General features: G+C 39.8%; 2 protein-coding genes and 2 long non-coding RNA genes across 9 annotated transcripts; 2 read left to right on the top strand and 2 right to left on the bottom strand.

Moving 5' to 3' along the window:
* Window positions 1-4331: 4331 nt before the first annotated feature.
* Window positions 4332-17425, top strand: LOC141578466 (uncharacterized). Its single transcript, XR_012508852.1, has 3 exons — window positions 4332-4726; window positions 16460-16544; window positions 17362-17425. It is a non-coding gene; the product is annotated as an uncharacterized LOC141578466 (long non-coding RNA).
* A 40624-nt stretch (window positions 17426-58049) lies between these two features.
* Window positions 58050-63278, bottom strand: LOC123619822 (uncharacterized). 2 transcript variants are annotated; one of them, XR_006728555.2, is made up of 3 exons: window positions 61257-63278; window positions 59999-60618; window positions 58050-58840 (listed from the first exon to the last, which is right to left on the bottom strand). It is a non-coding gene; the product is annotated as an uncharacterized LOC123619822 (long non-coding RNA). The 2 variants fall into 2 exon arrangements; XR_012508570.1 differs by having other exon boundaries at window positions 59999-63278.
* A 2075-nt stretch (window positions 63279-65353) lies between these two features.
* On the top strand, window positions 65354-285371 carry AIG1 (androgen induced 1). 5 transcript variants are annotated; one of them, XM_074368246.1, is made up of 7 exons: window positions 65354-65421; window positions 65603-65765; window positions 122743-122898; window positions 145751-145852; window positions 243514-243629; window positions 278865-279028; window positions 284699-285371. In XM_074368246.1, the coding sequence occupies exons 1-7, from the start codon at window positions 65369-65371 to the stop codon at window positions 284734-284736; spliced, it is 792 nt and encodes a 263-aa protein (XP_074224347.1). In that variant the 5' UTR covers window positions 65354-65368; the 3' UTR covers window positions 284737-285371. The 5 variants fall into 5 exon arrangements, 4 of the variants coding, with proteins under 4 accessions (XP_074224347.1, XP_045380689.1, XP_045380690.1 ...); XM_010965657.3 differs by lacking the exon at window positions 65354-65421 and having other exon boundaries at window positions 65531-65765; XR_006728587.2 differs by lacking the exons at window positions 65354-65421; window positions 278865-279028; window positions 284699-285371 and adding an exon at window positions 164383-164550 and having other exon boundaries at window positions 65518-65765; window positions 243514-243635.
* Window positions 195865-197695, bottom strand: LOC105077284 (small ribosomal subunit protein eS6-like). Its single transcript, XM_074368245.1, has 2 exons — window positions 197561-197695; window positions 195865-196861 (listed from the first exon to the last, which is right to left on the bottom strand). The coding sequence occupies exon 2, from the start codon at window positions 196789-196791 to the stop codon at window positions 196039-196041; it is 753 nt and encodes a 250-aa protein (XP_074224346.1). The 5' UTR covers window positions 196792-196861; window positions 197561-197695; the 3' UTR covers window positions 195865-196038.
* Window positions 285372-288358: the final 2987 nt, after the last annotated feature.

The raw sequence follows: 288358 nt of genomic DNA, 5'->3' as shown, positions 1-288358 counted from the left end.
AGAAAACCAACACTTTTATGTTCATGTAACTAGAAAAAACAAGTGATTATGTAAAGTCTCTTTAGTAAATTATGTGTATTTCTCATTTTAAAAAGCATTTCTAATAATATTCATTGATCCAAATGTATAGAAACTTAAATATATACTAAAAACAAATAGCCAGTTGTCACCTTTAAAACATCCTTTATTAAATAAAACCATGATGTTATTTTTTTAAAGACAATGAAATATACATGGTGGGAAATATTAAATGTCATGGTCTGGGTAAAATTTGAGGGAGGAAAAAAAATCAAGACAACTTGCACTGGAGTTTAAATTCTCAATGAGAGATTTCACCACTAGGTTCGTTGCATTTATATAACTACGATGGCAGTGTTTGCAAAATGCCCCCAAAAAACTTAAAGTAGAAATGAAGAAAATGTGCATGATTTTAAATATCAGGATGTCTGAAAGCATAAAGTTACATGGTAGAATTTTCCATTATCATGGAGATTTATTTTACGTAGAAAAATTTGAAAACTTCTTACAGTTTCTGGTGCTTCGCTTATTTCTTCAATCATTCCAGGATCCCACGAACTTCTTCCTCCCTCATGAGACCTAACATGGCAGTGATTAACATGCAGCTGCTTACGGTGTAAGAAGAAGGCCACCCGGTGCAGGGAAGACGCAGAGGAGAGGTGGTCCTACTAGAAAGGCAGTCGACTTGTATCGTTGAGTAGAGTGAGAGACCCAAGTCTAAATCCCCAAACCCTCATTTACCTGACGGTGATTTGCGCAAATACCTTAACATCTCTAGGAGCCTTTTTTCCTGCAAAATTGGGACAAAAGTATTTATTTCACAGTGTCATTGTAAGGGGTAAGGGGCTACAGTAAGCACTTAATACATACTGATCGCTTGTATAAATATTTGTGGTTTGGCCCCTAACTTTTTTTGTGACTTTGAGCGAGACATTAATCTCTCTGAGTCTACATATTCTCATTTACAAACAGACTTGAACGAGGCGAGCCCTCAGTTTCCTTTCAACTCCAGTAGTCTTACAATCTCTGCTATCTCAGTTTCCTCTTCTTCATAATGGACATACCTAAGAGCACCTACCTGGTAGAATTTTTGAGAGGATCAAATGAACTAAGACAGGTAGAGATTCTTAGAACATTGCCTGGCCTGGCACATACATAATGCTGTTGATAAAGAAGAAAGACAACACTGGCAAATAGTGTGGCAGCCGTAAAACCTTCAATATCAGATTGATTATATTAGCTCTTCTTTACAGAATCAGTGCCAGAGTTACCAAGATTTTCCTCCTTGACAGGTCTTCAAGACTGAACTCATTCACTTCTTGGTTAGAAATAGAGATTTCCCAGGGTAGATTCCCCAATCTGCTAACATCTTCATTTTTTCTTTTGGTATCAGTGTTTTAAGGAATTAATTTACCCACTTATTACCACCCTCTCTTTCTGTGAGCCTGATTATGAGCACTTTTTGTGAGCACTTTCGTTCTGAAATAGTGGAGCACTCAAATCCCATGCATACTGTCCAAGTTCACTAAATCTACTTGGAGAGAGTTTCCTGCTTCAAACTATTTGAAATGAAACATAATTTCATCAAGTAACTCAAGCATGCTAACGTTTAACTGGCACTTGAAGAAAAGTTTTGATTTATCCAGAACTATGATTTGCACAGGTCACTTCCCCACTCTCCCTAAGCTTTTTGTGAAAGGCTACGCACAATTAGATAAGCCAGTTAAGCCAAATGAACCGGTGAGTGTGTTATAAATAGCAACTAAAATTTATACTTCAGATGTTAACTGGTTTGTCCTGATTTAATAATGAATTACATCATTTGACAAATGAGATAAGACCTTCACCTTTAGCTTTCTGATCCAAACTTCTAATAGTTGAAATGTATTATTACCATCTGGTGTCTGGCCTCTGAAATGCTCTGGTGATGCCTGCCTCATTTCAAGTAGTCAGGGCTCGTCTGCCAAAAAAGCACTCTCCCAAGTACCTTGATTGGCAGGCCCCATGAGAAGGCTAAGAACCCAGTGAACCATGGAGACACAGCTCAGACTCTGTAGAAGTTTCCTCTAGTTCAAGGCAGACTCATTTTCTTAGTTTGCATTGCAAAGAAAGTGTCACTATCAAAGTTGTTTTTACTTTGGATCTCAGTCCTGGAGGACACAACTCCTACCCTCTCTAAGAATGCGTGGCTCTCTTATAAGCTGTTAGGCACCTTCTACAAGATGGCAGTCATTTTTGCACCTTTCATCCTCAGGTAAAACAATTGGAGAATGAAGCTGAGAGTGCTAAATAGCCTGGGGTTTTAACTCAGAGAAGCCACCCGAATCTGGCAATTCTTTATCATTCTTTACATTGTTCTAGGTTCCAGGGAAAGGCAAGATGAGTCTTACTGCTTTCAAGAAACTTACAATAAGGTAGGAAGGACAGAGTAAATACACACAGAACTGTGGACAATAAAAAGATGAAGGTGAAAGTAAGTGCTAAACAGAATGGTGCAGATTGTAAGGGTGATCAGTTTCTTGGTGTGTTTAAAGAATATTCAAAAGGGTAAAATTTAGGAAGACAATTAGAAATGAAATGCAAATAGCAAGATAGTGAATCCAGAGTAGAAAAGTGTCTGTCATGGTAGATCTGAGTAGTGTAGAAATGCCAAGCCTGAGCAAACAGGAGTCTCCAATAACAATGGCGGCAGCATTCATTACTAAATGTATCCAGAAGAGAGTTACTATAAGGGCCTTGTCGATCTATGGGGAGGCTGAGAGTGAGAGAAGTCAAAGAATCTCCCCAGAGGCACCCAGCCAGCAAGGAGAGCAGAGCTTTCAGTCCAGGGGTAAGGGCTCTAAAGTCCTCTCAGCTCCCCACAAATGCACTCAGTAACCACGTCCCCCTTTCGCTGACTCTACTGGGGTAATCATACATTTGAGACTGAAAGGAGAAGCTATGAGTAAAGAAGCCAGGGCAGTTGGCAAGAACCAAGACAGTCCAGAGCCAACTGGTCGCCCTCTGTCTTCATCTCTCCCCTCCCAGCCATTTACCAGATACCTAGTGCTTCTGGCCAGTTGCTGATTTCTTGGGCTAAATTGATTGAAGTCTTATAATTCTAGGAAGTGCTTCCATTTTCAAACAGCCCACAAAGAAACAGTTCCAATCAAATAAATCACCGCCAGTGGAATTTCAAGTCGTCAGGTACCCAATAATGAGAACTATTTCAAAACAACAGTATTTTCCAGGCATCTGTCAAATCACATTTCTCCTTTGAGACTTGGCCAGCTGGGTGTAGCATTATTGGTCAGCTACATAGATGTATTGATAGATTCACAGGCAAACACTGTAAATTAACAAGGCAGAAATGGAAAGTGTTCTGCCCAAGATGTTTAGCACTATCCAGACCTCAATTAGTGTTTCATGTCCAGTTCAGAACTCATCAACTTAAGGAAAAATATGGAAATTTGGAGAACATTCAGAAGAGACTAAAAACTAAAACAAAATCATAAATATTTTTGCATGTTTAAAACTACCAAGATGTAATGTATTTCCATAAAATGGTTTACATTCTCAACTCAGCCAAGTTCACAAATGTCTAGTAGATGCAGATGGGGACAGATTATCAAATGCCTGTGTACCATTTGTATAAAATTTAAGTTAAAAGTCATTTCCATCCCAAGTATGTGTGACCCCTAAATTAATATTCTACTCGTTTTGCTTTTGTTTTAAATTTGGGGCAATTTTAAATTCCGTTTTTATTTGCAAAAAAAAATAAATAATGTCTACAAGCAAAATTAATGGAAAAAAAGGCAAAGAAGGGAGGGGATAAAATAAATACTAAAGGAGGAAATGGGAACAAGGAAAAACACCAACACATAGAAATGTAAAAATACTCCAGCCAGGCTCAGAGAACCAGCATCCCTGGCAGCCAGTGTTGTTAAACATCAGAACGGGTTGCTAAGGGAGGTGAGGGAATCTCCTTTCCCAGAAGTCTTTAAAAATAGGATCACATCTGTTGGGATGGAATAATGGTAGTGCTGCCTGACTAGACAGCTTCTCATGCAAACTCATATTCTGGTAACTGTACCATTTCTATTTCTGATTGTGAAAATTAACAAATAACTCCAGTTCATTTAGCAACCTGGGACTTACAATGCCTATCATTTTAATTGCATTATAAAACTGTTTTCATTGAATTTGCAATGCAAAGGTAGATAACTAAACTATTCTGGTATAGTTGAATTTACAGCAAAGGCTCAGACCTTACTCATTTATACTATTTTTCCCAAAATACTATGAAACCAGAAAGGTGCTGAGTTTATGTTCTTACAAGGAAGTTAGAGATAAGGCAATGTACAGAATCCTATATTCAATTTTTAATCTTAACTGAGTAGCGCTTGGATCCAGGAGGAGTGAAGTTACAGGAGGGCTGGATTGGATAAACTTTATTAGAAATTGGGATCTTGCAGGCCAGTGTCTCGAGAAGTAAAAGGATATCAATTCCCTGGAGAGAATTTAGGTTGTGATCTGATGTGTCTGCACTGTCCCCTCCATCACTGAAATTTTGTTTTATACTAAACTATCAGATTATTTGCCCCCATTCCATTTAATTGCACATATATTTGTTAAGCTCCTATTTTTTGTCAGGCACCTTGACAGGAATACAGAGAGAAGAAGATCCCAGCTCCTGCCCTTGAGGAATGCATAATCTAAAAAAATGCAGGTGGGTCTAGGCGTGGTGGGGCATTACTTACTTTAATGTAATTTTGGATCTACATTTTAAGAAAAGGAATGTAAAATTACAAATACAAAATTAAGAATGAACGTGAACATTTATTGCAGAGAGAAAAGAAATGACAGCTAATTACAAGTTTTAAAATTCTGACAAATTCTAGAACATCACATAATCTAAGGGGGAAAAACTTTGTTTTATTAATTAATGGCCAGATTCACATCTAAGACACTGTATGTCCTACATTTTGGTTACATATTGTTGACCACATGATACAATGATTTTGTTATATCATGACCACATGATACATGATTTTGTTATATCATTTCCCATGGAGAAAACAGAAAGATAATTCAGTCATTCCTCTTGATACTTTTTCAAAATTTCTTTTCTTTCTGTTCCACAAGTTGTTCATAATTAAAAGTAAATTTTCAGAATTGTTCTCAAGTAGAGAAGAACCTCAATCAAGTTTCTTTTATATATAAGCTGTAAGAGCTGTAAGATTTCAGGGCACTGCAGATTTTCTGGTGTGTGAATAATTTTAAATACTCTTTTAATTGATGATACTTGTGAATCAGCTTGTCAGTGGTGTCCTCATTGTAATGATATGTTGTGAATTTGATTTTATCTCTATCAAAGCCAGTGTTGTGTATCTAATCTGAAAGAAATTTAAATATTTTTCTAGTAAATTTACGGGATTCACTGCTCTTCATTAATCAGATTATTGAAGAATAAGGAGCCTATTCAGTTCTTTAGTTCAAAATTTCTCTCTTCCTCTTAATGAATTATTGCTCTTTGTATTACCTGGAAAAAAAAAAGTTTTAAACTTCTTGATGTCAAAATAATTTCCATCGATTTTCTCACTCAGTTTTCTAATATGTTCTATTAATTTTCGTCTGGAATTTTTTTCCTCAGTGTTTTAATAAACTAATTCATGGGTTAAAAGAAGTACTCTTTCTGTATGTCTAGATCAGAAGTCATTGATTTCTTAGGGGTGTTTAATTGAAAAGCTCCAAAACATCTATCAAAATTGCAGTTAAAATGAAGTATTTTTATTTTATCATTTTTGAATAACCTTTTTACGCCTTGTTTGTTTTTATTGCAATGGACCACACTGCAAGACTTGAGCAACTTCATTATGGGCAAACAGTGTTGTTACCCTCAGACTCTTGAAAGAAATATTCTTGTTGGCATTTTAAAAATGGAAGTATAATTACCATTCAATAAAATGCACATATTATAGTGTTTAACTCAGTGAGTTTTGAATAAACCCATGGAACCACCACCTAAAACAGGAGAGAGAATATCTCCAGGAAATTTCCTTTTTCTCTTTCCTGTCAATATCCCCCTCCCCATCCACCCTGACAAAATGACAGTAACCATTTTCTGATTTCTATCACCATAATATATTTTGCCTGTTCTCAGACTTTATATAAATGGAATCATACAGTAGGTAATCTGTGTCTATCTTATTTTGCTCTGCATAGTAATTTTGAGGGTCAACCATGTTGTGTGTCTTGGTAACTTGCTCTGTTTTATTACTGAGTATTATTCCATTGTATAAATATTCCATAATTTGTATATTCATTCTCCCATTGACAGACACTTAGGTTCTTTCCAGTCTGGAGCTATTATGACTAAGGTTGCTTTGAACATTCTTGTACAAGTCTTTGTGTGGACATAATATGTTTTCCTTTCTCTTGGGTAAATACCTGAGAATAGACTTGCTGGGTCACAGGGTAGAAGCATGTTTAACTTTATTAGAAACATGGCATACACATTTAAAATATTCTATCTACAAGGAAAACACAAAAAGAAAACATGTGCAATACCAAAGTGGTCCGTGAGTCTGGGTGCTGTAAAGGCAGCTCTTCCTCCACCTGTACTGTTCTCCCATGGCTTCTCATCTGCCATCATTCACTGATCCAGCCACGCAGAATGACTTGCTCCATGGGTATGTGACTCAGTCTCTTCCCTGTAAGTCTCCCTACAGGACCCTTCCTCTGGCTGACTGCTCTTTCCTGCTCCTTCATCTGCCCCATCTATCCATAAAGACATGACTTAGTCATTTTTATCCTGGGGAGGCTTTACACCACCCTTCTCCAACCCTCATCTCCATTAGCAAGACTGAATGAAGACTATTTCTATTGGTGTTCCTGCAGAAACTTGTGTTTTCCCCTATAAGTGGTAAAACTTGGTTTTTATCTCTGATTATTTCTCTATCTCCCCCACTAGACCATAAGTTCCCAAGGACAAAGCTCTGGTCACAGTCAGAATCTAATGTCCAGAAAAGTTCGTCACCCAGAGTGGTGCTAAACAGATATTAGTTGAATCAATGAACTAGTAATTGAACAGGTTTAATATTGTTGGGGGTGGCAGAGTTTCTTTACATCTGTGTGGCATTCAGGTAGAAATAGACAATTGACAAAAATAGGTCTGGAATATGAGTATTGGGCTTATGGTATGGGCAGAAGGTAGTCTGGAGTATAAATAATAGGAACACTGCTTACTGTCAGTCATATTGTATGCAGGTAAGAGCTGAAAGTTTGTGATTGGACAAGATTACCTGGAAACAGATGCCACTTTTGTAAGTAATTGAGAGTAAGAGGAGAAAGCCAAATTATAGTAGATTGTGGAATAAATGGGAAGAGAGGAGAGAAATGCAAACTGTGGGGACAACTAACTCAAGAAATTTGGTTCAGTAAGATAATATCCTAATGAATAAATGAGACTGGGTAGTGTTAAGCTGTTTTCACTTTTGTTTTTATTATTTCGCAAAAGAAAACCCAATTGAGCCCATTTTCAGACTGAGGGACCAGAGTCACTGGAGAGATGATATTATTTTGAAATATGACAGCAAAGGAGACAAGCTTAGTTTGTATAAAGTTTTTGCTGAGGTCTCACCTCCTGGAATCATTATTTGAGGCTGATTTTTTTCCATCCTCAGTGGTCATTTTTCATTTCAAGACGATGATTAGGAATGCGAGGTCAAAAGTGTTTGGGAGACTTAAAGCAGAAGCCTTCTACTCATCCATAGTGAGTAGAACTGAGTGAATGCTGTACGAGAGGTTTGGATATCCACCAGGAACTCCACGTAGTTGCTCTACTTCTTGTGTTAGAGATCTAACACTGTCAAGACAGACCATTTCATAGTAGATTCTAGACAATGACATTTTGGAGCTGAAAATAAGACCATCTTGTCCAGCATCTTCCAGACTTTATCTCTTGGCCAGGACACAGCTTAGATGTTTTATCTTCTGGGAATTCTTTCTCAAGATACGAGTAAGTACACCTTAAAAGAAAAGTCACAGGCAAATTTTACATCCTCCTCTTGGAGTTTCATAATGTTTATTATTGAATGTGCATGTTAAAGCCTCTGAGAAATTCTGCAATAAATAAAAGTATTTAATCTGGACTCACAAAATAGTTTCAATCTCACATGAGCATGAAACCCTTGTGCTCTTATTTTGTGGACACCTATGCACATCTCATAGAACCTACTTTGAGAATCACTGTTCTACTTTAATTCTTTCACTCAGGGTTCTCATTCAATGTTCTTATCTTCTTGTTTCAGTTAACTAAATTTAGTAATTTAAAACAATTTTATTATATTGGTTGACTGAGATCATCTGGCGGTTCCGTTCCACGTAATGTTAGCTGAGTCTGCAGTTACATGCGGCTTTACTTGGCTAGAACACCCAAGATGGCCCACTCTGCTGCCTCAGTAGCGATGGGTGAAAGGCAGAACTTACCTTTGGATGCTGGCATGGTTGGGCCTCTTTCTCTCTATCTAGTCTCAGGACCTCTAGCTCTTCATGTGTGTTTACCATGTCATCTCCCCTTGTTACCCTATGGTATCTTCATAGGGTAAGAAGATGATTTACATGGTGTCTGAAGTCTCCCAAAATTATAAAGTCAGATTATTCTAGGGGCTTCTTAAGGCTTAGGCACAGAACTGGTACAGTATCACTTCCATCACATAGGTTAAAGAAGTCACAGGGCCAGCCCAGATTCAAGGCAAGCAGAAATAAACCACCTCTCTATAGTAGTGACAAGAAAAAATGGCAGTCATATTTAATTCATCACATTTCTCATGGACTTTTGGCATCTTGTGAGATAAAAAAACCTGTTCACTGACACTGAAAGAGTCCCCAGATAACTCTAAGTACGCAGGCTTCTTTGCACCACAGAGATGGCTGATCTCCACTGATGTCTTTCCTGATATCCAGGATCAATGGGATAGGAAAACAGCCAGTAGGACCCAGACCCAGCATACCAATCTGAGGGAAGTTTAAAAGACTCACACCAGGGCTACTAGTCTAAGCCAGAGGTCAGTAGACTACTTCCTGTGGGCCAAATCCACTCACTGTCTGTTTTTGTAAATAAAGTTTTATTGGATCATTGACATCCTCATTTGTTCATGTATTGTCTGTGGTTGTTTTGGGGCTGTAAGGTCAGAACTGAATAGTTGTGACAGCAACAATATAGCCTGCTAAGTCTAAAGTATTTACTCTGCCCCTTCATATAAAGAGTTTGTCACCCCTGGTCTAGACTATATTTGCATTACAAAATAACAGTTACATTATCATGAGATGACTCTTATCCATATAGCTTAGTCAATTCTGGCTGCTGCCACAAAAATACCGTAGACTGGATGGGTTAAAAAAACCAGAAATTTACTTTCAGTTTTGGAAGCTGGGAAGTCCAAGATCAAGGTGCAGCCTGACTCAGTTCCTGGCTCCATCCTCTTGTTGATTTGCAGAAGGATGCCTTCTTACTGTAGCCTTACATGGCAGAGACAGAGATCATCTCTTTTGTGTCTTTTCTTAAAAAGGCACTAATCCCATTCATGAGGGATATACTCTCATGACCTGATTGTCTCCCAAAGACTCTTACCTCCGAATACCATCCCATTGGGAATTAGGGCTTCAACGCGTAAGTTTTAAGAGGGACACAAACATTCAGTCCCATAGCACCACACATTAGGAAATGTAGTATTAGCAAGCTGTGAAACACTTTCCATGGATACAAATACTGTTTTGTGTTGTCACATGCATCAGGAGTTCATTATTTGTCAATATTGATTGTATTTTATTTTTCATCCATTCACCTGTTGATGGATGAAAAATAATGTTGATGGACATTATTGCAGTTTCTGATTATTAGAAATAAAGCTATGAACATTCACATACAGGTCTTTGAAGGGATATATGCTTTTATTTTCTTGGGTAAATACCCAGGAGTAAAATGTCTGGGCCATGTGGCTGGCATCTGTTTAACTTCTTAAGAAACTGTCAAGATGTTTTCCAAATATTTCACATTCCCATTAACAGTTTATGAGAATTCTCATTCTGCCGTGTCCTTGCCAACACTTGGTATGGTCAGTCCTTTAATTTTAACTATTGTAATAGGTGTGTAGTCGTATCCTATTGTTGTTTTAACTTGTATTCCTCTAATGACTAATGATGTTGAGCATCTTTTCATATACCAATTAGCTGTGCAGTGTCTGTTGAGAACTTTGGCCCATTTACAAAAATTGAATTATTTATTTCTTATTGCTGAGTTTTCAGAGTTCTTTAAATATTCTGGATAGAACTTCATCATCAGATATCTGATTGACAGATATTTCCTGCCAGTCTGTGGCTTGTCTTTCATTCTCTTTTAATGAAGTCTGGCATTTCCTTTTTTTTTTTCTTTTATGGATAATGCCTTTGGTGTCATATCTAAGAAATCTTTGCTTAAACTAAGATCACAAAGATTTCCACTTATGTTTTCTCCTAGGAGTAAAATTGTTTTAGGTTTTTACATTTAGATCTATGCTCCATTTTGAATTATTTTTTTTACTAAGGTGCAAGATACGGATCCAAGTTTATTTTCTTTTTTTGATATATGGAAGTCCAGTTGTTCCAACAACATTTATGAAAAAGGTTATTCTTTCTCCGCTATATTGCATTTGCCCCTTTGTCAAAGATCATTTGTCTAATTTGTGTTAGTCTATTTCTAGACTTTATTCTGTTCCATTGATTTTAGCCATCTCTGTGATCTCACACTGTTGTCATCTTCCAGTGCAGCTGAAGAAACATAATTCAATATTCAGAACTGACCTTTCAGGTTAGTCTGAATATATTTGGTGAGTTGGGAAAATAGAATATGTTTTATTTAATAGTCTGTTAGTTCAGTTGATAACTTTTAGATATTTAGACATAAGGTAAGTGGGCCTTTTTCTCTGAGCCCCACAAATACTACAAGCCTGGCAGGGTGATAGAATTGAAGAGTACCATAGAAGCAGATATAAATTACTCAAAATGTTCTCGTGTCTATGAATTTAACAAAATACCATCTTGGAAGGATCAGATACAGAAGAATTATTCCTGGCAATGACTGGTTGGATTTTAAGTATTGAGTGAAATGGCAAAGGACAAGCTGGAGAAGGAAGCAAGAACCAGATCATGAAGAGTCTTGTAAGACATACCACGGAATGTGGACTATCCTGAGAATAATATGGAGCTATTGAAAGATTTTAAGTATGACACTGACACAGTCAGACTGGCATTTTAGAAAGATGGATCTAGCTGCCAAGTGGATAAGGGACAAGACCAGGATAAGAAGAACAAATAACGAATCTATTTCAATAATCTAGGTGAGAAATAAAGGTGGTTTGGACTAGACAGAATAGCGGTGATAAAATGGAGAGAAATATACAGATTAAAGAATTATGTGAGAGTAAGGTCTACAGGACCCAGTTAAAGAGAGATAGGAATTAAGGATGATTCTCAATTTTTTTGGCCTAGGCTGTTAGGTAGATGATGATGTCATTCAAAGAGATAGGGAATTGAGGTGGAGGTTGAGGGCAATATAGAGAAAGATAATGGATTCAATTTGAATATTTTGTGCTTGAGAGCTTGTAGGTGCATAGTAACTTTTGGCACAGCCTTGGTGTATAGTAATTGTCTGATTTTAAGCATGAATAATAAAAGACTCAAACTTGTTCATTATTTCTTCAGCTATTTTTACCCAGATGATGGAAAGAATAAGGAAAACTTCCTCTAGCTTCTAGGGAAGCCTGAATCAATTGCTGTTCTCACCCATTCATGTGCTTTGTGTGTAGATTTGTCTAGAAATGAAGGATGTTATTATTAGTGAAATTTTATTTTGTTCTAGACGTGCTCATTGTATTCAGCAGGTTGTAATAAGCAATCCCCAGATCAGAGATTTAGTACAATAAAAAAATCATTCTTCTTTGTAACATTTCAAAGTTGGTCTGGTGGTTCTCGTGGTAACAGCTCCTGCTAGCTCAGGGATTCAGGCTCTTGCAAGCTTATAAATCTCCCAGGTTCTAATGTGACTTCTCGTGGTGTCACATCTGATGATAGGACTGAAGAATTGCCCAAGATTTTCTAAGAATTTTAAGGGCCAGGCCTAGACGCAGATTAAATCACCTCTGCCCATATTCCATTGGCCAGAGAGAGTTACACGGTATCAACCCAATGCAAAGAGGCTGTTAAATCTGCCTAGGAGTAGGAACTGGGATTGATGACCACCTAGCCAGTGTCTAACAATTAAAACTCAGAGAGCTGCTTTTCACTAAGTGTTCAAATAACAAATATATTAATACCAGTGTCAAAATTTGTGCTCCCTCCCATGCAGATGTATTATTCAAAGAATGAATCATTCATTTTGTAATTACAAAATAAGATCATACTATTCTCTTCTACTCATTTAAGACATTTTGTTATTTGGATGCCAAAGGCCTGCTTAATCTTTTTAGAGAAATTAAGATCCTTATGCTAAAAATAATACTTAGTGGTTCTTTAATCCTGCAATCAGCTCTATGAGAATTTGCTACCATCACTGCAGAGGAGAATTTGGCAAACTGAAACAGAGGCCTTCAAGAGATGGATAACTCAGATGTTTCAGGTTAGAAAACCTCAATGTCATTGTTGAAAAATGAAAGAATCTTTTTAGAGAAATCCTAATTAAGTAATACCTGGCATAATAAATCCCTTATGTACACATAATATCTTATGTACATGTATTATTTTTGATGATCATGGTCACCCTAATATATTCTCTTTGTCACCACAGCACCTAGATTTTCTAGGGGGAACTGCCACTCCTCATCTATTCTCAAATTCCTACTGTTTGAGTGGAGCTGACTCTACCTCTAATTTATGGAATGGGCGTATAGCCTGGACTGGGCCAATAAAATGTCACATCTGCCTTATTGCAAGAGGTGATTCAGAAATAAACACAACATCCAGCTCATGCTAATCACAGTCATTGCTGATCAATGATTTGACTGTAACAGTTGAGCCACAGACCTTCTCTTTCTGAAGCTAGTTGGATATCAGCTAGAGTTGTTTGAGGCCATCTTGCCTCACGAGGAGAGCCTGCCTGAGGGATGGGTCTAATAGAAGAAAGCAGAGCCAAGGCGTCGAAAGTGACTGTCTTAGTCTGTTTGGGCTGCTATAATGAAATACTGTAAACTGGGTGGCTTATAAACAATAGGAATTCATTTCTCTCCATTCTGGAGGATGGGAGGTCCAAGATCAAGATGCCTAGCAGACTTCGTGTCTGGTGAGGGCCTGCTTCCTAGTTCATAGATGTCATTTTCTCACTGTGTCCTCACATGGAAGATGTGGCAAGGGTGCTCTCTGGAGTCTCTCTTACAAAGTACCACTCTTTTTTATGAGGTCACCTCATAACCTTCTTGACCTAATCACCTCTCAAAGGCCCCACACCCAAACACCATCACGCTGGGAATTAGATTTCAACATGAGGTTATTTAAAATTAATTAATTAATTAATTTTTATTGAAGTATAGTCAGTTACAATGTGTCAATTTCTGGTGTACAGCATAATGTCCCAGTCATGCATATATATACATATATTTGTTTTCATATTCTTTTTCATTAAAGATTATTGCAAATTATTAAATATAGTTCCCTGTGCTATACAGAAGAAATTTGGTTTTTATATTTTTTTAAATTTATTTTATTTTTATTTTTTATTGAAGTGCAGTCAGTTACAATGTGTCAATTTCTGGTGTACAGCACAATGTCCCAGTCATGCATATACATACTTATATTTATTTTCATATATTTTTCATTAAAGGTTACTACAAGAAATTGAACATAGTTCCCTGTGCTATAAAGAAGAAACTCTTTTTCATCTATTTTTATGTATAGTGGCTAACATTTGTAAATCTCAAACTTCTAACTTTATCCCTTCCCACCCCTTTCCCCAGTAACCATAGATTGTTTACTATGTCTGTAAGTCTGTTCGTGTTTTGTAGATGAATACATATTATCCTTTTTTAAAAAAAATTTATATATAGTGGTTATCAGCATATGAGTTTTGAGGACACAAAAATTGAGTCTACAGCAGTGGCTGAATTTTCAAAGACATTGTTTGAATCAGGATCCAGCCACAATGATGCAAGGCAACTTCTGTAGAGTCAGTACATTATTTTCTTTTATTTTGCCATTTTGACCTGAGTATCTCTTAATTGCAACTGAAAGAGTCCTGTGCTTTTGTTTGGGGTCTTACTACTTCCCCTATTTTATAGAAAAATAAGCTGAGGTTTAGAGAGCTTAAGCAATTTACTGTAGCTAGGTCCACACTCGGTAGGACAAAAGGAAAATGAACTCAAAGGGCAACTAGCTCTAATTATATTTTATTTAATTAAGATTCTTTTAAAGTTTTGAAGTGCTTTTTCTCCTTCTTTGCTATCAAGCCTTAAGAAAAGTTTTGTCAGGCTAGAATAATTACTGCACTGTATCTAGAAAGTTTAGCCTTTCCGATATTTACTGGCAGTTGTGTAGTGTTTTATTATTATAAATATGAGTGCTGAGTCATTCTTAAGAAGTAAACAGTAAATTTATGCACTTTATGAGCCACATGATGGATGCCTCTGCTTCTGTTCTGTTCTGTACTTGAAATTCTTTCTACAGCTAAGCCCCAGTTCTGATCTAAAATCAACAGAGAAAGTCTGAAATACTCCAATGTGCGCCTCTTAGGAAATCTAGTGGTTTTAGAAAAAAGCATGTATGTACTGTATACTTCAAAATAACTAAATAACAGTATTCTTAATGGGAAAAAAAAATCCCATTTTTTCCTGGAACTGTGAATGGAAAACTCAACTGCATACCATTCCAATTCAAGGATCTGTAATCTTAGACCATTGAAGAGTTCCTCTTTCCAAGGAATGTTTCTCTGTGTGGTTTCTAAACCTCCTGACTTTTTGCAAAAATTTAGCATACCCTGGGAAGCTTAAGAGAAATAAGAGTGTAAGAAGAACATAGGTCTTCTTAAGCTTTCATGTCTGACACACACAGTTCTTCTATTTATATCTATCATATTTAGTCATACTCTCTACTTCATTTGACTTAACCTTTAGAACAAAACCAAGAGCTCTCAAGTAGTGAAAAGGATTTTCTCTTTCACAACAAACATGAAGACAAAGGTTGCTAGGCCTCAGCCACAGGTACTAGAGAAATACGTGGAGAGACAAGTTGTCAGGAATCTGATGTTCTACTTATGCTTCTAAAAGTCAATAGTTATAATTTTAAACACACTCTGTTGCATTCTACGTGTTGTTCAGCTTAATAAGATTACTTACTAATTGCTTGCCTCCTCCTGATGCCCCCTGATCAACTCGTGTGACTAAATAGCTCTAACAGAGTCACAAACAGGGTAGAGAAGGAAGTTGTTCTCCTCTTTATGCAGTGTTAAGAATGATCCTGAAGTACACCCAAAGGATGTCCCAATACTGGTGCCCAGATTTGGGGCTCAGAGGTTAGTGCTGCCCTTGGGACTAGGCAACCTGAAAACGCAGCCTCTCTGACCCTCATTTCCTTTAGCTGTAAAATAGAAATACTAATGCTTTTCTCAGGGAGTTTGTGAAGATAGAAAAGTTAAATGCTCTTTTAACATCTATTGTTCAGTCCAAAAAAACAAAAGCACAGTAAATCTGTATGTGAATATAAGATATTGAAAACTAATTGAGCACTAGTTTTTTAACTCCTCCTCTAACATAAAAATTATGGCAGATACATTTAAATTGCAAGAACTAACACAACTACAGTCACCTATACAAAATTACCTAGGACAAATTAAAGTCACATTACTAACAAGTAAGAGTAATTGTACAATTAAATGGTATTAGCTACTATAATTTTATATAAGTATATGCACATACCCAGAGTTTCAATTTATGTTTAGCCAAATTGGAGAAGTCAGATTTGAGAAAAATTCCTCTCCAGTAGATGAGGATGTTAGAAGTGATTTCTGTGGTGGTACCCTGATGATTCATCCCTCAACTACCATGGTTTCTTAATGAATCTGAGATTTTTTAATTCAGTTCTTCCTCATTTTCACTTTAGCCCTGCATTTCTGAGTGGGATCAATTCCTTCTCTTCCCTGCCCTCACCATCCTCCACCCCAGCCTAGGCAGCTGCCGATCAACTTGCCACCAGGAAAAGCATTTCATTCCTGACCGTAAGGAGACTCGAGTGGCAATAGGACATAAATAAAATTTGTCTTTGCTCCTCAGCATTTCAGCTCAATTTCTTGGTCCTCCATCTCCTAACTGTCCCCTTATCCTCGCCCAGATTCCTCCTCCCCCGCTGCCCAGGAGTCCGGTGTCTTCTCCGTCTTCTCCTCCTTGCCTCCTCTGAAGGTTCTCTAGTTCTAAGACAGCATTACTTTTTTTTTTTTTTCCAGTTTCCCTTTCCATCAAACTCACATTCTTTGAAACCTGCTGATCTCAGAGAAGTGTAAACAGAAAAACCAACTCATCAAACCTAAGGTTGGAATAACTGCTTTTTCCTGTCTGGGATTTTGCATTTGAAGTGTGTTAATCCATATTCACCTACAATTAGTGAAATCCCAGGGTATTGAAAAGGGACTTTGGTTACAGGGTGGGGACATCGACGGACAACAGACTTTTCTTCATTCCTTTAACTTTCAACTCATGTGAGGCTTCCTCCCGCTTTGGTTAGGGCCAGTCTCTAAAGACTCTACATTTACTTCTCGAGAAGAGTCACTGCTTGGGGATTAGCCATCACTTCTGGCTGCCACCTCAAGCCTGATACCAAGAATGCAGCTTTGTTCATGGACCATGAAAGCAGCTTGCAGAGAGTCCTGCTGATTGGCATAAACCCACGAGGAAATAAAGTTTTTCATTCATGTGTGCATATACAGACACACACACAAACATGTGTGCACACACAAATGAACACTTTTTCCTCATTCATGGGTAAACACCGTTTCAGCTGCATTGGAAACTTTTCTTCAATCTTTCTGTTCTTAGAACATAGGAAAATTATAGATGTGACTGGTGATTATATCCTAAATTGACAAGTAGAAGATGCTACAAACTTCAAGTTCCTTCGCCTTTGATTAACTTACTTTCTGGAGGTCTTAGAGAGTCTTGGGAAGATTGAGCACTTTGTGTATATCTTATTTTGGTGAAATATATGAAGCTGCAGTGATTCTGTCTAAGGCAGTGTTCATAAATTGCTGCAATGTGTGTTAATCGTTTAGTATAAACTCACATATAATTTATTGGTAGAAATAAATTGCATTTATGGTTTATTTGATCTTTTTTGTTTGTACCCCTTAAGCCCCAGGAACCAGGAGGATCAAAGTGTTCGAGGAACACAGAACCACATAGTCCCTCAATCTGAGCACAGAACCGTGAAGGGAGCGAGAAGTGTACGTTGTGTTCTCAGGAGCTGAAGGTGAGGTGGGAGTTACTAAACTGCTTAAGTGAAAAAAAAAATTCTTTATGAGGTAGGTCTTGAAAGAATAGTCCAACATTCTTCAACATGTGCAAGCCATCTTTTGTCTCCACCATACTACTAAAATAATTCACAAGCTAATTCACCAATTAACTTCTAATAGTCATATTTTAAGGCACCTCATTTTAGTGCTTGTATGACTCAGTCTGACACATTCTCATATTGACCCTCAAATGTTGGAGTTCCCAGTTTCATCCACTGTCTTCTAGTCTAACTCTTCTTCAGTGTCTTTCAAGTAGAGGCCCACAAACTGATACAGGCCACAGATATATTCAGTTTGTGCTCAACAGTATTTCAGGCAAGTTTAAGAAACAGTCTTTGAAACTTGAACTTTTCACTTATTCCTTTGGACTTTCCAGGTTCTTTTAAAGAAATGGAAAGATTTGACAACCCAAGACCAACACTTATGCATAGTTAGTTAGTTGGATCTAAATAGTGGTTGCTCTATAGAGACTGGACATTTGCTCTCCAATTGCCATGGTCCTCACCACTCCCTATTGCCTTAAATCTCTGGCCTGCCCCCCTTAGCTCACTTACATGAGTGAGCATTTGCCTCCGCTGCTCATGTACTCCTCCTGTGGAATCTCATTCCTACTTGTGTTCGAACTACCTCCAGAACACATTCTCAAATGCCATACAGTGTCTCCATTCTCCTAGATGCACTGTAGTTTCCTCACTCTCAACGTGTCTAAAACCAAACACATTTCTACTTCTCATTCGCTTTTTCTGCAGTGTCCATACAGTTAATAGTGTCACCACCTATAACGGTCAGTTTAATGCCTAGGCTCTCGTACCCGGTTATCAAATAAACCCTAACCTAGGTCTCGCTGTGAAGATATTTTACAGATGTGGTTAACATCCACAATCAGTTGACTTTAAGCAAAGGAGATTATCTTTATAATCTGACTGGACCTCATCCAATCAATGGTAAAGCAAAATTGAGGCGTTCCTGAAAAAGAAGAAATTTGGCCTCAAGGCAGCAGCATCAGCTCCAGCCTGAGAATTTCCTGCCTGCTGGCTTTCCCTACATAGTGCAGACGTGCCAGCACCCACAATCGTCCTGGTTCTGTTCTCTGGAGAATCCTGAAACTGATGCCCCAGCCATCTAGACATCCATACCAAAAATCTAAAAGACTTGCTCAACATTTTCTTCTCTGCATAGCTTTCATCCAGTCGTTCTCTTTGCAAATTATTCTTCAAAATAATTACCAAATCTGATTTTATAATTCTGTAACTCAGATCTTGTCCCTATTACTTAGACAGCAAAGGCCAAACTCCTAAGTAGGGTTCACATGGCTATTCATTTTCTGGTCCCCAACTACTTCTCCAGACTCAGTTCTTACTATTCTACCCACTTCCTTTGTACCTACCAGCTAGATGGTAATACAGCCACATTTTTGATGGCACCTTCATATTTTACTCTTCTATGCCTAAGTTGCTCTTACAATTTCTAACATCCTTCTTTATAGAGCCCCTGGCAAAAATCTACTCATCTTCAAAAACTTAGTTGAAATATCTCCTCTTATACAAAACCTCCCCATCCTCTCTGTTCCTGGTAGAATTAATCAATTCTTCCTTTGTACCCCAGCCTTCTCTTGCATACTTCATCGAAATTTAGCCATAATGTAGAAGTTTTTTCATTTGTTCATTCATATGTTTGTCTTCCTCTGTTAAACTGTGAGGCCTAATTCATTTAATTTAGATGACTCTTTGGCAACAATTACTAATGACTCCTTAATATCTATTCTCTCCTCTTCCACAGTAATAGAACTTCTAGATAGGCACATGGCCACCCTAAACAAAGGCTACCTTTTCAGCCTCCCTTGCAACTTGGTGTGGCTATGTGACTGAGTTCCGACCAATGGAATCTAGTGAAAGTGTCTTGTGCCAGCATCCAAGAACCTTCCATCAGAGGCAGTTGTCACCAGCTCTTTGACCCTTCTTCCTCTCTTTTTTCAGTCTACTCCTTGGAACGTGAATGCAATGACCGAAGTCCCATTTTGGTTCTGGAGGAAAAGGCATGGTCAAGTGGAAGGCTTGGCAAGTAGCCTGGATCCCTGAGGACCTTTGTAGAGAAAAGTCACCTCTGTACTTTCAGTGGGGAGAGAAATGAATTTTCACCATAGATATGGTTATATATATATGTCTTCACTTGGCTCTCTTTTTCATTTAAGTTTTGACATCAACTGTGATGCATAAAGATTTGTTACTGGGTCCTAGTCAGAGAGAGGCTGATAAGCTCGGCAAGGAGCAGGCTGTGTTTGGGTTTAAAACTTGGGTCCAGTGTTTGCACTTGGTCTTCCCGTTGTTTGTACAGGGAATCTTCTGCTTTTCAACCTCTGGACTTTGACTTAGTTCCAGATCCAGTCCCTGGGAAACCCAGTCCTGACACATCCTGCTCCACTTGGCCAGTGTCTGACTGACCAGGCCAACTCCATCTCTTGCAAGTAGGAGTGAGTTAGCAAATCAAATATAAGGGAGGAACGGCTAAGCTAGAGCCAAGATTGAGGTGACATAGGATGCTGTGAGCTGAGTGGAGAAAGTGCCAGCAGCAGAACAAAGAATTTGAGCCCATGGTTGGTGAACTTGGAAAGCAAGACCAGGAGAGAAATATGCAGAACTATTGCTAGGGTGATCTGATTTACTGCTTCGGAGATCATGTTCATTTCATGAAAAATTCAGACGAATTATTACACATTATGACCCTTTTCCAACATGAGTGTAGGAAATGGACACTCAGATACTCTAGTGGGAGTATAAACTGGAGAAAAATTTAGGAGGGCAACTTGGCAAGTCCCTTAAATATTTTAAATGTGCATTCACTAGCAGCCAAGTATCTTTAAAGGAAAGGAAGGGGTTCAGCTTTATTATTTATTATTACTCAAGATGTTCTATGCATTCAGTAAAACAAATAGACCTGTGCTCACATATCTACTCTATTCCCAACAGTAATAAGAACTAAATTTAACAAGAAATACATAAAACTCATGTGAAGAAAACTGTATAATTTCATTGATGTTTATATGAAGGCTAAAACTCTCTCTCTTTGATAATGCTATTATTCTTATACTTAGAAAACCAAAAGAAATCACTGATAGTTTAACGTTAGAGTTCAGTAAGATGGTTAGAAATAAGGCAAATATATAGAATTAATTATATACATCTGCAATACTAATTAGAAAATGTTATTAGGAAAAGACAGCGATTGAAATCAGTGAATAACTGATAGAAGAATCAATACATAGTTTGGGAAAATCTGATACCCAAAATAGGAAAAAATTATATTCTTTCCTCACATCCACAATTCAGATAGTTTAAATATGCAGATGAAGAACATAAAGATTAAAATATGGGAGTACCAAAATAAAATATAGCACCAAAATAAAATACTTCTTGGTGTAGAAAAAGTCTATTGTGACCCTCGGGTAAAAATACGGAAACTAAAAATGAAAATATTGTCAATTGCTTACATAAAATTAGAACTTTAAGACCATAGAAAACTTGGCCAGGAAATAACAGATTAAGAGAAAATATTTATGACACATTTGAAGGGATGAATATCTTTGTTATAAAGAGTGCCTCCACATCGGTAAGAAAGTCGAATGCTCATTAGGAAATGGGCAAGGAAAATGAAAAAGCAATTTGCAGAACAGATTTGTTAAGTAAAAAACAAACATGGGAGAGGTTGACCAACATTGCTAAATAAAATACATAGAAATTAAAACAAAATACAATCTGATACCTATTAGGTTCACAAAGATTAAAAAGATTTCTAATCAGTGTGGAAGGCAGTGAACACCTCGAGAAAAATGAGCAAAGAAAAAAATGGCCATTTTTGTATATCAGATTAACAGGGATGAAAAAGATGGACAGACATAATTAAACAGAATAATTAGAGCAATTAATTTGTGTTTGTTCTTCCTATAAGCATATTCTACCCTTCTCCGACCTTCCTGTTTTCTTAACTCGTGGGTTTTTCCAGATTTGGCAGGCAAAATCTGCCCGGCTTTTCCTGTCATTTGTACACAACTAAACTTACAGAGGCAATCGGCTGCACTGAGAGGTGGGGATAAGATGGAGAGAGAAATGGAGACAAAGACGGAAGAAGACAGAGCGTGATTTACACGGAAAGAGAAGAAGCTGGAAGTTCATAGGGTGGTGAGGTCAGCAGGAATTGAGTCCTCTTGGGGGCAGCATCCTGGGGAGCCTGGACACCAGCTGTACATTCACAGCCTTTTAAAGATCCCCAAGTACGGCATGTAAACAGCAAAATTATCAGATGCCAAGGGATGGTGAGGCCTTGGAGAAGAAGCATGGCTGCAGTAGCCCTGTGGGGCTACTACAGGAGCTCTCTGCTGCACTGGAATAGTTGTAAGAATCCCCAGGGATTTTTGCAAGACACTTGTGGCTTGGGGTATGGAACAGGTTTGGAGGAGATTCCCCATTTAGGGCTGTAATTTAATCCCCTTTCCCACATCAACAGGATAGACCACTAAGTCTAATTAAGTTTTTTTTTAATAAGGAAATATGACATTTCTTGTGCACCAAGTTTCAGTGGCTTAGTTGCGACATTGTTAACCAGCATGTGGCAAAACAGGCACCACTAGAAAATAAGCACAACTGTTCAGGAGAACTGTTTGCTGGTCTGTGTTAAAATGTGAAACGAGCATTTTTTTTCTCTAGAAATCTTAATCCTGAAACTTTAAAGAACTTTATTGACTGAGCAAAGTAAACAGATACTCTGCAAATATGCATATAATGGCAAAAAGATTTGGGGAAATTCTGCACGTCCATCAGTAGGGAACGGCTTAAATAAATTATGAAATAAATCAGGGTTGTATGTATGAAATACATACAATGGACTATTCTGAAGCGTTAAAAGTGATTGTGTTCTCAAAACATTAGTCATTAAAGAAATACAAATCAAAACCACAGCAAGATGCCACTTCATACCCACGAGGCTGACTCTAATGTAAAAAAGAAAGGAAGTAACAAGTGTTAGTGAGGATGTGGAGAAATTGGAATCTTCACACGTTGTTACTGGGAGGGTAAAATGGTGCTGCCACTGTGGAAAACCATTTGGCTGTTCCTCAAAAACTTAAACGTAGAAAAATCGTAGGACCCAGCAATTCTAATCTTAGTCATATATCCAAATGAATTGAAAGCATATGTTTATGCAACAACTTATACTTGTATGTTTATAGCAACATTATTCATAATAACCAAAAAGTGGAAACAATCTGCATATAGATGAATGGGTAAACGAAAGCGGTCTATCCATCCAATGAAACATTTTTCAGCCATAAAAAGGAATGAAGTACTGATACAACCATAAAAAGGAACAAAGTACTGTGATGGTTAATATTATGTGTCAACTTGACTAGGCTGAAGGATTCCCCAGATAGCTGGTAAAACATTATTTCTGGATGTGTCTGTGGAAGTGCTTCTCGGAGAGATTAGCATTTGAATCAGTGAACTGAGGAACAAAATCTGCCCTCACCAGTGTAGATGAACATCATCCAATCGAATCCACTGAGGGTTCCAATAGAGGAAAAAGGCAGAGGAAGGGTGACAGTTACCCTGTGTGATTCTTGTAAAGATTGAGAAGGTGTGCATTGAAGGAGCCAGACGAAGAGAGAAAGAGAGAGAGATGGGACATTCATCTCTCTTGCTCTCTGATGTTGGAGCTCCTGTTTCTTCAGCCTTCAGACCCTGGGACTTACATCAACAGACCCAAGGTTTTAGGCTTTCGGCCTCAGCCTGGACGTTACACCATCGTCTCTCCTGGTTCTCAGGCTTGCAGGCTCAGACTGAATTAAACCACAAAATTTTCCAGTTGTCCAGCCTGCGGATAGCAGACTGTGGGACTTCTTGGCCTCCATAGTTGCATGAGTTAATTCCTATAGTAAGTCTCTTCATATCTCTATGCATACATATTCTACTAGCTCTGTTTCTCTGAGGAACCCTGAGTATTACAAGTACTGTAACTGATACCTTTCTACAAATAAGTCACCTTCACAGGTTCCTGGTGGGCATACCTTTGTGTGGGCACCAGCCAACACACTACAGATACAAAGTGAAATATTTCAATAGAAATTCTTGAAGGGTGTGACTTCAAGAGATTATTACTTTCTCATATACTTACTTGTATTTTTAAAATAAAGGAACATGCACCATTTTCCCAGAACCAATTAAAAAAAAAAAGAATTGTTAACAACTAGAGTTTGCTGGGGTGTAGAGAACTGAGATATTCATGTACCATTGGTATAATTGTAAATTGATACAGCCTTTTAGAGGGCAATTCGACAATTCAGTTTCTAGGAACGGAACTCACCCTGTGGGTGTAGTTACACGCTTGTGCAAAGTTACATGTGTCCAGTGATGTCCATTTGTAGTATTGTCTGTGATGGCAGAAAAGTAAAGACAAAACAAAACGGAACTTACTTTTTGTGGTCTGTTTCCCCTAGGCGAAGTTTCCTTAAGGACCAAATGCAAGAGTAAACAATTTTATTTTATGCAACCATTAAAAATAAGGGAGAGGGACTGTTTTCTGTATATCGACAAGGGTAAGCAGTCACAATATATTGTTAAATAAAAATAGTAAGTTAAAATCAGTACGTATAGTGTAATCTCATTTAAAATGACTGTTTATACACTCCAGGGAAAATTCCAAAGGATGTATACCAACTGGTTAGCAGCAATTATCACTGAGGGATGGGATTCGGAATTTTCTCTTCCCGTTTTATACATTTCTGTGTTGTAGGAATATTTTACAATGAGCATCTATTATTTCTATTATAAGGAGGAAAACAATGAAGTTTTGGGGGTTTTTTTGAAAGGAAAAAAAGAAGAATCCCATAGAGAGCAGCATTGTTCTGGGGCTGGGTCCTGGGCCAAGATTTAGACTCGGCTGCACAGCAGTGGAGCGGACCTCTCTCAGCTGGAGCCTGTGAATAGCTTGACTGACGTTCTCTGCCTGGCCTGGCTTTCATGCATCTGGCATGGCTCAGCTGGGAGCCCCCTTGAAATTTCCATGAAGGGGCTTCTCTCGCTGTGTGTGTGACATTGACCATTTCTTCGTTTTCTACATAGCCTGTGCGAGAGCCAACATGCCACCGGCAATGGAACCAAGCTCAGCTCAGCTCATTACCTCTCAGCTGTGTGACTTCGAGTGAGTCATGCAACCTCTCTAGGTTGCCTACTGCAAAGATCAACTTTGAAGATGAAGTTAAAACACGTGTAAGATTTTTTCACAGACGTTGCAACATAATAGGTACATAATAAATGTCAGTTCACACCCCCACCACCTCTGCCACTGCTTCTTGCTCCCTGTCCACACTCTCTGGCAGTTGAGTAATTTAAAGCAGTGGTTCTCAGTGGGAGTTCTGCTGGCCTCTTAGTGGCATTTTATAAATGGCAGAAGGAATAATTTTTGGTTGTCACCACAATGAAGAAACTACTGGCTTTGACTAGGTCTGTAAGCAGGGTCCAGGAATGCCAGATGTCCTGGAATACATACGACAGTCCAGACAAAAAATTATCTTGTGTTACACGTAACTTGTCAGTGTTGCACAAGGTATTTGTATAAGTTAAAAGCCTGTTTATATTATCTAAGTCTAGAAGGTAATTCCATGTCATATAACAGCACTGCATTTCCCAGGGGGAAGATTGTATTTTGTTATGTTTGGACTTTACCACTCTTTTGAAGATCACATTTTGACAGTAGCACCACTTATGTGTGTTATTTGAGTCTCCAAAGAAAACATACTTCTACCCACCTGCCTTTGTAGCTGTTATAAGTTTGTTTGGTACATAGGTGCAACCATCTGACTGTACTGTTATAGCTTCTAGAATGTCTATTCCTAAGCATTTATATAATGAAGCCCATGCTAATCTACTGTAAATTATTTTTCTCTTATTTCCCTCTTGTATTAGTTTGTACATTTTTATTGATTTTTCTTGAAACTTTGAGTATGTAGGTTATATTGCTCATGCCTATGATTTTGGAATCATAAAAGTGACATTACAAAATGGTTATTACAGAAAGAGAACATGACAGAGTCTAGAAGATTATAAACTTTTCCAATTGAAGCAAAAAACCTAAAAGAAAGTATCTTTCCTGCGAAGTAGGGTGGGTTCAACAATTGCATGCTTTCACTTGTAGAATAGTGACATTGACAAAAACTCAAGGATCTCACTGTCCCCATTTCCACATGGCTTATAAGTATTCAAGCTAGCAGCCAACATGGGTCCAGGGAGGCAACAGGGCCCAGAATTACACTTATGAGAAAGGGTCCTGGCCAGTTCGAGAAATCAAACAATCTTGCTGTCCTTTGTCAAAGCAGAAGGCAAGAGCTAGATCATGAGCCTGTAGATGAAGTGAAAGGCAACAAGCAGAGCTGCAAGAGGGGCAGGTGGAGGCAGGTGATGGTAGGTGGTAACAAAGTAGAAAGTTGGGTGGGAGTAGACTGAAGAGTGCGGAACTCTGTTTCGGCCACAGCATCATTTTACTATGTGGACTGGGCTCCAGCTGGGCTCCTAGATTTGCATGATTCTACTGAACGTTGAATCTCTGTTGCATGGTTTCTTAAAGGTATCATTCAGCCTTTGAAAGATAAGGAATGAAGACCTTTGACTTCGTCAATAGGCCAGGGGCTAGTGGGCCAGGAGATGGATGAAAAGGATCAAAAATCGCCAATAAAAATTTGTTTATATTTTGGAATACCCTGTGATACTTTTATTTTAGTCTGTATCTGCTGGTGATGGAAAGCCTTCCTTCACAGACTTACTGAGAACATCAACATAGGATGCACTGTGGTAACCGTAGTCTAGTTTTCCCATTTTTTCTAATTATGAGGAAGTAAATGATTTCTAAGGCTTCCTAATGGGCTTCAGGCTACAGAGAGTTTGCAGAAGTAAAATAATACTAGTAGTAGTAATAGTAACAACAAGAATAAAAGGCAGAGTGAATAATGTAAGAACATTAGTCCCATTAGTCTAGTTTATTTTAAATCAGAAAACAAATGTGAAAGGAAACTTTGCTCAAGATAATGTGCAAAATGGTTGCCCTGTGCTCAAAGAATGATGCATTGTTTCGGTCAGTGTGACGAACCGTATCTGGAGGAGGGGAATATTAAAAATAATTCTGAAGGAAGAAGTCAGAAAGGGGTCAGGAAGATATTTTATGTAGATGATAAGTGAAGGTTTATCAAAGATAAAAATTAGAAGAAATATTTTGTATGTGACACATTTTGAAGTTGAAGGTCAAGAGCTTCAAACCTGTCACTCATCAGGCCTGTCATGAAATACACACACACAAAATCACAGATAATACGAGAGAGAGAGAAATGTATATATCCATTCATTTGTACCAAATTGAATTTTGGTGACCTAGGATATGCTGGGGTACTTACAAGTGGTTTACGAGACTGGCTCAGCCCTGCACTTCCATAGTTAATGTAGTGGGGGATTCGTGCAGATAAATGGGCAGTAAGAACATGGACCCACACTGGAGAAGCATGCTATCTGTAAGAGAATCTTGGAACGGCACCTATCCTGTCCTCGACAGTCAGAGGGATCATCCCAGAAGAAATTACATCTTAGCTGAGACCCAGAGAATAAGTTGGAATTTGCTGAGGAATGAGATTGGCAGATGGACAGGAAGATTATGTCCTACAGAGGCAACAGCATTTAGAAAGCCCCTCCCCCCCCCGTGAGAGTAAAGACCCTTCAAAGTGACAACAGGTTCAATGTGACAGGATGAGTGGAGTGGTGGAGAAATCGGAGGCTGCAAAGGTAAATTGGAACCTGGTCATATCAAGAACTTTTAAGGGTTTACACATCCTAAGATCAATGACAAGACTTTAAAGAGTGAAACAGATGAACAACATGAGAAGATGAAAGATCACTCTGGCTGTGGTGTAGAAAATGGATTATAAGGAAATAAAGCAGAAAGGTATTGTTTTTATGTTTATCCAATTAACATATATTGCTCACCTACCATTCCCTGCTTTCTAACAACCAGTTCTTAACTTCCCAGGTAAACCCAATGCCTCATTCTACTTTAAGCATTTCTAAAGGAGATATGCCAGTATGTCCCAATGAACATACTGGGAAAGAGGGAAACAAGAGCTGTGGATAATAAAATGAGAAGATCATAATTGATGGAGTCTCTTGAAACAATGAGAAAATAATTTTAGGGGCAAGGTAAAGTGTTAGCTCCCCTGGTAGATCTAGAGCCTTAAAGAATCTTATGTTTATAACGCAGGTAACAGATAATTATAATTCAAAGCAATAACAAACCACTTTTGAAGGAATACTGGAAAGCCTTCATGGAGGAGGTAGAATTCAAACTGGATTTTTTTTAAGGATAGATTGGGTTTCAATAAATGGAAATTGGGAAACAGGGCAGGAAGCAAGTAGCAGAATATTGCAGGGGAAAATACCCTCTTGAAAAAGGAGAGGCCAAAGACCCAATAAGGGTAAAGTGTAAGCCTTGTTTGGAACTGTGGGCAGAGTGCTGGATGAAGGCAGGTTCCTGGCTGTCATCACATGAAGCAACCTGAATGAAAGGGCGTTAAAGTCTTGGAGCAGCAAGCGGAGGGACTCCACGCTCTGCCCCAGCAACTCTCACCCTTGCTATGACAGGCAGGATAGATTCCAGTCACCAAGGACCAACGGCAGGGAGACCAACCTGGTTTCAACAGTCCAAACACTATGCCAAAAAGGCATCAGTTTGGTGGCTCTGTAAATATTGAAAGGAAAGGGCTCTAGAGAGACCATGAAGTGGGAGAGAGAGAGAGAATCTAGAAGCCAAGTAAGAAAGAAGAATCTCCGTCCTTGGACATGCTGGCTGAATATGAGCCAATGAGCCTTGCCCTACCGCAGACACTGTGGGGATCAGGCCAGACCATCTGAAACGTCAGCAGAAGTATTTGCTTCCATCAGGAATGTGGGCACTAAGTCCCCAGTGCTTGTAATAAACGCAACACAGAGCATGGAGGCCATTGGACGGTGCTTGTGAAAGAGGTGGTTTTCTTCGAATACTTGGCTTTGATGCTGTTAGAAAGCAGAGCTAGAAAGCTAAGGTTTTATTATTTGGCCAATAAGACTTAACAAATCTTGCTTACATGAAGTAATAGCTGACCACCTGAATGATTTGAAACAGCCCCCAACAGTTCTCTGACTGAGTAAAGCTAGGGAGCTCATATACAGGTAGGAACAGGTGCCTTAATGTAAGTTAACACTCAGAACCACAAACGAATCACTTGTTTTCTCCACTTTTTCTGTGATGGTTTCTGCACATGTGCTTCTCCACCTTTTATGACCAGATAAACATCGGCCAAGGAGAATCCAAAGTAATGTATTCACTGCAGGATTCTTTTCTACATACCTAGATGTCTGTGTGGACTTAGAGAGAAATACTTACAGAGAAAAATAAAGAATAAGCAGACTTTAGGACTCTCCTGGGTGAGAAGGCTTGAAACTTGGTTTCAGTACTGATTTTAAGAAAGAGACAATTGAGAAGTCTGGCAAGTTTCTGAAAAAGGTAGGGACATTTAAAGTGGCATTTTAACATTCGATTATAGTTACTGTTTAAAGTAAAAGGAGGGGAAAGACTGGAAGGGTCTACAGGAGGTTGCAGGAGGAAAATGTCTGTCTTGATCCATTCAGGCTGTGATAACAAACTACCAGTGGTGGAGCAGCGAATAAGAAGCAGACACTGACTCACAGTTCTTGAGGCTGGCAGTCCAAGGACAGCGAGTAGGGTGAGGACCCTCTTCTGGGTCCCAGGCTTCCTGCTTCCTCCTGTGGTGGAAAGACTAGGGAGTCTGTGCCATCTCTTTCAGAAGAGCATTTCCCAGTCATGACAGTGCCACTTTCATAACCTAATCACCTCTCAAAGTCCCCACCTACTGATACTGTCACCTTTAGGGGTTAATATTTCAACATAAGAATTTGGGGAGTACACAGACAGTAAGGTCATGGCACTCTGTGTACACAGTACCGTTGTATCACGTTAGGCAGAATTATGACTTTGTTAACTGTCCTTACTTGAAAGTGAAGTATGGTTTGAGATGCCTATGGGTGCCTAGTTGACAAGAGGTGGACTTGTGATGCCCAGTTTTATGTGTCAACTTGACTGGGCTAAGGGATGCCCAAACTGCTGGTGGAAGAGTATTTCTGGGTGTGTCTGTGAGGGTGTCCCTGGTAGAGATTAGCATTTGATTCAGTAGACTGAGTACAGAGGTCCAGCTTCACCAACAGAGGGGCTGGGAGACCATCATCCCATTCACTGGGGGTGGGAATGGAACAAAAAGGCAAAGGACAGGTGAAGTTCTTCTCTCTTCTTGAGCTGGGACAGCCATCTTTTCCTGCCCTTAAATCTTGGGCCTTCGGACTGTAGGACTTACAGCAAAAGCCTATTTGAATTATACAACCAGTTTTCCTGGTACTTCTGCCGGCAGATGACAGACTGGGAGACTTCTCAGACTCCTTAATCACGTAAGCCAATTCCCATAATAAATCTCCTCTTCTGTCTGTCTGTCTGTCTGTCTATCCATCCATCCATCCATCCATCCATCCATGCACCCTATTGGTTCTGTTTCTCTAGAGATCCCTAAACAAACATCATAGCCAATAAAATGGAAAATAGATGGAGTTTTGGATTTTCTTAGTGCCTGGCAAAAGGGAAAAGAAAAAGTAGTTACAAAAGACGTTTTAGATAAGAAAGTATCATAATGTGAAGCTATGCCAAGTGTGAGAATGTAGAACTAGGCAAGAGATGTGAGTAAATAAGGGCTACCACAAAAGAGCAGATTAAACAGCAAGGCCAGTAATCAGCATTAAGGCCAGTAAGTAGCATTAAGATCAACACGGGGCAACTAAATTTAGCCATGCAAAGCCAGTGGATTTAACCAGAAGAAATCACTGTTAATCTCAAGTGGATACACAATTCAAGGATAGTCCAAAAGGAGAAAAAGATGTTAACAGACAGCAAAGGAATGATGAAATTATAGAGATATATATGGGGAGGGTACAGGGAGAAAACAACAAAATATGGCTGGACCTCAGGAATGTGGAGGTGAGAGACAAATTTAAATTTGAAAAGCATGAGTAAAAGCCAGAATCGGCCTGGTGGTTTTAGAACTCTTGCTACTTTTCATTGCTCTACGAGGTATGAATTGTGGAGCCTCACAGCTGTGTTGAAGATAGCATAGAAGATGGGAGAATGCCTGGCTTCAGTACACAGCACCTCTGGCTCGTCATCCATCCGGGAGGAGGACAGAGCAGCGCCATGAACACAGGGGAGCAGGAGAAGCTAGGGGTGAAAGACAGACACAGTAATGGGAATAAAGATTAAAGAAACAGAGGAAATAAGTGTGGGGTGGGAATAAACATTTATTTCCTAATATGAACCAGATGCTCTACATGCATTATCTCACTCAGCCTTCGCCACAGCCCCGAGGAGCGTACACCCCCATGGCCCTTTTAGGATTGAAGAAACAGGAGGTGAGGTAACTTGTCCAAGGACACAGAGCTGCACAGAAGCTGAGGCTGGGTTCAGAGCCTAGGATCACAGCACTCGTCTCCTTGAGTCTGCAAACAGTGGCGTTGGGAGAAAGGAAGAAACAAAGGGAGAAACACTGAAGGTGAAAATTATTATAAGTAGAAAAAAATCCTAGAAATCTGAGGTTAAAAACATTCTCACAAGCCATCAATGGTCAAAGTCAAGTCAAGGGTCAAAGTCATCTGACAGTTGTGGAAAATGCCCCTGAACTATTAAGGAAACAATAAGTTATTAAAAAAACATAAATTCTTGTGGTGAGAAGAGACTCATATAATCAACTGAGACATAGTATGAAAATTGTAAATAATGAGGAGACTGTTATATTTCCTCCAGCATGAAAATATGTCCAGATTGTGGCACCAGTTCAAGAATTTTATGAAAGAGACCCTCTCCCCACCCCAGAGAAGAATCATCTTTCCTCTCCCTTCCCCCGGTTCCTTCTATCAGCCAGACCATTCTCAGAAACTCTGATCTGGGGAAATAAAGGTGGCAGGAATTTCAGTGTTTGCTCTTGGCAGTGCTGCCTCTCCTTTCGGGCCACCCCCCACATTTCCCAGTCTATCTATCTATTATAATACATCTCCACCGCAGATATCCTCGAGAAATACTTTCAACTAAAGAAAACGACTGGCTATTAGCATGAAAGTATCGCCTTCACAAGCGATTTTTTTTTAACACCATCACTTTAACTCCATGTAGAGTAAATAAATCAATAAAATGTAAAATGTCTCTTTCCTGGACAAAACAGTTCTGAAAATTGTTTATTTCATGAGAAATGCATGACAGATGGTGTGAGTAGTGGTGAGGCATTCAAAACAGTACAAAGTTTCCTACTGTTCTGTCAGATGTTTCCACTCTCTGTTCCATCCATTAAATGCTGACTGATTTTTCCTCCACAAACTTCAGTCTGACTTTTTAAAAATAAATAATGCCTTTGATATTCATTTAAGATTTTTCTCACACGATGACTGGAGACCTCAATCTGAAATGGAACCTTCACATGACACCGAACCAGTGGCTGAAAGCATCCACCGTCACAGAAATGTCACAACACAGAGAACATGATACTTGTTACTCAAGGAGGGTTAACTGAATTGCCAGTGATCACTGGAATGATTAAATTCAATGTGTAGCTTGGTACATATGTCATTTTAAAATTTGTTTAGTGAAAGAAAATTACTACTAAAATTCTAAACGTACAACCTGTCGGTAATGGATTTGTAAAAAACAACACCGCAGAAAATTATACTCCCTCAAGAAGAGTTCTGTTGGGCTATATTTGGGTAGACGATGACTGGTATTCTCCTTGAGGTCCTCTCCAATCCACTCCACTTTATGGCTGTGAATTGATAAACACATGAAATTGAAGTGTTTACATGCCCACAGATGCACGTGTGTGTCTAAACACCACTTTCAACAAAATACTGTTTAAATATGATCCTATAGGACCCAGCTGTTCCGAGTCTATTTTGTGCTTCTCCCTCATACAGTTTGCTTTGTTCATTCTCCCTTTTTGAGTCTTTTGAAGAACGATTTTGGATGGAAGGGAACAATGAGCCTCTAGAAGAAAACTTTCAGAGATGTGGATGGTGATGTTTTCAGTGGGCCTTCCAGACAACAAGCATGTCATATTTTTATTCTTCCTGCTGAGTCAGATTCTTTATAGAATTGAGTGTTCGGCACATGCTGATGTGCGGTAGAAACCCGAGATTTATATCACTCTATCAAAAAGACTGTACACTCTAAAAAAAATAGGAAGAGGAAAGATATTTAAATGAAAGACCCCAATTAAATGGCCAAAAACTTTTCAATAAAACTATGCTGAAAATTAGGAGAATGTTTTTCAAGGTTATTCTGGAAATAAATTGACTCTACTTGGCATCCTTTACAAAATGGAAAGTACCACAGTTTCTCCTGCCAGTTTTCTTGTGTGCAACTGACCAACACTAAATAAGAAACAAACCCCAAACTCTTTGCTTTAATTTTTTGTCTGACCAGCAAACCAACTTAACAAATTATTTTATTTTTATAAAAGAGATTTGCGAACTAGATTGCCATCTGTAATTGTTTTTTTTTTTCAACACAGCACTCAGTAGCATAATTGGCTAAAATTTTGTTGTTGATAGAATCCTAATGGTAATTACAAACTGAAGAGAAAATGAAGATATTGAAATCTGAGTAATCTGATGCAGCATTTTTAAAGTAGCAGCAAAATATGTCTGCTATACAGTCCCGACTTCTTGGTTTCTTTTCTCCAGAATTCAAATTCATGACAAGCACAGGTTGGTACTTCAATTTGACAAACTTAAATTTCACTGGAGGATTAATGGGGAGGGAGATTGGGGGAGAGGGGGAGAGAGAGGAAAACTCGCCAGGTCAGCGTATTGCTACCTAAGTCACCTCGTCCTGACTCTCATGGGATGTTCCAACCAACTTAGTAGAAGGAAGGGTGGTTCCTTCTTCTTCTGAGGCTAGCTAGCTTCCTTCCATGCATCCATTTAAGAACTATGTATAGAGTATTTATTTGCCAGTAATGACAAAGTTAATGTTAGCCTTAAACAGCAATTTCATTACCAGTGGTGGATATCACCACTAAAGAATGGAATTTTTAGGTTCTGGTCCTCTGTTATGATGTGAGGATTAAAATAAGATTCTGCTGAGATTAAGTGCTCTGCTGGAGAAAGAGAGATAGAACTATTATGAATTATCTCATGATTTTTTTTTTTTTTTTTTTTTTTTTTTTTTTTTTTGGTTAGCTATCCTCGTCAGCATGAAGATTTAGCTCAGCCACACTCCATTCCCCATTTCAGCCAGAAGTTCAGCTCAGGTTGCAAAATGTCAATAAACTAACATACAGTCCTTATGCATTTTCCATTAGATCATAGTTCCCACTGCCCTTAGAATAAAACACATGCTCTTCCAGGACACGTGAAGCCGTCTATAGTCGCGCCCCACCTATCCCACTGATTTCATGTCTACTCTGCTCCTCCATTACTCTCTAGCCACACTGCTCTTATTTATTTTCCTAGAACATTCTAAGTTACTTTTTAATTTAATTTAATTTTTACATTTGTGCACTTGCTGTTTCCTCTGAGATGCTCTCCCTTCAGTCTTCATGGCTCAGCTCAAATGTCATTTCCTCACAGTGACTTCTCTGGCCATCGTAGCTGCTATTACCCTTTCTAGCTTTATTGTCTCCAAAACAACTCTCTTTACTTGAACATTTTGTGTTTGTTTGCTTGATTATTGTCTATCTTTTCTGTTGCTAAAATGTAAAAACTATGAAAGCACGAATCTCGTTTCTCTTTTCTACTGCTATGCTTCCTACGACAGTGCCTGGCACCAATTTGGTGAATAAATGATTGAATAAAAGTGTATGCAGAAGAGACCCTTGATTGAGATCCCTGTTCACAAGGCCTTCTCGTTACTAGTGTCTATTCTCCATTTTTCATAACCTCCCCATTGAAGTTGCTCAGATCTTACTTCCTCACATTTGGAGGCTCCCATTTGCTTTACCTTCCAGTGTTTACGTCCTCCTACCTTTGTCCTTTAGCTGACTCTAATACCCCCCTGCCCGATGCCCATAGCTGGACCCAGAGGTACCAATTTAATTTTTTGTTGCAGCCTCTAATGCTCAAAGCAGCTGTAGGACAATTGGGAAAAGGCCTGGATTTGAGTCCAATTCTCCCGCCACTCTGTGACCTTTGGGAAAATCATTCAAATCATTAAACCTTTCTGAACCAGTATTTTCTGAGAGGCTAGATGTGGGCTGTAAGAGAGAAAGCGAGAAGGAGACTCGCAGGTATTTGACTTGAGTAAACAGAGCTGCATTTACTGAGGTGGGGATGAGGCCTGGAACAGCAGGCTAAGAGGTGGTGGAGGTGACGAGCAGACTAAGAGGTAGAAGTCGTTCTGGATGTGTTCATTTCAAGCCTCCAATGAGAGCACAGTGTTAGAGGTCAGGAAGGTAGTCTAGCTCTTTGGATAACAGTCTGGGCTAGAGGTACAACTTCAGAACTATTAGTATATTTGAAGTATATTAAGGCCTCGAAACTAGATGAGATCACCTACCTGTCACCTGCAGCACAGAAAAAACAAAAGAAGTGGCCCAAAGTCTGAGGCCTGGGCATGCAAATGTTCAGAAGTGGGTGAGTTGAGGACCAACTGGCAATTGAAGGGCCAACAAGGGCAAAAAAGAATCTAAGAGAACGTGAAGAAATGATAGACCCTTGGTCATTTACTTTATACATAACAATAAATATTTACTAAGCATGTAATCAGTACAAGTTGCTTCAGGGTAACAATGAATCAGACTTGTCAAGATGATTTCAGTTTAGTAGATGGATAAATGTCTGCAAATTATTCAAATGCAAAGTAAAGAATGGTAAGTGAGTCACAAATAACAATATAAGATTTTAAAAGTGTGGTGACTAAATGCAGTGTGATATCCCAGACTGGATCCTGGAACAGAAAAGCACACTAGTGGAAAAACCAGTGAAATCCAAATTAAGTCTCTGCTCTAGTTCACAGTACTGTATCTTTGTTAATTTCCTAGTTTGCACAGATGCGCTACCATTGTTTACGTGTTAACCTTCAGGGACGCTGAATGAGGGCCATACAGGGATTTTCTATAATGTCTTTGCAACTTTTCTGAAAACCTAAAATCATTTTTAAAAAATTTAATCAGTTTGGAGATTGAGAGGAGAAAGACCTGGGGAGAGGAAGATATGTAGGGGAAAACTTCCTGGCTTGTATGGGGTGGGCAGGATTAACCCACAAAACTAAAGAGGAGAGGCATTCTAAGCAGAAGCAAAAACATTTTCAAAGGCAAAGAGATACAGTTCTGACTAACCAGAGATGTCAAACAGCAATAGCTCCTCAGCTAAAAGGTTCTAAGTGTAGTTCAGAACAGTTTCCCTACTAGACTCACAAATGGGGGGCCAGTTACTACACCTGGGATTTTGCATCACGTCTCTGAACTTCTTGTCTGTTAGACACTCAACCCAGTTCCCCCAGAGACTATCTGTCCTCACCTAGTGGATCTCATTCCCTTCCTTGACCCTTGATGGCAGATACATAACCTATTGTTACAACCACTTTGACTAAATTGTTTTGATGTGGGATTATTTTGACATCACTTGACTCCTGTTACAGTTTCAATTCTAATGCTACTTAACAATGAAGAAGTCATCCTTTCGTTCTGGTGGACTCTCCAGGATTTTTCTGGAGTTGCTGCTTAGGACTTACTGCTTTATACCTTAAAGCAAACCAATGCCTCAAGAAAGAGACAGTGCTGCAGTGAAGAAGCACTCAGGGTCTGTATTTGCTGTGCTATTTATTACCTGCTTGTTACATAAGGTGCGACAATAGTCATCTTCTTTGACTTTTCTGAATGGTTTCCTCTCCATTGTGATGTTAGTATCTTAAGCATTGGGTTGTTGTAAGCATGTCATGAAGTGAAGTAACGTAGTCCAGGGCCTGGAATAAAAGAAGTGCTTAATAAATGCTTGATATTATTCTTAAGAAGTTTCTTCCTAAGAGCAGGGAGTGTGTCTTATTCATCTTGAAATCCCCATAATACAGTGCCTGATGCCTATCAAGATGAATTGTCAAAGGGAAAGACAAATAGGCTGCCGAGAGATCTTTCAATCACACTTGAGAACTGTCCTGTATTACTAGTCTTTAGTGTATAGGAATTGGAGTGCTTTGTGCTATGGAGATCGCAGCACTAAAGGGCTCTCGCTGTATGAATTTTACATAAAGAAATTAAAGATCAAAGGGGTTAAGTGACTTGCTCAAGAGTATGCACGCTGGCTGGTGGCCACATTACTCCTGTGAGATATTTCCTGTTTCACGAAAGGTAAGTCAACATATGTTCAGTATCTGTCATGGACACTTTCAAATAAAGATTTTATTCTTATACACGACCTTGGTATTTGGATGTGACTTCCTGTATGTCCCCAGTTTTGGCCCTGACTACTGAATTGTATTTTGATTGTTGAATGCCCTGACCTCAGAGTCATTTTAGTTTGCTATCTAATCTAATTAAGTTCATCAGGTCATGTGACAGTTTCAGATTACTGACAGAGCCTCCTTCCCTTACCATAGCTCTTTCTTACACTCATGCCTGCTTTCTCTGCTATTCGATGACCAAGAAACTCACCACAACTCCTGTCACATTCAATGGATGGTATCATTCAGGTCAAAAACATCTGCTTCTTCATTCTAGGTGAAAATTGTGCCCAATTCAGATGAGATATAATGTCAGGATATGTGGTAAGTGTGATAATGTCTGGTAAAGGATCAGCAAATTTCCATGGTACTTTTAATGCAAAATTGTGTGCATTCATTGTGTGCTGTGCTTCTTTCCCATAATTAGAGGTGGAAATTTGTCATATATATAATTTACCATATCATATATATGCATGTTTACCATAACTGAGTTTATTCTTATTTGTAAACATTAAAATGTATTTTAGCATCTCAATATGTCAGCCATAATACTGAAATCATTGGAATGAGTGTCTTTATTTTTTTCTATCATATTTGTAAGTTAAGAATATTTTATAAGACTCTATATTTCTCTTTAGACTTAATATGAAAGCGTACTCAGAGTTGAGACAGAGTGAAAATATGAATATGGTAGAAAGCTATCTGTATTAAGATATTTTTTAAATTGTTTTTGGTGAATTTTTATAGAACTTAAAGTCTGTCGTGTTCATCAAATTAACTATTAATACATAGCAACATAATAATTACAGACTTCCCCTTTTATCTGTAAGAAGTAGATGAATGGTTTGGTGTAAAAGATGTAAAACACAGACCTCTCCTTTCCATGACAGCAGAGTGACACTGCATGCCCAAGTTCCTCCACTGGACCAAGGTAGAACTTGTTTGTTACTACCTCCTCTTTCCTCCAGAATTATGCTTTTGACAATGAATTCATTACAAATATTTATTTTATGCTTGTTAATATTCTGTTTGTCTAGTACTGTGCTTTTGTTTAGACCCGTGGGTCCTCATATGGATGGTAGAGTGGATGGGTGAATAGAGATTTTTATTGAAATTGGAGCCTGTCTAAGTTTCCTGAGAATGCCCTTTATTCCTCTTCTGCATAATCATTTTATTCTTTGACCTGTGGGCAGCTGAAGAAGAAATAAGTAAATAGAGTAAGAAAATATTTTTTTAAACCAGTGTTTTTAACTAGATGAATGTCTTCTAGTGAATCATACCATGTATACTTGGAATCCCAAAATACTATAATTTCAAAAGAATTGCCCTATTGTAATTTTTTTCATAATTTGCCTATATGCAATCATCTACTTAATCTTTTGTTCCTATAATGATAAGGGAAAAGTTCCTTAAATTCCACATTTCCACAAAGATTCCTTTGACAAAACTGACTCTTTAAAAGAAGATACCTTTCAATAAGGCAATCAATTAAATTCCCCATGAGATCAAGACACAGGGAAGTGCTCCCTATTCTGACTGACTCCTACTTTTCTTTTCTCCATACATTTTGTTGTTCTTCCACAAACCCATTCCCCAAACTAGGAAGGTTTGGCAGGAGAGGAGCTGATTTTGTTCTGTCTAGTATGAATTTATAGTGAGCAAATTCCTTCTAGTTTCACTCTATGAAAGAAATTCCATCTCTTCTCATTAGGGTGTTTTATATTAATCCCCTCACTCACTGATTCATTTACTTTTCCAGCACTTCTTTATTATATGACTAGAATGTGTCAACTACAATATTATAATTTAGAGATAAAAGTATGAATAGGAGAAATTTACAGTCTTCATAAACCAATGGTGGTAACGATTTAAAAATACTCAAAATACGCTATGATACATAAAAGTGCTAACTGTATAGAAGCACAGAGGAAGAAGTAAGAAACTATATCTGAGTGAACCAGGAGAAGTTTCCCAGAGAAGCTGGGTCATAAAAACTGTGTAGGTGCTCATCGGGTGGAGAGAATGAGTGTGGGCACATAGCGGGCAGGAGAGGAGTGACAGAGCAGGCAAGTCAGAGGAAGAATCTAGGCATTTGTCCAAAGAAAACATACAAATGACCAATAGATATACAAAGAGATGCTCAACATCACTAATATCACTATTAAAGAGGGAAATGCAAATCAAAACTACAGTGAGATATCATCTCACACGTTAGAATGGCTACTATCAAAAACATAGGAAAAACAAGTGTTGGTGAGGATGTGGAGGAAAGGGAACACTTGTGCAATGTTGGTGAGAAAAAAAATTGGTACAGCCATTATGGTTTCCCAGTAAGAAGGTCCCTCAAAAGGTTAAAAATAGACCTACCATATGATCCAGCAACCTCACTTCTGCATCTATATCTGAAGGAAATAAAAAACAACCTGCACTCCCAGGTTCACTGCAGCATTGTTCACAAAGCCAAGACATGAACACAAACCTAAGTGTCAATCAGTGCATGAGTGGCTAAGGAAGTTGTGGTATACATACAATGGGATATTATTCAGCCATAAAAAGGAGATCCTGCCATTGGTGACAACATGGATGGAACCTGAGAACATTACGCTAAGTGAAATCAGAGAAAGTCAAAAACTGTATGTTCTCACTTATATGTGGAATCTAAAAAAGCTGAAACAATAGAAATAGAGAGTAGAATGGTGGTGGCCAGGGGCCGGGGTGGGGGAAGTGGGAAGATGTTGGTCAAAGGGTACAAACTTCCAGCTGTAAGACGAATAAGTTCTGGGGACCTAATACACAGTGTGGTGACTATAATTAAATACTGTATTGTATACTGGAAAGTTATTAAGAGACGAGACCTTAAGTATTATCACCACAAAGAAGGTTATAATGTGAGGGAATGGAGGTCTTAACTGACCTTATTGCTGTAATCATTTTGTAACATATACATGCATCAAATCATCACATTGTATATCTTAAACTTACATATGTTGTATGTCAGTAATATCTCCATAAGGCTGGGGAAAAAACAAGAGAAGAGTCTAGGAAAATAGAATTCAGACAGATACGAAAGGGTCTGTATCCCAATTATCTTGAGGTCATGGGGCATTCATAAAAGGTTTCCAATCACAGACTGAAATAAATACACTTAAGGTCCTAATTGCCTCTACATAATATATATTCTTTTCCTTTTCCTGGTACAGAATGTTAGTTTATTATTTATTTAATTTGGTAGTTATTATTTTTAGGTATGACTTTATTGATATTAGAACTCTTAGCAACCAAAACTGGTCCAAAACCATTTCCATTTCTTGTTTAATTAACTCTTCCCTTCCAAGGGCCTAGTGAGCACTCATAAACTTGTACTTGATGGAAGCAAATCTCTCCCTTCAAGGAAGAGTCTGGTTACTGCCCTTGAGATGCAGCCCATCTTTATTTAATGTCACTTTGACCTGGAGAGCATTTCAACGTTTTATTCATTATTTATTTCACAAGCTTGATATGGTCTCTGTTCTTGTTCAGGTCCTACTCTAAGGAAATGAATCATAAAAGTGAAGCAGAAAGCCCTCTATGGCCTTCGAAACACAGGTCAATCCAGGGGAAAACGCATTTAGGAAACAGTGACTTTGTGAGATGTAACTTAGCAAATCAAAAGCAAAATAGTAGACTTTGCTATACAGACTTCATTCAACAACAGAACTCAGATTTATCTTCTCACCATAAACAGCTGGAGCACTGAACAAAATACATGGAACAAATGCTTTTAGATATTTGGCAACAGGCACTGCAAGTTTGTGATCTCTGATAAAATTTTTGATTTTTTTTTTTTTTTTTTTTACCTGTAAGTTGAGCATCAGTAACCTGTGGAACAATATCAGGTGGTTTAACACATGTGTGATTTGGGTTTTGGAGAGAGGGTAAGATTATTTGAAGAATAAAAATTTTGCAAATTTGATGAAAACTTCAAAAATGCTTTCAAAGGAAAGTTAGTAATGTAAAACAACCATAAAACACTTTAGATCTAAATTCCAGATTACATCAATCAAAATTGTGAAGTGGGGAGAGACAGTAAGGACAGTAAAAGCCTGAAAGATTTCTCATTTTACACAGGTGGTAATTAATTGATACAGTTACATTCTTAACCTTGATAAGCAGAGACAGAAATATTTCTAACTGCTTTTAATAACAAAAGGATAATCACTAATAGAAAAAAATGTAATTTTACCTTCCAAACGACTAGAGAAATAAGAGCTAAGAAAATATAGTTGGTGAAAATATAACAGGATATAAAAACTATTATATAATATGACCCTTCTGTACTATATATAACATATATAGGAAAATATAAAAAAGAAACACTCCCAAATTATAGCAGTGGTTGTCTCCAACAGGTTGGGATCATGGTGTTTGTGATTTGTTTTCTTATGAATGTGTTTCAACTCTTTCTAAATATTCTACAATTAGAACACTATGTTTTGTGATAAAAATTAACAAACGTTAGAATTTTAAATTAAAAAACACATAAACTATGTAACCAGATAGATTATATTCCATGTTGGTGAGGGTGTGAAGTAACTGGAGCTTCCATTCATTGCTGATAGGATGCAGAAGATAGGCCATTGTGGAAAAACAATTTGACAGTTTCTTATAAAGTTAACGTATGCTTACCATAAAACCAAGCAATCCCATTTCTAGATATTTACACAAGAGGAATGAAAACACATGTCCACCAAAAGACCTGTACATTAATGTTCATAGCAACTTTATTTACAATAACCAAAACTGTAAATAACTCAAATGCTCATCAACAAGTGGTGAATGGATACACAAATTGTGGCATATGCATACAAAAGATGACTACAATAAAAAAAATAACAATTTACTGACATAGTCAACAACACGGGTGAGTCTCAAAACATTATCCTGAGCAAGAGAAGTCATATGCATAATATACAATAAATGATTCCATTTATATCAGATCCTAAAATGGCAAATTCAATTTAAATGGATAGAAAGCAGATATGACTGCTCGGAGCTCGGAGAATGACAGCAATTGACTAGAAAAGTGCACAAGGGAATTTTGGGGGTCGACAGAATGCTCTGTATCTTGATTATGGTGATGGTTACATGACTATCTATATCTCTCCAAACTCACCAAACATTACCTTTAAAGTAGGTACATATCATTGCATGTAAATTTGTCCTCAATAAAGATGATTTTTAAAGCAAAATAGTAACAGCATAATTATATGATGAAATTGAATTCTAAAGTACCATTTATCTTTTAAGGCTTTGAAATCAGAAGGTCTTGAAGTCAACATTCATCAACCCCACAATTAACAAGTGACTTTCCTAACTTTTTCCTTATCTTAAAAATGTGGATACGACTTAACAGGATTGTTGCAACTAAAATGCACTTCAAATTCCATGGGAAATGTGAAATTATTTTTCTATTCATCTTTTATATTTATTTTTAAATTTTTGACTTATTTTTCATATAGTTTCAGATTTATAAAAGTCACAAAGATTCTCCATACACCTTCACCCAAATTTCACAAAAGTTAACATCAGGTATAAACAAATGATCAAAATAAAGAAATTAACATTGGCTAGCACAATCATTGAATCTTACTCACATTTTTAACAGTCATTCCTCTAATGTCATTTTTCTCCTCCAGGAGCCAATCCATGATCACATGCTACATTTAGTTGCCACATATTCTTAATTTCCTTTCATCTGGAACTGACCCTCATTCTTTCTTTGTCTTTCATGTCCTTGTCAATTTTGAAGAGTGCTGGTCAGTTAGTTTTAGAAATACTTCTTTTTTTTTTTTAACATTTTTTGTTGATTTATAATCATTTTACAATGTTGTGTCAAATTCCAGTGTAGAGCACAATTTTTCAGTTTACATGAACATATATATATTCATTGTCACATTTTTTTCTCTGTGAGTTACCATAAGATCTTGTGTATATTTCCCTGTGCTATACAGTATAATATTGTTTATCTATTCTACAATTTTGAAATCCCGTCTATCCCTTCCCACCCTCCGCCCCCTTGGCAACCACAAGTTTGTATTCTATGTCTATGAGTCTGTTTCTGTTTTGTATTTATGCTCTGTTTGTTTGTTTTAGATTCCACATATGAGCGATCTCATATGGTATTTTTCTTTCTCTTTCTGGCTTACTTCACTTAGAATGACATTCTCCAGGAACATCCATGTTGCTGCAAATGGTGTTATGTTGTCAGTTTTTATGGCTGAGTAGTATTCCATTGTATAAATATACCACATCTTCTTTATCCAGTCATCTGTTGATGGACATTTAGGCTGTTTCCATGTCTTGGCTATTGTAAATAGTGCTGCTATGAACATTGGGGTACAGGTTTCATTTTGAAGTAGGGTTCCTTCTGGATATATGCCCAGGAGCGGGATTCCTGGGTCATATGGTAAGTCTATTCCTTGTCTTTTGAGGAATCTCCATACTGTTTTCCACAGTGGCTGCACCAAACTGCATTCCCACCAGCAGTGTAGGAGAGTTCCCTTTTCTCCACAGCCTCTCCAGCATTTGTCATTTGTGGATTTTTGAATGATGGCCATTCTGACTGGTGTGAGGTGGTACCTCATTGTGGTTTTGATTTGCATTTCTCTGATAATTAGTGATATTGAGCATTTTTTCATGTGCCTATTGATCATTTGTATGTCTTCATAGGAGAATTGCTTGTTTAGGTCTTTTATATATATAAACAGCTCATACAACTTAATAAGAAACAACCAAACAACCCAATCCAAAAATGGGCAAAAGACCTAAATAAGCAATTCTCCTAGAAATATTTCTGAACTTATGGTTATCTGATATTTTCTCAAGATTAAATTCAGGTTACTTATTTTGGGTAAAAGTTCCACAGAAACGATAATGTATCTTCTTCCACATAGCACATCAGGAGACACGTGCTTCTGATCACCATCTTGCTGCCAGTAATGTTAGCTTTCATTAGTTGGTTAAGATGGTATCTTCTAGGTTTCTTCATTGTAGTTACTGTTTTCCCCATTTTAATCAATAAATAACTTGTAGAGAGATGCTTTGAGACTATATAAATATTCTATTTTTAATCATATTTTTCACCCAGTAATTTTAGCATCTATTGATGATTCTTGCCTGAAACAATAACTACCATGTTGGTTGCCAAGTGATGATTTTCCATTTCCACCCTTCCTTCTCTATTTGTTAGTTGGAGGAAGAGCTTTCCACTCTCCCCATGTGTTTGTTTGTTTCAATTGTCTATTTACATCAGTATACATTCATGGCTTGTTATTTCAGTCTGTGGATTTTAATCCATTATCATCATTATTAATTAATCTATTTTTTGCTCAAATGGTCCCAGATTTGCCCATTGGAATTCCACTCAAATTGACTTCTGTATACTTTTGACATTTTCCCCATCATTTTTAAGCATCTCCTTACTTTCTGGACCACAAAATATTTATGTTGTATTTTTTTGGTCTCATTCCTGGAGTCAGACATTTCTCTATGGAGCTCTGCTTTCTTTTATTAGGGAATAGTTTAACTAAATTATTAATGAAAATGAAAGCTCATATTCCACTACTTCAATGAATTCTAAAGTATTAGTCTCGGAAACAGTATGCATAGTAGGCGGTAGTAGAAAGATGAGAAAAGACATGTGGAAGCTTGGGTTTTCATCAAGTGATAGACTTTAAAATAAAAATTGTTGTTGGCTCTCATTTTTGCCAGCTGAGACATACCTTGGTATTTTACATGCTCCCAAACTGACACTGGAGTCAGAAAGTGACAATGGGTGTGGGAATGTATGAAGCTGCCATTCGAGATCCTGCTGGTGCTGCCCAGCATGTCTCAAACATGGGTCATAAAAAGGAGTGTGGAGTTAGTATCTGGGTCATCATAAAATTCTGGGCTCAGAGCATGGCAAAGAGGAACTAACTTTAGAGAGTCAATGGATGAGCCACCTGATGTCCCAAACGACTTATTAGAATAAAATGGCTCTGGGTAAAATTCAACCACCTGTATGTGTGGGGATCCAAGAGTAACTTCAATCTCTTCTGCACTGAGAAATGCGATTGAGACACTAAGAGACACGGTTCATTGGAATTTCTGTGAAAAAGGGAAACTCAGTCACAATTTTAAAGCAATGACTGTCATAGGGGTCATTGCACTTGGTAAACTCAGTTTTCAAAATTACTGTCCTGAATTTTCAATCATTCTTCAGACAGCATTTCTATCTTTTCAACACAAGAGTAAAAACTGTTTGATTAGCACATAACTGGAATCACAGTATGTGAAGAGTAGCCCACATCCTGAAGCTACACAGGTAAGATTCCAGGCTTTTATAAAAATGAAAAAAAAAAAAACCTCAGAAAGTAGACACTGCCACATTTCCCCATCCAGGTTAGCATAAATAAACAGAGAAAGAGGGAACAGTCCTGACATTTTTTTCAGGGGTACATTGTATGCCATTCTACATTTTCATATCTCCCCTCAAGTCTAAGTGTTTTTTGTTTTGTTTTTTTCCAAACTACTTTAATTTTTTTTTAAGAAAGTAAAGATAGAAGGAATCTCCTCCATCCTTATCCCAGTCAGGTTGGTTAACTTAGCCACGCCAGGGATAAAGAACACATGAGGCCGCCAAGTTGCACAGATAGCAAGTCCTTTTTAGGTGGGAAAGCCTAAAAAAACTATAAAGGGACCAAAAGTGTGCTAATTTGAATCCTTTCCTGGGTTTTTCTCCACGTACTGTGCCATTTTCTACTTCGTAGGGTAGTCACATGAGCTGCTGTCTCTCATTCTACCCTGGGAGATGGCCTTAAATAGCCTGGAGAAGCCCGGCAACAGAGAAGGAGTTTCTTCTCTGGAATGTTGAGCGAGTACATTTTCACCTGATACTGTAACCCTGGATTCCTCCTTGGCTCTGAAAGCTTCTCCTCCCACGTGCTCTGCAAATCAACTTATCCTCATCCCACTACTCCTGTTTACTCCACTGCTTCATCCAATGATTGTAATGGTAACATCTGTTGCTTATCTGCCTTTTGGGAGGTTCTGGAGATGAGTGAGGTAGTATGTGTTAAAATGAAAGAAAAGCACTTCAGCTCACCCTTTGCCAGGGTCATAGTGTCATTGAACACATCATTTTCCCAGAATGTCTCCTGATTTAATAATGGAAGATATCCTTTTACATATAGGAAAATAGAATTCCCAAAGAGTGAAGAGACTTAGTGGAAACACAGTTGAAGATGTAAATAATCCAAAATTAGAGCTCAAATTTCCAGATTTTCCAAGGTCTGTGTTTAAAACACTGTTGTCTCTCTACTCCATGGAACACATAAGAAAGTTGTATTGACACGTGCAAGACTAGCTTCACAGTTAAACAAAATTGTGATTTTCTAGACCCTAAAACACAAAGCAGAGTAATTCTTCTCATGGTGGAATGCATTTAATCAGGAGTAAGGCTATCTCAAACCATTTGAAAAATAACTTTATTGACTTTACTTTCATATCATAGCCTATTTCGAAGCATGATTTAAACTTAAAAAAATGATATGCATTCTTTTCTGGTTTAAAAAGTAATACAAGATTAATGTAAACTTTGAAAATATAGAATAATATAATGCAAAAACTGTGAAATATAATGCAAAAAAGTAAAGATGACTACAAAGACAATCACTATTATAATTTTGGTTAAATTCCCCCTAATTTTTTCTTTTTTTTTTAATTGAGGTATAATTGACACTGTCATTGTGGAAGTTTAAAGTGTATAGCATGTTGCTTTTTTTACATTTATATATTGCAATATGATTACCACCCAAAATATTTCTGTCCACACAAATATAATTATACTTTTGTGTATTTTATACCAGGTAATTACATTAAACTTTATAATTAGATTATATATCATATCATATATTAACATATATGTATTATATATCAAGATAGTATAGACTACTATATATTTATATTTATTATTATACTCCACTAATATTATGTATCAATAATAATTATTATAATTATTAAAAATCAGATGGCACCAACATCTTTAAAAAAATTTGTTACATTTATTATGAAACTTTTCCTGTGAATTTATACAACCTGAATTTTAATAACTGTGAAGATTTCTGTTGGATGATTGTACCAGAATTTATGCAAATATTTTACAATACTTAGCTAAATAATATATTGTTGGGACATGAAGGAGTCATTTTCTTATATTATTAACAGTGGTCAAATTAATATCCATATATTTAAAAATCTTTGCACATCTGTCATTTTTCCCATTGAATAAATGCAAGTAGGGGAAATACATACGTATTAAAGTTTAAAAGTTTTTGTCACATGTTGCTGTATTGCCTGTAGAAAGTTTGCTTCAAGTTATACCCTTCAAAGCGCTATTTCCCTATTTCTTTCTTGAAACTATTAAGATTGCATTTGGCTACAAGCAACAAAAAGATCTGACCACAGTGGTTTTTAAAAGTAAGAGGTTTAATTGTTTCAGGCCACAAAAAAGTCAGGAGTCAGGGACAGCCTGATACAGGTGCTCAAGGATACCATCAGAAAGCCTGTCTTCTGATTTTCAGCTTTGCCAAATTTGTCATTTGGCTTGCATCCTCTGTGTGGCAAGATGGCTGCTGCACTTACATACATGTGTTAGTAAGGTTGGTCCAAAGCAGGAAGAGCTCAAAGCTTTCCCCTTGCGAAACTTCATCATTTGTTTGGAAAGGGGCTCCCCAGGGACGTGTACCTTCATTCCATCGAAGGACATCCTTGCTACCAAGATGGGTGGTTATTTACCCTTCCTGATTCCATAATAGGGCAAGGCAGGAAGAGGGGCTTTGAATATCTTGGGGTAGTCAGACTCAGGACTTGCAACTTCAAATAGGACCATGGTATGCCTATTTGAAGTCTTTCAAAACATAATGCTAAAATTCCCCCCAAATGCTTGGACCAAAATATACTATCACCAACAATGTTGGGTAGTGTCAGCTGCCCTTTTCACAGTTGTCCTGTATTTTGCTATTTTTAATTTTTAAAAATAGTTTCAAATGTGTCTCCTTTACCATTTAAATTTGTTTTGCCCAGCTATATTCTTTGCCTGTTTTTCTAAGTGAGTATTTGTTGTTCACATTATGTATATAATTGTATATCATCTTTTCATTTAGTATTATTTTATATGCATTTTCATATGCCAGGATACCTTTTAAAAATTGACACCAAATGGCTGCCTAACATGATAATTTTATTTATATGTTCCCCAATTTTCTCTAACTTTTTGCTATCTTGATTAATTCTGTTTCAAACAGCTTTAGGTGTAATTTTTAGTCTAAATCTTGGATTATTGGAGTCCTATGAATTAGGACTTCTATTTACTTTTTTTAAAGCTAAAACTTTTTAAAAATTCATTTTTAAATGAATTTTTTATTCTAGTAAAGTTTTAGATTTATAAGAAACTTGCAAAGAGAGTACAGAAGGTTCCCATAAACCTTGTACTTAGTTTTCCCAGTTGTTAACACCTGACATTAGCAAAGTACATTTGTCCCAACTAAGGAGTCAATATTGATACATCATTACTTACTAACGTCCACACTTCACACAGATGTCCTTAGATTCTACCTATTGTCCTTTTCCCATTCCAGGATCCTACCCAGGATATCATTAATTCACATGTCTTCTTAGAATCCTCCAGACTGTGGCATTTTCTCAGACTTGACTTTTTTTTTTTTTTTTTTGATGACCTTGACAGTTTTGAGGAATACTATTCCAGCACATTGGAGAATCTCCCTCAATTTGTACTTGTATGATTTTTTTTCCCTCATGACTAGACAAGCGTTGTGAATTTGGGGGAGGAAGAACACAAAGGTAAAGCATTATTTTCACCACCTCATCTCAAGGGTACGCGCTGTCAACATGACTTACCACTGACAATGTGAAGCTTGATCACCCGGCTGAGGTGATGTTCTTAAGGCTGCTCCACTGTGAGGTCACTCCTCCCCTCTTTCCCATACTGTGCTCTTTGGACCCGCATCACCATGAGTAACCCATACTTCAGGGGTGGAAGTTATTCTCCACCTCCTTGGGGAGGCACTATCTACACAAACTATTTGGAAATCTCCTGCATGGTTCATTATTCATTCATTCATTTATTTATACCAGGAAGAAACGCATGGATATTTGTTAAATACTCTGGGTTATAACTCAATATTACATTATATCTTTTCTTGCTCAAATTGTTCCAGCTTTGGCCACCGGGAGCTCTTTCCGCTGGCTCCTGTTTCCCTCTGGAATACCGCCATCTTTGATTCTGTCATTGCTGTTGAAGAGTTCCTTGCTTTTTGATACTACAAAATGCTCCAGGCTTATCTTGTGTATTGCCTGCCCCAGTCCTAGAATCAGCCATTTCCCCAAAAAGCCTAGTTCTCTTATTGGAGAATAGAGTTAGAAACCATAACCTGGACACTAGGTATGTTAGAACTTTATATCTTGTAATTATGAATATGTTTTCTCCAATTTTAATCTAATTCTCATTATAAACATTATATATATATATATGTAATATATGCATTTAATATAAGCCTATTCTTTTTTTCCTTTTTCAGTCTTATTACGTAGAATTATTACAGTTTGACTACACATACACATTATATTGCATGTAATTTAAGCCTATTCTTTGTTTCCTGTTTTTGACAGAAATAAAGCAAGGATGTTTCCAAACATGCACTAGGTTTCTTTTACTTTTAGGATGCGTAAGGGTGATGCATGGACATTTGCTTGATGGGCAGAGGCCTTTTCAGCCTTCCTGAGGTTCACCTGAAGTCCCCAGCCTCAGCCTTCCGGTCACCCTTCACAAGCTCTGTGAACTTGCACAGAGGAAGCAGCAGCTCCACGTTGTCGTTCTGCATCACCTCGGTAAACCCAGCCCTGAAAAGGCACTCCTATTCTAGACTCTCTTCCTTCACACCTCCTACAAATAGTCCCAAGATTCTGCCTCTGAAAAAAAAATTTATATAGCAATGTGGTAATTGAGCAAAATACACCCTGATTTGAAGCTCCATTTTGTACCATTTCATTTTTAACACCATTTTTATGAAACGACAAAACAAAAAGAACAGATTTGAGAAACATGAGGAGCCTCATTCATTTTTATGCAGGCGTTGTAGGCATTGTACAATGACAGAGCCCACTGGCATCAGAGCTAAAATAAGAACTGAGAAATAGTGTAATGGGGACTCCATCAATCACATTAACAGCAAATAGCACACTAATCATTTATCTATTATTTATAATACAGATAAGTGTATCCTGTCTAGACTGAAGGAGCACTTAAATACAAAGGTGTCAATAATTACAAACAGAGAATAACTTTATTAAATAATAATAGACATTAATTATAAATTAAAATGAGTGGAATATAAGGAAAAACACCTAGATTGTGTTTATTGACACAGCCTATTCTACGCAATTGTTAAAGGAACTAGGGTTTATGTTAGCTGCTAAATCTGATTTTGGGAGTTGGGTAAAAAAATACTTGTTCAGATTTTTCAAATTAAATAAACATACTTGTTAGAAAAAGGATCCCAAAATGAGAAGAATTTTTAATTTACATAACCAATGGTTTTGTTATTTCCAGATATATTTATTTGATCTTCAGATTTTTACTATATCAATTTCATGTCCAATAAAAAGAACTGAAGCAAATAGTTTACCTTGATCAAATTTACCAGTCGTGACTTCTGTAGCCTTAAACAAGGAAAGATCACTGTTAAAGACAACCACTATTATAATTTTGGTCAGTAAAAACCACAAAACATAGTGTAGAATTGAATATATATTTAGATAAAGTCAGGAAATAGCCCCCAAATCCTCCTAAATTTTTTTCTCATTTAAGAACAATTTCTGCTTTTTTTGCTGAGTTTTTTCAGTTAAAAGCACATTTTAAGAACAGTATCATTGAAAAACAGAATCAACTTTGTCAATAAAGATGAGTTTGTAGATTAAAACTTGAAATCATTCTAAATTTAACCTACTCCCGCTCTTTCTTTCTCTTTCTTTCCTTCACTTCTCCCTTTCCTTTTTCTCTCCCCCTCTCTTTCCTACTGTTCCTTCTTTTGCTCATTCCCATTTTCTTTATTTTTCATTTTAATAGGTTTGAAGTCCTTACTTAGATGACTCTTCTTTGAATTCCTCCACATTCTAACATTATTATCAATTCCCTGTGAATTAGTAACCTGGATATATATACCCTGAAGCATTTTGTTAAAATCTGCAATTATATTTGAGAACTATAAACATCTAGTTCAAGCCCATCTTTTGATAAAGAAATTGAGGTTTAGTGTTTGGAAAGGTTGTCCAAGATGAGCTATGTAATTTCACGTATTAGTAAGTAGCAGAACTGGGCCTAAACCCAGTAGTCTTACCTTCTAGTCAAATATACATTTTACTGCACAATGTTGCCTTCATTCCATAAAAATTACTCTGTTAGCAGAGTTACTCTTGAAATTTCCCTTCCTATAAGGAGAAAGGCAAGTGTGTGCCAATAACTGTTTGCCTGGACTTTATCAACTATTGTTCCAGCTGGATGTTGTGAATCCTTTTACAGCCTAACTTTATTACCTCTTTAAAAGGAAATGCTGAGAAAGATTCATGATTCTCCTACTTAGATGAAAGTGTCAGCTAATTAATAATTCTTAAATTTAATTTACTACCATATGGATTTCCCTCCCATCCAATCCCTTTTTACAAATATGTATGGGGTAAAATTTTAATAAACTGCAGTGTTTTTCAAATTGTCTTGCTGAAGACTTATAAAGCTGTAAAGGAGATGAAATTTGTTAGCCTTGAAGGTGATGCTGTAAAGATATACAGTTACTTGTTCAAAGAGGCATGTTCATTTGTATATTTGGGGCTGTTCTTTATTGTGTAGCTGTGGCCTATTTGCTGTAATTTTCTCTGAGGGAACTTCTGCTTCCATCACAAGTGGTCTGTGTCCCAGAAGAGCACCCAAGTTAATTTCTAATATTCTTTTTATTCCCTACAAGTCAATGTCCTGCTACATTAAAGATATGTTTTCATGTCCTTAGAGCATCTCTCTGCCCAAACTAGCAGTTGCCTCAGGTGGTTTTACCTGATAGCAACTGCTTATCATCTTCCTTGGCTTTTAGTGACGGTGCATGGAACAATGGAAGACTATTTAGAGATGTTTAAAAAATGGCTCGATAGATCACATTACTGGTTTGACACACACGGGCTTCTGATTTTTTTTGACTGGGGGACCCAACGCTGCTCTGGCAGTTGCATTGCAGTTGCGGGTTGTTGACTCTCTGGCGCCACACACTGGCATCCTGAACCCAGGCAAATCCTTCTAGACCCTCCATCCATCACCGCTGCATATAATCCCAGAGAAATCAGTGGAGAAAGCAAGGTAAAAATCTCTGTGAAACCTGTCTGACTCCAGAGATTTAGGACTAGCCTAAGTAATTTTATTTTAAAATTTCTTTCCTTTAGACATTTAAAACCAGAGCTATGTGCAAATTTAGTTCTGAGTTTCCTTTTGTACCATATATTTCTTACTTTTTATGTCTGTTTTATATTTTCTAATTACAAATAATATAAGCATCATTGAAAAAATCATTTAAAAGGAAGAAAATAGTGAAAATCTCTATCCCATTCCTCAGAGAAAACCATATGGTATACATCCTTCCAGCTTTTAACTGTGTTTATGCAAAAGTATGTAAACATACTATCAAAAATATATCATATTGTATGCATGTGTGTATTCAACTTGCACTTGCTTTTTAATTTAATAAACATTGGGCATCTTTCTACATCAATACACACAGAATCATCCCATTTTAATAGCTGCATAGTATTCCACTCTTTCATATGTGGGTATCATAGTTCATTTAACCAGTCCCTTGATCATCAACAGTTGGGTTACGTTTATGTTTTTGCTGAAGGTAGCAGCATTATACACACATCTGTGATTACTTGGGCAATATTTCTGCATGGTAAATTCTTAGAAGAGAGTTACTAGAACGATCTATCATTCCAATTTATACCTCTACCAAGAAAGTATGAAAAACCCTGTTTTCCTACAGTCATACCTAATGTTGTAAGTTTTTAATCCTTTCATTTTTTGCTAGGCTACATGAAATTCACTCTCAGAAGTGAGTTTGAGTGTCTTTTTAAAAATGTTTAATGATCGCCTAAATTCTTTTATGAATTTTATGTTCATAATTTGTGTATTTCCCATGGGGATGTTTTCCTTTATCTCACAGATTTGTGACTGTTGAATTTCCCTCCTTTGTCATTTGTCTTTTGTCTTTGTTTATATAGTCATTTCTATTCATCTTTTTCTCTATGGTTTTTATCATGTTGTTATTTAGCAGGTGCTCCCCACATAAAAATTATTTTCTCCTGGGACATTTGTTATTTTTGTGATATGTTCTAATAAATTACAGGTCTAGACTTCATTAATCTCTTTTATATTTTCCTTGCCTGTTCTAACTTATTTATTCATTTTCAAATGAAATTGAACATTAATTTTTCAAGGTTCTGAAAATGCTACATTTAGTTTTCAATAGTATCTGCAATAACCTTATTATAATTTATCACTTTATACTGATCCCCAAAATGGTTATGTTTCTTCTTTATTTCAGTCTTCTTTTTGTACTTCATTAAAGGCCTGTGTCTTTCTTGTTGGCTCTATTTCTAAATATGTTTATCAATGTTGTTAATGAGTCTTCGCTCCCATTTCATTTTCTAACTTGTCATTGATTTTTGATATATTACTCTTGAATTGCCTTTTTCCCTAAACTTACTTTGTTGCTGTTAATATATCATATAACTTTTTCGGTTTTGCTCTAGGAGGTTATATAATTTTTGTTAAGTGATAGTACATTTTCTTCCAATATGTATACTTGATTTCTTTTTCTTATATTCTTTCATTGGTTAGAAGTTTCAGAATATTATTGACTGACAGTGGTATAAGCCAAAAGATTTCTTTATGACTTCAATATAATTACTTTTGATATTTAATTACTAAGTATTATATTTGTTCTGGATTTCTGAAAAATATTCCTTATCACATTAAGAAAGTTTGCTACTCTCACAGCTAAGTATTTTAATCAGAAGGAATGTTGAGATTTAGAAAATGCCCTTTTAGCATCTACTAAAAATTAAATGTTCGTATTTTCAACGTTGAATAATTTTTGTGTTCCTGAATAGATTTAATCAGATAAAATATATTACTCTTTTAATATACTGCTGGATTTGGTATTTCATAATAGATCATTTTTATTTGTGTTTATCAGAGATATTAGGCCATGATTATGTGATTATATTTATAAGGTTTTCTATATCAAAGTTATGCTTTTTAGAGCTTTACAATAGTTAAATAATATAGAACTTAACTGTTTATTAAATATTTGATTAAACATTTCTGAGAAAACCAACAGGGCCCAGAGCAATTTTGTCAGAGTTTTGATAAAATTTCCAGATTTTCTATGGATATGAATCTTTTTTAGGATTCCTAGACTTCATTTAGTAAAATTAAACTTTTCTTTCCCTAGAAAAAGATCTATTTTCAATTTTTATTTGCAAGAATGTACATAAACTTTATTTTAAAATTATAATTTCTTCTTTTTTATACTTCTTTTCTCTTTTCTAATATTATATTTGTGTTTTCTTTTGGCTAAATTTACCAGAGTTTGGTTGTTCATTTTGTTTTGTTTTGTTTTTATAGTTTTTCAAATAATAGTTCACTGTTTTTACCAAAAAACTAATGTTTGGCTTTCTCTTTGTTAAATAATTGCTTTTAGATATTTTTCTGTTTCTCCTGATTTATTTAGCTCTTTTTGAATTTCCTAAGTGATAGATTTCAATTATTTCTAATACATTTGATTTTAAGTTATAATTTGTCTACATCTCACACAATTATGCTGTTAGGTTTTTTCCCTCTTTGTTACAGGGATTATCTAGAAGTCTGTATTTTTATTTCCAGTTGATATTAAAAATTGACTCTTTTTGATGTTAATGTCTACATTTATTGCACTGAAGGAAACATATTTCTTCTTTACATTAATTTTCAAATACATAAACTTTTAAATTACACAAGTAGCATATGAATACTTTTTTCGGTGGAAGATTCGTATAATGTAGGTAAGGCAGTTTCCTCGTCTATCTTTAGTGCAACCTTAGTTATTGATTTATTGTATATCTTTTCAACCTCTGTTCTATTCATTTTTCATGCTGTTGCTAGTGATTAGTACTACGTTACACTTATTGTATGTGAGCTTGTCTTCTATAGGAATTACATTTTCTAGGGATCCACAACATCCCCTGGGGTCTTCTCAATGAGAACCAAAATATTTGCTTCAGGAACTGAGAATTTTAAGCTTGTGATGGATCAGAATCAAGACTCCTGGCATTAGACTCCTTGCACTAAGCAGAGAGCAGGAAATCACTGACACGTCCATGAATAGGGACTTGAAATTCACCCTTCAGCTGGAGTTTGAGAGCTAAATCAAGCTACCTGTCTTTGACCAGGGACAAAATACATTCACATAGGTTCAGACACCCAGCGTCATAAAACCAAGTAAAAATTCCTTTTGAACTATTGAATCCCATAGAGTCAGGGCAAAATCAACACAAAATTGCTCAATAATAAGGCCCCAGAGCATGTGATGAACTCTTTAAAGATATAAAATACCTAATTATCATGAAAGACAGCCTACAGACTCAATAAATGGAAAAGTTAATTTCTGAGGAAGTAAAAATATTAGACTCATTGGAAAGGGACTTGACTATTAATATGTTTAAACCATTCAAAGAAATAAAGTATTTAGTCCACAAAAGGGAAGCAATGACTGTGAATCAAGAACAAATGAATATAAGAAAGAACCTAATTGAAATCGTAAAAGTGAAAAAATATAAGGTTGTTGAAATAAAAGCCTTCAATATAGGAGTTAATAGTAGATTAGATGCGACATAAGAGTAAACCAGTGAGTTAGAAGACAGATTTGAGGAGATAATCCTGAATTCATCACAGAGTGATAAAGAGATAGGAAACATGAAGGAGAATTTAGGGGACATGGAAAACTGATGGAAGAGTTTTCCTACAGGGGCTTCTAAAGAAGAGAATAAAGAGAATGAGGAGAGGGAATATTCAATAGTTTATATAAAGAGTACCTGAAAATTTTCCAGAACTGAATAAATATTGAAAATGCACAAGCATGTTAAATATATAATCTACATCTAGATACATAATATTATGCATAACATCAATTACTTTAAAAAATTCAGCAAGCTACCAAGGAGAAAGTACAGATCATCCATAAGCAGTGTAGATGCACAACATTTTTCCTGGTAACTACAGATCTAATCTCTTTTTCTGAGTTTGTTTGTTTGCTTTTGAAGTATAATTGACCCACTACACTATGTTAGTCCCTGTTACACAACATAGTGATTCAATATTTCTATATATTTCAAACTGATCACCATGATAAGTCTAGTTATGAAATCTCACCATACAAAATATTATAGTTACTGACTATATTCTTCACACTGTACATTTCATATCCATGACTCATTTATTTCGCAACTGAAAGTTTGTCCCTCTTAATCTCCCTCGACTATTTCTTTCCTTCCCCCACCTCTTTCCTCTCTGGTAACCACCTGTTTCTTCGCTGTATCTATAACTCTGTTTTTGTTTTGTTATCCTTGTTCATTTGTTTTTATATACTACCTATAAGTGAAATCATACAGTATTTATTTTTCTTTGAGTTATTTCACTTAGCATAATATCCTGTAGGTCCATCCATGTTGTCACAAATGGCAAGATTTCATTCTTTGTTATGGCTGAGTAGTATTCCATTGTGTGTATATATACATATACATACATATATATATATATATATATTTAACATCTTCTTTATCCATTCATCTGTTGATGGATACTTCGGTTGCTTCCACATCTTGGCCATTGTAAATAATGAGCAATGAGCAGAGGGGTGCATACATCTTTTGTAATTAGTGTCCCTGTTTTCTTTGTATAAATACCTGGGAGTGGAATTGCTGGATCATATGATAGTTCTATTTTTAATTTTTTGAGCAATCTCCATACTGTTTTCCACAGTATATTTTCCATAGTATAAGTTTTCCAATATATATTAAAGTAGAAGAAAAGAGTATGTTGAAAGAAAATAATTCATCAGTTTAAGCAAGATGTAAAGGAATATCATTATGTAATTTTGAAAAATCAATGAAACAATATAATTATTGTTTCATAATCTGGAGATGAAATGTAGTTTATGTGAAAGGGATGATGAAGAAATGGAACATAAGTAAGTACTGATAAAGCATTCATTAAAAGAAGATAGCTCAAATTTTTGAAAGTTAACTTCAGATGCCTCAGTTACTATGAAACTAAATGACATCATCAAATGATAACAAAAAGACTGTCAATAATGGAAGTTTTATGACAATTATTATAAAATGATTTGTGGCTCAGGGAATTCATATGTAAAATTTTCTCATCTTTATGCATCAGATAATGATGTCCACAAAGATGCTGAGATACAGATGTTGTTTCTGTTTCATATGATATGTTTCAGATATTAGTGTGGGTGGAGGAGGCAGCTGCCTGTGAGGGGAGGTGGGAACTGTAACAGATGAGAAAACACAACCAAAATCACATGGCTGATCAGTAGCAGAAGGAGAATCAAACCTGGGGTGTGATTCGCACTGACTGGCAGCATCGGGGAGCATGGTGTTATGATTAAGAACCCAAAACACATGGTTTCATATCCCAGTTCTGCCATTTGCTGGCTGTGTGACTTTGGGCAGTTTACCTAATTTTCTCTGTGTCTCCATTTCCTTTTATGTAAAATACAGATAACAATAGTAACCATCCTCAGTGAGGCTAAGAAAAGTTAATATTTGCAAAGTGCTTAGATCAGAGCCTCGTCCACAATAAGTGTTACATGAGTGTTTATTAAATAAAAAATACATACATTTGAACCCTGATCTCCTTAATACTATCCTCTATTCTATGACTCAGCACTTTTTGAAGCATGTCAGGAATCAACCCAAGTAGCTCCTTGTATCATCATTTAGCAGCACGTGACAGAAGTCCCTACTACATTGCTTTAAACAAACGGGGGATATTTTTCTCACATCACAAGAAGTCTTGAAGGAGGCCACTGCCGGCATTGGTTCAGCAGGTTACGGACATCAGAGTAGATGGCTCTGAGATTCTCTGATTCTCTTCTTCATGCTACAAGACGGCTCCTGCAGCTCCAGTCATCATATACCTAGTGAAACAGGAAGAACAGGGACGAGGGGGCTTGTACTAGTGAAATATTTCTCAGAGGTCCTTTCAGCAGATTCCGACTTTACACAGAATCATGGCTTAGCCCAGCCATATCACTGTGTTCCCAGGTGACCTTCCAAACATCCTCTGTTACCTTCTTCCGTGTTCAGAGTCCAGGTGCCAGCGATATGAGCAATTCATCTGCTTTTTCTGACACATGAATTTTTGAGAGGAATGCCAAAGTGGATGCTCGGCTTCTGGGGTCGGGGATGAGGTGTCAGAACCAACCTGGGCTCCAACTTGTCCACTTGGCTACCAGAGTCTTCCCTCAGAATGAGGGAATCCAGGGTTCTCTCCTCTCTCAGTTGGTCAACTTCACATTCATTTAAACTGGCTTCTGGCATTTGGCAAAGCTGCTTAATGCTGCCATCTCTTGTGGTAAATCATGTTTCCTGAAAACAAAATGATGGTGTTTGGTTTACTTTTGTTGAACTCCTCTTTAGTGCTAGAAGTTTATTATACTAGTTTCTAAAATGGACTTTTAACTAGCTCTGAAGATAACTAACACAGAGGGCCAATAAATGGCCTGCAGACATTTTAGCTGCCCTTGATTCTGGAGAAAAGTTCCTTAATATGGTAAGAAGTAGCAACCCATCCCACCATCCCTGCATTCCACATTTTCTGTGATACCAGTTCCCCCAAAGGCTTACCTTTTCTGGATAAAGAGCCTGGGACCCAAGGGGATTGTTTAATTAGCTGCTTCACATAATTTCAAACTATTGGGGAATACACTTTCCAACTTACAAAAGAGAGAGAATGCTTGCTGACTATTCCCTATGAAATGGCTACTTCCATGGGAAGGGCATCCCAGGGCACCCTCCTGCTAGGAGCTAGGAGGGTGACGGTGGTTATGCAGGGATACTCACAGGCTGCCCCACCAGGAAAAGATGCTATGATTGCCACTTAGTATAATGTGACAGTGCTACCTAGCTGGCAAAGTGTTTGCAAATATAGGCATTATTAAAGAATTTTTTTTGCCAGAGCTAGGCTTTGAGAGATGAGTAGAATTTTGACAGATGGAGAAGGTGCTTTATGAATCATTAGTGACTGAGGGGCATGGAAGAGTGAAAGTAAATGTTGACTTTGGAAGGGTATTCCTATGATAATGGAATGCACAATTATTTTAAAAGATGCAGTAATGGAAGTCAAAACACTGGGTTTAGGTCAGATAAATGGAAGATGTTGAACAGCAAGCCAAGGGAGTGAGATTTTCTGTAGGCCATGGGGAGTCACTGACTATTTTTGAGGAGAGGAATGTTACAAGCTGACCTATACTTTCAGGAAGATGATTCTGGTGGCAGTGATCAGGGGGACAGGGAGATGCAAGATGGCGGCAGGGAGATCCGTGACAGCGCTCATGCAGTAGGGCGACAGCAGTAGAAATAAAAAATGAAGGCTCGGCATTGAGAAATGTTGCAGAGAATGAGCTACTGGGATTTGACTACTGATGCTAGTGGTCTCCCAATATGTCTGTTTTCTCCCTGTGTGTTTCCTGGAGATGCCATTAACGAAGTTCCACAAACTGATGGCTTAAAGCAACAGAAATGTACCGTCTTATAGTTCTGGAGGCTCGATATCAAGGCGTCAGCAGGACTGGTTCCTTCTAAGACCTGTGAGGGAGACTCTGTTCCAGGCCTCTCCCAGCTTCTGGTGGCAGTCTGCAGTCCTTAGAATTCCCTGGCTTGTCATGACTCTAGTCTCCAGTCCATCTTCACATGGCATTCTCGCTGTGTGGCTCCGTCCTCTTCTAAGGACGCCATATTGGGTTACAGTTCTACCCTATGCCAGGATGATGTCATCTTATCTAATCACATCTGCAATGACTCTACTTCCAGATAAGGCCACTTTCTGAGGCACAGGGGATTAGAACTCTAACGTACTTCCTTGGAGGACACAATTCAACCCATAATATTCCCCTTCCATAGCAATGGAGCCCTCATTTGGGGCCAGGCAGGCCCAGAATGGAGCCTGCTTTTTTTTTTTTTTTCACTTTGGTCACATGCAAGAGTGCTGGCCAGCGAGGTGAAGGTGGGAGGGTGACATGGTAGCTGCTTCTGCAAATCTTCCTTAAAGGACAGGGTCCAGGTGCCCTTTCGACCTGTCTTCATGTTTTCTTTCATCCTGCTTCCAGGAATACAGCTGTCAATTATAGCGGAAGTAATCTCAGCTCCTATGGATTGAGGAGGAGGAGGAGATTTGATTCTGAAGCAGGCCTGACAGGGTGTTTTGGACACCCTGGAGAAGATGTTAACATGGAACTCTTTCAAAAGGATAATCCCAAAGTCCCAACCGACAGCCTGCTAGCATATAGGACTGATGTTGTTTTGGCTGACACAATTTTTTAAAAATATGAATTAAAATGAATTAAAATACATCTATGTAGGGCATTTTCTATAGTTTGTCATAGAGCTAATCTAACCCTATGACCTTACATCCAGTTTTACTTAATTACATGCCTGGTCTCTGAAGGATTAGCGTTTAAGACCTCTGAAATATCTTTAAAATATTGCTCAACATTTGTTTAGACCAGAGGCTGAAGGCTGTGGGGGAAAAGACCCCAGACAGTGGCAATCTGCCTATTTTCTACTCCTCAGAGCAAGGGAGATCCAGTCCCAAACTCCTGTATGTAGTCTCCCCAGCAAAACAAAAGCCCTGCAATTACTCGCCAGGGAGAAGAAATTTAGCAATGATTTAGTTACTGTAGAATGCTTTAGGAGGGCTCTCTCACCAGTCACCCATCCACTGAAGCAGTTCTTTTCAAAAAACACACAGTTTCCTCCCCGAGAACAATTCTAGTAAGTGGATTACCTTCGACTTGCCGCACTTCCAGGGATATTTTAACATCATTAAGACACTGGCACCCCCAGGCCATCTGGCTCTTCTAACATAGCACACTGGTGATGTTTGCAGAGATTGGGGACACTGCAGAGGGGGCAGTTTTTGAGAAGGAAATAATGAGTAAATGCAGAATCTGAGCTGCCTGGAAGCCATGCATGGGGATTGTTCAGAGCAGGAAGACTACAGCCTGTATCTTGGAGGGGGACGGGCAAAGTGGGCTTACTCTGAGCCCTGCCTGATGCGCTGGGTGTGGACCGAGGGAGCACTCCTAGCAGGATGAGTAGCTTTGGCAAATTTACCGACAGACCTCAAGTAGTGAGGGGGATATTTCAGATCCACATGAGATCTAGCCGGTGACTCACACCAGAACTCGGCACTACTTTTCCTAAAGCTTTTCAGTGACTCTTTGTAGACTCTTTAGTATTTAGAACTCTCATAACTTAGTAGGGTTCTCTACTGCAAATACGGTCCAATTTGAAATTTGAAAAAACTGTTGTAGTCAGCAAAATCAGTACAACTGCTGGTAGCTGCTGCTTATCCGGCCTGCAAATAACAACTCTTCCAGATTAATAGCAAAAAAAAAAAAAAAAAAAAAATCTGACTAATGAAACACATTCGCACTATGTTTCACCTCTAAGGCAATTTTGAAAATCTGTAATGAGCGTCAATTTTTTGGAAGAAGAGTGATTTTTACCTACTTCTTTCACTTAAATCTTAATCTTCCCAACTGCCCTCTAGGGCAAAAAAGCTTTCCTTGGACCCTCCCTCTATATAAACCTGTGTGAACAGATACACATATTAGGTTATGAGGGTGATTTCTTAACTGATTTTGAGCTACAAGTAATCCCTAAAAAGTGACTTTTTCAACTTAATATGCAGATGTTACTATGTATCTACAGTGATTAAAAAACTGGAAACAAATTAAATATCCAAAAATAGAGAAAAGTTTCAGCAAAATATGATATGTTCATGTTATGTCATGCTATGCAACCATTAGGTATGATTTTTACAGAGTTTTAAATAATAAGGTAAGAGTCTTACTAAATTTAAAGCAAAAAAAAATCTGCTTGATGCAAATTGTTACACAGTATGTCACAGCTAAGCATATATTGCAGAAAAGACTGGCAGGTATAGGCTAAAATGTTTACAGTGCTTTCTGTGGGGGGTGAGAGTGCGGGAAATGTTTTTTTAATTTCCTATTTTAATATCATAAATATGCTGCTTTTATAACAAAGAGAAGCGAGCAACACAAAGGCATCTTTTCTGGGATACTTCCTATGCCTAAACCTTTCAAAGGGACAACCCATCTTTTATCCTTGTGGTGCAGACACATGTGAAGGAAGAAAAATGAATTGTTTAAATATGTAAATACTGTTAGAAAATGCTTACTTAAGGTAAACAGAACCAAAGGAAGTGGGAACAGTATATATAGCTCAGTGGTAGAGCACATGCTTAGCATGCACAAATCCCTAGGGTCAATCCCCAGTACTTCCATCAAAAAAAAAAAAAACCCAAAAAACAAATAAACCCAATTACCTTCTCCCACAAAAAAAAAAGAACAAAAAAAGTGAAATAATTACAATAAAACAATGTATTGTTTAAAAAAGAACCAAAGGAAATGCATAAACATTGACTATTTTAAGGGTATGCATAAAGATAATTCTTCTTCCTGAATTTCTGAGCAAATACCCATGGCTACATGAAACTGGCTTCTTGGAATACAATGTAAGGGAGATAGAGGGTCCTTGTCATTTCCAAATTTAGCAGGGATTATCATCACCAATATGTCAGACACTTACCCTCTCAAAAAAAAAAACCAAAAAACGAAGAATCTGTACCAGTTTTTAGAAGTACTTAAGGAAAAGTATCTTCATATATAGACTAAGAGTAAGAGCTTTTAACAGTGATCAAAGAAATATTAATGTAACTAGAAGCTAAAATAGGGTCTTGAAATCTTCCATTAGGAAACGTGTTTTCATGAAACTCAATTGGATAAAGCTATTCTCCTTCATCTCTACTCATTGTGAAGTAGAATGAAAAAGCTAAAATAGTGACCTGCAGATATTTCTTCTCTACAGTGTACAATAAAAAACAGTATTCTCTAACTCAAATATAGAATCATCATGTAAATGCTTATTAGTGAATAATGTATTACAGTTCATAAAAGAGGATAATCTTTTACAGAGTGAATTTTTAAGAGCAATATGGCATTGCATTATTTACACTGTAAAAATGCAGTCTGTGTGTAGGTTAGTATTTTTTCACAAAAACATGTGAAACGTGCCTAAGAGTACTAGATATGGTCTAAAAGGCAAAATGAGCAATGTGGACATGTTAATAAATAATTATCAAGGTGTTCCCAAAATTGTGGACTGACATTCTTAAAATATTTGAATCAAAGTTTATGCAAATGTTTCATTAAAAAAATGCCCATGAAACTCATTATCTTATTATGGTTAGTAAACCACAAAATAATAAAAGCAAACCCATTAGAAAGTTCCTCATAAAGAAGAGAAAGCGCCTAATAAAGTTTTCTTTGCACCTTTTTTTGCCCATTGTCAACAATTTATTTCCAGCCTTCTCCCCCAAACCACTTTTTTTGAGTTCTATGGTTATTTAAAAAGAAACTGGCTACAGAAGAAAATTTTAGAATAATACGTTACATTATATTATTTAATGATGGGATATATTACATATTATAAATAAAAATAGTCCATCATTTAATGATGGGATAAGGAGTTTTAATGATTTTCTAAATTATAAGGTAGAAAGTATATCAAACTTTGAGGATATTACATGAACTCATAAAATTGTATTAACAACCTAATAAGATAGACAGATCTCCCATAGATCTACTTTTTAATTTTGCAATCTCATGAACATGCAGCATGGACACACAATTAAAAAAAACACCCAACTTCTACATAAAGATAGAACTAAAAATTGTCAATAATGAATAGTTTTATGCTAGTAGAATCTTCTTGGAATTATCTTGACTTTGGGGACATTAATTTTTATTAGCATAATTACAAAGCCAATTAGAAAAAAATCTACTGGGTTCCTTTATTTTGGATGAGAGCTTGGTTGAAAAACTTCAGGGAAGCATTCATGATATGCTACTTTCTCTCTAACTCTTTGCTTTCCCTGCCCCCCTCACGCCAGGGTCTCTGACTCAGAGACTATTTGCAGAGGACACCTGTTTTAAATGCATCCACAGGAAATACCTATGTTGTCTTTCATAATCTGACCCTGCATCTGGTTAGCTGAAATGTGATCATGATTAAAAAAAAAAAAAAAAAGCTGCCCACAGACTGAAGCAACTTCAATGTGACAACATTTACTGGAAGTGGAGGGAATCCAGCTTATGCTTATTTTCCTACCATTAAGCCTTGGTTGTAGTGTAGGAAAAAATCAATACGTAAAAGGGCAAAACCATTTTAATCTCAAAAGATTAGTATTAATTTACACACACGGGTTTTACATCCAGACTCAGTATGATTGGCTCTTAAACTGCATGCAGTTTTGTAGCAGAAACTGTTACCTGACACTCCTTTCTTTACAGCCTCTTGTCCAAGGTTCATAGTCTATCTTATTATACACTGATAGGATATTCATATACCTCCTGTGGAAAGGGCAGGGCAGTCTATCCACTGGAATAGAATTTGTACGGGAATTTCATAGTGATTAACAGTAATCTAACACTGAAATTCCAAATGGGTTCCAAATAAAGCAGGTCACTCGGGGGTTACCCGTGCGCGGGTTTACACCCAGCATGCACACCTCCACCAGTGTCACTCGGCCAACGGGACCCACCCCTGGGACCTCGGCCGCAAGTCCCGGGCCTGGAAGGTTCGCAGACACTGGGGTTCCCTCCTTCCGCGCACGTTCCCGGCCCTCCGCGCCCGCTCAGCCCCGGGCCGCGCTCCCTCTCCGCCCGGCACATGCCACGGGCGGCGGCCCCCGGAGCACGGCGCGCGCTCCCCGAGCCGGGGTCGCCCTCGGAGGCCGCCCGCCCACTCCCAGGACGCTGAGTGGGGCGCCCTCAGCCGGGTCTCCCGGGGCCCCGCGAACGCAGCAGCAGAATGACGGAGATGACGAAAGAGCTGACGCCACGCCGCCCACCCGGCCGCCGCCGGTGTCCGCACACGCCGCCCCGCCCGCCCGCGAGGTCGCCCGGGCGCTCGCGGTCGCGCCAGTCCCGCGGGCCGCGCCCCGCCGCACCCCGCCCCGTCCACCCTGCCCTCCGCCGCCGCGCCGGGGTTCCCAGGGCGCCCGCCCACGCCCGGCGCCTCCCGCCCGCCCTCCTGGCCGCCGAGCCCGCCCAGGCCTTTCGCGAACATGGCGCTTGTCCCCTGCCAGGTGCTGCGGGTGGCCATCCTGCTGTCCTACTGCTCTATCTTGTGCAACTACAAAGCTATCGAAATGCCCTCGCATCAGACCTACGGAGGGAGCTGGAAATTCCTGACTTTCATTGATCTGGTAAGACCATCCTCCCCACCCCCGTCCCCCACCCCGCACCCCGACCCTGTGTGTGTTCGTGGGTGCACGAGCACCTGCGCGCGCGCGCGCCCCTGCAGCATCTTCCCCAGTGACTGCGTCTCAAGGCCTGGCTGCCCCCGCAGCGGCACCTTCGGAAGCACCCAGTGTTACCTAGCAGCCAGGGCACGAGCGGAGGTGGGGCGCAGCCAGGTGGTGGGCTGTTTGGAGGGGAACACACACCTGCTTCTAAGAGGTGACTCGGGAAAATTCTCAACTTAGCAAATGGATCACACGACCTTGATCAAGAGTGGCTTCAAACCCATTCGCCCCGTGCTTTCTAGAGCACTCGTCGTGGGATCGAGTTGCAGCAACTGAAGGAAACTGGGTATTGTCGAATTACTTGGAGCTTCCTCTGGAAGGACCAAAGTCCTCCTGATAAAGAAGAGAAAGCTCCTCATAAAGAAGAGAAAGCGCCTAATAAAGTTTTCTTTGCACCTTTTTTTTTTGCCCATTGTCAATAATTTACTTCCAGCCTTCTCCCCCAGAAACATCAGAAGAGAGAAATTTTCAAAATGCCTTTGCAGTGTGGCTTTACAATTTCCATATCTTCCCATGGAGACATTTCACAATAGTTTGCAGAAGCAGCTCCTCTGTTGGCCCAACACGATGGCCTTGGCAGTTGCAGTTGTTTTTCTGTTTTTTTTTTTTTTTTTTTTTTTATTAAAGTTTATCTACTTCTGGCACTAAAAGGGCCAGAGAATCAGAACGTGAGCATAAGACCAATTAAGGACATGGGGTGGAGACTAGGAACTTCAGGGTGAAAGTTAACCAAGACTGGCTCAAATACACACTAAAAGATGATCAAATATGGTCAGAGAATTAAGACACAAGCGAGGAGTTCCAAGGACTAAAGAAAATGTAGAATCAACTCCTGGATCGCCAGAACTGTCCGTCCAAGATGATAAGACGAGGTTGGCTAAACAAAGCAAGATTATAATCCCTAAATGTTGACCCTCCATTTTGATGAAGAGAACTTGATACCCAATTTAAGATATTTCCAGTCTTAGGATCCCTCAAGGAAATGCAGTCATAAAGTTTTTGCATAGAAATACCATTTTAAATTTGTATCATGTTAGATACTTTCAGAGAGGAATTTACATGGTTTTCCTGAGCGCTCTCCAAACTGGGCAGAGCATAGAGTGTTTCAGGGGTTTCAGTTTTCAGTTCCTCAACTTCCAGCTCTTTCTTGAAACTGATCTGCCTCTGAACATGGGTGATGCTGTCAGTTCTCCTTTCTTCTGCCCTATTCATCCAAGGGACAAGCATGTGACAAGGCTCTTTGCTATATTTATCTGTTCCTTTTAGCATTCAGCAGATCAACGGTTGTCACTAGAACTATCTTCATCTTTGATTGAAAAAAGAAGTCAGATTTGTCTTGACAGAAAGTCTTATTGTGTTGATTGGCTTGTCACTAAAGATTGGCTCTACCAGTTACGTCAGGTAGCAGGCCTTTTCCATAGACTAAGTGAAACCTACAGCTGAGTTTCTGATAAATATGTATCAGAGCGTTAGAAATCATGTCCTCTTCTCAACTGTTCAAACTTATATTAAAGATATTTAGATGTTATTTAAAAATATGTGCCTAGATTTTCAGAATTCTTTTACTGGGTATGTGAACAAAATTCCTTTTGTATGACTACCTTATCCTGTTCCTTCTGCTCTCACTTAGAGACGGCCCATTTGAGTGTTGCCAGGGACCGGTGTGGAACTGAAATACTGATGGAGACCCCACCGGAGCCATAGGGACTACGAACAGTTCTCAGAAGCACGTTTACATTAGATATTGTTTTGGGGAAGCAGGGGAGGGAATCAGCAGGTGAGAATAGTGGAAATGGAGGGTACATGAGAGAGATGATGACTTCTCACATTGGCCTTGCTTACTGTGTGTTACAAAAAACAAGGCTCAAAAGAAACAATAGACCTCTCATAACCTTTGTGTGACAAGAAACTATAGGAGAGCCAACCTGACTGCTTAAACTGCCATTCAGTTTATATTTTAGCATCTGATGGTCAGACTTGCCTATTGTAAGTAATAATCACTACAAATATACTTTTGTGTATCAGAATCCAACCCATAAATTCGAATTTGAAACTTTTACTCTATTTCATATTTAGGTTCAATTTGCATAGGGCCTTCAGCTCATCATTCAAACTTTTTTCTCCCTGTGGCTTCTGATTGAAATACAATAAATCTTTAGTTGAGGGTTCCTGTGAGAAAGTAGGTCTAGAATATATTTTAAAAAACAATCATGCAAAGTGTTACTCTTTTTATTAGAGATTTAGAGCTTAAGCATTGTACAGCTGTTAAAACAACCAGCCTGTCAATCTTTAGTAATGGCATGAAAAGATTAGGCTACTATAATACACCCATTTAATTTTTCATTTTTTTATGTTTTAAAAAAACTGAATATGCTTTGTTATGTAGTGCCTTGGACAATTTTAATGATTCTAAGCTCATCAGAGCAATTTTGGAAGAGGGTTTAGCTTCTCAAAACGTCAGTGATAAGGCCCCTTTTCTAGCCAACTTGGGGTACAGAGAGTCAGGGCATTTATCCTGGCAGCCACAGTCTGATTTCATGATACAATAGTGTACCAGAATGTAAGTGGAGAATCTCAGGCGACCTGTATGCAGGAGCAGATGGCTATGTGGCAATGACCATTCCAGCTATATCCGTATCTTTCTTTGAGTCTGAGAGCTATCCCACTATGACCAGAGCTCATGGTTAAAAACTGAAATGCAAGTGCTTGCTGTCAGTAATCTCATCCTGTTACAGTTATTTCCCGAAGAGCTCCTTTTCCTAGAATTGAAGGACTATAGGACTAAAAGTGCTTTGGGAAAATTCAAGGTAGTAAGCAGAAATGGAACATTGTCTTTGTATGATGGGCAAATAGATCCCCCCAAAATGTCTTCATCTTAATCCCTGGAACTTGTGAATATGTTAGGTTACATGGCAAAGGGGAATTAAAGTTGCTAATCAGCTGACCTTCAAATAGGGAGATTTGCCCCAATTATCTATGTGGGCCCAGTGTTACCACAAAGTTTCTTAAAAGTGGAGGGAGGCAGAAGAGAAGAGTCAGTTGGAGGAAGATGTGACAGTGGAAGAAAGTCAGAGAGATGCAACATTGTTGGCTTTGAAGATGAAGGAATGGGCCAAGAGCCAAGGCATGTGGGAGGCGCCTACAAACTGGAAAGGGCAAGGAAATAAATTCTCGCCTTAGAGCCTCCAGAAGGAACACAGCTCGGCTGATACCTTGATTTTCGCCTAGTGAGACCCATTTTGGACTTCTGACCTCCAGGACCATAAAATAATAACTTCGTGGTTAAACCACTGAATTTATGGTTATTTGTTACAGCAGCAATAGAAAACTAGTACACTTGGCTTTAAATCCTCTGACCTAGAAAAAAATCTTGAATGTTGTTCTATTTACGTGGTGACCCAACTAGTTCTTTATGTATATTAGATAACTGGTTAATTTTAACTTTAACCAAAATACAGGTTTTTTTGCCTACTGTATCTACGAAACGTTGCTGTGCATTTGACAATGGGCGATAAGAGAATCTGTAAAAACTGAGTAACACTGGAAAAACGAGGCCTTTTCTTCACCGTGAAGTATTCTAGAAACTCTTGTTATGCAACATACCATGGCCGGAGGGGTGCTTTCACTTGGAAATAAGCTGGAAAGAAAGAAAATTTAAACTAACTGATGTCCATATATTTCCTTAACCAGTATCACAGCGATGAGTTTTCTTCAAACGATGCAGATTCTTTCCCTTATTCACTAATTAAATAATTCCTCCAAGTTACATAATAATTACCCCCCAAAAGAATAGAAATGAAAAATCAGAATCAAAGCAGCATAAATAAATGAAAAGGAAAAGGGAACTGGATGTTGAGGCGTCAAAATAGTGCTGGAGTACAGGTTTAGTACACATGTGAAAAACATGAAAACTTTTCAAGTTTTCAATGAGGATTCTTTTCTTTTCCCATTTCCTCATAAAACATTCAAAATAATAGGGGTTTCTGAAACCTATCAACCAGAATTGCATTTAGATTTGTATAGTAGAATGTCTCACACATGAATCAGATTCAACCACTTTGAAAAACATGAATGGGATGGTGGTTATAAAAAGTTAAATTAATATTGGTACTGGATTTAAGATATTTCGACTTTTCAAGGTTGAAACAAGTGTGATGATCCAATTTGCTCTAGTCTGTGGTCCTCACCATTTTGAAGGTTTTCATGCCTTCGGGTTCCATTATAGTTACTGCTTCCCCTGTGCTGACTTCTCATTCATGCGTGGGCAGAACATTGGTTAGACCCTGTCTCAAAGTGTGGTCTGAGGACTAGCAAGGACTAGCAAATACTAGCAGTGACCTTGTCTGGGAGCCTGGTAGAAATAGGGAACCTCCAGCTCCATTCCAGACCCTCTGAATCAGAATCTGCATGTTAAGAAAATCATTAGGTGATTCTTCTGCACATTCTACTTTGATCAGTGCTACTCTAGGCCAGGCTGTTTTTGTTTTGAAATCTAGCATGGAATGGCTTGTAAGACACAGCCTTAATATATTAACCCTGCCTCCTATATTTAAAATATATTTAAACATATTTCAAAATGAATTGTAAAATAACATGTTGTAAAAAAATTGTAAATTTAAAATAAAAGAAAGAGAAAATATGGATTTGGCACCAAGGATAGGTTATTTATTGCAATTGAGAAACAAGTTTAGCTCATCTTCAGGGAAACTAGGTGAAGTATACACATTGATTGCATTATTCCTACCGCTGGGGTAAAGGAAGCATAACAATTTATCAGGAAAAATACAATTTTTTCCAGGGACTGACTTTTCAGGGTTATTTATCACTCAGCCAGTCATATAAAGGACATCCGGGAGCACAGCAGATAATGCCTTTGATTGTTTTCTAGCAGAACATCTATTGAAATACTCCTATAGTTTTTCTTGTATTACGATTTTATGAAAACCAAAGGCATGGTCTTCTACTTGGGGTGAAGGCATTTTTGCAGAGGTTTAAGGTAATATAATCTAGGTACTTATTTTTGTTATCTAAATCCGTTTTGCAAAAGAATTTAAGAAAATCACAGAGGGAGCAGGATAAATAAGGGCTCAGATGTTGAAAAGTTTGGGGTGTTCAAAGAGCAGGAAATGGTCAAGTATACCTGGAGGATATATTTTTTTGCTTTTAGACATACTAAGAATTTTTGACTTTTAAAAAAATGTTAGAAAGGGAGAATAAACTGCATAATCACACTTAAAAAATGCATTTGAGTTTCTTATATTTACTTATGTAGTTATAATAAAATATTCTTGACTCCAGTTCATGGCTTAATTTTAAATAGGACATAAAATATCTTGAGAAGAGATTCCATATACATTATGTAACTGTGATACTTAGCTTTGCCAGTCAAAACCACAGAGTACCATGTGAAGGCCAGTAGTTCACTGAGTACTCTGAACAAAATTGGGTGGGTTTTTTTGGGTTTTTTTGGCTATTATACAAAGAGGGTGAAACTACAACTTTTTTTTTTTTCCAGTACAATCAGACTTGACCATAAAATGCACATAAACTTTAAGAATTAAATAATGCTTTTTCCTAACCTAGGAGAAGAACAATGAGTATAATACTTCATGTAGAGTCCTCTTCCCTCTCTTTGAAAGTGTTTCTTTTGGATCAAACATAGAATAAGGGCCTGGTTTTGTCAGAGTTGGGGAAATAGTTGATGAGATAATCACTCATTCCCTTTCTTAGTTGCAAATGTTATTGAAATTACAGAGAGTCATCTGACCACTAGTTGAGGTCACTTCTTTTCCCATCTCTGCCATCCCCCATGTCTGGTATAACATTTAGCAAAATTAGTAGCTGCTCTTGAGGGCTCTCATTTGTTTCTCTGTGTTCCCCTGAAATGTCACATGTTTCTGTGGAAGTGTGAACAATAGCACAATTTTCCATATTGAATCAGATGTTCCTGTGATCCAAGCATTCTTGGAAAAATCTTACTGTTTAGGATTCCATAACAACTTAGCTTTCTTTTATGTCCAGCAGCCTGTGGCTAGACAGTTAAAGGGCCCCTTTCTCACCTGTAGGGTAGTCCTGCCAGAGGACAGTGAGCACAGAGCTCTCCCTGCACAGGAGAGACCCCTGGATCAGATCCATCGTGGAGTGCAGCAGAGTATGGGGTGTTGATTTGATAGGCTGGATTAAGACAGGCTATTCAAGTATAACAAGAGGAATTGCTTGAATTTGCAAAGTGGCAAGAATACGTTCATTTTGAATCTGGAGAAAATGGCATGTGTTTATGACAGTGCTTTAGAAGCATGGAATTCTAAAACGTCAGACAATGGTCTAGCCCCTTCATATTGACTTATTAGACCTGTCAAGATGTGTTATAGCTTAGCAATTTAATTTCAAAAGCAATACATAGAATTCTAGAAAATCTGTACCATACAGGAAACCACAGGGAAGCAAATATATTCCATCTTAATTATCCCTAATTTCCTGCGCATCTCAGCATTTTAGTGCTTCAAGATGGTATTTATTTCAGAACTCTATGAACACACAGAGTGTGTTCTGAAATGTGTGTGCACATTTATATATTCAGACTTCAGAAAAATCATATTCTTTATAAAAATTATTTTAAAATTAGATTTATCACTCGGAGATACCAATATTAGTATTTTGGCATTTGCCTTTTGAGCAATATATTTTTCTTCTTTAAAACAAAAGTTAAATATATACATAAGGCTTATATGAATTTATTTTTTGCATTAATATACACTAAAATTCACTCTTTGTTGTACAGTTCTGAGTTTTGGCATATGCGTAGAATTGTGTGGCCACCAGCACAATCACCCAAGATATTAAACTATTCCTTCGTGCTGTTCCCTTATAGTCAAACCCTCCTCTGAATCTTAACAACTACAGGTTTGTTTTCTATCCTTATAGTTTTGCCTTTTCTAGAAAAATACACAAAACATACAGTATATAACCTTAGAGTCTGGCTCTTTTCTGTTAGCATAATGCACTTCAGATTGTTCCACGTTGCTGTGTATCCATCGTTTGCTCCATTTTAATGCTGAGTAGTATTTCATGGTACTGATGTACTGCTTTGTTGATTAACTCATAAATTGAAGCGCATTTAAGTTTTTTCTAGTTTGGGATGATTATGAAAAAAGCTGCCATAAACTTTTGTGTAAAAGTTTTTGTATAAACATGAGGTTTCATTTTTACTGAGAGTGGGATTGTTTGGTTATACAGCAAGTATACGTTTAGCTTGTTAAGAAGATACTGCCCACCTGTCTTCCAAAGTGGTCATGCCATGTTGCCCCGCCGTCAGCAGTGTTTGAGGGTTCCAGTTGCTCTGCGTCCTTGTCAACGTGTGGCATTGTCAATTTTTCTTCTATTGTAGCTTTTCTAATAGGTATGTGGTGGCATCTAATCGTGGTTTTAAGTTCCATGTCCCTCATGACTAATGATGTTAAGCATCTCTTCCTGTGTATTTTTATCATACATATATTTTTCCAAAGGGTCTGTTCAGATCCTTTGCCTGTTTAAAAAAAAAAAAAAAAAAAAGGTTGTTTTTTGATTGTTAAGCTTTGAAAGTTTTTGTGTATGCTGAATTAAAAAAATTAAATATTTATTTATTTTAGCCATTTTGATTAGTGTGTAGTGCTATCTCCTTGGGGTTATAATTTGCATTTCTCAAATGGCTAATAATCATGAACATCTTTTCATGTGCTTACTTGCCATGTATATATCCTCTTCAGTGAAATAAATAGTATTATTTTGTTATATTTTACCTTCTGGCTGTTTTTTTGTTAGTATATAGAGATGCATTTGATTATTGCCTATTGACCTTATGTTTGGTGATATTGCTAAACTTGTATATTCATTCTGGGAGCTTTGTTATAGATTTCATGGAGTTTTCTTTTTTATTAGACAATTATATCAACTGCTAATAGAGACAGTTTTATTCCTTTCTAAGCTTCAGGCCTTTTATTTCTTTTTCTTGTTTTATTGCATTGTTAAGACTTCTAATATGATATTGACTGTGTTAAGAGTGGGTCTTATTTCTTTCTTAGGAAGAAACAGTCTTTTGCAATGAAGTATAATGTTAGCTATTACTTTTGCATATATCCTTTACCAGTTTGAGTACATTTCCTTCTATTTCTTGTTTACTGAGAAACTGTTAAAAGAAGCATCATAAATGGATGTTGAATTTTGTCACATGATTTAATTTCATCTGTTGATGTGTTCACATGGCTTTTTTTCTTCTTAATATGGTATATTATGTTGACTGATTTTTGAATATTGAGTCAGTCTTCCATTCCTGAGGTGAATGCACTTGATTGTGGTATATTGTCCTTTTTATATGTTACTGGTTTTGTTTTGCTAATATTTTGTTGATTTTACTTTCTGTTAATGAAGAATATTTGTCTGTAGTTATTTTTTTTTCTTCTTTGTCTGACTTTGATAGTAATGTAATGCTAGCCTTATTCCTCCCTAGTGCTCTGGAAGAGATTGAGGAGAATTGGTATTACTTCTTCCTGAAATTTGTGATAGAATCCAAGTGAAAACCACTGGGCCTGGAGTTTTATTTGTTGAAAATTCATTTTTTTTTTCACGATATAGGACTATTCAGGTTCTTTCTTTCTTTTTCATTGAGATTTGGCAGTTTATGCCTTTCATGGAATTAATCCATTTCATCTAAGTTCAGGAGCCTCTTCTTAGCTGTCTTTAAGTGCCTTTAGGGTCTGTAGTGATAACCACATTTCATTCCTGATATTGGGAATTTGTATCTTACCTCTTTTTTCTTCATCAGTCAGATTTCTCAATTTTATTTTTTTCAAAGATCAGCCTTTAGTTTCATTGTCTTCTTTCTATTGTTTTTCTGTTTTCAATTTTGTTGGTTTCTGCTTTTAACCTTTATTACTTTCTCCCTTCTATTTGTTTTGGGTTTAACTGGTTCTTCTTTAATTAGTTTCTTCATGTGGAGACAGATTATTCTTTTATTAAATTAAGCCCTTCTTCTCTTTTAAAGCATTTAATACTAAGTACTGCTTTAGTTGCATCTCACAAGTTTTAATACATTTTATTTTCATTGCCATTCATGTCAAAGTATTTTTTAATTTCTTTTAAGTCTTTCTATTTAAAAACTTATTAAGACTTTATTTTTTAAAGCAGACTTAGGTTCATAGCAAAACTGAGGGAAATGTAGAGAGATTCCCTGTGTACCCCTTACCCCTACAAGAGTCTTTCTATTTTACAATGGATTACTTAAGCATGTGGTGTTTAATTAACACATTTTTGGCTATATCTCAGATATCTTTCTATCATTTATTTCTGGTTTAATTCCATTATAATCAGATATCATTTTTTGCATAATTCAATTCTTTTAAATTTGTTAAGTTTATTTTTGTGGCCTAGAATTGGACTATCATGTTCAGTGTTTCATGTACAGTTGAAAAAAACATATTTTTCTTTTGTTGGGTGGAGCATCCCTTAAATGTCAGTACCATTAATTTAGTTAGTCAGGTCTTACATATCTTACTGAATTTCTGTCTGCTTGCTCTCTCACTAACTGAGAGAGGATCACTGAAGTCTCTAAGTATAGGTGTACATTGGTCTATTTCTCATTTTAGTTTTATTATTTTTACTTCACATATTTTGAGACATATACTTTGTTAATAAGTACAGACACATTTAGGAATTCTATATATTTTGATGAATTGTTTGTTTTATGATAATAAATATTCTTCTTTTTTTCTTTGATAATTTTTCTTGTTCCAAAATCTGTTTTACTTGATATTAATATAACTCCTTTAACTTTTTTTGTTTTGGTTTTTTTTTTTAACTTTATATGTATATTTTTATTGAAGTATAGTTAGTTTACAATGTTGTGTCAAGATCTGGTGTAGAGCATAATGCTTCAGTCATTCCTGAACATACATATATTCATTTTCACATTCTTTTCACCATAAGTTACTATAGGATATTGAATATAGTTCTCTGTGCTGTGTAGTACGAACTTGTTGTCTAGCTTTCTTTTGATTAGTGTTTGCATTGTATATTTTTTCACCCTTCTACTTTTGTCTTATCTATATTGATAAATTTAAAGGAGGTTTTTTTGTTGACAGCATATTGTCTTATTTTTAAATTTAATTTGACAATCTCTATACTTCAGTAGATACCATTTACATTTAATTTAATTATTGAAATGGTTAGACTTGGGTCTGCCATTTATTATTTGTTTTCTTTTTGTTATCTCTTTTCTTGTCCCCTCATTTCCCATTTTCTGCCTTCTTCTGGATTATCTGAGTATTTTTATTATTTCATTTTAATTTAACTATTGGCTAATTGGACATATCTCTATATCTTTGTATAATTGTTTTAGTTGTTCTAGGGATTACCATATACACAACTCACTTTACACAATCTTGATTGTATAGTTTACCACTTCAATTAAAGCATACAAGCCTTATCACTTTACCTTCCCCACTTTCTGTAATAGTTGTCATATTAAGTACATCTGTATAACTTGAAGACTCAATGGACAATATTATAATTTTGCTATCAAAAGTCAAATATTTTAAATAACCTAGTTGAGTAAAATAGTATATTTTATTTACCCAGCTACTTACCATTTCTGTTGTTCTTTCTTCAGTCCTTGTGTTCATGTTTCCCTCTGTATCATTTCCTGTCAGCCTGAGAACTTACGTTAGCATTTCTTTAAGAACGGGTCTACAGGCAACAAATTCTCTAGTTTCCCTTAATCAAAGAGTTCCTCTGTTTTGCCTTCAGTCATGAAGGATATTTTCTCTAGATATATGATTCTGGCTAATAGTTCTTTTCTTTTATTACTTGAAAGATGTTGTGCCACTGTCATCTGGCCGCTGTGATTTATGATGAGAAATCTGTAATCATCCAAACCATTGCTCCCGTGAATGTAATGTATCGTTTTCCTCAGGCTTGGTTTAAGTTTTTTTCCTTTATATTTATACTTCAGTGGTCTGATTATGACGTATCTGGCCGTGGCTTTGTGAGTTTACCGTATTAGGGATTTGCTGAGACTCTTGAATCTGCAAGCTAATGTCTTTCATTCAGTTTGAGAAGTTTTCAGCCATTATTTCTTCAGATGTTCTTTCTGCATTCATCTGTCTCTTTTATTTCTTCTGTTGGGACTCTATTGATAAGAATATCAGACCTTTTGATTAGTGTCCCATAGGTTGCTGAGGACTTTTGTTTTTCCAGCCTTATTTTCCCTCTGTTCTTCAGGTTGTATAATTTCTATTGATCCATTTCTGAATTCACTGACTCTTTCCTTTGTTATCTACAGTCTGCTATTGAGTATACCCAGTGAGTTTTTAAATTTCAGATTTTGTCTGTTTCAATTCTAAAATTTCCATTTTCTTTATAGCTTCTACTTCTCAACTAAGAATTTCTAACTTTTATTCTTTTAAGCAATGCACATCTTTACCTTATGGAGGGTTCCTGGATTACTGTCCTTGCCAGTTAATAATTCCAACATCTGGGCCATCTTGGAATTGGCATTTGTTGATTGTCTTGTTTCTTAAATATTAATCAGATTTTCCCAGCTCTTTGTATGCCAAGTTATTTTGGAATGTATCCTAAACATTTTGAATATTATGTTGTGAGACTCTGGGTCCTGTTAAAATCCTTTGGAGAATGTTGACTTGTTTATCTGTTTGATTGTTTAGGAGGCAGTCAACCAGGTTGTACTCAAACCTCATGTTCTTTCTCATGGTGGTAGTGTTAACAGATGAATTTTCAAAGATTTTGCCTTGCTTTTTGGATCTTACTGGAGCTTATAACACTTAGGGGTTAGTCTAGAACTTGGGTAATGGTTTCTATGGTAATTCAGGTCTTGACATCTCTGTTGTGTGTCTTAGGTTTGTTCTGGGCAGGTCCAGGACTTATGTCGATTCATAACACAGACCTAGGAGCTGCTCCTGTCAAGCTCTCTTCTCTCCATGATTTCTTCTATACTCTCCAGCTCTCAGATGCTCTTTTTCATGGTTCCTCTGGCCAAAAGGATGGAGTCCTCTCAGAATTTTAGCCTCCCATGCTGTCACGCAGTCCTGCATAAGTGGAGCTTCCTCCCCAGAGAGGCAGCAAGAGAAAAAAGCCTCTACAAGATGGCTTCATTTTCCCAGTTCCTCTAGCTAGAGAAATGGGTTTTTCTTGGAGTTTTAGATCCCTGTGCTGTGATCAGTGCAGCTCTGTAGCTGGGCCTGGCCTCAGAGCAAGGCTGGGAGAGAAATGAAAGAGAGGAAAAAGAATCTCCCTCACAATCTCCAGCACACAGGAGTCTTTTTCTCAGACCTCTGGCTGGGGAGAAGGTCGTTATCCTGGAGATTTTGCTGTCAGTGCTTGCTGCACAATTCCAGGATTCACCCTGCCCTCACATCAATTCTAGGGAAAAAAGGAAAATAAAAATCCATGAACCTCTCCCCTTATGGATCCTTACTCAGGTTCTCACTTTAATTCCCAATACACCTGGTATGTGTACTTTTCAAAGACCTCAGGTGGTTGCTATCTGTATTCTGTTGGTAGTTTTTAGTTGTAATCAGTGGGAATGAAAATATGTAGTCAGCTGTCTCCATTTTGACTGGCACCAGAAGTAGCTTACATATCATTTTAATACCTTTTTTTCCCACCTAGAATATTTTGTAAATATTTTTCCATGCCATCATACATTGCTCCATAACGTCATTTTTAATGACTGCCTGTTTCTTTGTATGGATGTTTATACTGATTGTCTTAGTGAACATATGGATAGATAAATCTTTACACACATCTGTGATATCTTTAGGATAAATTCTTAGAGGCAGAATTGCTATACTAAAGTCTTTAAAAGAGTTTCTTAACTTTAAGTCAATAAATTCTCTCTAATATTTAGAGTACTTACTTCTCTATATTCCTGTTAACACATTTTTTTTATGAATAGAAAAATAATGCCAGTGATCACTCGATGTGCTTCAGCTCTGCAATTTCCTGTCCAGGAGATGCTCTGCAAATATTTCATCACATATCTTGTAAATGTAAGTGTCTAGCTGTTTTTGACTGTTTATAAAACCCAGTGGTATTAGGCACATTTAGTTTGGGCTCATAAATACCTGAGGCAAACATAAATCTTCAAGTGCCTAAAGCATTCTAATTAGGCTGGAATTGACATGGCCGAAGTGAGAAAAGTAGTTTTCTATGCTCAGTAATCATGGGTTTCCTTGTGCATACCATTCATCTTGCATTAAAATTGTATTTTAGCTGAGTCATGAGTGATTTATTAGATCCAATTTGAAAAGTCAACATTAGGAGTCCAAGGAAAGTGTGTTTGCTGTAACATTACACATCCTTTTCTTTGTAATTACACTTACACATCTTTGCTGTTTATAAAAAGACATGTAAACATTAAGAATGCACATAGAATGGGAAAATACCCTTTTCTAAAACATTAAAGGATTTGTTTTGTGCCAGAACAGATCACTTCAGTATCAGTTCAGGTCCTGGCAGAGAAGAGTGATGGTGTGCTTAAATTGGGTAATTTGAGTGAGTTTAGTGAAGGGATGATTTACAAGGGTGGACAGGGTGTAGAAAAGTCACAGGATACAGCACAAAACTTGTGAGCTGGTAACTGGAGTAGGTTACCACTGCTAGGCATGAGCAGTGACCTTCATTGCCCATCTGGTTTGCAAGGACCCTTCAGGGACTCAGGGAACTACATAAATACCCCAAGGTTCCTGTTTTTCCTGTCTGATTTCCTGCCAGTACTCCCTGTTGGTTAAAACCTACAGGAAGTCTGAGGGTAAGAAAGCCTCTTCATGCAGTGCATAGAGATCTACCAAAGTGAACACAGGAAAATTTATTGAATTTAAATCCCCTACCACAAGCACTTTCAGAAGTCTGTGGCTAATTTGCAACCATTTGTATGTGATGAGGGAATATTTTTGTTTCGGAAGGTATTAATTTATAGTTGAGTATATAAAATGATAATTCTTAACATATGACCTTTTAGCAAAATATTGTATCAATTTGTTGGAGAATTATATACAACATATCATATGCCTATTAAATAGAGGCATTACAGCATAAGAGCTGAGTGTGTGGGTTTAGAAGTCAGGTTGAATTTGAATCCCAGCTTTTCCACCTACCAGTTATCTGACTCTGGGTAAATGTATTACCATCTCTAAGGTCTAATGTTGTTATTGCTGTTGTTTTAAATTTGTTAAATGGGAATAATAGTAGTATCTATCACATGAAGTTGTGAGAATTAAATGTGATAATGTGTATTAATTGCATAACCCAATGCCTGGAACATATCAAGTACTTAATACATGTTATTATCTACTGTTATGCTAATTGTTACATATATACCTGTCAACAGGGACAAGAGCCATGATTGGAGAGGACTGTGATCATTTTAGGATGAAACTAATTGCTTAACTAAGTATAGTGTTCAGAAAGGATAGAGAATTCAATGATTAAGTGCATAGGCTCTGTAGTAAAATCTCCTGGGTTGGCAGCTTAGCCCTGTCTCTGACTTTTTCCTTGGGCAAGACACTTATCTGTTCTGTGACCTAGTTTCTTCATCTGAAAATTAAGATTTATAGAAATAAATAAATAAATACACACACACACACACACACACACACACACACATATGGAAAGGATGAAAATTCACAGTATGTGAAATTATGTAAATACTATACTAATGTAAAGTATCACATTACACAATAACGTAAAGTATTTAGAATTTAGTGTCAACCTGGTTTCAGAATATGAGAGAACAGTCCTGTGAAAGCCAGAGCTAGTGAAATTGTCTCCAGATATGTAATTGACAGGCCTCCATAGCTGCTGGTCTGAAGTCTGGGCTGATGGCACTGAAACTCTTTTCCTGTTTCTGATTCAGGGACAAAGTGCCTGGAAAGACATCGTTTTCATTCCGGGGGCGTAGATCTGGGAGGCAGCCAAAAGTGTTGCCTAACTGGTGTCTGTAAAACCCAGAAAACAACCGGGCAGGAGGGAAGTAGGAAGAGGAGCAACAGAACTGCATGGCATCTTGGGAGATGTAATATACACAAAGTCTTGTAGGTTTCTGCTAAAATGTAATAGTATACTCTGGGATTTCTTTTTCATGTACTCCATTACTTCAGGGTGATAGAGACCCAGCCTATGAGTTAGGGAAATGCCTTCTCCACAGGACAAATGTTCATTACCTGGAAAGCTAACAAATACTACTAAATTGAGCTAAAATTGTATATGTACATTATTACTCAACCATAGCTCTGGGACTGAAACAGTGTTGACATAAGACTGACCCTCAAATCAATCTACATATCCTATCTGTTGAAAAAATATTAGTCTTAGATAAATCTGTTTTTGTTCTGAACTAAGAAATAGAAAAAAAAACTATCTGCAACTCTTGAATATTACTGCATAACAAAGGTAATAGAATATCATCCTGAAAACTTATACGAAATTTACAAGAAGAGCATGCTAATGAAGATTATTTACAACAAGAAACCAAAAAAATTTAGAGAACTGTTCAAAATCCTCAGATTCCTTAAAATAAATAGTATCTAAGAAGCAGGGTATAAAATGCCGTAAGTTGAGAAAAGAGAAATGGAAAAGCAACAGGATGAGATGCAAAGGAAGGGGGGTGAGAGAACATTAATGGCAAGACTCTAAAAATACAGGAGCAAAATTAAAATCCACAATGGGGCCAGCACATCTAAAACTGATACTATGGAAAATCAGATCCGTATAGTGAAGAACAAGCTAAAGAAATTCTCTAAGAATTTTTTTTTAAAGAGAAAAGGAATTAAAATAATGAAAATGAAGCCATAAGGTAAACAGAGTAGAAATTCGGTAACAATGATCATTTCTGAAAAATAGACCACAGCAATTAGAACAGAAATAATAATCAAAACAAAATTTTAAAAAATTCCCAGTGCTGGGGGGAAAAACGATCTGATTAAAAGGATTCATTAACTCTTAGGCAAAATAAAGAAGAAGTGACATACACCTGGACTTATCCTGGCAAAGTTTGTGACTTAAAATAATTATTACTTATCATGTGCGTCTTCATGTGTGAAAAACAAAACATGAACAAAGAGCACTTTAACAAATTACCTGCTAAGGAGCAAATATTGCAATACTCTGAGTCATCTAAATCTACTCTATCATTTAGATACCAAATTAAAGAAAGTAACAGAGCAATACCTACAGAATTTTGAGGAGAAAATGATGCAGTCTAAAATTTTATATTCAACCAAGTTACGTTCCAAGTTCAGATAATTGACACAGATTATCCGTTATGTCAGGTTGTAGAAAATCTCACCCCTGTTTACCTCTTCTTGGTTTTTTATTCTATTTATTACTGCCTTTTTACTGAGCAAGCCAAGAGAAATTAAAATGTCAGATTCAAGAATGAAGTAGACATAGATAAAATGCGTGTTGGCCATGGAACCGATGGACTATAAAGCCTACAGACTCAGGTTTTTTCAGATTGCAAGGAATAGTGGGACAGTTAAAAAGGCGGATGTCACTAAGGCAGACTATGGTCAGAAGTCTAGCTGAGGTTAGTGAGGTTTTAATTATATATGTTTTAATATAATGTTTTCATTATAATGCTTTGATTTAAATTACACAGAACTAATCCGGACAAATACTTCATATCAGATAAAACTTTAATGAGTACATAAGAATTCTTTGTAATTAGCACCTGAAAGTACTAGTCTGAGCAGTGTTGGGTTTTGCTGCTTCCATTGCTGTTTATGTGAATGAATGAATATGAATTGATACACCTAAACTGGCTGAATCACTTTTTCTAAGCGATTAGAATGCTTTCATCTTTGGTTAGTTTCAAAGGCAAATTACAGTCTTACTTAGGCCTATCTAGAATGAGAGACCTCACCTATCCAGACTGCTCCTTTCTTTGCTCTTAAATTATGATTTCAAACAGCATAGAATTTAAAAAAAAGAAGAAGAAGCCTGGGTTATTGTCACTGTCAGTAAGACTTAATCTTAATACCTCAAAGTATGGATTCCCTTGGACTAAGATTTCACTTATGTGTATCCTATCATAATGCTGTACTGATATGGATGGTCAGTAAATACTATATGATAATTGATTAGCAGTTTTCTTAATGAATTCTGTCTACAAAAGAACAATTTCAAAAAAAGAATATCTATCTAGACATAAGTGTCTATCAAATATAAGTTAGAAGTTAATGGGAGTATATCACAAGTCCTGTAATATAATTGCAATTGCTTTATTCTACTTTACATTTTTACTGAAGGGCAACCTAGCATTATCATTTTAAATGAATTTTTCCTCTAATATTTTAAATGGCTCCATGTGTTAACACAAAATAAACTCAGAACTTGACTGTAATAAACATATCTGAGCCAATTTCTGTTTGCCACAGAAAACCATTATGATGTGACCTAATTTGGTATTTTAAAATTTGCCATTAGTGACCTTAGGCACAAATAGAAAGGGGACAGCACTGTACAGATGATCTAAATTATAAAGGAAGGGTGAGATTCTTTTTCCAGGAGAATGCCTGTCAGATGTCACCTCCCTTGCTTTTTGCTGAGATGGGTGTGCTCTGTTATTTTGTAGTAGGAGAATTTCTTAGAGAGATTCTGCTGTAGCACCTTTACCAGTATTTATATCTCCCTCATGTCCTCACTTTTTTAAGCATAGATTCTGTGGCCCAACATTATAAGCACACCCTTGCAAACTATCAGCTACCATATCGTTTTTTTGTCTTCAGTCTTATTCTGTATCTGAGAATATCTGTAATTCTTATTATACCCAACTACTACCTACTCATGCTTGGACCTGAGCAGCTTAGCATGATTAAAGAAAATCTTGGAAGCACGCTGCTTGATCTTGTTTGATGTTTATGATCACAGAGATCAAGCAGGCTCTTAGTACGTCTTGTCAACAATGTACTACATCTCCTTAATCATTTGAATCTCCAAGTTTCACAGCACCTCTTTTACCTGTTTTCCTCTATCCTCAAATCTTGGGCATCCCTTCCCTGATCCTCTCATTCAGAGAATGATCTTTGTACTGGCCAAAGGGCATGATAAACTTGTTTGTTTCAATTAGGAAACAAAAGCAATCAGAGGAAATTTCTGTGTTCTCCCACAATCAGATCTGCTAATTCACCTTCATCTGAACTTGTACTCTATGTTCCCTCTTGTTAGGATGGACGAACTGTCTTGTATATCTGAAGACAACACTTCCATGTGTGCACTGGACTCCAAAACATACTGCCTATTTGAGCATTCCATTCTGAGATGGTTTCCTCTCCTTTTACAGTTTTCCATTTCAACTACTGCATTTCCATCAGTCTACAAACATACTAGGCTCTCTCTTACCGTAAATAAAACAGAATAAAATGTATCTTGGTCTTGAATTTTTCAGTGCCATTCTATGTCTTTTGTTCTGTTTTCAACAAAGCTCTTTGAAAGAGCTGTCTACACTTCCAGTTTCCACTTTTCTCTTCTCCCATTCTCTCTTAAATCGACTCCATTCAACTGAAAGATCTGATTAAGTTCACCAGTGACCACCACCTTGACCAATATAATGGCCAATTCTGAGTCTTCATTTAACTTAAACTCTCAGGAACATTTCATCCAGTCCGTCACTTTATCTTCCCTGAAACACTCTCTTAAAACTTGGCTCCTGGGAAAATATACTTGCCTGACTCTCCACCTACATTTCTGGCTGCTGCTTCTTAGTCTTGCTTACTTATTTCTCTTCCTCTTCTTAACCTTTCATTGTTGAATGCCCCAGAAATCAGTCCTAGAGCCTCCTCTCTGTATGGTCTGCGTTCGCTCCCTTGGGGATCTCACCCACCATCATGACTTTAAATACATTCTCTGTGAGATGATCCTCCAGGTTTACATCTCCAGTCCCAGTCTCTCCTGAGCTCCACCTTCCTGTATCCAACTACCTGCTTGTGTCTCTGCTTAGAGGATTAATATGCATTTCAATCTTACATTCAAAAATAATTACTGGTTTTACCTCACAAACATGTTTTTCATTGTTCTCTATTTCAGTAAGTATCACCATCATTTAGGACTGCAGTGTTGTACAAATCCAGGGTGCATTGTTCCTATGGGTTAACTGAATTATTTACATCTTCTGTATATTTTCCCCAATGGGCATCTAATTTATACAAAATAGACTTAAAAATGTAAACAATTAAGCAACGTTTTCAACCTAGCTGGGCAGCTACTATATTAATAACATGATGAAAATGACCAACATATCTCCTTGAGAAATTACTGAAAATCAGAGAATAACCTTCATATTGGCCAAAACACATAAAAAATGCAAAAAAAAATCTTTTAACCAGTTTTAGTTCTTGAAGATTTTTTAGCAAAGGGCTTTTGATTTAAAAAATCAGTTTTCACCTGGTGTTTAGGGGAGTAGCCATAAGTTATTATTATTATTTTTTGAGCTTGAGATAGCCTTTTTATGGTTATTTTTATTGAAGTATGATTAATTTACAGTGCTGTGTTACTTTCAAGGGTACAGCAAAGTGATTCAGTTATACATGTATCTGTAAATTTTCAGATTCTTTTCCATTACAAGTTATTACATGATACTGAATATAGTTCCCTGTGCTACACAATAGGTCGTTGTTGTTTAGCTATTTATATAGTAGTGTGTATAGGTTAATCCCAAGCTCCTAATTTATCCCTGCCCCTCTTCCCCTTTGGTAACCATAGGATTGTCTTCTTCATCTGTGAGTCTGTTTCTGTTTTGTAAGTAAGTTCATTTGTATCATTTCTTAGATTCACATATAAGTGGTATCATATGATATTTGTCTTTCTCTGTCTGACTTACTTCACTTAATATGATAATCTCTAGGTCCATCCATGTTGCTCCAAATGGCATTTTTCATTCTTTTTTATGGCTGAGTAACATTCCATTGTATATACATATACCACATCTTCTTCATCCAGTCATCTGTTGATAGACATCTAGGTTGCTTCTTTGTCTTGGCTATTGTAAATAGTGCTGCTATGAACATTAGGGTGCATGTATCTTTTCAAATTAGAGTTTTCTCCAGATATATGCCCAGAAGTGGGACTGCTGGATCATATGGTAACTCTGATTTTGGTTTTTTAAGGAACCTCCATACTGTTCTCCATAGTGGCTGCACCAGTTTACATTCCCACCAACAGTGTAGGAGGGTTCCTTTTTCTCCACACCCTTTCCAGCATTTATTATTTGTAGACTTTTAAATGATGACCATTCTGACTGTTGTGAAATGATACCTCATTGTAGTTTTGATCTGTATTTCTCTAATAATTAGCAGTATTGAGCATCTTTTCATGTGCCTGTTGGCCTTCTGTATGTCTTCTTTGGAGAAATGTCTATTTAGGTCTTCTGCCCATTTTTTTGATTAGGTTTTTTTTTTACATAGTAAGCTGTATGAGCTGTTTGTAAATTATTTTTTGATTCAACTGAAGATGTCCACAATGAGTTTTGACTAAAAAGTAGTAAATATTATGCAGAAAATCCAAAAGAAATGACAAAAAAATCCCTTCCTGGAGCTAATAAGCTATTACAGCAAGGTTGCAGGATATACTCACTTGGCTGTACACCAGCAATGAATAAATAGAATTTGAAATTTAAAAAATACCATTGACTTTAGGACCCCCCAAAGTGAAATACTTAGGCATAAGTCTAATATAATATGTACAGGATCTATATGAGGAAAACTACAAAATTCTGGTGAACAAAACCAAAGAACTAAGTGGAGAGAGGTTCTGTGTTCCTGGATAGGAAAATTCAATATTGTCAAGATGTCAGTTCCTCCCAACTTGATTCAGTGTAATCCCAATCAAAATCCCAGAAAGTTAGTTCGTGAATATTGAATCACTGATTATAGCAAAAGATCCAGAAAAGCCAACACAAAATTGAAGAAGAAGAACAAAGTTGGAGGACTGATTCTACCTCACTTCAAGACTTACTATAAAGCTGTAGTAATTAAGGCAGTGTGGAATTGTTGAAAGAATGGGTGACTAGATGAATGGAATAAGATAGAGAGTCCAGAAATAGACTCAAATAAACACATACAACTGATTTTTGATGAAGGAGCAGAGGCAACACAATGGAGCAAAGATAGTCTTTGCTGGAAGGACTGGATGTCAACATGCAAAAAAAAAAGTGAATGCAGAGACCTTACACTCTTCACAAAAATTAACTCAAAATGGATTGCAAGCCTGAGTGTAAAATACCAAACTATAAAACTCCTAGAAGATAATATAAGGGAAAACCTAGATAACCTTGGGTATGGTGGACTTTTTAGATACAACACCAAAGTCATGACCCATGAATGAAATAATTAATAAGATAGACTTCATTAAAATTAAAAAATCTGCTCTACAAAAGAAGAGAAAGAGAAGACAAGCCACAGACTGGGAGAAATTACTTGCAAAAGATGTATCTGATGAAGACCCGCTATCTAAAATATACAAAGAACTCTTAAACCTCAATAATAAAAAAACAAAAAACAATTAAAAAGTGGGCCAAAAACCTTAACAGATACCTCACCAAAGAAGATATACAGGTGGCAAATAATAAAAAAACAAAAAACAATTAAAAAGTGGGCCAAAAACCTTAACAGATACCTCACCAAAGAAGATATACAGATGGCAAATAAGCATGTGAAAAGATTCTCCACATCGTACGCCATCAGTGAAATAAAATAATGAAATACCATTACACACCTATTAGAATAGCCAAAATCCAGAACACTGACAACACCAAATGTTGACAAGGATGTGGAGCAACAGGAACTTTCATTCATTGCTGGAAAAGGTACACTATTTTGGAAGAGAGTTTGGCTATTTCTTGTAAAACTAAATATACTCTTACCATATGATCTAGGAGTTGTATTCCTTGATATTTACTCAAAATAGTTGAAAACTTATGTCCGCATATGAACTTGCGCATGGATGTTTACAGTGGCTTCATTTGTAATTGCCAAAACTTAGAAGCAACCAAGTTTTTTGGTAGGTGAATGAATAAATAACATATGATAATCCAGACAATGAAATATTATTCAGCACTAAGAAGAAATTAGCTATCAAGCCATGACAAGACACAGAGGGGTCTTAAATGCATATTACTGAGTGAAATAAATCAATCTGTAAAGGCTTTAGTTGTACAATTGCAACTATAGGACACTGGGAAAAAGGCAAAACTATGGATACAATAAAAAGATCAGTGGTTGCCAGGAGCTGAGGGATGAGAGGATGAATGGGCAGAGCATGGACGATTTCTAGGACAGTGGAAATACACTATATGTATTCACCATAATGGTGGTTACATGCCACTTATACGTTTGTCCAAACCCATAGAATTTATACACCAAGAGTGAACCCTAAAGTAAACTGTGGACTTTGGGTGATTGTGATCTGTCCATGTATGTTCATTAGTTGTAACAAATGTACTGCTCTGAGGGATGTTGATAATGTGGGAGGCGGTGGAGGAGGGGCAGAGAGTCTACAAGAAATTTCTGTGCCTTTCCCTTAATTTTGCTTTGAACCTAAGACTGTACCCCCCCAAAATAATAAAGTCCTAATTTTAAAAGAAGTAGTAAATATCAAAGTACTGAAAGTGCATCATTCACTGTTTTTATATGCTGCTGCTGCTGCAGAAAACTTCATTTGCTTTTCAGCCAGAAATACTGCAAAGATCAAAGAGCTTTCAAAGGGATTTCTAACTAACAATAAATACAGGTACTCTGCATAATCTAGGCTTGCTACGATCTCTTACATAGAGAACTCTGTATTCTAAGCAAGACAGAGACTTTTTCAAAAGTCAATCATAGAAAAAATGGTAAACATAAAATAGTATAATAGATATGTGCATAAGTTATTAAGCGTAATTATAAAATTGATTTTACTACGGTTGCTTTCCATGTCGTGTTCCTCTCCCATCCTTATTTCTGCCCCCTGCCTGGAGGTAGCTGCTGTCCTGAATTTTGTATTTATCTTTCTCCTTTGTAAAGATAGCATGTATGCCTAAACAATATATTGTGTTGGTTAGTTTAGCTTGATTAGGCCCTTCAAAAAAATGGTATCATTATGAGGCTTTCTTTATCCAAATAGAAATGGCATGTTTAAGAAGGGTAAACGCGACTGTACAATGAGCCATTGTGATGTTGTTTACATGCCTGTGTTTCCTATTGCCTCAGTACTGTGTAATTTGGTCTTGCAACCAATTAGCCAATTAGGAATTGGAAGGGTGATATGTAAATGTTACTGTCTCACTGACAGGATGATTTATTAGATACTTATATTTGAGGAATTTCACCTGTTTTGTTGTTTGGGAGGCCCAGTGCCAAACCGAAACATGCGTGTCAGGGGCAGACTCATGGCCAGCTTTTTAAGAAAATTCAGCCCAAGTTGAATTCCCTTCAAGTACAAGTGTGTTTGTTTGCCGGTGGTGTCATACTGATTTTAAAATGGGTTTACCTTTCCTTTAGCTTTGATCGGCATTGTTGAAACTTTCAGCATGCTGGGAAAAAACCCTGATGGGCCCTGATGTCACCCTCTCACTGACTATAGCTTAGTTTTTGCCACTGCTCATGCAAGGACTTTCTGTTCTTCCAGTGTCAACTGCCAAGTGGAGCCTCTAAACTTAAGATTTATATATAGAGGTGCTTAGAAAACTGCGTGTACTACTCATTAACCCACGCTGTTTACTTTGATTTCAGAGATGATTGGAGTTTTGTTTTCATTAAAAATATTCTTTTGACTTCAGTATTTTGTCCCAATGTGATTTGGGTAGAAAATGCTATCAATTGTTTTTCATAAAGAAAGCAGCAGAAGAAGAAACTGACAGTTGGTTGTAACTTAATCCACAAAGTAAAAAAGTAATCATTTACTTTAGAAAATAACAGGAGTCAATATTATGAAAATGTGTTACTTACGGCTTCCTAATTTTAAAAGGGCTCCCTTAATATTCTGATGTTTTTAACCTTTGTTTTAAAAGGCAAGTGATATATACATACCTTTATAAAGATTTTGTAGGATGCTAATGGAGAATAGAATAAAATGGTCATACTTGAAGTTTATTGCCTTAAGTAATTTATTTAAGCTCACTATTATAAAAGTTTTGAATTTTATTTTGTGTCCTTTTTGTATGTGTATCTTAGAAACTTTTGTTTTTCTTACAAATCTTCTTACTTATACTGATGTCAAACTGCTTTAAGCAGCAGCTATAGGTTAAGTTTATAAAAATGAGATGCCAGGTTGATGGCTTTGATTCTTCAAGTTTCTGTTTTAGTGGAATAAGGTGAGAAAATATGATAGTGCGATGGCACGCAGAGAGGCAACTGGGAGACCACCGAGCCCAAGGCTCAAAAAAGTCCTGGGGAGCATGTGTATCAATTAAAGTGCACACAGCCCTCAAGGGTGGGACATAGATAGCACTTACTCCCAACATTGTGTGAGTTACTCTAACTAGGGAACCACCTTGTCAGCATTCTACCATCTTAGTCTAAGTTCTAGGAGATTACTGGTTAGAGGAAAGAGGAGCAAGTTGGAAGGGTTGGGGAGAGGAAGACCATGCTGAAGGGCATGAATGGAGCTTGGAACAGGGAGAAGCCTGCAGGGGCTGGAGTCTGATGGAGGACAGCGCTGAGAGGGGGCCCTGAAAATAAGGAGAAAGAGTCCAGAACGGCTAGTCAGACAAGACCGCCATAGGAGTCATCTGCTGTGACTCTTGAATTACTGCCTGAGCAAACATTTTCAGTTAGAAGAATGGCTTAAAAGATCCAGAAGATGTTAAATCTAAATTATTTCAGGTCTCTTTGGATATTTTTTAAAGATCACACACAGAACATACCCAATGGGAGATTGCTTGTCATTGCAGTATTTTTAACATTCAGAACCTTGCATGTAAAAGTGTCCTAGATAAAAAAAATAGTAGTTGGTATTATTTTTCATCACCATCATACATCTTTACTTTTTGTTCTAGTTAACAGGTACCTGACTTAATAAAATACAGAAGTTAGTTATGAGCAGAGACAGATGTAGATGTGCCAAAGTCGTCATTTATGTTTTTATCAAAGCGAAAACAAAACTAAAACAAGCAAACCAAATAACTCCATACATCAGATTGCACTTTATTTTTTTATAATGTCCCAGAGTCCTGAAGATCTGTGTACGCTTTAGGCACAAAATATCTATCGTACAAATATGACTTAGACCATTACCACTGAATCTGTACTTTTGGAAAGTGTTGCTGGAGTATGTATTTAAAATTAACACAAAGGCAATGAGAAATAGCCATCCTTATTAGCTGACCAACTTACTCAGCAAGCACTTCCTGTATACTCGCTATGTGCCGCTCTGCTAGGCTATGATAATACAGTGATAAGTAATACACAGCCCTGCCTTCAAAAATATTGCAGCCTCGTAGGAGTGTCAGACCCAAACACTTATAAAACAATGTGGAAGTACAGTGAAAGAGAGATGGACGGGGTCTTATGAATGATTGAGAACCCCACTCCTAACAGTCACCGCTGGACTCTAAGGTGACACTTATTAGCTACGTTAAGTCCACCCACATCAGGAACCACACTGCTTGGGAGAAAGTGTATGCCCTTCTGCCTTTGCCTGGTGACGTGTTCGGCCGTATGCAGAAGCACACTGTTTCAGCTCATTGAGGTCTCATTTACAGCACTGAGAGGGTAGATGTGATGAATACAGAAGTTTTATGAAATGAACTACCAAACGTCCTTCTGTCTGATAAGTTCTAACCAAGAATTCTTTGCTGGAGGAGAATTACCAGGGCCTTGGGAAGAGGTTTGGTCTCCAGCCAGGATTCTTAGGAGTAACGGAGTGAAGAGCACTTGCCCTATCAGAACATTTGCCTTCCCTTTCTGCCCTACATGGAAGGAGCTGACATGTTTCTGACTGTTGCTGCTGCTGCCACTGGTGATGGCAGCCGTGGGGAAGACGGGAAGAGATTTCTGTTTTTATTTTAATCAACCCAGGGGTGTTCCCAGAAGCCATAAGATAAGCAAATGTGGGGGTGAGAGTTAGTCTATGCTGGTTTCTGAAAATCCTCTTGCCTTTCTAGTGCCTCCTTAGGGCTTTTTTTTTTTTCCTTTCTTAATGTAAGAGTTTTTTTTTTTACAACGAATCATTCCATGGAAACAGACAAGATTCCAAAATAAAAAATACAAACATTGAAAAGGTACAGTGCTTACGGCCCTGCTATATAAAGGTTTTTGCCTTAGGTTCCTCTAATCCCTTCACAGTAATAAATGACGGACTCTGGCCTCTCTTAATACTGAGGGTGGCGCTTCCTTCTGACCTCACTGTGGTGGAGGGATCTTTTCTCCATGAAGGCCTCTCTTCCCAGCCTGCAGATGCCATCTGTGCAGAAGGACAGTGGCCCTTTGTCTCAGCCCGGCACTTTGTAGTTCTGAAGACCTCGGAGCGTGTGACATTTGGTTCACCAAAGACCTCATAGCTTTTCCCCAGGTGTAAGCGCTTCTGTTTTTGTTTTTCTGGGCTGCATCAGAGAAGAAACCATAGAAGCTGTAGAAGAGCCTGGGTGTGTCCCACGGCTCTCGCTAGTGGGCCTGGAAGTAAACTCAAGAATTGGGGATGTTTATCCTGGGCAGAAAATGGCATATTCGCAATTTAGCTCAGCTAATGCAGGATTCTCACTGTGCCTCAGCCCATCACCACATTTCCACATTTTTACAAAATTTTGTTTGAAAAAAAGAACACGTGGCACAGACCAACAAGACAGTAGCAGAACGCTGAAGGTGTGGTCAAGCTAGGGTAACATAGGTGGTTAGTGCAGCATCCCAGGCCAAGAAAGCCAGATAAACCAAAGGAATTTGACTGACCGCAGAGAGAAGTCAGGACAACACGAAGAGTGAGAGGTACTGAGCTGCATTTGAGGGGAACAGGCAGAGCCCTGGGGGCATTCAGAAGGGGCCCGGGAGTGAGTCATCGCTAAGGTGAAGTGGCTGCTGAAGCCGGAGGGGTGAGCGAAGAGACCGTAGACCTTCAGAGTTAAAAACCAGGAAGCCAGAGATCTGTTGTGTGTTGAAATTTTGATATCGCTTACATCCCTAAGCCTGAAGTACTTGTCTAGGAGTTGATAGCAGGACTGCTTCCTCGAGTTGACTGTAATCACTATGAAGTGTCAGTTTTACTGAGAAAAAAGTGTCAAACGATGCCAGTATTCTTCCCACAGCTCCAGAAAAAAACGTGTCCACAAGCACAATTCTATCCTTGAACTGGCAACACAGGTGAAATGGGTCGTTTTCTGGAGGGGAACATATTACTGAGTTCTCTGATTTGTTTTCTGAAGCTTCCGTAGCCTGGGTTCAGACATGGGGCTTTGCCTTGGAAGCTAAGTAGAACACAAGGACCTTCACACCGCTGTCCAGCCCTGGTGCACCTCAGCCGCCGTACCTCCCATTCCTGAGACTTCAGCTCTGCAGGCAGCCAGTCCCCGACAGGGCAGGTGGTAGGAAAGGGGACTGACTCTTGGAAACTGGTGGTAGGAATGGAGGCCACTAAGGAAATGGTAGCTTTTCAACAAGGATTCCCAAAGTCTGATGATTGACTACGGTGAAGTTGAATGCCTTTGTTTTAGTACTGTTATGGATTGAATTGTGTCCCCCCAAATTCTTATGTCAAAATCCTAACCCCTAGTACCTGAGAATATAACTTTATTTAGAAACACGTCCTGGCAGATGTAATTAGTTGAGATCATAATGGCATAGGGCGGGCCCCTAATCCAGTGTAACTGGCATCCTTATAAAAAGTGAGAATTTGGCACAGGCACCCACAGGGAGAGTGCCATGTGAAGATGAAGGCAGAGCTTGGGGTGATGAATCTACAGCCAGCAAACGCCAGAGATTGCCAGGAAGCCCCCGTAGGCTGGGGGAGGAGCACGGTAGTTTCCCCTCACAGCTCTCAGGGAACCAGTCTGCTGACACCTTGATCCTGGACTTCCAGCCTTCATTTTTTTTTCCTACTGTCCCTACAGGAATTTTTATTGAAATAATAGGAATTTTACATACAAATTATTTTCATAAACTCTTTATGTTTTGGAACTTGTATTTTTAAAACTTTTTATACATTTACTTTGCTTTATACCTATATTTATTGTAATTATTTGCACAGTAGATTATTATATTTCTTGTTATTCTCTTTGTGGTTTCCTCTCCCTTGAATCCTTCACTTTGATTCATTTGTTGGTGATAGAGGTACCTCTTCAAGCAAGTGTTTTTGGCTGGATGGGTGGATGACTTGTATGCATAAGATGGGTACTTCAAACCCTGTAATATCTAAAATGTCTTTCTGTTGCTCTCACAGCTGAATAGCATTATTTAGTGTAGAATTTTTTGTTTATAATCTTCCCCTTCAAAATCCTAAAGATTTTTGTTTGTTTTAATTGAGGTAATTTAGTTGATTTATATTATTGTTTAAGTTTCAAGTGTATAGAAAAGCAATTCAGTTATACATAGATATATGTATATATCTATATTCTTTTTCAGTTCTCTTCTATTATAGTTTATTACAAGATATTGAATATCATTCCCTGTGCTATACAGTAGGACCTTGTTGTTTATCTATTTTTTTATATAGCAGTGTGCATCTGTTAATCCCATACCCCTAATTTATCCCTCCCAGGCCCCTTCTCCTTTGATAACCATAAGTTTGTTTTCTATGTCTTTGAGTCTGTTTCTGTTTTGTGAATAAGTTCATTTGTACTATTTTTTTTAGATTCCACATTTAGGTGGTATTACATAGTATTTGTCTTTTTCTGTCAGACTTGCTTTACTTAGTGTGATCATTTCTTTTGTCAGAATTCTAGCTTTTAGAACTGTGAGACAATATATTTCTGTTGTTTAAACCGTTCAGTTTGGGGGACTAGAAAACAAATTCATGTATTTTCGTTTGTTGTCTGTCTCTTCCAATTCACCCTGCATTCTCAGAGGTCAAGGACTCCATCCTGGTCATTTCCAAATCCTCATCCCATAGGACAGTGTCAGGACACTTAGGGGAGCCCCCAAATATTTATTGAATAAGTAAGTAAATATGCTGGTTTCTACCAATAAACATTTGGATATCTCTCAATTAGGAAAGTATATATTCTGTTCTCCCAATTCTCAAACGTATTCCAGTTGAGTGATTTTTGACCCTCAGGGTGGCTTCCTTCAACTGCTGCTGCTTCTCCCCTGATCCTACCACTCCACTTCATTTAGGTCTTTCTGTATTGAAAAAGTTAAACATAACAATTTTCATAGATCCTACAGACAAGTGCAAATTTTATACCACTGTCCTAGGAAAGCCTTCATTTGCAATAAAATTTGTATAGGTTGTATCAAACTTTTGGTTAAGATTTTTTTTTGAGGGGAAAGAAGCAACTTTTTAATTGATGGACAAATAAAGTCAAGGATTCATTTTAATACAAAGATGCCTACACATTGTAGAGATGAGTAAATAACATATGTGGGCAATTTATTTAGACGGAGCAAAGTGATAACTTATCCAAAACATTACCCTAGGTGCAGTCATCTATCATCTGGATTGTGGAAACTAGCTCTACAAAATTCTAGTGATATGCGAGTGATCCAAGATATTTTTGAACTAGAAGTGAAAACATAGGTCCCTAAAAGTAAAAAGGAAAACTTCCCCCCTAAATGCAGGCAATGAGAATATGCCAGCTGGCCTTATGTGGAAAACTCGTCATCTGTTTACTTGCCTTTTAGCCTTTGTACCAAGTGGTTGGGAAGCGGTGGGGGGAGGAGGGGAGCCTTATTGGAGACTCCGAAGGAGATGTGAGGACTTAGAAGGACACGGGAAAGGAGGGAGGAATTCTGAGTCAGAGCTGGAAGGGATATCTTCTATAATACTGATGCTTGGGACTTCCAAGTTACAACTTTCTTCTGAAAACTTGAAACTCACTGAAATATCCTTATACCATGATAACCTGGAAACACTTTTAACATAGTATCTTTTTTCAGTTCCTGTAGTTCTTTGTGTTTGATTGGTTGTGTTTCTTCTAAAAGAGGGAAATGAAGAATAAACACTTTCACTAAGTGCCTGGTCCAGTTAAACAGATGATGGACAGCACGGTTTTACATCAGACTTCACTCTGAAAATTCATTTGCTTGAATTATTATTGTTTTAACTGGAGTTATAGGTTTTGCCTAACTGTTTAGACTTGTCAAAATGACTGCACAAAAGCTTTTATGCTGAATTATGTCTCTCAATTTATAGTTAAGTAAAAAGTATTTTCGGAGTACAGGGAAGGTCATATCCTATGTGGTCGGAGGTGACACTGGTGGCTTTTCGCTCCTGCGTTTACTGCGTAAGATTACTTACTGTAACGTGAATTAGAGGCACTAGACTGAAATCTGTTTTAAAAACATTCCACACTTACTCTACTAAAAATGGTAAGGTAAAAATTTTCTTTAGGACGTCCTACTTGCTACATGGCATTTAAGGAACATTTGCTCAACTTAAGACAGTATCTTGAGAAACCTAAAACCAAGCGAAAAGACTTGGAAGGAAATGCATCTTCTGACCGTGATGGTCAGATGTTTGTCGTGTCCAAAAGTGCAACGAGCGAAATAGAACTCCTTGCTTTTCCTTTTCCCTGATCTAACCTCTGTTTCTAGGAATGAAAAACAGAAGGGCAGTTTGCAGCTCAGAGAATTCTCTCACTTAACAACTTCAGCTGGATGGGGCCCAGAATCTGGCTGTGGTGTATAAAATTACACTTTTAACTGTATGTGAGGATATTAACACTTGCCTTTGCCAGTTTCAGACAGACACATATATGTGTGGTGTACATGTAGGTATTTAGCTTGCTAAAATAGTTACTGTTAGAAATGCCTTTTAAACCCCTGGACTATAGGTGTATTGGTGTGGAGTACCATAAATGAGCCCACCTCCTTACTCTGTCCCATTTATTTATAAATTTATTTATTCACTCACGTATGTATGTATGTATGTATGTATGTATGTATGTATGTATCTATCTATCTATCTATCTATCTATCTATCTATCTATCTATCTTCTAAGCACAACCGATACACTGAGAAGTACATAGATCTTACATGAGTAGCTCAAAAAACTTTTACAAAGGGAGCATATCTGTGTAACCACCACCCAGATCAAGATATCAGACGCCAGCACCCGAGAAGCCACCCTGTGTCCCCTCCACGTCATCCCCCGCTCAGAGGTAGTCACTAGTTTGGCCTCTATCACTACAGACTAGGCTGCCTCTTCTTGGTTTCTGTAGAGGTGGAATCCCCCACTTGCAGTGAGTTTTTTCATTTTTTGGTCCAGCTTCTTTAGCTCAGTCTTGTGTCTGTGTGGTTCATCTGTGTGTTTGCACATAGCAGTAATTTCTTCTTTTTCATTGCTGTGTAGGATTCCATTTTGTGTATTTTAAAATTCACTTTCTATTCAAAATTTACTGATGCACTTTTGGGTTATTTTCAGTTTTTAGATATTAAGAATAATGCACCTCTGAACATGCAGGTATATATGTTTGGGGCACGTGTAATGTCTGTCTAGGAATAGAATTACTTGTCAATTTTTGCACACACAAAAAATAGGTTATTAATTGAAATAGCGTTGCATCTGTAATGGATTTAGGGAGAATTCACATTTTGCAATATTGTACCTTCCAGGAATGCAGTATATTCCTCCATTTCTTTAGGGATCCTTTAATGTTATCTCAGTAAAGTTTTCTGTTTTTTCTATGTGGTGATCTTACACATCTTTCATTAGCTTTATTCCTCCTGGTGTGCCCTCTTTTTAGTAGAGAGCTGCTTCTAGTTTGTATAGAGGCAAATCTTCCATTAGACTCACATCCTTAAACAAGATATTACAGAGAAACTATTTTGAAACCAAGGAGAGGAAGTGCCCTTGTGCTGTGAGGAGGAGGTGTGGGGTTTTTTCCTGTTGTTGGTTTGAGGTAGGTGAGATGCAGTATGTCTTGTCCAGATGGAATCTCTGGAATATCCTTAAAAGCAGCAGATGGGTGTGGGAAGAATGACAGAGAATATTGAGAAGCAGACTGACTTACTGCCTTGGGTAACTGCATAGTTGAATGAAGAAACCAATGCATATTTTTAAGTATCTGAACCACATTCATTGACGTGAAACAGATGCCCATTCTAAACAAATAGATCATATCTTGGACCTGTCTTCCTAAACCTTTAACTTACCTTCACCCATCACCAGAGATTAAATGGTCTACAATTAATGACCAAAATATTATCAGGGTGACTGAGTCAGAGATAAATTTGTTGGATTTACCATCAAATGGATTTCTCATTAAATATGAAAAAAATCTTCACAATTTAATAAGCCATGCATGAGTCAGTGAGAGCATACTGTTTCAGAGCTGAAGTCACTTGGAATTCCCTCTAGTTACTGCTCTATTTTTCTTCCCTTCCCTTTATGAAAATTTCTTATTCACTGGCTCCAACTCACTTCTCCCACTGGCTCCTGACTCCTTAAGTCCATTGAAATTGCTCTTACCTTCAAGACGCAACACCTCCTCCTTGTCAGAGTCAGTGAAAACATTTGTACTTCTCCAGCTTCTTTTCAACATCTGAGGTTATTGAAATGCTCCTTCTTCGTGGAACTGTTCTTTCCTGGCTTCTATGACGTGCACTGTCCTCTGCTGGTCTGTGTCCTCCCTCCCAGACACTCTTCCTCGGGCCATTTCCCAGGCCCTCTTCATCCCGTCAGTGTTGGAACTGCTCACGGCCAGCTTCTGCCTCGTTTGCTCACTGTGAGCTCCTGTTTCAGTGGAACGCGTTCACCCCCGTGGCCTCATGGATGAATCAGTATTCTGATGTTTTCGAAGGCTGTCTTGAAATAGCCTATGCTACAAGCACCTCTGTCGAACAACTCATTGGACTTCTCCATCTCAGGGCCCCAGTGACACCTTAAAATTAACGTGTCAGAAAAGGAAACTTTGTCACATGCTCTGCGTCTTGGTGAGGCCCCCTTCCCAGGAGGCCTGCAGCTGGGAAGTGGTTATTGACTCTCCTTTCTCCTTTGCTCTCCACGTGCAGTGACGACATCCTGGTGAGGCTTCCTCCTTAGCATCCTTGGTGTCCTCCAGCTGGTCTCCTCGCTGGCTTCTCTGCCTTCACCATCCTCACACTCCAATCTCGTATCTGCTCTCAGCGCGAGCTTTCCTAATGGTGCTACTCCTCTCCTTAGAATTGTAAGGTGGTTCTGTTTTCCCTGTGACAGAAAGGCCGAACCCCTCACCGTTGTTTTCTAAACCTAACCATACTGGCCTCCCTCCCTGCTTCTCTTGCCTCATCTCCTGACGTGACCCCTTCACCCCCTGACGTGCCTGTTCTCCAGAACTGCTTGCTGCTCCTGCCATCTCTCTTCAGGAGCTTTCCCTTCAGAAGTGCTGCTGCTTCTGCTCAGAACAGGCCCACCACTCACCCTCCTCCTGAGGACTGCCTCCGACTCATCCTCCAGAACTCAACTCAGACACGACCTCAGATGAGAGGCCCAGTCTCATCCCTGCTCACCAGGCCAGCTTCTGTTGTATTGCATTGTGTTTATTTATTTTGATCCCCCAACTCTGAACCTCTTGAAGGCAAGGAACACGTCTTTCACGTTGGCGTTCTCCCTCCATGGTTGCTTTTACACCTGGACACTGCATTAGGTCTGGGGATGCAAAGATGAATAAGACATCATCTCTGCCCGTGGGACTCTCACAGTATAAAGGTGAAACAGAAGCGTCAACAGATAATTATTGTACAATTTGATGAGTGCCCCAATACAGGTATTTTTAAAACATGGAAGAAGCAGCACCTGATCCTGGGTCTGAGAGAGCTCTATTAAAGTGTGCACAAGGGAGCTCTAGAGAAATGATGTGCGGAGAAGTAATCCTCCGAGTAAAGATCATCTTAGGAAAATTCCTGGCAACCCTGTAGCCAGTGTTACCAGTTGTTCCCCAGTGATTGTTCCCTCAGATCTCCAGATGCAGAGAGCTGTACAGGATCTAAAATATTTACAGATGATACCTGAACACATAAATATTGTGAGGTTCGGATGGAGAGATATATGCATTAAGCTTAGTGGAGATTTGAAAGAATCAGCATCTTATTTTGTGTGCCCAGGAGCTCTCTAACCAAAATCCTAACCCTAACTGAGACAAAAGTCCACCCCAACGTAAATATTTCCCTTTACAGTTAATGAGAAGAGCCTGAAGCCCTGAAAGGCTCAATCCAGTTCTTTCTTTGGATGTGATGTTAAATCCCAGAAACAGTCCAGCAAAGCGGGTCTTTACGTTTTGATTTCTGTCTGTCCACATCCCAGGAAAGGACACCTCACAGTTGAGAGCCATTTCACAGGTTTTTCTACCAGGCCCGGGGGGTGCAATTTAGGACGAACAGACACTGTAGCACTCAGAGAAGGAAGCCCATTTCACCTGGACCAAGATAATCTAGTCTGTCTATAGGACTGTCTACAGGAAGGACCCGTTCTGGTGCCTGTAGACCGAGGGACCATGACTGAACTTCAAGGGGATTGGAGAGTCCCTGAAACTCCATGCAAAATTGAGGATGTGTGCACAGAGGGAGAAAGGCCAGGGTTTTCATATTACCCTTGAAGGTCTTGTAACTCAAAGAACCGCCAGTCTGCACCACTTGGTTTTTGTTCATTATGTTTATTCATGTTGTTAGTCATTTATTGAGAATCCAGGTCATAGGCGTTTTGCTCAGTGCTGACTTACTGTTTTGATGTGTGTTGCAGTGATGCATGGAATGGTTCAAAGGCAAGTCGAGAGCCTAGTTTTAGGTGCTTCCAGGTACAAGAACTCGTTTAGTCTTCACAGTAAATCTGTGTGGTAAATGTTCTCATGACCATTTTACCAAAGAGGAAACTGAAGTTCAGAGTGTAAAAGGAATTTTCCTAAAAACAGCTGAGTACTCAAGCAGGTGAACTGGACCTAAGAATCTAGAGATGAATAGAACATTCTGCTCCTTAGGAAGCTCACAATCTTCTAGGGCAGCCAGACAGAAATGGACACCTAATTATAGGGACATAAATGCAAGGATGGATGAATATATAATATGAAACCTTGGCGCCAAGGTGCATGTCATCACTCCAGCTGTATGTTGTGAAGGAGAGAGGGGAGCTGGATCTTGAAGGGTGAGTAACAGTGGACTAGGTGTAATTAAAAAGCATACCCAGTTGATGTAAAAGCATTTGCAAAACACAGACATGTGAGCTAGTCTTTGCTTGTGATAAAATGATAGTGCTTTGGAACGTTGAGCACATAAATAAATAAATACCAGAGCTTAGAAAAAGATGTGTCAGAGAACCAGCTTCTGCCCTGTATGTTTCCACATATATTAACAATCTACAGTTCCCTTCCAGAAAGTAGCCCAGGCTATATACATAGCCACCGTTTAAAAATATTTTTTTAGATTTTTTTCCCCCAAAGCTAGTTCAGTTCGTGTGTCCCTCGCACTGTGAGAAGTACTAGCACAATTTGTTGATTCTGTGAGTTCTCTTAGGACAGAGAAACTCTGTCAGCATTCTCTAACCCAGTATGAATATAAACCAAATTCCAGCCCAACAACTAACCCAACAGACGTGAAACTGCTTCAACTACTTCATGGCCCTGAATAGCAGGTAGGTTAATAGAAAGTATATCTTCAAGCTGAGCTATCAAAATACATCTCTGTTTTCAAAAATCTTATGGGGTAGTTAAGTTTAATGCTTTTTTTTTTCCTCCTGAAAAAAAGAGCATAGGTAGTTAAAACAATGCTAGACATTTCCTGTGAGAACCTTTGACATAATTAGTTTATTTGTTAGCTTGCTGTTTTCGTTACAAGTTTTCAACAAGTTCTCAGAAATATGAATGGAAAAATGTCTCCGATTCCACTTTAAAATATGTGGGAAAGAAAAGGCACAAAGGTGGATGTGGTGGCAAGAAGAGGAGACTATGGGCATCTATGAGGCCAGCACGATTTTTGCTTCATTACCAATTAGACATAGTAATTTATAATTTGAATAAAATGTTCAGGTTGTAAGTGTAAGTGCATATTTTTCCACTTGAAAAAGTCAGTTAAACTATGATAAAATTTTCAACGGATGTCAGCTGACTGGTCCTCGATCACTAGAAAACAGTATCACGGCATACTGGGTACCGTTAGAGTGCCGCGTGCATCAGATGCTGCAAGTATCCTGGCTAAAAGCTGTATTTTTAGATTATTATTTCTTCGTATGTTTTACATAAACATGAGAGCATGCTCTGTACCAAATGCTTTTCTGTACCTGTGTTCTTTCATCTGTAAAATCAGGATTATTGGAGCCCCTGGCTCACGGAATTGTTGTGAGGATTAAATGAGATGGGTTACAATTAAGAAATAGGTGGGAGAACTGAATAGACATTGTTCCAGAGAGGACATGCAGATGGCCAACAGGCACATGAAAAGATGCTTAACATCGCAAATCATCAGGGAGATGCAAATCAAAACCACAGTGAGATACCACCTCACACCTGTCAGAATGGCTGTCATCAGAATGAACACAAATAACAAATGATGATGTGGAGAAAAGGGGACCCTTGCACGCTGCTAGTGGGAATGTAAATTTGTGCGGCCACTGTGGAAAATAGTATGGAGGTTTCTCAAAAAACTAAAAATAAAACTACCATATGACCCAGCAGTTCCACTCCTGAGTATATAACAACAACAACAAAAAAGTGGTAATTTGAAAAGATACACTCACCCCAATGTTCATAGCAACATTATTTACAATTGCCTTAGTGTTCATCTAAGTATTCATTAGCAGATGAATGGATAAAGATGTGGTGTATATTTGTGTGTATGTATATAAATATACACGTATGTAATGGAATACTACTCATCCAAAAAAAGAATGAAATTTTGCTATTGTAACATTATGGATAGACTTGGAGAGTGTATGCTAAGTGAAATAAGTCAGACAAAGAAAGACAAACCCTGTATAATATCACTTTTACGTGGAATCTAAAAAATAAAACAAACTAGTGAATAGAACAAAAAAGAAGCAGACCCATAGATACAGAGGACAAACAAGTGATTGCAATGCAGAGAGGGAAGAGGGGAGGGACAATATAGAGGTAGGGGGTAAAAAGAGTTATTATGGAATTATATGAAATCAAGTGTGTGAAACTTTTGAAAATTGTAAAGCACTATAGAATTTAAAGACTCTTCCATTCAATTAACATCTATTGACCAAAAAAAAAAATGAGGTGGATCAGTAGAGAGCCCAGAGAGCCTGACACACAATCAGCATTCAGTTATATTTATGCTGGATTATATATTAAAAGCATTTTCTCAAGTTGTTAACTATTGTTCAAAGACATGATGTTTCAAGGATATATAACATCCCACCATTCCCTCAAGTTTCAAATATTTTGTTTTGGTCAGTTTAACAATTTCCAGATTGTTCATAGTATAAACTGTTAAGTGAAATAAATATTCTCGTCCATAAGTTTTTGTGACCAAGTAACATGCGTTTCTAAAAGTATTTTTAAAGACTCTGATTCATCTGTTCAAATTACAGTTCTGAAATATTGTACCCATTTGGAACTACACATTTCTATTACAGTGTTTAAATAAGGATTAAGTAGATGTAAACGAATCTGGAGAAATGTAATAGAAAGTTAAAAACTTCAGAACCAGAATATTTGCATTTATTTATACCATGGGAGGCAAGACAAATATAATGCCTATTATCTTTCATATTTAAAAGAAGCTTTTTTCATTTTTTTAATTGAAATATAGTTGATTTACAGTGTTGTATTAGTTTCAGGTGGACAGCAAAGTGATGCATATATATGTATATATATCTTCTTTTTCATATTATTTTCCATTGTAGGTTATTTCAAGATATTGAATATAGTTCTTTATGCTATACAAGAGTTCCTTGTTTATCTATTTTATATATAGTAGTATGTATCTGTTAATTCCAAGCTCCTAATTTATCCCTTCCCCCCTTCCCCTTTGGTAACCATAGGATTGTTTTCTACATCTGTGAGTCTGTTTCTGTTTTGTAAATAAGTTCATTTGTATCATTTTTTTTTTAGATTCCACATATAAGTGATATCATATGATGTTTGTCTTTCTCTGTCTAACTTACTTCACTTAATATGATAATCTCTAGGTCCATCCATATTGCTCCAAATGGCATTATTTCATTCTTTTTTGTGGCTGAGTAGTGTTCCATTGTCTATATGTATATATATCACATCTTTTTTATCCATTCATCTGTCAGTGGACATTTAGGTTGCTTTTTTGTCTTAGCTATTATAAATAGTACTGCTGTGAACATTGAGGGTGTGTGTATCTTTTTGAATTAGAGTTTTCTCTGTATATATGCCCAGGAGTGGGATTGCTGGATCATATGGTAACTCTAAGTTTTAAGGAAACCACATACAGTCCTCCATAGTGGCTGCACCAATTTACAGTCCCACCAACAGTGTAAGAGGGTTCCTTTTTCTCCACACCCTCTCCAGCATTTATTATTTGTAGACATTCTGATAATGGCCATTCTCACAGGTGTGAAGTGATACTTCCCTATAGTTTTGACTTACATTTATCTAATAATTAGCGATGCTGAGCATCTTTTCTTGTGCCTATTGGTCATTTGTTTGTCTTCTTTGGAGAAATGTCTGTTTAGATCTTGTGCCCATTTTTAACTGGGTTGTTTGTTTTTTTGTTATTGAGCTGTATGAGCTGTTTGTATATTTTGGAAATGAGTCCCATATTGGTCACATCATTTGCAAATATTTTCTTCCAGTCCATTAGTTGTCTTTTTCTTTTGTTTATGGTTTCCTTTGCTGTGCAAAAGCTTGTAAGTTTGATTAGGTCCTGTTTGTTTATTTTTGCTTTTATTTGTTTTGCCTGGATAGACTGACCTAAGAAAGCATTGCTACAATTTATGTCAGAGGTTTTGCCAGTGTTCTTTTCTAGGAGCTTTATGGTATCATGCATTATACTTAAGTCCCTAAGCCATTTTGAGTTTGCTTTTGTGTATGGTGTGAGGGAGCGTTCTAACTTCATTGATTTACATGCGCTGTCCAGCTTTCCCAACACCACTTGCCAAAGAGACTGTCTTTTCTCCATTGTGTGAGTTTATTTCTGGGCTCTGTTCTGTTCCATTGATCCATACATAAAAGAAGCTTTTGTGTGATGAAATGAAAGCATTGTATTGAAGTCAAGAAGTCTAATTCCTATACTGACTGATCCAGGGATTTATATAAACTTGAGGAAGTCACTCTACCTCTCACAGTTATATAGTTACAGTTCACAAAATGGTGATACAATACCTATCTTAAAAGGTTTCTGTGGTCGTTAAATAAGATTGTTAAGCACCAGTCAAAGTCTTGGCACAAAGTAAGTACCTGTGGTTGACCACAGTGTTAATGACCAAGAATACAATTTTTGCTGGAGAGCAGGCCTTCCGCCTTCCACATTTATTGCATCTGTAGATTCATAAAGTAGCAGAGTTCCCATCAGGTGTCCTGGCTGCTCCGTGAATGGGCAGAGGGCAGAATTCCATGACATCTTTCCGCTGTACTGTCAACATTTTCAGTGGTCTTGGTTTGGATTCAGTTGACATGGTTCTCTTCCTTGATTGAACATACATTTAGCTCCAGCCTTGTTCCAAGCACTGAACCAAGCACTGGTGATCCTGGAATGAAAAAAATGTAATCTTTGTCCTTGATGGGTCCACAACCTGGATAGGAAGTGGGTGCCATCTTTCTTTCTGGGTAAAATTCTTCTCTGTACTTTTAGTAAACATTTTTTATGCTCTTCCCTTGAGACATGCACTGGTAGATATTTTAAAAGTTAAAAGTGAGTAATAAGAAAACCAGGCCCACTCCCCTGAGGCGGTAAGAATGTGGTATTACAAGTTAATTAGCAAGCCTTGGTAGAAGGAGGAGGGGCTTGTCATTAAAAGACCTGGGTTCACAGTCAGGCTTCAGAATATACTTGTTAAATGATTTTGAGCAGGGCAGGTCCCTGTGTTCAAAGCAGGAAAGTGAAAAGAGTCAAAATTCAATTGCTCATTCATTCATTTGTCAGGTATTTATTGAGTGCTAGGGATTCACCAGTGAATAACATATACAACAAATCCCAGCCCTCATGGAGATCAGAGTCCAGTGGGAGAAAGGGGGGGATATAAAAAATGTTTCTTGTGCAGGAGAAGAAAGGCAGTGGAGAGAGCTAAGGAGTGCCATCAGGGAGGAGGGGCTTTAATTTTACAGAGAACTGCAGGGACGGCCTCACTACAAGCTAATGTTTGAGTGAAGAAAGTGAAGGAGTGATTCAAGGAATCAGCAAGTAGAGAGGCTCCAAATGGGAGACCAGTGGGACTGGAGCAGGGAGGGTGAGGGAGAAAGCGGCAGGAGACAGGGAAGAGCCTTGTGGGACATATTGTTAGATACTTTGACTTCTGAGGGGGAGGGTATAGCTCAGTGGTAGAGTGCTTATGCTGCATGAGATCCTGGTTTCTATCCCCAGTACCTCATCATAAATAAACAAACAAACCTAATTACCTTTCCCTCCAAAAAACAGCAACAACAACAGAGGCATTGACTTTGACACATGAGATAGGATGCTCTTGAAAGAGTCTGACCTGAGTGACATGATCTGACTTTTAACAGCCTCATTCTGGCTGCTGCAGAGAAGAGTAGAAAAACAAGGCAGTCAGATGGGAGGCTTTTCAACAATCTAGGTGAGAGTTGATAGCGACAGGGACTGTGGAGGGAGTGGTCGAAGTGGTACAGAGTGTCAGATTCTGGAGATGATTTTTCTCAAGTAGAGCCATCAGGATTTGCTAACGAACTGCATCAGCAGAGCTTGGGGGATGCGTTACTATCAAGTCAGAGTTGCCATCCGTGGGGATGAGGCTGACTGTGGGAGAAGCAGATTTGTCAGGAAAGGAGTGCAATTTTAGACCTGTTACATTTGAGATGCCTACGTGAAACATTCAAATGAGGATGTTGAATAGATAGTTGGAATTCAAGGGAGAGGTCTGGGCTAGAGATGTAAATGTGGATAGGAGTCGTTATCACAGAGCAGGTATTCAAAGGCAGGAGACTGGATCAGATCACCTGGGCAAGCACCTGGGAAAGAGAAGAGCGCTGGGGTATCCCAGAGTGTGGAGGGTTCAAACTTAGAGAGGACCCAGCCCAGAGACAGAGAAGGAGTAGTCAGTGGGACTCGTAGAACAACCCACGTAAAAGCACATGGCATGCGGTAAACTCCCATATAGACAGCATCATACTACTGTAACACACTTCTGTAAACATGCAGGATATCATGATTTTTTGGTGCAAAATTTGGGGTCTATTTCATGTGTAGCCTTTCCCCTGTTCACTGTGGTCACCATGAAAAACATTTTTTTTTTTTAGCTCAATGATGTCCTCAGGACCTGAAAGATTTAAAGACTTTTCCTCCCAGGGATTGATTCAGGCACAAAGACGATCTGAGCATCGCTGGCGCTGGTTAGGTGCGGCCACATGCAGAATGTTTCACAGTAATGCTCAGGCAGAAATAGTCATCTCAGCCTCAAATTTACTACCTAAAAACACACTGATTTCGGAAAAATGCCAAAGGAATCTAGGTCCACAAAGGTTATAATATTATTGAAACAGATATATACATTATTTACAATATGCTTTCAACATTAAGGTAAGACAGACCTGTTGATTGGACTTAAGACAGGGGCCAGTTTTTCTACGATTTTTTTAAAGACACCTTCCAAAAAATGTTTTTTGTAAGCTGGCTTTTGTCATCGTGTATCGGTAGAGAGCTTTTTCACAGGTTGACCATATATATTCAATTTACAGAAATTAGTTTAATAGCTTGACACATTATGCTAAGTGAAGTAAGCCAGTCACAGAAGGACAAATACTGCGTGAATCCACTGATGTAAGGTATCTAAACTAATCAAACTCAAAGGACAGAGAGTAGGATGGTGGTTGCTAGGGGTTGGGGAGAGGGGGTGAGGAGCTGCTAATTAACGAGTGTAAAGTCTCAGTTATGTAAAGTGAATAAATTCTAGAGGCCTGTTTTACGACATTGTGCCTATAGTTAATAATACTGCATGGTGCACTTAAAATTTGATAGGAGGGTAGATCTCATGTTAAATGTTCCTACTACAATAAAATAAAAACAAAAAATTTAAAAAAGAAATTAATTTAGTGGCCAAACCCCAAGATCTATCATTTATGTTGCCTTATGATTGGTAGTGTTACGAAGTAACTGAATCATAATATCCTATTAAGAGTTTTACAACAAAGAGGGAATCGAAAGACCTAAATAAAAACATTGCTAAAGCCATTTATAAGTGGAGCTTCTAGACACTGTTCCTAAGAAAGAATTTCCATACTACTCTTGCATACTACTTTCTCATCACTTAGTAGCAGATTTCTAAGATCATGTCTGGGAGCATTCTGGCTACCAGAGGGGCCTAGATTTTTGACCATATGTGCTCAATTTAAATAACAAACACATCATAAACTTTGCAACATGTATCTTTAAACCAAAGGCTTTTGAAGGCTAAGCAATTTAAAACTGTGGAATAATTTTCATAATATGTTGCCCTTTCAAAAGGTATTCATCTATAGGGCAATACTAGAGTTAAGTGGCATTTACTTCTGAGCATGGATAACAAACACTAGTTCAGAAGTGCAGAGGCAGCTTGTACTGATCATAACAGACGCATGCTACGGATGCAAGAGAATGGCCCTGAAGCATTAGGCTTCCTAAAGTCCCAGAGGCAAGGTAGCCTTTACAGATCTCTAAGATGGAGAGAAAAATGGTTATGTGCTTGCAGTAACCCATAAGCACTTTGGACTTAGCTGTCTAAGTGACTTAGCTGTCTAAGTGACTTGTCCGTTCTTACTTCAGTGTCCGGGATCCGGGGCTTCTACCTGGGTAAAGATTCTTGGACAGAGGCAGTCACCCCTGTCTGTGAATGCTGCTCAGTGCACCAATTGGTGTGGTTCACACAGTGACAGCACAACAAGGGAAAATAAGGTCACCAAAGAGAAAGATCTTTCTGATTCTGCATTTGGGGAGATTTCACTCAGGATACTTTGATGTCACAAAAGAAGGCTGGGCTTTGTCTATTGCAGGCTCAGTATCAGTAATGGATTTCTTTTTTTAATCACTGAGGTAGATGCTGTATAAACTACATATAAGTATCCTCATGGACAGTCTGTAAATTTAACATAATTTGATGAACACCTCTAGGTAATATTTTCAGTTTAGTTCTAGCATCTGGTGTCAGTCGTGATAGAAAACATGGGTAGATCAGCTCTTACTTGCCCTGCATAGTCTCACCTACGTGATGTCTTCCAGCATTTACCAGTTTGAAACATCAATCCTCAGCTGCTGCATTCTGATCAAGAGAGTTGACTGTAGGTTGAACATTCATGTAATATGAAAAAAAAAATATATATATATATATATATGTATATTTTCAGAATGTGTAAGCATATTACAACTTTATGTTTGCAATGGACTGAATCTTTGTATCTCCCTCCTCAAATTCACATATTGAAATCTTAACTCTCAAGGTGATGGCATTAGGAGGTGGCATTGTTGGGACATGATTAGGTCATGATAGTAGAGCCCTAGTGGATGGGATTAGTGCCCTAATGAAAGAGACCCCACAGAGTTCTCCTGACCCTTCTGCCATGTAACGACACAAAAGAAAAGACAGTCATCTGTGAACCAGAAACTGGGTCTTCCCAGACACCAAATCTGCCAGCACCTTGGTCTTGGACTTCCCAGCCTCCAGGACCAGAAGAAATAAACTTGATAGTTTATAAGCCACCCAGTGTATGGTATTTCTATTATGCAGCCCAAACAGACTAAGACAACAGTACATAAAGCTTTTCTCCCAAAGATCAGTTTAGCTTATCCTCCTTTCCCTCAGTTTCCCTCGCTCCTTCCCTCCCTTCTTCCTTCTTTACCTACCAAAATTGCCATAAAAATATCACTATTAGTTATTTGGAGAAGCTATTAAAACCATTTTTTTAGCATCCACTCCAGTGTGGTCAGCAACCAGGTCTCCCTCACTGGCAAGTGGTGTATATGTCCTACCTCTTAGAAACCATAGAGAAGCATTTGATATTTCTACTGTTAAAACCTTGTGGTAATCATTTCAAATAATGTTATTATTAATGATTGTGATTTTAGAAAGCTACTCAAAAAAATCTTATTTGGCATCACTTAGAAATTTGTGAACAGTTTTTTTTTTGTTTGTTTTGGGTTTTTTTGTTTGGTTGGTTGGTTTTTGTTTTGTTTTACTAAATTTAGTAGACTATACCCTGGACAAGACAGTTTTTCATAAAGTTGCTTTTCCTAGCTCTCTATAAAATCTGGTATTAAGTTTAGGATGCTTTCTGTCATCAAGTGTAGTACACTTCCTGACATCTAACCAACAACAGATTTACTTTCATTTATTTGTTATTCTGGTGAGGAAGCTGTTTCTAGTTTTCAAAATTAATGTACCTTATGAAGCAACATAAAATATATATCTTCTGTTTTCTGAGGCTTTAGAACTCTTAGATGTTTCTTTTTGAATTTATATTTTTAATTTATTTTGATTTCTTAGTGAGTAGTATTGAATTAGAATCTCTCAGGAGACATTTCCAGATAAATACAGTCTTTAGAAGAAGAAATGTGTATTTTTATTAATACCTGTTGGAACATCAGAAGATTTTGGATTTTCCTTCCTTATTCCATCCACAATAAAAGTGATGAGAATACCTTTACCCCTTTATTGGGGATATTTATTTTTTAATTGTTCTGTCCATATACAACCTTAGTTATTGATTCTTTTTTTTTTTTTTTTTTTGCTATTTATTAGCTTTTAAACACACTCTTTGTATGTTTATGAGAACAGAAATGTGGTGAGGTCAAAAGAAGATGCATTACTTTAACAAAACTGAAAGGAAAAATGCCATTGTTTATATTTCTATTGATGCAAGACACTCAGTAACTATTCATTGTTTTATAAACATGTATTTTATATTGATATATTTAATTGATAGGTTTCTAAAAGATCTCTGATTTTTTTAAGAACCTATGCTTCTTGTATTTTGGTTCCATTTTTTTAAACTTTTTTTTTTTTGACCCAGAAATTTACAATAACATAATTATCACATAAAATTCACTCCTTGCGGTATTTTTTTTCTCCTCAACTCCACTGACTTTTATCCCAGCCACCCAGGAGCTTCCTGCCAGGTCACCCCTGGATCTCGTGGTCGTTGAGAACATCTCAACCTCTAGCTCATTTTTCCACTGCAGTCTCCCATCATTCAATTTTTTCGCTCCCACCAGATCTGTGACCACCTCCTCCCCACCCCCAGAAAAAACCTCATGCTCCGTCACTCTCTGGATGTTTTTCTCTAACCACGCTAAACCTCCTGAAAACCTCACTGCCCTCACCCCCATTAGGTCCCTTTGCCCGCCCTGTGTCTGGGGCGCTGAGCATGACTGGAAACAAATGCAGGTACCCGCTGTGTTTGGAAAGCTCGCTGGGCACCTCTCTGCTTTTATGAAAGACCTACATTAGTACCTGTTTTCACGAAAAGCAGGAAACGCAAAAACAGTGTTCAGCATTTGTTTCGCGGTGAGTTGTTACACATGCCCCTGAGCAGTGGGGGGCCCCCCCGCCCAGCTCCTTCCCCAGGGCTCCTGGCAGCATTGCACTCAAGCCGCCATGGCTTTGAACTGTGTCTGCGAGCTTCTGTGCTTTCTGTCACTTTTGTGCATCTGTTAGCAAGATATGTCCTCAGGTAATTGCTTCCTCACTTTACCCTTTTTGGCTCATGAAAGGTTTTCTCGGAACGCGCTACTTTCTGAGAGCTGGAAAACCTGTAAGACAACACTGCAGAAAAACATCCCTGCCATCCCCTTCTCTACAGGGCCCTCAGCATTTCCTGGCCATCCTTCCACCAGCCCCACATCAGGTCCCCTCCCTCTCCACTCAGCTGCCTTTGCCATGATCATTAATTCTGTAATTAGTAAATGTATACTAATACAGCCCAGATGTGGTGCTAACCTCTAGGGATACAGTATCTAATTAAAACCAAACCTTGACCTCATTTACCTACAAGAGAGTCAGGCATTTATAAAGTAGTAACATTAATGATGATTTCATTACACTTGAATCAAGCAGTGAAACACACAAAGTAAAAGGTGTCCTGAAACGCGTACTGGGGTAGGGCGGCTTTAACTTGGCTCCTGGTAGAATTTTATTGTTATTATTGTCTTCCCCTTATAGTTTTATCATATGTGCATCCCTGGAATGATGTGGATTCTTTTTTTCACTTCTTTTAGATCTTTATTTAAATAGTGTGGTACTTTTTCAGTCTTCTGAGACTTGCTTTTATTGTTCAATGTTATGCTTATACAACCATCCTTGTTGATATATGTAACTCTAGGTATCTTTTCACTGCTGTATATTATTCTTTAAATACCTCTATTTATCTGTGCACATTTGGGTTGTTTTCTATTTTTTTTTGTTATTATAAACAATTCAGATATAAACAGGAAAGGTGTGGTTAAGAAGATAGGTTAAGTTTCAACATACATACAAAATTTAGTTTTGGCCTTTCACTTCAACCCTCTCTAACACAAGTAACACATGTTAATAGCAAGAATAACTTGTTTCTTAATAGAAACTTAAGGTTATAACTTTGTTGAGAAAGTAATGGTCATATTTACGTTGTTACCTAAATAATTGAGAACTTGACTGTATTTCTTAGTTTCCTGATGTAATAAATAACGGTACCACTTCTAACTTTAAAAAAAAAAAATCATACTAATCTAAAGGACAGAAGCATATACCTAAAACTCCATTCTCATCCCAAGCTATATTCTCTAGATTCTGGGAGACACATGAGCCCATTCTTAGGTATAGACATCCTCAACTTCACTGGATGATGCCATATGCAAAGTAATTGAACCAAAATATATTCTCACTTAGTTATCAGACTTTTCTGTATCATTAATGAAATGATAAAATGTCTTAGGGGCCTTAATTTTTTTCTGAGACTTTACTTTGTCACTTAAGTTGGTTGGTGACAGGACTCTTCCAGCTCTTGCTTCATAACTTCTCAAACTATAAGAACTCTGGGATTTTATAAATACTCTTATTCTTTAGGTAAAATATTGTGGAGTCATGATTAAACTAGTGGAGAATAGAAATGAAAAGAATGGTTCATCTTCTGCCTTTTGGGCTCTGCACCAGTAAACTTCAGAGTGATATATTAAACAAATTAATGTGGCAGAACAATGGCCAGTTTGAGTTAAAAATAGAAAATACTGTCTGATAGGGAGTGATACCAAGCCCCATCCAGAAGCTTCAGGCTGGCAGACTCTGTTTCTGAAGACAGAAGCCATCACCTAGAAACAGGGAACTGCCTTCTTAACTGTTCTAACTGTTCAGTTCCCTGCCAAGTGTTTATCAACGGTTACGCATAGTCTTTATGTAGACTCACTGTTAGACCAAAATCAATAGATTTATACATATTTAAAATAGAAACATCTATGGACAGGCACCATGTCTTTCTAAGTGGCTTTATTATTACACCTTCACCTGCAGGGGTGAATGCTCTTAGTACACATAGTTTAGTTTGTTATATGCAGCTTGTGCGTGGGTTATGTATGATTATCTGATTCTGTATCATCTAATCAGTTAAGATCTGATCTGGTCTTATTTCAGGTCAAGGTCTTTTTTATTTAGGTTTCAGACTTATCTAGCTCTTTAACTAATGATTTTGTTTGGCACTTAAGTCATCTTGTGCTGCAGTCAGTTGTTACCACAAGTAAAATTTTAGTCGGATAAAATAGATCTTACAGTGTTAGAAAGTTTAATGCAACTTCAGGACAGATTTGTGTTATTAAAGGTACAACATCTTTTTTCTTCAGTAATTGTTCATCACTGTTCGCATTTAGCAAATGCAGATTCCACTAAGTTAGAGGTTAGATACTTCCAAATACCTTGACATTTGCCACACAACGTCTAATCATTTAGTAGTCTGTGTTTCTGCATTGCTAAATTACTAAGTATTTTGTACATATTAGGTAATCAATAAATATTTGTTAAATAAAGCAATGGTGTGTTTAATTCAGTGTTCGAAAGGACTCATGCTCATATTAACAGTTGAAAAATCTTTAAGCCTATAAAAGTTTTGAGTAGCTTCTAATGTCTGTGAAGCGCTGTGTGAACACCCGAGGGGAATTTTCTGTCATTATTTGCAGATTAGAATGGAACCTCTGGAAAAGTCCCTGCAGTGCTCTTCTGGGGATGTTGCTGGAACGTGGCGTGATGCACCCACTACTTTGTGAAGCACATCCAATGCCTTCTTTAGATGACTGTTCTCCTTGCTGCTTATGTATTGAAAGCTAGTGTGTGATATAACGAATTTTGTGGACAAGCTTTCCTTTCCGAAGCTGCTCATCTAAGTGGGTTATTTCTGACTGAAAAGCTTATTTTTCTTTCTGTCTGTCTGAATGGATTGCTTGCCAGGGTGACTTATGGCCTACTTCATCGATTTGCAGTAATGAGATAAAGCCATATGAGGTAAATGTCTGTGTTCAGGGGCAAGGATTCTAAATCACATTCTGAAAACCACGGGCTTGATGATGCAATGAGTCCATCTCCTCAAAAATGTTTGTGGTGAAGATTCCTTGAAAATGCTTGGGCTTAAAGCACATCACTTAAATGGCAGATTTAGAAAAATAAGTTGCAATCATTAGAGTGAGAGAACCATATTGGCTTGTTCAGGCTAACTCTCTCCAAGGGTAGTAGCGGGAAGTTCACCAGGCAGTGCATCTGATGGGCATATCTCAGTGGATGAAGGAGGCGGAGAGAGCCTGTGGGACTTTTAAATGCATTGATTTCTCTACAGAGTAGCATTCTAACACGGAGCTGATCACGGCTTCCATGGAACTGATACACCCCATACTGCAGAACTGCACAGGTGATCAGATGTCTCAGACAAAGGGCACTAGAAGCAAATGCAAAGGAATCCTTGCAGAAGTCATTCATCTGATTTCATACTGAGCCATGGTCACTTGGTGCCAAAATGCTTTTGGTATTCACTCTAGATCTTGATAATAAGAAGGAGTTACACACTATTAAAAAGCAAGACATTTGTGGAATGGAGGAGGAGTCCCTTGCTGTCTGTGTTTTACGGTGCTGCTGTTTTGTAGCTCTTGTATACTTTCAACGTGGTATTTAACTCCTTCAGTCAAATCCACTCTTCATTGGACACATGTATTGCCATGGGTTGGTTTGGGGCAAGAACCACCTTGAAAGTTTTATGAACTGAAAACAAAAGAGCTTTTTATGCTATATAGTGCCACAATATATGACTCTGTGATATACAGGAAGGCCTCCAGATGTGTTACCCTCCTGCATAGGAGAAAATTACACACAGAGACACAGCACACACCAGGTATGTTGAATAGGCATGCATTATCTGTCTGTCCGTCTATCTATCTCTATCTATTTGCTTAAAAATAAGCAAAATCTTCATAACAAACATTGTGGTATGCTTTATGTTAACCCCATGAAAGTGCAGTGTAATCAAAATGCAGTATGTGATAGATGCAAGTCATTGGAAATCTTACTCCCAAAGATCAAGACAACTGTACTTTGGTCTTTTAAAATTCATATAAATGATGATTCCAGTTATTACTTAATGTGCTGCTTTTCCTATTTCAGTGCGTTGTTGGTTCTTGCCTGAGTTTGGTCAACTGGGCAGAAATTAGCAACTACAGTAATGACATAACTTGGTATCTATACTGTAGTTTTGGTGCAGTTACTTCTAATTAAGGATATTGAAGATGACCAAGTGAAAAGAAATAAAACTCATCTGGATAAACTATATCACATATGGGAATACATGTTAGAAGTCAAATGAATTTGCCCTCTAGTACAAACAGAATTGTAATAGTTTAGTGCATTCCAGAGAAAAAGGGAAAATAATGTTAAGTTAATTTAATGAAAACCACTCGTGTAAAAAGGATAAAGATATGAATGGAATTTGGGTACATTTCCATACTTGTGGAAATGAATCCTAAACCTAAAATGACTCAGTAAATAAGCTGTGATTTCCAGACAGGCAGAATTGAGGGGGTGGAAAGATGATGCAGAAAGAATTAAACAGTAGAGAACATTCTAGAGGAACAAATGCTAGAATGACTCCAAAAACATCCTGGAATTTTTTTTTTTTCATTCTGATAAATTTCTATTTATATTTCTTGGAGAGATATGGTACATTTGACCACTTCATTTCTATCCGTAATACAAAATAATAAGAGCAACCAACCTGCTAAGAACTCAAAGCCAGATGGTGTATATGTGTGCCATGCTGAGTTGATGGTTTGGAAATGCCAGCCCTGCAGAATGGCTGGAGCCAAATAATGCTTCAAGGTAATCCTACTTAAGAGTCAGTTGTGCATCTCTGTGTGACTTTTACATTCTTAATGTAATAAATTTTAAGTTGCTGTGGACAACATGGTACATATAGGCAACAGAGCGAAATGTCCCTAATGTGATTTGTTAGCTGTCAGCTCAAATCAAATTTTAATAAAGTAGCAGAAATCTGGAATGGTTTAACAAAATGCTTCTTAAATAAGCAAATAACCAAAAGTCAATCCATGCTTCTCCACAGGGAATGGTGGACTGTTCCATAATTTTTAGGGATTATGTTTTGAGGATTAGCCAGTGTGAATTAAAAAAAAAAAAAAAAAAAAGAACAGCTAACAAAACCCAACAATTCCCCCTCTGTCTCCTGATGTTTGGAAATTAGGAGAAGATTGTTTTGTGGTGCTTCCTTTCCTTGGCCTCTCCATGCTTGCTTTGGGGAAGTCTTCCACAGCAGTTCAGGCGTGGCGGCCATACCGTAGTCACAAGCAGGGGAGAACCAGTGGAAAGATCTACAGAGAGTGACAGGGTAGCCACCGGTAATAGTGAGGGGACTGCTGTGTTAGATGACACCAGTGGATAAGAAGACGAATCAGCTTAGAGACATATCAGACTTCATAAAGCCCATAAAGCTAATAGTCTTCTAAATTTGGCAAAATGTTTAGACTATTGCATTTATATTTGCAGAACATCTTTTGTTTTTCTCTTCTAGAATGTGAGTCTGTTTCTCCCCTTTCATTTGCATTTTAAATCTTCATAAAAGCGTTTGTTTCCCAATAATCAGCAAATCATTTATTTATTTAACAAACATTTACTGAGAAATTTAAGCCCTTGTTAAATCAATTTTCACTTCCTCTATTTTGCAGCTCAGCTTACTAGGTACTACAGATTTAAGATCACTGTGCCTTCTTAGTGAACTGACCCCTTTATCATTACGACATGTTCTTCATTTTTGGTAATATAGCTTATTTTGAAACCTATTTTTTGATATTAATACAGCTATTCCTTATGACTAGTGTTGATATACATTTACTTTTAGCAAATCATATCATTATACTCGAAGTGCTGTTTGTTTTTTAAATGCAGTCTGTCAATCTCTGCCTTTTAATTGGAGAGTTTAAATCCATTTGTATTTAATGTATTTATACATATTGTTGGATTAAAGTCTGATATCTTATTGTTTTCTCTGTCTCATCTCTTCTCTGTTCTTTTTTCCCCAATTTCTGACTTCTTTTGGATTACGTTGATATTGTTAGTATTCCAACTTCCAGTATTGGTTTATTAGCTGTGATAGATAGAATTTCTAAAGTGGCCTCCAAAGACGTCCCAGTCTAATCCTGGGAACCTGTGAATGAATGAGCTATAACTCTGATAATACCATGATATCTAGCACAGTTGACCTTAGGAAAGAGACATTATCCATGTGGACCTGATCTTATCACATGAGGCCTTAAAAGCAAAAAGCTTTTTCAGGCTGATGGCAGAAGAGGAAAGCAGAGGAGAGAGAGAGATCTGAAGCATGACGAGTATTTGATATTCTGTTGTTGGATTTGAATGTGGTGGAGGCCATTGTACGAGGATTGGCGAGCAGACACAGGAGCTGAGAGTGACCCTGGCCAACAGTGAGCAAGGGAACATGAACCTCAGTCTTAGAGTCTAAAAGGACTGGACTCTACCAACAGTTACAATGAACTTGACAGTGGATTCTTTCCTTAAGCCTGAAGATAAGAACCCTGCTTGGCCAACACCATGATTTTGGTGTTGTGGTACCCTGAGCATAGACACCAGACCAACCCACCTGGACTTCTGACCTAAAAAACTGTGAACTATTAAATTGACGCTTTAAGCTACAAAGTTTGTGATATTTGTTTTGTCGCACAAACAACCAATATGTTAGCTAAAGATCTCTATTTTATTCTTTTAATGGTTGCTCTAGGATTTACAATATACGTCTTTAACTTATCACTGTTTACTGACAAACATTATGCCACTTTATATATAACTAAGAATGCAATAGTGTATGCCTTTCATTCCTTCCTTTTTGTCCTTTGTGCTATTGTTGTCATAATTTTATTTCTAAATATGTTTAAAATCTCATAATATATTATGTTTTTGCTTCAGTCAATTATATTTAAAAAATAAATAAATTATAAGATAAATCTTTTATATTTCTCTACATATTTACTATGTTGGCATTGCCATTGCTTTATATAGATTTAGATATATTTGATATGATAGTGTCCATTTCTTTCACTTTTTTTTTGCAGTGAAAGCTTATTGACGGTGACTTCTCTCAGCTTCTGTTTGTCTGAGAAAGTCTTTCACCCTAGACAGTTTTCCCTCCTTAAAGAACTTTAAGTTTATCATTTCATATATTCTGGCTTGTGTTATTTTACACAAGAAGTTTGAGATATTTTTCATCTTTACTTTTCTGTATATGTTGTCTTTTTCCTCTAGTGGCTTTTAAGACTTCCTCTTTATCACAGATTTTAAGCATTTGATTGCACATGCCTGTTGTTGTTTTCTTTGCATGTACTCCACTGTTTAGCTTCTTGAATCTGTGGGTTTATAATTTTCAAGAAATTTGGAAAAACTTCAGCCATTATTTTTTTAAATACTCTTTCTACATAACAGCCTGCTCCTTTAGGATAATAACACACACATATTAGTCTGTTTGACACCTTCTCACAGTTCACTGAGATTCTATTAATTTTTAAAATCTTTTTTTTTCCTCTGATGCATTTTAGATAGTTAATATTGCTGTGTGTTCAGTTTTTTTAAACATTTTTTTATTGAGTTATAGTCATTTTACAATGTTGTGTCAAATTCCAGTGTAGAGCACAATTTTTCAGTTATACATGAACATACATATATTCATTGTCACTTTTCTTTTTCGCTGTGAGCTCAGTTTTTTAATCTTTTCTTCTGTAGTATCTAATCCAGTATTATTCCTACCCAGTGACTTTTTAATTTCAGGTAATGTCTTTTTAATTTTTAAATGTTCAGTTTTGTTCTTTAAATTTTCTTTCAAATTATTTTTATTTAACTTCTTGACTTTATTTAATTTAATTGTTTAATGTTCTTGTCTGCTAATTCCAATATTACTATATGTTTTTATTGAATGCATTTTCTCTTGGTTAAGAATTTTCTGCTTCTTGGCATGTCTGGTAATTCTTGGTTATTTGTTGGGTATTGTTGAATGTGTAGATTTTATCTTCCTTTAAAGAATATAGAATTTTGTACATTAGTTACTCACAGATCAACTTGATTTTTTTGAGGCTTGTTTTTAAGTATTTTTAGGTTTGATCTAGAGTAGCCTATATTTCAGGACTATTTTAGCACCACTGTTTAGTATGAAGAATCTTGGGTCTCTCCTGAATGCCTGTTGTAGTCAACAAGGCATCTCTGTTTGATTGGTCAGAACTTGAATACCTGTTCATTCTGTGAGAGCTCTCAGAATTTATTTAACCTTCAGCTTGTTTTAGGTAGACTTCTCAAAAGATCCTTAGTGACACTCACCCCTGTATAATCTCTTCCCATTGGGTTTTGGAATATCCTATGAATATGATCATTCCTGTGATTATATTACTTTATATGGAAAATTAGAATTATCCAATGTGGGCCTGACCTCATCAGGTGAACCCTTTAAAAAAAAGAGATTTCTCTGGCTGATTGCAGAGGAAAATTCCAATACATGAAGTTGATTTATATATTTAGTACAAATATCTAGTTGTTTATGCTGGGAAGGCAAATCTGGTACTAGTTACTTGATCATGGGATTTTAAAATTCACTTAATTTTATATAATTTGGAGCTCACTAAATCCTGCTATTATTAGATGATCTTTAAGACTATGGAAAACTGAGTTGGAAGGAAAGGAATTAAAAGAGATTAGTCAACTATATCCCCAAAGTATGAAAACTGCTCTTTTTTACCTTTTGTTTTTAAGTTATTTGGAAATATTTCAGATTAATGAAATATAAATAGAATACTGTAATAAACTTCTATATACCCAATAATCAACTTAAGAAATAAAATATTGATATGGTTGAGGCCTTTGTGTCCTTCTCTCAATTTCATACTCCTTGTAGAGATACCTGAATTTAGTGTTATTAATTCCATGTTTCTTCACATTTTACTTCATATATGTGCATCCTTAACTTTATCTCTACATTTTTTGAAATTTGTTTTAATAATGTTAATATGCAGCATTTAGGGGGTTTCCTTTTTTGTTTGTCTGCTGTTTTGTTGTGAGAATGAAAAACTGATGTGTGCTTAGAATTCCATTGTATTAATACAGCATGATTTATTTATCTACTCAACCATTAAGAGACATTTAGATTGTGTCGAATTTTTTGAATCAATGAATGCTGAAATTAACTTTCTTTCATGTGTATGTGACTTTACAGTGAAGTCACTAGATAATAGAGTATATGAATCTTTAAATTACTAGATATTGCCAGTTCTTCATCACAGTGGTTTTCCCAGTTTGCACTCCCACTGTAAGGATTCTGATTATTCTCCATCCTTATAACTCTTGGTATTGTCAGAATTAAATTAAGAATAGTTGTATAAAAGAGAAATTCTACCTCATCGTGATCTAAATTTGTCTTTCCCTGGTTATTGATCAGGTGGGACACCTTTTAATATATTCACTGCCAGATTGTAATGGAGATTACTGTTCCCCAATATGGCCACTACAGTTTCTCAGACCTCATCAGGTTGACATAAAAATCTAACGTCTAAAGTCATAAGATGTGCTATGGAAATTTTTCCCAAGTATGAAATTATTCCTTGCCTCACTTAAATTATTTCTGGTCATCACAGCATGATACTTGCCAACACTCTAATTGTACCATGCTCAGTTATGGCAGTCTTAGCTTCTCTCTCTCTGGTTTTTCTGGTTATAGAAAAAACAAGAAACCTTAAGTCACTGAAGCCAAAATTTATGAGGAAGAATGGAACATTCCTCTAGCTGACTGGCTAATAATAGCAGAATTTGGTGAGTTCCAAAGAGCCTGGTGTATTGTGTATAAAAATACTGCAGGATTTTTGTTTGTTTGACTAAGCCTGGTGATGGAATCTCCTTTACTGGGAATGTTCAAAGTGCCTCAGATAATAGTTTGAACAGAATGATTAATCTGACTGTGTCGGTGCTTTGCTGAGGGATGGATCCATATAATTTTGAAGGTTCTTCCTCCCTTTGTTCTGTGCCTCAGTGAGGAACCCATCCACTGAGCTTTCACAGATTAGTTCCACTGCCAAGATCGAAATTTACCAAAAAATTTATTTTGCTGTATTTTCTAAATGGATAATGAGTAAAATTGTGTCTTTTTACAAATACATCATTAGCAAATTATTTCTTGTAAAATAAACCAGAACAATTCTCCCAAATCTGTTCTTGGGGCTTAATGGCTATGACTTTGAGCCCAGGGAATATGTTTTCTGCCCTTTCCATAATTTGAATTATCATTTGCCAAGCTGTATTACGGTATGCTGCATGCCTCCACGTGTAGCCTGAATCATCAATACTTTTACCCCTACTTTAGGAATTTCACAAATAATTGCGTTCTAGTGTTTACTCAGTATTCTCTCTGTGTGATAGTCGAAGTAAACGTAGCTGATGTAAGTAATTCAATTTGTAATTGATTTGGGAATGTACAAGTGGTTGTTGTACATTTCGGGGGAAGATGCTGTGGGTATCTAAGTTTACATTACATTGGAAAGATTTTATTTCATAAAGACTGAAAACCTGAGAAGGAGGTCATTTGGTCAAGTTTGACAACAGAAAATTGCTCCGTTTCAGTCTTGATTATTACATTCAGCTGATTTCTCTATGACTCACAGGCTAGAAGCTTTCTACCACTTCCTTCAGTAGAAAAAAATTTTAAATCTAAGAGATGAAATCATAGGAAGGTTTCTTCACATTTAGACTAAATTGTCTCGTTTATTATTGATCTTTTTCTGATCTTTTTCTTTGCACGTCTTAGATGCTTCTAGATGCACTAGTCAATAGAACTAAACCACAGATGTGATGTTTTAAAATAATGGACATGTCATTCTGAGAATTGGTGCAGCTTTTCTGTTGGGCATGTTGTGTCCATGCATGTTTTGCATTTGTCTTTAGGTGAGCAAGAACGGAAGTAGAGCTTGTAAGATGGATTTTCTCACCTATGATGGCAAGTTGTAAATATCTTACTCTGTTTTTATTTGCAGTGTCAGCTCTTTAAATGTGCATCTAATTCTCTCTTACCCTGTGTCGTGTGGCAAAGATGTAGCTTACGTACTGCCCTACAGCTTGGGTCTCTTTTGATCTTATGGACTAATGCCACCCGTTGTCTCCTTCCAGGTTATCCAAGCTGTCTTTTTTGGCATCTGTGTGCTGACCGATCTTTCCAGTCTTCTGACTAGAGGAAGTGGGAACCAAGAACAAGAGAGGCAGCTCAAGAAGCTCATCTCTCTCCGGGACTGGATGCTGGCTGTCTTGGCCTTCCCTGTTGGGGTTGTGAGTATGATGTAGAATACATTTAACCACAAGAGAAACTTGGATCTTATTTCAGACTTCTAAGAGGGAAAAAAGAGCTCGTTATAGGTTTCTGTACTGGGGCTGACATAACAAAGCGCCACAGGCTGCGTGGCTTAAACAACAGAAATTTATTTCCTCCCAGTTCTGGAGGCTGGAAGTCTGAGATTGAGGTGTCCACAGGCTTGATTTCTTCTGAGGCCAGTCTCCTTGATTTGTCAGAGGCTTCCTTCTTGTGTCTTCACGTGCTTTTTTTTTTCCCTCTGCATGTGTCCCTGTCCCAGTCTCCCCTTCTTATAAGGACACTACTCATACTGGATCAGGGCCCCTCCATGATCTCACTTAATCTTAATTGCCTCATTAAAGACCCTGCCTCCAAATACAGTCACATTCTGAGACACTAGGAGTTAGAGCTTCAATGTATGAAGTGTAGGGGGACAAAGTTCAACCCATAACAGCTTCTTAACCAGCCCTAACTTACAATGTATGTTCTGTGGGGCTATGACTGTTCTAGTATTATTAAATTTGGGAGAGGAAGTCAGTATCAGCTCATACTTCTTCCCTCACCCAAAGGAGCCATTAGCTAATATCACTTAAGTAAATGCTGCTTAATGTTTGGATCTATTTTGGCTTCATTGATTTTCATTGTTTGCAGTTAGATTCCCTCCACAGCTTAACTTCCTTCACAGATCTGTTAATCACCCAACGTCTGTAGGGAAACCATGTTTCTTTAAAGGGCCATGGCCCCGTGAGATTCTATAGTGTCTACCCTGTGTATAGCCAGAAGGATGAGCAAGCTCTTGTCAATTATGAGAAGAAGTAAGAGTGTGTTACCCAATTCAAATTCAGAACTTTCATTGGCCAGCTGATTTCTGGGGAGAACAGAAGCCCGTGTACCACATCCAGGGTCCTCTGTAGGCAGAGTCAGAGGCTGTTTTTTTAAATCCTTCCAATGGCTCTTGTTCGTATTTGCCAGATTTATACCTGGCAGAAGCCTCTTGATGCTTATTTTAAGACGATTTAGTGGGCACCCAGACTATCACTGAATTGCTTTTTCTATATATCGAATCATGTTTTCTTGGATGAAACAGCCCTTAGCTCCTGACATCGACACAAGGGGAGCAGTGTCATCTGGCCACACTTCTCTGCTCATTCCCTCATCCTTATCTTCTGGAAACCTAAATGAGTGCTTAGATTGAAGCCATCTAACAAATCTCTCAAATTCTGTTGCTTAACATCACAGTCAGTTGCTTTACATATTGTTTAATATTTCTTTCTTTGGATTTGCCTTTCAAAATTCAAACACTTTTTATTAGCGTAATCACCTAAGAGAAAATTTTCATTGGCATAAACTGCAAAGACCTATACTTTCCATGTGAAAGAATTATCTAGAAAATCCAAATCTGTATATTTTTTGTTTCTTTCTACCGGCTACTCCCTTGGAATTACCATAGGCATGTCATTGCCCCTGGAAGTCTTCCTTGGCTAGAAGGAAAACAATAGTAACACAATACAAAAGTAAATAGAAATACAATATTAACGGATTTTCTCTTTGCTCCGCCTCCCCTTCTGTTATGTGGTGTCAGATTGCGTCTCTAAGGGCTTAAGTTATATGTCTTGCCACTCTCATCAAAGGCTCATTGCATATATGCCCTTTAGACATCCATGGCATTACTTTGGCCAGAAACTTTCTGCACCTGCTTGAGACTTGAGATATTTGTCCACCTTCAATATCCTTCCTAAATTTAGTCTGTGTTTGCTTCATGATTTGTAAAAAGAACAGGCGTCTTTTTGTTTGCTTGTTTGATTACATCTGATGTTTTCCTTCATGTTTCACTAGTGTTGTCATCTTATCTGTATTTTGAAAGAGAGGAGAGAAGTAATAATACCTTTGATTTCACCTTCACCCCCTTTTAAACCGGAAGTCCTAATAGCGTATGTTCATTACGTAACGTATTCACTGCATACATTGCATAATGTATGCACCTCCCCTCATCCCCTCACTGATGAGCTTCACAGAAGAATTCAAAGAATAAATAATAAATCAGAGATGTGCAGTTTCACCGATTCCTTTAACTCTTACTTTTTTCTTGCCCACTGACATTTTATAGTCAATATTTATGTTTTTCATAACCTTCTCTGTTATTATGAGTCATTTTCCCTTTTATAGTAACTAGCCTTTTATTTTTTCTGAATTTGTTGGAACCTCTCTCTCTCCCCCACCCTCTCTTTTCTTTCCTGCTCTTTTTCTTTTTCCGTCTATCTCTTTAATATTAGGACGAATCCCAGCCAATAATCTCCTTACATGGTCCACTGTTTCTTACTCTGTCATTTGATGTTTTGTATCCGTTTTCCTGATTTGTCCCTCTACTCCACAGAAATTCTTTCTGAGGCAAAAAACTGATAAATACCTTCTTCCTAGACCCCATTAATTTGATTGTGAAGTCATATTTACTGGGGATATGGATTTGGCTGTTTCTAATCATTTTAACCCAAAGTATTTGTTCATTAAAATACGGAGTTTTTTGATTTTTTGCCTGTCTTTCCCCAAGGTTATTTCTCAGCTTTCCTTTCTGGTGAGCCCTAGTCTGTGCTGCAACTTCTCGGGTCCCCGTCTCTTCTGCCTCCCGCATCTCTCCCAGCTGCTCGGTAGGGTCTGGAATTCCACGGTAGTTTCATCACTTAAGATCTCCTTCCTTGTTAAAATGTGAACTCTTCCTGAAGCAACGCCACTAGGAATCACTTGAAAAGATGTCCTCCTTATTCTTCCTGTGGCTCCCGGTCTGGGAGGGAGGTGCCCGGCCCAAAGAATGTGCCCAGGACCTGTAGGCATCTGTAGGGTAAAAGCGCCTATCATGTGCGCAAATGGTGAGTTATCCCATTTGTAATTAAACACCTCGTACCATGTTGGTTGACACAGTCTAAATCCTAAAGGGCAGACCCCAGCGGTCTCCCTGTGCCCAGAGAGCCTGGGGCGTGGTTCGAGCTTTCTTTCCTAGGAAGGTGCAGAGGCCCCACATAGAAGCCTGCATTTGGTCCCCAGAGGCCTCCAGGCTCCGACTGCCCACCAGGTGACTGCCAACCTCCCAGAGGACTTCTATTCCCTTTCCTCCTGGCTCCCTTGGCCCCACGCCTTTTGTTTGTGACCCACAAGTTTGCTGGCGAAAGCAATGTTATTTTTGCTTCCTGATGCAGGGCAAAAAGGCCACAGGCATAAAAAGAGGGCAGGATGGCAGCTGAATGTCTCACCTCTGCTCACATTTTCCCAAAGACACCTCTTAGTCCCGAGCTTTTCCTCGTACTCCCATGATCTCTCTCTCTCACCTCAGCTGCGACTCTGGCAACAAGAAAGGCCCGGGTAGCTTCTCTAGGATTTGCATTTTCTCCAATAATGCTTCCTCCAATAATGAAGTTAATTGAGAGACGGCAGTAATGGCTTTATGTGGGCGAGAAGCACTAACTATGATTTTGTGACCCATGGACCTGATGCATCGACTTCATGGACTCTCTCTCAAGGATATATAAAAATAATGAAACATTCCAATCCAAGATAATTGGGGTAAAGCTTTGTTTCAGCATAACCTTGAGGGAATCAGGCAGGGTTGCTTGAGTGAACACAGCATGTATCATCCTGATTTGTGTAGATTCCCATAAATGCAAAGCTGGCCTTGATTAGTAACGCTAATGGCCGGAAACCGCCACCACTCCCAAAGCCTTGCAGCTCATTTTGCAGGGATAACCCCTGGGAGGCTCTTCTTACCATGTGCAGTTCATTTCTGAACCCTGTCACCCTTTTAAAGAAGCATTACAAATAATTCTATGACATTATGTGGTCTGGAAACACTGAAGTTTATTAGGAGCAATCAAACCAAGAATGTCTTTTGTCTCCTGTGAGTTTGTTGACTTTCATGCTGGCAGATACTCTTCTAGTTAAGAGAATAGGCTAAGTCTTCCAACCGAAAAGAGAAAGAAAGAGGAAGAGTAGCAAGAAGCAAAATAATGAATATGATGAGTATGAAATTGCTTCCTTCAAAAATCCGATGTGTCTCCAATTGCTATCCAAAGCATCCCGTTTAATGACAAAGAACAATCATACACTTTCAATTAATTCAAGACTAGGCACCCCGTCCCGTTCATCCACGTGGTATGTTGCGCAGAATCAAGTCTCACCGCCTCCCAGGTACACCCTTGTCCCAGGAGTCACTCGGGTTACTCTAGACTAGATGCTGGGTTCCTGCTTAACTAACCTTGACTGATGGGTGAAGATGAGGATGTCCCTCTCTCAGTAAAAAGGGAGTGGGTCCAAGAAGGCCTTGGAAATTTGGACCAGTTCTAACCTAGGACAGGATCCAGGGTATCTTGAGTTTGCCTGTGCCAGGATGAGCTTCTCTAGAATTTGAGCTCTTTGTCTGAGTTTAGTCTCAAAGCCATTTGTTAAGTAACCATTTCAGGTGTTATAATCATGTTCTTGTAAAGACTTCGTGAAGATTTTTCTTGTAACAACCTAGTCTAGAACCCTTTAAAATTCATTTTTGCTTGTGGTGGGTCTGTACCGTACCTGCTTCCGTAAGGAAACATGGAAAATGGAATTTGAAATTTCAAATACACACTCAAAGAAAAAGTATCTAGCAATTATTTTCAAGAAGTGGTTCTTCAAAGCCTTCATTTATTGACATACTAGCTCACTCTAAGACATCTTTCAGAAAAACTTTGTGATGAGTGTAAGTTTAGATCATCATACATACCTCTGCAATTTAAAAAACCATTTTCATTTCTGATTTTTAAATGAAGAGATTCACTTAAGTGGAAAGCAAATTTATCAATTAATATTAGTTACTTATATTAATGTCTGTTAATGTAACACAAAGGAATGGAATTTGGTTCTATTTGAAACTGTAAATAAAAGCAAATGCCTTTCCTTCTGTTTTGATATTAAGGGGAAATGCAGGATGTAATACATTTAATATCTGCTGATCCTCTCTTTATTAAATTTTTGCTCAGGTACCTAAAATCAAATTCTTTTCTATTTTCTTTAAGCCTTCATTGATGTTTTAAGTTCTTCAAATGCCCTTTTCCTTTCTCTTCACCTTTGAAGTTAAAAATATAATATCTGCTAGGTCATATTTTATGGTTAAACCCAGTTCATTTGGGGTTGAGTCAATCATAGACTTGCCCCCTGCACTGAAATGAGTGATACTTGAGTTGCCTATGAGGGAAAGTTCAGAGGTGAGGATTCATTCCAGATCGATAAGCAAAAAGAGCCTTTTCCTCCTGTAACAGGAGAGATGCTCAAAAGATTGTGAATCTCTAACCTAGGTGAATAGTCTTACAGTCACTTTTTTGATAGCCCTCTCCAAAGACCAAGGACATAATATGACTAGACAGATGCACCTGATAGGGAACCAAGTTGCTTCCCAAACATCTTCTATATTCTTCTCTCCTAAGTGAAAACCAAGGATTTTCTGCCTAGGTGACCTATTTAATGTGTACACATTCATGCCAGCACAGAGTGGTCAGCTTTCTCAATGCCTGCAAGGCAAATTTCTCTACACAAAAAAGAATCACACTTTAACAAAAATTTCCTTGTAAGTGCCCACTTTTAATCACACTACAACGAAAACCACACATTTGTATCCAGAATATTCAAAGGACAGAAGTTCTAGTCAAGTCAATAGTTATTTGCAAGTACATGGAGCTCACTCAGTAGCAAGTACTGAGTGCTAGCAGCCAAGATAGTGGTGACAAAGAATTGGTCTTGTCCTTCAAGGGTCTCACAGTCTAGAGAAGGTGACTTTATAAGCTGTATCAACCAGTAAATTAAAAGAAGACATGATGAGTATGACAATACAAACAGGTACAGAAGTTGCCCACAAGAGGAAGGGATTTCAGTGAGTGGGTCCTGGAAGACTTCCCAGAAATGCTGATATCTGAGCTCTGGTTTGAAGAATGACTGAAAACTGATTGGATGCATACGTTAGTGATGCTTTCAGCTGCAAGTAACAGAATACCCCCAGGTATTCACCTGGCTCACTCTTTCTCTTCATTCAAGTCTCTGCTCAAATTATTCCACCTCAGAAAAGCATCCATGAATAATCTTTTTAAACTAGCCTCCTGTCATTGTCTATCCCCTTAACTCACTTTATATTCTCCATCATGATTACTGCACACTGAATGTTTATTCTTTTCTTTATGATGTATGTCGCCTCTGACTTGGTACGTGCCCTGTGAGATTAGGGAGTTTATGCATTTGATTTACTGCTGTAACCCAAGTATCAGGAGCAATGTCTAAATAATTCAGTATTTGTTGAGTGAATATCCAATCAACTATGGCTTAAGCAATAAAGATATTTAATATCTCATAAACAAAAAGCCTGTAAGCTGATATTTTCAGGATAATATTGCTCAGCATTATCCTTCGAGGCTCATGCATTTTTTGTTTTCCACCTTTTTACCTCCAAAGTGTTGGCTTTTTGTCTTTGGAATTTCTACCCACAATCTTGCAACCCACAAGAGATAAACCACCAGACTGAATCACAGCCTTTGCAATCATGTTCAAGGCAGGGAGAGGAAGAAGCTCTTAAGGGAGCTTTCCCTAAGGGTATGTCTCTTCATCATACAAATGAACCTTTCCCAGAAGCTCCATCAGCCGACTTCCCCAAGGTCTCATTGGTTAGGACCATCCCATGGCTAGGACCAGCTGCAGGGAATGCTGGGAAAGCAAGTAGGAGAAGAAAGGAATGAGGTTACCATAAGGGCTTAAACTAATCACGATCTATCCTTATGGGCTGGGCATGTTGCTGCCCAAAGAAAATCAGTAGTTTCAAGAAATAGGATAAGTAACAAATTTGGGGAATAATAATTAAATGTGAAGTAAGGGAAAACTAATATGATTTTAGGTAATGTACTGTTTATGTTGATATGAAAAATAGATACTGTAGAACTGATGAGACTAATCCTAGACATTTTCTATCTTAGCCATGAAAGGCATATTTTTTTTCATTCATTTTCTGCCAGTGCCATTTGTTGGTGCATTCTGAGCAGTATTACCACAAACCACCTAAATCTGACATTTGAAGTCCTTCTCAAAGAAAATCACATGCATTACACAATAGACTTAATGGCTTATCTTCAATTTCTGAAACTCCATACGAAATTTGTCAGAGGTAGTCCTGCTTTAGCCCAGCAACTCAGATGTGCAGACACTGGGGTCAATGAGTAAAATCTTCCATTAATAATAGCCCCCTAGAAATTGTGGAGAATTACTGTGTCCTGTGTATCCTCTCACAGAGTTCCCATTCTCTCTGGGCAAAGAGGCCACAAAAACATCTCAGGAAATGAAGCTACCATCTTTCCATATTTATATCCATAAGTAAGTTATATACTTTGAAATAGGTGATGGAGAAAAGGTAAAACTGGCCTTTAATAATGTTAGTAATGTGATGCATATTCTAAAGTAGATATGATTCCTGATCTCAAAGATATGACCGCCCCTCAGCCCTTATTTGGGGGACCAGGAACAAGATGCAATATTAATTGTATTTGTTTTGTTCTGTTTCTTGTTTTTTTGAAGGGGAGGTAATTAGATTTATTTACTTATTTATTTTTAATGACGGTACTAGGGATTGAACCTAGGATCTCGTGCATGCTAAGCATACACTCTACCCCCTAGTTGTTGATTAAAAATAGAAAAGAGAAGAAAAGGGAAACACTATGCATTTTTCTTCTTCCTTCTCTATGTATTTCCCTCCCTCCCTATCTGTCTATTTTTGTCTCTCTCTCTCTTTCTTTCTTACTTTTCCTCCCTCATCTTTCTACTGCAACCAGCTCCTTCTTTGTAGGAAAAGGAACAACAATTCGCTGTGTGGGTGTTCCTGAAATTACTACAGTCCCTGTGGGCGTTTTGAGGTGACTCTTACCTGTTTTAGCTGGATCACAATGTGCTGTGTTAAATCAGCTGGTATCAAAAGGAACATGCCCCCCCGAGGAGGGAGCTAGTGGACTTTCCACCTACACAGAACATATTAACTTTGCGTTATACAGTTACCATGCTAATGATTTGCTTATTTTACCAAAAATAGCCAGTCCTGGATAGGACTTTCATTCATCATGCCTTTTGATAACTCTCCTAGGAACAAAAGTTGAGGCATAATTCAGGCTTTGGGGGTCATTCCTGGAGACACAGGCGGGAAGACGGGAAGACGAGGAGGTGGGAGATGGGAGGGGAGAGCGTGAGTGTAGCCACAGCCCACAGGGGGCCCTGCCAGCCCTGCCTCCCATCTCCTTAGTCCTCTGAAGCAACTTCTCCAAGAAGTTTCCTTCTTCAGAATGTCCCTTTATCCCATAGGTTAGCTCTGTGCTTCATTTACACGTTGGAACAAACATCCCAGGAGTTTGGGCTGTGGGGGCAGAAGTCAGGCAACATGAGGAACACGAAGGGGTAGGAGTCACCGAGGGAACAGCAGGAGCCCTTCCGTCCCAGTCTGCCTTCATGCTTCTCTGGGCTCCCTCTTGCTGGGTCCATTACTCCCCAAGGGGAGACTGGGGAGGGATGTGAAATAAGAAAGAATCCTGAGCATAAATTAGTGGTGTGCCCAGGTTGGAAGGCATGAATGGAGAAGGGTTTTCTGTGGCCATTTTTATACCCTCACCACTTAATGCTAAGGGGGCGCCCTCCCCTTTCATCATTTAAAAATCAACTACAGAATTAGAACGACTATCTTCCTACCAGCACGGATAACTAAGCAGAAAGAGCCTCAGTGCTCCCATGCACAGAAAATAATACGAACCTGCATGTGCCTGGGATTGCTGTCAAAATCAGCATTGAGTCAGCAAAGGAAAAGAGCCCCCGTAGATTCATTGACATGGTAACATCTTTGTCTGAATATTCAGAATTCTACTTGTACCCTCTTCCTTCCCCAACTACCATAGAGTCCTTAAAGAACACACCGCATACCCAGAAGCACTGGCTGTTGCCTTTCTTTTTTGCTTCCAGCCTGGGCACGAGCAGTTCTGTTCACACCTCCTGAGACTCCTGGCCGTCTTCCTTCCCATAGTGGCAAAACTCACCAGTAGCTCAAGAGCCTGAAAAGTCTATGAATGAGAGTGAGCCTCTACTACATGCTGCCGAGGCCCAGACCCTACACCAAGGCCTTTACTCTGGTTATTTATTTAATCCCCATGGCCCCCAAAGGCAGGACTTCCCATCATTCCCACTTCACGGAAGGTGCTTTTGTTGTACAGCTTGATGGACGGGGTTCCCATTTTACCGGTCACTGGCCAGGGGTCCACGACAGAGAAATAGTGCGACTTGGACTTGAACCCAAGCCCTCTCATAAAGGAGTGCTGGCTCCTCCAATACACTAAACTTTTTGAACGAAACTCAGCTTTGCTTGTCACCATTCACCCGGTAGACATTTTCAGCTACATTCATGAAGTCTAAGCAGACCACAATTTCTCATTTCGGGCAATGCATCAGAAATTTGAAAGAGACTTACACAGCATCTGGCTCAAAAGCCACTGTTTGTCTCTTTCCTCAGGGCTGTTAACAAAATCCTGTTCATTTGGGCTTATTGTTATTTCCCTTTGATACACTATTTCGTTGGCATCACAGAGCCAATGGTTTGTGCAGTTTTACAGGCCAGTTTATAAAGTACAAATTTTGGCAAGAAAGGAACATCTTCCTGCCTTGACTTCTTGTTGCAACAACTGGATACAGATTTAAGCCGTTATGTATTTCACCCAATATGCTTGTTTTTTTTTAATATGAAAATAAAGTTTTATCAATAGAATTAGCTACATTTTTTTTTAATGGATACTGAATGCATCCAGTATCATCTCTAAATCATCTCTAGGCTTCTAAGAAGGCGTAGTTCAGAGCTGTACAATTTCAAAAGAATATTTCTGGCAAGAAATGAGCCAGTACCTTCTGCGTGGGTATCCTAACAAATCAGTTGTGCCTACCCAGTGTAATATTTTATTAAGACTTCCTGAAAGTCAAGTCTGCTTTTCTTTTTAAATTTATAATTTATTACCACACCCCTCCCTCCCCATCTATTTTCGACAAGGATTTGAGGTGGTCTAAGTCAGATCAGTTTATCAAAGTGGTCCAGCCTCCTGGGCCTCCACATCGTTCAGCAAAGGCCGCCTGTAAATAATCTTGCCTGTTTGGTCGTGTCCTCTGTTATGTTGCAGGATACACAGAGAAACTTTCCCATGCACCATATCTTGAAATGTGAGGCAAGCCAGCAGAATGGGGAGAAACCTCCAATAGACCTTCTGGCAAATTCAGTTAACATTTATTGAGTGCTGTATGCCAGTTACTGTGTTAAATGCACTCACACAATCTCGCTTACTCTATTAGAGGATCTTATAAAAACAAGAGGCAATAGGCAACGGGAGGCTCAGTCATCCCTACAGACAGTGAAGCCAGCGAGAGGACCGGGGCACTGAGGAGGGGATGCTGCTGTCTGGCTGGGTCATAGCCGGGTCTCACTGTGCTCGGTCCTATTTAGAGAATAATGCCAGTCTTATTAGACCTGGTCAGAAATGTTTCATGAACTCTCTGTGCCTGAAGAAGTCTCAAGCAAAAATGGCAGTAAGGGAGGAGACAGAAAAGAAAGCTTTATGGGGGAAAAGTCGCCCCTATGAAGTAAATTTTCTTTGGGCCTCCTTGCTCTGCATCAAAACAGATGTTTCTCCCCAATCTTGGCACCTTCCTGAGATGCTGATCTTCAAAGTAATTAGTTTAGTATAACCTCCTGGCTCTTAATTGATGAGAAGTGTTCTTGAACCAAAAAAAAAAAAAAAAAAGGAAAAATCCATAATTGGTCAGCAATACTAGAGGAGGCCTCAGCAGATGACAAGGAGTTCAGGTTGACCAAATGCCAAGGAAAAAACTCCTGAAGTGCCGTCAGGCCGACCGATGGCTGACGCTGGGGCTGCATCTTTGCATCTTTGAGCCATTTTGGTTCCAAAGATGACTATTTGCTTTTTGACACCTTCCACTTTATTTCTACAGCGTAGATCATCACAGAATGACTTAAAGGCAAGAATACAAATCCACGCCAATTTCCACAGTCGGCACTTACTACTTTTGTAATAGGAAAACTGCACATGTAGTCTCATTTGGGAATGGCTTCTCATTTAGAGATGTTTATGCTCTAAATTTTAAAGGTAGATTGTTCATAGAGGAAAAAAGAAGGAACATTGATATGTTGTTGATATGATACTAAAAAACAAACACACCAGCCTCTCCATAAAGTCTTTTCCCATTGCAAACTGGATAGAACTTGCTACAAATATTCCTAGTTTGTTCATGCATATAATCTAAAATAAACAAAACACGGAAAACCTTAGCCTTCTTCCTTTCCTGTCTTAATAGCAATTCAGAGGCAGTGAAGTGGGCCATTTGTGGGTGTCCCAGCTGGGAAAGTACTCAAACGCCCTTGTAGCCCAGGACCAAAGACCTGGCGCTCCTCTTTGTCAGTCTGTTTTGAGGGACTCCTTCTCTCAGCAAATGGACTCATGCTAACTAAATGATTACAGATGGAAGTGCAGCTCAGAGAGATAATTTATAAGGACAGAAAAATGTCAGACCAACTGGAGTCTCCACAAGCCCTTCCTAGAGGCAGAACAACGTTGAAGAAGACAAAGTGTAGCTGAAAGAATTCTGGGTGAACTCAAAATCAAGGCAAGGGGTGCTCACTGGATGACAGTAGCAGTGGACAGTCAAATTCCTGTGGTCTGACCCCTCCTTTGGCACCTTAAGGATTGATTTGCTAAGTAGCCTGTAATGCTACCTCGCGTGGCCAGGTGACCCCATCCTCTTTACAAAGCTGGAGACACATTCTTGCTCTTTAATGCCCATAAGCCTACCCACTAGGGTGGTCACTTTTCTCCTGTTAGCATATCCTTTTTGGGTGGTCCTAATTCATTTGACCAGGATTCATCTTCCACTGTTAACAAACAGTATTCTGATACAACACCCAAGGCACTGAGTATAGGCAATCATTGACTCATAGCCACCTAATATAGGCCGTGTCTACAAAAGGATGCTCTAAGTACTTATTTAATTAACTTTTATTAGGTTATATTACATTAGAGTTTTCTTTATTCTCAGAGGGGACTTTAAATTCAAGTTGCGGTTAGCTGGATGTCTCTCTTAGGTACTTATAGCTACCCTGTGAATACTCATTTTAATAGAATCATATCTAGTAACTATAGTTTCCTTTTATTAAAAAAAGAGAGACAGCAAGAGTTTGATTATTCAGTGATTTTATGATAATGGAACGTCCAAGTCGTTTTTTGAAAAGGAAACTTCTATCCATGCTTCCTGATTAATTGATAGTCTTCGGTGTGTTTATTCTATTTATTGTCACTAGACAGAGAGTGGGAGAAGCCTTGCTCAGTTAATTTGGGAGTGGAATTCAATTTAAAATGGATGAATTTAAAACTTTGAATTCATAAAGGAGGGTTAGTTGTTAGAATGCTAAACGCACCTACCTTATGGGGTGACCTCACCTGTGCGAGGTGTAAGATAACCAGATGTTGTCAAAAGAGCGTGAGCTGAAGACAGACGCAGGTTCTTATTCTGGATCTACCATTTCCTAATGCGGAGACTTTAACTTCTGATTTGAAGTTTTCTAAAGCTAAGTTTCTTTATCTATAAAACCAGGAAAATAGCAGTAGCTACCTCAAGGTCATTGTGATTCTTAAATAAGACCTTGCTTGTGAAGCCTCTGGCCCATAGATAGTTGAGACTGAATAGATGTAAGCCGTCCCTCATGAAGTACTAGGAAAGATGGCACGCATGTAATACCCCCGCAATGACGAAGTGTAGTGATGGAGAGCAGACCCTGGCTGCCAAGGGCTAAGGCTGGGAGAGAGTGTGGTTCTGAAGGGACAGCATTAGGGAGTTTCTTTACGGTGATGAAACTGTTCTGAATCCTGATCGTGGTAGAGGTTACACAAGTGTATGCATGTGGTTAAATTTCCTAGTACAATACACCCTCTCAAAAAGAGCACATGTAAAAACTGGTGGGATCTGAAGAAGGTCGGTAGTTTAGCAAATAGGATTGTACCCATGTCGGTTTTCTGGTTTTGAAAATGTACCGTGGTTATGTGAGGTTTTGTCACCAGGGAAAGCTGGGTGAAGGAGACGCAGGAACTCTCTGTATTATTTTTCAACTTCTTGTAAGCCTTAGAGTATTTCAAAATGGAGAGTTAAGAAAATATAAAGCACCAAGAGAGATGTGATGCTGCAGCAGAGGGAAGAGACTGGTCCTTGCTTTCATGGAGTTTCCATTCCACTGGGAAGAGAAACTGTTAATGACACGGTCAATTATTGAATCCTAATTACACTCAGTGTTATAAGGGAAAAGCTTAGTAGGCTACGGGAACTCAGGGAAAGGGAGCCTGGGGCAACTCAGGTTGGCTTCTTGGCGGTTATGACATTTCTGACGCCATCTGTATGGTAAGGGTGGGCTGGGAGGGGTGGTGGAAGGCACTCCAAGCAAAGGGAGCAGCACACGAGGGGTCTGGGGTACAAGGAGCCCTCCAGCAGCTTAGAGGGGCCAGCAGGTTAAAGGGCTGGTTAGAGCCAGAGCTCAGTGGGCTAGTGTTGTAAGCAGAGGCCTGTGGTGGGTCAGGGAAGGAAGACAAGAGACTGGGGTAGGGGAGAGGGCAGGAAACAACTGCATGATGAAAGTAACATCAGGTGAGCTTGGATTTTGAAAAACAAAAAATGGTACTGAATTTCAAGCTGCAGTTATCAAAAGAACAAAGGAATGAGTACTTGGAGGTGTGTGGTGAGTTTGGAAAACGACACATAGTGTAGTGACTGGGTCCCTGGAAGAAGCTGGAAAGGGACTGGAAACAGAATTTGGGGCCAGGTCACAAAGGGAGTTTTGATTTTATTCTGCAGGCAAGGGGGAGCAATCTCAAGTTTTAAACTGGGAAGTTCTTAAACGTTTTTATAAGATAACTCTGAGGCCAAGAAAAAGCAGAAATAGAGTTAAGAGGACACTGAAGCCAGTGTGCCTAGACGAGAGGGTCCCACAGTAGTCCAGAACAGGGACAGTGTGGCCTGGAGCTGGAGTACAGGCCGTGAGCCCTGGGAGCGGGGAATGACAGAGGAGCCTTTGTGAGAGTCAGCTCATCAGGCAGTGGTGACCTCAGGTCCAAGCTTCACGGCTAGTCATCTAGTCCTCTGAGGTGCTCGTGTAAGTGCAAAAAACATACACATAGCATGTCCATTGCAACGTTATTGGAAATGGTAATAATCGGAACAAATGTCCATATTCATTAGTGAGTGCTTCAGTAAATGAGGGTGAACAGTTTACAGTGGGGACTATGAAGAGCTGAAGAAAAATGGGGCATCTCTTTAAAATATTTTTAAATTAAAAAATTCCAGAGGACTAGGTATAGTTGATCTAATTTTGTAAAATAATGTGTGGAATGCATTTTATATGCATGGAAAAAAAATCTTGGAGGATCTATGTGTCCTTTTGGCAATGACTGTCTCTGCAGGGTAAGATTGCAAAGAATTTCTGTACATTTCTTTATGGTGATTGATTTATGACAAATGTTTTCCTATTTAAAAATATCTGTCTGTTGCATTTACACACAAGTAGCATGGTCTTCGACTGTGCTTCCCGTGAACAGGCTCTGAGATGGCGAGTGCATGCAGGAGGGGCTCTGGGGAGCAGTACCTGTTAGGAGTGAGGAAGACAGCACTGGGGAGATGGGGAGGATGACCCGCACTGTAACAGGCACCCTGGGAGCTCTAGAGCAAGGATGACCCTTGCCCTAAATTGAGGCAAAGGGGCTGGGTCTTTGTATCCTTGCATGCATCAGTCATTGGATTTAGACTGCCCCCAGTGGGGAGGCATGGCCTTGGGCCAGGCAGTTCCCTGCAGCTGAAGGCATTTCCCAATGAGGGATGCAGCTGATGGTGGCCAACATCTGCAGGATGGTTACACGGACCCTGAAGAGAGGACCTGGGAGAAGCACTCCAGTATCCACTCCAGTTAATTGATAAAGTCCAAAATTTATTTTCTGACTTTGCAAACCTTGCTGAATTACCACATGTACCTTTCATGAACACAAACATAAAGGAGAAAAAGGGATGATCTCAGTGCAGAACAAAATTCAATGAAATGAAATCTTTTCGATTAAAACAACTTTAGCAATTTGGAATAGACAGCAATTTCTGTAACCCGATGAAGGGTGCTTTCCCTAGTCTACCCTTTCATTGAAGGTCTGGGTCTCTATTGGGCAGGCCCCTTGGGTTCAGGACCCGCTCCATCAATCTGCATGGACCCCAGGCCATTGTCATCCATCTCCATGGCCACAATTCACAGAACACTCAGATTCTGGTGCTGGCCTTTGCCTCCAGGGCAGTTCCAGTTTCTGTGTTTGCTACTGTTCTGATTTTTCCCCTGTTCTTTTTTTGTCTGTATGGTTTTTTGGGCTCCTAGTGACTTCCCATCCTTTCTTGTCTGCTCAGCAATGCATTTGAAAGTATATTTGTCGTAATTTATTTAGCACCCAGTGTTTCACAGCAGGAAGGGTTTCCAGTGTCTCTAGTCCACAGGGCTGCGGAGAGCTAACCCCCCGACTTCTGTACCAAAGGCAGGTTTTCCTTTTTCTGCTTATAATGTGACTTTCAGTTTAAGGTGGTTTTATATCTTTCCTAAGTTCTATCCATTCACTTTTGTCCTCTTCTCTGGCTCTGTCTTCTCTTCTTTGAGTCTCCATCTTTCATCTTTGACTTCTTTCTTTAATGGAGAATCACTGGATCATAAATTAATTAATTTGTCTACTGGTTTGTATTGTTCAGTTGCCCTTTTGTGGGGTCATATCTAGCTTTCTCTCTCTCTCTCTTTTTCTTTTCTGGTATCCATGTATTTATGCTATTTCATGCTATTTCTTTTCTTATGATTACTCATCCTTAGATCGGTTTGTTCTTTCTGAGCCAACTATTTGTGAAGGGCTGAAACGGGAGACAGCCAAGGGAACTGAGCAAGAGCAGCTTGAATTTCTGTCTGTTTCCCACCACCACTCTCCCCTAGAGGATGGCTTCTCTCTGGGCTGGACTCATTCCTCTCCCCTTGACTCATACTGATCACAGCCCTTTTATATGGGGACAGGAAAGTGGTCTTCATCAGGTGAGCATGAGCTGTCCATCCAGGCTGCTTACCTAATCCTTTCTCGTTTACCTGGCACATCGACATCCTGCTTCTCGCAGAGATGCCATGCCGGCCCGCTTCCACCTTCAGCATCATCACCTCTGACCCCTGAACATTTCCCCAGTGCGCCCATGCACCTCAGACCTCCTGCTCCCAACAAGGGTCACTCCATGTCCCTCGCAGTATGCCACCTGGAGCGATCTTTCTGTCCTGCTCACTCGACCAGAGTACCCTCAGTGGGTCTTGTTTCTTGCATCAGAGTCTTCCCTTGCCCTGGTTCAGTTTCTCTAGTACTTGACAGCATGTTGAAAAGAGTGATGTTTGGATTTTGGAAGTTTCCTACTTGCATTGATCTCTCTCTGTTTCTCGTTCTCCTTATTCTTGGTTGACTTCTAGAAAGAGAGCCTTTATAGTCTTCTATCCTGATCTGGAAGTTCAGGGAAGGATTATTTTAGGATGAGAGAAGACTTAAACAGGCGAGGGAGGAGCGAACTGATAGCGGGTCTGAGAGAGGATGGGCTAGAGGAAAAACTTTGGGACAAAGGGCTTGTCTCCTCACAGGAGGACAAAAAATGTGGGTAACAGAAGGGAAAACATTTAGGTCAATAGGAAGAAAATTGAAAGAATAAAAGGGTACTTGCTTCTGTGGGAGATGTGGGCAGACCACATACGAGGACCAGCAGTGCACCTTTGTTCATGTATATAGCAAATTTTTACATATAAGCACAGTATATGTCAGGCAGTGGGGAAACAGTGAACAAGACAGAGAAGTTCCTGTCCCCTGAGACCTCACTTTCTCATAAGAGAGCTGGACAATGAACGATTGAACAACAGCAACAAAAAGAGCCTATATTCGATCAGGGTCTCTGATAGAAAGTAATGGAGCAGCGATGAGGCTTCCAGGAAGAGGTGCTGTTTAACCTCGACCCGGAGGAACAGAGAATCCAGCCACGTGACAATGGGGAAGAACATTCCTGGCAGAGAGAGTGGAAAACGGTATTGCTATGAGGCAGGAGAGCACATAATGAGTTTTAGGAACAATCAAATTGCCAGTTGGATCTTAGGGAGCAAGAGAGAATACAGTACAAGTCAAGGTTGGAGAGAAAGGCAGGAACCAAATCACAGAGGCTTCTGCAGGAGTTGGGTTTTCATTCTCATGCTATTTACTCAGTCAGAAAAGATCATTAAGGACTTCAGTGTGGCTAAATGTGGACATATAATCAATTCTCCCCAAAAAAATGACAGTAAAAGGCCATGAAGAAGCCATAACATCAGCGTGTGCTTTAGAAACTCTCTAAATGGAGACTCCGGCTGTAAGGTAATTTGAGCAGAATGCTTAACATAAAAAAATACAGTGTTACAACCTGATCATTACAGCAGAGGAATTCAATGTCACACTGTTAGGAATGAGTACTAGAAACAAGCTGTACTGTGGAACAAAAGCTGCTGTAACATTTCAGAGGGCCCTATGCTTCATGTGCATTTCTGAAGCTAAAGGTGGGGTGGAGGGAAGTCAGCCGGGAGGAGAGCACCTGGGGACCCGGATCTCCTGGACGTGCCAAGTGGGAAGGCAAGGGCCAGGTCCGAATGAGCCTTCCCTCTGTGCGTGGGGGCCATCAGAGACAAAGCCAGCTAGCATCCGGAAGGCACACCTTATTCTCACGCTTTGTGTGTTTGGAAAGCAAAATCACACCTTCAATCATGTCTCAGTATTACCTCTCAGCAACAGCCTGACCTTGGAAAGCATCGATGGGAAAGCCAATTATGAAAAGGAAATCTAGATGCAAAGTAGCAGAGCCCGGAAGAGAATTTAAATTTTTACCAGTTTGGTAAATCTGAGTACTAATAGGTTGGCTTTAAAAGGAAAAGCAATATCATAAGCTCATGTCATCTTGAAGCTGAAGACTTTAAAGATGCTTTCATTTATTTCCTCCCTGCACTCCTTCTACGGTGGACGTTTGCAGTCATGCTACATGGCCTTCATAGACAAATCTCTAGATTAGTGACTTTTCTCTTTAGCCTCCTCCAGGGTTGATTTCCCTGCAACATCCTTCGCATCCTAATTGGTTTTAGTAAACTCCAAGGAATTTCCCAGTGATCAGTAAAGCTTCTCCTTAGAAGTGGACCAAAGCTGGTTAGCTTCTACTGGACTCCACATAAGGCACTCCTTACAAAAAGCATCAAAGTGTGAATTTAGTTTTCCTTTGTGTTTATTTCTAATCCTTCCGAGGGGTTCAGATGAGGCCTCAGGGACCGGCTGTCACACGAGTGTTTTGTCTGGGAGGCTTGGAGGACTGGAAACTGACTGTGCTCCTCCTTCTCTCAGTCCAAGTACAGTATCCTGGTCCTGGCAGCTGAGAAGCAGCAGGTGGTGCTGAGCAGTAGCTGGCCCTGGGTCCCGGCCAGAGAAGGCGCTTCTTCACAACAGCAGGACGTCTCGGTATCGCTTAGCCTGTCCAAGGGAACCTATTTTTGTTCATATCCATGCCCTGGTGGAAGAGTTCAAACTTATTTTGGGTTTGCTGATGACCGTACCATCGAGAGGATATCAGTGCAGGAAGCCAAGAAGCTACCATCTGTGCCGTGTTTATATCTCAAGCATTATTTAGGAGGCTGACTGCTCGGTTAGCTGTACCTCTTGACCTTCTAGTGTTACGCTAAGAAAGGTGACTAACACTTTCTTGAAAGTCACTTCACTGTTAATAACCCATTTAATTCCTTCAATGTATAGTAGGGGTGAAAGGATTGACCGAATTGCATTAGTAAGCGTTGACCCCACAGTGCTTTGCGTGTGTGTGGTAGGGACACCGTGAATGTTCACTCCTGGTGGACAGAAGGGAGCTGTCAACAGAGGTGTGCTGGTGAACATTAACAACTGGCTCTCTGCAGGCAAAATGCCTGATTTTTTAGCATATGCTGATTTCCATAGTGAAATATTCAGAACAACTTTCTGAATTTAAAAATTTAGATGAAACAGAGAAATCCTACAAAAGGCAAAAATGATTCAAAGTAACTCAAGAAAAAACAGAAAATCTGAACCCTGTATATCTATTAAAGAAATTGACCTCACAATTATATCTTCTCACAAGAAAACTTACAAATCCAAATGACACCACTGGAGAAGTCTATCAAATAGTCTAAGAAATAATACCAATCTTGCACAAACTCCTTCGCAAGATAGAGGAGAGAACACATCTCAATTTATTTTTTGAGGCCAGTGTTATATAGTAACCAAAAGTGAAAAATGGTATTATGAGGGGAAGAAAAAGAATTAGAGGTCAATATACTTCATGACTAAAGGTGGAAAAAACCTCAACAAAATATCAGCAACTTGAATATAAATATTTATATAATATATAAAAAATACATATATAATGATATATATTACTTATATATAAAGTTATATATGAGATAATATATAAAAAAGACATATTATATATAAAAATGATATATATAAAGCTATATATAAAAATAATAATACATAATGTCCAGGAATTAAAGGTTGGTTTAACATTAAAAATCAATCAATATAATTCATCACATTAACAGAAAAAAGGAGGGAAAAGAAAATATGGTCACCTGAAGGTATGCAGCAAAGCTATCTGAAAAAAACTGAGCACTTGTTCATTACATACGTAAATTAAGAATAGGAGAGATTTCCCTCAACTTGATAAAAGGCATCAAAGAATAACCTGCAGCTAATATCAAACTGAAATGTTAAAAGACTGAACACTTTCCCTAAGATAAAGAAGGTGAAGAAGCTCACTCTTAATCACTTCTAGTCAAAATTGTGCAATAGGAAAAGAAAAAGAAGTAAAAGACATACAAATTGTAAAGAACTGAGAAAGACCAACTTCATTTGTAGACCATGTGCATATAAAAGCCGAAAATAATATATAGCAAAATTACTCAAACTGCTAAGTGAGTTTAGCAAAGATACAGGATACCACGCCAATATACAAAAATCATTTGTGTTTTTATATACTAGTAACAAAGACTATAAAAAAGAAATTTAATGCCATCTACAATAGCATAAAAAACTTGAAATGCTTAGGGATGGATTTAACAAAGTATGTGCAAGACCTGTACACTGAAAACTACAAACACTGAGAAATTAAAGATCTAAATAAATGGAGACATAGATTACATTCATGGGTTACAAGATTCAGTGTTGTTAAGATGTCATTTCTCCCCAAATTGAATGTATTGATTCAGTACAGTCATAATTCTAGGAGGATATTTTTGTAGAAATTCACACGCTGAGATTTTAAAATTCAAGTGAAAATGCAAAGGACTTACAATAGGCAGAAGAGTTCTGGAAAAGAAAAGTACAAACACACGGTAAGCAGAAATCTCAGATGGCCCCAGGATTCTGCCTCCTGCTCTGCAGGCCTGTATCCTCCCCTCCCCTTGAGTGTGGGGGAGGGCTTGTGTCTGGGATGGGATGTTGACATCATGATTAAGTTATGTGGCCAAGACAAAGAGATTTTCACCCATGGCTCCATCCAAGATTGAAGTGGTTTTGTGCCCGTGTATGGACACCCAGACCAAATGTAAAGCTTTGGTTCTCATCCTACGGAAATAAGCACCTCTGAACTGTCTCTCGGGTCAAGGGGTGCGCACACTTATTGCACAGTCAGCCCTCCAGGGTCATACCGGGGAAGGAGATACACACAGGCCCTGAAGCATACTTGTGTCTCCTGGGCAGGAAATTCCAGGATCATAGTTTCCCAGGATGTGGTTTAGAAGAGGAGGGGCCCAGGCTCTGGGTAGACCAGCCACTTGGACCCGGGATTGCCTCACTCCAGGGAGAGTGAGAAGGTTCCAGGTGGCTGGAGCAGAGCCTTCCAAAGCAGGACATCTCAGACTCTTCTGTGCATAGGAATGACCTCGGGATCTTATTAAAATATGAGATCAGACACATGAGGATGGGACCTGGCATTCTGCACATCGAACGAGCTCTCAGGTGGCGTGGGTGCTGCTGTTCCGTGGGACCACACTTTGAGTGACAAGGCTGCAGCGCACAGAGCCCACCCAGGTCTGAGGGCGGGGAACACTGATACTCAATACACATGAAGTCTGTAGTGGAATGAACAAACCCAAATTGTGGATAATTCAGAAATGACTTGCTGTACTTGGAAAGACCCTGCTGATAGTTAACCTTAAGCTAATAATAGGTGTTCTGTTCTTTTTTCATCTTGTGCACTTACCCACTGACTGAAAATAGTTACCTCAAAAGCAGGATAAATTACTGGGGGGCCCTAATCTGTTATTAAAACTATATGTGTTATCTACAGCTGCCTATTGTAATTATCATTCAGTGTGTTTTACGAAACAATAAATGGTCCTAACATCCTAGGTTTTAAGGGTGAATTTTTTTTCTGGGCTAAGATTACCCCCGTGATAACTGATGTGCTTTGAAAAGAACTTTGGAACCCTTCTGATTACTAGCCTTGAGCTATAACCACCAGGAGTTTTGTAAAATAGGGCAATAAAATATATATTATTAATAAAATGACAGGGCATGGATGACTTATAAGAAATGATATAAAAATTGTTTCCGTTTAATATTCATGATGCATTTTATTATTCTGTGGTATTTATTATTCTAAGACATAACTCTGAAGAGACTTTGAGACCTCCTTCTGGGATGATTCGTTCCCTTTTCTTTTTCTTTTTTTTGGTAGGGGGGAAGGGGGGGAGTAATTAGGTTTTTATTTATTTATTTGTTTTGATGGAGGCACTGGGGATTGAACCCAGGACCTCCTGCATGCTAAGCAAGCACTCTACCACTGAGCTGTGCCCTCCCCTTCTTGTTCCCTTTTCTAAGCTACATTTATAGACTATTTACAAGAGCATTCACTTTTAAAAGGGTACTATGGTGAAGGTTAAGACCTTTGGCCATTCACTTCTTTATTTTACCTGAGCTTCCTCTCTCACCATTGGTTTGAGGAAAGATAAGACAATAAATTGAGTACTCTACTTGATTTTGAAGATGATGTTGCCAATGGGTCCAAATAAACCTCTGGAAACCAGATTTTATACGTTTTTCCAAGAGAATTAGGAAATCTTCCTTTACTCTGCACTCTGCTTTTCAGTGCAACCAAAGCCCCTGCTTAGGCTATATAAATTAATACATTTGTTGGAAATGTGACTTTAGGACATTTTATAGCAGTGATTTCAATGCTGTTAGTAGTGAAATCGAAACTTGAGAATGTGAAGATTAATTTAAACCACATGATGGGTTCAAGGAAAATACACTACAGCTTCTTGAATGTGTGCTAACTCTGTACAGTGGGGACTCGGATCCAAAAAACCACCAATGAACTTTTAAACCCTCTTGAGAGGAATCAAACCAACACAATTAACCCTGGAAGGGAGCTGTTCCAGATGACAGACAGACCATCTCTCTCTCCCTCACCCTCAGATCCCTTTGCCTGAGAGAACACAGTGGGAGATCAAGGAAAGGGGAGGGACCCCAACAGTTACCACTAATGGGATGGAGTTAAAATGATCTTTCCAGTTATTAGCTGGCTTATTGATTGGTCTTTCATTTCAGATTACAATTTTGTTGGGTTCTTTCACAACAAATTGTATGTTGTGGACTGTTGGTGCATTTGAAATAAAGGATTTCTTTTCCCTTCCAGTTCGTGGTAGCGGTGTTCTGGATCATTTATGCCTATGACAGAGAGATGATTTACCCGAAGTTGCTTGATAATTTTATCCCAGGGTGGCTGAATCATGGAATGGTAAGTGCACTAAAACAAACGATTTTCTTTTATTAAAAAAAAAAATTCTACGTAAGAGCTGTTTTCTAATGCAGGCTGTTTGTAGAATCTAGCTCAGTAGTTCTGAGATGTTGGAAGATTATAATGAGAGATTATAATTCGAGAAGAAAACTGTATGTAAATGAAAAAAAATCTTCCCATGAAATTGAGTCACCATTGAAACTATGCAGTAGCTGAATCTATAGTTTATAAGAGGTGCCAGTGGTGTTTGGTACAGTACAATGGGCTCATTCCTGGATGGATGTAATCTCTGTGACATTCAATGGCTTATCCCCTATTGGAGACTAAGGATTGATTCCCACCTGCACAACTCTGGACACCCTCCTTCACTTCTCATCAGTGAGACTATGTTGCAAGTAACCATTGTGCTTGTAGAGTTTCTCCCAGAGGAGCAGCAGGGCTGTTACTTTCCTTAGGGGAGCTGCTGCAGGCACTGGGGGTGTCCATAGCAGCGTGGTGGTCCACCTTGTTGGTTCTGCCCATCCCAGGGTATTTGCCTGCAGCTGCTACTAGGTTTTTTCCTTCTTCTCCGTCTAATCCTTTCAGATGCTTTAGCCATGGTGCTACCGTCACAAGTTTCAAATTAAATACGTTGGCTGGTTTGCACATCACTTGACAAGATCTGAAGATGTTATTTTCTGCAGAGAAATTTTGTGTCGCCTTCCCTCTCCACCTCTGGAATTGAGCACTGTTTTGTTATTAATTAAGAAGCCTGCATTTTCTGGTTACAGCCGTTTTTAGACTATGTCCCCGGGTGCTCCTAGTAAACAGGGCAGCCCATCACAGAAATTATAGGGGAATGAAGAGCTGGAAATCACGCATCTGAGGTCCAAAATAACAGTTTTCATTTTGCCCCCAGTTTTGGTACATTTTAAAAGAGAAGTGGAGTATAGTGACAAACAAGTATTACCGTACTGAGGGGCTTTAATCAAGCCTTTTGTAAGCCTATTCGTCAGAAGTGGCACATCTCAGAGAACTGGAATTTTCCTTGAGTCCAATTAGAGCCACACTGTGCGAAGATTAACATGACATCTCAGGTCTAGTTACAAACAGATCAGTGGGGGCTTGTCAGTTGGATTCAGTCTTCTAAGGGGTCTGGCATGGTTGCTCTGCCCCTTTCCAACATCTTACCTTTCTTGAATGTGGAAATGCTTTCATAACTCCCAAGTCTTTGCAATCCTCTGCCCCCAGTTCCTTCCCGTTCTGCACTGGGAAGCTCTTGCTCATCTGTTGGCTTGTGTAACATCTGCTTTAAGAAGCCTTCCCCGACTCCCGCAGGGTTGCCCTTCCGCTGGTTGTGCTGGCATGACACTTCCACATCGCCATCGTGCACGTCAGTATCCCCCACAAAAGTGTTGGGTGTCTAGTGCAAGACTGCAACCTTCAAATCCCGAGTCTCTGCCCAGCCACCCGGCATATAGGGGGACCAGTCAATGTTTATTAGATTGATGAATAATGCAGTACAGCCAGTTTTTCATAATTCTTTGCCAGTTAATACGAAAAGCTACTATTTTTTGAGAATCTACTATGTGCCAGGCTCTGTAATTTAATTTGCCCAATGGTGCTATGAACAAGAAATGATTATCCTTTTTACTGATGAGGAAACCGAGGCTTAGAAAGTTCCTGACACCAGAAGGGCCTTAGGTGAGAACAAAGGATTGCATCACGTGCGGTAGAAGAACAATCCTTGACGATCTGGCCTATTGTCTACATCCCTCAATGGTGCTATGTTACCTTCAGGCCAGAGAATAAATCACAGTCTTTGCAGATCCTCGTGCTGTTTCACGTTTTGAAGGAATGGTTTATTAAGCACGTCTGCAGCCATTAGAACTGCAACTAGACTCTCCTGAATTTCCCTTGATTCATTTTGATGGGTTAAAATTCCCGCTCTTGGAGAAAAACTCTACTTAGAAATGCAAGGAGGAGTTGAGTGACACAAATATTTAGGAAAGGGAAAAGATAAAGTAATGAATGTGTCAGATCCTTTCAGATAATATGAGCTCAGTACATTCTTTCACAATGAATTGTGTCTCTTCGAGGAGCTGAATGATCATTTTTTTGCTTTTTTCCGGGTTCCAATTTATGGTTCCAGAATTACTAACAAGGAAGTTGCATTTGGTGGCTGAAGAATATTTTGCAATATTAAACAATTTGCATTACATGAAGTATGTATATATGAAGCTTTAAATGCAACGTGTGTAAAAAAATGATGTTGATTCTTTAGACTGACAGTTAAAATATGAACATTAAATATTGGAATCATGAATAGCTTAATTTCTTAATGTATAATAAGATTTATGAAATATCAAAAAATTAAATCAACATTTTCAGCTTTATTTAAATTTTATTTAAAAGTCTAATAATAATTATAATTTGCATTTGCTTTTAATTTTAATAGATATTTTTGAATATCTAATTATAAAAATATTAAAATGATTTATTGACATTTTTACATTTATTTAATGTTCATATTTTAATGAAGATACTCAAATTGTGTGCACTTTGATTATAATTGCATTTTAGTTAACTGATGTTTTAGGTTAAATACTATCAGCAGATCTCAAATTTTGTAAGACTTTCCATTATAAAAACATATTTAGTGAATTTGCTGAAATGAAGCCAAGAAAGTAAAAATTTGGAATATTTATATTTATATTATGTGAACTATTTATACTTTATATGTCTGTGTATTTTTACTTTACTACTCATCCAATCGTATTTTTTAATTTTGTTTTATGAAAATATATCTAATGATGTAGGAGGATAGAAGATATTTTATTCAATACTTTCTAGTTCAATTGGTAACTTTCAGATATTTCAGCAAATGGTTTCTGACCCTCTAGGCTTATTTGCTATTATTGCCTGCTTAGATCTTACAACTACAGGAATCCCAAGAGAGAATGCACCCTGTTCTTATGCATAGAATCACATTCATTTTTGAGGAAGTGCAACATAATTTCTAGGGATCCAGAGCCCTGAACCACAGAACTGAACTGCAGTGCATGAGTTAACTGTGGCATCATTTCAGAGGAACCATCAAGTCAGTCTTGAATTTGCAACATTCAAACAGCCATGAGAGAAAACTCACAGGAGCTGAAGTTCACAGGGGTTTCAATTTTGATTGACACTAACGTTGCCAAAAGTTAGACATGATTATAACTAAAGGGAAAAAAAAATCTATCTCTTCCTTTCCATCGTCTTCCTCTTTTCTCTCAGCAAGCAATCCTAGAATTTATTTGCAGAGAAGCAGAGGAACCGGGTAAATAGAAGAGTGATACACCCTTGCTGTGTAACCACTAGGTTCCATTAAAATAGTCATCTCTAAGCTCTATTGAAATAGCACACACACACACACACAAAGAATTCTAATTTATTACAATTAAAAATATAAACACATAAAGTGTAGCACATTTAAATGGAGTCAGTTCAATATCCAAAATCAAAAATCATTCCATCCTTGTAGCCCTGTTTATCTTTGTGTTCCCAGCAACTCCAACAGCCCACGATGCCCACTAGGAATTTACTAAGTGTTGATAATAAAAAGGATGTTCTTGTATTTGCTTTTGAAACTTGGAAGAATGTCACGTTTACATTCATTTCCTTTACCACCTTTTATCCTCAGTCCACCAATAAACAGACAAAAGAAAAACAGAGGTGATATCAGCAAATAACTCAAGAGTTTCCCAAATGTAATGAGAGTGGTCACAGACAGTGGTGGTAGGATTCTGCATGGCTGCCACATATAGGGGCTAAGCTTTAGTTTAATTCAATCTAGCAGGCATTTATTGAAAACTTATCACATGCAAAGCACCCTGCTAGGCACTGTGTGGCTACGGGATGAGAAAAAGACATGCGGTTTTAATGGGTGGAAAGGGCATGTTTGAAGTGGATGACGGTAGGCAGGAAAACAGTTTCCCAAACCAAAAGAGTGTCCCCAGTAGGCTGTGTTCACTTGGACAAGGAGAAGTACTGTTGTTATTCTGGCTTGTTTCTTGGTTGCAAAAGTAGAGCCATGAACCTTTCTCTTCTGCTGATTATAATTTTAAAGCGTTGTCAATGGAGTAAATACACATTAAAAGCAATAAATAAATAAATAAATATTTAAACTCTAGAAAGACTGCAATCTCTCAGTGATGCTGTAACAGGAAAAACCAAAAATAAGACAGTCTCTTAGCTTATTGAAGACCTAATTAATGTTTACAAAGTGCTTTGAGAATGCCAAGCACTGCAGAAGGTTAGGATATTATTATTATCCCGCAGATCTTTAAGCAGACATGACCTCGATGTTCTTATAATCACAGCAGGAATTACTCATTCCTCATATAATTTATCAGGAGAGGAAAAAATAAATTCTACCTTTCATGTTTGATTCGTCAGTTGTTCTTGTGATATGTAACCGATCCTCAAGAGAACCTTAATTTAGGCAAATCTTTATCCTGTTCAACATTATTTTGACATCTGGTAATTACTAAAGTTTTCGTGTATCTGTCTTTCTCCGAAGAGAAGGCATTAAAAACTGCTTGGATGATCATTGGTTTTGCAGGAACTCAGATTTGACATTATTCCTTTGGTAAATCATGCAATTTATGGAAATTTTCCATTTCTGGGATACAAAGATTACGCATTTCACGACCCATGGAGTCTGTGCCACCCTGATATTGGATATTTCATAAAATAAGCTCTTGGTTGAAAGAACACCTTCTTTTTCATATGAAAAAACTGACCTTTCTTGATTTTCCCAATATATTCTAAAGTAACTAGATGGTATTTGGAAATTTTCAAAAATAAACGTAAGATGGGAACAGAGGTCAGAAATTTCTTGAGAACCTCTTTCTAGGGCTCCCAGTGGACCTTCCGAAGAAAACAAATAAGACCCCAAAGAACAAGGCGGAGAGCTGCATCCACGGTGAGGCGGACTCTTCAGAATTACTGCATACTGTTGTCATGTGGAAGCTTTTTTCATATCCAGTTTAGCTGATCGTAGCTTCTTCCACTGTGGATTTTTATTTGTGATCATTAGTTCTGCCAAGTCCAGTTCTCCTGTGTTAGATATTGTCAATCTAAATTTTGACATACAGATTTGATTCCATCTCTTTAACTCAGTAATCAATTTTAATGTATTTCATTTTAGCTGTTGCAAATTTTCTTTCTTATTTATTATTTCACCCAGAAACATTGTAAATTGGAGATAATGTATTTTTTAAATGATATTTGACAAACCTTTGAACAATTTTGTGAGGTAGAGAGATGGAGAGGGTTTTCCAGTTCCACATATGCAGAGCTTAGAAGGTGCAGCTCCGTCATAACAAGTAAAAAGCTGAACAGATTGAAAAATCAACAACTCTTCTTGGATCCATATGAGAAGGGAGAACATAGAACAAACCACTTCCCCAAGGTTCAAGAGACAGCCCAGCAAGTCCAGAGAATAATAACTTAACTGGAGCATAGTCTCTTGAGCAGAAACCACTACGGGAACCAATACCAGGGAGGGAAACCTGAACTGCAACTGACGGATTATAGGAGGCTCAGTGAGGACAGTCTGAGAGTGAAAAAAATCCAGGGTGACCCAGTCATGAAAAAGGTTCCCACAATATTGTGAGATTTACCTGCAGGAGGTTTACCAGATTCCTGTAGTAACTATCAGAGAAGCATCCCCTCAGGCTTCCAGCAGAAGGAGGAGTAAAGGAACCACTTTGAAATACACCAGAACACTCACCTCTTGACAAAGCCTGCCCTCAGGTGAGACTAGCTAACCAGAGCTTACCTGCTGGGGTACCATCAGAGCCTAACTAACCTAGGGGGAGGGACACACCCAACTCCCGCTGGCTCGGGCCTTCCTGTCCTACCTAAGGGAGGGGGGAAAAGCCTGAGAAACACTTGGGAAGTTCATAGTCCAGAAGCACAGTCTCACTGAAAGACTGAGTCCTGATCATCGGACTATAGAACACTTCTCCTCCCCTGACGCCTCACCACCACATTACTAAAGGACTTTTATAGCAGTTCCTTCTACTCGGTACATCATGTCCAGCTATCAAGAAAAAAAAAATCACAAGTCGTACCAGAATGCAACAAATACAATCAAGAGAAACAGAGCAAGCATGAGAACCAGACACGGGAGGAATATTGGAATTCCCAGACTGGGAATTTAGAACAACTATGATTAATATGCTAAGGGTTCTAATGGATAAAGTAGATAGCATACAAGAACAGATGGGCCATGTAAGCAGAGACATGAAAATCCTAAGAAAGAACCCCAAAGAAACGCTGGCAATAAAAAACCCTGTAACAGAAATGAAGAATGCCTTTGATGGGTTTATTAGTAGACTAAACACAGCTGAGGAAAGAATCTCTGAGTTAGAAGATGTATCAATAGAATCCTCAAAAAACTTAAAAGCAAAGAGAACAAAGACTGAAAAAAATTGAACAGATATCCAAGGACTGTGGAATAACTACTAAAGGTGTAACAGATGCATGGTGGGATTGCCAGAAGAAGAAAGATAAAGAAACAGAAGAAATATGAACAAGAATTTCCCTCAAATTAGGTCTCAGACCCCAGAGCACAGATCCAGGAAGCTCAGAGAATACCAACCAGGATAAATGCCAAAAACACTACATTTTTAAAGTATATAAAATCAAAGATAAAGAAAAAAAAAACCCTGAAAGAAGCAAGAAAGACTGAGAGAACTGGAAAGAAGGGGGAGATAGAGAAAGGCTAGAATGGAAAAGGGGAAAAGATAAGGGAGAAGAGGAAGAGAAAGGAGGTAATGTCATGGTGAGAAGAGAAATGGCTGCAGAAAAGAGAGAGCTCCAATAAGAGATGGGAAGGAGGGAGACTGGAGGAAAGGGAGTCAAAAATGCCCCAGGGTGAAAGGCACAACGTCAAGGTCAAACCACGCAGGTTTTATGCCGTGTCTCCTTCATAGCTTCTTGAGGGTCGGGGATTAATTGTTTACTATGCCAGCGCCTGGCGTAGTGCCTGGCATATTGTAGGTACTCTGTAATCATTTCATGAATTGATAGATGTTAGTAGACTGAGCTGCATCTTTACTGTTCCTTGAACCCACCAAGCACCCTGCTTGTCTCGGAATGCTCTCTCCCAGAGACCTGCTTGACTCCCTTCATCACCTCCTTCAAATCTTTGCTCAGTCTCACCTTCTCAGTAAGGCTTACTCTGAGCAGCCTGTTCGGCACTGCAACTACCCTCGTGCCCCCAAAGTCCCCTTACCCTGCTGGCACTTACTGCCCTTGACATGTGGTATGCTTTCATTTATATGTTGTATTCATGGCTTACTGTCCATTTCCCTCTGCTGGAATATAATTTCCAAAAGGGCAGGGATCTTTTGTTTCAGTTAGTGATTTATGCCAAGCACCTAGAACAGTTCCTAATTTGTTGTATGAACGAATTGATTTTACCAATATTCTATGTCCATGTTTTCCCTTTTTTTTTTTTTTACCACTTTCTCTCTTTCCTTCCATAATTGTTGACAGAGAATGCAACCCCAAACCATTTACTTCTTTCCTAACTTGTATTTTACTTCACTCTTCAAATTCAGCTCCGTTGCAGCCAAACCCTGCCTGCAGGGCCTGCTACCCGCCCCAGAGGGCTTTATCGCTTTATATTGCTATTCCTGCCTGAAAAAGGCCAACACTGATGTCCAAAGAACACACCACGGGTCCTTGGAACATCTAGGAGCTACAAGCCGGATAAATAATAGCCTGGATCAAAGTCTATTGAAAAGCTCTTCCATATATTGGTTATTTTATCTGAGTATTAGTAATTTTTTCTCTAGGGTAGTGGTCAGATGATAGCTTTTTAAAGCATTTTCCTGCCATCGCAAATTCCTTTGTAGAACTGATTTTCCATGCAAGGGTAGAATTCAAGGCTAATATTATTTGGCTTACACTCTGCCCTTTTTCTTGCGATGAGCAGGCCCAGCAGTAGCGTGAGTTCATCAAAACGTCTATAAATTATATTCAGATATTTTGGGGTCAGCAAAACCCAAAGTGTGGTTTATTCAAGTTTTTTTACCCCTAATCCTTAAATTCATAGATATGTAGAGTAAACTTCATTCATATGGTTCCCATTCATTTGCCCTTAGCTCTCCATAGTTGGGGGGAGGGATGTGGTGGGGACAGGCAGGAAGGTATTGTCCTAGGAACTGGCTTCCTTCTTTACTACCACAGACAGATCATTCATTAGCCACAGACCTAACTCCTTGGCAGAAGTCCATCCCTATATCCTTTCCAGTTCCCTTTTAATTGAAGCTCCAGCCTCAGCAAGCATCAGTGATCGCTGCCAAAGAAAGTGAAGTGGAAAAAAGCTGCATTTTCTATCATAGAGGCACAGAATCCCAGACTCTTAGACTTGGGAAGTGACTCGAAAGATCATATGATACTTAAATCACCTGAACAATATCCTGGCAAATTCCCTCTCAGTCTCTGCTTAAGCATCGCTAGCGAGGGAGCTTCAAACAGTGGACCAAGACCAAGGGGTCTTCAGGACCCCTTAGGAAAGACTCAGGACGAACTGAGTCTTCTGTTCTTTTTGAGTCCAAATCTGCCCAGCCCTTTCATCCACTCAGGACTGAAGCATCAGTTTTATTTCTTCTCCTCGTGTTCCCTTCCAAGAGGATCTCACTCTCCCTCATGACTTTAATCTCTGCCCTACACGGGTGTTCCCAAGTCTGTACTTCCTGGTCCAACTTCCCCTGGGGCATCACACTCTGCGTTTGACACAAGGACCTTGAGATAAACATATTGAAACACTATAAACTTAACATAAACATGTTGAAACAAACTCACTAACCCCTCCTCTAAATCTTGTAACTCATCTTGCATTGTCTTCTCAATAAAGGCAGGGTGCATCCAAAAGTTTCTCTTTCTACCACACCCTGCACAGTTAGTTGACAAGCCGTATTATGTTTATACCTCCAGAGATGCTGCCAAGTCTGCCCCAGCCTCCTTACCGCCACCATCCTTGCTTCAGTTCAACGCTTCATCCTCACTCAACTGAAGTTGAGGCAACAAGCTCAGTTCATCTCTCTGCCTCCCAGGTCTCCTCACCAGACCTCTCTCCACATTGCTGCCTCAGATACTTTTCTAGAAGAACTGATGTTCTGATGGCCCCTTTCTACATTTCTTTCTCAGACACCACCTATGAGTGAAGCGGTCCAGAGACCTAGGCATCTGAGTGGGTCCCCTTTCACTGCACTCAGAACACTTTGTTCATACACCTGTGGTTTCTCTCATGGCATTGTTTGGTTACTATTTATTTACTGGTTTATTCCTCCAGTCGGCTATGAAGCCGTAAAGGACTGCAACTTTTTTTCATACTTTCCTCCAAATCCTAGCATAGTCCCTGGCATTTAGTGCCCCCTCAGCCAACGTTTATTGAGGAAATGGTACCCAAGCCTTTCCCATCACATTCAGTCTCCCCAGCCAGGCTTCCGCTTGTCTCGATTTGTTTTTCCAGTTTCATATGACTTGGCAAGTGCACAGCAAAGTGCTTTAGCCATCGTCTTTGCTGATCAGTGTTGTCCAAGCTTCCGTTAACTTTTTTGGCCTTTACATTATGCACTACACTAAAACTTACACATCGTCCTTTCCTGACCGGTGTGTGGTCAAGCTAAGATTTAAAGTTGCTGTTATTTTTGTTTTTTATACACAAAATACAAGACCCTTCGATGTCTTCCTAGTGAATTCCACCTTGTTAAGCACAGTGTGATTATGGGACGGGCCCTGGGGAAGCTGCGATACTAAGAATGGGAGGATCATTGAATGGATAGATGGAGATTTAATAAAGTGATGTATTCTTTGTTTTGAATCCTGGTGCTTAAGTTTGTGCCACTGAGTTGAAGCTGCTTTGGAGACAACACTCTGGGTAAAGTCAGTAACAAAAGAACTGATTTTTCAGAGCAGTAAATTTTAACCACGTGGTAACTGCGCTTAGAGAGGATGGTTGATTTGTAAGGTCAGGACAGCTGTTTAGATACAGATGACATGTGGTGGCAGAAGGGAAGAGAGGACAGCTGTAACACTGCTACTGAAAATGATTTCCCCTTGTCCAAGCTCACCCTTGCGAGTGGACTCATGAGGAGTGAAATGCCTGCTGAGCTGCCCGACCCTATGGCCCTTGCTGTGCCCAGGGACTCCCTCCCTGGAGCTTTTACATCAAGTTAAAGAGATGCCTTGAAACATGAATTGTCGGGGGTTGGGAGTATAGCTCAGTGGTAGAGCGTGTGCCCGGTGTGCACGAGGTCCTGGGTTCAATACCAAGAGGGTGGAGATGAGGACCAAAAGTCGTCACTGTATTTCACAAACGTATTTCAAGATGCTAGTAAACATTCCTGGCATTTTAGATTTTTTTTCCTTTTCATTTCAGCAAGAGTGATTTTTTCCCCCATCATTCTGCCATATCCGTATTCAGAAAATGAGCTTGCACTTAATGATCTAATTAAGGTGTGTTTTAACCTAAGTGTAAGGATTAGCCCTGATTGGTGGAAATGTTTCCCCTTAATGCAAACTCTCTCGTCCTTATCAAATACGTTAACACGTTAATTCACGTGACCCAGTAATATATCTAATTGTCTTGTATGTCCAAGCACTGCTGTTCACATTGTCACCATATAAACGTGTTAGGACCAAATGACTGATGTTAATAAGCATTCCTTTCTACACCTCCCTGCTGCCATGACTGCTCACACCACAGAATGTCTTTTTTGCTCCATTCTGTTTCTTACCCCAGGTCAACTAAAAAAAAAAGCCACCCCATTTCTGTACATCAAAAGTTTAATGGATGCAGACCTGAGAGCCACCTAGAAGGGGGACCGAACCAAGTGACCTCTGTAGCTTTCTCTGCTTTTATTGTTCTGGGAAAACAGTTTAGTGTACGTGATTTAAGAGGCTAGTACAAAACAGAATTCTCAGCTCGACAGTCTTTTTAAATTTCTGTACTGAGTCCCACAGAGGAAAGTTTACCACTCATTGTGAGAACTATGAGATTGTAGCCATGGAAGTCCATAGCACAGTGCTTGCCACGTAGTAGGACCAATAAATGTAAGTCCTCTAAAACAGGATAGGGTGAGATAAGGTAAAGTAAGATAAAATAAAATAAAATGAAAACCCCTTAGCTAATGATTTTAAATTATTATCATATAATAAGTAACAAATTAGTGTCAAATTCTGTCTAAAGCTTCAAGGGAAGACACCTGGGTGGAAATCTTGTGTTTTTAGCAACACAGAATTCATATATACTCCTAACATAAAAAGTTAATGAAATTCCTTAAAAGCTCATATAAAATGTAAAATATTTATCCTTTGACATGGACTTCAGATCTTGTTTATTTTTAAGCATTTACGCTCTGTTGCACTTCTTGAAAAGAACTTCGCTTAAACTCAGAATTTGACTGTTAATATTCACACATATGGCAAATATGAACTAATCAGACCACAGATATTTTGCTGCATTCCATGGTGTCTCATTTATTTGTTTAATTTGCAGCTATAGCAACTGGATTCCACCACTGCAGGCTTTCACACAGAACTACAGTCTGATCAGCGTGGTCCAAGTTTGGCACTCAGCACTGCACTCAATTGAAGACATATGCACAAACTCACTTACCACATATTTTAACCCAGTTTTCACACTGGGTAGATATGTAATATTTGCATGAAAATATAAAAAGCCACTGTCTGCAAGGATAGTAGGCAATTAAAAGATGCTGTGACCTTCTTTTCTGTAACATTTCAAATCTTAAAATTTTCTTGGCATGCTTTTCTAAAGCCCATCTGACTCTGAAGCAGCCTGCCTCTCCACAGAAGGCTCACTCCAGCAATGACTAATGGATTGACCTGGTGCCATGCTAGTGCTGCTCCACACACGCTGCTCTGCACAAGACGAGCATTTGGAAATGACCTTGAAACGGAGCTTTGCCAAGTTAGTGAAATATGGGCCTTCCAGGAGTGCCATTTCACCAGTCATTTCCAGAAGGGTATTTGCCACATTGTCAAAACTCGGCCCCTTCATTTGGTCTTGGTTTACCATGAGGGTTTAACATACACAAGGAACAATACTCCTTCTCGATTTTATTAGTTGCACTTTTTAACAGGTTGGAAAAATTAGGTAATGGTGAAAATTGGCGTCCCACTGTTGTTTCTCTTAGGTGCTTTTTTTCTTTTTTTCAAACATTTGCTGAAGGAAAGGAAGATGCTCAAAGGGTCCAATTGTAAGTGGGGAGATGGGAGCTTAAAATGGAGGGAAAGCTGCAAAGAGGGTGAAGATGCACTTCACAGATAAAGAAAAGGTGGTAGGAAGAAGTAATTCTCTGTGCTTAACTGCCCAGTTGATATGATTCCATTTCATCAGATTTAGACTCCAGGCAGGGAACATTTCTTTTATCTTGGTGTGCACACCCATACAGTAATCTGTCGTAGTTGTTTAAAAATGTTCATCGATGTTGACCTCCATCGGCGCTGTACGGTTTTCTGTTTGACTGAGTGATGTGTTTACGTTGGTGCACAATGTCCCCTTTTGATTGCACTTCTCGTGCTGGCGAAGTTGGCTGACATTTCACGATCTGGATAATGAAGCTGTGCTTTTACCTTACTTGGAAGTCAGTGATCAGGCTCTTGGACTGGTATGACTTAGAACGGTCCCCCTCAGCTTCTCTTCCTGTGACCTCGCTTCCACCATCATGGGGCAGTTGTGACAGTCCAAGGTCAGGGCCATCTAGGTGGGATGCTGGAAGGACATGGGGAACAAGTCATTTCTCTTAATTCATTCTCAATTCTCTTCAGTCTTCCTTACTTCTCTAAAGCCAGTTCTCAGATTTTTACACAAAATCTGATTCTATACTTATTAAGAAAAAAAGAAGAAGAAGAAGAAGACCATTCAGTTCCTCTAGAGCTCTCTGAAGAGACTGTAAAAGACCTCTGGCCAGTCTCATTTTTAAAATGCTGATAATCCTCACTAAGTAATCCTGGGAAACATACATCTATAAGATCAGGGCAACATTACTGTCAACAGCAACTTCCCAGAACATTCCTTCTTACTTCATCTGGGATTTTTCAATAAGTAATTTGATATTTCTGTGAGTATAAATTGGAATCACTAAAAATGAAGGCACTTTTTCCTTATAAGCTCAAGCCTTCCAGACTCATCATTCTGTAGAGTTACATAAGTAAGCCATGCAACTAAACTAAAGTCTAAATTATAGAATATAATCATTGCAACACTGTTCACATTTCATACAGTAACATGTTAAAACCAGTTACATATTTGCAGAACAGTTTTTACATGCAGCAGTTTATACTGAAGTCAAATTTGGTGATTTTTCATTAGATTTTGCTACATGTCATACTGTAGATTATTTGCTTGTGATTTTTTATTTTTCCTCCCCAGTTGCCAGTATTTGGAAAGTTCACTTGAAAAGTTCTGGCCTTGGAAACTCAGAAAGATTCCTTTATCTTATCCTGTTTTCTTTATCTGTCTGTACTTAGGGTGGTTTGCTTTAAATTGCAGTATTACACTTTTTTCCCCCTTTAAGTGTTTTTAAATGGAGAATATTATTTCCCAAATAGCACTTATCCCTAATCTAGAGCTCTCTCATATTAACATAGCTGATTTTTAAGGTGCTTCCTAAAACATCTTTCAACTTCTTAAAGTAGGAATTAAAAAAAAAAAAAAAGACTGGAGAAAGAATGATAAAAAGGGGGAAATGCAGCAGGGAATATCAACCATAAGGAACGCCTGACTTCTGGCGTTCAATGTCATAGATCACAGACCACAGGAACTGAGAGACAAAATGAAAAAGAGAAGCTTTTGACACCCTGGGGATCCTTGTGTCCTTCTTGTCTTGCTGACTTCAGCATGCAGCACTACCTTTCTCCTCCTGGTGACATTTTTCATTTATCTTTTCAGTAAACATTTTAGATCTGAGGAAGTAGGGGGCTTATCATTATTCTGTATAGTCAGATAATACCTTCACCATTAAGCTATGTTCACAATCTCACCATCCTGTTTCTTAGAATCATGCGAGATTAGTCATGTGTATGTGAATAGAATGTAAAGCATTTTCTTATGAGAAATGTATTTATTCTGCATTCCCACTTGGCACCCTTCAATTGAACAAGGGCCTTCTCTCAAAAGGTAGGGACCTTCTCGACCTTTATTCTAACATGATGGCACTTTGTCCTCTTTGCTTTCATGACTTATCATTGCAAAATCTCTCTCAAATCTTTTCTGTGTACCTTCATATGTACTTATAGTAGAACACACAGTTGAAAGAAATGTGATCCTGTACTGGTCAGGGTTCTCCAGAGGAACAGAATCAATAGGATGTGTGTAAAGTGTACAATAAGGTCTTGGCTCACGTAATCGTGGAGGCTGAGAAGTCCCAGGATCTGAAGCCAACAAGCTAGAGACCCAGGAGAGCCAGTCCTGTAGTTTCAGTCCAAGTCCAAAGGCCCGAGAACCAGAAGAGCAGATGGTGTAGGTTCTAGTCCACATCTGAGTCCAAAGGCAGAAGAAGACCAGTGTCTCAACCCCAAGACCGCCTGGCAGAGACAGCAAATTCTCCCTCACTCAGCCTTCTCTCCTTTTTAGGCCTTCAGTGGGTTTGGATGAGGCCCACCCACTGGGAAGGATAATCTGCTTTACCCAGCCTACTGATTCATATGTTAATCTCATCCCGGAACACCCTGAGAGACACAACCAGAATCATGTTATATAACTAAATACCTGTGCACTCTGTGGTCCAGTCAAGGTGACATGTAAAATTAACCATCACAGATCCCCTCTGAAAACTCTTCTTTCCCTTTAAAAACAACTCCATTTGTAGAGGGCTGAATAATGCTTTCCTCCTTCCATGTCAGTAACGTTGCACTAATGTTGGTCAGCCGGGTTGGGCCAGATCTCATGCTCAGAGACCAATCGATCAATGTTGGTTGATTCAGGCTCGTGCACCATCTGTATTTTCTTTTTAATGCTCCCTTACATGGTTCTGAGGCACAGCCAACTTTGAGGGTCCTTGAATTCACTGGTCTCTAGGCTGTCTTGGGGTTCAATGAAAGTGGTTGATGGAAGGCCGCAAAGAGGGAAGTCACCATGGTGATGGCTGGAGCAGAGTTGAATGGCGCATACAGCAAAGAGACAAACCTGGGTGAACGGGCATAACCAGATCAGCTTAACCACTATGGGTTGGTGCCTTGGTTTCTCCTGAGATAAAATACTGGCACCATCCCAAGATTCTAGGAAAAATGAATCAATATTAACATTACTTAGATGAGTAAAAGCATAATGCATGTGTCAATTATCATTAATCTTTGAAAATATTTATGAATTTAAATGGTCTGTAACTAATTAGAGATGGCAGTTCATGGGGGCTATGGGTTTCCTCTGAGTTATATGAAACAAAATATAAATCTTTTATATAATTCTATTTCTTACAAAATGGATTTTTAGTTGTCTGTGGGATTTTTAAAGTTTTATTTTATTTTCTTGGATTTCATTCCTTTTCCATAAATCCTACAAGGGGAATTACAATGAGGTGAGTCACGGTCTCAACACTTCTGGAGCTTCTTCTACCGGTAAAGCTTGGAACATAGAGGATTTTTAAAAAAAAAAAAAAAAACTGTGTTTGGGAAACATGGGAAAAGAAAAAGAAGGAGGAAGGGGGGGATGAGAGAAGGAAGGAAGGGTACAAAATACGTTACTTTACATTACATTTTTTTGACTTAATGGCATTATAAAGGTAAAACTTTCATAGTAGCCATCAGTATGTTGTAGACAGCCTGGACAAATGGGTTTGGGTTTCAAAAGTTCATTCATGAGCTAGTCATTTGGAACTGGGAACGTATTTTCACACAAAAATTTTGTTCTGTAAGTGGCCATTCATTTTCAAGGCTAACCCATAAACTCTCCTCATTCTGTTGTGAAGCTGCCTGACTGTGCATTTTCAGTGATAAATAGTAGATGATATGTTGGAAACTTGTACATCTAAAGAGCATAAAAGTAGTGAAATCAACTGCTGAGTCACTTAACAGTTTTCCCTCGTATGCTGGCGCTGGAGCGAGAGCAGATTTGATTGGAGGAGCATGAGGATGTTCAAACATCTTATGTGGGTATTTGGGAGCGCTGGTCAAAGGAGCAGACACCATCCTTTCTTGAGGGTCTCTGCAGCCACGTGTACACCTCAAGCCTGTCACCCAAAGGCAGCACACTTAGACCGCGTTAGTGAGTTCTCACTAAGGATGCCTGTCGTTCCTGCAGCAAATAATAGTGAAGCCCAAACCATGTGTGATGTGCTCCTTACCATTTAGGCCAGAAGGAAAAACAGGAAGTACCTCTCTCCTTGTGGAGCTTGTAATCCAGGGGGAGAGACAATCAAATAACTGTGCAAATAGAGGACTTATGATTCATCCATTTTTATGAAGAATTATATATGAGCTTTAAAGTCCATACATATTTATAAGGAATAACAATGACTTCTGGGATTCACGTGGGGCTGGGGGCCATAAATCTTAGCTAAATACTTGCCATGGGCCAGCCGTTTACTTGCAGCATCTCATTTCATCCTCGGAGTGACCCTGAGGGGCAGGGATCATTATCACCATTTCTGAGATTCAGAGACGTTAATATGTCAAAGCTGGTAGGACACTGTAGCAGAGTCTGGATGCAAACCAAGCCTGTCTGACTCCAGGCACTTTCTGCCAATCAGCAGAACGACCCTGGAGATAGTTCCTATTATTCAACTCAGTATTTTTTATATAAGTGTCCATGCAATAATCTCCTCCTAGAATTTAATGATGGAAACAGCGCTGTCTTTCCTGGTGCTAACATGTTCCTTTTCATTAGTGCAGGCTACTTCTGCCTCTCCTCTGATGCCACACTTAGTGTTCTCACTCCATAGCCGGCACACCTGCAGCTTCCAGTACAGTTTTCTCTCCTTTCCCACCATATTTTTTTTTTTTTTGCCTGATTCTTTGTGTTGACTTTGTGTTTACTGCAAGCTGCCTTATCCTTTTGAGAAATAGTTAGAATTTACATTACACAAATAGACAAGAACAAGTTATGACTTCCGGAATTCCTTGGTGCTCCTTTTTTGTATCTTCCACATGACCTAGACCTAGCACTTAGGAATGAGAAAGTGCTGATTGATTGTTAACTGATCATAGCAATTCTGAAGGACGGTTGTGGTTATTTTATTTAAGAGGATGAAGACGTTGATGCTCTGGCCATATATACTAACTTCATTATAAGACTTACCACTGTCCCTTTCCTTAATAGAAATTTATCTCTTACATTGTCTTCTGTTTATCACTCACAAATGGAATATAAAGGACAATGGTGACAGCTAGCATACATCGCACTCCCCCTCTTGCTGTGTAAACACTTTGTAGATATTGTCTACTTAATCCTCACAACCTTATCATTATTCGCACTTCATAGAAGGGTTAGAGAATTTAAGTGGTTAATGGGGAAATAACCTTTCTCCTGGTAATTTGGCAAGAGATGGAAGAAAAGAGTAGACAAAGAAAAAGGATTATAAAAGAGAGATAAATTGCTTCAGGTATGATCACTAAAATGCAGAAGCAGGCGAGTAAGAACTGCAAGTGATTTAGAAGGGACTCATTCTTCCTGCCCATCCCCTACTCTGTTGACCCAGAGGACGGAGAAGTCACATGCAAATGGTTATTTTTGTGTATGAGATATTCTCAAATCAGGAGATAATAACTTGATGGGAGGATGTACTTAGAAATTTCTTTAATCCACATATTTATTTGGATAATTTTGAATTATATAGTTAAATGTGTGGACAGAAACCTAAAGGTCTTCTTTACCCTTCTGGGCAGCCCTTGTTTTCTTGTGGGACCTGTCCTGCTGTAACCTCAGGATCCCTGGAGAATCCAGACATGTGCTTGATCTTTCTATCTCCTGGCAGGCGACCCCCAACACACTCACAGTCATTACTGCTGTGGTAGCAGCTCCCAAGGCTCTCAGGGCACATCTGTGGCTCTTCCTGGCAGAAGGACAAGGAAAAGGGTCCTCTCTGTCTTTCACACTGGAAAGAGGGAGAAGCAGAACTTTTGGGTCTCCCCCAAGGAATGAGGAGGAGTCAGAGTAAGAGGTGAACCCACTCATGGTTATTGGCTCAACAGCAACTTAACACTCTTGTGCTTGGGGCTGTGCTGGATACTGATTTTGTTCTTCTTGAGAAAGAAGAGCCAATCCTGGGAGAAAAATTAAAGCTCCAAGAAAGGCTGGAGGAGGAAAGAGCTTTAGTGACCAGTTTTCAGGAGCTGAAATTGGAAGTAGATGCAGTGATTGGGGGAGAATTTCCATTCATGCTGAGCTTAGGGAACTCAAATGGGTGTTATTTGGAAGAGAAGTAAAAGATATGGGCACAACTGTAGCTGTGGTTCGAGAAATGAGCAGGGTCTTGGATCTAGGAAAGCTCCATGTACCAAAAACTAGTTTCGGCTTTATTTTTTAGGAAACAAGAAGCAGGGCAAAGTTTTGCATGAGGAAGATGATTTGATTTACACATTAGAGAGATGGGAAAAGAAAGGGTGACCGAGCTGGAGGAACGGCATATGCAGAGACGGAAAATACCACCGTATGTTGGACAAGCTGTGTGGACAGTAATCTGACTACAGAAAAGGTACGAGGAATTTGGTGGCACTGGGAGGTCACCCAGGGCTGGGCCGGAAGCGCCCAGTGTTCTGGCCAAGGAGACGGAACTTGATCCTAATGGCTCTGGGGAGTGACTGAGGGGTTTTAGAGGGAAAGCGGAGTCAGACAATTATTTCCTTCTCCGGGGTTGAGGGAGAAGGACTGACAGGGACAGCGTGGATTTAGGAGGGGAGGCAAGAGCCTGAGAGTGGAGCCTTAGCCAGTGCCCACTCGACAAGGAGGAAAAACTGAGAAGGTGCCATGGCAGGCGTAGGGGAACAGCTCCGGGGGAAGGTGGAGAGGAACCAAGAGAGGAGAGCACTTCCGGGATGTCGGAGCACTTCCGGGGCCCGCCCAGCCGCATCCTGGGCCACATGGAGGTCCGATCAGACAAGGACAGCAGCGCGCATGGTGCCGAGGGGTGGGGCCGTGATCACAAGGGGACGAACAGGAGAGAAAAAAGAAGCCCACCTGAAAAGCAGAAGGCCATTAAAAAATCTCATGGATGTGGCATTTCCTTAGGTGAGGGAAGATGTATTTCTTCATCTTTCTCTTGAGCCAGAAATAAGGGCAGATCAAGGTGCAGCCTTTGAGGGATGGATAATTCTTCCCTTTCTGGCCTCACCTCCTTGTGACCCTACATTTTCTCCCTTTGGAAGAGGTGCTGTTTCTGACATATGCCCTCCACAGGGTCGGATTTCCCAGCTACACCATAATGGCCTTTGGTGTTCTTGTTACCACTTAATGTGCTGTCGTCTAGAATGTTTTTCTATATTGATCTGAACTTTAATCTATATGTAGTAAGGATAAATCATAGAAGAATATGCGGACCATTGGTAAAAAGTTACTTGTTTTGTGCATTTCTTGAGGGGTGGGGAAGGGAACCTTTACAATGATACTTCCTATTTGTGATGTCTAAAAAATAAAAACATTTGATTAATTGGAAGGCTGAGTGATTTAGATTATAGGTGTTCATTTAAAATTTTCTGAAACCTGATTTAGGTATGTAAGAGCCTTCTGAAATTTCTGTGGATGTGCCCTTAGAAATAAGCCATTTGTTTTTGTGAGGATTCAAAAAGAGAAATGTGTTTTAGAAAATAGATGAAATTGGACCTCACATGGAGAATTAGTTCGCTGAGTGATGGATGTCATTTGAAGACATTGAACTGTGGGCTCCCTGCTTTGACCGTTTCTCAAGATGAATGTGCGGGCAGGAACCGGGACAGCCATTTCAGGCTGCTGTGAAGTCGGTATTAGAATGTGCTAAGCATGCCCGTGACATCCTTGGAGGTATGAGAGTACAGATGAGACACAAATGCTTCTCAGTTCTCTCTCATAATTTCTCTAATCTTTCTGCCAATAAAAAAAGGAAAGAAAAGAAGAAACTTTTCAGGAGTATAAAATGTTATTGAATTTGCAGCCGTCGTCATGGTTACCTGCATACTTTCATTGCTTTATTAATGTGTAATCCCCTTTATTTCTGGAAATATCATTATATGAAACATAATCGTCTGCAGCCTCTTAGCAAGTTTCACCATGTATCCCAGAGACTCCGACAGTGGCTATGATGAATGTGTGTGTGATTTCTGGGCCACCTGTGTGCTGTTGATTCAGTAACTAGGACATCATTGTTTAGGAAAAGACAACTTGAAGTTAACGACTCTGAGAAGCCCTTAAAAGTTCAAATGCTTCCCTAAACAGAAGTGCTTATTTTTTCCTAAAGGGAAATGATCCAAGGCTTGAGTCTTTCTCTAACTAAAATAATTTAGGTCTTCAGACATAAAAACTTTTTAAAGTAATTAGTATTACTTACTAACGTCACTTGGAGGTGTTCAGGGAATTTTTTTTCTGACCAGTTCTTTAAAATACTATCTTTCTTAAATTTGTTTCTTATATCATAAAAGGGTTTTGGTGAAATGCTATTACTAGAAGTTTTGAGCAAGTTTTCCCAAGTGTATTCTCTCACTACTCAAGTTGAAGCTAAATAAAATAATTCAGTAAATTATCTTTCAGATTAACTTGCTGCTTACATCAGAGGCTGCTAGCCAGATCCCACATTAATTTCTCCTCTTCCTTGGTGCTCACCAGACTACATTTCCCAACAGCCCTTGCAGTTAGGTCTGACTCTAAGACTCATGACACAATAGAATGTGGGTGGAGGTCATGAAGTCACTTCCAGGCCTGGTCCCCTACTACCTGCCCCTTAATCCTTCTATCCCTTGTTCCCGGGCTGGTTGGTGACTCTGCCAGTCTGGACCCTTGAGTAACTAGATGGAACAGAGCCTCACTGCCAAACAGAAACATCTGTTGTTATGGAAAGGAGAATAAACCTGAGATGTGATTAGACCAGCTCCTGTTACCCTAACTAATACGCTGCTAGTCAGCATTTCTTCTAAGCAGCCATGTAATCCTTGGGATAAGATAAGGTCCGTGATTTTTCACAGATAAGGTCCACACGTTTTTCCTGTAGCTTCTCTCACAGCCTTCAGGAAAAAAAAAATGGCATTAAAAATTCCAAGGACTTTAATCAGTGTCCAATGATAACTTAGCTGTTTTGAACAAGTGCTGAAGACCAGAATGGCTACAGATATGTAGAGAATTGGAAAACATCATCAGACCGTTGTGGTTTATGAGCACAGGGAACCAAAAAAAAAAAAAAAAAAGCCTTTTCTAGAGACTTCTATGTGCAAAGTAGTATGTCGACTCCTTTAATATACATTATTCATTCTCTATAATTCATCTTCTAGGGAACTCTGTTATTCCCAATTTATAGATTTTTAAAGTGTCATACAGTTTGAATAACTTCTTTATAGCTAGGGAGTAGCAAGGGAGGACTCAAATAAGAGTTTGCCTGGAACCAAATCCAGCCAAGCTCAATTTTCATAGTGTGCACTCAGTTCACTATTGTCAGCTGATCATCATACTCCAAGACAGATAGCTAGTAATCATTGAAAACATATGTAAAGAATATTTGATTTTCTGTGATGTTGGGAGTAGAAACTCTTGTAGATTTTTAGAAAATTATAATACTGACATTACTGAGTTTTACCTTCTATTTTAATTAAGATATCAGAACAGCTGTTGTAATAGATACCAAAATAATGGTAGTTTAAAACTGATGGTCTGGAAGTTGGCAGGCTGCCTCTTCGTGAGGTCAGCGAGGGCCCCAGGCTCTTTCATCTGGCTGCTTTTGGGTCTTTCAGGGTTTTTTTTTCATCTGCTTGGTGGCATATGGCTTACCACACTCCATCTGCAGTTAAGCCCTCAAGAAGTGGGTATAAGAGAGAAGAGGGCACATGCTTGCCACTTGAAGGCACGACCCAGCAATGGCACACATCACTTTCGTTCAAAGAGTTACGTGGTCTCATGGCCGTCTAACTGCAAGAGGGTCTAGGAAATGTCATCTTTACGTGCTTAGCCTTGTGCCAGTACGCCTATCCGTACAGAAGAGGGGGTCAAGAGATACTGTGGGACAAATCACAGCTTTTGCCACACCTCCTCTCCTTTCCCATTCTTTGATAAACATCCTAATGAGAAAGATCCAAAACAGCAGTCACGGAAAAAGGGAAGAAAATGAATCACACAAACTAAGTAAGTCAGAAATTGAATATCTCCTTTCTCCTTAACCTCTTCCAGCACATGTGCTAAAAGAATCAAAAATTAGTGCTTTGCGGTAAGTTGTTTAAAACAGACTGCAACTATTAAATCAAGCATTCTTTGAATAAAATGATTGCAACAAACTAAGGTCGTAGAAACAAAGACTAGGTATTAAGTCATATTCAGTAATTAGAATTAATTTCATTAGATCCAACCTGTGGTTGAATTACAGAGCAAAACCTCATCTGGTAGAGGCATTTGCTGAGGGATATATAAGTGAAATGATATGATGTCTGGAGTTTGCTATAAAATACTCCAGGAAAAAAAAATGGGAGCGAGATTGATGAATAGATGAAAATAGATTGGGAAAATGTTATGAGTTGTTGAAACTGGATGATGGGTTCATGGGGGTTCATTATGCTATTCTTTCTACTTTTATGTATATTTGAAATATTCCATACCATAATAAAAAGTTAAATAAATACTTGTTCCAGGAAAGAAAAGCAATTTTTGGCAGTGCCTTGATATTCATATGAGCTCATTTCTGTACTCCAGTTAAGTGCATTCTTAAGTTTCCAGTGAATTATTATTTATTTTGCCTGCATACAACTGGAAAAATTCACCTCATCTAGAGAATTCATTAACAATTTGAGCCAATTAAACTAAACTTTGGTGAGTGCCTGTTGAATCTAACACAAGGAATGCAAAAATGAGTAAGATGAATGAAGCCTGTAAGTTTAAAGGTTAATCCAGTAGATAAGAGAGTCACTCAAATAAATCTAATTTAAGAGATATATACAAGAAGGTTTAAATGTTAGGAGATCACATCAAATTGGAAGGATCAGCAAAAAATTTCCTGGATCAGATATCATAAGCTTTAAAGAATGGGTAGGCTTTTGACAGATGGAAGTGATGGGGAGAGTGGTCTGGGCAGGGGACCACCAAGAGAAGGGCTCCAAGCCAGAGACTATGAAACAGTTTCCTGGTGACAGGAAAGGCAGATATGGTTTTGAGTGTTGAGTATCTGGATGTCCCATTAAAGGAAATCAGGGAGTAAAGAAGACTTGACTGAGAAAATGTATATTCTTTATAGAGACGTGTTATCTTTGAGACACTGGTGAGACTCAAGATGGGATGTCCATCTCCCAAAATGGTGGTGGGATACAGAGAGGAGTTAGTGTGGGTCGTCAGCTGCATAAATTGATAGTTGAAACTGTAGACAGACGGAATTCCTTACTGAAGAGAATAGGGCAAAGGCTTTTTTTAAAGGCCAGTAGTATTAGAGCAGAGGATTGGAGTCATGACAGCATCATCGTGAAAACTACATAATGATTTCGGTTGATATTAAGTACAGTGTGAATCCCTGGTGTGACAAGATCTGTTTCCCTCCTCTCCCCCTCTGCTGAGGTCTCAGCACTTCCTTTCCCTCTCAGAGCCCACTTCTCTCTACTTGCTCTCTCCTCTATCCTTCCTCTTAAGCCTCTCTGCAGAGTTATCCACACAGAATGTCTCTGCTCCCTGACTTCCATTCGTCCTCTAACCCACCCTGAATCAGAAGCCTGCTTCATCACGCCACTGAAAGTGCATTCAGTTCAACGTGCAGGGATTGCAGTGACTGTGCTGACCAATTCCATGGACACTTTTTACTTCTCACTTCCCCTGACTCTCTGAGCAGTATTTGACCTGACTGGCCTCTCCATCTTCCTTGGAACTCTCTTCTCAGGCCCTGGTTTTCTCCTGGCTACTGCTTCTCATTTTCTGCACAGGCTCCTTCTCTCCTGAACGTTTACACATCGTGGTGTCTTGGGACCAATGCTGGAACTCTTCTTCCTACAGTCTCTTCTGGATGGGTTTCTTCTTGCCTCAGGGTTTCACTTAACAAAAGTCACCAAAGCTCCGACGTTTATTAAAAGTGCATCTGATTTCTACACCTACCTAATACCTCCACTTGGATTTCTCAGAAGCATTTCATGTGCAACAGATCCAAACTGAAATTTGGACTCCCACCTCCTTCCCAAACCTCTTCTCCACCTCAGTAAATGTCACCACCGTCTACTTTGCTGCACAAGCCGGTGAAGTGAATCATTTCATCTGCAAAATGTTCACAGGACAATTCCACTAGGAAGCCCAAGCAAACACCACTTGGTTATGAAATGGCCTTTGATCCCCAGACTGTTCCCTAAAGTGGCTGAAGTGTGTAAGCTGCAAAAATAAAGCTGTCCCCAATAGCTTCATTGTATCACAACAGTTTGATTAAGCACCAGGGCTAGCTTTAAATTTAAATTTGTGGTTGACTCTAAGCTATATATTGTAAAGGATTTTGTGAGCTACTTATACTGGGCAGCCAAGCTTTCTGAGGTGACCTCACGTGGTTAGGGTCAAGACTGGTCCCACGGGGCCTCGTAAGTGGAGGGGACCCCACAAAGCATCCAAGAGATACTGCTTTTCTCCCAGCCAGATTAGAAATCCGCAGATTGTGGACCTCTTCACCACCCTTTACACTGCCCTGGGTGGTAAAAAATGGTAACTCTAATTCTCTTTGCCAAAAAACTGAGGACACTGGCTCTTCTATCCCACTAGGTCTCAAGAAGATGGAATTAAATTAGACTTGTGTCTTTTCCTTGCCTTACGAATCTGTGTTCTCTGTGGAAAAGCACAGCGATTTGGAGGAAAGAGAACTGCTTCTAGTTCCACCACAAGAACTAGCAAGTTAGTTGTAAATCTGACTAGTAGAGTTGTCCTTACCTCTCTCCTCTACCTCCCTCCACATCCGACAGGTGACAATAACCAACACTGCTAGAGTATTTACTTTGGGCCAGACACTGTGCCAATGCTCTGCGTCTATGAACACATCTCATCCTCATAACAACCTATGAATTCGTTGTTATTATTATCACTATTTAACAGATGGGAAAACTGAGGCATAGGAAGTTAATAAGTTGCTCAGAGACACCCAATGAATGTGAAGCCAGGATTTAAACCCAGATTGCTCGCCTCCAGCTTGTACCCTCTTAACCACTCTGTTATACCAAATTGCATAGAAACTACCTCTGAATTACATTTTCTCCTCATTCCTACTGTGCCATTGATGTCAGATATACCACCAATTTAATTTAATAATGGTTTTCAGGATTAAAGTAAGCACTACCAACTCAAGTGTAGTTAGAGTAGGACCGTCTTTTAAAATTTTAACCCAGGTTTTTTCATTCTTGTAATTCCTTTTTACCTCATTTACAAGCTAATTGCAGAAAACAAAGAAGCAGATTCTTGGCAATTGACTTCTAAGATTGGGTTGTGCGATTCCTAAAGGTTAGTGTGGAGCCAGGGTTGGTTTTTTGTTTTGCTTGGCTTAATTACAAGATAGAATTTTTTAAAAGATTTTTTTTAAAAAAATGTCTTTAAGGTTTGCTCTGAATACCAAGAGCCAATGCCTGACAATTTAGTAGGGTCGGTGAGAATGAAGGGTGATGTCTGAGAAGCTTCATGTCCCAAAGGAGATAACCTTTTGGCTGTTGGCAGGAGAGGAATCTGCAGCTGAGATGCTGAAGGACTCCAGAGAAGGTAACCCATGCCCCAGTGCCCCTGGAGATGGGAGATGATGTAAACCCCCAGAAGTGTTTGGGGAAATGCCACCATACAGGGGAACCAGGCTGGATTCCACCCATTATTCCAAGGAAAGTCGCACCTAACAGGGATCTCTTGCAGCAGCATGAAGGTGGAGGGGTAGCAGCAGCAGCTTGTTGAGATGTCTGCGCAGCATGGAAAGATACCTTAAAAATTCCCTGCGTCCCTAGAGACTGCCCTGGGAGGGGGTCAGAAAGGCCTTGGTGTCCTGTGGAAGGAACACCATCAATGTACTTGACGTCACTTCCATGTTCTGGAGGCTGTGGAAGCAGAGCAATGTCAACAGCAAAAGCAGTATGGGTCGAAGTTCCCCAAACAGATGAGCAGGATTAGTGGGGAGGCTGGAGAAAACGGATGGGCCAGATGTCTCTTCCTGGATGCCGTGACACGTATGGGCCTTCTTAGATTTAGATATTGCCCCAGGAAAAGGAGTACGAAGGGCAGAACCCGAACTTGACTCTGTTTAAGTTCTGAATTGGACTGTGAAGTAAGTGAACGTGAGTGAGTCTCCCCGGAAGTGGCTGTAACTTCAGTAGCCAAACGACTCACGTTCACACAGATGAGAGACACTGCAGCCAGGAGTCCAGCCCAGGCAGTCTGACTCCACAGTCCAGGCTCTAAAGCACGTCTGTGCTGTGTCATCCTGTACTCCACTGTCTCCACGTTCCCCACAGCTAGATGGGGTCGTGGCTCAAGACCTAAGCTAAATGACATCATAGAACACAAAGGGTGATTGTGACCCTCAGCCTGGGACTTGACACATCGGCTTTAAGATGCGTACACATTTCGGTAACACTAAGATGTCTCTTCCTGGAAGAACTGTAAGATACACTCTTCTTTCCACCTCTGCTGCCACCACCTAATCCATGTGTCACCTGGATGATTGCCCAGTGCCCCCAGATTGGAGAGATTAGGCTTTTTCTATGTAATGAGGAGCAAGAGAACTAGGACCAATGGAGGAAAGCTTTAAAGAGACAGGATTCTGTGCAGAGCACATCCTTCATAATCTCAGATAGCCAAAGATAGAATGAGTGTCCTTGAGTGGCACCCAGTGCCACATCCCTTGAGATGTTAATGCATCATCAAGACACCTACAACTAAGAAGGGACCTTATGGAAGAGAATCCAGTAGAGAACATATGGCTGGATGATGTGGGCTTTAAGGTCCCCACCAACTTTGAAATCCTGCCATTTTAGAATGGAGACTGTGACCGCCAGATTGCTATGTATTTAAAGAGTGGGAAATGAGGACATGGATGCAGTGGACTAGTCTTCTGAAGTTGGTTACCATTGAAGGAAACAGAGCTTTATTGTACAATATGGTTGGACCGAGGGAAGATTTTAACAAAAGGGAAGAATTGAGTGGATTTGTAAGAAAAGGCAATGAATTGGTAAAAATTAAAAATTAAAAGTTAGAGTTCTGTTCCAGTGTCTACTGCTGCATAACACCTTACCTCAAAACTTGGTGGTTTTAAACAACAGCCATTGTGCTGAATCTCAGGATTTTGTAGGTCTGGAAGTGAGGCAAGGCTCAGCTGTCCCATCTGGTATCAACAGAGGTCACTCAGTGGTGTTCCACTGGCATGGTCACGTGTCTTGGTGGGGCTGGCCGGAAGGCTGTGTAGCTGGGACTGTTGACCCGGGTGCCTATGTACGGCCTCTCTGGTCTCTCGGGGTAGTCCAGCTTCTTATATGGTGGCCCATAAGTCCCAAAGAAGTATTCCAGGAGGTCCGGCGAAACTGCAAGGTTTCTTAAGACCAAATGTCAGAAGCCTAAAGCATCACTTTTGCTGCGTCCTATTGGTCAGTCAAGTCCCTAAGGCCAGGTCAGATTCAAGGAGAAAGGAACCCGGTGCCACCTCTCAGTGAGAGGAGTAGCAAAGAAAGTGTAGCCATCTTTACTCTCCCAGAGAGAAAATTCCTCAGTCTTCTGAACACTGTGGAGAGTTCAAGTTGAAGGCAAAGTTAAAAGGATTATCCTTAGAACAGTGAAGAGACTTGTCTCCCTTGGAGGTAAGAACAAGGAAAAAGAGTTCCAGTCTGTGTAGATAGCGATTTTGAGATGAAAACAAGATAAAGTAGGAGTTATTTTCAGAGAGTTCAAATAACCCAAGGCCATCTAGTGGAAGGGGCGTTTTACACAATGGAAATCATGCTGCCCAACCTCTCTCCGCGTATTTCACTTCCGGGTCTTCTCCTCATCTTGGTAATGTGTCTTCACCGGTTTCACCCGCATGCCTCACACAGACGTCCGCCTGAAGTCACTGACGGCAAGACTGGGGTCATATTTCCAGTGCTCTTCATGGTCCCATCCAGCACACCAAACCCTGGTGTGGTCCAGGGTCGTGGGCTGGGTAAGTCAGTCTCCCCAGCAAGGGAGCCACCCGTGGCCTCATTCCCAGTCCACGCTGCAGGGATTGAGCAGACCAGCCGTGAAGCAAGGCTTGAGAAGCAAAACATGCAATCTGCTTTCTACAAATTATCCAGATAATCTCTTCTAAGCTCCTCTGGATAAAAGAACAGAGCCACATAAGGGTGACATCCTGGCAGGTGTTCAAAGCAGCAGCGGTTGTGGCTGAGCTCCTGTTGTATGCACGGAGCTGGCGGGTTGGGTTGATTGATGCAGGTCTGCGTGTGTGTATCCTTTTAATAAGTTTCTTAAGAAGCTTGCTAATTAATTTTAAAGGAATGTTTCTCTTTGGCACGGTGTCTCATTCTTTTCCCATTATACATTCCGGTGATAAATGATGGTTGCATAAAATACCTTACCTTTGCTCAATCAGTGTTCGCTATTGTTGATGTGAAGTGCACAAACTGGATTGGTTTCAGGATTGCTGAATTCAGAATGGAGCATTTTGCCAAGTCAGGATCTCACTTGCCCAGACAACACACATGTGGAATATGCTGTTGTTTTCTTTTTAAAATAGTATATGTGTGTGGTGCCATTGATTCATGTAGTGTTGCATTAATGTGCTGTTACGACACCCGAGGGCATGCATGAGTTCTTTCAGCCAGCAGTAAAGAATTCCCCAAACTAAAGTTTTTAATAAAATACAGATTTCAGGGCAAAAAAACAAAAAACAAAAAAACCTATCAACCTTTGGAATTTAAGAATAACAAAAGCGCTTGAGGAATCAACTCTGGGTGGACTTGCCAATGGAAATACAGTGTAATTGTTATATAAATTTGTTCCTCTAAATCATTAGACATTGCCTGTATCTATTCATTTAGTGCATCTGTGTTTTTAAATGACCCAGATATCTGACCGCCTTGTTCCACAATTTCTCATTTTGTTTTTAAATTTCCACTTGCCCCAGTGTTTGTATAGTCATTATTGTCACATCCAAAGCTTCAGCGAAGGCCAGCATAGCCAGATGTGTGACATAGCTCAAAATGCAAAAATTAAAATTGAATTCTTCATTGTCCATTGTACATAGCCAGCAGGCAACTTTCTTCAGTGCAGGGCTGATGTAACTCTGGCATGGGGTCATTCTGGACCTATTTTAAGTCAAGACTATTTTCTTTCTTTCTCAAGGTAGTTTTCCATCTCTAACCATCGTACTTTCCTATGGCAAAAATCTGGAATAAAGTTTTTCTAAATCAATTAACTGATATAAAATTAAACTGAGTAAAAACATTCTTGATACAATATTTCCAATTTTGTAAATGAAGGTGCTACTGCAGCCTGCTAATAGCGGGCATAAATCCAACTCTGCTCTTTTGATTCCTGGGGTATTGTTTCCAAACATTATGTGACAAGAGAAACACAGGCAAGTTTTTGCTTTTTTTGTGTTAACCTAACTTAGCCTTATAGCAGCTGTAAGATACAGAAAGTATTCTCTCTCCTTTCAACCCCCGAAAACTTTTAAGATCCACAAGAAAGCAAAAGATGTGAAAACAAGCAAACAACAAAAAAGTATCATGCTCCTTACTGGAAAGAAAGTGTTTTTGTAACCAAATGTTATGAATCAGCCTTTAGATACAAATGATTTACAGCTATAATCAGAGGATCATTAAGTTCAAGCAGGCAGAGAACCATCATGCTCTTTACTGACAGTGCTGAGAGAGGCCAGTGTAAACGCGGTGGTCCCTGATCTTAATCTGGATGTTCACAGCTGAGATCAAGAAGAGGGTATTTCTCTTAGATTTTGAAACTTTTAGATCTGGACATTTTTCAATGGAATCTGTAAAATAAATACCAATTTTAAAGACTGACAATTAAAAATTAAAGTAGGGGATGGCATCTCTGTGGTGAGTGGTTATCTGTATTTAAAAACTGTATGCCAAGGGGATGGGGCTCATGAAGTCACAAGTGTATAAACGCAGGAGGCACCGAGGCAGGCATCCCCTACTCTGTACAGAGTGCTGCAGAGGAGTGTGGAGGAGCTATCACTCCCTCCCCAACAGCATCTCTTTTGTTAATGCAGATTTTTTTTTCTCTTTTGCCCAAAATGTAATGACCTAAGACATAGATTCCATCCTGTGACTGTCCTTTCCCTAAAACCACCAAATAGAATGCCTCCCATGTCCCAATTATACAGTCCTCTTGTGTTTTTCTGCTGTTTGTATTCCCATAGTTGCAAATAAAAAGTATATTTTTAGTTTTAGAATTTTCCTTTCCATTAAAAAAAAATCCCCAAAGATTTGTGGCACCACTGTTATTTCTGTTAATGTCATTGCTTCCATAGCAGCAAGCTAAGATTTTTGTAAGAAACTATGTTTACAAAAAAGCAATTATCTAAGTGCGCACTATAGTTACATGTAGCAAAGTTTCAATTTAGATTTCCTGTAACTATTACAACACACACACACACACACACACACACACCCTTTCAAATTTGTGTTATAAAACACAGTATAATTGACTAGATCCTCCTGTTCATAGAATTGATGTATGACTTGTTCTCTGAGTTCCTGTAGCAGAATGAAAGGTCAGGAAACTCACATTCTGAGCCATAGAAAGTGGATTCTTTCCTGCTCTCAATTCCAAATGAGAATAGAATGTAAAATAAATGAATTTGTATGGATATTTTGTCATTAGGGTGGATTTAAGGAAAATAAAAAATAGAGAGGAAACACGATCAGTTCCATGTTTCTCACAGCTCGTTTTGCCAAGCATCACAAACCTCACATATCTGTTTTGCCTAGAAGGTTTTTTTTCCTCTCAGAATTTTGGTTGGTAGAATCACATCTTCAATTTAGGATATTCCAGACTTGCTTTACCATCTTCTAGGTCAGAGATTTCAGTAACTGTTCTATAGAGAAAGAAAAATGTCTGTATGAATGGTCATTTCTAATTAGATCTAAGTGGGTATAAACTGAGCCAAGAATGACATTTAGAGCAAGCATGCTAAGAAACACCCTGCTGAGTTTTTATCTTCATTTGAGTCAGCTTGGTCTTCTCAAATGTCTGAATGTGGCTTGGCGTTACCCATTTTATCTGAAAAACGAATTTCAAAATTTCCTGATAGACACGGCCTCTGTTCAGTTCTACAGGTAAAAGCTAGCTGGGAAGTAAAATTAATATTTTTCAGCAGCATTTTCAAGCTATGCGTTTGACTGAAATAATTCATAGCAACTGTTGGCTGCAGAACACTAGCCATTGTGCAGAAGTGTGAGCAGAATGAGAGCAATGGGCCACTTCCTCCCTTCCTGCTGAGAGCTTACAGTTGCACGGAGAACACAGCCGTGAACCAGAGTGAGATAGATGGATATGAGTCAAAGAAGCAAAGGGACACGTGTGCAGCCAACTGTCTTATCTAATCAGGGGGCAGGAAGGGCCACTGATGCTTGGTCTTGTTAGAGTGTCAACGCTTAATTCTTAGGAGACGTTTTGAGGAATGGAAGGCTATAATTTAGCAAGGAGGGAGAACTGCGTGCTTTGGATACATCCAGCAAAAAAAAAAAAAAGAGAAAAGAGTGGCATCATAAAATCAAGCAACACTGCAGAAATTAAAAATTTAAGTCACCATATTTATGCTGCATAAAAGCAACCTCATAAAACTGCCTCATCTCACAGTCGCCCCTCAAACGTCTTTCTAAATCATGTTAGATATTTCCCCCAGCTATTCTAAAATTCAGTTTCCTTATCTGGAGTAAATTCTCCTAGGATCCTTTAAAAAACAAAAAACAATTAAAGAAAAAAAAAAAACCTCCACTTTATAATTCAGAAAAATTGCTGCAACCAACAGAAATCAAGGTGGTGGAGCTGCAGGGAGCTGCAGGAAGAAAGCCTGCTGGGAAGAGGGCAAGGAGGACCGCACGAGGGGTCCCATGCCAGTGACACCGCAGGGGCCAGCCCCCAAGGAGAAGCTAGAGAAGAGCAGAGGGGCTTCTCCTCCAGATCCCGCTGTGGCAGGGCCCCTGAGCCTCTCTGCAATGGGATAACTTTAGGTTAAGCTGGAAGGTTGGCTGAAACCACCCACCCATCACCAATTCTGCCATAAAGAACACACATCTCTTGTGGCCATTTAACAAGAGGCAAATGTATATCGTTCTGACCCGTTCACTACGTATTGAATTTATCAAACATATCTTCAATGTAGGTATAGAAGAGGCTACTAAAATTAAAGTTTTCCCTTATTTATCATTGTGGTATTCAGACTAATGGCCTTCAAAATGTCTATGCCCAAATGCCTGAAACCTGTGAATGTGTTATGTTACCTGGCAGAGGGGGGACTCGAGATTGTAGATGGAGTGAAGATGGCTAATCCGCTGACTTAAAGAGAAAGAGATGTCCTAGATGTCCTAGATGATCCAGGTGGATGCAAGGGTCCTTTAAATGTGGAAGAGGGAGGCAGAAGGGTCAGTGTCAGAGAGAGAGGTGATTTAAGAAAGACTTAGAAGGGCCTACTGTAGAGCACGGGGACTATATTCAATACCTTGTAATGACCTATAATGAAAAAGAATACGAAAAGGAATATATATATAACTAAATCACTATGCTGTGCACCAGAATTAGCACAACATTGTAAATTGACTAGACTTCAATTTTAAAAAAAAGAAAGAAAAGAAATGGCCAAACTAAAAAGGTTGACAATGTATTGTGAAGGGTATAAAAGCAACTGAAATTTTCACAAATTGCTATAAAATTTGTGAGTGTAGAGAACTGCTTGGAAGTTTATTAAAAAGATGAACATTAAAAAAAAGAAAAAAAGACTTAATCGGCCATTGCTGGCTCTGAAAACGGAGGAAGGTACCACCAGCCAAGGAATGTGGATGCCCTCTTGATGCTGGAAAAGGCAGGAAAATAGATTCTGTCCTGGAGCCTTCAGAAGGACAGCAGCCCTGACGACATCTAGATATTAGCCCATTGAGACCCGTGTCAGACTTCTGACCTCCAGAACTGTACAATAATACTTTGTGTTATTTTAAGCCACCAAGTTTGTGATTTGTGGTAGCAGGCACAGAAACTAATGCAGTCATGCTCTTGGTTTCCTTTACATAATGTCAGAAATTACCTTGTTCATTTGTCTCTTTATTGTCTCACAATCTCCCTTCAAGCTCAAGAATGCCCCCTCCAGGAGGGCAGGACCTCACCTGTGTGTTCACTGCTGTGCCCAGGAGCTGGGAGCAGAGCTTGGAATACACTGGGACTCAGTAAATGCTCCCTGCATTTCAAGTGAATAATTGTACACATGAAAGAATGATGAAAAATCGTGCCTCCTTCCAGAGCTTCTGCAAGATACACACGTAGGAAATAATCAACTGAAAATGAAGAGTAGTGAGGGATCAGAGACCCGAAGGGAGGGTAGATGTAAAGAGCAGAAAATATCAATTACAAACCAATTAAGATTTCATTCCTCTGTGTGCTTGAAAGCATCCTAAGACACAGAAGCATCTAAGACTGTAGAAAGAAGTAGCATCTCTACAGGAAGAAGACTAGTAGTGTTCAACCACAAAAAACTGTTAAAGTCCCTTTTGAGGTTGATTTACCATTGTGCCGTAAATCAGTTTCTATCAGGAGACAATAAAAAATGAAATTAACCTATCACAATAAATATAGTAAGAAAACTGGACATAGCAGAGAAAGCGAGGAGAACATTTATTGTGAAGTAAAATCAATAAGGCAAATATGTACATCCTGCTAAAGCTTTCACTGCTTTTGCCTGTAAAAACTAACAAACTGCTTTCCACATCTGTTACACAACCAAGAAGAAAACTCTTAAATTTCAAAGTTCCCACAAAGTAAAAGCCAAGGTTTTTTATGTGTTTTATTTCATTCTTCATTTTCTTCATTGGTGGTTGGTAGGCAGATTTTTAGCCCTATCTTTTTTGCTTTGTGATGCTTCACCCATCAACAAATATTAATTAAGAGCTCTGCATATATTAATATTATTTCCTTCTAGTTATCTCTGTTTTTGCATATGAGGAAATGAGACTTTGTGAAAGCTGTAGCTTGTCTCAGGTCACACAGTGAGTTGGTAGTGGAGTGTGGATTTCAGCCACACAGTGTGGTTCCAGCATCCACATTGTAGCCTCCCCCAGCCCACCCGCCACACCAGACACTGGGCTGGGTCCTGGGACAGACGGGAAGCACATCAGACCCAGTCCTTGGCCTCAAGGAGGCTTACACTCTAGTGGGATAGGATGTCCCAAATAAGGGATGACACAGATGCTCATGATGACTGGGGCCATGAAGGAGACACAGCACAAGAAGCTGAGATGTGAGCACCAGAGTGGACTAACCCAGGTCCGGGAGTACCAGAGGCTGTTCACGTGGCCCATCTCCTAGCTGTACTCTGTACCAAGAGCAAATGAATATTTCTGTGTGAACGTGTCTCTCAAAGTGCCTCGTGTGCAAACATTAGATGAGGTGAAGGACGATGAGATGTGATCTACATGATTTTTTAAAATTCCAACAATAAGTTAATTTCTACATTTTTTCCCTTCTTACAGTATGACACCTGCTCTGAATGTCTTTCCTATAGCCCAGGGTTTCTCAGCCTCAGCATTATTGAATATTTGGGCCAGATAATTCTTTGTTGTGGGGGAGAGGGTACATTGTAAGATGTTTAGTAACATTTCTGGTCTCCTTGCACTGTAATGACCCCTCCCCAACCCCAGATGTGACAACCAAAAATGTCTCCAGACATTGCTGAATGTCCCCTGGAAAGCAAAATTGCCCTGGATGAGAAGAACTGGTACCCATCTCTCCAACAATTCAGATTCCATCCGTCCCTGAAGACCAACTATATGGTGTAATGCTTCTAACAGTTCCTCTCCATCCTCTCTTCTCAGTAACCCTGCACAGTCTTAGAAGCTCAGCAGTTATGTTTCCTGTGTTCAGCCATCCCCCAGCCTCTCCACCTGCTGCCTTAGGACAGGAAGGAGCACATCACGGAAGAAAGTCAGTCTGCCCTCAGCTCCCTACTGTTCTGCTCGAGGCTTGATTTTGGGTTTCTGCCTCACTCTGCCCCAGTGGCTCTCCCCTCTGCATCCCTGAGCTCTGAAGGTGTTGGGTTTAGGGGCTTAAGAGCAGAGGAAAAGAGGAAGACTGAGCCTAACAAAGCAAATGGAAGGGAAGAAAGAAAGGTCATGGTGGAAGGCACCGTTCTAGAGTTAGAGACTGGTTAAGGGCATGGATATAAACAGGGTCTGAGGCAATTCTGAAAGACAGCATCCAGACACGTTTTGAGCCAGGGACCGACAGGATAATGAATTCTGATCTGTTGCTGAGAATGTAGAAGAGCTTTGAGTCTGTGTGCCTTGGACAAGAGGTCCCTTGAATTTAGCTCCCATTTGAACTAAACTTAAAGGCTCCCTACTGTGAAGCACCAGTATGGAAAGCAGTCAAAGAATAGAAATCAAAGTGAATTTTAAAAGGCGTATATGCCCAGCGTAACATCTGATCTCCTAAGACAGCAGCTCAAGGAAGCAGAAACTTTGCTTTTAAACCAAGAAAAGCAGACTTAATCTATAAAGCATAGGCTTCATGTGGGGGATGTGACCTGGGGCAGGGGTCGGGGGAGGAACCCTGAAGCAGCCATCTCCGGATCAACTTCTTAAAAACCATTATGATTCTAAGTCTTAACAGGTAGCAAAACGGACCCCTAATAACCCCTCTGGATTATTCCATGCCCCTGAAGTTGTCCCAGAGCTTAGACTTTTTTTTTTTTTTTCTACTACAGCAAAGGTAGATTGTTTTTTAATGTGGTCAATATTCTACTGCAGTATCATTTTAAATATAATCGTATGTGTCTACCTACGTTGTGGCTTTATTTTATTAGTTACTCTACAAACAGTTATTATGGGCTATCAAATGCCAATTACTGTGCCTGGAGATATAAAGATAAATAAATACCCTGTTGCTGACTTCAAGGATCTTATTGTCTAGTGGAGAAAAAGACAAGGAAACCAACCATCACAGTGCAGGTTTTTAAGTGTCTTGATGGGCTGTGGCATAACGTAATAAATAAGAGATAGCTTCCAACTCAAACATGGAGGTTGGGGGATGAGAACAGGTATCAGGAAAGTTCTTTCTGAGAAGACAAAAATCTGCGAGAACAATTTAAAAAAATAAAAACATTATTTAATTTATTCTAGACTTTAAACAAGTGTAAAGAATTCTTACATTTCTCCACATAAATGATGAAAGACTAGAATCAAATAGAAAGTTAGAATCATGGGGAACAGATCTTTCACGGGTGTTTGAATAATTTCCGCTGAACAAAGGATAATAAAATATATGGTTGATTTTTCCTATTAAGAGAATTTGCCAAAACCTAAGGAAATACTCCTGGTATCTTGCCTCATAAAGTAACTAAAGGGAAATGCCTCCATGTTTTCCTGTGTTTAGTGCCACTAAGATGTGTCCCTGCCAAGCCATGCAAATAGTACTGCTTGGACTGGATTGAGGGGTGAGGTGAGGCTAGAACGCTTGTTGCTCTCAGCATGCAGTAAAAAGAGCACTGGACTTGGGATCAGAAACCCTTAATGTGAGCCCCACTCTGCCCCTTGACAGCTGTGAGATTTAGAAAATCTGCTTAACTTTCTGAGCCTCAGTTACCTCAAGTGTAAGGTGGGGTTTCACAGGATGGCTGTGAGAATTAAATGAAATAGAGGTTATTTTTATCCATTGTATCTCTTTATTACTTAGCTTTTGGGCGAATGGATCGTCTCCTGAAATAATACAAGATTATATTTTAACATTAGCACAATTGCAAGATATGTAAATGGAAGCTTTCTGCTATCTTCCCACCTCTTCACCCCACCCCGATCTATCCTTTCTATGACCAAAATGATCTTCATGAAACAGATTGATCATGTCACTCTCCCAAGTGATACCCTTCAATGCCTACTCATCACTGTCCAGAGGAAACCCACCTTGGTGCCAAGGTCCCTTCTGTTCTAGAAGTGATGGGTGCCCATCTCCCTGGCTGATCTCTTGTGCCCCCTGCCCCCCCCAGCACACCTTGTGCTCAGCCAGATTATCCATGCTCATTCCCTCTCTCTTGCTCTTCCATGTCTTTGCACATGCTGCTCCCTCTTATTGGAATGCCCTTGCTCCCACTTCTTCACCCAACAAATTCCTTCCAACTAGTTCTTCAATATTCAGCTCAAGTCTTCAGACCTTCCTATATGCTTTCCATGATGTGCCAATATCTACCTTCCCAGGAAACTTGTCTCCCTGAAAGGCCACTGTCCATGAGCTTGTCTGTCTCCCTTGTTGACTTGGACTTTTTGAAGGCAGGGACTGGGGGTCATCACAGCATGCCTGGAACATTGTGGGTCCTCAGTAAGCCTCACTGAATGAATGAATTGATCAATCACTATGATGGACTGAATAGTTGTATCCCCCCCCAAACACAATTTCATGTGCTGAAAGTGTAACCCTCAAAGGTAATGGGATTAGGAGACAGGGACCCTTGGAAGATGATTAGGTCATGAGTATGGAGCCCTCATGAATAGGGTTAGTGTCCTTATAAAAGGGACCCCAGACTGCTCTCTCATTCTCTTTCTGTCACATGAGAACCCAGTGAGAAGTCTGGCTGTGAACCAGGAACAGGGTTCTCAATAGACATTAAATCTTGCCAGCACCTTGATCCTGGACTTTACAGCCTCCAGAACTATGGGAGATAAATGTTTGTTGTTTAAGTCACCTAGTCTATAATATTTCTGTTGTTTTGTTCTGATAGTCACTGACATAACTGGCCCATATACATACCAAATGATTAAACATAAGACAAAAGAAGTAGTATTAATGATGTCAGAATACAAAGTCTTTTTTCTTCAAAAATTTCCGCCCCCAAATGGAAAAAAGCACAGGTTACCTGTGAATCTGCTAGTCATGGTTTCACTAGAGAGTGGTTTATAGCCGAGATTTCTACATGCCTCACTCAGTATCCACCCTCTCTTTCCTCCAAAATAAGAGGCTCATTTTCATCTGGGCACAGGGCCACCAGAAATTAAAAACAAAAACAAAAATGAAAAACCTTTATTTCCCAGTCCCCTTTTCAGCTAGATAGGACAAGTGGCTAGGTTCTGACAAATAAAATGTAAGCGGAAGTGTTTTGTGGAACTTCCAGGAAGGCCACTTAGTAAGAGCTGACTCATCAGGGAGGGCTCTCCATTTACCTTCTGCTTGTCCTCTTTTTTTTGGTTGGAATATTAGAAATGGTAACAAGAGTCTCAGAAGCTATTGGGACCATGAGGTGCCCTTGACGATGGAAGTTAAGATGTCAAGGCAGAAAGACAGAAGGAGTCTGTTCTCTGATGATTAATTCTCCCGTGCCACTGGCCTCTGGACTTCTTTAGATGAGAGAGAACTTAACTGACACTCTCAGGCAGTGGTTAGCACACTTTTTCTGTAAAGGGCCAGACAGTAAGTGTTCTCAGCTTTGTAGGCCATATAATCTGCATCACAACTGCTGGGCTCTGCTGTCGGAGTACCAGGGCAGCCGTAGACAACACATGAACAGGTGAGGGACTATGTTCAAATAAAATTGTAATTTACACAAGTGGGTGGCAGGGCAGATTGAATCCATGGGCATGAGCTTGCTAACCCCTGTTCTAAGGCACTGAGATGTCAAGTCTTTCTGATACATGTAGCCAAATCGAGTCCTAACTAACACGTCTTGTTGGGTGATAAGAACCTTTTGATTTGGAAGCAAGAAATTGTCAAGACTCTTCTTTCATATTTTTTTTAATTTTTTTTTCTGTCAGTAGACTCTTTCTCCCTTACCTTATCCTGATTGAATTATACAAAGTTCTGGCATTGCTGTTTCCAGATCTTTTGATTATTAAGACCGACTGAATTGGACTCAGGGCTTTTCTAGGTTTCCCTGAGTTCCATTATGTTCAGTTTGGAGGATTCCAGCAGAATATAAACATCAGGTGTGTGGACAGGGAGAATGGAGGACAAAAGACCAGGCCTGTAAGAACTGAATGAAGACTGCCATGCTGAGCGCTCCTGAAGTGTGTTTGAACTACACAACAAAACCTTCAGGCTGACGAGATGACACCTTACTGTGTTCGGTTACCAGGGAGATTGTACAAGCTGAACGGATGTTTAGCAGCAGGGCAAGAGCTGGTCTCAAGGATTCTTTTGAGCAAAGACTTTGTCTGATGCTCTTAGGATATCTTGGTTTTTCTGGGTTAGCTCATCCTGTGAAAGCAGAACAACCTACCACAGAACAGGAGTGGCAAATTGATTTCCCCTTACATGCGAACTCCAGCCGATGGGTAGCAGGTATCTGGAGTATTGAGAAGGGTTCTATGGCTGCATTGGGTTTTAACAGAAGTGGCTTCCGCTTGCCTCCAGGTGTCTTCCCCAGGTGCGTGGGGGCGGGAGAGGAGGGGCTCAGACAGGTTCTCCCTCCTGGTAGAGACTCAAAGATCATGACAGCCGGAAGAGAGCCATGGTTTAAACCATCTCTAACCTGGTTCTTGATTTAACAGAGGGTGATATTAAGGCTCAGAAATGTAAAATAACTCATGCAGGATTACACTACTAGTTGGTGGTAAAACTGCAATTAGTAGTCAATAGCAGGTGCAATACTACGTGTATCTAATTGAGATCTTTTTAGTTTTCACTCACGTTTTCATAAATTTCTTTCTAACGCAGAACTTGAGTCAGCTTGTTAGAGAAACCTTGCTTGCTTCCCATGACCACACTAGGGCTCTTGTTCCTGGTATTATACAAGCCTGATCCTTCAGACCTTTTGGTCCTTTGAGCTGCTGATAGCCTTCCAAAACCTGCTTTTTGTTGTTGTTGGGCTAATGATGATTGGAGTCAGTTTCAATTGTCTGCAGTCAAGAACTATGATGATGTGGAAATTGATCCTGGGAGTGGGGTTCAGGAAACATGTTTAGGAAATAGGAAGAATTGGGAAGGATGATCTAACCTAGGTTAGGTGGGATGCAGAGAAGAAGTCAGAGTTGATGCCAGCACGCCATTCTCACAGCTCGCGGCACCCAGTGGGGAATGCAGGAGTTCAGTGCACTTGTGCTCCCCTGGCATCAGGGGCTCCCGGAGGGAGGCAAGGTTTTGGATCACCGCTGTCGTGAAAGAGCAGAAAGGGTATGAGGGGTTCAAGGCCCCTGCGGTGAGAAGTAGAATGACAAGCTCAAATCCAAATGTGCTTGGTTCAAAGTAAAGAAAAATCCAAGAACTTTCAATGGCCACGTAAAAAGAGTCTTTTATTTGGCCTCAAAAAAGAGCTTTTTTTTTTTTTTTAAACCCACAAAGTTTGATCCTGTGGGTGTTTGCATCAGTGTTAGTTGAACTGACACTGTCTTTGGGTCTCCTGGAAAGAGCCAGGCCCAAGGAACTGGAGCAGTTAATATGGGGACTCAGAATACCTGGAAACCCATGCCCCCGTGGGCCTCTGTGTCCTTGAACACGGCTGCTCCTTCTTGCTAAAGACAATGCTGCCCCATTGCCCCTAGGAAGTCCTTGCCTGGGGGAAGCCACTTTTCCCACCTTGGTTAGGACACCAGAATCTTACCTGTTCTTCAGGCGCAAACCTTGGAAGCAAATCATTTCTAAGTAGCAGAATTTCATAAGCTCATGCTTCAGAGTAACTTTTATTTATGTGAGATTCTGAAGGCTTCCATGGGTGAGACTCAGTAAATCTCTGATTTAGAACCCTCATAATTTTTCTACTAAAATAAAAGTTTACTGAATTAACAAATCATTAGTACTAATAATTACTAAAGATATACAACGAAAAGCAGTTTTTAAATAAATAAAAATTCTTAAGTACACTTAGTACTTTTCCCCATTAATCTTCATCCTTAATTCAGTCACCACCTTATTTTTTCTGTTTCTCTTCTCCTTTTTATTATTGTCCTTTATTTTAAAGGTACTGTAACCACATTAGAGAAAAATCAAGAAAAAGAAAATGTAACGCATTATTCCATCATTGTGTTTTAGTTTATTTCCTTCTGGGCTTTTTCATTTGTTTTTTTTCTCCTAAACATTGCGGTAAGTAGAATCCTTGTGTACAGCTTTTTTAATTTAATATATCACACACATTTTAACCTCTTAAACTGGGTTTCCTCCCTTTCAATGTTTTCATAATATTGAAAAGAGCACAGGCATTAAGTTGTGGTTATGAATCGTCGAGGGAAGGAATTCTGCTTTATTGTACCCAGCTACTTATAGGTATTCAGTTATCATTTGCTGAATTGAATTGAAATCCCTTACTCATTCTGAGTTTACAATATTTTAAACACTTCCAACAAACACCTTTATGGATATAGCTGTTCACATATTTTTAAATTTAGGATAGATTTCCACCAGTGGGATTACTGGTCATGTGGTCTGACCGTGTTTACAGCTCAATGCGTGTTGCCAAACTGCTCTCCTTCTAGAAGGGCTGAATGGATTTACGAGGCTCCCTGCAGCGCACGAGCTCACCGGTTTCACTACACCCTTGTCAGCACTCGTGCAGCAGAAGGAAACACAGCATCTTGTTGTGGTTTTAGTGTGAACGTTCTCCCACGGGTGTATTTACTACCTGCGTTTTCTCATTTGTGAATTCACTCTCTTTAGCAACTTGAATGAACTCCATATAGAGTGAAGATGTTAGCTTATACTTACCGCTAGTGTTGTCCTCATTTGGGTTTTTTTTCCCATCCAGTTGTGGGATTTTTTTGCAAGCCTTTACTCTCCTTTGAAGAGAAACCTGTTAGCCTTCTTCTGAGAGTGCCTTGAGCTCTGACCATTTACAACCCTGTATGCATGCTCCCGTCACCTGGCTTTCGCTGCCAGCGTGAACTGACTCAAAGATGGTGACTTATCCCTGGCTACTGTCAGCTCATCCAGGAAACACCTTCAGTCACCTTCTCCCGTACCGCTGTTGCTTTCCGAGGTCACGAATAGAATAAAGCATCATGTTCCCCATTGTTACTGTGTCCTCTTCCAACTCGAAACTTGCCTCTCTTTGCCCCAACTCTCCCAGCCAGTTTCCTGTCCTTGAAGCGGGTGTTTGACGTATGTCTTTACTAGTCTTTGCAGACTTCTGCCTTCCTCTAAACCTGCTTCCAGTGTTTGCCCACCAGAACTTGAGTCTAAACAAAACATAAACTGTTTCCACTATCTCAGGTGTGATTCCTAAGAAATACTTACCCAGAAGGATCCTGTGTGCGTTCTCGATATTTTGCAAATAGTGTCTTTTATTGTTTTCCTAAACCTCTGATGCTTTCTGACTCCTGATTCTGTTTCCTCTTTTACCAATTTCAGTTTTCATTTTCTCTCAAGTAGGAAAGAACGATGCAGCTTTTTAAAAACTTTTCATAAAGTGCTGCTTTAATCCTGTTTCCTTCAAATTTTACTCCTCAGCCCTAATTGACACATCTTTGGGTTCTGAGGAAAACTCTATGAACTGCAAGACGCTGAAAACTGGTCCTGGATTGTTGTTCAAAATTAATTAAATAGAAGTGGTTCTTTCCAAAGTATCGGAACTCAAGGATCAGAACCCAGATAAACATGTTTATTAAAGGGAATACATACTGGTGGACGTAAAGTTGAACAGAAACAAATCCCATACCCATAAAAATCAGGATGGTGTTTTTATGTAATAATACATATGGGGAAATTATAAATCAGAAGTCGGGAGATAAGCCTCAGTCCCAGGTCACAATGAATCAACTAAATGATCTCTTTTTGAGGATCAGTTTCCTTACCTTAAAAACAGTACTCAGTTGGTATTTTCAAGCCTTGGAGCTGTTTTAACAAAACAGTTCATTTTTTCAAGTGAAAAATAAATGCTTATAGAAATCCTCTGGTTGAAGTAAGGGCAGGAGGCCCAGAGTCCCATCCTCCTCACCTGCCCCAGCCTTCCCTGCCTCAGAGGAGGCTGCTCCAAGGAGTCCTCAAATCACCCCTTGTCATGTTGTGAGAGCCGGGACATGGACGCACCGAGTTCTTTTCCAGTCCTGAAATTCTGTCCTCTCCAGTGGTTAAGAGCTGGATCATGCTAGGGTGAGGTGGGGTAGGTTAGGTTAGCAGAGTGGCATGTCCCTACGGTGAGGCCTGGGCACTTGAGGGTGTCAGAGGGTGGAGAATTGCTGCCTCCGTCTGCCCTAGCTATATTAGGGCATCGTATGTCGTGGAATTTTTTGAATATGAATAATATGAATGTTTCCTATGTGCCACGAACTGTAGTACAGATCATGCTACTTTCTCTCCTTTAATCCTTATCACCAACCTCATCTTAAACACAGGCATCCAGCCAGGTAGGATGGCAGGGCCTTTGCTGTTGTTCCCTCTGATAGAGTTTCTCAAAGCTGGTCCCGTCTCTTACTTTAGGTTCCAACATGTATGTCCCCTTCTAAGAGAAGTCTTTTTTTGACTGCCCTAACTAAAGCTATCTTGGACATCCTGTCTTATTTAGTTCATAGCATTTATTACTATCTGCGTAAATATTTAGTCCATTTGTTAGTTTGTTATATTTATGTTTACTTGGATGTTTTCCCAACCTCTCACACACATGAAAATATGAACCCCCTGAGAGTAGATGTCTTGTCTGTGTTGTTCACCACCAGCTCCTCAGCACCTAGAGAAGTGCCTGGCCCACAGTGGATGCTTTATGAGTATCTGGTGAATGAATGAGTCCATGGACAGGAGAGATAGTTATTATACTGTCTATTTTACGGTTGGAGAAACTCAGGCATAAAGAGGTTTAATGACCAATTCTAAGTCATATAACTAATAAACAACAGAACCTGGATTCAAACTCAAGTTCACCTAACTACAGTTCTCATCTGTTTTTTGGCTTCTCTTCAAGTGGAACCATCTTCAGCTCTAATCAATACCCACATCTACCTGCTGAAAGGCTAATAAGATAATGATCACAACGACAATAAGAATTGTGATGCCAATAACTACACACCCCCTAAGTGTTCCCTGGTGCCCACCCCCACTGGTGATCGCCCACCGAGCACACACCATCTCAGCCAGCAGCAAGTTCACTGTTGGATACCACTAGTTTTTTGAGTTCTCTCTGATCCTGAGCCAAGATCTACCTTCATGCAACTTCTACCCACTGATCCTCCTTTATCCCTTTGTAACAGAGACAGAAGGAATCCTTTCTAGCTGCCAGGTTGGAGAGGAAGTGGGCAGGAGGAGGGCAGACTCTGTCTGGATTTCCATAGTAGTTTCTTGCCCGTGTGCAGGCACCTGGTACGTCAAGCGTTCCCAAGGAGGCAATTTACAAGGCAGTGGACCTGCCGTGGGTGCTTTAGTGAGTAGTATTGTTTCATCTTCCTTAATGGTGACATTCTTACCCTTTGCCAGTCGATCAGTACTTCCTTATTAAGGGAATTGGGTCCTCCCCACTGACTTTGAGTGATCAGTTTTGTCTTTGCAAACTGCCTTCATATGAAAGAAGTCTTCATACTCTGTTCACATTCCTCTCCAACTTGAATGTGGTTAAGACTGATGAAGAGATGGGCGGTAAACCCTCTGAGCTCTTTGAAACCAGCGCCCAATACAAACCTGTTTAATTCTGTTCTTTTGTGGTCTCTGGCTTCAGCATTTGCCCTTCAAGAGCATTTTGGTCCAAGCTACACTGTGGTCTGTGTGGTCTCCACTGGTGGCAACCGGTTCCCAAGGATATTACCTATGTTTGAATCTTGGATGGCTCATAACTTTCATCTAGATCCAATTTCTGTGGTCTTTTCCATATGAAGAAAGAGGGGGAAATGTGATAATAACAGCTAGTATTAGTATGTTCTGTGAGTTGAGAGCTCGTCTAAATCCCTACAGTGGATTGTTGCATCTAGTAGTTAATCCCATGTCCTGGGAAGACAAGGTAGGCCCTGTGCTAAGTGCTTCACATTCATTATTTCATCTCACCCTTAATTTCCGTTTCTCACCTCATGGAATTCTAGCTTCCCCAGTGCCATGACTGATTAGAGGCAATATTCCGTAAAAGTGCTTAGAATAGTGCCTGGCATAGCTAACACTCAAGAAACGTCAGCTATTACAATGACCATATTTCTTTCTTAATGCTGACTAGACTCAGTATTTTGGGATCTAGACTCACAGTGAAGCAGGCATTTTTCTGGCTTACATCAACACACTATACTATAGTAGACAGGTTGGTAAGGTAGAAATAGCAACATGCTCCAGGGCAAGAGGTCCGGAGTTGAGCGTTAGCTCTTCATTTAATAGACTGAAGACCCAAGCAAGTTCCTCCGCTCCTGAGAGCTCTGATTTCCTCGTCTACTCATGAGATGTGTGACCCCAATGATCTCCAGATCCCTTGCCCTCTGTGAATCTCCTCTACATATTTCTTCGTCAAAATGTGAATTTTACCATTATGAGGGACCTGTTTCTACTGTCTCAGCCCAAACACCACGTTAAAGAGACCCAAAGCGCTAGAATGGAAGATGCTTCAGGAAATGCAGTAAGGAAGGTGAGAAAAGCCTTCTATCTGCCCGCCAGCTCTCTCTCTCTGACCAGTAGGCAAAGCCATCAGTAACCAGTTGGTTTAGGAGTTTTCAGAGAAAATGCAGTATAAAATGCATTTTTTTATTTTAATTTTTGGAGGGGAAGGCAGTTAGGTTTATATATATTTATTAAATGGAGGCACTGGGGATTGAACACAGGACCTCAGGCATACTAAGCTCGCCTGCTACCACTGAGGTACACCGTCCTCCTCTACTAAGGTAATTAGGTTTGTTTGTTTGCTTGTTTTAATGGAGGTACTGGAGATTGACCCCAGGACGTCACGCATGATAAGCATATACTTTACCACTTGAGCTATACCTTCCCCCTAAAATGCATTATTGGTAGTATTGTTTTTGCTTGCTTTTTAAATCAGTTTCTCATGATTCTGCTGCATGGAGGTGGTGTGTTGTGGTATGTTGTTCTGGCCCAGGAATCAAGAGCCTTTGAGTCTTATTCCAACTCCAGCTCTGCCACTCTCTTGTTCTCAAGCAAGTGACATTTCCATTCCTTGGGCCTTAGCTGTTTCAATTGTCAAAAAGGGATTGTTGACAATTTCTTCCAGTTCTAAAACTCTGCTACTAAGTTCTTTGTATGAGAACAATACTTAGATGAAATCCTATGGACACAAAAGCATTTTGTCTCTCCTTTCTCTTTCCTTTGCCAAGCATAATGAGAGTTGGTGTGGAAAAAAAAAATCTGCTGTGAAAAGGTTCATTCAGCCTTTTCTTAATAGATCGAGTGGTTGGTATTTCTGCTGGCTTCTGAAATACATTACAAATCACAATCTGGAAAAAGTTCCAAAGCAGTTCCAAGCCTTCCTGCTGAATTTGGATACATCTTTAGGTCTTACTCTGCAGCTCATCCTTAACAACTGACAAAATATTTACTTTGCTCAGTACAGAAAAGGGTAACATTTTCCAAAATATTAAACTAGGTTGGATTCAGAACACAGACAATGAGGCAAAAAGTTGGAGCTCTGTTTGAAGCCATGCCGTTGAATCATTTTCCAGAGTGCCATGAGAAACAGAGCCTGGGTGGATGTTTGTGCTCCACGGTGATTCTGAAAAGGGCAGAAGCCAGCCAGCCCCATCTGGCATATTCACTTGTGTGTAGACCAGAGCTTCTCAAAGTGTGGTCCCCGGACCAGCAACCTCTGCCTTGCCTGGGAACTAGTAACAGATGCGAACTCTCACAACCCATCCCAGAGCTACTGAATCAGAAGGTCTTCAGATGTGGCCCAGCCATCTGTGTTGTAGTTGAGGCCTCCCAGTAAACAAGTCCAGGTGAATCTAATGTTAGGAAGAGTTTGAGAACCACAGGTGGGTGCCCCAGAAGGCTATAGTGCTTGTTAGCTTTTAATTACAAGTGTGAAGCAATGATAAGACTACTCACTTAAGTTCTTATTAATAAATTACAGGGTTTCTTCCCAATGCAAATGAACTGGTATGTAAATTGGAAACCTGGACATACTGCTTTTTGAAAGACTCTCCACCCTTTACCCCCATCCCTCCTCGCTCCGCATCTTCCTCTACCCTCTCCCCAACCCTCACTTACATGTTCATGACAATCGTGTCTGAGTTATATTTGGCTATTATTTTGGACAGTAAAAATGCACTGCAATTTTTAAAAAAAATTTTAATTGACATGTAGTTGATTTACAATATCAGTTTCAGGTATACAGCAAAGCAATTCAGTTATATTTATATATTTTTTTCTTCAGATTCTTTTCCATTACATGTTATTTACAAAAAGTTGAATATAGTTCCCTGTGCTATACAGTAGGAACTTGTTTATCTGTTTTATATATAGTAATGTGTATCTGGTGGGGTGGGGATATAGCTCAGTGGTAGAGCACATGCTTAGCATGCACAAGGTCCTGGGTTCAATCCCCAGCACCTCCACTAAAGAAAAAATGAAAAGAAACAGATCCAAAAATGCACTGCAATTTGTTTGAATATACTTACATGTCGCTAGTGATTTTGATAAGAACTAACTGCACTTTTTAAAACCTCTTACTTGAGGTCTCTCCTAGGATAAACAAGTGGGTAAAAGTTGAATGACTACAATTTATAATTTTCTGTTCTACTCATTAGTCTTATCGTTAACAAAATTACTATTTTTAATAAATATATTGTGATTTCTTTTTAATTAAATTACAGGAAATTGCTCTAGTTGCCAGCTTTAATTAAGAAATAGACTACAGTATTAATGGCCGTATTGTTTCTATCTAAAACTGCAAATCTTTCCAGGGGAAATTAAGATAATGCTCACAAACGCCTCCTTCTGCCACTGCCTACTGTCTCCTGCCTGCCCCTCACCCACCCCCACTCATGTGTGTCACCTGCCTGGCCGCTGCAGGCATCTGAGCTGTGACCTTTGTCCTGCGGTCTCATACTTGGCGATGTCATTCAGCCCCAGGGTCCTGCATCTGTCGATCTGGAAAGCTCACAAATCCATAACTGGAGTGTGATTTTGCTCCCAAGTTCCAGCCAGTATCTCCAACTGCTTCAATATCCTTTTAGCACCGTAAAGACCTAACAGACCACACATTCAAACCAGAACATGTCATCTTTTACCAGAACCTGACTCTTCCTGACACCTCCTATTTCTTTGAATGAACCTCCCAAGCTCTATGCCCTCCACGACCCATCACAAGTTGAGGGCAGGAAACCAGGTGTAGGAGAAAGTTCAGGGGTTTGGGGACTTCACAGATCCTGGTTCAGATCCAGGCTCTGCCACCTATTGGCCACTTGCCGTTAGGCAACTCCTCAGATCTTCAGCTTCTTCATGTATAAACTGAAGGATTGTTTTGAGGAATCAAAAAGTAGAAGTATAAAAAAGCATGATTGTGTGCTATATTGTCCAGACCAGAACACACTGAGAATGAAAGAGGCCACTAACTACTAATTATCCCATGATCAAAAAAATTAAAAAAAAGAAAGAAAGGAAAGGAAAAAAGGCACAAACTCAGACTTTGCCAAGAAAAGCAAGACATGTGTTCATCCTGTATTATGTATTACTATGCGTTAGAGTAACATAGTATGTCCTCAATGAACGTTAGTCCTTTGCCCTTCCTTCCTGCCATCCTGATGTTTGCCTGCAGTGTTTTCTGAATCTGCCCTTCATTTTCATTCTTCCTGCCCCCAAAGCTGTCCTCAGTTCCTGTCACTGGGAGGATAGTAATGCTCCCTCGATTGGCATCCCCCCCACCCGCCACTGTATTCTGTGTACTGTTGCTGGATTAATCTCCTGCAACTACATTTCTTAAAGCATTCTGCCCTTTGAATGACTTCCCACTGCCCACTGCCCACTTAAAGGTAAAACTCCCCAGCATGGCATTTAAGAGCCGTCCTGTTTGGGGGCCAATCTATTTTTTCAGACTTACCAGCACTGTCCTTTATCTATACCAGGTTCTTGGCAAACTTGATCATTTCCCCAACTGCCCCATCTTCCCTTCTGCCTTTGCATACGTGCTTCTCCCTGACTGTACAGCCTTCCTTCTTGTCTCCACTGTTGAAATCCACTTTGTCTTTCATGCTGAAGGTGAAAAGCCTTCCCCAGTCTGCCCAGTAAGAAGATCTCCCTTCACCCCCTAAATTCTAATGATGTCACATTCATATCTTAGAGTGCTGGGTGCCCTCTGTTTTATATTGTAGTTAATCAGGTTTGTGTTTAGATATGCCACAAGAAGGGGGTTGGGAGGGGAGACAGCAAAAACATCTGGCCTCTTTGCCTTAACTGATGGGTGTGTAAGAGGAATGCGGTAAATGCTGCTTGAATGAATAAGTGACTGAATGAAAGTCACGTTTGCCCCGCCAATAACTAAACCCTGCCATTGCCTCCTCAGTTAGCCAAAAGTTCCTAAAACTATATGGCAAAGATTCCCATCGATTTTACTTTTTTTAAGAACTAGGAGATTAAGACCATCAAGTCTATAACAGTAAAGATTCTAAAATGACCCATAACTTTCCCCTGACTCTTCACATTGATATTATTAGCCTGATTTGCCCAAAAGGGGAAGATTATTTGATATTTAAAGAAAAAAACTGTTGATGACAGAAGCAAATTTCACACATGCATATAATAAATATCAGGTATCTGCTGATAACCCAGACATCAGAAAATACTTTGTATCAGTCTCTGTCTCTCTCCAAACTCCAAAATGTGTGGGACAATTTTGTCTTTTGTCTTGCTTTTTCCTTGTTCTGTCCCAATTTAAGAAGCAGATTCGTATATATTCTAAGGTAAGGCGGCTTTACTACCTCTTCTGGCGTATTTGTTTGTGTTACTTTTATAGTCAATAAAAACATACAGATTTTTGTTTTTTTGGATATCTGATCTTATTTATTTGTTACTCTTAGAACATCTCATTTTGACTGGATTCAGACTTAGAGGTAGAAGCTCTCAGAGAGGACAGCCTCCGTCTCTTGGCAGTCTGTTCCTGGCGTTTTTCTTTGGCCTCCATCCTCTTAGCCAAAAGCTTAGCATATTCTGCAGCCTCTTCTTTGTTCTTAGTATGCTGTTTCTTCAGAGCAATACGCCGACGTTTGTGTTGCAGAACGTGTCGGGTAACAAGACGCTGAATCTTGGGAGCTTTGGTCCTACGTTTCTTACCTTCTTTGTTGAGGGGCTTTGTCACAACATACTGGCGGACATCATCTTCTTTAGAGAGGTTGAAAAGTTTGCAGATTCTGCTAGCTCTTTTGGGCTCCAGGCGACGAGGCATGGTAGTATCAGTGAGTCCAGGCATATCCTTCTCCCCTTTTTTTACGATGACCAAATTGAGAACACTCAGATTGGCACCCACAATACAACCCCGTACAGATCTGCGCTTTCTTTCTCCAGTCCTCCTTGGCCTGGAACGGGAGTGCCCCTTACTCAGTAGCAGGCAGACTCGGCCATGGGTCAGGACACCCTGCTTCATGGGGAAACCTTGTTTGTCGTTCCCACCACTAATTCGGACCACGTAACCCTTCCATTCTTCACCCAGAGCGTCAGCAGCAACTTCTGTGGCCATGCGCTTCTCATAAAAGGTACGAAGTTTGCGTTCATCGTCCACTTCAATGAGTTTCTGGCAGCCGGTGGCCGGGAAAGAGACGTTCAGCTTCATTCTGAAGCAACCGACTGCCTCCAAGGCGCCGCGAAAAAGGAACCCATACAGACTTTTTTTAAGTGAGCATCTGTGGTTAAAAGAATAAAAAGAATAAGTTTTACTAAAAAAATTTTTTTTTAATTTTTGCTCAAAATCTAAGAGAAAGTGACTTGTTTGTAGAGATCATTTAAAATGGTGGTAACAAAGGAACTCAGTCACAATTTTCTGACTTCTATTTTGATATTTGTCCACTTGTTCAACTTACAGAAGTGCTCTGGTGTAGTGAAAAAAGTCACACCTGTGCAGGCTTACCTTAAAATGACAGCTCAGGATCCCATTCTCCATTACTTTTTAATTTGAGATCATTTTCTTGGCATTAAATAAGTACTTGAATAATTCTGTCAACTGCTGTGAATATTTTTACAGAAGACTTTTATCTCAGTATGAGTTTTCAGAAATGAAAATACAGGCAGTTAACTTCCATTGAATTTGAAATGCTTAGGCCTCAGAATTCACCTAATTTTATGAAAATTATATAGAAACTACTTAACTTGGGTAACCATTAAAAAATTAATAGAATTACAGAGGGGCAGTTAATTCACGTTTCCTCTCAGGAAATTCTAGGATGTCAGGACAGGCCACCAAGCATCCTATTTCCAAAGATAACCTAATGCCCTAAAGAAAGATAATTAACTGTCTGAATTTCTGTCATTGAGTTAAGACTCTTGAACAAACATAATAGACTTCCCAAAGGTAGGAGGCTTGTCCGAGAAAGCAAGAATCTTACCTGGAGCCATGGGTCAGTCAGCCAGCCTGTCAATAAATGCTGATTCAATGCCTGCTGTATAGTAGGCTCTGGGCTAGGTGTTGGGGTACAGCAGGGAGCCAGGCGTGGCCCCGCCACATGGAGTGTGCTGTCCAGTGGAGAAGGAACCGTCACAGCAGTGCCAACGCCTCGGCCTCCTCCTCTTCCTTCACCCCCATCCGACTCCATTGGCGTCAGGAAGAGGGCTCTAGAAGGCAACACTGAGAGGTATCTTTTCAGTGTTCTCCTTCCTGGGACCTGGAAATTACTAAATTCTTTAATCTAAGAGATTATAAAGTTGAAAAAAAAAACAAAGGCAAAAAATAAGCCAAGTTTTAGGGCCTAAAATACGTGCATAATGCAACAGTCAGATCCTCCAATTATAGGCGAAAAGAGCTGTGATATTTTGGGTTAAAATCTCTTTCTACTGGAGCATCCTTGTGGGTATTTGGGGTTCTTTTAGCAGAGTTTCTTAGATGCAGGAAATACTCAGCTGCCGTACGTGATTGAATCGGAGAGGACCTGGGACAGGGTTGTGGCAGTTTACTATAAGGATACACATTTACAGGCCCCAGGGCAAGCCAGTGGGAGCTGGGGCCCAGGAGAGCAGGAGGGCAGGGGTCTTGAGCCAGTGGTCTGCGTTCATGGGACTCAGCCATTCTCCCAGGGCCTCGCTGTTGGATATTTATTATCTAGCGTCCTTAACTGTCACTAGTTCTATTTTTTCCTCTTCTTTATGATTTTCAAACACTTTAAAACAGTGAAAATGTTTCTTCAAACAATACTTTATGTTTAAAAACTGATAGGAGTGGAAATGGTCTGAATAAAGTGGGTGCAGTCTTGGCTCCTCCCACACAGCTCCCCCCTGAGTCCGCCCTGCGTTACCTCCACAGAACCCCAGTGACTCCTTGGGATGTGCTTTGAAAACCTCTGCTCTCCTCTTAGCTTTGCTTTCTCATAGTTTACTTTTCCCCGTCACCTGATATAACCACTTTAGGCTCCCAAGAGAAAAATCTAATGGGCTCCATTGTGTCCTCCTGCACAAGGCCTATTTACAGCCTGGACTATTCTTGAACGAAGGGGTCACCCTTGAGCTAATCAGTGGTGTCCAAGGCAGGGGTGGGATTAAGTGGTGCAGAATGTGGCCACATGGGGCTGTCCCTTCAACTGTGGCTGGATGAGATGGTGGCCCTCGGCAGGGACCGTGCCTGCTAAGTCTAGTGCATGCTGGGGGTGGAGCAAGTGTCCTGGCACCCAAATCAGAAGAGTATATGAAGCTGGAAGCGTCAAACAGCCACAGGCCACCAGGAAGAAGACAAGAGCTGAGGACAGTAAGGAGAGTCTGGGCAGCCATTATGGGGATCTGAACCTCCTCACCTTACACGAGTGAGAGGGACTCAGAGCGCTCTGGACTCAAGACTGTTGGAAGGTCAAAGCCAGTAAAGTAACAGTTGTTGGTGTGAGTGCGGGTCAGATTGGTGGGTGTGGTCTGGGGAGCAGGGAAGACACTGATGATGCTCCTCTGCCTCTGTGTACTTGCGGGGCTAGCTCTATCTTATTTTCAAGATGTCAAGTGTGAAACACCAGCCAACTCATTCTCAACTGAAGAGTTCCATTCTTATTCTCAGGGAAAGGCAAAAAGTTGCTGTTGTGGCCACATGAGACATTACTTTGAAGGATGCCTGGCCAAGATCTTTTCGGCAGTGTTGGATCCCACCAACACTGTGGTGGAAACCCAGATGGGAGGAACCGTGATCTTCCCTGCTGGAGGAAGCTAAACCGGCCCTACACGAGCCCTGCTCCTCCAGCGGAGGGAAGCCTGACTCCGGGGGTGCCCATGGACTTGGCCGTGAGGCACTATGAAGGAAGCAGCTCTGTTTCCTGTAATTTGAACAAAGTACTTAAAACCTGTTTGTACTTACTATTCGCATTTGAAGACATTTGCCTCCAAAACGAAGTAAGTCTGAAGAGGCTTACATTATGACTCTGGCACCAGCACCAGCTTGTGTTCGTGACTGGGCTCCACTTACCTAGCCTCTTAGTTTCTCCTTCCGTGAGAGGAGCATTCCTTAGCTCGTATTTCCCAAGTTGGGAATCCCAACAAAGACTTCCCACAACCTACTGTCAGTTCTCTTCCACCTTCTCTGGGGTTCTATCCCAAACAGACATGGGTTGCTCATTGGTCATTGGAAAAAAGATTTTATCATGTTTTATTTCACATTTGTAAGTTAATGCTTTAAAATCCACAAGAGCACATGAATGAGTGTCAGTACGACAACTTCTGCCTTGTCGGGAGACTGCTATGATGTCACTGGTGGTGTGTCGCCCATGGGTTGGGCCACCATGGCCCTGCCAACTTGTCATTCTTATTTCAGCAGATAACACCATCTCTGCAAACCACCTTTTGCAGAAAATGATCAGGCCAATGCCATTTAATTGGTTTTTTTCTTAATCATTTTGTAATAATTTCATTGTCTGGATGCTGTGTTTAGTCTCCCAGAAAAATTATTTTTGACTATAGTCAAGGAAATCTTTGCTGGTTTATACAGCACTAATTCATACGCAGCCTGCCCCAGTTACAAGGTGCCGTTCAGAGGTAGAAAATGACATTACTTCAGACTCTATAGGAAATTTCATGACCTTAGTGTCTATTTTATTTAAAGGTAATTAAAAATGTGGTTCCAAGCTCACATAACTTCTCTTAACTTACTATTTGCTGGAGTTCCCATCCCAACATCCTTCCTTCCTTCCTTTCACTCTCAGACTAGGAGATCTGGAAGTCTAAAATGTCAACCTGATTATGTCACTTCCAGGTTTAAAATCCTTTAAAGGATCCCTAATGTCCATAGCATTTTCCCAATGGATAGTACGGATATTCCTAAAGATACGTGAAATTATTTTAGGGGCATACTGGTGAATGTTTTTACTACTTAACATATTTATTTTACTGCTTGTTAGGGAAAATATAGATATGTATGTTTAAAGCTAAACTGAGGCATATTAAAATTTTTGAGTTCATTTGAGGAAAAAAATCCATTTGGATTGGGCAGCACTAAACCAGTAGTTAGAAGCACTCCACAGATGGGAGCTAGGGGCAAGACCTTTACAGAGGAGACACGGAAGCACAGCGAGGGGTTATTTGATTGGCTGTAGCTTAAGCAGTTGCCTTATCTGGGAAGGCCCAGCTGGCTGTTTGTGATCTGTTGTCCTTAGGTTTCAATTTCTTAACCTTGAGGCATTTACAGACATAGGTTTTGGTTTTCTTCCATAGGCTTTCAAGGCATTAGAGCCCCCTCTGACCAAAAGCTTCCTTGTTTAATTAATTTAACATCTATTAAAGTAAAACTATGATATATAATATATTACATCAAAATTATTGTATATTAAGAATGCATTGTACGTTAACAAGAATTGCATACTATCACATTGTAATTGTATTTTAATAATAATAGGTATATTTCAGACCATTGTTATTACCGCTTAATGTGAAAAGAAAAGTCAGTCAGTCAATCCAGAATCCATTTTTAAAATGCTAAGAAAATAGTAGTCCAGGTTGTTAGATGTGGCAGATTTTGTAAAGATGGTGGGGATATACTGGAATTTGAGGAATGTTGGCCAACAGGAGAGAGTTCGACTCCCCAACATGTCTCCAGCTTTATATCTTGCCACCCCTTCATTTCAGCCACTCAGAACTATTTGCTACTCCTTAAATACGTAATAAACTTGCCTTCTTGGGTTCTAGTATTGCATGACCTTGGGAAAGTCATTTAAACTCTTTGGGCCTGACTTTCCTCACCTAAAAAAGGGATTTAAATAAAATGGCCTGCACCCAACAGAGATTTTTTGTTTTTGAAAGAAATTTCCTGGACATGACAGTACTTTGTAAACTATAATAAATTATACAGATATAAGACATTATAATATTTCATCTTCATATCTCTCACAGTGCATAGCAAGTTTTCATTGAATATGTCTTAGGGAGTAAATGAATGACTACCATGGATGCTCAAATTTGAATGGCATTTATTTAGTTAAACAAGAGTATTCATAGAATGGCAGGGCCTTATGCAGAAATATTAGGGAAACGACTTTTACCTTCAAGGAGTCAATCTAGTGGAGGAGACTAACACCTAAAGAGGTGATCACATTATAAGGTATCATGTTACTGTATTTTATAGTATGTGTATGTATTATAGTATGGTATATGATGAGGAGCAGTAATTCAACTAGGCAAACTTCCCAGAAGAGGTGATGCTGAGGTGACTCTTATAGGATGAAGAGTTGCATCATGATGGACGAAGTGGAAAAAGGAGTTTGGGCATAGCTGTGGACCAGCACTGCCCAGTAGAAACATCACGCAAGCCACAGATGCAAACCAGCTTAAACAAAAGTACAAAGAAGCAGGTGAAATCAATTATAATGATATATCTTATTTAATTCAACGAATCTAAGTATTGTCATTTAGCAGATAACCAATATTTTTAAATTATTGATAAGATACTTTGCATTCTTTATTTTGTACCAAGTCTCCAAAGTCTGGTGTGTGCTTCACAGTTAAAGCACAGATCAGCTGGAACTTACCACATTCCAGGTGCTCAATAGCCACGTGTGTCTAGTGGCTGCTGTATTTGGCAGCACAAGCATAGATTATAGAGGAAGCCTGGAATACTAAATAAACTGCATGTGGATGACTAGTAGGGGATGAGAGGGAGGTGTAGTCAGATACCAGACCACGAAGCCCTTAGATGCCAAGTTAGGGGAATCTCAGTTTCATCACGAAGGCATTCAGAAGCCTTTGATGCCTTTGAGAGGCTTTATGTAGATCAAATTTGAAGTTTTGAAAGATTACACTGGCAGCTGTGTGAAGGGTTGATTGGGGAGGCACAGCGCAAAGAACCCTAGTGTTGTTTCTCAGTCTGTTGCATTTCTCTGTTTCATGAAAGTTTCATATAAACTCCAGCAATTAGTAGACAGCTGTTCTCATTTTCAAAGTTTTATGAGTTTTTGTCATTTTCTGTGCCTTTATGAGAATTTTAAGGTTAAAGTGGCAGAGGAACTAAGAATATCAGGTTCCCTTTCTTTCTTTAAAAAAAAAAGTATCTGCATTTTGAGTGAGATGCTTCTGGGAAGCCACTCCAGTGCCTGCCTGGCATCTGTCCATGGTGCTTGAGAGGCAGGGATGGTGTTCTGAAACCACAGAGGCCTCCTAAAGTGCACCTCTGTCCAGGCTTGTGGAGTGGGGGTTGCCGGGGGGAGTGGGTGTAGACAGCATTGCTCAGAGGACAGGAAAACCTGGACTTTGACAATTTTTCCCACTGTTAAGATAAAATGCTAGGCAATTAATCCGTTCAAAGGTAAAAGACTTCTTTTTATGATCGCTTCACACATTGTGCTCACTCATAAAAGAAGAAAAAGTAATTATGCTCTGGAAAGCTGCATGTGGTCTATTCCTGTTGCTTTTGTCAATTGTCTTCTTTCAAAGGTAGGTTAGAGTGATTAGTGGTCTTATTAGATGAGCATCCCTAAGGGGGTTTCCCAAAGAAAAGAGAAAATCCTTGAGATTTTCCCACTGTGTTGGGATCATCTGATGCCTTTCAGGAACTTTGTCTTAAAAGAGAAAAAAAAATTTTTGATTGATTGCTGACTATGATGTTTTGTCCTTATATGGGAAAAAAATTAATTGCTGGAGAAATTTAATAGGAAGGGGAAAAAAGATTCATTCCAACCAGTATCACCTCACTGGGTCCTCCTTTCTCTTATGTTAGATTTTTCGTGTGTTCTTTTTGGACTGGGGTGAATGAGGATTCCTCACATAGACCCTGATTAAGATCTTTTTATCAGAGAATGGATCCAAATTAGACTCGAGAACCTAAACCAACGCCATTGATAACAGGGTTGTACAGAAATCCTTGGACCTTGAATTTAGAAAGTGGCCATTCACGACTAGGGGTGAATATTCCGTGATACATAACACCAGTGAAGACTGATTGAGGGATGAGGATGAAATGAACTTCAATCAGATTGGCTGAGCACATGGCAAAGGGATTACCCCATGCCAAACTCAAATGCACTGCCCTTCCTGGGGGAAAAATATTAATTATTATTCCATACCCCTGTATGCATGCAGTCATTGAGAGCCCATTAAATGTTAGGGTAGGTAGTGTCAGGGATTTAAAAATGAGCAGTATATGATGCTGACCTTAGAGGGGCTAAAATTCTAGTGGCAGAAGTGGGTTAGGGAATGGTTACATAGATAGTAAGGTGGTAGAGTATGTGGGAGGTGGAACCCCAGAAGAGTGGCTTTGTCTTCAAATGGAATGCTTTGAGGACTTTATTCCATTCAAGACTTTTTAAAATTTTTTCAATAGAATTCAGTATTTTCCTTCGTCATTGCACATCTGCATCAGGGCATGTGTCATGTGTGGAAGAAGAAAGGAAATCTGCGATTTGTTTGGATACTTTTGCATGTGGTTTAGCATTTGGCTATATTTTACAAATTAATGGCAGGGTAATATGCTTGAAATATACCAATCTACAGGACATTTCTGATTTGAAGCTAAACCTATACATGAGAAAGGAAGTGTATCAGATAAGCTCCTGGGATGAAGAACAGGAGCTTATCTGATACACTTATCTGCTAAAATGTCTCCCCTATGCTCTCTCCATCTTACTCCCTTCTCCCCCAACACATTTTTACTTTCTTAAACCAATAAGCCCAAAAGGAAGTGTGAAGTTTTACCTGCTTGGGATGTTTTGGTTTGTTTGATCCTGGGAAGCCTCTGTGGGCTTCACGGGCTGTGCCAGCTCTCGGGAGTCGAGTGCATTACGGCTGGTGTCCCTCCTGGTGACCTTCGTGGCCATCTGGGCCAGGACCTGCGTCTGCCCGCTCAGCCCAGCAGGGCAGGGCCTTGGCGGGAGTTTGCAGATGCTTCCCTCGGACTCCGCTTCCGTGACTCTTGCCATCTGTTGGTAATTTGTCGTTATTCTGGAGTCAGGGGTTTTCAAAGGTTTCCATCCCTGGAGTCCCTCCATGGGGTGCACTGTCTGATGGCAGCTTTCTGACACCAGCTTCCCATCCGGTCTCAAGCCAGACCCCAGCGCTGAGTCAAGCTGCCGTGAATGTAATGATAATGTTCTTTGCACTTTCGAGAGCTTCACACCAAGTTCCTGCCCCCTCTTGAGCAAGTTACGCTCTTCGTGGGACTTGTTTGAAGTTCAGCCAAGCTGGCAGCCATGGGGTTCCATTTTTACAAGCTCTAGCAACAGTAGGCTGCAGTCCTTTGTGTCACCAGGCCATCTGCTTAGCTTTTTCCCTCTTCAAACTGTAAGCAAAATGAGCTACCTACACCAAAAATGCACCCCCCTACTAAAACTCATTTGCATCAAGTCAACCCAAATGACACTGCTTTGTCTGTTCTAAAATCGTGTTCCTTTCTCATACCTCTTTAAGAAATTTCATTTGCACCAAAAGCATCAACAGTAATAATAGTGAATATGTATTGATGTTTTTCTACATACCGGGCACTGTGCTACATGTTTTATGGTCACATGATTCCACTTTATACTCAGAAAAACCCGTTTTTGCCTATCAGGAAAACGGGGCTCAGACAGGTGAAGTAACTTCTCCATGGCCATGCAGCCAGTTAGTGACAATACCTAAATCTAAACCCCACTGCCTGGCGCCTGAGTGCAGGAGTTTACCTTTTTGTGTGCATTGCCCCCCTCCTTGACATTATTACCCAATGCTTTGAACTTCAGTGCCTTTGACTAATTAATCCCTCGCTCCTTAAATATAGCATCACACATCATTAGCAATTCCCACTCAGTCATCCACCCAAGAAATATTTATTGAGCATCTGCTGTGTGCCATCCACCAGGCTGGTTCCTGAGGAGCCAATTATGGAAAAGTCTTGTTTCGTGGAGCTTATGATATAGTTTAGGCTATGTTTATTTATTTAACAAACCTTCATAAGGAACGGTGTACAGTCACTGTGCTAGGAACTGGGCCTATAAAGTGAACAACTGTACATCCCTCAGTGGTGTTATGCTCATAGTCAAACTTTCCAGTAGATCGGGGCTCTCAGGGAATGACCGTTCCAGGATTACAGGAATCAGAAGAAGTGGGTGCCAGCACTGGTATTTATGATGTAGGTCCTGGCCAAATCATTGAAATGCGCCTTCCCTTAATTTCTTCATTTCCTGAAGAGATGCCATGCACGTTTGCCTCCAGCTCTGGAAAAATCATCTCTAGTTGAACTCAGCGTTGCAGGAAAGCTGGGGTTTGGAATTGTGGGGAAAGAGAAAGAGGACGTCTAGGTTCATGAGAAAAAGCAGGAAAAAACTTCAAGATGTCAATTATTCAGAAAGCTTTTGGCTTCAACAGAAAACATGACCAATGGCTTGAAAAATGAGGAGTTTATTTTCTCTCACAGAAGGCGTCAAAGGGTAAGTGTTTGTGGTGTGATGTCAGTTGCTCAGCAATGCCACCAGGACCTCATTCCTTCTAGGGTTCCCATCTGCCACCCTTTCTGAGTTGGCCTTCCGTCCTCAAAGTTAGCGCCTCATGGTTCCAGGATGGTTCCAGTGTGGTACCAGTTGTTTCTGGGATTATTTCCCCATAACGGCACCCAGGGCAGAGAGGAAGCCGCAGGAGAGCAAGCCTTTCTCCCTGCTGTTGCGCTGCTGTGAGAGTGCTTGTTCTCGGGCCCTGTGCTTATTCCGCATGGACCTGTGCGGACATCAGCGCTGGTCCGCGGACCCCGGTCTGAGTGTCCGATTGAAAGGACTCCCATGTTATTCCTCAGGAGGGAACGTCAGACACTCCTGTTTGCTCTTCGCTGGTGACGCTCCTCAGATTTCTGTAGATTTTCCTCCACCAGCACTGACTGACCTGACATCTGCAGGGAGAACCTCTATCTGTCCTTGGAAGGCATGAGAAAAATAATCTGAAAAAAACAACACACAAGAACAAAACCCCACAGCCTCTACGCTTGATCCTAGGCTGGGCAGAAAGTAAGTGCTGAAGTTACTTTTATCAGAGTCAAGAGAGCTGCTGAAAAAGACAGGCCCTGAACATACTCTCAGAAACCCTGTTTTGGCCCAGAACTAGTCCACGTCCCTCGGGGAGCCCGGCCCTCGTGAATGACACTGCACCCTGGTAGAGTCACACGGCGCCCTTTGACCCCGCGGCCCGTATCCCTGACTCAAACCAAACCTACTGGACAACTTTTCCCTTGGGCCCAAGCTCAAATTTGGCTCTCAGCGTCTTCCCACTTCTGGGATGAGGTATTAAAAGACAAACAGAAGGGAAGGAGCGCGGCGAAGAGAGTGTACTCACATGCAGCCCTGTGGTTGCACCCTCTGTCAAGCCCTCCACTTTCTATTTCATTTCCTTTTATTTTTATTTCACAAATATTTTCACTGTGCTTATTGTGTGTCAGGGACAAACAAACTCCTGATGACAACTCTGTGAGGCGGTTTCTGTAGTTCTTCCTGTTTTATAGGTGAGGAAACCCCAGAGCATTTAAGCAGTAGCTCGAGGTCACACAGCCAGGGTTTTCTCCATGTCAGTGGATCTCCTCCTCGGGGGTGAAAAGGAAAGGAGAGGGAAGGGCTGAGAATGAGTGGGAGGAACAGCAGTGTGAGAACTGAGCCTCAGTCTGGGAGAAACCAGGCCGCTGACAGGAGAAAGCAGCCAGAGCTCAGAAGTAACAAAAAGCGATTCTAGTCATCATGAGGGAAAACAAACTTAAGTCTGAGTGACAGGGTCGGGATGTAATATGAAGAAATAGAACCAAAATCACATGTGTATCGAAACCAAACTCACATCAAAGGATGTGGTGCTATGTCTATAGCAATAACAATAAAAATGAAACGGCTGTGCTGTCTTGAATCTCTGTTACATGGCAGCTTAGGTATGTAACTTTGCTTAATTTTACAGTCCTAGAGAAAGACGCTATTAGCCCCATTTTTCAGATGAAAAAGTTAATAAAGGTAAAAGAGATATAATCACTTGGTCATAATCTCAACAACTACTGATTGGCAGAGCCAGAATTTCTATCCAATTTTATCTTGGTTCCAAGTCATAGGCTGTTTTCACTCAGCCACACTGTCAAAGTTAGTGTCCTAGTGACCCCCATGCCATGGGGTAGCGGGTTAGGGGAACCCTAAATCTGTGTGCTAATTCACTATGTGTCCAAGAAGCCCCAGAACTATGGCACCCGCAGATAAAAGTAAACCAGTCATTTGTTTGTTTGTTTTCCATTGGAAAAACCCAAGAAAGATAAACCTAGCCCTTCATTAACTACATGCAGAACACTTCTATTTCCTAGAGGTGGTAACGTCTTAGGTATCTTGCAAGAAGAGTGTGCTACACGATGGCTGAGAATCCCTCACTGAAACTCCGGGGACATCTGTCTCTCCTACACCAGGTTGCATGTGGTCTGTGGAAGGTGAAGTGTTACTGAGCCTCATGCCGATCTGATACCCTGGATGGATGACCCACTGGAGTTAGGGGCTTCTGCCAACAATATTTCCTTGCTAGATCTGAATAGAGTCTGTTGGCAGATAGAACTGGTCCCTGAGACCAGACCGGAGAGTGTTTGCATTACCCCACTGGGCTTATGTAAATTCTCTTCTGTTTACAATCATCTTCCTTCCGGCTTCTTTTCAGTCTTCGATAAACAATCAGTTGATTGTGTGGGAACATTCCCAGTTGCCTATGTAGATGCTAAAGCCTTCTTGAGTGCAGAATTGGAATTCCAGCTAGGATATTCACAGTGTATCTAAAGCAATTCAGGAAGATAGTAAAAGCCAGATAATTCCAGGATGGGTCATCAGGAGCGATATTCTTGGAATGCCAAGTGAAATTGTGAAAATAGCATTGATAGGAGTTTTGAGGAAAAAACAAGAAAGAAAGAAGCTCATGCATTCTCGAAATTGACAAAGGTACTTCCCCATAATTATATACTTGCTTGGAACCCTAGTCTTAGCTCTCTTTGAATGACCTCCCAGTTAAAAATCACCAGATAAAGTATCCTAGATTCCAAAATGCCAGGAATCTTTTGACCAGGTGAAGTCTCACCTTTCAAGATATCTGATGTTAAGTCACCCCAGATCAACCTGTACATTTTATTTGGTAACACAGGTATTGTTACATACAGGACCATGGAGGAAGGAGACTTACTGTAACCTGTTTAAGACGAGAAATAATTTTACATTGCCGTCTGGCTATGGTTCAGAACTATTGCCCTGGACTACTGCCTTACTATCACTGAGGGTCGGATAGGAAAAGAAATCCTCTGTGGTGTATGAGGTTGAGGAGGGAAAACACAGCAACGAGTATTTGTAATCCGTTCTTTCCAAACTCATCTGTGACTAGATTTCCAATCAGTTTGAAGCAGAAAGCATTCTCCATCCACACTGCAGATGTTATCAAGCCACAGCTGTATGGGAAAGCACTCAACTCGCCCCTCTTGCTCCCAACACAGACATAGCTAATCAATCACAGCACTCTTCACTGCCAAGCCAGCATTTGGTATCAAAATCCTCCTCACCCCCGTGCTCCTAGCAGGTCCTCTCAAGCTGTGACAGTTGGCACACGAGTTGAAACCTGCTTACTTTCTCTGGTCAGTGCTGGTGATGCAAACATGGATAAAACATAGCACCTGACCTCAAACAGTGCAGAGGGAAACAGATCTAGCAACAGCGACTCGTAGCATTTCAAGAGGGAATGATAGAATTGCACATTTAATGGTATGGGACATAGAGGAAGAGTAACTATCTATTCCTGAAGGAGTGTTTCCCGGAAGAAATGAACATGAATGAAACTGGAAGGAAGAGAGGGTCCACGTCTCAGTCCAGATGGCGTAGGCACAGGGCTCTTGATCTGTGGCAGTGCTTTCTCAGTCTCGGGTCTGAGTAGGGGAAGGGCAAGGCTGTTAGGGTGAGGGGCACGCCCACCATGTCTAGGGAGCTGCCCCTCCTTGATTGCCAGGTAGCTGTTAAGGATTTTTCTTGTAGAAAAAATTCCCAGTCTGTGGCACGTGGATCCCTTAGGGGCATGAAATTATTACAAGGGCTCCATGAATTCACAGCACACTGAGTAGCCTCTGAAAACATAGTAAATATGTCACATAGTTGTGTATTCTTAGAACGTCACTGCTAAGAACACATATTGTGCTTGGAGCAGAAGATATAGGGAAAAGAAGACTTGTCATTCTCAACAGTTTAATCTGAAGCCCACACAATGAATATAGAGGTACTGGCTGGAGAATTGATTTCATTGTGAAAATGTGCTTCCTGTGCAAGCTGGGAGAATGTGGAGAGTTCAGAAAAATCCTGTTATCTTCTCCGGTGCTTTTATGATGCTTTACGTGATCAGGTTAATCCTACTATTTTTTGTTTTTGGTTTTTTTGGGGGGCAAATACATAAATTCAGCTAGGATACATAAGCTCGTAGCATATGTTACCACTGAAGCCTTTTCCTGACAAGCCAGAGTGAACTTAGGTTCATTTTCCAAGAAATCATTATATTTGAATAAATACTCTATAAAGGAAATATGCTCAGCCAGTAATCTGACTAATAGTTCAACCTTGGAAGAAGAAACAGTCTGTAACACTGTTATCACTAAATTACCATCATTAAGGATCAGCAACCATTATCATTTTTAGTTGGGGGTCGTACCTCTCAAAGCCCAGTTAATGAACAAGGCTTCTGGGTTTATCCATCAAAACATTGAACATTAGCCAGTCCTCACTACCCAACTTAATATTATAATAATCTCTTACATTTGTATAGGGCAATTGGTAGAGCATTTTCTCTCATGTACATTGTATCATTCAGATCTCACAATAACCATTCAGGGAGATGGAAAGTTATTATTAAGCCTATTTTAGTGGCAAGTACTGCCATTATCCTAGGTCTGGATTTTCTTTTTTAACAAATCCCTATATAAACAAAATGAAACAGAGGATTTAATAATTATCTTCAATGAGAATTTCGGGACAATTAAGCATACTAGCTCTTTCCCATCCCATGTCAGTTAAATCATAGGAGGGTTGTGCAGGGATTATAAAAGCCCTTTAATACTTTTCAAGGTGGATAGGCACTCCAAAGATGAACCAAGTGAACCTAGTAACAAATTGGGTCCCATGGCAACCAGGCAGCATGCAATTTGAGGAATTATCCCAACGTGAAACATTGCTATTAATAGCATGTTTTCTGAAGTACAGAGTGTACCCCAGAAAGCATGAAAAACAAAGTCAAATTTGCAAGAAATTGAAGACAAAGGAAGGAAGTTGAACAAGACAGGGGAGGGGTGCTGGTTGCCGAGGAGAGGTGAAAGAAATAGCGGTGTGTAATGAGTACGACTCACCAAAGAAGAGAAATTGCAGAATTTGTTATCGGTTCTTTTTCTAGACGACTTTTTGATACGTGCAGCAACAAACTGTTCTGAAATGGCATTTATTTATACAAAAGTAGTGGGGAAAAAAAAAAGAAAACAAAGAAAAAGAACACAGCTTCCAGAGAATATTTTAAGTGTGTAGAATTCCATGATGACTTCATTTTTCCCCCTGAGGGTTCAACACTAAATTTACTGCTTCTTTCATTTTATAGATACTATAATGGAATTTGATACACTCTAATTCAGAAACTAAAATGTTTATTCATTTCATATGTCAGTACAAAATCCAATCAAGAAAAAAAATTGCCCCTCCCAAAGCTACAATCATACAGAATGATAATTGCTTTGAAAAGAAATAAACAAATTTGGGATGAGGGTTGCTCTTCTTTGCTATTAGCCAATGAAGCAGTTTCAAAAGTGGGACGCTTCATCTACGTTTTCCCTGCAGAATTGTGTGAGTGTTTCTATGCTGCAAGGAAAAATACTGAGAACTTAAGAGCTGTGGTTCTCATTTATTGATCACTTTGCCTGGGGGCTTGCAGACATCATCTGTAATCATAGCAATACGGACCATGAATACCCTCAACAGAGGTACCTTATGGGGCAGTCTAGCTTATCAGCTGGACGCATAGGCTTTCAAGAAAGAAAATTAATTAATAATTAATTAGGAAAGAAAGAAAGAAATATGGGTCTGTGTTCAAGTCACAAAGATCAGAGTTTAAGTCACAAAGATCAGAGTTTAAGTCCTAGCTTCATTCACCGACTTAACTTAGGTAACCCTTCTAAGTTTCATTCAGTTTCCTCAAAGCATTAGTTGGGAATTAAATGAGATAATCCATTTGAGCCACGCAATACAGAGGCAGGCATATAGTATGTGTTCATTTAAAACATGACTTGTAAATATATGTGAAATTTATAGCATAGTAGCCAAGAGTTACTGAACAATTTATATACCATGCCCTGTCAAAACATGTTACATGTCAAAACTCATGTAATCTTTTCAACAACTATAGGAGGGAATGCAAAAGATTCAGCCAATGATGAGAGTTAGCCAGCTACAAAGTTAGAGGAAACGGTGTTCACACAAGACCAGCCTCACCACTGACCCCAGCTGCAAGTTCAGGAAACCATCCTCAGTTTCAAAAATCTTCTAGAAGGACTCACAGAACTCAGCTGAATGCTGTTACACTCATGCTTGTGGTTAATTACAAGACAAGGACACAGATGAAAATCAGCCAAGGGAGAGGCACACAGAGCAGAGTCCACGATGGACCACGAGGGGGGACTCCTGTTGGCTGGTGCTAGTTCTCCCAGTGAGGATGTGCCAACGGAGCACTGCCAACCAGGGAAGCTCACATCAGCCTTTGGTGTTCAGGCTTTTACTGGGGCTCAATCACATACTGCCTGCATGGCTGACCTTCAGTCTCCAGTCCTTTCTGGGGTCAGACCTGCTACCACGTGACCCAAAGCCCCCATCATAAAATCACATTGTTAGACTGGTGGCCAAAGCTCGCAGGCAAACAAAGACACTCCCCTCAGGCAGGACATTCCAGGGGTCTAGAAAGCACCTCCTTGGAGCTGAGAGCTAAGACCAGACCTCTCTCTACTTAGGTGAATTTTTCACGAGGAATATTCTCATTTTGTAGATGAAGAAACTGAAACACAGGGAGGTTAAGAAACTTGCCTAAGAGCTCCCAGCTGGTAAGTGGGAGAGCCAGGATTCAACTCCAGGCAATCTTTCTTAGGGATCTGAAAACGTTACTTCTTGCTTCCTGCTGGTGTGTTCATTGACTCTACTGAGATCAGACTGCTGATAAATTTTAGGGTCTGGATTTGAACTTGAGTGTCTCTGATTCAAAAGTTCTTGGTCTCCCTGTGTTCCTCTGGCTTTTCCTTGATAAAACATGAGAACCCCACCGACCACTGTCTGAAAGACTCTTCCTTGGCTTCTTAAACCCCTGAAAGCAAGTAAAGTTGCTACTAAACCTCCCTGAGTTCCTTCTCTGGCACATGCAGTCATGGTGAGCATCAGTGTCTGTCTCAGTAGGGACGTGCTCCCTGGGAGTGTCATATAACTATGAAGGGTCAATGGAGTTTTTCTGAGCCCTGAAAATAATATTATCTATGAAGCTGATAATTCTGCATTATTTGTACAGAGGAAAAAAAAATATGCTACTGTTCTTACCAAAATATGCATATAATTTTAAAGCCAAGGGAAGGAATTTCAGTCATGTGCTTCAAGTGTCTTCATGAAAGCAGTGTTAGAGCCGCCTGTTTGCGGACAGAACAGCACCAGGGCACATGTAAGACTGTGCTCCCTCACCTGTTCTCGGAGGCACAGTTTGATGTCTTGGGAGCCTGTCTCCAGTACCCTGAAATTGAAGATGTAATTGTAGGTCCCAGGCTACAGCTTGTTTCTTTAAAACCCTACCTCCCGGTTGCTTGTTAGGCCTGGCAGGTTTTGAGGGGAGTGGTGGGAGGAGATTCGTACCCCACCACCATCCGAGAAGAGCTTTTCTGAGTAACCACTGCGAACAGAGAGGGATCATTGATGTAAACCAAAGAGGCAGGCATCTCCCACCCACAGATGAGCCATGCAACAGACACAGCCCGCTCATCACCAAGACAGGAGTCAAGCTACGTGAGTCCGGTCGACTGAACTTGAATTCAGGCAAAAAGTAGGTGCACCCCACCGCCTACTTCCTACAACTCCCATCAGTTAGTTGTAGTCCTCATTCATCAGAATCTCCCAGGGTAAGACATAAACAACTATGTATATTTTTAAAGTTCCACAGAGACTCCGAGGCACAGCAAATGTCAAGAGTGTAATCGATCTGAAATGCTGCTGCCACTGAAAAACTAAGATTTGCAGGACATGTGAAACAGGACAGCCTCTCATCTCATACTCATTTTCAGATCTAAGGCAGGTTCATCCTTTAAGGGGAAATGAAATGACCAGCCCCCACTTATATTTAATTTTGGTTTATAAGAGGGACTGTTCATGTTAATTGAGAGTTAAGCACATAATTATATAGTATGCATATTTCTAAAATTAGGGCAAGTGTACCACAAAGTAATTTAATTGTCATTTAGAAATACATTGCAGTTGTAAAAGTGTTTTCACACTAGATGTTAATGCCCACAACTGAAGGAAATCCTAAAGCCACTCCCAGGTATGGAGATGTCCCTTAACTGGTGTTTCTTCTTTAGGGACAAAGGGTTGGTTTGAAGCTATTTCTTCAATACACTCTCAGTATCACAGTGATGGAATAATCAGTTATTCACTATTTATGGACACTAGTGGGATATGCAGGCTGGGTTTCAAGTTCTTTTGCACGGATGTAGTGGGAGGGTACACAGGGAAGTGAGGGAAGACATAAAACCAGCTGGGCAGCCTCACAGCTGGGGGGGCACAGAGACACGGACATTTGTCATCATTCGGACCAGGACTGGATGGTAGTTCTTTTCATCTGACGGCAGTTCTAGAAACCCAACAGCAACTCTGATAGCTTCCCAAGTTCAATACTCAGCTCCTCCATCTCTACTCCTCTCTCTACCGGGTTGGACATCCTATTCCGTGACCGGCGTGTGGTTTCTGCGGCTGCTGCAGACGACCTCTGCGTTTCATAGCTTCTGTTTACCTGGAGCTTCTACTAGCTCATGGCTGCTGCTCTCTGCCTTCCTCCTGTGTCTCTCGCTTCAGCCCGCTCTACTGTTTGCTGGTGCTCTTTGTCTTCTATAGAAAGCCTCCAAAAGAAAGACTGGGGTCAGCGGTCAGGATCCCCTCTGATGCACCTCCATTGGGTATACATTGCACCAAGCGGGTCACCAAAAGGCTCACTGACTGCCTGCAGCGGGTTGTCTTTGGATCCACCACTGGGTCTAGGTCCAGCTAGCTCCGACCAGGGAAGCAGAGGCATGGGATGTACAGCATGGCAAGCCGTGCGTGATCAATCCCGCAGGAAAAGGAGACTGTGAGCATGGCAGGCACCCTAAGGGTGTCTCAGGAGCACTGTGCCGTCCAGACCAAGGCGAGCCACAGCAGTGCCCCTGCGAGCTGAGCCCCTGGCCTGGTCCCCTTTCAGGCTTAGCTCTCTGTGTGCCCTGCACCCAGGCCCTGGGGTTCAGTCACTCTTCTCCACGAAAATGCTCCCCTGTGTCTTCTTTCCCATCCAGGCTGGCTCTCAAATAGGAAGCAGCTCTTTCTGTTTTTCTGCCCCTTCACTCTGCCCCGAAAGAACCATGCAGCTTTTCTTTTTTAAGTGTTTTCCTGCTAATTATTCTGGTTTGACTATGGAATAACTAGAATGCCAAATATTAGGGAACTTATAACATCTCAAAAGAGTTCCATGAGTAGCTTAGATTGAAATGTAAAAATTTTTGACGAAAAAAAAAATATGTCCACATCTTGATCTCCAGAACCTGTGAATATGACTTATTATGGCAAAGGAGTGATTGTTACCTTACATGGCAAAAAGACATGACTAGTGAAGGATCTGGAAAGGAGGAGCTTATCCTGGGTCACAGCCATCCTCATGTGAGAAAGGCAGAGGGGGATCAGACAGAACATGGAAGAGGAGGAGGCAGTATGACCACAGAGGCAGAGGTTGGAGTGATGTAACCACAAACCAAGGAATGTCGGCAGCCTCTCCATGCTGGACGAGGCAAGGAAGGGTTCTCCCCTAGAGTCTTCGGAAGGATTACATCCCTGCTGACACTTTAATTTCAGGTTCCTAGCCTCCAGGACTGTGAGAGAATAAAGGTTTTTTGTTTTAAATTACCCAATTTTATGGTACTCTTTATAGAAGCCCTAGGACTCTGATACATATACTGTCTGTCTTAAGTGTTCCGTGGAAGTCCCCAGAATTGTCTTGAGACCCAGTCTATCTGATGCTACTTGACTGCAGACCAGAGTGGCTTGTGGCCTGAGGTGGGTTCAGGATAGCGCCATGACTGGGTCTGCTCAGGTAGCTGGTCTGCAGGCTTCGTGAAAATGGAACTGGTCTGCACGTTAAATGTGCTTAATAACTGTTGAATGAATGAATGCACTCTCTGCCTTTCTTCTAATCATTTTTGGTTTTTTGTTCATTTGTTTGGGAGTTTTTTTGTTTGTTTGTTTGTTTGTTTTTCTGGTTCTATGAGCCCAAATGACTCTTCTGGCCTCAGATGGCCCTGCACTTTAAAGCTGCAACTTTTCTAGCCTTTTTCTCCATCCCATCCTGGCCCGTGGCCTTTTACAGTCCTTCCCATCATTCTTCCTTCCAACATTTATGTCCGCACTCTGCATTAGAAAGGCATTCTGCCCTTCCTTTTGTTCCCTTTAAGTCAAGCAGACTATTTTTCATGAAATAAGCCTCATTACAGGTAGACCTTGCTTCATTGCACTTCGCTTTATTGCTCTTTGCAGATACTGCGTTTTTTACAAATTGAAGGTTTGTGGCCACCCTGCATCCAGCAAGTCTGTTGGTGCCGTTTTCCTAAAAACATTTGCTTACTTTGTGTCTCTGTATCACATTTTGGTAATTCTCACAGTATTTCAAACTTTTTCATTATTATTATATTTGTTTTGGTAACCTGTGATCTGTGACCTCTAATGTTACTTTTATGGCTCCCTGAAGAATCCGGTGATGGTTAGCATTTTTAGCAATGAAGTCTTTTTTAATTAAGGTCTGTACATTTTTTTAGACATGATGCTATTGCACACTTAATAGACTACAGTATGGTGTAAACCTAACTTTAATTTGCACTGGGAAACCAAAAAATGTGTGTAACTCGACTTATTGCAATATTTCCTTGACTGCAGTTGTCTGGAATTGAACCTGCAAAATCTCTGAGATACACCTGCACATCTTCTTGCAACTTCCACTCCCCATTTCTCCATCATCCCCAAAGCTTAATCAAACCCCAGCCCCCAGATGGAACTTCTCTGCTCTTTGGAGCTTTCATATCACCTTATCCCTTTTCTGTATCACTTCTTTCTTTCTTTCTTAGAAACCGGACATTATCTGAATATCATCCCTCCTGCCAGACTTTAGAGTTTTATTACCACCCACTTCATCTTCCTCTTAGTGCATAGTACAGGATCCACTGACAATATAGGAACCCAACAAATGTTACATAATTAAATAGAGAAAAAATGGGGAGGACTGGGGAAGTTCAACAAGACTAATTCTGTGATAAAAGTTTTAATGTGACAAGAAGTTAATAAGTTAAGTAAAATTACCTTGAAACAGCATTAAAGGCCCAGTTGAAATGGCAGTGTGCTAGTCTAAACTTGGATGAGTAAGGTCAGAATGGTGAGATGGCTCTACCCCTGGTTTCTTAGTTTTTTTTCTATTGCTCCATAACAAGTTACTACCAACTTGGCAGCCTAAAACAACACACAGTTATCATCTCACCATTTCTGAAGGTCAGGGCTCCAAACATGGGTTAGCTCGGTCTTTTGCTACAGAGCCTCTCACAAAGTTCAAAGTGTCAGTCAGGTTGGGGTCATGCAGGATCGAGTGGGGAAGGGTCTCCTTGGAAGTGCACATGGCAGGATTTGGTTCTTCAAGGGCTGTTGGACCAAAGGCCTCAGTTTCTAGCTGGCTGTCGGCCAGAGGATACCCACCTCAGGTCTGCCACATGGGCCTCCCCAACAGAGCTACGTGCCTCATCAAAAGCCAGCAAGGGAAGTAGCCTGCTAGCAAAACAGAACTCAGTCTTATCTAACCTAATCAGGAAGTGGTAGCTCGTCCACTTTACCATGCACGGCAGGTTGGAATCAAGTCAGTGGGCCAGGCTGCCTTCGAGCAAGGGCATGAACACCAGGAAGCTGGTGTCATTGAAAATACGTCTTGGAATTTGTCTGGTAAGTACCGTAGGCATTCCCAAAGTATTTTGAAAGAGTCCTGTTCCAAAACTGTGTTTCTTGCTCAGCTGGAACTGAGAATTCAGTATGATTTCCTTATAGAAACAGTGGAGTTAAATTCTTGGGCCTACCACAAGGTAAAGGTCATTTTAACCAAAGCATCATGCTAGCCAAACTACTTTAACCTACATTTACTTAGTCCATGGTTATTTTATGAGAATATGCTTTCCAAATGCCAAGTTGGGATGCTGGGACAAATTCTCCAATTAGCAGGTCTTCAGCATCGCCATGAAAGGAAGTTAGGGGTTCTATGCCTCTGCCATTAGGAACTCATTAATTATTTCACACTATGTATATGAACAGATTATCCCCAGGCAAAACATTTATCCATGAACCAATAATCAATGATGCCTTTACTGTGTAGTCATTCTCTGAAGTCCTCAGTATTTATACTGAAAAGCTAAATGTTTCGACAAGGAGAGTAAATCACTTTTGAAGTCTTTCAGAATGTGTAATTCAAGGGACCACTTCAAACCATTTTTAAATTCTTAAGATTAAACAAAGACTTCCACCGCAGCAATGCTGATGCCCCCTCTGCCAAAGTTCCTGGTCCTGGTTTGTTTACACTGAGTCTCATGGGTTCGTAAAGATGCCACCTCCTCTCCCTGCAGCTCAGGGTGGAAGAATCTCCCTGTCAGGCCAGCGGAAGAAATTCTTTTGAATTTTTAGCTTCATCAAAGGCTGGTCCTTTCCCCTGTTTGAAGTCTTTTCTTGCTTCCTAGCCACTGGGGGCACTTTGAACTCTGTGCCCACCAACCCTGTTTCCTGTTCAAAGGCTTCTTCCCTTCCGTGCAGGAAGAAAATTCCTTTGAAAGTGGGTTCCTGCCTTGTATGGGTCTGTCGGTGTAAACAGAAATAAACAAAAATAATAATAGGCAACAGTAGCAGGTCTCGGTAATTACAGAGAGAGCTGGAGAAAATGGGGAGATGGAAGGAAAGCCCCTTTGCCATATTACTTGGAGGAGAGGGTATTTAGCACGCCGCCTTCTCCACTGTGCTGCAGCTTCTGTAACTTACATGAAGCAGGGAGTGGCATCTAAAGTGGCCCATCCTTAGGTGGAAATTTTGACCCAGGTGGACATTACACCTGGGAAAGTCCAAGTTCAAAAACAGACATAGTAAACAAACTTACGGTTACCGAGGGAAGGGAGGTAGGAAGGGATAAACTGGGAGTTCAAAATTTGCAAAGATTAACTACTATATATAAAATAGATAAACAAGTTTCTTCTGTATGGCACAGGAAACTATATTCAATATTTTGTAGTAACCTGTAATGAAAAAGAATATTAAAATGAACATATGTATGTGTGTGTGTATGTATATGTGTATATATATATATATATATATATATATATATATATATATATATATATATATATAATGACTGAACCAGAAATTGACACGTGGTAAACTGACTGTACTTCAATTTTAAAAAGTCAAAAAAAAAAAAAAACCAATTAAAAAAATACTTAAGCCATTTGATTGGGTATCTTCCCCAGGCACATTAACAGTTAGACTCTGTGATGAGACAAGATCCTAGACATCTTGTTTCGTCTGTAAACAGAAGCTGAAGCTGAAAATTCTTGCGAATTTTTCTGGTTTTTAGATATTGACTCATGGACTAGTTATGGGTTGACTTGGTTGTGCTTTTTGGGTCTAGTTAAGTCATTAACTTAGATATGTACAATTTTAGCTCTAATAAAGTAGTTTTTGTTTTGTTTTCTAAGGAAGATGCTGCTAGAGTTGTGATAGCTTGTGAGACGTGATAGCTTGTTGAAAGCAGGTCCTTCCTGCTCCAGAAGACTCTGAGTATGTGATCTTAGGTCAACCATCAGGAAGGGGCATCAGCCAGTGTGACGCAGAATAGCTTCTTAAATTGCCGTGTGAGGTATTGAACAGCAGTGGCCTGCGGTCAGCAACACCAATCAAACCACGCTGTCCTTCATAGGATCACAGGGTGGATCAGTTTGCCATGGCTGTCAGAACAAAATAGCACTAGGTATTTAAGGCTGGGTGGCTTAAACAACAGAAGTAGATTCCTCACAGTTCTGGAGGCTGGAAGTCCGAGATCAAGGTGTCAGCAGGGTTGGCTTCTCCTGAGTCCTCCCTCCTTGGCTTGCAGATGGTCACCTCTCCCTGTGTCCTCACATGGCCTTTTCTCGATGTGAGCACACCCCAGTGGCCCTTCCTCTGTTATTAGGACACCAGTCCTATTGGATTAGAACCCCACCCTTATGATCTCATTTAACCTCCCTTACTTCTTCAAATACAGTCACATTGTGGGGTGAGGCTTCAACATATGCATTTGGGGGGAACATAATTATATCCATAACACAGGGTTACCAATAATGCCCATGGGTGAATCAGAGGTCATAAATCATTTATGAAAATGTGTATGTGAGTGTGTGCGTTTGTGGAATTTTTTTAGGAAAAAAGTTCACACCTTTCATGGGAATTTCAAAGAATTCTAATAGATAGGACACACTGCTTTATACCAACTTCCCTAATTATTTTTCTAGTGGGATGTTATATCCTGATCCTTCACAAAGATTCTGTGATTCTATTAACCCTGTTGTTCCGTCCTCTCTAGATTTTGGGATATTCTGTTTAGCCACAAAATCATTAATCTTTCCAAAGATTTGAGAACAGTTGAACACGTTTTCTTATCCTGCTGAGATGACTAAAATGATGAAGATGTATTTTTCATTTTTGTATAGTCTTAGAGTGCCTTCCTTTGTAAATGGTGGCGTAGGTGCTTAGGAAAATATATGGTTTTATAAATCAAATCAATGTCTGAGGAAGTTAAAGAGAATAGCAATTAAAAAGCGACTATGAATTTAGGACATAGTAATAGTACTGCAAAAATAAGTAAATAAAGTTGAACTTCCCAATTATAGGCAGTGTTGTTAATGCCTATATAATATCTAAAGGAAAGCAGTGAAAACAAGTGGTAGGGAAATAGGCACTATGGTAAAAACCTAAAGAAATTAGAACATTTTAAATGGAACATAGAGTATGACTGATACTTCAAAAGTTACCCCTGCCCATAACTTTCTCTCCCGCCCTTGTAGGTCTGCACCCTAATTTGGGTTCTATCATATGCTAATCTCTAGGGCTACTATTTTTATTGGATATGTGTGCTACTGACTTTTTAAACCTGAAATTTGCATTTTCATTTGTCATCAATAAATTTCATTTTGGTAGATTTAGACATTTTCCTTGCCCAGTGGTCTTCAATTTCTTTTTTAATGGAAACATTAAATCCAAACAAAGTCTTCCATGGCTATCAAGTAGATAGAAATGGAACTTATAGCTGAAATAGAGTGAGAAAAGGGTTCTGGAAATAAAAACATATTCTCAATATGGCATTTCCTGAATCCAAAGTCTACTCCATGTGGAATTCCCAGTCCATCAACAGTTTCTAGTTGATTCTTTCTTTCTTTGATTAGCACTCACTATATAGTAAAATATCAGAAGAAACGAAGAAAATTATGTTCCCAATTTTTTTTTCTTAAAGAAAAAAAGAAGAACAAAATTAGCTGCGACATATTTATTTCCTCTGACTGCAGCCTCTTATAAAAATGTCAGTAGTGGATGGGAAAATTAAGACAATGCTCACTTTCTTTTCCTCACTTTAGGACAGTGATGGCAGGAGGGGACTGGGAATCCCAAGTCATATTATTGGAATTTGAGACATTTTCAACCTTTGGTCTCATTTATCCCTAAAGCATGCAGCTGCAGTCACAGAAACTAAATATTTAAGACACCCTATGACTTTCTGGTGAATGGCTATTTTGGAAAGAAACCTTTCAAAGCCCCCATGTCACTTTTGCTGAAGTCACTGTCAGTGTCAAAGACAGCTGGCGGCTCACTGCCTTGCTCCATGCCTGATGGCTTTTAGGGAGTGCTCCAAGATCCTGGGGTCCCAGCCGTTCTGTTCCTGGAGTCAATAACACCTGAATCACTAAAATAAAATGAAGTTTGAAATGTGCTGTTTACTATTTAGACAAAATTTGAATATTTCCAATTTTTAGATTAAAAAAATTTTTTTTAAATCTTCATTCACTACTTCTGCAAAGAACTGAGAAAACCTTTTAAGAAACAAATTAAACCTCTGATACTGGTCCAAATACAACACTTGTAAGTCTTTGGGGTTTTCACTGGAAATGCATGCTAAGTTTTTGCATATGTATGTGTTGAACTGTTACGGTTAAGCATTTATATTTTTACAGAACGTTTTGGGCTTGCTTTTGGGGCTTTGTTTATTTTTATTTGGTTTGGTTTGCTTTGGTTTGCTTTAGTTTAAGTTGACTTTTTTTTTTTGTCTTGGCTTGGTTTGGTTCTCACAACATTTTGACTCTAAGTGGCTCAGCAAAGAAAAAAAGTTGCAATGTTTTATGTCATTTGCCCCCAGGTCATGCAGGTTGGGTCAAAACTAAATTGAGATTTTTTTTTTTTCAGCCAAGGTTTTTTAATCTGCTACTTTAACTAGCCAACACACCATCCTCTGTTTCTTGGGTTATCTGGTAGGTTCTAATACTGTCCTAGGCGCCATGAGGACACAGAAATATAAGTCATGGTCCCTCTCCTCACATGTGGAAATTATGAACAAAAGCCAAGTTGAACAACTTGAGGAACAATGAAGGAAAGGTCTTACACTCTAGAACCAAGAGTATAAATTGGGTAATATGGGCTAGTAAGATCTACTGAACTTTTGTCTTCTGTCCCATCAACTCCTGACACAGGTTTTACATAGGTCTCTGTTGACTTTCATTTGCCAGGACATCAATAGACATTTTCAGTCCTTACTTTACCTTCTCAGAAATCTCAGTTTAATGCAGTTGACGGCTCCGTCCTTGTATCTTCCTCCCTTTGTCTTCCATAATACTCCATGCTCTGGCTTTCCTTTTATCTCTCTGGCTACTTCCTCTACTATGCATTGCAGGCTCGTCTTCTGCCATCCAGCACTAAACACGGAATTCTTCAAGGCTCGTTCTCAGGCCCTCTTCTGGTCTTAATATATACCTTTTTTCTAAGAGAGCTTGTCTGCACCGTGGCTTCACCTGCCACCTAGCTAAGGATTCTTTCCCAAGCTCTAGACCCACATGAATTTGAACATCATAAAGGTTCTTCATGTTTAACATGCTTATAGCCAAAGTTGGGAATGTATACAATGTCTTTTTTGAGCACTTGTTTGGATAAAGGACAGGGAACATTGGAAGAGCAGTGACATGGTAGAATGGCTGATGATGAATTTATCTTTGAACTTGCTGCTTTTCAGCTCCCAGAAAGTTTCAGCTCAGTAAGATTCAGATATAGTGACCTGGAGATCAGCTGAACAATTTCTATAGAATATGTGGGCCAGAGTTGTGTTGAAGGAGGTAAATGGAGACAGAGAGGGTCTTCTACTTCTTAAAGATAGCCCTCCCCGCCCCACTGCTTCAGTTCAATACACATAACTGTATTCAGTGTTTATTAAATAGTTGGGATTTACTCCTATCCTCTGTTTTTCTTTGGGGACCAGTAAACTTAATGCATTCCTTCCTTCATTCATTCATCCATGATCATAGATTACCTGTGTGGGCCAGTTAAGTCCACTCTATTCCAAGTTCACTCAAAAATCTTTGGGATACTGTAGTCACAAGGGAGAATCAAGGAAAGACTACATCTAGAACAATTAAATGATGATAACACAAACATTTATTGAGCACTTAACTCTATGCCAGGGACTATGATGAATGCTTTATATACACTGTCTGATTTACTCCTGCACAACACCATTAGACAGTTATTCTGCTAACCCTGTTTTAGAGATAGGTGAACTGAGATTTAAATAAGTTAACTGCCTGCCCCAAGGTCACACAGCTAGTAAGTGAAAAGCTAGAATTCCACCCAGGTCTAAATTGAGAGCCCTTACCTTAACCACCATGCTTCTCATCCCACACCTGCAAAAGCTTCCAACTCATTGATTGATATATTTTGCATAGAGAAGCACGCAATTGGCCTCATTCTTTCTTTTGCTCATTAAAGCTAAACCAAAAAGAATGCCTTTCTCTTTAACTTCAGCTCTTCATTTGAACGGAAAGGGAAGAAAAACTAAAAATGAGTTTCTTGGAGATGACCTGAGACCCTTACTATAATCCACACTCAAAGGATGCTGTGCAGAGGAGCAAAACGGAGGAAAGAAAACAACGGTTGCTCTTCAGCGTTAACGTTAGCATCTTGCAGCCGATGCAAGGCTGGATTTTAGGCTGGCGTGTGACTACTGGTGACCTTGACCTAAGCAGGCAAGTTTGCCCCTGCAAAAGCAGCTTTGGTTAAATGTCAGAATTAAAAGGGGAGCGGGATGATAAACTTATTAAAAAGAAACATACACAAATTGTAACCCTCACCTTTCCTCCATATGGAAGATTATTAATGCTTGAGTCTCAACACCGTCAGAGAAGTAGAATCACCACCAAACTAACGCCACAATAGGTTGAGTTCACACAAATGGGAAGTTAGAGGAAACCCCATTAACTGAGGGTTATCATTGCCTCATGAAAAGAAAAGAAACCTAGTTTAGGACACCTCCAAGAGAGCAGTGAGCAAAGCAAACAGCTCCAGCCTCACGATGATTTAAGGAACTTCTTGAAGTGCTTTTCTCTCCTTGATGTTAGTGTCTTAAATTTAAGTTGGCTGGTAATCCTTGGGCTCTGGGGAAAGCAAATGGTTAGTTTATGGTCAGTTTCTCTCATTGATTGTCTTTCAGAAGACGTGTGACTTATGGGAGAGAGTGAGAGCGCCTAACTCATCCTGCTGTTGAAAAAGAGAATTGAATGACAGGTTCTCGGTGCTGCTGCTAAAAGGCTTTCAGTAACTGCTGTGCTCGGCCACGGGCATTTCCGTGAAATAAATCACCGAAGGCAGTCTAAGAATTTGTAAGAGGAAGTGTTTTCACACTATGGCTTAGCAAAAACATCTCTATATTAAATCTACTTGCAAATTTAAACCGTACCAGGGGAAGGGAAATGGGTTTATATAATCCAAGTAGCATAGGAAATATTAAATACTTCATGTTGTTAAAACAGGGTGACATCATTGGCAAGGCTTTTTTTTTTTTTTTTTTTTTTTTTTTTTCCTCTAGGAAATTGAAGGCTCCATCCACCAGTAAGAGGTAGGAAGAATTATTCACTGTGGGAGAAAGTCTAATGTACTCGCAGCCCTGCCTAACATTCATGGTGCTGCTGGAAATCAAGAACTGCCCTGTTTTATCGCATCATATTCCCAAGATGCAAAACAAAAAGTGGAGCAGAAGTAGAGAAACTAAGGAAATTCTGGGAAGCCATGGCCTTCAAATGAAGGAACCTTCTGCCAAGAGTCATATTAACTTAGTATTTGGTCATATATGGGTTTTAAGAAATAGGGTTCTTAAGGTTTTCTAGAATGAGGGAAGGGATTTTAGGCAGAATTAGAAAAAGATAGCCAGTATACATCATACAGAACTGAGAATTGAAGACTTGTTTTCTCAAAGGTTTGCAGTCTAGCAGGTGGAATAGACGGATGTATAACAGTTATGTTGTCCACTACAGTCTCCCAGAGGGCCAGTCCAGGAATAGAAAGTCATCAGGGGGACCACTGGTGAGAGTCATGCAATTCACACTTATCTGCCTACACATTGTGGTCAGTTTTTCAGAAGTTTTCAAAATATGCCTTGTTATTCCAATCCTTTCTAATATTCTCCCCTTTACATTCCTTCTCCAACAAATCTGCTCTGCCATCCTGAATTATACATAAAATTAACACCAGAGATAAACAGGAAGCCACTAATCCAACTGGCAGTGGAAAACCACAAGGAATGTTTGTTAGGACACGTGGACCCCAGTGGACCAGTTTGAACCCTTGAAACCTGAAACACCACGACCCTTGGCCATGACTGTGTACAAGAGAAATCAGATCAGTGCCTCACCTTCATTCGGCCCAATGGTCTTTGACTTTTCTGTTTGTAAAGTCTTGTGGCCTTACCCCAATGTTACTTACAATGACCGAGCATTTTTAAATGGTCCTTCAGCCAAGCAAAGGGGTTCTAGTATTCAGTCCTACAACTTTTATTCAATATCCTTTCCTTCTCCTTTTCTATGTCCTGGCATTTTACTGTGGTTTTTTCCTTCCTCATCACTTACTTAAGCTTCTCTCTCCTCCTCACTCTTATTTCTGATATCTGGAACTTGCTCATTTGTCCTTTTCATCTTCTTGGCTTGTACTGTAAGCTGTGCCCCATTTCTTCATATTTCTTTTTTCTTGAAAATGCTGTATTTGAGTATTTTCTTATACATATGCCACATTCTCTTTTGTGTATTCTTTTAAACTCTTAAATGAAGTTATCTTTAATAATAAAGTAGTATGTGAAAATTAAAGAATATTTGAAAAACATAGAAAAAATGTAGTAACAAAAATGACTCATGGTTCTTCACACAAAAGAAGTCACTGTTAACATTAGAATATGTTCCTTTTAGATTATTTTACCAACAAGATTTTTAAACTCTGTATGATAATTAGCCTTTGATGTCTAAATATAATAATGTAAGTGTTTTTCTTAATATATTTTAATGGCTACATAATATTCCATTGAGTAGATATATTTTAGTTTAAAAGCCATTCCCTCATTGTAGGTCATGAAGATAACTTTTTATTATTTTGCTCTTGCAGATAGTATTAGGGAAAATATCTTTGTTTACTAAGCTGAGAAAGGGTTTGTTTTTATCTTGTGTTCATCTGTTTTGTTTAGGGTGACTATTATTTTTTTAGGGTAAGTCCCAGGAGTTCAGTTACAGTCCTCGGGAAAGGACTTGGGACCCTTGGGTAACAGGGTCAATTTGCCTCCAAAGCGGTAGCTGCAGTGTATTCTTTGTACATGGGTGTGTGTTTTTCATGTCATTCTTGCGACATAAGGCATTCTTATTTTAAAAGAAAGGTTTGCTAATTTAATATGTGAAAATGGTTTTTCCCTTGAATGGAACTGCTTACTACTGAGGGTGCGTGCATGTCCATGAATCTGTTTATCACTAGCCCTCATTCATTCAGTCCTTCACCCCTTCTTTCCCTCCCCATTGCCTTGTGCCCACACTGCTGATTTCCTCTGCTTATCCCTAGTCCCTTCTGCTCGCTTTTCCAACCCCCAAAGTTAATTTTGTGACTCTCTTTTGTCTCGTGTCCAGTAACTTGTGGGGCAGTGGGACCCAAATTGCATTTTAAGATCATTTTTATGAGACGTTCTCAGCAGGCATCTTCAAGGCCTCAAGTTCTTTTTTTGTCCCCCACTGTGAAAAACTGATTGGCAGCTGGTGACAGGCAGGGCACTGGCGCTTGGCACTCACAGGAAGCGCTGCAGGAGGTGCCCAGAGCCACAGCGGAGGAAGCGTGGCCAAGCCAGCACAAGGTGGGGGACCAGATGTCGCCCGATTATGTTCCATTGAAATCCAAACAAAGCCCCAGATTCGGGATCATTTCCTTGAGACTCCCTAGTTGGAAACTGGCACCAATCCAGAATCGCACAACAGCTGGTCTCCCCATGCTAGGATTTATGTGCCTTGCAGAAAACTTTACCTGTGTGTTATTGATTGGTTTCTGTAAAGCAATCAAACAATATCTCGAAGACCCAAAGCATACTTCTCTCTGCTGAAAAGAAAAAGAGCCTGTATATCACTGAACACGCAGGCAGTCTTATTACAGGCTGGGGACCGCCGAGAAGGATGCGTTACCCTTGTTATTTATGCTACCCGTGTTAACCTTGAGGCTGCATCCTGACACTTGCAGCTTTGCAATGACAAGCCTCCATTCCCGTTAGGAGACTAAGCCTACCCTTTGGAAATAGGTTCTGTTATTAAAATAAGCTTTCAGGGGACACCAGCAGATGAGAAATCGTGCTTATGTTTCTCATCATCTAGTTGGTGTCGGGAAATCTGAGAATCTTTCCAAAAGCTCATTACTTGTCATCGTCCAGGTCATTTGCATCTATGCCGTCCACTTCTCTCCTCCCAAGGAAGGTGGTCTGTAGGCCTGGCAGTTTCATTTTCTGAATATCAAGGAGGAAAAACAAACAGAAACCGCCTTCCCCACCCACCATGCCCCCCCAAAAGATTTTGTAGTTGGTTGTGCTAAGCAGCAGAGGAAGGTTTGAATTTGAAACCAAAACAAGCATTTTTTTAAGAAAAAACTAAAATAAAGAATCATGAAAGAACATTGATTCTTCTAATACTTAGCTACATATGTGTTCCTGACCTAAATCCAGGGCCTCTATTTTATGCATTGCCTTCATAACTGGCTGCCCTGCTGTTTCAATCACCTGATAATGTCTAGGTGACGTGCTCTCCCTCTCTCCCTCCATCCCTCTCTCCTTCTCTCTCTGGCTGCCTGGCGGTCCTCAACCCAGATTCTCAGACCTCCCAGTGAGATTTTGGAGCTAACCCTCTCCATTAGAAACAAACAAAATAAATTGTTTCCATTCCCCAAAGGAATGTGCTAAAGCCTTTTTTCCTCTTTAACATGGATGCAATTTAAATTTGGCAAGAGCTGGACACAATATACCTCGCTTGGAGGAGAAAGCTCGGTGAGAGAGACCCTTCCAGAAAGACCCCTTCATCCTCCCTGTGAGCTTGAAATGACAGTAAGTAACCAGGCCATGCCTTCAGCATCCGCAGGGTTTCTGCAGAATCCTCACCCAGGCCCTCATTCCACAGAAATGTATTCAGCACCTACTCTCTGAAAACCCTGTGTGCGTGTTCTTTCCCCACTGTCCCTGCAGGGCTGTGAGGCTGGAGCTTCTAACCGTGTGCGTTTCATTTGCTTCATCTCTAGCCCTGACCACACCAGGGACATCTAAATATCATTCAGTGACATCTCTCTTTATTACTCTGATTCAGAATCCCGCTTATCTGTCATGGTCCACAGGTGATGAATTAACGGGAAATAAAGATAAGACGTGGCCCACTCATGGCAGGTATTGAAGGGAAATCACCTGAGATGATCTGTCGAGAATTGATCAAAGACAGTAATATGATCAAGGGCCAACTCAGGCAGAGCCTCAAAGAATATGCACATGACTCTGGAAAGCAGCCCCGGCCCTTGCCAGGGTCCTGCCTCGCTCTCCTTGCTTTCCCTGTTCCTCATCTTCGCTTGTAAAACCTTTCTTTCTCAAGGGTCTAACAGATTCCAACATCTTTGCTCCAACGATGGGTGCCATCTTATTTCCCCTGGACTGAAGCAGGCACCACGGAGGGTCAGACCAGATCAGTTAAGGCCAGAGAAAAGGGCCTTCTGAGGCCACATTGGAGAAGGATTTATTTATCTTTCCTTAACTGTAAGGACACTTGATATTCTTAACGCACCCTAGCTTTTCCTAGTAATCCTTTATTCATTGATCATACTCACAAATTTGAATAGAGGAAAACAAATCTGACTCCATATTCAATCTGTTTCTTTTACCTTTGTATTCTCTTGCTTTTGCTACAAGTTAATCACTAAAGCTAGGTTGCCTATAAGCTTAAATAATAAATAGTGACCCATCTCTGGAAACCCTGCCTCCCATGTAATGAGTGTTAAGCTAAAATACCTTTGTTTAGTTCATAAGAAACATCCTGACCAAGCCCACTTGTGAATGACTGTAGGAAAGAAGAAATTAACACATCCTCTCCAGAGACTGACCAGAATCAGGAAACATTTGGCTTTACCCCCACGCCTTTTAGTATAAAAGAAGCCTAAATTCTAACTTAAGGGAAGATGGTTCTTTGGGACACTAGTCCACCATCTTCTTGATCTGCTAGTTTTCCAAATAAAGTCCCTATTCCTTGCCTCAACAACTCACCTCTTGATTTAGTGGCCTGTTGTGTGGCCAGTAGGATGAGCTTGGACCTGGTAACAAATTTACCAAAACATTTACTGAATCCATTTATACTTCCAGTCTGTTCTGCTTTCATAACACATAAGCTGCCTGCCTATCCTCATGCAGCACAGCACACAGCTTTTTACATCCCTCAGCTCACTTTATTCCAAGCCCCAGTATTCCAGGAACTGGCTGTTACATCTAGTTCACACAACCCATAATGTTCCTCGTTTTATACCTTTTGAGCAGTCTTTCTCTCATCCATTCTCCCTTCATCCTCTTCAATTCTTGAAACTGAAAAGATTCTCAAGGCTCCAAGTGAGCTCTGACCTCATCCTGCTTCCTTCTTTAGTGGCTCCCATGACGCTTGGATTGATGACTATCAAAGCAAGAGGAATATTGGGTCAGGGAGATGTGCTGGCTGGAGCAGGGGGTTGACCTGAAGACAAAAACGTGATGAACAGGCCCTGAAGGTCCACCAATGAGAAAGGTTCCTGGAGAAGAGTCATAAATTCCACTCATCACTACATACCCCAGGGATTTTTCTGTTTACCTAAGATATTTGCAGAATGGGGACCTGACTCCTAGAGGGTCAACAAAATAGGTGCGGGGAAGAGTCCACAAGCTGTGTGTAAGCTTACAAAAATGTATCTCTTGATTAGGCTGGAGAGACTAATGAAAATGTCAGATTGCTTTGATTTGGCTGAACTATGACCACAATGTAGTTAATACTGTTGATCTCATACTGATCTGAAGCTGGCCAAAATTTATATCTTTGATTAGTTATATTAAAATGGGGAGGATTAGGACTTGAAATATACTTTTTGGCAAATAAAGTCATTTAAAATATGGGCCTGTAGGTGCAAATAACAAGACAAAAGGCTGTAAGGAAATATAAAACCAAAGGTCATTTGTGTGATCGAGATATGGAACATGGAGCATGTATCCTCCCCCAGAACTCCCCCCGCCCCACCGCCGCCGGCCCAGATGTGCTGTCTCACAAGGGAATAAGAGCTTTACGTCATCTGTATGACTGGCATTGTTTCTCGAGCCTCAGATTCACAGTGACCAAAACCAAGTGGTCTAGCATGTGCCTTATTCAGCCTTACTCAGCTGAATAAGTTGTTGAATAGCTACGGACTGATGATAAGTTTTAAAGAGCGTTAAGTGCCAGCTATGCCTCAGTTAATAAGAAACCCAGTTACATATCAAGGAGGCTCATTAGTCATGCAGAACCATATATAAAGTTACAGTCGCTGCCTTTATAGCCCCCAAATTAGGTGGTAGTGAGGAGTTTTACCATATACTGACCAGTTTCTTGTCTCCTGAAGACAGTTGGTCATACAACATCAGTGTATTTATATTCCCACAGTACAACTGTGAGCTGTCAGGCTCCCGTGATTGTGAATGTTCCTGTGTGAGTTTCACACACATAGGTTGGAGCTGGCCACGGGATGATGGTGGTGGGTGTGCACTATGATGCCAGGATGTGCTAGGCAGGTCCCCTTTGGGGACTGAAGGACTTGCTCCCCCAGCAGCTGGGGCACTGCTTCCTCAGCTCCTCACTGAAGTCCTCACCAGGATGCACTCCCACCTGAACAGAGTGGCCTTGCTAAAAGTCAGGCCCCCTTCCCTGGGACAGCCACATCCCATAACCGGTCCCCGCTAGGTCTACAAGACCTGGCCCACGTACCGCAATTTGGGGCAACCCTGAAGGGCCAGCCTAGATTCAGAGCTCCTGGTGGGGTCACCTAAGGCCTCTGTTGAGACCGCATCACTCCTCCCTCTGCTCTGTACCACTTCCTGCTTTTCCCCCAGACAGGCACTGATGCTCAGAAACCCCCTCGTAAACCTCTGTGCACTGATGCCCATCTCAGAGTCTGCTCCACGGGGAACCTGCCTGGCACCCTTCTGGCAGTCTGGGTAGCTTGGGTCCAAAAGTGATATATGTTAGGAAGAAAACACTGTCATTTAAAATTCAAGCATGAGAATGACTGAAATAAAAAAGACAGTTGATATCAAGAGTTGACACAGACATGGAACCAGTGAACTCTATCTGCTGCTGATGGAAAATTCTTTGGCATTATCTGTTAAAGATGAACTCCCAATTTCATGTCCTGCAATTTGTCTCCTTAGTATAAACCCAAGAAAAATGCAAACATAGTTCACCAAAAGAAGAATGCACAACAATTGTCACAGCAGCGTGTTTCCTAAATGATTCAAACTGGAAAGCATGGCAGCGGCCTTAACAGCAGACTGGATGAGTGGATTGTGTTGCAGACACACAGTAGAGTGACAGCAATGAGAATGGAAACCTGCAAGTCCACGCCTCAACAGGGATGAATCCCACAAATGTCATATTGAGCGAAAACCAGCCAGGCCCTAAAAATATACACACTGTATCATTGCATTTATATAAATTTCAAAATCAGACAAGCTCCTCTGTGGTGCTCGAAGTCAGATTAGTGGTCGCCTTGCAGGGGGTTAGTTGTGACAAGAAGAGGTAGGAGGGGGATATTCTCAGGTACTTGTGCTCTGTTTCTTGATCTGGGTGCTGGTTATGAGAGTGAGTTTCCTTTGTGAACATTCATCCTCTGGACACATCACTGGTACACTTTCCTGTATATATGTTATAGTTAAATTGCAAGTTTACACAGCGAGAGAGGGAGAAAGGAAGGGCAGATATAAACCCTGGATGCAGAAATGTATCATCAGGGATATGGACACAGATTCCCAAGACTTGAACGGGGTCCCTACTGGCAACTGCTGAAGACTCTTACAGATGAAGAGGCTGGGGTCCAGAAGGGCTCCTGTGGGCTCAAAGTTATTTAACCAGCTAATGGTGAATGGCTTCCTGGCCCTGCCTTCTCTCTACCCCTCCACTGCGAGCAGAGCCTGTGCAGTGACTAGAGTCTAGACTCAGTGCTGACCATATAATCGTCAGTGCAGCCTAAGTGAGACACAGAATGTGCAAGGAGATGCCACTTGAACATTGAACTTGATGTACTGTCCCCAGGGTAACAGAGATGTTACCCATTTCTTAGAGGCCTCCCTCCATCCAGTACCTACTGTCTGCCCACCCAACGTCTATCACCATCAACAGTGCCTTGTGTAGAAAGTGGGTCCTTTTCTGTCTGCAAAGCCAAATTAAGAGGCTACAGAGAAAAAATTTTGAGCTGTGAGCTGAACTGCCTCTTTCTCCCTTGACATTCCCCTATCATCTTTGGGACAACATTTAAATATTTTGTGCTGTAAAGGCTCCTTCTGACAGTATTACCTTCTGTCATGGAATCCTTGTAAAAAAGAGCTACGTTATAGCTGCTTTTATATGTGTTAAATAGTGCCTCTGTAAAAGCTTGAATTTAGTTTCATAGATAAGAGATAAACTTCAAGACTAAAACTGGACGCTTCCCCCTTCCTTTACTACATTGGTGTGAGTGTGGGTGTGGGTGTGCATTTGCATGTGTGTATGCACGGGCATGTGTGCATGGGTGTGTGCATGTGTTTGCACAGGTATGTGTGGGTGTGTGCATGTGTGTACATGTGAGTGTGTGTTTGCATAGATGTGTTGGCATGTGCTGAGGTATATGTACATGGATATGTGTGTTTGTGTGTATGCATGGGTGTGTGTTTGTGTGTGTGTGTGTGCATATGTACATTCTCTGTTAGCATGATGCCACTGGCAGGGTGCATGTCACTCTCTGGAGTCTCACGGCTCTCTGCTTTCGATTACACTCCGTCTAGTCCAAAACCCCTCTGAACTAATCCTAATCAACTTGGAAGTCACCAGGCTCAGGCATGAGGCTGTCAAATGTGAGTGTTTGCAGATGTCAGTGAGGATGGCAGGAATCCAGGAGGACAGATCAAGGCTTAGTCACTGAAAAATGCATGCCAGTGCATCCCAGCTCCAGTGCACCATCGCAGCCGTAAGAGAAAACATGTCCTGACAGTAAATCAATAACCTCTTGGAGACGATTCTTTTCTGAAATATCCCTGATTAATTATGCCAGCGCACCCTTGGCAACAGTACTTTGCTCCAGCATTAACCTAATGCTTTTTGCATGAAGCAGGATTATAACTGGTTCTCATAAGTCAAATTTGACATTTCAAATTGGGCCTTTAAAGGTTTGGGTTATAGATTTTATAATAGCTTCATGTCAAGCATAATTGCTCTTATTGCTGCTAGTAGACGTTTGCCAATCAATCAGAATAACATTTATTTTATCATAAACAAGGCTAAATTAAAACATTTGAAATCATTGTATTTGAAGACTCGGTGAAGAAGCTTCTTCACGATCACTGAAATCTGTTTGTGCCCTGTGATGGAGGCGTGTGACGGAATTATAAAAGTTGATGGAAATGTGTTACTATTTTCTCACTTCAAAAAATTAATGACTCTGTATATTTTGCGAATATGCAGCTTTAGTTGGGCGACTTAGTCACAGATGAATATGATTTCGGGCAAAGTAGTTCCCTCCCTTTCTGTAATAGAAAATTATAATTTTTGTCTGTTCAAGATAAATGTATTCTTTTACTTACATATTGCATCCAGGAATTTATTTTTTTTAATTCATCTTAAATTGCCAGAATTTTTTAAATAATAAAACGAATGGAAAAACAGGATTTACCTAAGGGAGAGTCATACTATGGTGGTCCTTGAACGAAGGTTTGTTGAGACCCTGTTAAGTTTCCTGCATGGAGCAGGGAACTGAGCATCCAGTGGTCAGTAAAGCTTATTCCTTCTCCCTAAAGAAGTGTTCCCAACGCAGCAGGTCCCCTTCCCTTGTGTTAACTATAGCATTATGTGGCATATTAATATTCTTCATCACACCAGCATTGGCCTACAAATATCCACATTTCTCCTGTTAATAATAGCCCATTGACCAGAACTCGTCCCAGCGGCCCCACCTAACTGGGAAGGGGCAGAGATCTGTGAGAGATTATTCTCTGATGAGCAGAATATGGCTCTGCCTTAAGTGTATACTGAGAAGTAGGTCCCAGACACCGGGGGATTACAGTCTTAGAGAAGAGCACGAGCAAAGGCGTGGCCTTGTAAGGCCTTCTGGTGGAACAGTGAAGTTCCAGTGCAGAGCAGTAGGAGATTAGTCTAGAAAAGCAGGCTGTGTCCTATAGTATGTGTCTCTGAAGGCAATGCTGAGAAATATGGACTTTGTTCTGAAGAGAGGGAGAAGGTTTTAGAGAAGGGAATCAAATGATCAGAAGAATACTCTGAACTTAGAGGAGGAAGAAGGACCCGGCTGAGTGGATTCTGTGGAGCTCTAAATAATTTTTGAGATGCATGTGATTAACATTGAAATTCTTGTTTCTTATTTTTTAAGTATCTTTTTCGATTTCAGAGCACTCCTAGCAACGAGTTCATTTTCCTCTGCTTGCTCCCTAAACTTGACCATGTGTCACAGTCGCTAAGAAGGTTTTATATTGTACTGATCGCACGGACACTTGATGACTCTTCCCTTCCCTGCCTTCTGCCTCTAACCCACCTCCCATCACTCTCCCACTCTCCAACTAACCCCCTAAAATGCTTTCCAAATGCTTTCAAGGAGAGTTGGCCAAAGAAAAGACAAGAAACCAGCGCAAACAGCATCTCAGAGAGCACCTGTCTGTGTCAGGGGCCTGGGCTGCTTCTCACTCCCGGCCGCTCTGCCTACCTGAGGCCCTCAGCACCCAGGGACTTCCCCCCAAACAGGACCAGAAAGTCTGGTCTTCCATTTAAACTTGAATGTAGGGCCACCCGTCCTTCAGCCCCTGGAATCCTCCCAAGATGAGTGAGTGGGTGGGTGAGAGAAAGTGTGGGCAGAGCCCTAAGAGCCGGAGTTTCCCTTCCCCACACCCATTCTGCCTCCCACCATCTCCCATCCTCACATCTCCCCAAGTGCTTCAGAGGCAACAGAGCATCGCATTTGAAGGGTAAGCCCAGAGGCCAAACTGCCCAGGTCTCAGCCCACATCCACCACCTTCCAGTTGGTAACCTCCAGCAACCTCCTTAACTTCTCTGTGCCTCAGGTTCTGTAAAACGGAATGGATGCTAACGTACGCCTCAGGGTATCACTGTGAGATGCAAGTGACCTTCATCCACATAGACGACTGGCATGCGGTAGATATTAGACAGTATTATTTAGCAGTTTGTCTTAAGTGAGAGATCTCACAAAATAACTTCAGTCATTTTTTGCATGGACCGTACAAGTCACTTTCACTATAGAATCTCACATAATCCTCATGCAACCCTAAAGAATTTGGTCTTTTCTGAGCTGAGGGACTCCATGTTTGTATGAGCCTAATTGAAATGCATTCCCAAGAACAGCAGTTTATTGGGGCAAGGATCTTTATCTGCTCTGCTCTGGGACATATTTAAATACCTGAAGTCGTGAGTGGCACATGGAAGCAGTACAGGAAGCATTCACTGAATGAATGAAGACACAAGCGAGCTTGGGGGGCAGGGTGTGTCACTCAGTAAAAACACAGGTTTGGAGTGTGGCCCATCTGAGGTCTAAGGCTCATGGCACTGTTCCCTATACTAGCTCTGTGTGACCTCTGATGAATTAGTCCCTCTGTTCCTCCATTGCCTCGTTTATGCAATGAAGGTGAAAATACCTATTTCATTTGAGTTGCTGTGTAAATTAAATATGATGCCAGTAGAAAATGTTTAGTATAAAACTGAGCTTATGTATTAGGAGCTGAATGAATGGTAGCCATTCTTATTCCGGTGTGTTCAGCATTTCTGCATATAAATTAATGATGGGGGAAGCAACACAAAACACAGGGGGATAAAAGAAGTCGTACTGCCTTGTTTACCTGTCAAATACATGTATTTGCCAGAAATAAATAAATACCAGCTTTCTTCTCTATTCTTTCCCCTGTGCTGTTTCAGTATGATGGTGTTTATTAAAGTGAAAGAGGAGAGTAGAAAGGGGGAAATTGTAGGTGAGGAGGCTGCAGAGAGGAAGGCAAGATGGGAGGCTGAGGAAGACCTGGAAGAAAGTCTTGGAGAGAATCGAGAACAAGTAGGACAGAGGGAAGGAGGGAGAGAGGAGCTTGTTGGTGATAAATCTCTCCTCTCTCCACTTCATCTCCCCACTGCCTCCCACCGGGTCTTTCTCCTATTCATATCCAAATATGTTTCTCTTACTGCTATATACCTTGAACTTCACGGAAGGGGTTAAAGCCTAAAGAGATACCTCTGCATCTTACAGGACAAAGTGCACGCAAAAGTCCTCCATGATTGCTCCTGCCCATCTGCCCTGTCCAGACTCAATCCTTCATGCTCCTTCATGTCCTTCAGTGTGTCAGTCCCCTTGGTGGTCCGTGAGGTGCCTGTACACACTGCTGCTTCTCCTTCGTCTTGTGAATGAACTTCCTCCTTTACCCTTTTTTCTGCTTGTGACTCTCCAGTCGCACATGAAAACCCAGTTCAAATATCTCCTGCTGCGTGAAGTTTTCCCTTGAGCCGCCGGAGCAGACCAGGTCCCTCCGGCCACCGCCCCATCACGGGTCTGCACGTCTGCATGTATCCTATGACACTGTCGTCATTTGATTGTCTGTGGCAGTTATTAGAGGTGCTATTCTGTGGGAACCACGAATGTTAACTTTAAATGTTCATGGAAGAAGTGAATATTAGGTCACTTTAAAGTCACTGTTATGTTTAAAGATACAACAGGAGTTATTTCTGGAATCACTTTGGCAAAAAGAATTCCTTTTGGTGGCCCACAGCCTGCTGGGCTGAAAAGAAGGTGCCACCCTAATGATGCCACAGACCCTTGGCACCTTGTGGATACCTTCATTAGGAAGATTCAGCAAGAGATATTAACTTCCCTCAAGTCATATTAAAAATGCTTTTTAAATGCAAAAATAATAGCCCAGTAAAATGGTGCCACTGTCCTAGGGTAATTGTTTCTATGACGCATCATTTGCTCTTAATTGCAAAGATGTGCATGTCTTGGTTTATTGTGTAGCACTATTTTGTTTATTTGGCCTAATTATGAAAACCATATCCTAAGAGCTGTTGGGGCTTATGTTAGAACTGGCTGAGTCCCAAATTTAGGACTGAGTCCATGAAGTGTTTTGGAAGTGCCTGGAACGTACTGGCACTTAATAAATATTGGTTCCATCTGAGTCTAAGTTTCTGACCCTAGGTCACATTTCTAACCTCATTCTGAGATGCATGTGTAAGCGCATCTTGGACTGATTGGGCAGACAGCAAGAACAGGTATCCAAGACCACACAGAAAAGGCAGAATTTAAAAGGCTCTGGTAGTTTTGGGGGGAGATTCTATGTCCTATTGTACTGGCAACACCACACCAAAACTGGCACTTTTAAGGAGAGGGAGGCCCACCACAAAGGGAAGTTCCCTTTGACTCCTGGAGGCTGGAACCTACCGAGGTTGAAATGGGCAATTTTCTGTCATTCAAAGCACAAAATTATCTCCACTGTGAAGGGAGCGAGAGACAATTAAATTAATTTGGTCAGGTTTTCAGCATTAAAATTTTAGGATTTTTAGAACCTTCATCTGCCTTGTTTCAAGCTGTTTGGAATGACACCACCACCTCCCCACATCCACTGACTCTGAATTTACCGTTGCCCCCTGGGGAGCTCCACCCCAGTTCTGGGCACGCGCCTCCTGACCCTGCTTTTCCCTGTATTCATCAAACATCTGACTTATTCAGAGAGCCCAGAAGTTTTGCAAAGGTTAGGATCAGTCAGCGTTTTGTGACTTTTTTTTTTTTTTTTGACTCATCTTTCTCCTGTCACCCTTTCTATCATTTTAGATCAGATTTTGCTAATACAATGGGCTTTCTCTTCAAACTTGGAAATTCCTTCTTGCTTTATTATAGAATAAAATTTTCTTTTTTAATCCTTTTTTACTTCAGAGGTGGTTGGGGAGGGGGACAGCAAACAAAACATTCACGTTGCGATATGGAGTGTACAACTTCTTGTAACCCAAAGCAGTTTTCTGTAGTTTATTTTTATTTATGATATACCTGTAAATTGTTAGGACATCCTAGGGACTCTCCCTTACTCCATCCTCCCAGGCAAGTCTGGTCATATCTCTAGCCCTGCCTGCAGCCAGGTACCTACAAGAATGCAGGTGCTCAGAGACACATGCACACACACACACACACACACGTGCACACAGCCAACCTTCAACTTTTTATTTATGATCAAAAGTTGTCTTGGGTTATAAGAAAACCTTGATACCCTGACAATCATGAAGGCAAGAATTGTGGTCTACCAACATGGGGACCACCATGAGCACTACCCCATGTCCCGAAAAACCAGATGTCCCAGGAGCTCTACACAGCAATCTCATTTTTAACAAGTTCATCTGGCGATTTGATGCATACATTAGTCTGAGAACACTCCCGGAGGTCTGCCTGTGCCCTCCAGATGCAAATAAGTGGGCATGGGGCTGCCAGCTCTCTTATTATCCAGCTAGGCAGGGGCTGGTCTGGCTCATCTCATGTTCAAAAGCTGGTTTTGCTTCCAAGAAAGAAATGATTTTTGTCTCTGTTCATATGGTATGGGAGCAGTACCCTTCTATTCAAAAAATATTTTGGAGAAAAAAGAAGGACCAGAGAAATGGCAGTGAACATAGTCTTCAAATCTCGTTTAATATTCTTTGCACCATACACTCTGGCTACAACCATAGATTCTTGAGCTCTAAGATAATCGTGAGCCGCCCCCTTTTGCATCCGCCCTACTCACCAGAATTTGTACCATCACACCGCATATGTTTTTACCCTTCTGTTTATTCCTCAGCAAAGTTTACTCTAAAACTTCCTTTTAGTTTATAGGCTACTGAATGCCATCACAGATAATCAAAACGTTTTTCCCCATGGCAAGTCCAGATCATTCTGGTGTAGTCCAGATCATTCTGGTGTAGTCCAAATCCATTTCTTTAAACTTGTTAAATACCATCAAATTCCTCTATCAATACCTAAACTTCCTACTCATCCATCTCTCCATTTTTTTTGGCAGAAGGACACCTGTTTCTGAATGAAATATTTTAGCAGTTAGAAGGTACAGCTACCATTTATAAATAATCTGTTTCAGGGGATAGACTGTGTGGCTCAGATGTTATGCAAGATAATTTATGTGGCGCAGGGGGCTGGCATTATTGAACCAGCTGGTGAAAAGTTAATTCCCTCTCAATTATCTTTAAATCCTTCTGTTTCCATTTAGGAGAGTCTCTGTTTCATTCTAGTGTGTCTTTAATGCGCCTCTAATACTTATTAACATCCCTGCTTAACACACACAGAGCAGCCTCAGAGTCAAACAGGATAACCTATCTATCAAACCTTTATTAAGATCAATTAGATTTTCATTGTATTTGTTTTTGTGGTTATCTTCCAGTTATGATATTCCATTTATGAGAGTTTATAAATCGTGTAAGTTTTCCTTTAAATATATTTATTTTTAAAAAATGTGAATTGACTAAGAAAACAGTTTTGTTTTGTTTTTTTTAAATCAGGTAGTGTGTGACAGAGCTGCACTAGGACTTTTGACTTTTGCAGGCACCTTGCATTTGTGGGTCCCTTCCTGCATATAATAGTATTCAGAATGTATATGCCACAGGGAAGAACACATTTAGTAAAATATGAAGATCTTTTTGTTTACTTTGATCTCAACCAAAAATTAGTTCTGGTCTGTTGAGAGACAACATAAGTGATCTTCAGTCATGCACTCCCTCAGGGTTATTGAGTCAAAGATGATTTAACTCTAATATCTTTTAAAGACATAATTCTAATATAGAAAAGAGAGCCCGGGATTTGGAGACAAACAGAACTAGTCTTGAACCCTCTCCAGACAGTAGCTCTGTGACTGGGGCAAGATCGTTACCTTTTCCAAGTCTCGGTTAGCTCATCTGCAGAATAGAGTTAGTAACTCCCCCTTAAGATGTTACTTTGAAGATTAAATTATCTCCATAAATATTTATTGAGCGCCTCCTATGTGCCTGGCTCTTTTTTAAGTTCACAAACGCCACGGTGAACAAAACAGAAGATAACCATTCTTGTGCAGCTGATGGTCTTAAATGGAGTTGAGTACTTGCTTCCTGGTCCTTAAGTCATTGAAGCAGAGTTTGCCTGGGAGTGGTTTAGATCTGAATTTATTATACTCCTGGTTCTAAAATAATTATCCCTCTTGCTGCTACAGCTTTTGAGTCACAACTAGCTGCCACAGGTTACTTAGAGATTCAGCAAGATCATTTGTGGATTTTTTTTTTAACCTTTTTCTTCAGTTCATAAAATTTTAGCTACCTGCAGGGAAACATTTATGTTTGTTATAAATATTATTGCACAATTTTTACTTTTGTAACTGTATAATGTTTATCAGTAAATGTACTTTGTATTACAAATTATTTAAAAGGGAAACATACATTCTTCAGTGCCTGAAAATTCTGAATGGTAAGCTGTTACCCTCATATCGAATTTGCCGCTGGCCAAACTGCCATAGGTGTAGCCAGCCACAGAAAGATCCTTTGTCCTGGGCTATGTCATTAATGGAACAGGTAGCTCATTTTTAGTGGTGATAATGCCAGTGAAGTGACCTAGAAAGATTTTCATTTTTCAAAAAGGTTTTTTTGTCTGGCATCATCAAAGTATATCTTAACCCCTCTAGGCATGACATCTGATCATCAACAAAAAGACTAGGTAACATAATGATAACTGGATAGCTGGACGAGAATATTCAGATTAGTTATTTGAACTTATATAATGTTATAGAAAATGGGTGATTTTTTTACTCAGTTTGGAGCAATGGAGGAAAAGGTAGAGCTTGGATATTTTTTAACATTAATAAGTCAAAAATAATATCATCATTCTGTAACCCACACAGGCTATGAGAGTCAGCACTACCTTCAGCACAAAAGTTTGATTTGCAGGGATTTTTCTAAGATTTGCTAAGACTTGGCCTTATTGCTAACTATATATCTGAATTTTATAGGAATGCACCCTTGTAAAACTATTGTTGGCATCTCAAATTGTTGGTGAAATTCCAGGCTGATGTCATCTGAGGTGACTAGATAATAATGGGGAAAAAAAAATAAAATAGATCTTTAAAATGCATATTGTCTTTGTATCAACACACATGTAAATTTTGTGTGGTTCCCTTCAGAGCTAGTTATACTGTTTTAAAACAGTAATAGAGAAGCAAAGGATAAGGAAATAGAAAGCTACCCAGCTGTGGAATCACCCACCTGATATTCTAGGCATAACATAGTCTAATTACAATGCACTGGCAGTCAGAACAGTTACATAGAGGAGAAAGTTTAAGGCAAAGGATTTCCAGTGTCTTCTTATTTCTTACAAGATCCTGTCTCTTTTTATTATGAATATAAACAATAAGTTGCTAGAAAGACTTTCACCTTGATATTCCCACCATGTCTTTTCCCACCAAGGCCTGTCTGTCACCTGGTTCCATTTTGCTACAATACTTATTAGAGTTTGAAAATCGTTAACATTCAGTTTCCTGCCTTTTCCTTGAACATGCAAACTCTGCAGCAAGAGCAGAACAGAGATTCTTTCGTGGCCATTAAGGAGGTACTAAATAGTATCCAAACTTGCTGATGGTTCAGTTCTCAGTCCTGCCATCTTCTCACCCTCGGGAAACTCTCCAGTGTCGGAAGGTAAATCTATATCCTGGCCCAGTTTTACCTAAGAAGCTCTTTTTCCCGTATATCTGTCCACCAAATTTCAATACCAAGGATACTCAGCTTTCCTTTCTTCTTACCATATGGTGGGGAGACGTTTTATCCCCATCCTGGCCCACTGAGCTGAGTATTTAGAGTGGCCACTGGGCTTGGAGAACAAATGGAAATGGTCCACGCAGCTTCTCTGGAGGCTATCTTCAAACATAGTATCTAAATCCATGCACTACTGATACAAACCAGTACATCCTTTCTGGAAGCTTATTTGGCTGCATTTCCTAATCTGCTGCTGATATATACATAATTGACCGTTGTGTATCAGCAGCCTTAAAATCTCCATAGACTTACAGACTTTGACTATAAGAAAACAACTGAAATCACTATGTTGTACACCTGACACTAATATAACATCATAAACCATCAATACTTCAATTAAAAAAGTAAAAACTGAATTTGAAAAAAGAAAGTAATTTAACCTTCAGACATTGAGACAAAGGTGTCTCTAAAAGATAGTCATCATGATGTTTTTAATAAATGAAAAGTTGAAAATCTTTTCCTACTTAATGTCCAAGAACAAGAATTGGTTAAATAAATGTTGGTACATCCATAAAATGGAGTTTTAAGCAGCTATGGTCAGGGCTGATATTTTAGGAGGATTTCTAAAAGGCATACCAAAAATTCTCATGCTACAATCCCAAACAAAATTGTGTCACACAGTTTGATCGTAACTCTGTATAAATAACGTGAACGAGGAAGAGGAAGAAAAGACATATAGCAAAATATTAACAGTGGTTATTTTGATTCCTTTCTTATATACCCATTTTTCCCCATACATTTTTCTATAATTTCCTGTAACGGGCAAAAATGAAATACAATTTCAAAAATTAAGGTACAGAAGAAAAATCAAGGGAGCAGTTGACAGACGGCATGTTTCCAGGTATTTTTCTACCTCTTAGGCGAGCCATAGACTGCTCTCTGCTGTGGCACTTCTGCTAGGAATTTACAGTCTCCATTTTCCTACTGAAGACAAAGCGAATACTACAACTATTGAGGGGTGATGATAAGAATCTGTGTCACCTGGTCTCTGTTCTTTTTCAGCACACAACGGTTCTGCCCTTTATATTAATCGAGATGAGGACATCACACCATGCGTATCCCAGCAGGAGCAGCGGACTTGCCGCCATATGTACCTTCTCTGTTGGCTATATATTATGGTAAGGACAGTGCCTGCTGGGCTTTCGTATTGTATTAGATTTTGCACTGCTAAATTTGGGCACATATTTCATTATGGATATAATCACTAACAGATTCACACTGCGTGCCTCATTTGGTCCAAGACCTGGGCTTTGTCTCATTTCCCCAGATGCTTATATTTTTAGAAAGTATATGCCAAACCTCACACAACAGGAATTTGTTGAACGATCCCATGTAAGCAGTGGTTCTTCCAAGGCTACATTTTTCAACTCTTTTTCAAACTAAATGTTTTTCTTGGACGTCAGTTTTATTGCTTAAGGGCTTTTTTGCTTGGGATTTTTTGTTGTTGTTGCTTTTGTTGGGGAGTGAGGGAGTTGCAGCGAATGCAAATGAGGACAGAAGAAATGACCTCTTAGAGGAGTGACTTCTAACCTCTAAGTGAAACAAGTGAAAATGTACGTTTTCCTGAGTCAGTTTGAAACCTGTCCCAGAATTAGCTATTACATATAGCATGCATTTAACAGTTTGGTTTGTAAAAACTGGGGTAAGTAAATTGCAGGAAATCTTCACTTGGTCTGTTGGGCGTAAGTAAGTCCCAAGTGGGAGAGGCCAAATTTATCTGATAAGAGGTTTTGCCCGATGAGTTTACTTCACTTTAATTTCAGTTCTAACCACTTTTTAATGTTTCAAAATTATTTATCTTAAGACAGAGAATTTCTTATTTCTCTGCATAATCCCAAGAACTCTTTGATATATTAGCATACACAGAAGAGGACTCTCCTCTCAGCATTTCAGTCTCTTGGGACGCTCATGTCCTGAGTTCTGGGTCACCTTTCAGCCTGAAGGACTGAATCCCATTCTTCCAAACTCCCCAGAACTGTACTTAATGCCACCAAAATCCCAGAGCACTTTGGGAGGTCCTGTCTCTGTGGAGTGTTTTGCTCCAGCCAGTCCAGAAATATAAAATAAAGGTCAGCACAGTACTTCATATATTTTGCCTAAATGATCACATAATGCCTAAAAGGTCATTTGCTTCTAAAAAGTCACATCCTATGGCTAAATCTAAGGGGACGCCCAGACTGCAGACGCCAGAACACACATGCGGTAAAATGTTCAATCCCGTTTGCCACTTCATTGAATTGTCAGTGACTGTTCATTGTGACTGGGGAATGTTTGTTTTCCTAGTCGCTTTCTAGATTTTTTTCCCCCACCTAAAATGCTAAGTATTGACTTTCTCTGAAAGAAAAGGTCCAAATGATGAGATCTCACAGGTGAAATGTGACTCTGAAATTATTTCTTAAAAATGAATGTATGTGCTTTATACATATGCACTGGATGTTCGAATGACTGATCTTTCAGAAGAGTCGTGTAGGAAAGCTAGCAGTCACTCTGGGGATGCTGCAGTAGTTACAGCACATCGCACATCTGGAACTGCCTACAGCGTTAGTTTAAAAATCAAACGCCCTTCCCCCCTCCCCCCAAAATACAATCTCATGACTGCACGCATATTTACTTACCTGTGGGAAAGGAAGCTTTTCACTCTGGATGTATTTCTATGAATTCATTTATGTGCCATTAAATTATCTGAGTCTTGTAGAGCCCCAGAGGTTTCAGGAACTACGTGCTTTCTAATGGCTTTTCTTCCACCGTGGGTACAATCAGTCCACGTTCCAAGGAGACACGTGGGAAATACCACATAGTCTCCATGATAGACCCCCAAGATCCCTCATTAAGATGAAACATTACTTACGCCCTTCGTGCCAAGGGAGGCTTGCCAGCTCTGCGTACTCCCTGAGCAAACCAGCACTTGTTTGGACACATGTCTGCGTTAACCAGAGCATTCTCCCAGATACGTCCTGAGAAAGCTTCCAAAGTAGACTTTTTCCTTTGCTGTTCTGCCCTTGGCATTCGTAACTATGCCAAGAGCTAAACAATGCCCCTCGCGTTACGTCACACTACATAAATCCAAGGATTTTAGTTGTTATCCAAAAGGTGCTGGCTTCTGCTCCCTTCAGGCTATCTCAGGGCCCACGTACCAGTGACACAGCAGAGGAAGGCTCAGCATATGACATCTTTCCACGGCATCCCAGGGTTGTGGCTGGACATTCCAGAACCTTATGCCAAAGTGTGAGAAAGGATTCCTCTTACCACGTGCTAATTATAAAATAAATAGACCTCCCTTACAATCCTCTGTACAGTTGAGCTGAGTCTAAACCTCCAAAGCTGCTGCCCAGCCTGTCCGTCTGCTTTGCTCTGATTCTAGCCTTTCACAAGTCTCCCTGCCTGTGTGACTCTGTCCTCTCCCTGGACTTGGATGGCGAGAGCTGAGAAAGCAAGAGATGAGGGGGCTTCCCCTCCCGGACTGGATCCCTTTGAGCTCCCAAGCTCAGTGGCCAGGTTTCCTGGCCCCTATCTCAGTCCTACCCAAGCTTAGCACCTGAAGTCATCCCAGACTCCTACCACGCCCACCTCCACCGCCCCACTGCTCTCCTCTCTCCACTCACCCAGGTGTCTGGGACACACACGCACCCCCGACCATGTGTGGTGGGCTCTTAGCTCCCTCCCTGCACACCTCTCCTCCACCGTCACTCCTGCACGTATTTCCCTGCACCAGGTTTGGGAGGTTTCCCCTGAGGCCTTGGATGGCCCGTGTTACCTTATGCAGGACACAACGCAGATCCCCTCAGTTTCCTCACAAGAGTAATTATCGGGAATTGCAGTGAATACAATTTTTTTGACTGCTGTGCCAAAAAGCTTTTCAAATGTTACCTTATTTAGTCTGCCAAATAACCCTTTGAGATAAGCATTATCTTGGCTCATTTTGCAGATAAGGAGACCAAAGTTTAGCAAGATAATATGGCTGGCCCAAGGAAGAGACACTGTTTTTTGCTATTGCTAGAACTACAGTTGAGCCTTGAACAACGTGGGCATTGGGGCGCCGACCATCCCTGTGGTGTAAAATGTGGTCAGCTCCATATCGCACTTCTTCCATGTCTGTGATTTCTGTGTTACCTGAGGTTCCACATCTGCAGATCCAACCAATCTCGGATCATGTAGTACTGCAGTAAGTGTTTACTGGAAAAAGCCACATGTAAGTGGGCCATCGCAGTTCACACCCACGTTGTTCATGGGCAGACTGGACAGCGCAAGCCCTGGGGTGCAGGTACAGGGTCTACACGATGAATCCTGCTCTCCACTCCCTCTTACTGTGTGAAGAGTAACTCTGTGGGTGAATAGATTGTGAGGTTGTAGCTTTGTTTTTGTTTTGTACATCAGAAGCAGCCATGTCTAGCTGTTACAGCCACTTCTTGGCTTTGAATTCCGACTCTGCTTAACCTTTCTGCACTTTAATTGGTTCAGATACAGAACAGGGGCAAGGAGAGTACGTACCTCGCAGGGCGGTTGTGAGGACGCAGTTACTAGAAGTGGAGCCCGCAGAACTATGCCTGCACACGGTGAAAAGTTCCTGTGTTTGCTCTTATTGTCATTATTTCTATATTTGCTGTTCTGAGAAGGTCCCCAGCAAACAGTAACAAGAGCATGTGATGTTCTCTTATCAAGGGATTGAGAATGTCAGTTACTACGCACGAGTCCTTTCTCTTCCTTTCCCCAGTCTTGCTCCCTCGGACACTCTTCGCTTTAAAAATCCACAACAATAAAGGACATGAAGATACCACTTTGTTTTTTTAAGTTTAAAGGGATCATCAGGAAACCTTGCAGGGGGGCTGGGTGAAACAGAGAACTTTAAGATCACAGGATGCTGACAGTGGTCATCCTCTAGTTCACAAATTCTGCAAGAGAAGACATCCTGGCTTTACCTGGTGCAGGACTCCTGGTGGCCAGTCTGCTTCTTGGATGTGGCCCCCCAGCACCTCCCGTCCTTGTCTTCCTGTAGTGCTGCCGCTGCTTTTCAATCTGCAGGACACAGGAAGAGGGAACCACCCCAGGTCCTAGGAAATTTACATCCCCAGCAGTTCAACAGTGGGTCTCCTCTGTGCTGAGGGGTCTTCTTCCTGCCTCTGGCCATTGCCCCCTCCCACAGTGGTTCTCATTCAATCAGGACCCACCTGAGATCTCAGGGGCCGTGCAGAGTACATGCCGCCCACTAAATGCAAGGCACTAAATGCAAGGAGCAAGGAGGCATTAGTAGGGCAGAAAATGAGTCCTGGGGGTTTCTTCTTATGGATAAACATTTCTTGTCACCTCAGTGAGCTTATATACAGCAAGACAGAGATACCTGTTCTCGGGGTCCTCATGATTTCTGATAAATTTCACATTCTAAGTCCCATTACCCCCAAATGTGTCCATCGTACAATTTTCCAACCTAGAAAATAAAGTAAAATCATAATGAAGTATGTTCTTCCTTTTACAATATAAACCCAAATTGTCCCAAATCAGAATTTTATCACCACCAAACTTGATATCAGCCATGGCATTGCAGATTTTTCTTGTTTTCTTATTGAAGCTTTCCTATATTTCCTCAAGTTTTTGCTGGGAACATACATTATTTTTAAAATAGAGAAAAGCATTCTTAAAAATAAAAGTAATTAAGAGTTTGTGAAGGAAAAGGCGGGCTGGTCTAACAAGATAACTCACAAGTCTAGGAATGTGAAGGAGAGGCTGGGCTGGGCTAACAAGATAACTCACAAATCTAATTATCAGAATACTGATCAGAGTTCTGCTGGACTAACTTGTAAATCTAAGTTAATTAGTGTTGGTTTGCTGTTCATGTATTTTGCTAGCCAGCTGGATTTTCAAAGATACATATCTGGCTTTGGAATGTTGGTTTGCTGCCTCCCCGCCTCCACTTTTGTGATGATAATGCTGCTAAAACTGTTCCATGCCTATTGGCCGAATACCCAAAGCTTGTACTTTACCCTGTAAAACCTCATGCACACGTCTTGGAGGTGCTCAGAGCTTCGGAGCAGAAGCCCCTCTGAGCCCGCCGGCGTAATACATCTGAGTACTCCAACCCTCCGAGTGGTGCTTGTTTCTTGGCTGGCCTGTCGTTTCTGTAACAAGTTTACTCACTGGAAAGTTTTGAACAGAGAATTGACATATTCTTAGACATTTGTAAAGTTTCACTTTGGCTACTGTGTAAAGGATGGATATGGGGACAAGGCTGGGCAGGAGAACAGGTTAAGACGCTACAGAAGTAATTCTAGTGGGAGGTGAAGTAGTTTGGACCAAAGTGGTAGAAATGACAGTGTAAGAAGTAGTAGAATTCTGAGTATGTTTTGAAGGTAGAGTCAACAGTATTCCCTGTTTAATTTAGACCAAATCTAGAACTCCCGACTCAGGCCTTTTAGTGTTTTTTAACCTTGGTTTGTGACAAGCAGAATAATGTCCCCAAAGAGGTCCACAACCTAATTCCCGGAACCTGTGAATACATCACCTCGCGTGACAAAAAAAGACTTCGCAGATGTGATCGCATTAAAGATGTTGACATGGGGAGATTAACCTGCATTATCCAAGTGGGCCCAACCTAACGTTAAAGGAAGAAACCCTTTCTCGGCTGTGATCAGAGAGGGACATGATTGGGAGAACAGTCAGAGAGCTGTGATGTGAAAAGGACTCCAGCAACCGTTGTGGGCTCTGAAGATGGAGGAAGGGATCCACAACCAAGGAATGTGGGCTGTTTCTAGAAGGTAGAAAAGTCAAGGAGACAGATTTCCCCTAGAGCCTCCAGAGAGGAGTGCAGCCCTGCCAACATCTCGGTATTAGTCTTGTGAGATCTTTGTTGGATTTTGAACATACAGAATTATAAAATAAATTTGCATTGTTTTAAGTCACAAAGTTTGTGGTAACGTGTTATAGCCACAAGGCAACCAATAGGATTGAGCAAATCAGTCTCTGTGGCCCTCTGTTTTTCCACCTGGAAAAAAAAAAAAAAGAGGGTGATAACACTTAGGCAGGATTGCTGTGAGAATCAGAAAAATGGGTACAAAATGCACACCAGATCATTGGCCCTCAGTACAGTATCCATTGTTGCTGTTCTGTGTGTAAGCTAAGAATACTCAATTCTTAGGTAACCTGAACTCACCTGCTTTCTGCATGTTTCTTCCCTCATTAACCTGATACGCTGCTCTGGGAGGTAGGGGTCCAGAACCTTGAAGTCAGATGGTCTTTGTTCAGTTCCTCTCTTATTAGGGGCTTTGAGCAAATTACTTATCCTCTCTGAGGCTCATTTTTTACCACCTTTAAAATGGGAGGTAACGCCAGCACAGGAGCTCCTGTTAGAGATAATATATGAATGTGCCTGTGTGTCACTCAAGAAATGACAGTATCTTTCCTTTCCCCCAAGCAACAGAAATCCTGAGTGTCTGAATCTCTATGAGAAAGTGCCATTTCTCTCGCTTCCTCTTTTCCCTGCCATCCTTATTTTCATTTTATCCTCTGCTCTTCTTAGGGATTTGGGTCCTGCTTCATGGGGTTTGTGTCTCCTTGCTGCCAGTCAAGAATGCTAAAGAGTGTTCTGAAAATTTCTTATGGTTCGCATTCTAAGTTATTTCCTGAGTCCTGCTTTTCCCCTGAGAATTGAGACTACTGTTGCTTTCCCATTATTCTAATCTGCTTGTTTTTACAAACACTTTGTGGAGAGGTAGTTAGTGTTTTCTCGTCTTCTAAGGAGGAGAAGTCTATCCAGACCATTGAGGACTTGCCCAGTGGCTCGCACTGGGCTCCTCAGAGTGTCCACTTTGGTGCTAACTGAATCCGTTTCTTAGATAGCATCTGGAATTCCCAGTGTTTATTATTCTGAGGAATAACATCTTTCTGGACCCACCCTTTCCTTGTCTCCTGTGACAGTAGGGGAGGAGTTTCCACACCTTCCAACAGGTAACCTTCCCCTGTGTAGTCTGGCTCCACCCCCTCCCAGCTCTCCACCAGTCGGTCATCACTTTATCCTCCCATAACTGCAGTCTCACTACCAGATCCTTCCAATCAATACTTGAACATACTCCTGTCTTAGTCCCTACCTTAAAAAAATTTACTCTCCTGGGACCACTCCCTTTTACGTCTAGCTACTGCACTGTCTCCCTACTCACAGCCGAGTTTCTCTAAAAAGTTGTCTACACTGTCTCCACTCCCATTTACATGCTTAGGAGAAGGGCAGTGAAATCATCAAGAGAATGGATTTGTGAGCCAAGCTGCCTGAACCGGGATCCTGCTTCCGCCATATGACCTTGGGCAAGTCACATAACCTCTCCATGCCTTCGTTTCCTCATCTCTAGAATGGAATAAAAAGAGTACCTGCTTCATCAGGTTGTTGTGATGACTGAAGTAATATAAATTTTAAGTATATGGAGAGTTCGTAGGGCAGTACCTAGGCAGGGCTTGTACTATGTTAATATGATTATAATCCACTGCAGTGCAGCATAGGCTTCATTACTTCGGTAGAACCTTTGCTTGATGTCACCAGTAACTCCTATTTTGGTAAATCCATTGAATGCTTTGTAGACCTCTACTTGATTGACAGTTCAGCAGTTCTGGTACTAAAACATCCCCCCTTCCTGAGTCACTCTCTTTCCTCACCCTTTCCTCCTCAACCCTTCTCTCTTGGGCCTGCAACAGAGAATCTTCCACCAGCTTCTGGCTCCTCTGCCTCCAAAGTACTTTTAGAATCTTTACGCTTTGCTCTTTCTCCACTGCCAACACCATGGTCCAAGCTTGAGTTATTTCCTCCTGAACCACTGCGTAGAACTGGCATTTCCCCAGCACCACCCCATCTATGTGTAGGAGCCCTGAGGGACCTCTGAAAAACACATAATGACCATGCCACTCCCTTTCTCCGAGAGTGTGGTTGACTTCCTGTTGCTTCTAAGGGTAAAGTCCAAAGTTCCTTTCCACGGCTTAGGAGACCTGTGTTAGCTGACCCCACCCGTCTCTCTGGCCTCCTCCTCCTCCTCTTCTCCCTTTGCTTATTAGCTCCAGTCACAGTGACCTTCTCACTGGTTGTCAAGGACTTTCCTTCCAACTTCAAAGCTCCCACCTTCCCCACACCACCATCCAACCCCACCTCTCCCTCAGTCAGGTCTCCCATGATTATTAGTTCCAAATCCTACTCACCCTTCAGGTATTAGCTTAAATATGTCTTCCTTAGGGAGGCCTTCTCTGATTTCCAAGACTTGGGTCAGCCTCTCTGTGGTACCTGTCACCTATTCATTTCCTGTTCATTTCCATCTAGGAAGTTAAAAAAAGTTGTAATTATGTGGTTATTTGGTTAATTTTTTTGCCCAAAGTCTGACACCCAGATCCTCTCCCCTCACTACCTAGACAACAGAAAGATGAGTAGTTGAAATGGTCTTAAATAAAAAGAGCTTCCTTGTCTGCAGTTTTTAAGGGTTAATACAGAATCATTCTCTTTAGACTTCACATCAATCAAAATATCAGAGAAAATATTATTAAGATAGATTGCTTAATAAGAGAAATCGTGATAGCATGTGAGGTTTAAATACAAGCAGATAGAGTAAGGAATTTTTTTTTTTAGTTTTTAAAAATATTTACACTATCGACTGAAATAAATGCGCAGCCTAAAAGTTAAGAGTTACGTTTTATTTGGTGGGAGAACTTGAGCTGGGGTGACAGCCTCTCAGATCTCTCTGAGGGACTGCCCTGAAGAGGTAGGGGAGGAGCTAGTATATATAGGAGCTTTACAACAAAGGCCAGGTAGCTGGAACGATAAAAGATTACTTGTTATCTAAAGAAAGACAGGCATCTCAAGTTAAAGAATTAAGTGCTTTTCTGTGTATGGGAGGAAGCAAACATTTGGACTCATTGAATTCATTCCTTTGACAAGCACCTAGCCATCTAGGGCCAGTATCCTGTCCTTTCTTATTCTGACTCCCCTCAGGGTGCACCATTGTGAGTGGCTGCAGAGGCCGGGCTGCAGGCTTGTCTTCACTGGGGGTGGCTGCAGCCGCTGATGACTTGATGGCTTCAGCATTCTTTGTTTACTGATATGGCTTGCGGTATTTTTCGTTCACAACACCTACCTTACACTTAGCTCAGTAATAACCATATAACTTGTTTACAACACTCTGACCGTGTATTTCTCTAACATTGAATTTCAGCTTTATTGTCTCTTCTCCCACTTGCCTGATTCATTTAAATTGCCACCTGAAGCTGATAGACTTGTAGGAGGAACCTCACAGACGGTGCTCCTTGCCAGTGACATCCTATAGGGGAGATGACCCAGTTCAGGCAGTAAAAAAAAGTGGAGAAAAGATCCATTTTTTAGCCAAAGTAGAGCCTCCTCATTTCCTCGAGGGGAGTTTTCTCGCTGTGTTTGAGGATGTGAGAGTGTCTTGAAGGCTCGGAACATATTCTCTGGTGGCTACGCAGGCAGTGATGCAGGAAAACGGATGTGGGGTGTGAGGAGGGCCATGTCCCAGGCTTCAGTTAAGCCCCTGGGACGTGCCCCGCCAAGTGTGGGTCCTTGGCTTGGCGCAGGAAAGAATTCAAGAGCGAGCCACAGTTGAGTGAAGGTAGATTTTACTCAGAGAGATACATTGAAAGGCAAGAGAAAGGCTGCAAGGTGTGGGGGTTGGGTGCTCAGATTAAAAGTAGGTACACACTCCATAGACAGAATGTGGGCCCTCTCCAAAGAGGGAGAGGAGGGGCCACCTCCAGGTGCCATGTGGCTGGTTTTTATGGGCTCGGTGGCTTCATATGCTAATAAGTGGAAGGACCAGTCTAAGTAGCCTGGGGAAGGGGTTGGGATTCCCAGGAAGTTGGCCGTTTCCCACTCTTGGACCTTTTGTGGCTAGCCTTGGGGCTGCCATGGTGCCTGTGGGCGTGTTATTCACCATGTTAATATATTACAATGGGTGTATAATGAAGCTCAAGATCTGCTAGAAGTTAAATCTCTCATCATCTTGAACCTCAAGGCCTACTGGGGGTTGAATCTTCCACCATTTTGATGTTAATTGCTGTGGCATTCTTTGAATGGCTGTGACCTGCCCCCTTCCTGTCTCAGCAGGATTACGTGAGCATCTTTACCGTGACCCTGGTCCTGCCCGGGCTCACAGTCAGCAGATGGTTTCCAGGGTCTGCAGTCACCAGCAGGAAACGTGCCCCAGCGCACTGTCTCTCCCACAGCACCCAACGGTGCTTCAATTTTATACATTTAAGTAGAACTGTGTTCCTAATAATTTTCAAAGTAAGAGAAGAAATTGTTACGGAAACGACAGGCCAGTCGAGAAACAAGCACCACTCGGAGGGTTGGAGTACTCAGATGTATTACGCCGGCGGGCTCAGAGGGGCTTCTGCTCCGAAACTCTGAGCCCCTTCAAGATGTGCACATGAGGTTTTATAGGGTAAAGTACAAGCTTGGGGTATTCGGCCAATAGGCATGGAACAGCTTTAGCAGCATTATCATCACAAAAGTGGAGGCGGGGAGGCAGCAAACCAACATTCCAAAGCCAGATATGTATCTTTGAAAATCCAGCTGGCTAGCAAAAAAACATGAACAGCAAACCAACACTAATTAACCTAGATTTACAAGTTAGTCCAGCAGAACTCTGATCAGTATTCTGATAATTAGATTTGTGAGTTATCTTGTTAGCGCAGCCCAGCCTCTCCTTCACATTCCTAGACTTGTGAGTTATCTTGTTAGACCAGCCCGGCTTTTCCTTCACAGAATTAGCTTGATTATTATTATAGTGTTTTAATTCTCCCATCTTCTGAAAACCAGGTCCATGTTGACTCAGGATGGAGTTCATTAACTCTCTCAAACAAATATTTACTGAGTCTTTCCCATGTGCCTGGCAGGGTGCTAATCGCCAGAGGTTAACAGTGTATACAGCTTTGGCTCCGCCCTCAGCAAGCTTACAGTCTATTAAAGGATATGGGGAAAGAAGAAAACAATTCCCTTACAGTTCATAAGGACTATGTATAATAGAAGAAATTCAGGGGGCTCTCAGAGTCCAGAGAATCATTCCCTATCCAAACTTGCAGTGTCATGGAAGGCTTCCCGGAGGAAGTGGCATGTAAGCTGGCCCTTGAGGGTAAATAAGAGTTAGCCATACAAAAGTCCAGGGTAAGTGTCCCAGGCAAACTATATTCAATACCTTGTAGTAACCTATAATGAAAAAGAATATGAAAATGAGAAATTGACACATTGTAACTGACTATACAAAAAAAAACCATGGAATTATTATTTTAAAAAAAAATGAATATCTGCATTTTTTGCAGATACTGAAACATTGTGCTGAACACCAGAAACTGACCCAACACTGTAAATTGACTATACTTCAATAAAAAATTTTAAAATAAAAAAATTTTGAAAAGGAAAAAGAAAAAATTTTTGAAGATAAAAAGAAAAAAATACATAGTGTCAGTAGTGTCAGAGAAGTGGAATACCTTTTTAAAAAAAGAAGTGAGATTGTTTTTTTGTTTTTTATGATGTGAAATGGTTAAAACAACATGAAATAATTAAATGGTTAATGCTATGCCCGTTTTTAATTAATTAGTTCAAGAATATGTTTTGAGAGAAAATATATACTTGCACAAAACAACAAATACATATTTCAAGGTATTCATAAAATAAGCTAGAATGTTTGCTGGGGGAAGGGTAAATAGTTGGCTACAAGGAGAAGAGGGAATGAACAAGTAAATGGAATAGGAGGAGGGAAAAATACTTGTAATCTCTCAATTCAATTCAGTTTAAAAAAAAAAAAAAAAAAAAACCCATGTCCCAGGCAGAGAAAGATGGCCTCTAGGCAAGAAAGAGCAAATCATAGTCAGGAAGTTCAGTGACCTGGGGCTGTTGAAGTTTGTTTTCAAATCCAGTCACTTACCTCTACCCTCCTTCCCCAAACTGCTTGGTTTTTGTTTGGTTGGTTGGCTGGTTGGTGAGTTCCCCCATTTCCTCTTATGCCAGGCTGTCTGCGACTGCCTCCTCAGCCTCCTTGACAGGTCCCTCTCATCCACGCACTCCCTAGCACCCAGGCCCTCTTAGCAAGCTCTCTTTGCTGCCTCTCATCCACTTTTCCCTTCCTGGCCAGAGACTGTTTTCAAATGCAGATCTGATCGTGTCAGTCCTCCTACTTAAAACTCTTCAGTAGTTTGTTTTTTCCAGTTTTGGAGGCTTTTTTTGGGTTTTTTTGATAGCACTTTTATTTTCCCTTATACCATGAAGTATCTTTGAGCCATGACATTCTCACCTCACAGTAGAAAAACAAGATGTGTAAGTCATCCTTAAAAGCTGAGAATTACGTAGAAAAATCTTACGTAAATTAAAACAATGCATAAATTTGCAGGTATAAATACAAATCATTTTGCAACTGTAGTGAGTAATTTAGCCCTGTGATATTCTGCTGGAAAAACATTGGATAAGAAAGAAAATGGATCTGAAGACTTGGATTAGCTATGTTTCCTAGCAGTGCTGGAAGATTGCAAGAAAGCAGTGACAATTCATTCATAAATTCTTGCCAGCCTCTGGAGAAATCCAAGAACTATCATTAGTACTGTTCAGATCTGATCAGGCTCTAAGGGGTGAACAGTTCACAAGAAATTGTCAGTCAGCTGATGAGCCATCACCTCAGGCCAAGTGCCTTCTGTAAACATATTACCCTTAGCCTCCTTTGATCACACAAAATCTCCAATTGAATGTGCTAAACTTTAAGCCAAATGTATGTACAGAATTTCAGAAAATGTGTCATAAAGCAACAGTTAAGTTGAGAACAATGTGAAATGGTGCAGGCAAGGACAGGTTTTGTTTTTTAAAGGCATATTCAGGCAGGTGGGTCTAACAAAAGATGTGTACCTCTGCCAGGGCAAACTTGTACTTGTGAACTAACTCCTACAGGACGCCCGGCATATCTGCCAGCAGTCCATTTAAAAGTATTTGCTGTTGCAGTGGCCAGTGGACAGGCCAAACTCATCAGAGTCTTACTTGCTAATCCATGTCAGCTGGAACAGCCAGACATCATATTTGCACGCAGAGGAGTAAACATCTTAATTTCCGTTGTGCTTGGTTCTGGGGCTGTGACATCTGTTTGTGTTCTAAAGTCAGGAACTCCAGGATACTTGGTAGTGGCACCAGACCACACGGTGCACGTTGTGTTGGCGTGCAGGTCCTTTCCAATATCAGCATCACGTCTTAAGGTTGAATTAGAAGCGTTCTCATGAAGTCCGGGATTCCATGTTTAAGACAAATGGCTGGAAAGAACTCCTGAATCTAAGACCCTCCCTCCTCTAGAGAGCCTCAGCTGACGTCAGGGAGCTCCGTTCTCTTCTCCAGGGAGATCAGCAAGGAGCACCAGCTCCTGTTGGACATCCAGGGTAGGGGGGCACCTCTTCTCCCTGATGCTATGTACATTTCCTGCTGTGGACTTTTTCTCACAATCTTTAGAAATATTTTTCCAAGTCTTAGCTAGCTGAGTCCACAAATAGGATGACATGGGGCATGTGTAACCCTCATAGATGGACATTGTGTGGGTGACACCATGGCCCAAGTCTGTGCACCCAGCAGTATATGACCAACTGTGTATAGGGACAGCACAGCTGGAATACAGCACGCTTAGCTGGGTACCAAAGGTGTCCAATAGGACCTGCAACAAGTAGCCTTGAGGTTCAAGGGAGCTTCACTAAGGAGACAAGGGTATTTCTCAGGAGCAACAGGAATCCTTGCAGAAAGTGTAGTGCCAGATTGCCCACCTCACCCAGTAGGAATAGAGCCACGCTTGACAGCATCTTTGATGACAGATACCTCTCTTGTTCTGGGTTCATCATCTGTATGGTTCTCCTTCTGCCCCAGACCTGCCATGACATCCTGTTACCTTCAGCAATAAATAGCAGGAAGCAGCCAGGTACAATGGTATCATTCCCAGCAGAGACACCTTTGCTCATGCCTGAGCCGTTGTTGAGGGAAAGAACAGTGATTTTTTGATTCGTGCTGTTACTTTCATTTGCTGCAGACAGAGATGGAGGAGAACTGGCCGGGAAGCAGTGACAGCATCCGGAGAGCTTTTCTTTGCTGAAAGCCTTCAGTGGCATCACAGGCCCTAGATGACCTCGCCTGTGCCTACCTGTGCTACCTCCTCTCCATCCTTGCCTGCTCACCCTCTGCCCTCCAGCCACACTCGACATCTCTCCAGCCCTCAGAGCCGCCATGCTCTTTCTTGTCTCAAGACATTCACAGTTGTTCTTCCCTCACCAGTCACTTGATTTCCAACCCAACTCCTTAACCTACTGAACTTCCGTCCTTGGATTTTTACCTTGAACATCACTTCTTCCAAGAAACCTTCTCTGATTCCCCACCTAGTTTAGGTTTGTGCTCCTTCTTCCTTCCTGCTTCTCACTTATTTGGAATCACTCCTTAAATGTCTGGCTTTGGTGGGAGCTAGGCCTTCTCGATTTGTTTCCATACCCTCACCTCCTAGCAGAATGTTTGGCTCAAAGCATTCCTTAAATACAGAAATGAATGAGTGAGGAAAGTCTGCAAGCAAAAGTAAAGGTTTGGTGACCATAAACTTAGTAACTTATCCCTTGGTTTCTGTTTTCTTTGTGACATGAAATTATCCAAATGCAAGGAGGAACACAGATGATATGGAAGAGGTTTCTTGTTTTGTTTTGTTTTTTGAAGAAGAAATAGTATCTTATACCCCTGTCACCCATGACTAGATTCAACAAGTATCAATATATCACCAAACTTGGCTCACCTAGGCCTCTACCTTGTCTTTTTTTTATAGAGAGATATATTTTTCATACCATAGGATTCACCCTTTTAAAGTGTACAATCCAGTGGTTTTTAGAGTGTTCACTAAGTTGTGCAACCATTATACTGTCTAATTCCAGAACATTTTTATTACCCCCTAAAGCAACCTTGTACCCTTTAAGCAATCACTGTTCTGTCCCCCCTCCCCAAGCCCCTGGCAATGACTTTCTGTCTATATGCATTTGCCTGTTATGGACATTTCATATCAATAGAATTATATAATATGTGGTCTTTTATTCTGGCCTTTTTCACTTATCATAATGGTTTTGAGGTTTCCCCCTTGTTGTAGCACGTATTCAATACATCAAATGTTTTTATAGCCAAATGATACTTCATTGTATGGATATACCACAATTCATTTATCCATCTTTCAACTGATGGACATTTTTCAGTTGTTTCCACTTTTGCGGGTGAAGGTGGAAATGTGAAGTTATAAATTATCCATGTAGTTAAAGGGAAAAAGCACTAACAAGGAGGCAGGAGGAGGTGAGGCCCCAGAGGGGGCCCGTTTGAATTTGAGACCACAAAATCACGCTGCACAGGCATGTAACCACATACAAACCCTCTACAAGTGAGCTCTGCCTCGTCTCCAGAACTCCACACCCCAGCTCTACTAATCCTCTTGTGGGTCCCTGAACGTCCCTTGGTCTCTCTCTGGTATTTGCAGTATTCTCTCAGTGGGGATCATTTTCTTCCAGGCCTCACGCTCACGAGCAGTCTGTCTGAGTCTCAGATGTCACTTCCTCCAGGAAACCATCCATGACACTCTGGGTTGGCGTTAGGTGCCCCCATAGCTTCCCCTAGTCACCCCATCAAAACACATACAGCACTGCCCTGAAATCTCATCCCTGCACCGCCACTGGGCTTGTGGGCAGTGACTACTACAATGTTCTCCATATGCTCCCCAATGCCTAAGACAATGCCTGTGCACAGTCAGGGCTCAGTAAACTGTGAAGGAATAAATGAATGAATGAATGAATGATGCATACTTTCAAATCCATGAATCCATGAGGGTCAAAGATGCTAGCAGCTAAGGCAAGATAGTAAGATGGCTGTCTTTCCAACACCCTGGTGGTTGCAATTCCTCAGAGACAAATTTTCATACCCTTAATAATTGAGAACTAGAATGGTTATGTTTGTCAAAGCATATTTATTTGTATTTCTGAACAAGTTTTCCATCAAAACTGAAAATCAATTTTTCAGAAATATTAATTTATCAGTTCTCCCATTTTCTTTCTTTGTCCGCATTTGGTATTTCATTCTTAAGTGAAGGTTTCTGTAACAGAACTGGAAAGTAGCAAGTGGCTCTCACCCAGGTGGACCTAGGTAAAGAAGAAAGGACACTAGCCAGGATTTCAAATACAATCTAGCATTAGGGAGCCAGCCTCTTAGCTGACATTGGAGAGGACAAAAGTGCTCTTTTTTGTGGGGAGACGTAACTAGGTTTATTTATTTTTTTAGAGGAGGTACTGGGGATTGAAGCTGGGACCTTGTTCTCCATCACTTGAGCGATACCCTCCCCACCAAAAGTGCTTTCTCAAAAGAAAGAAAAATGCTAGTGATATACCCCCCCCATTACCATCAATTCTGTTAACTCAACTTTTTATTCCTTTTTGTTAAATCAATTAAAATTTTGACTCTGTATACTCTCCCCCAAGATATTATAGAAAATCAAAAACATTGCTGGCATATTGAGCTAACAGAGATATTCCCTTAACTTGACCAAATAAACCCTTCTTTAAAATATCAACATAGATAAAATACAGCTATATTTAAAACAGTGTATGCTCCAAGCCTTTGAATTAATTTTCCTTTGAGGAAGGCACTGTGCAGAGGAAGCAATATCTGATACGTACAAATTAAGTGAGGTTGATCTATTGAAACGTAGTTGGCAATGACCCGGCTTCTTAGTTTGCTTGTTAACAGTTTACTTCTAAGTGCATGCATCTTTAAACTGACTATGCCGCTTGTTTTTCCAAGAGGCAAATCATGGGAGATGGCCATAAATTGACACTTGCTTTGCAATCCAAAGTCTATCTTAATGCAAGTTCCCCTGTGCTTATCTAATAATGAGCTTGGACAAGAATAATGCTGCCTCAGATTGCCATGTTCAAGGCATTCATTAAAGTTAATAATCAGTGCTGTTGCATAGATGCTTTATACCTAATGTTGATCAGCCCTTTATTGTGTGGAGTTTGCTTGTATTCAAGTAGCAAGGAGCTCACCACAAAGGCCATCAGGTAGGTTTCCATGGTAGCAGTCCTTCTTTTGTTATTCCCATTTGTAACATAGACAGTATCCAGATACTCACCCTGTCACTGCTTAATGAAAAGAAATAGAATATTGATAATGCCGCTGCAGTCAGGAAGCCGGTCCGTGGGTGCGACGCTAAAGGAGGACATGCTGTCTACTCGGGTTTTCTTTTAAGCAGTTGTCCACTAATCAGGACTAGTGTCCCTTTGATCTTATTGTATTATGTCCTATTAATGTCCTCCAGTGGTCTCATATCATTGTTCTAGGGACAAGTAGAATACTGCCATGCTGAATCTTATGAAAGACAAGTCTGTGATTGTACCTATTAAGAGTGCAATGTAAAACTATGGGAGAAAAAAAAATCAACTTTTCAACATATCAGGATAACATTAAGGAATGAAAATAGCTTTTGAATTTTTGTTGCATCCGTGTAGTTGTTCATTTCTCCCAGTGACTCAACATCTGCATTTGCTTGCTGTCTTTTGGGATCTAAAAGTAAATGCAACTGGTGTCTCTTCCCATTGGTTGTGAATCGATTATTTGAGCCCCCAGAAGCACATGGGAGCTTTTTAATGCAGCCTGGCTCGTTCTAACAGAGATCACAGGAGAAGTCAACTGATTCTCAGTCATTCAAATAGAGAGAAGAATTTACTAAGGCTTAACATCGTTCTTCTAGTCAGTCCAGCCAAAACATCATTTCTGCCACTCACTCAGGAAAGAGTAAATGCTGTAACTCTTAATTTACTTTTCTCCTTCCCAGAGGCTAGGAGATCCAAAAACATTTATGAACTGGTAGGACTTTAATACTTCAATTTTAGCTACTTTAATTCATGAAATCTCCACAGGGCACTGTAGGGCTTTCCCTTGTAGTCTTTGCGTTCATCATAAATGGACTAAGTAGGTGTAACATACGTGGAGGTGTGTAAGAGTATGTCATATATTAAAAAGAGCTTAAAATACTTCAAAAGAAAACTTCACTGAGATGGAGAACTGGAATTATTATTATATAAGAGTGGCCAGTGGGACAGAAATGGGAAGGACCCAGGATTGAGATGGAAGAAGTTTAAACTGAATCAAGGGTTGAGGGTTTCCAGCTTGAAGTTGTTGATAAGCATCCATTTACCTTTCAGGTGGGGTAGATGGTGGGGGAATGTGGGCTTTCCCAATGGACAGACAAGAATGTGATCAGCTCAAGGGAGAGATTTAAGGTCAGCAGGACTAGAAACTGGGGAGACTTACTGATCAAGAAGAGGAGGTACAGTGGAGAAGTATGGAAGGGGTAGAAGCAGAGAGTCCAGAGCCAGGCCAGAGGAAGAGCCAGCCTGATACAAGCCTGCGCTGCTTGCAGAAACCTAGTGGTAAACCAGATCACTCTTTTGGAAAAAGGAAGACCTTCAGTTGTTTCCAGAGTGTATAGAGCCCAACTGTCTTCCCATTTTATAAATTAGCAAGTCAACATTTTGCCTCTATTTGACAGCTATCAATTTTAAATTGCCCTTTATTTTGAATGCCGTCACCAATATTGAGTTGGAATACTCTCTAGTTTTTATTCCAAGCCATCTTCTTTACAGATCCCCCTTCATTATTTAAACAGTGCTCACTATGTACTGGTTGTGCTAGCTGATAGAGACCCAAAGATAATGAGACCAATAGCAAATAGCCAAGAAAAACTCTTGTGTTTCTGGCAAGAAGAGTGAAAAAGTAACCATTCTGAAATATACCCAGAGCATTCTCAACAACAAAGGCCTTCTTGGAAGGGGAGAAGATTTTACCAAAGCTTTACAGACTTGAGGTAAGGGCAATTTAAATGAATGGGCAATTTAAATAAGGGTAAATTAAATGAATGACAATGAAGTTATAAGGGATGGAAAGGAGGAAGTGAGACTGCCTTGTTATTAGGTTACTTGACTCAGACCCCTTCTAGCTTTCGTGTATCACAGCCCAAGGACACAGGTCCACTAAAAGACTAAGATTGAACCATATAATTATAGAACACTTTTCCATCATCTCACCTACCATCACATCAACAGGGCTCCAGTATAATAGTGAATTACAACTGAGAGAGCTACAAGACACAGACTCTAAGAAGGAATTCTTAGGGAAACTCAAAGATGAAGGAGTGAGAAAAACAAGGACACTAAAGGAAATTGAAGTCTCTGGCACCTGTGGCCATAGCCAACATTAAACACAGCCTAAGTTCTAGGTAGACTAACACACAAAAGTTCTATTTACCTCAGTTTCTAGTACTGGAAACATCATGTATGAATTTCAACAAAAAAAAATTGCAAAGCATAATAATAGTAAAGAAAAAATAGAATCTGAATAGAGAAAGCAAGCATCAGAACCAGATATGGCACAGATGTTGGAATTATCAGACAAGGAATTTTAAATAACCATGTTTAATATATTAAGGGCTCTCGTGGCACAAGTAGAGAACACATAAAAACAGGAATGTTGTATGCAGAGAGTTGGAAACTCTAAGAAAGAATCAAAAGGAAATACTACAAATCAAAAGCACTGTAACAGAAATGAAGAATGCCTTCGATGGACTCATCAGTAGACTGGACACAGCCAAGGACAGAATCAGTGAGCTTGAAGATATGTCAGTAAAAATTTCTCAGATTGAAATACAAGACAAAAAAAATGAAAAGATGGAACAGAATACCCAAGAGCTGTGGAGCAATTTCAAAAGGTGTAACATACACAATTTGGAATACTAGAAGAAGCTAGGGCAGGTGCAGGGGCACCTTTTAGTTATAGAAGAATGAGGGTAGGATTCATAGCTTATTTCTCAGGAGAAACCACTGCAAGCAGGAGGAGAATGGCATAAAACACTTAAAGTGCTGAAGGAAAAAAAAATTGACCTAGAATTCTATATGCAGCAAAATTATCCTTCAAACATAAAGGAAAAATAAAGATTTTTCTCAGAAAATAAAAACTGAGGGAATTCATTGCCTGCAACCCTGTCCTAGAAGAGATGTTAAAAGATAATTTTCAGGGAGAAAGAAAATCATAAAGGGCAGAAACTTGGATCTACATAAGGAAAAGAAAAACATAGAAAAAAGAACAAGCAAAGATGAAATAAAATATTTTATTTTTCTTATTCTTAATTGATCTATTAGAGAAGTGTTGTTCAAAATTACAATAGTAACAATGTATTGGGTGATTATCATATGTGGATAAATTAAATGAATGACAATGAAGTTATAAGGGATGGAAAGGAGGAAGTGAGACTGCCTTGTTATTAGGTATCTGCACTGCCTATGAATCAGTATTTGAAAGTGGATTTATATTAGTTATGAATGTGTATTGCAACTTTAGGGAAACAGTAGGAAAAAATTTACAAAAAGGAGTATAATTGATATTGTAAGAGAGAAGAGAAAATGGATGCATATAAAATATTTAATTAAAAACACAGGAAACAGAAAAAAAGGAGGAAGAAAAAAGAAACAAAAAACAAGTACAATGAATAGAAAGTACAAGCAAGGCAGTTATTACTCCAACTATAGTAATAATTACTTTAAATGTGATGGATTCAATTCAGCAATGAAAAGACAAAAACTGTCACAAATATAAAATAACAATACCCAAAAATGTGTTGCCTATAAGAGACTGACTTTAAGGATAAAGACATAGATAAACCAAGAGTAGAGGCCAAGAGTAATGGGGAAAGATATAACCTGCCAATACTAATCAAAATAAAAGTGATATTTATTTCAGGCAAAGCATACTTCAAAACAAACACAATTATCCCAGATAAAGAGAAGCATTATATAATGATAAAAGGATTAATTCTCTAAGAGGACATAATAACCTTTAATGTGTCTGCTTCTAACAACAGAATCTCAAAATATGTGAGGGAAGAACTGATAGAACTTTAAGAAGACATATTCAAATCCACTATTACAGCTGGAGGTTACAATAGCTTTCTTTCAGTAATTGCTAGATCAAGCAGGCAAAAAATTAGTAAGGATACAGTTAACCTGAACGGCACCATCAATCAACTTGATCTAGTTGACATATATAGAATACTGTATTCAAAAAGAGCAGAGGACACATTCTATTCAAACTCATATGGAACATTCACCAAGAAAGATAATCTTCTGAGCCAAAAAACACACCTTAAATTTAAAAGAATAGAAATCATACAAAATATATTCACAGTCCACAACGGAATTAAACCAGAAATTAATAACAGAAAGATATCTAGAAGATCACAAGCTATCTGGAGATTAAGTAACACACTAACAGATAACACAGGTCAAAGAAGAAGTGTCAAGAGAAATTTAAAATATTTTGAACTGAAAGAAAATGAAAATACAATTTATCAAAATTTGTAAGATTCAGAGACTGCAATGCTCAGAGATTAATTTAGAACATGAAATGCATATATTAGAAAAAAAAAAACAGATCTAAAACCAATACTCTAAGTTTCCCCTTTAGAAGACTAGAGAAAGAAGAGAAATTTGTACCAAAACCAAAAAGAAGAAAGAAAATAATATAAATTAGAGCAGAAATTAATAAAATTGAAAACAGGAAATTGATAAACCAAAAACTAATTATTTGAAAAGATCAGTAAAATGGATTAAGCCCTAGCCAGGCTAACCAAGAAAAGAACAGAGAAGACATACAGTTACTAATATTAGAAATTGAAGGGGAGTCTCCTACTGATTCCATGGACATTAAAAGAATAATTCAGGAATATTATGAACAACTCTGTGCCCACAAACTTGATAATAACTAGATAAAATGGACCAATCTACCAAAACTGACATAGGAAAATTAGACAATTTGAATAGGCCTGTATTTATTAGAGAAAGTGAATCAATTATTAATAATATTCCAAAACATAAAACACCAGGCTCAGATGGTTTTATTGGTGAATTCTACCAAACATTTAAGGAGGAAAGGATACCAACTCTTCACAATCTCTTTCAGAAAATAGAAGAGAGAAAATACCCTCTAACTCATTCTGAGACCAGTGATGTGAATAGTAGAGACATTACAAGGAGGAAACCTACAGATACGTATCTTACTTGAACATAGATGCAAATCTTCTCAAACATAACTGAATCAAGACACAATCCTTTCACAAAAATTAACTCAAAATGCATCATAAACCCAAATGTAAAACTCAATACTATAAACTCCCAGAAGAAAACATAAGCAATTTGGGTTTGGCAGAGTTTTGAGGTATAACACCAAAGCATAAGGAAAAAAAAAACCACTGAAAACTGATTTAGCCCCCCAAAATATGATGTAAATGTATTTGGTGGATAAAAGATAGGGGAAAAAAGAGGGAAGGTGTTGTTAAGAGGACTGAACTCATATCTTTCATCTTAGAAAGTCAGAAGATAATATTTAAAATGGATAAATCAAGAAACAGCAATTTATGACTATTTTTAAGAAACATGGTTATAAAAGATAAATGAAACAGCTGAAATTGTTGAGTATGGTTTCCTTGGGGAGCAGGACAGGGCATGGGAAGGAGACTATAAGGGTTGCAGTTGGACAGGGCAGAGAGTTTCTGCTCTTTTAACATAAGCTTTATAGAACTTTTGATGATTTAATTCCAATAAAAATTAAAATGAAACTGAGACATGAACACCGTAACTCAACTTGAAAAAAAGGTAGTAATTGACTCTATTACTCTGCCCTTGCACTAGTATGGGTGTAATGCCAAGCTGTCATCTAATATCTGAATTAGTGTTAGACTGGGAGCCTTGTCACGAAGGCAGGGGCCACACCTGCTTCACATACTGCTATATGCACATGGTTGACACATTCTAGGCACTGCTACATATTTGTTGAATGAAAAAGTATATAAAAGAAACATTTAGCAGTTCTAGAAGCAGCACACAGAGGACTGATGTGACCAATAATACAGAGATGGCCTCGCTATAATTTGGCACTGGGCACTGGCACAAAGCAGGGGCTCAAGAAACGTCCAAGAACATTGCTATTTATTTAAGAAGGTTGGAGGTTAGAGAGAGGAGAGATTGGTAGTCCAAGGAGGTCAGGATCAAGGAAGATGTAATAATCAAAGCAGGGATAACCCGAACATTGTTTGTAATCCTAAAAAATAAGAATCTCTTAGAGGGAGACACATGAAATGTGCTAGATAAACACTAGAGATCATTTCTGCAAATGTGGAAAATTGTGATTTTCTGTTGTGGGACTCGGGATGTTCCTCCCCATCCCGTTCCAGAGCTAGTCGTCTAAACGCTTGGGTTTCTCACTCCTCTAGCCAAACTCTGATGATTGCTTGGGCCGTAACAGTCCCTTGCTGACCGCACTCCCCACCTCCCTCCAGAAAGAACACATGTTCTCCACAGTGTTCAATGTGTCAACTTGATGTTTGGCACCCACATGCTTTGAGAAGGTCCAAATGATTAAAGTTAAGCAAAAACGGTCATGAGTTTTATTAAGGGAAATTTGAATTGAATTCTCTCCAGGGCAACATCACCAGAAGACCAGGTAGGCTGTAAAAAGTGGGACCCAAAGGAAACCAATCATTTGCAACCAGTTTAGACATGTGTCAGGACATGCGCTGGGGGAAAATATTCTGAGTAGATTATTGGCCTGCCTTGTAGCTAGCTTGCTCTGATATTTGTGATTTAGAATCAGGAAGAAAACACATCCTCCCATTACCTCATTATAGGAATTCATTTTGGGAGGCACACACCATTTGCCTCTTTCCCCGGGGATGGGCGGAGGGACTTGTAACCTTGAAAACATCTTTGTGTGTGAGAAGTACAGAAATATATGATCTATTTCTGCATAGAGAGAAGCAGTGGAAAGCTTTTATTGTTTTTGTTTGCTGTTTGTTTTTCTCCCTAACCTAAGTTGACTGTGCTAAGAACTTCACATTATCAGATGACTACATCTCTAAGGGAAGCAGTATTGTTTGTACCCCCTTTAGCAAAGAGGAAACTGAGGCTGGAGAAGTTAATTAATATCCAAGGTGACCTCACTACCATGTGGATGCACTGGAAATTGAGCTCAAGTACAAATGACATAACGACATAGACAGGACCTGCTACATAATTTGTGGGGCACAGAGCAAAAATAAAATTACGGAGCCCCTTATTCAAAAATTATTGTGTATTTCAAGATGGTGACAGCAGAGCATCAAGCCAAATGTGGGACCTTTCTGAGCACAAGGCCCGATGTGACTGCACAGGCTGCAAACCAGATAAAGCAGGTCCCATGTATAGTACCTCCCAGGTTCTATAAACTGGGGCTAGCTCTAACAAGAAAACTGAAAAGACTTTGAAGAATCAGAAACCAATTTTGCCTTAAAAGATTGTCTTGAAGAATGCTCTATTAAGCTCACAGTAAATGAAGAATTATATAATTACATCTGTGACTTCTAAAATTATCTCTGTAACTGAGCTAGAGGATATTTCAGCACTGCTTCAGATGGCATCCTTCCATTCGGTACTTGCCTGTGAATTGATGCCTTAATTCTCTATCACTACCATACACATCACCAAGGAGTACTTTTTGAGCTCTGTTTTCAGAGCCTTGTCCTTTTCTAGACAGATGTCCTTTGTCATATTCCCTGGGACATACAGCTTTTTCCACCCGAAACTTAGCACCCCCTCCACAGTGATCTCCTCAAGGGCACCCTCATCTGGTGCACAGTGGACTCGAGAAATGTTTGTTGAATTAATGAATGAGTACACGAACTCCAGTACACTGCAGAATTCTAGATTCTCAGAAATGTAGCAAGAACCAGTCTCCATGCAATCAGTCCTTAGGAGATGTCCAAGGGGCCTTTAGAATGGTCCTAAAATGAGACAGATCAAAAGAGAGGGCTAGGACTAAAGTCAGCATCTGAGCCATAAGTCAAAGCTGCCCTGGAAAAGTCCTTCAGAAGCACCACGTTGGAGGCACCATGTGAGACACTCAAACTCCCACTGGGCGAGAAGCTGACGCACATCCTTCGTCTCACCCCACCTTGGGGCACGTGCTAATTGCCTGCCAAGCAGAGGAGTAAATTCCAGTAAGCTAACTAAGTCAGAGCCTCCTCTGAAGGAAGTTTCTCACTTGATCCCTGCTGTGGTTTTTCTCCCCGGGGGAGAAGTTGTAAAATCTGATTGCTGAGTTTTTATAAGAGACTCTGTCTTGTGTTAAAACTTCACCAAAACTGATTTATCTTATATCTGGCAAAATTTCTAAATCTCACACATTTTCTGCACTGAGCATGAGTTGCTTTTATGGTCAGTGAGGAAAAAGAAAAGAAAAAGTTTACAGAGATTTCAAATTTGCATCATTTTTTGGGTTTGGTTCTGAGCACGTTAAAAGCTGCTCCTGCACATCGTATCCTAGTCTCCAGAGCACTGGATGAGCCTGGTGTACGGGCAAGAGCTGCTCTGCTGTGGTGGGTATCTCTGCTTTCCCACCTTGTGACCCTCTCAGGGCCTCGGTGTCTTCAATTGTAAAATGGTACCAATAGAATACCTTCTCCAAAGAGCTGCTCCTGTAAAGCCTTTAGCACAATGCCTGTCGCTGAGAATTCAGTGTCGTTCGCTATTAGCTGTTACCTCATATGAGTCTGTGTCCTGTGTGTCTTCTGCGCTAAAAGCCAGGCTATGAAATAGCCTTGCTCCTTATCGAAACATGAATAATCAAATCAATGTTTAAATCTTCTTTAAAATAAACTAACCTTAAGGACTGAAAGGTTATCAGCAGTGAAATAGGTACATGTGTTTATCCAGAATAAACAAAGGTGACAGGGTCAGAAGAGGGGAGGGAGATTTCTCCCTGTCCATAGCTCCTCAGGGACTCCAGTGACCACCACAACTCATGGTTTATGTGATGAGATGAAATTTGGCCAGGGGGCGTAAATGGCTTGACAAGGTCAGTTTTTCTTTATTTACCGTTTATCGTTTATACCCAGTCAACATCCAAAGTAGATTTGAATGATACGCACTTGGAATCTGAAAAATTTCTTGCTTCTACTTTGTAGGTGGGGAGTCCAGTTTTCTCATTATCCTCAATTCTCAAAGATACTGTGCTCGCAGTTATCTGCCCTACCTCGGAACCACTCGTCCGTTGGCTTCAAGACACCACACTTCAGTCTTTCTTCCACGTCTGCAGCCCCTCCGTTTTCAGTCTCATTTTTAACCTCATCCACCTCGAACTACCCCTTAAATCTTGATCCTTTTCAGGGTTCTCTTATGGACCTACGTTCTTCAGACTGTGTGCGCTACCTAGGTAACCTTAATCTGTTCCCATGGCCTCAACCACCATCTTTTCGCCAATGACCCCAATATCTGTATTGCCACATCAGTCCTTTCCCTACAGTCCAAACCCATGGAAGTGCCTTCAGGATATCTCCTCTTGGATATCTTACAGACACCTCAGACTCAGCATGTCCAAACTGAGCTCACCAGACCCTCACACCAGCTCCCTTATGGCACTCCCTGTCTCAGGAAATGGCGGCACCTTCCACCCAGTTAATCAAGCCAGGAATCTATGATTAATCCTTAATTCATCTCAGTGCCCTCATTGCCTAAATCCAGTCAGTCAACAATTTCTCTTCATTCTATTTCCTGAATCAGTGCCTTTCAAACTAATTTTACTATAAATAAAAGAAATATCTTTTGCATCATGACTGTGCCAGTGCACACATGGAACAGAAGTTTCACAAAACAATTTTTATCATCATTATATGCAAGGCCTTCTGATATTTTCTATTATGTTTTCTTCTATTGTTCCTTTTTAAAATGCTAGTAACTAGTGGATTGTTGGCAAATATTAAACTACCAGCCCTTCTGGAGGTGAGGGAAGGGGAGCCTGATGTGTAGCATTTGTCAGTTTTCAGTGTAAATACTCTCACCATGGTTGAATTTAAGCCACCAGCCAACAAGCCTGCAAACATCCTAAAGATACCAGCTCTCCTGACCATATATAGCACGTCATCATTTATCACCTAGAGGTTTTGATGGACACTAGCCTAAATATCTCTTAAATCTACTAACTAATTTTCATTCCCAATGCTACCACTCCAGTCCTCGCCACCACCATGTCTGATATAATTGGTTTCCGGGTCAATCTGATTTGTTTCCCATTTATTTAATACCCTTCAAAAACTTCCTATTGTACAAATTAGGACAGAGTCTACAATTCTTACCATGGCTTAAAAAGCCACCCACAGTTGAGCACCTGCCTGCCCCTCATGCCCTCACTCTTGATTTCAACAAAAGTGGTTTTTTTCTTGAATATCTGGGAGTTTTCCCTTGTTTTTATGTCTCTGGACATACTATTCCATTTGGCTAGGAATTTCTTGCCTCCCATTTTTGTTCAACGAACTCTTACTCATCTTTCTCATCACAGCTTAAATGCTACGTTATTCATTTATTCATTATCCTACTATGTGACAGGCATCGTGGTAAGTGCTGAGGATTCAGTGATATGTAGACATAGACACAGTCCCTCATCTCACAGAACTTAATATGCTAGAGGGGAAGAAACATTATACAAATCAAATATCATTCAAACTGTGTATTAATAAAAGAAGAGCTTAAAAAAATAGGAGTCATGGTTCTATAAGAGTATATCAAATCTGACCTACTGTAGTAGATCCACGAAAAGTTTCCTATGTGATGACTGGTTCATTATAATAGCTGAGCTAAGATATAAATGAAAAATATAACAATGAGTCTAAAGGTGGGTAACTAACAGAACAGGCAAAAAGAGAGGAATGTGTAAATCCACATGGCAGGAAGGAACACGGTAAAATCAAGGAACCAAATGCAAGCCAGTGTAAGAGAAGCAAGGTATGCGATGGGGGTATGAGACAGGTAGAAGCCAACTCTATAACAGGCACCCAAGACGTCACTAAAAACTGGGGGGAAAAGCAATGGAACGTCACTGACTTGTTGGAACCAGGGATATAATGTGTTCAGATTTCCGGTTTGAAAAGCTCACTCTGGCAGTTGTGAGGATGAATTGGAAGGAGACAAAAGTAGATGTGGAGACAAATTAGAAGCTATTACACTACTCCAGGCAGAGATGGTCGCAACACAAATTAAGATGTTGGTCTTCCATGGAGATGGAAAAAAATTGACATATTAGAAAGATGTGTGAGATAACTGACAAGAAAATGACAGATGGGTATATGTGGTGAAAGAGAGGGATGTAGCAATGACCCCCAGGTTTGAGTTACAAAATCAAAAGGATGATAGTACCATTTGCAGAATGGAATATCAGAGGAGGACCAGGTTCGTTGGAAAAAAGCATGACTTTAGCTGTGGCTATATTGAGTTTTAGGTACATTTAAGATGTGTAAAATGAGATGTTCTGAGGACTATTTGATAAACTATTCTGGAACAGAGGAGACATCCGGATTAGGACCTAGATCTGTGAAATGACTGTGTATAGGTAGTAGACATGCAGCCATGGATGTGAAAGAACTCATCAACTGAAAATGCATAATAGGAGAAGACAGTCCAAACCAATTCTTAAGGAAATTGCACATTCACTGGCTGGGCAGTGAAAGGTGAACTTACAAAGGGAACCAAGAAAAGCAGCCAAAGAGGTAGGAAAACAGGAGAAATTGATGTCACAGAGCAAGGACATTTTGGTGGAGTATCAAGAAATGAAGCCAGACTGTTGTAGGTCGTGGGGGCTGAGTGCAAAGTACAGATCTGGAGTCAGTGAGTGTAGACTCACTGGACAAGTCTGTCCTTGAAGAGAAGGAGAGATATAGAATTGTATTTGGAAGCTGATGGAAACTTTTTTATTGTGTTTGTAAGAAAAGCATTTGAGCATATTTATCAGCGATGAAAAACTTGGTTTGAAAGAAAGGTGAACACGCAAGGGAAAGGAAGGCTAATGGTGTCAGGTTCACAAAAAAGCAGAGAATGATCCCTGGACACCCCTGACACGCCTACACTCACCTCGGTTCTGAGGACACTCGTCATTTCTCCATTAACTCTGTGTTCCTTGTTAGACAGTACTGCCCAAGGACAAGAATCACCTTTGCCCCATTTGCTTCTGTATCCCTGGTGTGCGGCACAGTGCTCAGATAGGAGGCATTAATAAATGTCATTTTAACTGCATATTAAAGTGAATGAAATTGGAAGTACATTTAACAAAAAAGGCAATCCCAGAAGTCTTATGATACTATAACATATGTATATATATGTATGCACACGCACACACACATGCACGCACACACACTGTAGTTATTGATTTTTTAGGCTAAATTGAAAAATTGGTATCATTACCTTAAGCATAAGCTGTTTGGGTACTAAGATAAGAGGGCCTTAGGATAAGGTAGAAACTGAAAGTCAGCTAAGAACTGAGAACTCTCCACATATAGATGAGCAAGGCCATGAGTCTTTTTTTGTGCAGAAAATTAAGCCCTGATTATATCAAGGAAACAAAGGGTAAAAGCGCAACCCATCAGGACAAGTGGATGCATCATTCACACCAGTCCAGGTGGAACCCCACACAATGGGGCTTCTACATCTGAGATGGTTTGGTGACCTACTAAATCCAAAAACTTAAAAGAAAGAAAGAAAGAAAGAAAACATTCATTTCATTTTTGGAGACAATATTAAATGCCTCATATAGGGAAGCAAGTCCACGTGGGAGAAACTCCTAATTTACCCCATCCCACCCCCTACCGCCCCCTACCAGTAACCATAATCAGAGCACTTTATATCCTTAGAAATCATTGAGGACCCCCAAAAGCTTTGCTACATCAGTTACATCCATTGATATTTATTGGATTATGGATTAAAATGGAAAGTCTAAAAATAACTAATTTATTTAAAAATAGTAATAAACCCATTGCACATAAACATAAAATAAAATAATTTTGTGAAAATGACATTTTCTAAAACAAGAAAAGTGAGAAAATAACTGTGCATTTTGAAGTGTATTTTGTCAGTCTCTTTAATGGATGACTTAATATAGATGGATTCGCAAAAAAAAAAAATCCTTTCCTAGCTTTTCCATTTCTTAAGAGAAGTTCTTTAGTCCAGCCTCAGTTTCTTTCTCTGTGAAATGGGGATAATCAGACCTCACAGGGTGGTTGAATAAAGTAAAGGGATTACATATCATATTAGAGCGCCATGCTCAGAATAGCCATCCACTCCCTGACCTAAGAATTTTACCTTTCTATCGTCATTTCTGACATCCTCTCATTATGCTCTACAAACTCTGATTTTTACCTCAGTAGAATGAGGATGATATGCCATATCTAAGATTTTTGAGAAAACCACATAATGTGAATGAAGTTTCTTCATGAAATACAAAGAACTACTTTTTTTCTTGAAGTATAGTTGACTTACAGTATTATATTAGTTTCAGATGTACAACATAGTGATTTTATGTTTTTATAGATTATACTCCACATAAAGTTATTATAAAATAGTAATTATATTACCTGTGTTGTACATTACATCCTAGGATCTTATTTCATACTTAGTAGTTTGTACCTCTTAATCCTCTTCACCTATCTTGCCCCTCCCCTAACTCCTCTCCCCACTGGTAACCACTAGTTTGTTCTCAGTATTTGTGAGTCTATTTCTGTTTTGCTATATTTGTTTGTTTTACTTTTTAGATTCCATATATAAGTAAAAATATACAGTATTTGTCTTTCTTTGTCTGACTTATTACACTAAGCATTATACCTTCCAGGTCCATCATGTTGTTGCAAATGGCAAAATTTCATTCTTTTTATGGCTGAGTAGTATTCCACTGTGTGTGTGTGTGTGTGTGTGTGTGTGTATACACACCACATCTTCTTTACCCATTCATCTTTTGATGGACACTTAAGTTGCTTACATATCTTTGTTATTGTAAATAATGCCTCTGTGAACAGCAGGGTACATATGTTTTCAAATTAGCGTTTACATTTTCTTCAGGTATATACCCAAGAGTGGAATTGCTGGATCATATGGTAGTTCTATTTTTAATTTGTTGCAGAATCTTCATACTGTTTTCCATGTGGCTGCACAATTTATTTTCCCACCAATAGCATACAAGTTTCCCTTTTCTCCACATCCTCGCCAGCATTTGTTATTTGTGTTCTTTTTGATGATAACCATTCTCACAGGTGTAGGTGACATCTCATTGTGGTTTTGATTTGCATTTCCCTCATGATTAGTGATGTTGAGCACCTTTTCATGTGCTTGTTGGCCATCGTACAAAGGACTACATAAACCAGGGGCCAGCAAACTACAGCCAATGGGCCAAATCTAGCCCCTCCACCACCTGTGTCTCATTTTTTTCATTTCTTTTATGGCCCACAAGCTAAGAGTGGTTTTTACATTTTTTGATGACCAGAAAAAAGTCAAAAGAAGATGATTATTTTATGACATGTGAAAGTTATATGAAATTCAAATTTCAGTGTCTATAAATAAAGTTTTATTGGAACACAACCACACTCATCTGTTTACATAGAGTCTCCAGCTGCTTTTGCACTGCAATTGCAGAGCTGAAAGTTGTGACAGAGATAGTATGGCTTGTAAAACTGAGAGCATTTACTATCTGGTTCTCTACAGAAAAGGTATTGCCTACAAGGGGCATAGAGATTTTTTTTTAAGATACTGGCAAAGTAGCTGTCATATAGTGAAGGCTCAATAAACAGATGTTGTTGTTTTTGATGTTCCTTTATTCAGTTAGTCATTCAACAAGGAATTGTTGAGTGTATCCTACGTGCCACACACTGCTCCAAGGGCCACAGATTCTAGCAATGAACGTCACAGACAAAAATGCCTGTGCTCACTGGACGGACAATAAGCAGACAAGTAAAAATAAATATAACATATTAAATGGCTGGGAGTAAAATAAAGGGGTAGAGAATGGAGAGTTTCAGGACAAGGGTTACAATTTTTAGATGCAGTAACCTGAGAAGCTTTCACAGAGAAGGTAACATCTGAGTGAAAACCCAAAAGACACAAGGGAGCTGTGGGGAAACTGTGGGGAAGACAGGAGTAGGAAGGAATGTTCCAGGCATGGGAACAAACACAGAGCACTTTGTGTGCTCGAGAAATAGCACAGAGTCGGTGTGGCCAGAGTGGAGTGAGCGAGGGGGAGATTAGTAGGAGGCAAGTCGGGAAAGTGTCCAGCAAGCTTAGGCAGGGCCTTGAAGAACCATCCAAGGACTCTTGCTTTTACTCTAAGTGAGAGAGAAGGCAAGAGCTTTGAGCCAAGTGGTGGCAAGACCTGACTTAAATCCAGATCAACCCGGATGCTCCGATGAGAATGGGCTCTAGGATAAACTGCAGCCAAGGAAAAAGCAGACTTAGGAAGTGATTGCAATGGTGCCAGTGAAAGGTGTTGATGGCTTGAGCCCAGAGGGCACTGGTGGCAATGGTGAGAAGTAGATATTTGGGGTATATTTAGAAAGTAGAGCCAACAGGATCCAAGGATGGACTGGATATAGATTTTGAGAAAAAGAGAAGTCAAGAATGACCCCACTTTTTTCTGTCCCAAGCCACTGCTGGAGTAACATAGTATTCATTGATTTGAGAAGTGAAGGATATGGGAGACCTATGTTTGCTATTGGATGACAGAAGGAGGGGACGGATTAAGGAATTAAGGAATTAAGATGCAGGGATGATGAGGACATCATGGAAATGTTAGCTTGGAGATGCATCCTCCAGGGGAAGATGTGCAGTGGGCAACTGAGATCAGGCGAGGCCAAGGCTGGAGACAGGAATTTAGGAGCCCTGTACAGATAGATGGGATGTGGTTATGGTTGTTATACTCATTCAGTATATTAGGATGGATCCAGCCAGACCAAAAGTACATTGCAAACAGCGTCTGAGGAGTAGAGGCCTGGCATTGGAGACATTACCAAAAGCTGCAAATGAAAATTTTGTTCCACCAGAAGCAAGGAGGATACCAGGAACAAGTATAAAAAATAAAGCTAGCATTCATAATATGAATTGCTCCAAATTTACCTAATTGAGGAAACAGTTTTCAGTGAGTCAGATTATAACTTTATATGTTAATTTGCAAAAATCAATTATAGCCCTATGGTGTTACATTTTGGGGGATATTGTGTATCATCTTGATAGAAATTAATAAGCCACTTGATGGGCACACAACACCTCCTTACACTAGTTAAGAGACAATTAGGAAAATAAAACTGCCTCTAATTTATGGACAAACAAAATATGATGCATGAGAACCCCATAGGGTAGTTCAAACAATTTAATTTCTGCTGATCCTCACAAATGCTTCTGCTTTTAAAAAATATATATATTGACTAGCTTGGCTTCCTCTTTTGCTAAAAATCTTTCAGTCTGGACAGTTATTCAGGCTGACCTGGGTGGGTCTAATGAGCATCTCTTCCCTCTAAGGCAGTGATTCTCAACCTTTCTTTCATTACTGATTCCTCCCATCAAGGAATCTTACTAGTTTTTTTTTTCCCAAATCCACCCCATAAAATGTTTTTGTTGTGGTAAAATATACATAACACAATATTATCATTTTAACCATTTGTAACTATAATTCAGTGTCATTGAATACATTCAAGATATGTTATATAACCATCACCACTATCTATGCTCAAAATATTTTCAATTTCGCCAACTTAAATTCTGTACCTGATATATAATCATTCCCTATTCCCCATGCCTCCCAGCCCCTGGTAACCTCTATTATACTTTCTGTCTCCATAAATTTGCCTTTTCTAGTATCTCATACAAATGGAATCATGTGATGTTTGTCCTTCCGTGTCTGGCTTATTTCACTTAGCATTATGTTTTCAAGGTTCATCCATGTTGTAGCATATGTCAAAATCTCATTCCCCTTGTTACTGAATAATATTTCATGGAATGTGTATGCAACATTCTGATCATTCATTCATCTGCTGATGGACGTTTGGGATATTTCTACCATTTGGCCATTGGGAGTCACGCTGCTATGAACAAACATCTGTGCCCCTGCTTTCCATGCTTTTAGATACACACCTAGGAATAGGCCTAAGACCCTTTAATACCACAGATGAACTGTGTATCTGTTTAAGTTCTGTGTACATATGTGTCTCTACTTTATACGTAAAAAGAGGAAGACTTCTTCGCCACCCTCCCTGAACCAATTTTTACTTCCTCGAGAGGGGAGTGATCCCACCGTCATCAAGACTGCAAGCTCCAATGTAAAGGCAGGTCTCTTGCCTCAGACAAGGTCTACGTGTAGGTAATATACACCTAGATAAACTGCTCAAAGAGGGGTGAAGCCGTGGATGAGAAAGAAAATGACCCCAAAACATGTAAGTGTTTAAAGTAGTTTTTATTTCCCCATGCAATAGTTATTTGTCATTTACTTAGTCTTCAAAATTGACAACAGTTGATAAAGTAATGAACCCAAGAATGTTTTGGAAACTAGCTCTCAGTAGTTGTATCAGGACCAAACCAATGAAACAAATATTCTAACTAAACTTTGGAAAACAGTGGAGATGAATGATGTATTCCCACTGAGTCTGAACTACTTCCAGAACACAAATAGAATAATTACAAGCAAAGGTTATGTAAAACAGGGGGGGAAGATAAGGAAACAAAAAGTGATCCAAAGATCAGGTTGTAGGAAGCCGGGTGTCAGCGAGGTTACTGGATGGTTCTGTTAGCATGTGGGAGACAGAGTGGTACCTAGTTGGAAGGCAGTAAGGCAAGGTTCCTGGAACATTCTCACCTGGGTTTTATGATAGTGTGGTTGCCTAATGCTGAATTGTGTCACTACGTGAAGAAGAGATTAAGAAGACTGCATAACAGTATTTAGAAAAACAAGAGTTTCAAATACCCAACCAGACCCTTCAAGTGTCTGGAGAGATAAGGAGACAATGAGGACCTGCCAGACTGGAGGAGACTAAAGAGCCATGACCACTAAATACAAGACGGGATCCTGGACCAGATAAAGGACAGACAGTAAGGAGAAAATGGGGGAATTCCGAATCAAATCTGCAGTTTAGTTAGTAGCACTGTACCAATGTTAACTGCTTTGTTTTAGCGATTGTACCACGATTGTACAAGATGTTAACACGCAGGGAAGCTGAGTATAGGGCACACTGGGACTCTTGCTACCATATTTGCAACTCTCCTGTGAGTCTAAAGTTATTTTAGAATAAAAAGTAAAAGAAAACAAACAAACAACAACTACAACAAAGTATCTGGTAGCTCCTGAGTATCAGAGACAAACTGTTACTGGCATTGCTGAAGAATGCTTGGAGTAGGGGTTCCGTATTTGCAATTATCAGCAGCTTTGAAATCTGACATGGGAGTAACTCTTCTTTGTCTTCTTTCCAATTCCATTATAGGGTGTGTTGGGTGCATCATGTAACTGGGATGTGGGTGTACCCTTTCCTGGAACACATTGGCCCAGGAGCCAGAATCATCTTCTTTGGGTCTACAACCATCTTAATGAACTTTTTGTACCTGCTAGGAGAAGTTCTGAACAGCTATATCTGGGACACACAGAGAAGTAAGTATTGTTTGGGGGAGCATAAAACAAGAGAACTGCTGTCTACAAGAGTGTGTGCGGGGACTGAAGGAAAATTCCACTGGAGCACAGGCTCCCTTATGAAGAGTTTCACTTTTATAACTACAATATTAATTTAAGGGCTGCTGGCGGTTACCTGAGAGGTTTATTACTCACTTTGTCATATTAGCTAGTAAAACATCCAAATCTAAGAGAAAAGAATTGTGTCTGTAAAATTTTATAGGGAGAAATGTTGTAACAAGAAAAAAAATTTAGAAAGTTTCACTTTAATTAACAAAATACTGCCTTAACTAAAGGGACCCCTGATTCAATAGATAAATTATTAAGTGTAACCATTCTCATTAGAAATCACCCACTTTTTGCGTCATCCTTTGCGTGGGTGCTGCCCAAGAGGTCTTGCCCCCATTCTGCTAGAACTCCAAGCAGCACAGAATGCCTCTGGCAACTGTGACTCACCAGTGACTGTCATATTCAAAAGCTGAAGGTGGCAAAGAGGTACCGGCAGTAAAGGGTAGTACTTCATTGCTGCAAAATCTCTCTTAACCTATGAGTTGATTTCTCTTTTGTTTCTATTTACGGCAGAGCCTCCATCTTGGCAAGGCACGTAATCTTACCCAGGCTGTGCAAAACCTGTCCAAAGTGTATGTAAGATAACATAAAAATGGGAAGGTGGAAAAAGCAACAGCCCAGATATGTAGTGGTTTGAGTCCTGCCTGAAAACATCCAAAGGCAAGATGGCGTGAGGATTTTAGAGAGCTCTTGGCATCTCCTCCAACACAATCACAACACTGTAGACGTCACCAGTAAACGGTCTCTGTTCCACAAACACTGAGCACCCTACTCTGTGCCAGAAACTGCCAGGAAGTTGATCTAATTAGACAAATAAAACAGTCATCGCATGTTACTGAATTGGACTTTTTCTGTGTGTGTGGATCTTCTAAGATCATATGCGTCGAGGTGCTAGCCAATGTTAAATGGCCCAGAGGAATCTGAGAGTTTCCTTTCTTAGTAGCTGGCTTGATTTTAAATAGTGGTCTATTAAAAAAAAGTGTTAAATATTTTTATTCAGTGTGGGGGACCAGAAATTAACCTTTTAACAATTTTCCTCTCTGTTCATGGGGAATCATAATCTTCCTCTATTCATTAACTTATAAAAGCATGCAGTTAACTTACAAAAATATTTTGAAAACAAAATGTAGACTTTTCTTAGTTTCTTGGGAGGAAGGCCATATTTAAATGTATGCGAATGTGTCCAATACATGCCATTCAGGAAGTACTTGTGACTGCCTGTTCTCCCTCAGTTAGCTCGATTCCAACTTTCATTTGGCCATTGTTCTGCTACTTCTAAGAGAAGATGACCTGAAAACCAGGAGAGAAAAAAAATCCAATCAACATCAGTCGAATCCTGCTTTTTAGCAGCTTTGAGATAGAAGTTAAAAATGAATAGTGAAGCTAAGTTTTTTTTAATGACCTGTCCAATTAATTCTTGCCATTCTCTCAAGTAACATGGGTTAAGGTTGACTAACATTTTGTAACTCATTTCAGATGTAGAGATTAACGTTATCGACATGGTACCACCACCATCTAGTTAATTCTACCCAGAGACAGATATTTTGTATCAAGGTGGCATCTTTTTTGTTTGTGAGAGGCATTGCAAACTGATGGCTTCCTTCAAATTTTACCTGCCAAGAAAGTTTTATTAGGCCTACGCAGGGTTTTTTGGTTTTGAACCAATATTTTAAAATTGAGAGATTTCACATAAAGGCCAGATTTCTCATATAATCAAGTATTTTAAGATCTGGCAATACCAAGCCCACTGTTCTCTTCTGGCAACGACGGATTAGGAGTATCAGCTGCCCCCTTTTAGGTGGTACTTTAATTTTCCCTAGTTCTCAGCTGGCCACTTTGTCCCTCATGGTAGCCGCCTGGTTCTGTAGGTAGTTGCGTTTGAAACTCTTGATTAAAAGCAGGGTGTGTGTGTGCACGCGCGCGTGTGTGTGTGTGTGTTAGAATGAACTGAATACAATCAAGTGCAGTGTTAAAATCCTGACTACATTTACTACATCCCCAACAAACTCCCCAAGGAGCAGGAGTACCACCCTTGAGTCCCCTCCTTGTGTCCACCATGGCTTTCTAATGGCTCAGCTTCCTCCACTTGGTCACGTTGGCTTCAACATCAAGATAAAAATCACACTATTAAAATCAAAAATTAAATTAGAAATCATCTAAGCCAATCTTTTTTTTTTTTTAACTAAGAGCCAGGTGAGGCCCAGAAATCTTAAGTGACCCAACAAAGTAGATGGCTGCAGAGCCCACACCTTCTGACTGATGTTCAGTCCAGTGTTATTTCCAGTGAACCATCAGAATGTCACCATCAGAAACCCAGACACACGAGAGCTCAGAAACTTCACTCAGAATCTGGATCCACCTTGTAAAGTAACAAAATCAACTGACCTGATAAGAACCCATGAACAAAATTCCTTAAAGTAGGCTAAATTAACAAGGAAGCGTTTGCTCCTCTTAAAAGAAAGTAACTCAAGGTGACTTTGTGGATGTTCTGTTGGTTTTCTAGGGCAGGTACCACAGAGGACCACAAACTAGGCAGCTTAAATGATAGGAATGTAATGTCCCACAGTTCCAGAGGCCCGAAGTCCAAAATCAAGGTATTGGCAGGATTGGTTCCTTCTGAAGACTGTGAGGCAGGGATCTGCTCCAGGGCCTCTCCTTGGCTTGTATATGGCTGACTTCACATTCACATGGCCTTCTCCTCTATGTGTGAGGCTGTTTCCAAATGTCCCCTTTTAATACAAAGATGTTGGCCATGTTCAGTTAGGGCCCACCCTGATGACTTCATTTTAATTTGGTAAAGACCATATCTCCAAATACAATCACATTCTGAGGTCCTAATGGTTAGGTTTGGGAGACACGGTTCAGCCCATGACATTCTGCCTTTTGCCCACCCCATCCCCCAATTCATGTCTTTCATTCATACGAAATACATTCCCAACATCCCCCGAAGTATTTCAACCATCAACCCTTAAGTCCAAAATCTCATCTTAACTATCATCTAAGTCAGGTATAGGTAAGACTCAGGGTACGATTCATCCTGAAGCAAAATTGCTCTCCAGTTGTGAACCTGTGAAACCAGACAGAAATGATCTACTTCCAAAACAATGGTGGAACAGGCATAGAATATATATCCCGTTTCCAAAAAGGAGAATCAAGGAAGAAGGGGGTCCCAGTTCTCAACCAAGTTTTAAAGCTAGCAGGGCAAATTCCATTTGTTTAAGGCTTGGGAATAATCCTCTTTGGCTAAATGCTGTATCCTCAGGCCTCACTGGGAGGGGGTGCGGCCCCGCCCTCTGGGTGCTGGGGGCAGCCCTCTGGAGCCAAGCAGGAGCCAGCCTCTGAACCACCTTCTGGGTCATTCTTCCTTCATTTCGTCCTGTCTCTGTCCCTTTCAGTCCAGCCTTGCAGTGCTTCTGCTGGTACAAAATTCTCCCATGCAATTCATGGGAGTCCAAATCATCAGACAGATCTTTCCCAGCTTCTGCTGAGATGGTTAATTGGATCTGTGAGTCACATGCCTTTAGCAAACGGTTGTCCAGACACACGCGTGGCCTTCTCTCACATTCTGAGGTCCTGGGTGTTAGGACTTCAACACATGAATTTGAGGGAGACAATTCAGCCTACAATAGCTAAAATATTCTGTGCTTAAGCTAAAAATGTATTCCAACTCCAGTGTGTCTGGCTAGGGTGACCAGTCATATTAAGGTCAAACTTTATACAACCAGAAATGAAAGTGTCCAAAAGTGAAAGCTTTGGGGTGAGGGTGGAGAGAGCAGGCAAAAGAGAGAAAGGAGAGGGGAGCCAGGCCCAGATGACAGAAACCTCCACCTTCCTCCCCCCGCCCCCAGTGGCCCACCCAACTCATACCCCACCCAGGCCCAAGGGGGTCCAGCGCGGCCCCCTGGCTGAGGCCCTCTCCCAGCCTGGGGGAACCACATGTGACTGACCCTTCCTCCACGGTCCTGACAGAACATCCTGCCTCAGCTTTGCAACAGGTTTCCTTCTGCTAGTTGTGTGGAAATTATACCTCTGGTTCTTCCAAATATTTACAGCTGTCTAATTTTTTCCCTGCACCTCAAAGCTGCCAAGCTCAAGTAGGTGGGGAGCCACTCTCCCTGTCTGGGTCAGAGAACGCCCCCTGTTCTCCACCCCCGCTTTTGAAGATTCCACTATGGCTGCCAACTCAACCCATCTGCAGAAGAACACTTAGGGCGAAAGAGACTTCAAAAAGAAAAGCAAGCGGTTATTAACTTCTCCACAGGAGAGGGAACACGGGACAGAGTTGGGACCCAAGTCATGTGTGCTGTTTGAACGGAATCTGTGTTGTGTTTTTCTGCCTTTGCCTTGGTTACCCAACAGCTAAGCCATCTCCTGCCTTCTCCCCCCCAACCCTGGTCCTCCTCCCTTCAGATGTCCTTACTCTCCAACTTGAAGTTTTCCTTAATATGATTTCTGAGAAGTACTTTGGAAAAAGTGTAACTGATCTCTGCCAGTTCCTTAGTCATGAAAACCGAACGTAAAAGACTGTCTAAGGACACCTGTTCTGAGCATTTTACCCACATTCCTCTGCCACCACCCTGACCGCACCAAACACATAATGCTGGGGGTGGGGAGCTGGGGGAAGGAGTCGGGGTGTCTCTTCTCTTGCAAGCCCATCAGAATTACGTGCCATGTTTGGTTCTACTGCTTCCCCACTAGTTTAGTTTCCTCTGTATTCATTGTTTATTAGCTTATTCCATAAAGATTAATTGAGCTCCTGCTATGAGACAGACACTGTGCTGGGTGCTGGGGATATAACCAGGAACAGAATAGTTGAGGGCTCTGCCCTCTGAAAGCTTGCAACTTACAAGAGGATACGAACAAAACCTGCAATGCAATATTTGGGGTTCTTTTGTTCAAGCAGAAAGGCTCCGAGAACTTGGTGTTAGAAAAATGTTTTAGTAGAAACGAAAGAAAAAAGAAGTGGGGAGCGTCTGCCAGATTTAACTTTAATTTATAAGAATGACTTAAACATTTTCATCTCCAGGAAAATGAAATACCACAAAGTGTTCACTGCAGACAACGGGCAGAAAGGTCTTACCAGTCTGGTACCTGAGTCTCTCAGGAAGGAAAGCATAGCACTACTGGGCTTGGGTTGAATAGAGGGAGAACTTGAGTTTAAGTACACTGTGGGCATGGAAGTAAATAGCTCTTGTGGCTAATAAGCTCTCTATGAGCCTTAAAAACAAAACAAAGATTTGACTTTTGAAAATCCAGAGTCCTTGCCTTGGGAGGGGACAGGAGTAAAATAAAAATAAATGAGGCCTCTTTGAAACTCAGCCATCTCCACACCTCCTATTGCTGGAAGCTGGTTACAAAGCAGTCCGGTTGGGATTTCTGTGCAAACTAAATGAATCAAGAACTAACTTGCTTCCCTGGCCTCCAGAGGCCATGAGAGCTGGGTGTGTCTCAGAGACGTTCTGTCCTGATTTGGGGGGAGGGGTGGGGAGAGAGGTCACTGAGGAAGTTTCTGGAGGTTTTAAAGACGCTTTGGTTCCTAGTTTAACCTGATGTTCAAATAAAGTACTTTGCCTGTATTTCTAGGTATGGAAGAAGAGAAAGAGAAGCCTAAGTTGGAATGAGATCTAAACCAAAACAGAAGAGCAGGATGGAGCCACCATTGAAGACTCGATACCCCCTGGGCATTGGTGCGAAGCCGAGTAAATCACCTCCACCTCCCTGCCCTGGGGGAGGGGGGCGCCTTTACAGAGAAATATGTATAAGAATAGAATACAGATGTTTCCAAAATTTAACTTGCCCTCAATTGTGTTTTAAAGAATTCTTTCCAAATTCATTATTGATAACAACATCTTTTTTTTTTTTTTTGGCTCTTCCAATTTTTAAAGCTAAAAATTAATCATTGGATTTTACTTTGTGCAATAATAATTCCATTTAATCAAGGAAAAATAAAATCCTATTGTGTTTCTTGTTGAGAAATATGTGAAAATCAAAGGGGCAGATATAAAGAAGGCATTCGTGTATTTATTTAGTCCTACAGGTGGCTGGTATAATGAACCAGGGCCACAGAATAAGTCCGGAGGAAACGAATGGATGTTCCCTATTGCAATAATGTCACAGTTGCCTCAAACAGGCAATATCACTAATAATTACATTGATTTAGTCAAAACCCTAAGTGTATTTGGATCTTGTGATTTAATCTTGTGAAACTTTTCTTAGATGCAAACTGTAACTTTAATAAAAACAAAGTAACCCCTAACCTGATGTCTGCATGGTGCATCTCAAAACTCTAAAAACACTCATGTCTCCTTTCTTGTATTGTTTCTATTACTTGTTAAAAATGGGCTTCCTAAGCCTGATTCTAGCGATTTTTTTTAAAATATTTATCTTTTTGAAAAATCTAAAAGAATAATTTTGTTGGGAAAAAAGCTAACTTACAAAGTCTTTGACCATAATTATTTTAACATAATATTAATACCAAATACATAGTCGAAAACACATAAAAATAAATCTTAGAGAAATATAAAGAAAGAGCTAATAAAAATAAAAGCAGAAATTAAAGAAGGCAGCCATAAAAAACAATGAATTGATCAATTGATTAATAAATACAGTATCTCATCTATTTAAACAGCATTAAAATATTCAAACTACTGGTATGTTAACTGAAAGAAACACAAAGTGCTTGGCAATATAAGTACAAATGTGAGCAAGTTTTTAAGTATAAAAATGTGTTTTATAGCTCTATGGCAACAAATCCTTAGACAATGAAATGTGCAATTTTTAAGAAAAATAAATTCAATTTTAAGAATTAGAAAGCTGTAATAGACTGATATTCATGGAAGACATTTTTTAAATATGTTCAATTAACTATCTGCATAAAAGGAGTTGGGTCCAGAGTATTTTATGAGCAAGGCCTTGAAAACTTTCAAGTAACAATTCTCATGTTTATTAAAGTTTTCTAAGATTACAAAATGATGAAACACTTCCCAAATTATTTTTCAAAGTTAATGTAACCCACAAAACAAAGCCAATGTGTCAAAAAAAAATTGTTTTTTCAAGCTTTAACCAAAATATCAGCAACATAAACCCAATATGACAGAAATCATTTTTCAAGACTAAATAAGGTTTTATTCTAAAAATTCAAGGATGGCTTAATACTAGGATTTTTGTTTAAAAACATTGTCTCAATAGTACACGAAGAAAAAAAATCACGATTCTCTCCATGGTTGCTCTAAGGCATTTGAGAAATTTTAACATTTATTTCTGGTAATATCATTAGTAACATCAAAATATCTCATATCATGAGAATAGTCATCTCAAATACCAAAGGCATTCCCCTTTAAGGTCAGAAATAAGATAAAGATGTCCGTGACAGTGTTACTGTTACTCTTCTGAGATGTTGTGTATGTTAGATGTAGCATCAAACAAGTTATATCTTGACTTGGAATGAAAAAGTTTTATGTAACTAGAGAATTGATATTATTAACAGAAAATAAAATTAAATGTAAAAAACTTTTACAAAAGGCAAGAAAGGAGCAAAACCACCATTTAAAAGGAAATTATTTCTCCAGATGACTCTCAGAATGAAGAAGCCTCAAGGAATGGAATATTCTTAAGGACTTTTTGGGACTATCCTCTGGGATCCTCTGACTAATACCCTGCTCCTCTAGCAAATAACACTTTCCTCCTTTTACCACCAAAATGACACCTGAAGAAGTTGACACCTGTGGGGCTTCAGCTACAAAACTGATTCAACTTACACTACAGCACTTTGGATTTATACATCACTGCTAGGTTTGCAGTATGATTATGGATCAGATTTTGGGTTGGGTTTGCTGTTCCCATGGTGTGTCGTTTTGCTTTGGGAACCCCGGGACCAGAACTCTGGCCGCACTTCTGGCAGGAGGCCCGGGGCTCTCTCCAGGGGCAGGGAATGCGCTAAGACACGCCCACCCAGCCCAGGTACTGCCAAGGCATCCACTGGCCCTTCACAGAATCCACCCCGATGACACTAGCACTTATTCTGTAATCACCCAGTGGTGAGAAAAAAATTACCAGCGGTTTCTCCCTCTGGCTTCGAACCTCAGGCTTAACACGGCCAGTTCTCAGAAGGATTTTCGTGCCTTCCTCTCTTCTCTGTGCACCAGCGTAAAAACCAGTCCACCATCCACATTCTTGGCGGGGGCAGGGGAGGGGGTGGGGGTGCAGGTTGGGGTGGTGGGAGGGTGGAGGCGGGGAATCTGCTTCTAGCTCCGCTTCTGGGGCAAGGAAATTAATAATTAACTAACACAAATTAATAGGCAAACGTTTAACAAGAAACTGTACCAAAGACGCAGAGCAACGAAAAGCTTATCAAATTATTTTTCAGACTTACTATTCCCTCAAAATAAAACCAAAAGAACACGAAATGTTGATTATTGTTGGTAAAATACTAGTAACATAAATCTAATACTACAATACAATTTTTTCATGACCAAATAATGTATATTTTTCTTCCTAGGGAACTTTTTAAAAAGACAAATAAAAATGGAAAGGTATACTAAATTCCAGAAGAGAAGGCCGCATTCTTAGAAGTCATTTCTTCTTCCAAATAATTGATAAATCTTATATAACTCCATTCTAAAATTGCCAGTTTTTTTTTTTCATTTAACAGTAGATTAAACAAGTAAAAACAACTGAAAAATCTTCAAGAGGACACATAAGTAAAACATACTTGTGCTGTTAGAGCATGTTATAAAAATGCAATAATTAAAATAGTGCAGTATGGCTCAATAACAGAGAAAGAACAACAAAATGGAAAGCAAACCCAGAAATAGGTCCTAGTATATATATAAATTTAATAAAGAATAAAGACAGCATTTCAAATCAGCAAGGGTGTAATAAATGATTGGTGCTGCAACAAATGAATAACTATTTGGTAAAAAAAAAAATCTAGATTCCTCCTTTAAAACACATGCAAAAAAATGTACACACATACAGTTTCAGATAGATTAAATAATTAAATTTTTAAAAAGGTATAAAAATGTAAGAAAACATAGATGAATATCTGATCTTATAATAGAGATATGGGAAAAGTATGTGTATAATATATATAATATGTATGTTGTATGTATAATAATATATAATGTATTTATGTGTAATATAAATATTAGGAAATTGAATATTACATGCCATACACATGAGAAAATGGAATATAATCTATATTAATAAATTGAATCTAATAGCTGATATACTGGGGGTAATTGA

This window comes from Camelus bactrianus, chromosome 8, assembly GCF_048773025.1.
Source record: "Camelus bactrianus isolate YW-2024 breed Bactrian camel chromosome 8, ASM4877302v1, whole genome shotgun sequence".
In the NCBI taxonomy this organism is placed as follows: Eukaryota; Metazoa; Chordata; class Mammalia; order Artiodactyla; family Camelidae; genus Camelus; species Camelus bactrianus.
The sequence above is the reverse complement of the archived record's forward strand: the minus strand, read 5'-3'. Positions and strand labels throughout refer to the sequence as shown.

Excerpts from the sequence above, each read along its gene's own strand:
- AIG1 (XM_074368246.1), top strand. The coding sequence starts at position 65,369 with ATGACGGAGATGACGAAAGAGCTGACGCCACGCCGCCCACCCGGCCGC. Across the intron at positions 65,422-65,602 it reads CGCCCACCCGGCCGCCGCCG|CCCGCCCAGGCCTTTCGCGA; the intron begins GTGTCCGCACAC and ends CTGGCCGCCGAG. Across the intron at positions 145,853-243,513 it reads GGTGGCTGAATCATGGAATG|CACACAACGGTTCTGCCCTT; the intron begins GTAAGTGCACTA and ends GTTCTTTTTCAG.
- LOC105077284 (XM_074368245.1), bottom strand. The coding sequence starts at position 196,791 with ATGAAGCTGAACGTCTCTTTCCCGGCCACCGGCTGCCAGAAACTCATT.